At 41.4% G+C, this 284468-nt stretch overlaps 9 protein-coding genes across 18 annotated transcripts; 5 read left to right on the top strand and 4 right to left on the bottom strand.

The window, feature by feature from the left end:
• Positions 1-58283: 58283 nt before the first annotated feature.
• On the top strand, positions 58284-91851 carry lnx1 (ligand of numb-protein X 1). 4 transcript variants are annotated; one of them, XM_079692461.1, is made up of 11 exons: positions 58284-58518; positions 62965-63473; positions 80284-80537; positions 82457-82612; positions 84548-84756; positions 84839-85261; positions 86131-86265; positions 88375-88552; positions 89661-89907; positions 90507-90665; positions 90825-91851. In XM_079692461.1, the coding sequence occupies exons 2-11, from the start codon at positions 63019-63021 to the stop codon at positions 90958-90960; spliced, it is 2352 nt and encodes a 783-aa protein (XP_079548587.1). In that variant the 5' UTR covers positions 58284-58518; positions 62965-63018; the 3' UTR covers positions 90961-91851. The 4 variants fall into 4 exon arrangements, with proteins under 4 accessions (XP_079548587.1, XP_079548588.1, XP_079548589.1 ...); XM_079692462.1 differs by having other exon boundaries at positions 58286-58518; positions 80284-80531; XM_079692463.1 differs by lacking the exons at positions 58284-58518; positions 62965-63473 and adding an exon at positions 69080-69790.
• fip1l1a (FIP1 like 1a) lies at positions 80470-117569 on the bottom strand. 3 transcript variants are annotated; one of them, XM_079693139.1, is made up of 13 exons: positions 117419-117569; positions 116852-116923; positions 116603-116666; positions 114597-114661; positions 114147-114257; positions 113921-114051; positions 113732-113778; positions 107405-107480; positions 107109-107205; positions 103248-103293; positions 100448-100500; positions 99687-99876; positions 80470-80604 (listed from the first exon to the last, which is right to left on the bottom strand). In XM_079693139.1, the coding sequence occupies exons 2-13, from the start codon at positions 116919-116921 to the stop codon at positions 80574-80576; spliced, it is 981 nt and encodes a 326-aa protein (XP_079549265.1). In that variant the 5' UTR covers positions 116922-116923; positions 117419-117569; the 3' UTR covers positions 80470-80573. The 3 variants fall into 3 exon arrangements, with proteins under 3 accessions (XP_079549265.1, XP_079549267.1, XP_079549266.1); XM_079693141.1 differs by having other exon boundaries at positions 113945-114051; XM_079693140.1 differs by lacking the exon at positions 117419-117569 and having other exon boundaries at positions 116852-116924.
• Positions 117570-118232: 663 nt separating this feature from the next.
• On the top strand, positions 118233-203041 carry scfd2 (sec1 family domain containing 2). Its single transcript, XM_079692806.1, has 9 exons — positions 118233-119163; positions 119729-119897; positions 129805-129932; positions 134919-135094; positions 157628-157925; positions 188618-188763; positions 194546-194680; positions 197992-198111; positions 202565-203041. Exons 1-9 carry the CDS (start codon positions 118350-118352, stop codon positions 202655-202657), a joined length of 2079 nt encoding a protein of 692 aa, XP_079548932.1. The 5' UTR covers positions 118233-118349; the 3' UTR covers positions 202658-203041.
• Positions 203042-203190: 149 nt separating this feature from the next.
• On the bottom strand, positions 203191-208581 carry rasl11b (RAS-like, family 11, member B). Its single transcript, XM_079693861.1, has 4 exons — positions 206560-208581; positions 206381-206437; positions 206191-206267; positions 203191-205624 (listed from the first exon to the last, which is right to left on the bottom strand). Exons 1-4 carry the CDS (start codon positions 206672-206674, stop codon positions 205139-205141), a joined length of 735 nt encoding a protein of 244 aa, XP_079549987.1. The 5' UTR covers positions 206675-208581; the 3' UTR covers positions 203191-205138.
• A 15984-nt stretch (positions 208582-224565) lies between these two features.
• On the top strand, positions 224566-235144 carry usp46 (ubiquitin specific peptidase 46). Its single transcript, XM_079693015.1, has 9 exons — positions 224566-224943; positions 227540-227620; positions 227970-228183; positions 230396-230634; positions 231077-231153; positions 231273-231356; positions 231434-231631; positions 232128-232206; positions 232323-235144. Exons 1-9 carry the CDS (start codon positions 224908-224910, stop codon positions 232422-232424), a joined length of 1110 nt encoding a protein of 369 aa, XP_079549141.1. The 5' UTR covers positions 224566-224907; the 3' UTR covers positions 232425-235144.
• Positions 235145-244330: 9186 nt separating this feature from the next.
• spata18 (spermatogenesis associated 18) lies at positions 244331-249581 on the bottom strand. Its single transcript, XM_079692894.1, has 12 exons — positions 249221-249581; positions 247958-248063; positions 247735-247850; positions 247461-247579; positions 247222-247317; positions 246987-247121; positions 246671-246902; positions 246336-246491; positions 246055-246230; positions 245717-245840; positions 245537-245599; positions 244331-245271 (listed from the first exon to the last, which is right to left on the bottom strand). Exons 1-12 carry the CDS (start codon positions 249305-249307, stop codon positions 245215-245217), a joined length of 1467 nt encoding a protein of 488 aa, XP_079549020.1. The 5' UTR covers positions 249308-249581; the 3' UTR covers positions 244331-245214.
• Positions 249582-250766: 1185 nt separating this feature from the next.
• Positions 250767-254379, top strand: sgcb (sarcoglycan, beta (dystrophin-associated glycoprotein)). Its single transcript, XM_079693412.1, has 6 exons — positions 250767-250917; positions 251928-252137; positions 252253-252438; positions 252556-252747; positions 252934-253065; positions 253188-254379. The coding sequence occupies exons 1-6, from the start codon at positions 250903-250905 to the stop codon at positions 253386-253388; spliced, it is 936 nt and encodes a 311-aa protein (XP_079549538.1). The 5' UTR covers positions 250767-250902; the 3' UTR covers positions 253389-254379.
• A 137-nt stretch (positions 254380-254516) lies between these two features.
• Positions 254517-267920, top strand: lrrc66 (leucine rich repeat containing 66). Of its 2 annotated transcripts, none has more exons than XM_079691927.1 (5): positions 254517-254768; positions 255028-255463; positions 257357-257526; positions 257716-258049; positions 258136-267920. In XM_079691927.1, the coding sequence occupies exons 2-5, from the start codon at positions 255034-255036 to the stop codon at positions 266781-266783; spliced, it is 9582 nt and encodes a 3193-aa protein (XP_079548053.1). In that variant the 5' UTR covers positions 254517-254768; positions 255028-255033; the 3' UTR covers positions 266784-267920. The 2 variants fall into 2 exon arrangements, with proteins under 2 accessions (XP_079548053.1, XP_079548052.1); XM_079691926.1 differs by having other exon boundaries at positions 255023-255463.
• dcun1d4 (DCN1, defective in cullin neddylation 1, domain containing 4) lies at positions 267342-273452 on the bottom strand. Of its 4 annotated transcripts, none has more exons than XM_079693530.1 (11): positions 273368-273452; positions 272006-272076; positions 271871-271910; positions 271584-271671; positions 271278-271366; positions 271099-271169; positions 270635-270726; positions 270366-270474; positions 269781-269885; positions 269521-269623; positions 267342-269413 (listed from the first exon to the last, which is right to left on the bottom strand). In XM_079693530.1, exons 1-11 carry the CDS (start codon positions 273384-273386, stop codon positions 269358-269360), a joined length of 843 nt encoding a protein of 280 aa, XP_079549656.1. In that variant the 5' UTR covers positions 273387-273452; the 3' UTR covers positions 267342-269357. The 4 variants fall into 4 exon arrangements, with proteins under 4 accessions (XP_079549656.1, XP_079549655.1, XP_079549658.1 ...); XM_079693529.1 differs by having other exon boundaries at positions 271269-271366; positions 273368-273451; XM_079693532.1 differs by lacking the exon at positions 273368-273452 and adding an exon at positions 272709-273352 and having other exon boundaries at positions 271269-271366.
• Positions 273453-284468: the final 11016 nt, after the last annotated feature.

Below are 284468 nucleotides of genomic sequence, written 5' to 3'. Positions count from 1 at the left end.
AACGGCGTGATGGAATACGTAAGTGGGGCGCGCGGTTTTGGCCTGTTTTGTGGGCGACTTCATTAAAGGGTCGTTTATCTGGCCTGTGATCCTATTGTCCTTGGCCTTCTTTATCAGCCCTGGTGTGTCAGGGGGGCGTAATTGGCCGATTGGCAACGGTCTGCGCATGCTGAGGTGATTTATAAAGCTGTGAATGGAGCTGACTCCTCTCCGGGCAGCGCTCCCTCTCCCATATAGGAGACACTGCACTGCAGAATAACACTGACTAAATGCAGAAGAAATGTGAAAAGGATGAAACGTCCCCAAAGCTCTTTGTGTGAGTGTGAAATCAGAGGCTTGAATAAAAGCTCTCTTTTCCCTTGTCATCTATTTTCTCCACCTTTATACTCTATCTGACTTTGTTGTTTCACCTCTTTAGACTCTTTCTGCTCTCTGGTGCTCACTCGCCTTTCATACTTTTTTAATTTTCATTTCCTCTATTTTTCATCTTTTGAAGCATGGCCAGAGTGTAACCTCCCGTTTCACCTTTAGCCAATCACACATGTGGTCCCCACTAGTCTTGATATGTAGAAAAAGGAAAACTGTGAAGAGTTGGTCTCCTTATTTTACCTATACTGATCAAACATAACTATAAATATTCAAATACTGAGAAAAAATACCAATCCAAACATGTTTTAAAAAAAAAAAAAAATCACAAACTGCAATTTCAGGCACTTGCATACAGTGAACTTAAATGTCCATGAACACAACAAGGCATGCTGACACTGACATACATGCAGTTTGTGGAGTACTCAGCTGTGTTTGAATGAACGCCATGGTGCAGATTATGTGATTGCAGGTGGGAGTGGGCGCTGGCTTTATGTGGTCCCATGGTGGGTTGAGGTTGGCTCTTAATGACCTCCTAATTAAAGCAGGCCCTCCTCTCAAAGGGCTGATCATGCAGTGGAGGTCAGAGGTCATTTACAGGGCTGCTGGTGGCCAGAGTTCTTGCTCCACGCTAATTGCTCTCCAATATACACAAATTAACACAAAGTAGTCATTTCGACAGGTTAATGGTTACGATATAATGTATGTGCGTCCTCGTAACATTGGCAGAGCAGGTTTTATATTGTTACCATGCCTTTATTGTTTTTTTGTTGTTTAAGTTCAGTCCGATTCAAATCACCTTCTACCCTCTGAGTGCAAACAGAGACTGAGAGTCTCTGAGGGACGTTTGCATTGTTCTGCCACAGACGCAGAGCCTGAGTTCATTAAGCCAGACTTAGTGTTTGTGTAAAGGCTAGACGGGACAACTCTAATCCCTGAGTGGTTGTCGGTGTGCAGATAAGGTCTTCAAACACAAGGCATTGTATAGGATTCACATGAAGATTCCCATCTTAATGTTTTTTTAAATGTTTTTGTCAAGTGTAGGATTAATGCAAAAAGCAATTAAGAAGGTATGTGTTGCCTGAAGACTGAAATCATGAATGAAATGGGATTTTAAAGAAGAAATGAAACCCAAACTTAGTTGATAAATGAAAGAAATGAAACAAAATACATGTTTTCTGGTAACCATGCAGTTGCCAATGTTTGTCCTGGGTTACTACCTTCCTCAGTTCTCTGAAACAGAGTCAGAGCTCCTGTCCCCAGACGAGGGAAGGCCAGGCGAGGCGAGGAGGAGGGGCCTGGATCGGATTTAATGTAGCTGATTGTGCCCCCATAATAAAAGGAACAGTTTCTTCTGTGTTAATTTTCGATTTTGTAGCTTTCCGTGTGCCCGGCCTTTGTGTCCAATTCTTCTTCCCTCCCTAAACGGCACCACCGCCCCTCTCTTTTTCTTTTCTTTTCACTTCTCCTCTCGTCAGGCCGTGTAGATTATGTTGCTAAGGAGATTTCCCTCTTTCTTTCTTTTTGCTTTTTTCACTGTTTCCCATTGATTTGGTGTTAATGCGTTTTGAATGCCCCTTGGTGTGTGCCGAGCGCTGGGGGAGGAGGGGAGCACAGGGTCTTGCTGAGTGGAGGAATTTCAATCTGAAGCGGTTAGGTGGGGGTCTCTGTGGGTAAAGGCCCAAAGAGAGGCACTCAAGTGAGAACTGAAGTGGTTTGCAGCGCTGAGGAACCTCTCGCGCTGCCACTCCCCTCCTCTTCCCTGCTCCTTTTCAGGGTCACCCCTTCATTGGCAGCCCACAGGTGCACTGTCAATCTTTTCTTTTCATACTCAAATAGAAACCCATGAGTAAAACAAACATTTTATTTATCCTTTGGAAATCTGGGAAAATTGTGTCCAATTAGGCATTTACTCAAATGCATTTTATTTCTTCGAATTGTGGTTTTGTGTTGTTGGTGCTGTAGCCTATATTCGATACATCGTCACAACCAGGAGTAACATTTATTTATTCATTTATATTTGGTGTAAATGCTGGTGTGTATGGAGTATATTACAGCACCAGCTTTGCATTCCTTTGAAATATATATTGGATGATTATGCAGCTCATGATTTCTCCCAGTCCCAACAATCGTTGTCAATGCAGTAAGTTAAGTTGTATTTAGTCAAAATGAAAGTCATGGTGGTAATGGACATTTCTGAATCTTTTTAAGAAAACTGGAGTTCACAGTGCACATGTTTACCTTATTAGTAACCTGTCACTAGATGTTGCAGATAAAATAAATTGGAAGACAATTTTGCACAATTTGTCTCATATGAGGAACTTGTGTGTAGGATGTTATTTCCTGAGTTCTCTATGACAGAGTGTGGTCATGTCTGTAGCAATAAAAACTTGGGTGACATTGATTGCTGCTGGTCTTGGTCTGAAAGTGCAGCAAAAGGCTGTTAAAACACAGTGCAGAGAAATACTTTAAGTGAAGTTGTTGCAATTCAGCAGTTTTTCTTTAGCAGTTTTTTTTCCAGAATTATAGTTTAGCAAAACGCTCTCTCCAAATTCTACCATCTTGGGTTGAGTGTTTGTATTCGCAATATACCTAAAATATACAGGTTAGGCCAAATTGGCTTGCATTGTTTTGCAACAATCAAAAACTGACACTGCTCTCTAAGAGGAGCTTGAACTAAGATGGAAACTGTATGGGACTGTAATCATTTGGTTCATAGGGCGTTTTGTACAGAAATAACTTGTGCACCAAACTGAATATACATAATTTTCCTTTTTAAATAATGTTTGTCTCATCCACAGTACATTAAGGTACTGTGTCATTGAATACTTTAGGTATAACAATTACACAGAAGATACATTGTTTTTGGGTCGTTGATCGGATGGCCCTGAAGTTGATTATGTGAAATGATAAACTGATACTTATATATATTTACATCTTCATGAATTACCTTTGTAATTTGTAATTCCAGGATTAATACATCATTAGACCAAGAAAGGATGGATACACCTTTTACCACCTTGCATTTCTTACAGCATAACCCCTTTTTGTATTTAAACCTCTCTTTTGTTCCAGTCTATTATACTGTAGCCACATCATAATTGGTTTACTCCACCTCAAGTCTTCCTCTCTGCAACTTTGTCTCACTTTCACCCACAGAAGCACAAACACATCTGTCCCTGCCCTGCAGCTGTGTGAGGACTATCCTCACATAATGACCTCTTAGACCATTTCATCTACAACATCCCTTTACATAATTAGGCAATCAGAGATTCGCCTCCAGCAGCGGCTGCTGTTCGGAGGAAAGCAGCTGAGTATATTATCTGGATTGCCTTAAATTGAATTTAGTGCAACATCAGAGGAGCAAACACTGAGTTACCAAAGGAAACACTTAACCCAATCTTATGCTTTCTCAGTTTCCTAGAAACCTTTGACAGTTACTATGAGTTTGATATGTCTATTGTCTTTATCCATTTCAAAAAGCAAGTGACACACGATAGCCACATGATACATTATTTTCAGTATTTAACTTTCTAATTTCTTGTGACACAGTTTATTCACTTCTTCAAAATTGAAGTCGTAAACCACCATTGTACCCGAGTTTTATGCCTTGTGAAGATAGTGTGTTAAGAAGGGAGGATAATTTAAAGCTATGAGCCATGTCATATTAATAGCTCACACAACTACTTTATGTGAGTGAAAGGTTGCGCTCATAGTCACAGACCCATAGAGAGTGCACGACTGAAGTTCACCCCTACTATAAAACAGAGATTTATTGCAGCTTTTAACTCATTGTTTTGGTTTGCTCGCCTGCAACTTTATTGTTCTGGTTTCCTCTCACCACTCGTATGATTTCTCTTTTAGAATAAGCATGCAGCTGTTTTTAGTAAGAATGGTAATAAATTCGGCCTTACTGGGCGTTACCTGCCCAACAACAATTAGACAATGTTGGCCACTTGCTAGTAAACATTGTGCAGCATTCAGCCACTTACAATATATTCTGCGGACAAAAAAAAGAACTAAAAGGAGTGTGAAAGTTGGATTTCCATTTGCCAGGGAAATGCAGACATGGCAAAGATTTGTAAATAAAATTACAAAAGCTAATTGCTAATTCTGCTTCATCTAATCCGGAGGTTTCCTTTAGGATATAACACAACTTTTCCACCAATTTTGTTTGTGATTCCTGTAGTTTGAGGCACTCTTCTGTGTTTCTGATAGATTTTGATTTTGAATGCTAAACTTAATTAAATATAAAATGTAAATCACTTGTTTCCAGACGTGTACTTTTACCATTGGTTGGTTGGGATCTACAAGACTAATGTCACAGGTGACTGCCGAGTTGGTTGGCTCTATGTCAATTAAACCTATTCTAACACCACAGCCAGGGTTGACCTCTGACCTGTGACCCTAATGTAACTAACCCTCACCAGTGTACTACAAGGAGACAAACACTCCCAGCTGCTGAGGCTCTCAATGGGCTCTAACTAAAGGGGAGGAGAGTCCATTCTGCAGCGGCAGACAAAGTAGGCTCAGGATTCTTGTAGTACACTTGTAGGAAGTCACTTGAGACTGTTGTGTCAGCAGATAAACAATAATTTGAGAGCACGGACAAGGCACTCTCACAATTTGACGATTAAAAAAAGTTGAGAATGGTACTTTGTTAAACTTTGTTTGTTTGTTGAACATTTTTTATTTAAATCAAGTGCCGATGCCCACTTCCATCGGGTTCTGAAAAACAATCACATATTCAGTCCTGGTGTTTGCACTTCCCTCTGTGTTTATTTTCAGTGTTAGCTGGGAACCTCTGTGTAAACGAGTTAATTTATGCATGCCCTGTTGTGCCAGCATAAATGATATAATGTGTGAACAGAGGAAAGAAAGACAAGACACCTGAAACATTTCGGTTTCTCACTAATGGACCTGGTTTTGGTGGGAAAACTGATAGAATTACAGATTACTATTTAGCTTCATCTTCAATTATGGTCTGTCCTATTTGTTTAGTTGGTCTCGTCTTTGATTGTATAATGATACACTGAGCTTTAACGAGACATACAGCTGAACAAAGAAACGTTACATTCTCCATTTACACCCGTAATTATCCCGTAGCTCCAATCAATCACAGGTTCTCATCAAATGTGATGTTATGAGTTTCAACATGTTCAGTGTGATGTCATCTCTCCACCATAGGCTAGAGTAGCTTTGTTCACATCAAATATTTGCCTGCAGAAACTATTGTTGGATCATACATTGCCAGTAAAAGGTTAAAGTGTATTCTATAATTCAGAAATATAAGGCCTCTATGGAAGCAGCTTTGGAAAAAAAGAAAACTGTGATAATTGTACTGAAATAACATTCAAAACAATTTAACTTAATTTAACTAAATAACGTATTTTACGACAAAAACACTTTGTCTCTTTTATTTTACATACATTTGACTTTTTATCTTTATCTGCATTGTATTTAGTCAGTGCATGTTCAAATGTGTCCTTCTCAAACAGAGGTTTTGAATGAACCGGCTGTGGCTCCACTTTAGTTTGAGTTTTTATTTTAGCATATAAATCAAAAAAGCACATTTTAATTATAATATTACATTATAAAAAATGCTTACTCACTGATAATAAATAGAATGGATTGGAATATTTCTAAACATTTTAATCACTTTCACAAGACGGAGAAATGTGTTACTTCTATGATAAAATCACATTTGATAAGGTATTACATTTCAAAAACTCATGTTCAATTCATTAACACCACTTGACAATTCAATCCTAGATTTGCCTCTTTTTCTAAATGTATCTTAGAAATGACCCCTGACTGAGCCAACTTTACAATCTGTCGCATATGTTTCTAATTTTTTCCAGAATGATTCTGGACTCTGAACTATTTTTGGTGCTGGATAAGTTTAACATAAATGCAGGTTTTTAATGGGGGGATGGTGCAGATTGTAGTGGAGTTTAATTTCAATGCTATAAGTTATCTTCAAGTCCTGTGGGAAAAATGACAAACATTCCACTAATGTGGACACCACTTGTTCAGAGACAAATTCACAAGCCAAGAAATGTTTACAGCTATACATTGACAACATGTGCATGTTCTGGCTGCTGAAGCCACCTGTTTTTTCCCCCCTTGACATAACACACACGGACAAGAAAATACACATACATATTGGACACACACACACTCACACACACACACATCCTGCGCAACAGTAGCTACAGCAGCTGCAGTGGGGTGCCATCACTGGTCATGTCTTCATACGTTTGATCCTTTTTGCTGGGAGCTTTACTCCTGCAAGAGAAAAAACAGCAAAACTGAGCTAATGTGTGTCTTTGTCCTCCTTGGGAGGGGAGAGCCTTTCTTCTCCCCAAGTACAAATCGCAAGACTTTGGCTGCATTCTTTCAGGACAGAGGGAGGCAATGGCAGAGAGAAAGATCCCAATCAGACATTGATCTGAACCAAACTAATCCCCCATTGGTGCCAATGTGACCTTAAAAAATCGGCTTAGAGCAGCTCAGTTTAACTGGACACGGTTTTCTATTTAAGTGGCCCCAGCATAGCCCACCCTAATTCAGCCACCCACAGACTTTGGTAGAAGAGAATTAAGACACATACATTCATAACACTTTTCATTACAGCGAGGATGGGGCTGAGGGTTGTGTGGTTGGCGCCCTCACACAGCGAAACAGCTCTACAAGAGGGATAAGCCTGTGGGCCTGATGAGAAGAGATGGGATGAACTCTAACGTTTTATCTGTCAACCTCTGCTACCAGCTTTCATTTTGACGCTTTGAATTTTAGTTTCTCTTCTTTCTTTCTCCTAAGCGTGGGATTTGAGGTCCGTTATCTGCACACAATGGATTTTAAATTCAAGTTTTCCATGATATTAATGGACAAATACATCGGTTCTTATATTTATAACAAGGGACATAAGTCAGTTTTGATAAAGGCATATTGGAAGCAAGACATCTGATAAATGTAAGCCTGTCCAGTTTGGTTGATGGGGTACTAGCACTGCACATCACATGTATACTTTTTAAACAGGACTGATAAAGTGAGATGATGGCCCTTTTTAATTGCATTAAAAACGTGTTTGCCTCAAAGCATATAATAGGTTGAAGGAATGACAAAGTCCTGAAATTTGGACCTGACTAAAATATAAAAACTCTTTGGGGATTTGCCATGGAATTTGATAACAGGTTCTATCATTTTTCATCAGGTTATTAATTAATCTTTTTTGGTTTTTGATGAAAAATCACAGACCAAGAAAAAATGGATTTCACATCAAGTTCTGAGTTGTTTATACTGTCAAATAATGAATTTCAGTACCATTAGTTTTTAAAACACTGAAGGAATTTGGTTATTTCTGATCTTCTGCTGCGTTATGAACCATCGACGCCTCACAGGTCCTCTGGTTCGGGTTTGCTCTATGACCTCACAATCACTCACAAACTAATCCTGGAGAAGCACTTTTTATGCACCATGGAACAAACTCCCAGAAAACGGCAGGTCCTCCTCAACTCTCAGTTCAAGTTATGATGAAATAGTTTTTGAATTACACCGAGCAAAAAAAAATATCTGTACCGGCCCTCCGATTTGTCAGTCCAGCTGCAGCTACAAGCAATTCAAACCCAGATAGAATCAGCACATCACACATTATCCAACATAAATGGAAGCAGTCTACCAGGACAACATGTTTGCGATGTTCTGTGTACGGGCCAGTGTCTCATAAGCTTTCCTCGGCTGAAACTAACATCTTCACTTGTGTTTGTGATTAGAGAGCATGAGCCCCGACAGCTATAATCTCAGCTCCTCTGTGTCTGTGCCCGCCTGTCTGTCTGTGACTGTGTAGGAGGTTAGTGCATGAAGGGATACTAAAGGGGACTTTGTTTTAGGGCGACTGTTATATGCTTGTCTGAGAATATCAAACATTAAAGAGGCGACAGAAACATAAAAAATGTCGATCTGTGTTGTGGCTTGCTGGCTTACAGGCCTATCTGAAGACTGATGGCTATTTTAAGCATGGGTAAAAAAGTATCTCAGCTTTGTTCGAGAGCCCGAAACAATTGTAGAGATGGGAAAAAGAATCAACCACAGTAAAACCAACCATATCCTGTGATTTATATGAGCACCAATATGGCCGCGATCCTCCACCGCCACTTCCAGGGATCAACGGCTAAACCAACAGGCAGTAAGAGGCATTTGGGGTTGCTGGCAGTGGGCCAGGGCCTATAGAGGGGGTCCCATTATAAATCTAGATCCTCCCATTATACAGCCCAAACCACAGAAACGCTGCTGACAGATATCACACACGAGAATTGCACTGAACACAGTTGCACATGGCAGACAGTAAGAGCTTATAGTTTCTGTCAGTGTGCGATTCATTTTACGACATTACCCTTGTATGACACATTTCTCTCCGTAATTACAGTCACAGTCCAAACACTCGTGTTTATAAATAACAATGGGAATACATTTCGAAGGGTATTTCCCGCTTTTCTTTTAATATGAGTGACTTATGATCATGTTGAATTGTGGAAAAAAATGAAGATTTGTTTGTTATTTTTCACTCTTAGGCAACTCAGATGAGAGATTGTGTAAACTTTGACTCTGCCCGCTGAAGTGTCTGTTTACTGTTTAGTCTGCGCCATCCGACAACACAGGCCTGGCCAGCGTCCTGTCTGCTATAGTGCCTCTCTGCAGGGAGGCGGTGTGTGTGTGTGTGTGTGTGTGTGTGTGTGTGTGTGTGTGTGTGTGTGTGTGTGTGTGTGTGTGTGTGTGTGTGTGTGTGTGTGTGTGTGTGTGTGTGTGTGTGTGTGTGTGTGTGTGTGTGTGTGTGTGTGTGTGTGTGTGTGTGTGTGTGTGTGTGTGCGTGTGTGTGTTCCTTCCAGCACCTTCATAAATCACACAGTGGAGTTCTTCTCAATGTCTGCCTGACACATCAAAAGACTAGCAATTCTATCCAATCAAGACATGAACTGTAAGCGTCCAACCACACACACACACACACACACACACACACACACACACACACACACACACACACACACACACACACACACACACACACACACACACACACACACACACACACACACACACACACACACACACACACACACACACACACACACACACACACACACACACACACACACACACACACACACACAAACACACACACACACACACACACACACACACACACACACACACACACCATACGCTTGAGCTCAGGGATCCTATTATGTCACACTGGCTGTTGTAGTCACACATTTGTCTTGTCTGAGAAAGAGGCAAGGTGGGACACAGAGGGGGGATATGATGGCTAATCTGTTCGCAAGGATGCAGAAGGGGATTTGGTCATCAGATAAGGTCATTTGTAGGTGAAACAAATCCTCTGTTGCCTGACCCAACACTGATCTGACTTACTTAGAATTTAATGAACTCACTTTGAATGTATTGAACTTGCAAGCTTTATTAGTAGGGGCACCAACCGTTCAGGCAGGCTGTTACTCCTGGTAGTTTTGAACTATTTTCAACTTTTAGCTTTTTAATTTGATCTTCCTTGTTATATTTTTAGTATCTTTGGTTAGTAACGTAATAAGCTGTGTCTTCACCTAAACATTTAATTTTTTGATTGGAAAGTTTTTTTTGTTTCGCTTTTGAGTTTCTGCATTTTACCTAATTCCCTTCCGGGATTAATAAAGTATTTTGATTGGTTGGATGAAACTTAAAAACAGCTGTTGTGGCTTCTTTGTGCTCACAAATAAATGACAAAAAAAAAATTACGTCATTCATCAGTGTCAATGTTGAAAGGAATGGTCCAAAATTATATAAATGAAAAACAAAAGCAGTTTTAAGAAATGAAAGCTACGTCTGATTGGATTCAGCTCGGAAAATGTCAACAGTGACAGTCTGACTAAGATCTGAAAAAGAACAATCCCTTTTTCTCCGTCAAACTTCTGGAGTTCTGGATCAAAGTCCAGAGTGGAGCATTGTTCTCGATGGGTTGGATCACCGTGAAGAGCTCGCTGGAGACACACACTCTCAGGGTAAATGAGGCCGCTTACACAAACCACACCACTCTTAACTCCTCAAGACAGACAGATGCACTCGAGACTATTCTTAAGACGCCCTCAATGCGTCTTCAGAGGGAGACTAAAGTATAAGAGCCCCAATTACGGTAAATAATCATTCTCAAGATCAACAAAGTGCTGTAGGGATGCAAACCACAATAATATAATGGTGCATTACTCCACCCTGCACTGTGTGGTAGATGGAAGAGGATAAGGAATAGCTTTGAAGAGATTTCATTTATGTTTCTGTAGGAGTCGATATACTTTTAAATGGCATTTTTGGGCAAATGCACTTGTGTGGACCTTTTTTACATGTTTATTATTTTCAGTTGATTTTGTAAAAACGATGATCCTCGAACTCCCTGACCCTTCTTTATCTATAAGAAGTTCCTCTCTGTCCTGTTCCTGTGAGACCAACTCTGCTTGAAAAGACAAACACTGCCCTCTATCTTTGTCAGATGGGAACACAGGAATATCATTTACCATCAGTTGCAGTATCTAGAAATAATATGATGCATACCCTGACTGTCACCCATGGCCTGCGATTATGTGTTTGGACTTGGATATTATATTTCTGATGTAATAGAGTTTTGCATCGCTTTTCCCTCGATTATTTATGGCTGAGAGTCATAAGCTGCAGTGTGGGCGGTGAATCGATAAATTGTTTCTCATACGGAGCCAAAATAATTTAATTTACCAGTCCAGTGACAATGTGATGTCTTTTTTAACCTGGTGGATGGGGGGGGGGGGGGGGGGGGCTGGGTACCTCGGGGGCCTTTCATTCAGCGAGTCGCTCTAAAGAAAACAGCCATTGTGACGCTGTCAGCCCGATCTGCATGTCAGCCCGATCTGCATGTCAGCCCAGTATTGCTTTCTCACATGCTCCTTTTTATTAGTGAGGTTTTTGTAAGCAAAACAAACATTTTCAGTAAGTTCTTCTCGAAACAAAACTTTTGAAATGTCCGCAGGGCAAAAGGGAGGAAGGGTATTAGATCCAGGATATCATGTAGGATGTAGCTATGTTACCATAACTTTAAAAACAGAAACAAAAAAGAAGCGCCTTCAAAATAAATGTTTATGCTGCTTTTTGTAGCAACTTTTTAAAAGCATTAGACATGAATAGTATTAGTTACACGTAACTATTCAAAACTACTTGTTTGTTTTGTTTTTAGCAGATATATAATTACAAGAACAGATACAGGGCACAGTTTGCAAGGGAATGTAAAGGAGAATTGCCTAAAAGTCCTCCTTGGGTTTGGAAGGTTAGGAAAATAGAGAAAAACAATTACAGCAACGTAGGTTTTTATATGTCCATGTAAGCATGTTTAAAAAAAACTCTGATGTTTAAGCAGAATATTGTCAAATTACATTCAGTCAAATTTGTACTTTAGAAAACGTTACAGATTGAATAGAATTTAGTTTTTGGTGCTTAATATGAACATTGAAATACATTTGTTTTTATTAAATATCCCTTCCACATGCAGTTTCACTTAGTCCATATAGTCCTCTGTGCAAAAATATGTTTGACATTTTATGTGAAGCCGTTACAAATCTTTAGCGGTCCAAATTATTCTAGTCAAGTCATTATCTTTCAAAGAAATCACAATTTTTCTTACTGCTGCTCAGCAGGCAAAGAATGTCTGGGGAACACAAAGACGAAATATCTTTTAACTTTTTACTTTGTATGATTTCATTTGAAGCCTGATATTGGTTTTGGATTTCAATTTAAGAGCTGTCTTAAATTTGGGTTAGGAATGAAAGACTAAGATATTTCACTTCCAAAAATGGTTCAATACAATCTGAGGATGGCTGCGTCCTATAGCAGAATAGTTAAGTGACAGTTTCATTTATATTAGACACAGAGTTTAAATACAGTAATTACAAAGTTTGCTCTGTGCAACCTTAGGGACACACATCCCACTGTAAGAACACAGTAAGACACACACTCACTCCTAATCAGACTGTCTTCAGCTGGCCCCCTGACGGCCATTTCCCTACCAGTGACAGTCCACTTTCATATATCTATTGTATTCATTTTATACGTGACAGCTCATCATGTCTTATCCCCCCTGTGGCCGTCTGGTTTCCATGGTGATATCTTTTGGCTGTGTGCCTCTGCCTGCACCTGGGGAGGTGACCCATTACTGTGGAGGGGGACCAGCTACAAATGACAATGACCTCCGAGGCGCTCACAATAATCTCTGTCACTTCTCCGCTCGGCCTGACCTGACGTTCGGCCTGCAGTGAGATTAGAACCATCACTCCCGCAGAAAAACTCATCTCCAGTTGATAATTACTTCTTTCCACCTTTCTTTATATACACAGACATCGGGAAGTTTGGCTGACATGCTGGTTCCAAAAGAAATAATCAAATGATCAAACTCATCTAAAAGTTGGCCTGTTTAGGGCAAAGCTCCCTCTGTGTTTGCAATACATCCTGTAGTTGAAGATCCAGGGTTTTCCATTAAATATTTATTACATGAAAACACAGCCAGAGCTCCACGTCTGCTGTATGCCGATCCATGTGGGGGGTCAGCTTAGTAACCCAACTCCACCTCCACCCTGTGTGAAGGAGGTGGGCCGAGATAAGGGACTTTAATTGACACATGCTGGGGAATTTGACATGGTTTGTTGGAGGGCTAATATTATTCACAGACATTGAGTTTCCTACTTCCCGTTTTCAATATTTTGAGACCACATCCTTCCTAGACTTCTATTATACTCTATACATACAGTATATTTGTGTCTTTACTTATATTTTCCCTACTTTTTAGCCTTTTCTTGACACCGAAATCCTCTCACATTATACCTTCCCATATCAATGAGGTATTAGTAATGCTCAGACCTCTAGTTTTTCTCTGTCTCCTGATTTGGTAAACTGACCCTTTCTTTAGCCTCTGTAGGTTTGGGGGTTAAAGGTCAGGACGAATGGTCTGTCGGTATGACCTGCTGTAAACACTGTCACTCACAGCGCGCTATGAATCATTCAGCATTCTGACCCTCTGGATGCATTCTGCCAAAATGAATATGATGTGAATTCATGCACACGAGTCTGTATTCAGATTGTGTCCAAACGAATATCACAGTCTGCTGCTCAAAATAACAGCACTTCAAATATTAAAATACCCCTGATTGTGTCAGCCGCAGCATTTTTCGGTTTGTGTTTGATCCACAGCATCCATGTCCTGCATTCCAAACATGCAGGGTTTTATGGCTGTTGGTGTCGGCGGTGGGGAAAAGCCAAAATCCAGGCTCTGTCTGCTGAAGTCATTAGGTTTGTGACGGACAGCCTCTGAAATGTTTTAGTGTCAAAGGCATGGTGCCCAGGAACTCCCGCCCTCTCCCATGATGACCCCCATAGCCAAGTGTACAAACACACACAGTTGCGTGCACATAACCTCCAGCCTAGCAGCACTTAGTATACTTCGCACCCATTCGTTTCGTTGCATAAGCTGTCATGAAATACATATCAACTCCAAGCATAACATATCAGGTATTTCGGCACACACATGGCACACGTATGCCTCATATGAAATCAATAACACATCTTACAGTTGTCAGCACCCCCCAGACCCCAAATCTACAACCTATTCTGTACCTCCCCCTCCCTCTTGCTTTCCAACATGTTTTTGCTTTGAGCTGTTGACCAGAACGTAGACTTTAGACGCCCCGACCTGGTTTGGTTCCCATGAGCCGGAGTATAGGAGATGGCCCCGGCGCAGACCCAGAGGTCACCGCTCTGACAACATAAAACGAATGGTCTGCTCATCTGCTGACTGACCAGCGTGACAATCCGTCATTAGGCCTGACGTTAAACACTTTCACAGAGGTGTTTGCTTGGCGCTAATCCTTTGGACACGGGGGGGACTGTGACAGCTCCATGTAAACACTAAACACACACATTCACACGCACATATGCATACGTACAAATAGGCTGTGGCTTTTGGAAAAGTTTCCAATTAAATGTGACTCATTTACAACATTGTCAAGCAGTAGCAAAGACCAGAAACAACATGGAGTGGTTGAGTTTCAGTATCGCTGCATCTGTAAACACTGGGATGTTGTGGTTAATTGACCAGAGATCATCAAAGCATCCGTCTCTGAGCAGTACCGTACTGGAAGTGTTTTTCATTAAAGCAACAGATCTTCTTACGATGAAAATGTCAAAGCATTTAGTCAGACATGATTTAACAGTTTGAGCGAGCAGTCTGCTGATTTGTAAAACATGCAACAAGGACAAATTAAGACTTGTATAGTTTGAAACCGCAGGAAATGCAACACCGTGTTAGAAAGCGCTTGCAAATGGATCCTCTGTTTATTCCTACGAAAAAAAGTCCTGATCCTAGGCATTTTTAGGAAAGGTGTCAAGGCGGGAGCTCTGGAGTTGATGATGCTAAACAGACTCCAGATGTTGAAGGAGAGCAGAGGACAAGAGTGCAAGAGGCCTAACAGAGAGAGAGTTCGGGGAGGGAGAAGCAAGCGATAGACGCTGCTGGCCCCTCAGGACCCCACAGGGGACATGACTAACCGCCGGGTCACATCCGTCTCCTTCTTTCAACATAAAGTCATTCCTCTCTTTCCTCCTTTCCCTCCGCAACGCTACGATACGTGTCAAAGCTCTTCCTGCCAGCATTCCTCACATCAAACCTCCTCTCTCTTATCAATACCATATCGGCTAAATATACTATTTCCGTTGCCCATTCTGGTCTAATCTTGTCCTTTTATTCCGAGTTTCATCCCTTTCCTGCAGCCTCTCCTTGCTTGTGGCCCCTCTTGAGCATACTCATCACAGTGAAGTCTCTGTCTGCAGAATACAGAGGAATATATTTACTGGCAAACATATATGCAAATGAATGCAGGACTTGGTTTATTCTCGCTCAAAGAACTGGCTTGTTTTCCTAACAGTAATGTAGCGGATAAGGAGGAATCTGCAGTTTCCAGTAATCTTCTCCAACAACACACACACTGCACAGATGGTCCTGTATTTCTTCTATCAAAGCTCTTAACTAAAAAGAGCAATTCAGTTTGCAAGGACAGAAAATCAGGTTAAGAGACATATTTGTATGAGCATTTTGACTTTTATGTAAAAGTGAGCTAAATATAGTAAGAGTGCTGCTATTTCAGGGATACGTGGAATTTTTCCATTAAAAGGATTTATCTTGGTTATCAAGGGATTTAATGTAGGGACACACACACACACACACACACACACACACACACACACAGACACACACACACACACAGATAGAGAGCTACAGGAAATCTGTGCTACACTGCCATCTACAGAAATACAAAGCTATTTCCTGAAGCATCACATCAGCAGTATATTTAGATTTTAAATTGAATTAATAATTGTTAGATTGATTCTTTTTTGATTTCTGTTTCCTCAGTTTGAAAGTTAGTACTTCTTGACTCAAGGAACTTATATTTGTGGGTGCAGATGGAGCCATTAGCAAACTGGATTTAGTGCAAATTATACCTAATTAAGCTGCTGTCACTGGTCTTTAATAAATGATATTCTAACCTTAATCACAGTAAGCCCAGTCTTCATTATTATGAAAAGAAACAACCATGACCTAGTGTTTTAAAGAGACATTAAAGACATAATAAATGATGTTAGCATTAACTAAAACGATGGCTATTTGAAAAACGTTAACTCTCAAACGTTGCATAACAGGAATTCTGCTGATATGCTGATCATGGCTTTTTAAAATTTGTATTTAATGAGTTAAGTACTTTGACTACAATGTCACATCGGGTCAATGACAAAATATAAGTGAATTTTACTGAACTCCTTTAGGATGCTTTTACAGTGTCCATTACACACACATATACACACGCACACGCACACGCACACGCGCACACACACACACACACACACACACACACACACACACACACACACACACACACACACACACACACACACACACACACACACACACACACACACACACACACACACACACACACACACATTTTTGTACCCATCCAGGCTTGCATAAAGTGCAGTATACACTGTGTGGCTATGATTGACAGCAGCATTCATACATGGAGTCACTCGTGAAATTCACAGTTTCATGACCTGCAGACTGTAGCTGGAATGGGCCTGATGGGAAAAATCTTCCCTCCCGAATCCCACCTGATTACTGAGCCGGCTTCCACTGACCCTGCCTGAGACGAGTCACACCGTTCCATTGTGGCTAAAAGACTTCAATCAGAGCCGTGAGCCAGAGCTGTAATGACTTCCATCACACGGAGGAAATTGGACCGAATATCAATCTGCTTGTCTCTGTGACATATAGAAACGTTCACAGTGGTGGAGCCATTCAGACAGATATGCACAGCCTTGCACACATACAGATTATTAGTACAAGCACGTTCACAACCAGCTCATGCTCATTCCTGTTCTTCCTCTTAGTTTCTCTTATTACCGCCTCACCCATAGAAGCGGTAGATGCCACAAAATAAAAGCTCTGATGTTTTTCCGTTTCCACCTCACTGCTCAGATTTCAAAAATATCAAAGCGACCACAGATATATCAACCCCCTGCAGACTGTGCTCACAAAATCAAGAAAGATTGCTTTCAACGGCAATGAAAACCTTTTCAAGTCAGACTTCGCACTGAGATATTCAGAGCATTTATTGATTTACCTGAAACCAGCGATTTAGGCAATCAAATCTTTCACAGCTAATATTCTCCCCCAAGAGTTTACATACTGCATACATGTCATGAAAAATGTAACTTGATACGTTCTAAATTGTCTGTATACAATACAAGACCAGCATGGTTTCTAATGATCTCAGCTTGTCTGATTGTTTAACCTTGTTTCAATCAGTGACATTTCCACTGTAAATATGTCCCAGTGCTACACCACACCAGAAAGATGCCTTCCAGAGTGCTTGGTCTCCTCTGAAAAAAAGGTGACAAAAATCTCCTGTCAGCTGAGCGACCATGCGTTGGCGGCCAGACGGGAAATGTTTACGGTTATGGTAAACTATTGATGGTTATGTATGCAATCATCAAAAGATACGAAAGGCTCGCCAAGGAAGTTTGTGTTCCTGTAGAGCTCCAGTCCAGATGTTCACAGAGTGGGAGGAGGTGGAAAGACAAATATTAGTCTACTGGAAAGCTCAGAGGAGTGGGCTTTGGGTTCCAAAACATCAACATTAAGAGACAGAACACAAAAAAATGGTGGTAAGAAGAAGGAGGCAGGACACTTTGGGTGGAAGCATCTTAGTCCCATGGTTGTGATTCTTTCTTCAAATATATAAACTGTAAGGATTTTTGGAGACAAAAATATTTTCATAACTAAACTGTTTTTACCTATTCATGTAGTGGGACTAAAAAAGACAAGGCTTCATAAAGTATCATTTGTGTGAGTAGAAAAATGTCAGCCGACAACATCTTTATTTGTATCGCCCACACAGAATATATAAATGGAGAGTTATCTTATATGACATCCCCAAGGATATCTATGTCAAAGGGAAACATTATAGAGATATCTAATGGTTTATAGAGGCATTTCGTCATGATATTTTTTAAGTAATCAAAAGCTTTAAAACACCGCTGTGAAAGGAGGGTGGGGCAGTGAGAGAAGCTTTAACCCTTCCGGCATAATACACTACATTATTTGAGCAAATGTGTTAATGCAGGTGTGTTCATCTCCATGTGAAAAAGTGTGTTTATATGTCAGGTTGAGATCAGTGTCTGGCCTGTTTTAACTGCCCTTAACACCACAAATTAAGTCAGCATGTACTTCTGCCATTGTTGCAGATATTTTAAAGTCAGAGGGTTTCAGAAGCCGGACACCTCAGCTAACCCTTGTCCTCTCCATATAACCCAGCACTAAAAGGCCCAGGGAAGTACCTACAGTACAGTAAAGCAGCCTCCCAGTGCCTCTGGGGTCCTGTCAAAGGCAGGGCTCTGGGTGTTAAGTGACACCGAATTGAATTAGCAAATAGAATGGACAGGCTATAGCAGAGTAATTTACCATGTCAGGGCAAATCAAATTATCCCTGAGGTGCAGATGGCAGTGTACCCATTACTAAAGCTCAACTGGTGAACAAAGGCGGCTGTTATCGTTACAATCCCAATTTCCTCTTCTTTACTCTGTGTAGGAGGGAGCATGTTAAATAGTGATGGTAGAATAATCAGTGGCCGATTAAACACGATTATTGCAGAGGTATTTAAGGCACTGGAGAACAGCAAGACAAAGGATTTTTCAGAATTGTTTTGTGCTATATAACATGTCATTGTTTGTAGTCATTATACAAACAATTGCAGACTTTTAGCATGTCGGATTCAGCCAAACTCAAACAATACTAAGAGTCAATCCCACCATTGTGCACAATGACCAAATCTTGGTTATAAATCAAAGCAGGCTGTATAATTTGGTAGAATCACCACATTCTGAAGGCAGACATTAATGTGTGAAACAAATGTCATAGCAATCCATCAACTAGCTGTTGAGATGTGTCAGAAATGGCAAGTTTATTTCTCCTCATCTCAATTTATGGTATTGCCTCCCACCTTATGAATAGCAACTTTTATAAGGACTCAAGTGTTTGTCTACAAACACTTGATTGAGGGTTTGTAGGTGTTTTTCATAGCCTCTTTCAATTAATAACCTTCAATGTAAGTGGCAGTTTCTTTCTATTGATTATGGTTAAATTAAATTAATAATCTTTTTTCTCAAAGTAATGATAAACCTGTGAGTTGGATGTAGAAAAGTCAGAATCAATATAGATGTTTTTTATTATAAAGAAAATTCAGATTGAACATAGTAAAAAACTATAAATTATAGTGTCTGTCCAAAAATTCTTTTTTACTTATAGTGAAAAAAACCACCCTTGAATGATGGGATGGTAGACAAAAAGCTTTAGGAATCCAAAGTACAACATATAATAAGTACCCTGTATCAAGATTGATGCAAAACAAGTGACATTTGACCAAAAAAAACACTTCTGGGGTCATTTGGGTGGATTTTCCATATCCCTGGCTCCCCTTGGTCGATGTTGCTGATTGACATCTCTTTTTAACCGCTAGAGCCAATGGAATCGAGGGAAAGTTCCACATACACACACAGGTTACCAAATAAGGAGTGAGAGTGACGCGTAGCCAAAACCGGAGTTGTGACACACTCTGGTGGCTACCATTAGCAGCTAATTTTTGTTCTCCGATTTTTGCATACAAATTGAATGATGGATTATCAATATTTTTTTCAAAGAGACAGACACATTGGATTAACGGTTGCTATGGATTAAACTTCAGCCGCCTTTTTTCTCGTTTTAATGCCATTGAACACGACTTTTGATCAGAATAACAGCTAAGGTGAGCCAGCGCCATATAGATAGAATTAGATGGAATAGATCAGTCTATATGGCGCTGAGGTGAGCATATCTCCGTGTTTTTCTACCTAAAGCTACGTTGTGTGTTTTCTGTATTTGCTTCCCCTGTCACAAGTTCTGATCGCTCAGTGATGATCCTTATATTTCTATAATCTGTGGAATCTCAGGATGTTAGCTAAACTTGTTTGCGCAGATCCAATAAGTATATCGATCGGTATAGCTAGAGTTCTGTGCTAACGGCCTTAAGATTTTTTCGCTCGTGGCTAATTCAGAGGCTCAGCGTTAGCTTTGTGTTTTTTTTTGCAAAAAAAAAAGATCAGTTAGCTGAGTTTTTCCCCGTTACATGGATATCAAACATTCATAGTTGATTAAATATTAAGAAGCCCTCAGACGCTGTTACCTGCAGATGATGCGTTTTTCCACCCGGGTGCGGGTTGATGGGGTTCAACAGGTTAAGAATTCACATGAAGATTAATAAACAATCTTTAATCAAACTTGTATAATATTAGTAAGTACGTATTTGGCTAATGATTATTTTATTGTGCAGATACTTTATGTGATTTAATGGCTTTATGTATTATTTAGTTGGACTAGATATTTTAATAGTTTCTTTCTTTGTTTAAATTCATGGCATTCATAAGTGCAATCAACATTTATCATTGCTTCGATAAAGAAAATGGAGCATTGATTGCAATGCTTGTTTTCTGGTAGAATGTTAAATACATAGCAAGACGTTTCAGTCGTCCCAGAGTGATGGACTGAGAGACTGACATGCCATCTCTCATTTCATATATATATATCTCACATATTGTTACAGGTGTTCCAAAAAGCATAAGATGTAAGTAAAGAGTAAAAATGTAAGTGTTGGTATAGTGAATTTCAATTCTTTGCCCTCTGCAGGCTTCTTCCTAGCCTGATACATCGGCCTCCCGCCTATCCCCTTGCACAAATATTTAGGTTCCCCTGATACATCTAATAAAACTGTTTAGAAGGTCTCCCCGGTGTTTCACCTCAGAGGAAGGATTTAAACTATCTCACAGCATTAAAAGAGAGGAAGCAAGGAGCAAAGAGAGATTGAATGTCCATGCACACCTTATGTAAATATTTGAGACATCTGCAGATTCTGGGTAACCTTTTCTGTCTTGAGGAATATTAACAGTTTCCTGTGATATGTACTCTGCCTCACCTTTGGAGAAATTGTGTCTCAAATTTGCTATCGTTATCTCTGCACTGTGTATTTGCTAGACATGAATTTTACTCAGATTGTTGAATGAAAATATATTTTTCTGTCTATTTTTTAAAATGCACATACATTCATAAAAAGCAAGGTAGGATGAATGGGAAGAGTCTGGCACTCTGTGTTCTGTCTGAGTCAGACTATGCAAGCATGAAGAGAATATATAACAGCACTTAGAAAATCAAATGTCTTCTTCTCCTCATGCACACGTGTCTCACTCCTTCCTGCTGGTGCTGAGGATTACGTAAGTGGCATCACTGAATTAATATTTAAGGTTTGTTTGTGGATGGCGCTCCTTGTTTTTTTGATGCTTGGCTTTCTCCATTGATGGTATTTCAATTGAGTTGTTACATCATCTGGAGCATGGCCACGGCTGAGACAAAAGAGCCCTGTGAGCCATTAGTGCAGGAAGCATGCAGCAGTATGGTCCATGTGATGTGCATTAGGAGCCAACTGGGATGGCTGCTCATTAATACCAATGTTCCCTTAGATGTGTTTCCAATAACAGAAAGATTGACTAATCATGAATCCAGTTGTTACCACCAAGGTTATTTATCATCATGGATCTGTGCACTCATCTCATTAAAACAGTAAGAGTCATATTTAAGGCTGGTATGATTTTATTGGAGGTTAATCTTTGCTGATATTCTCAGTATGTGCTCCTGTAGATGTGAGAAGTGAGATGAATGATATTTGGTGTCGGTTGATACTAACAATACAATACTCTCCCTGCATGAGAGCCTCACAGTCAGTTTCCAGACGGGTGACTGAGCTCGCTCCTTTTTTTTTTTTTAAATGACCGTTTCGGTCCAATAGAAGCTGCAGGATCGGTCTACCGTACGGCCCGGTGCCCAGGTCTCTCCATGAACACTTAATCCTTTAATAACTCAGAGATTCATCACCGTTTGAATCTGAAGGTGTAGGTGGACTTAACATCTAAGCAGTCTGCTTGGTGAATCTTGTTTTTCTATTTTTAAATGTATTAGATACTAAGATTATGTGACATGAAGTTATTTTTAACAGAGCTTTTTGTGCTGCAAAATTGAATAATGTTACAAAAAAAATACTTTTTCTATTGAGTAATTAATTAGGGTAAGTAGTTTCAATGTCAATTAGATTTCAAAGCAACTTGCTTGTAAATCAATACCATCGCTACAAAAATATGTTTTTTTCATCTTACTGTTCAGTCATCAGAGATGTGATTGACTTGCAACTCATTTACAATTCATTTCTTTATTCATACGACTTGATGTGGACTCTCTTCACTTGAACTTGCAAGCTTCTTTTGCCAGGCATGCCGATGGTTTTTGTAAGCAGTGAGCATAACTGGAGATATTAAGACTCATTTTCCTACCCAAAGAAGAAGCCATTATTTTCTGAACATTATGGCCTTGAAAATTGCCAGCGCTAGATAATCCGTCAGTGTGACAAAGAACTTGTAAATTCGGTCGGGTCAGAGTTTGTCTCTTTTATCATAATTTCCCGCCCCGGAGTTGAGTATTTCCATATCACTCCTCACACTCTGGTTATTGTGAGTTACCTGACACTCAGGAAAAAATGAAAGTTCTGGCAGGATGTAGTCCCTCTAAAATATGTCTCATTACATAGTTGGCTTGGCAGGAAGGTCACCAGTTCAAGTCCCGGAAAGACCAAGTGCTACCGAGGTGTCCCTGAGCAAGGCACCGTTCCCTACTGTACACTGCTCCCCGGGCGCCGTACATAATAGCAGCACACTGCTCCTAACACTAGGATTGGTCAAATGCAGAGGAACCGTTTCGTTACATAGTACCTGTACTACGTAACGACAATAAGTTGAATCTTCAATCTTCTTCAATTACAACCTTTATTATCTCCATCATGCCTTTTTTATTTAGAGGGTTTTGCAGGCAGAACAGCAGTTCACTTGAAGCTTGGTTTACCATCATACATTTTGTGCCTTAAAAAATGACAAAAACTAGTTTATGTCCACAAATCAAGTGTATTTTTTTGAATACATTATAACAGCAGGGATAAATGTAAAACAGAGCCGCAGACTGAAGGCCTGTAATAGGACTTTAAACTTTAAATAACGCTGGTATTCTTCATTGAAGTCTTTAAGGATGGTGGTCTCCATTATTAACGTTTTTAATGTGCCTATAAAATATGAGCTTTTGTTCATGAGGAACTGCATCAAACACATACCATAAGTCGTTCCTCCATATGAAACTGCAGCAGTAACTTTTGGCTCGCCACCCCGGCTCCCTTTCATATGTCACTAGTTAGTCTTTATGTCTCTTTGTCATGTGCTGTACATCATTTCCCGGTGTCCTAATTTTCTGTCAGCTCTGGCCAGGACTATGAGTAAGATGGCTGCGTCTGTCTAAACCCTGAGGGGTTCCTTCCTGGATTTACATTTTTTAACATCTCTTTTTTATACCTACAAAATCTCCATCGCCTGTATGAGTCAGAGTGAAATAGTTAGAGAGAAAAAAAGTAATAATACCGTAGCTGTTTTCTTCTTTTCTCCACTATAGATTGAAGTGATTTCTCTCCGAGTTGCGCTGTAATTGATCTGCATATTGAACCATTTTGTTGCATAATATTTTTTACATTATTCATATGTTGCCGAGAGCAAGGATATGTAAAACGCGGCAGAACATAGTGTTCCATCAATCCAGCTTATTTCCCATACTCTTGAAACTTGAGAGAGTAACATACATGTAACTTCCTCTTTACTAGTAGTATTCTACATTTAAGTAAATATTTTTCACTTAAAGTGAAGAAATGTGTGTGGGAATCTTAATGCAACATCTACTCCTCAGCACGTGTTTAAAGTAGATATGAGTTTACGACATGAGACATTCTGCATGTTGTGTAAGATTTATTCATTAATTATTAAATGAAAGTGATTACACTGTGGACCTTATTACGCAATGCAGCATCATATTCCCCGGTGCTATATTCAGATATGCAGAGCTGCTGGTCACAAGACTCAGCTCCGGAAAAAGAGTAATGAATATTTGACATGGGTTTTAAGATGAGGACCTTTAAACGTTGCTGTCTCAGCGTTACTGCTTGGTTAAACCTGAAAAAAGTCCAAATTACTAATCATTAAATGGATCGCTCATACACCAGTCGTGGCACGCCGACCATGTGAAAAGTGAAAGGTGTGCTAAGGTATAAAGGAAATTACACAACCCAGTCTATTATCCAAGCTAATCGATTCTGACAGATTGTCAATTTCATTTATGAGAGCAACTTTAAGGTTAACAATTGCAATTAGCTTTGACATGTGGTGGGTGAAGGCAATCAGCCAGGTTAGACAGAGGATCTATAGCGGCGCATGTGTAATTAATGCAGTCAGCTGTGCCCAGGGCTCTCCGCCGAACCGAACCAGCAAACTGCAGAGGCTGCTTTAAACGCGGGACAAACGCAGGTGCAGATGTGAGCACATTTTATTGTGTGTGCAGTTTTTCTCCCTCACACCCTGACTTGTCCATTCTGCGTGTGTGTGCATTGCTAGTATAGAAAAAGGTAAATACATGTGCTAACAAACTTACTGATTGAGGTATATTTAGTGGGTGTGCATTACTGTTCAGATACAATATGTGTGGACATGTGTGGCAGACTTGACAGGCCATCAGAGCCGCTGTGGCAAATGAAAGTGATGCTCTGGAGGAGAGACGCCTGGAGGAAGGCTGGGAATAAACAGCCGGATCTGTGACGCACTTTGAAGCACACATCGGAGAGGAAGGAGAGGGGAAATAAGAACTGAAGAGGGGACAACACTGAGTGGGAGGAAGATGTTTCCACCCTTATAGAGCCAAATCTATAAATGACCAGACAGCATCTTTTAAATGTGGCTCAACTCTGCGGCCTTGACTTGCTGCTAGAAGCCCTTTCAGCATCTCACAGTGTATAGAGGCACACTGTGAGAATCAAGGGAGAGCCGGGAGGTTTGCCTGAAGAGCTTGTTTTCTAATTTCAGAAATGCTCCGATCTCTTGGTATTACCTTTCAACTACTCGAGGGAAGTGGGGTAAGGTTGCAGGACAAATTCAGAAAAAACTGCCAAGCCTGTAGCAATGTCCAGAGCCAAAGGATGATTACATTTCCTACAAGTTCTTGTCACACAAAGAAGACGTGACACTGAGGTTCTCTTGCGGCACACATGACGTGATAAGAGAACATGATGGTTCACAGAGTTGCTGCGGCACAAATACAGGTTTTCAAGAATCTTATTTGCAGCAGTGGAGGATTAGGGTCATGTTTTTGTGCCAGCATGATAAGAAGAGCTGAGATTACTGACATTCTTATCTAAAGCCCACCGCCACTGCGGGCAGGAATAGTCCGCTTACTATGACACAGAGGAGGAAGTTTTATGTAGGCGCACACTCTGTTATCTTTATGTGCATGCAGGATGTGCATGTGTTTGCTTCATGAAAGGAGAATTATGATTTTTTTTTTATATAATCATTCGCTTCTCTGAATTTGAAACCTAAGTATCTGGCAGTGAGAGATTTTTTTGAGTAGTCTCCTCTCTCTCCTCTTTGTATATATTGGGTACGAAATAATCCAAAACTGTTTTCATAATAAAATACAGTTTACAGTATATAAACCTCTATTTCTGACTGCTAATGCTAAAGATCAAGAAGTCACAGAGAAGCTCTGTGTAAACCACTAATTAGTTTTGTAAATTACATTTTGAAAGGAAATGTAATAACTGTCTGGATTTAGTTTATTGGTAATGTTTTATTTTGTGCAGAGTTTATTCACACACAGGGTGGATGGTAGGAATATGAAATGCAGGTCTGGGATAATGACAGCTAGGGTTTGTATCCTGAGTCCTGCATTCAAGATCAGCAATGGTTAAGATAAGGGTCAGATGTTTAAGGTGCTCTGTGGGGATTTTCTTTTTAAAAATGATGCAGTGTTTACATCCATTATTTTCTCATTGTGCAGGTAGTTTTCCTTGGAATCTACTAAATATGATTTAATATACCTCATGTAACATATATAAGGTATAGGAACACATATATACCGGTACTTGCTTTAAGGAAAATGTCCCTGTTGAAATAGCACATTTATTTAAAAATAAGAAACCTTTACTTACAGCGGACTCCACATGACATAGATGTAGCATCAGGCTTGTGATATATGTACTACGATGCATTAAAGTACAAAATTCCTCTCACTTGAACAGTTAATGGAATATACTTTGTGTGTTATGTGAGTTACAGTCCTCCAAGGGCTATGGGTTGTAGTAATTAAGGCGCTGTTGGCTGTGGAGGTAAATTATTAATAAGTAGCTGAAACATAGCACACATCTACGGATCCATACACCCACAAATATCCCCCACCCGAACCACCATCAGTAGTATAATGATTAAATGAGCTGGCAGAAAACTGCTACGGTTCTGTGAAGGATCACAGACCATTTTGAACCTTTTAGGGATGAGATGCTCTGAATGCAGGTCTCCCATTAACGGACAGCCGAGTGATGCAGAGCACAACCCCATATTAACGGTAATCGCTTCAATGTATTCACCTGCACATTCTGCATGATTAAGCCAGGAAGCATTCGCAGCCATCTAATTTAAAACCATTTAAAACCGTGAAAATAAGCGGAGATGCAGGAAGGTTCGGTAAACACCGGTGTGATCAAAGACTGTCAATCAACAGGACTTATAAGTTGGAGAAAGTACAAGATTGAATTTGTGGCTTTGAGTTTATTCAAGTGTGCATGTGGTCCTCTGAGAGGCCAACTGTGGCTGTCGAAGTGTCTGTGTGTCTGTGTGTCTGTGTGTCTGTGTGTCTGTGTGTCTGTGTGTGTGTATATGCCTGGACTTGACTGGTGATAAGTGATAAGGGTCATGGAGAGTCACAGGGTGGACAGCCAGCGGCAGTGTGTCAGTGGTCAGGAATGGTGAACTGTGGGTTATCTGACAGAGATTTCAGCTGGCACACAAAGACAAGCTGGCTGGCCAGGGCAGTACCATGACATCTCTAGCAGCCAATTGAACACCATCTTGGTCCCACGACATGAGTGAAAGTAAATTGGGTATTTTAGCTGGCGATTTTAGCTGGCGATCAAAACACCTAAAACACTGTCCGTCCACATTTAATGAGGGTCAATGGGAGCTATACAGTGCCACTAATTAACCTGTTTTATCTCATTTGTTCAATTCTTATAACTGAACTACAAACAATACCTTTCAGTCTTATGGGAGCTTGGTGGCAGACTATTTCTTAACAATAACATTACCTCATTCTTGCATATTTGCCTTCAAATTGCATCATTGCTTACCTATAACATTTATTTTTATTTTGTATTCAACCTTTATTAAACCAGATAAAAAGCATTGAGATAAATTCTCATTTACAATGCTGACCTGGCGAAGAAGGCAGCAACGTTACACATTATTACCCATAACACAGACATATAAAATACAGAGAACACAACTAAGTAAACAAAAAGACGAAAAGCAGTCACTACATTGAGCACATTTGGGACAGTAAGAAAGGTACACTACTTATTACTGCAAGAGCAGCTGGTGGTAAGGACCTCAGACAACTTCAATTTAAAACAGGCTATAGGGACAAGTGCCATAAGTTTGAGTCATTCCAAGACCAAGGACCATAATAAAAAAGACTCCTTTTTCCAGCCTCAGTCCGCACAGCAGGTACCTAGAACCGTGTCCAGGCACTGGTTCTGAGGTTGGAAGAGTCACAAACTGGAGCAAATCTGGCACATATATATACAGTGGAAGCTTACCTAAAATGGCTTTACAATAATAAAAACCAATGCTGCATCCTACGCATACTAAGTGAGGACCATCCAGTTAGGCTATACAGTTTGCAATGATGAGTCCTATAGGGTGCATTTGATATATCGCAGTGCAGCATGGTAGAGTGGGTCAAGTTTGGCCAAAACAGTGGGACAGACAAATATATAAATGGTATCACCGTAGTCAAGCTGGGACAGGAATAAGCCAGAGACCAACCTTTTACGGGAAGAAATTGAAAAACAACATTTAAGTCTGTAAAGGAAGCCAAGAGTGAATTTCAATTTCTTAGTTAGAACTTCAATGTGGTGTTTAAAGTTTAGATTTCTGTCCAACCAACCATAACAACTGATAGTTAAAGAACATTACCTGTATCCCTCTTTGATCGATGAAGGTAACAAAACACAGCTGATTTGTTATTGTTCTTGTCAGCATTTTGCTCAATTAATGTGCCAAGAAAGTTTGTAGAAAGTTAACTTTAGACCTTTTTATCATTCCCTTCCCATCCAGGCTAAGTCAGAGAGGTCAGTCGAGCTCACAGCATGCCTCTGTCAATTCAACTGATTATACTGAAACCAACGTCGTGATACGAATCATCAGAGGATAATTCAGTGCAGTGGTATTAAAGAAATGGTGATAAGAAAACTGTTTCAAGATGCAACATAAGATACATTTTAAGTAGTTATATTGGAACAGCTTACAATTATCTCTCATGTTTATAGAATAGCTACTTTGATGATAAGAATAGTGTTGTTTTATCCAAATATAACACTGATGCATTAAAACGTATGCATTTAAATGAGTTTAAATAGACAATTCATCACAGTGAGCTAAACATCTCCTGGTTATTGTAACAAAAACACGACTGTGTTTGGATCTGTATGTTTCTCTGTATGAGTGTGTACTATATATTCAGCTCAATGTGTAATGCTCAGAATTTTTAATTGGATTTAATCATCTAAACACACAGAGATCATAACAGGTTATTATATGGAAGAGGCTTAGCTGAACAATGACTTCCCCTCCCAACCCTTCATTGTAGGGATGAGACCTTTATTGCACTCCACTCTATCTGTTTATCTCTGTATGTTTTAGCTTATAGTGTTACAATACACAAGCTTTAAACAAATCAAATTGTGCTCCCCATCTCTCAACACACTGCCCTTATTTCTCCACTAGATGAGACCTGGGATACCTTTAGTCAGTATACATAAACCGCTTTGACATAAAATGATGGTACATGCAATATACAGTCAGTTACTGCTCATATTATTATTGCAGTAACACTTAAGTAAGGGTAGGCGTATATACATTAACATGAATTCATGCATTAGGTATGAAAAAGCATGAAATAATTCATTCTGATAATAAAGAGTTACAATAATCCAGCCTTGAAGTAACAAATGCATGGACTAGTTTCTCTGCATCGTTCTGAGGCAAGATATGCCTGATTTTTGCAATGTTACGTAGATGAAAGAAGGCGGTCCTTGAGATTAATTTTATGTGGGCGTTAAAGGATAAATCCTGGTCTTAAAAAGCACAACCTCGATCCAGAGGTTTTAGCCAATTATAGACCTATTTCTAATCTTCTGTTCCTCTCAAAAGATTATTGAGAAAGCAGTCGCAAAACAGTTGTGTGATTACTTATAGAACAATGATTTATTTGAAGATTTTCAGTCTGGCTTTAAAACACATCATAGCACAGAGACAGCTCTGGTTAAAGTCACAAATTACCTTCTTATAGCCTCAGAGAAAGGACTTGTCTCTATTCTTGTCTTGCTCAATCTCAGTGCTGCTTTTGATACTATCGACCATGACATCTTATTGCAAAGACCAGAGCACTTAGTTGGCATAAAGGGAACTGTTTTAGGCTGGTTTAGGTGGTATCTATGAACACTCTTAGTTTGTGTGTGTCAACGATGAATCTTCCATGCAAACCAAAGTGAGCCATGGAGTGCCACAGGGCTCAGTGCTTGGACCTATTTTGTTCACATTATATATGCTTCTCTTATGCAATATTATAAGGAATCATTCTGTAAATTCCCATTGTTATGCGGATGATACTCAACTATATTTATCCATCAAGCCTGATAAAAACAATCATCTAAATACAATTCAAGACTGCCTCAAGGACTTAAAAACGTGGATGACCTTACATTTTTTTGTGTTAAACACGGCCAAAACTGAAGTTATTGTACTCGGCCCAAAGAATACGAAATAATCTACCTAAAGATATATTAACTATGGTTGGCCTCCAGTGAGACTGTAAGGAATAGTGTTGTTATATTTGATCAGGATTTATCCTTTAACACCCACATAAAATTAATCTCAAGGACCGCCTTCTTTCATCTACGTAACATTGCAAAAATCAGGCATATCTTGCCTCAAAACGATGCAGAGAAACTAGTCCATGCATTTGTAACTTCAAGGCAGGATTATTGTAACTCCTTATTATCGGGGTGTACCAAGAAGTCAGTCAAGTCGCTTCAGCTAATTCAAAATGCTGCAGCGCGTACATTAACCAGAGTTCGGAAAAGGGACCACATTACTCCTGTTTGGCTGCCTTACACTGGCTCCCTATAGAACACAGGATATCATTTTAAATTATTCTTCTCGCCTACAAAGCCCTTAATGGGCAGGCACCATCTTACCTTAAATAATTAATTATACCCTACTTTCCTACTAGGGCATTGCGTTCCAAGAATGCAGGGTTGTTGGTTGTTCTTAGAGTCTCTAAAAGTACAATGGGAGCCAGAGCCTTTTCTTATCAAGCTCCAATTTTGTGAAATCAGCTTCCAGTTTGTGTTCGGGCGGCAGACAGCCTATCCGTTTTTAAGAGTGCGCTTAAGACCTTCCTTTTTGATAAAGCTTATAGTTGATAAAATAATCTAATAAGAGTGCATTGACGTAGACGCGTTGTGCCTCTTCACCTATACATCTTAGTGTTTACTCTTTTCCCTCACTGATGGTATAGATGTCATTTGGTTGTGTGTGTAGACGGTGGAAGCAGGGAGAGGCATACATGTTCCTTGATCCCTGCCGAGTCGACGCACAACTGTTGATTGGTGTCAGTGCCAGAAAAACTTGTTAGGAGCAATGCGCTCATTGTATAGATGTGGCGCCTACATCTTAGTTCCTACTCTTTTCCCTTACCCTATCCTAAGGGAGTGCATGTACCTAGACACGTTGTGCCTCAACCTCTGTTCCTTACTTCTTACTTGCTACCCCTTTCCCTCAACCTATCCTAAGGGAGTCCATGTACGTAGACACGTTAGTTTTGCTGCTATAGACTGTCGGGGGACACCGTACTTCTTCCTTCTGTCTGTCTGTACCTGTGTACTCTCATGTTCCGAATAACCCAGCTTCCCCCAAATTTCGTTTTGGTTTCTATCTATGCTGGGATCCTGAGTTGTGGCTGATCTCGTGCTGCAGTCCTGCATCCTGAGTCCTGGATCCTCTATCCTGAGTCCTGGACTTCGAGTTTCGGCTGAACCTTTCAATGTGGTCCTGCCTGACTCTCATCAAACTACTTCCCTGATGGCTCCCACAGGATTGTTGACACCCTCGTGGATTCATCTTCTTTTTATAGACACATGCATTTCCAAACATTTGGTCCGTCTACCTATGCTGTAAATGTATTATCTCTTCGATTTACACACGGCATCTATTGTTATACTGATATTCTGTACAAACTGTGAAGTCCACTGAGACAAATGTAACATTTGTGATATTGGGTTATATAAATAAACATTGATTGATTCAGCACTTGTGAAAACGACAGGACAAAACACTATACACTATTATATAGTTAAATAATGTATTTAGGTGTAAAAAAAATTATGATTCAATAGAAACAAATGGTTACCCGCCATTAATCATCAGTGGTAGCCGTACCATGGGGACAACTTTATTTAAAGGTCTACAACATGATGAGGTAAAGCCTAGTCATGATTACAGCACTCAGGCTTCAGCAGAATACATATGAACTAATTACTTGACATACTGCTGTACATTGCACATACGCACATCTATTAATTATTGTACATTCTGGATAGTTCATGACTTATTGCTTGCTTTTTCATGCATTAAGTCATTCGTGTAATTCATGATAATGACTGTAGTCCTATCAAGATTTGGCCGGTTAATATTTCTCCTCATCAAATGAATTTGCCCCAAAGTGGTGTAATCCTTTAGTGTACATTATTTATGTCCCTCTTGCAATTCACATTCACAAGCAAAATTATTCCACTGAAGACCCTTTTATAAGATTTTATTTTATATTAATAGTGGGATTTTATTAGGCTCAAGATAGACTCAATGCAGTTGCCCCTGAGTGTTTTAAATCTGTGTAATTGTGTTTCTCGTTAGTCTGATCTTACACCAAAGAAACAGGGTATAATACAGGAGGGTGTAGTAGTAAAACGTTGTTTACTTTACAAAACGTCATGCTTACAGTTTGTCAGAGGAAGTAAGAAAAGATCGCAGAAGCAAATCAGAACAGCCATCTGTAACAGGCAGTCAGAAAAGGCAACAAGTTAAAGTGAAGTTGGAATGGCTCAAACACATATAGTGTACGAAATAGCTCATACCCTACAGCTGCATAGCACCATAAAAAGTGCGACAAACCCCGATGCTAACTGCCCTCTATGTATCCTGGGGAGCTAACGAGCAAATGAGCAGCAGCTGTGCAGGCAGGTGGCTGATCACAGGAGCAGTCAGCTGATGTAGCAGAGGCTTCTGAAGAATGCCTTCTGGGCCATCATGGCATGACTGAGTCTGACAAATTAATGCAGATCACAAAGAAACTGGCTGTTGTTGCAAATCAGGGAATTAATATTCATACATTTCAAGATGAAAAATGTCATTTTGTGGCTGTCTCATGTCAGAGGAGAATAAATGCAACTGTAAGTATCCCATAATCCATTGTGCGATGGACACGTTTACTTTTTCACAGCCACAGACTATTTGACTTGTCGTCAAATGAAAAAGCACAGTTGATAATAATAATAATAATAACATTAAGCATGGCTTCATCCTGTTCAGTTTCCCAATAATTCATGGCAGTGAAACAAAGCAGCTAAATCAGCCATCATTAATTCCATTATTTACAATGGCTGTAAGTAAATGTTGAAAACTAAAACAATTCGCTATTTTGGGTTATCACGAAGATGGTCAACTTTTAATCCGAATAGATCCAAAAGCTGTCAACAGCCTGAATACTCGCCCAACCAGCATGAATGGTTAGAATCTGTAATAATCCATTTCTGTTCAATACCCTCTACACGTAAAAATGTTGTCTGTATTTAAAAAAGGCTTTTATTAAACTTGGTCTTAGTCTAAATACTTGGACATTCCTATGGTAAGAGTCCAGTTACCTTTAACTGTGAACTTAAATTGAAAGATATTTTTGATGCAGACTATCTGGTGTGGTAAGGGACAATGTTATAAACACAGTTTACACACTGAACATATCCTGATATAAAAAGATATCAAACTAGGAAGAGGATATTGTGAAAGCTGCCAGTAAGAGCTAGACACCTGACGTTTCGTGACTTAAACTAGAACTACAGAGTGGAAAAATACTTGAGAAAATTGGTGCTCCAGTGAAAGGACACTGATCCCACCTCACCTCCATCTCCACAGTGACCCCTGTCTAGCTCTCAAAGCTGTTGATACTTGAAGCTGCTGGTTCATGGAGTAGAAGCTGCTGACAGGCACCTCCCAGGAGCGCCGTTACGGCTGTCAGCAGCCGCTGAGCAGGAAATGCCCAGGCTTCAGGCCTATCAATGGGTCCTTTCAACAGACACACACCAGCCCTGTTCAGGCAGGTAAACAGAACGTAGTTCACACCTCTTGTGCAAATCAAAACGTACAATCTGAACATTGCAAACACTGATCCAGTCACTGAATCTCTGATTTATGTGATGTATGTGCACGTACATTGTTTAATAAGAAGGTATAACTCTAGCTTGTAAAAAACTGAATCATGGTACTTTAATAAAAGATTGATATGAGTACGCCACCTGGATCCAACCTGTGAGATGAGGATCTGCAGTGTCTGATAAACAAAATCATCTCCAGACTCCAAGGGAAGGCAATTATATGAATTAAAAGTCATCTTTGCTCACACCTTTATGCAAATTCATCTTGGTAATTATAATGAAGTTAGCGCTGAATTAAATGAGGCAAGGGACACAGAGGAGGAGAAGAAGAGAGAGCGCCTGAGAGGATGAAAAAGAGCATTAATTTAGGACCTGGACTGAAAAGGATAGAGGTTGATAAATAAACAGATTTAGAAAGTAAGGCAGGGAGGAAAAACACAGCCCATCATCATAAATATTAATCCATTATAATTGCAGTCGTCCTGTAGTTTTACTTTATGAGGATAAATTAACACATTTTAACACGATGGCTTTGAAGAAAGTATTGATGGATGTATAAAGGAAAAACGTTTGTGTATGTCTGGATGTGTTTACCAGACAAGAGACAGACAGATAAGGGGAGAGAAAGGGAGGGAAACGTCCCCAGACAGCTGCTTTCCGTCGTTCTGCTTCATGCTCGGTCCATCTTTGTCGTTACTAGCGACTCACACTGCTTTCATCAGGATTTCTCACACATTCTCCTGTGTGTGTGTGTGTGTGTGTGTGTGTGTCCCCCTCTTGTTCGCTAGTCACCTTCTAGCAGTCAATCACGATGCATTCATGTTCAGCGAGTTGATATGTTTCAGAGCCAAAGACAGCATAGAGCTGCCCTAATGAGGGGGTTTGCGTCATATGGAACATTAAACCAAAAACATACGCAGGTAGACTTTTGGTGTTGCATAATGTGATGTGAGCTTGATGATATGAAGCAGGACTTTCAGTTGGTCTGATTAACATACTGAGTCATCCCCCTGTAGGCTGTGAACCTTTCACATAACCTTGTCTAATCACTGATCTCCCACATCAAATGTGTCAAGCTTCTCACATGATATCTGGCAAAAAGACGGTGTATAGACTGTGCGCTGAATTATAAGTCAAAGTTGTTGCCTCTCCTGGAACAACGTGTTCTCGCCTTTCTTTTTTTCGCTTTTATCCATCAGTCCACCTCCTCTCCTCTTGTATCACTCCCTCACCCCCCTGTCTGTGCACCCACCTCTCCTTTTGCCGCTCTGATAAGAAGACAAAAGATAAACAACCCCTCCAGCATCTGCCATCGATCGCCCCGAGGTAAAAGCTTAATGGCTTGGCTCAAAGTAATAACACTCCTGGAGTTCTCTCTACTGATGGGAATGATAGATTCTCTTCCCTCAGCTGCACCTAGAGTTTGCAACCAGGGTAAAAGCAGGAGCACAGAGATTAGGACAAAGAGAAAAGAAATATGCACCTCAAAGAAATACTTCAAAAAGGACAAAACAAAGTTCTCTTCTTGAAGCAGGGGGTGTATTGTTAGCTGTGCCCTCCCTGGCTGAGGTGGTTTAGGTTGTGCCCCTAGACTTGTCACTCACCCTGATGAGATGTCTGTGTTGAAATAGTGTCTCGTTTGTGTCTCAGCCAGCCGACATCCCTGTAGCCAATGTTCTTATCTGCCCAGGTCTCATTTAGCCATTGTTCCTTTGCCGCTGATTTCCAATTTTTTTTATTACAGCTTCTCTGCTTCTGATTGCCTCAGCCCAGCTTGCTGCTGTTACGATTCCAGGCACTTAGTATGTAGGACCCAAATGCAGACAGGGGGGCAGAGGTAAAGTATTGTGAGATACTTTATTTTTCCATGATTTAGCAAAAATGAACAAAAAGTTAATCACCACAACTCCAGTCGAGATGACAAAAAAAAAGCGGACAAAAAATGAAGGCGCAGTGAGGAATCAAAAACCAAAGAGTTCCAAAAGCATAGACCTGACATGACAATAGACAAGACAAACTGACCCTGAACACTGGGAGACAGGGGAATTTAAACACAGGGTAACAAGACACAGGTGGGAACAATCAGGGGCGGGGCTGACACTGATGGGCACAGGAGACCTACGAGGAGTGACAGGTGAAAAAAATCAGGGAATTAGACACACCAGGGAACTAACGACAGACATGAAAAACACAGGGAAAAGGACCAGACAATAACCCAGGAGGAAAAACATGACCGCAAACACCCAAACCTAGGCCCAATCCCAAACCACTCCCTCGACCCTACCCCTCCGTGACGGAGTGAACTCCGTCTGTAGCCACACTCGCAGCTCAACGAGGCTCCCTCCTGTCAGATGGAGGGAGTAAATACAGCAGCAAGCTTTGGGACGGCCTCCCCTCTCTACGGCAGAAACAGGAAATGCCGTAACTGTATGTAACAACGGACAAAAAATGTAAATTAATAACTCAAATAAAACTCCAAACATATTTCATTGTTACTTTTTTGTAAAGCTCTTTTAGTTTTAAACCTGATGTTTATAAGCTTCTTAGTTTTTGCAACAGTCTGTAAATATATACAACTTTATAATAAAATGCACACATTTACATTTTTCTAGACTAAACACAGGTATGATCCTAAGTTAAAACATATGAAGTTATCATGAGGTTGTTACCATCGCAGTTTATCAGTGGATGTTTGCTGGAACTACTTGTTAACAGCTTGTTTCCTGACGGACAGACACAGCGTGACTCCGGTCAGGTAGAGACCGGTCTCAAGTCAGCGCTGATGCAGACTCGCTGTTTGAGGGCTTGATAGCCCACTCCCCCTCCACACCGCTCCACACTCGTTGGTTTGGAACAGCCCTCAATATGGCGGACCCTCCGCGTGAACGCGCAAACGGAGGGGTAGGGTGTAGGGGTAGGGTGTAGGGGTAGGGGGTAGGGTGTAGGGGGCGGTTTGGGAATGGGCCCTAGACAGACAACACTAAAACCCGTGACATAAACCTGGGGGTGTGACAGCTGCAGGCCGGGTATACATGTACAAACCCGGGACAAAGATATCTTCTACTCCAAAAACAATATCCCCAAATACTGCTCAAAACCTAATTTAATTCAAACAAGGAGATTAAGGCAAAACATGATAATGTTAAATTGGATTTCATGGTCACTTTACTGTAGACCAATAAAATGTGTGAAGAGTCATTACTGAATAGAAGCATATTCAGAACAACAGTTCCCTAAAAATACGCTTCTGGTGCTGTGATTGTATTGGAGTAAGTGATCAGTTTATCTGTCTTACAGCAGGTTTCAAATGTTTTTCCCAGATGGTAAGTACTTTGTGGGAGGATTTTGGATGAATAAAGAAAATATAGAGGACTAAAATCATGATGCCGCCCCCGGGCTAGCATCTCCGATAGCTTATTTTTGAGAAAAAAACACTCAAATCAACAATACATTATGTAGGATACATTTCCGTCTGTTGCAGCACTTCCTATAAGAAAACTTTAAACATAATGATATTCAACAAAGTGAAATAGACTTATATCTACTGGAAAATAGAAAACGACATCTTCCACAAATGATATCAGAACAACAGGTCTGAAACTTATGTCATAGTAACACAGTATCCATAATATATAAATAATAATACTTTCTGATATCATCTTTTTGTCTCAATTTCTGTCTATATAACATGTAGATCTGTTGTTCCTTTATAAAGAAGATTCATAATGCAAATGATTAGTTTTGCTTAATATGGAACATTTGCAACTTGCACTCAAATGAAACCATTTGCACTGACACATTTACATCTAACTGTGTAAGTTTTATTGCCCATTAGACCTCATTTATATCAAAAACATATATATTGCAATCACTGACACTGTATTAGTTTGTTTCTTTAAAAATAAAAAAATACCATCTTGTAATTTGTTTCATTATAAGTGTTATTTTGAATCAAGGAATATTTTGTCCTAAGATGTGATAATGAGGATAGGAGGAAGAGGAGGGTGAATAGGGGGCAGAAATAACCAATGCAGCTCGTCCCGACCTCTTTAACGCCTCTGTCTTTCAGAGTGGTTTTCCTCCACATTGGCTCTGACACTTTCTATAGCTCAGCCGTCCAGACCCTCCCAGGAGACGGTGACTGCTGCTGCTCTCCCAGTCATCAGCAGCCGCTTTCTCTACTCTAGAGTATTTAAAACATATACCGCGTTCCCAACTCACTGCAAACGTGTCAAACTCTATCATGCTCACCTCAGAATTCCTAGGTGCTCGTCCAGAGTCAGAGCTGGCCTATAGGAAGATTGTTATAGTTTGAAGCTTTGATAGAGTGACTCAATATTCTGTGGTCTACAGCCAGTGACATTAACACAGAGTTTTAGTAAGACACTCAATTAGGGGACTAATTAGCCATTCAGTCATTACAGTGACTTATTAGATTGAATGGTGTCAGAGATTGAAACAGTGTCATCCTCGAACTAAAAATAACAATCTGCACTTCGGATGACTTCAGTAATTCATGTGGGCTTCACTCTGTAGCAATTCAGGACATTCAATTAATCTGGTAGGGAAATTGTGTTTACAAGACTCTCATTTACTTGTATTGAAACAAGGATTATTCCGTCTCGGTAATACATGGGGATCGAACTCTATGAGTGTGTTTGTGAGGTGACAGTGAACAGAGACAAGCCCCCCCTCTACTACTGTGGGATCAGGCGTGACCTCTGACCCCTGACCTCACCGCTGAAGCTCTCTACGGTTGGCTGTCTCCCTGCTCTGTGGGCCGCCTGATCACAAACACTCACCTTGGGCATGATAGACTTGATGGATGATAACCGGTGAGCCACGAGGTCAGCCGAGTCAGCCCCATGCAGAGTCAACCCGGCTGACCTCTCAGGGTGTGTTTGTGTGGATGAGCATGTGTGGATGCGTCACAGTTATTCAAGTAGATATGTTTAAAGCTAAACTATTATGCAAAATCCACTTTTTCATGTCTTTTATAAATAAACATGTGTCCCCTCTGTGTTAAGAGATTCTGAAAGTTTCAGGAAAAAAGATTTGCTCACTTTTTGTCCTGATCCATTTATATAAAAACCTGTCGAAAAATGAGCTGATCAGTTTTGACCACTTTATGATGTCATAACGATTTGTTTGGCTTGTGTAACCATTAGCCAATCACCAACCAAGGTAGCTGCCGCTCACCTTATCACCTGAATCTCCTCTTAGAGCACCATTGTGTTCTTTTTAACCAAATATCTCTCAGAGGGGCGTGGGGGAGTGGCTCCTTATTTTCATCTAAAGTAACAGACAATGCATGATCTGTTTGGCATTCCGAGCCAAACACTTCAGAGACATGTTATCTGAGACCTATAATATGTTGATGAAAAATAGTATAATAGGAGACCTTTAAATAAGAGGTGCTTAGAATGTAGCTCGGGCCTGATCAAATAATAGGAGAAAAACCTGCGTGAACGGGTTTGAAAGCTACAGGTGCCAGGTGGATATTGCTTAGCAACAAGGAGAGGCTGCTACTGTTGCATTGGGGTACTTCATTATAACAGCATGATGTTGATTTTGAAATCTAAGCTGTAAAAAACATGCTCAGACATGAGCCAACACCCACGTGTGCGTCCCTGTGTGTGCTAGATATTCAGCTGATGGCCTTGAGTTCCTCCCGCGGAGTCTCACTGCGGTAGCTCCAGTTTCTTATGTGCATCGGCACGATGATTATATCTCCCCTCTTAATCTTCAAAGTGAGTCCTGACACTCGTGAAAATGTCCCTCGGCGTCACCAACAACACCCTTCCTCCCCATTCCGTCACCAGCGCCTGGGTGAGTATATACATATGGGAGGTGGTGGGGGTGTTACATAAGTGTGCTCTGATCGATGGGAACATTGCATCTCAGAGATCAGCAGGAGGTGGCTTAAAGACGCCATGATACAGAGATGATGATGAGGGATTTAAATCTTAATCCTGGGTAAAAACGGCAATGATTACATTATTAGGAAAATCTATTCTGGAAGATGGTGCTATCTAATACGGATGTAGATTATGATTTTACATATGTAGCCAGTTAGAGAAAGAAGCTAGGGTCCTCACGTGGTAGAGGTGGGATACTGTGGTTTATTATTGATTTACTCGTGAAGAGAAAACAATGTTTGGCATTCATATATGCTGCATTCATATATGCTGCCCTTTTGAAGTGAGCAACGCCCATATTGCTACCTGCAGCTGTCATATATCTGCTTCAGATTGCAGCTTCGATAAAACCCAATGTTACAGACCCTAGAGGACTCCACCTTTCATCTTGAAGGGCTACTAGGCTAATATCTAGGCTGATATTTCCAGAGGTAAAATTGACAATAGGCGACTCTAAAAGCCCTATAAATGTATAAATGGAAGCAGCCTTTTTGTTCTTCTAACCACACAGTCAAACAGGCAGATGAATTGGTTTTACTGAGAGAGAAAATGCTTTTACGTGCCTGTTAACTAACTCTCATTGATGACTTCTTGTCATGCAGCCATCATGCAGCAGTTCTCTCAGATGATATTCACCTACAGCGACCTTAGCTTTGCTGTAGATATCCTGTTTTCATTGTATGCTACAAATGCCTGTAAGAGAACATGATGGCTTATAAAATAAAAGACCAGCTGTCCTGGTCTTCGTGTGCTGGCTGGCGGAGGATTGGTTCTGGGTAGTAGAAAGTCACTGGAGTTAATTATGGGAAATGTCTGTTCTCTGTTTGGAGGAGAGACAGCAGGCCAACAAGACGTTGTTAAGATAAAAGCACTGGGAAAGACCAGGCATTAGAGGAGACAGAGAGACAAGCACAAAGATGTTTCTACTCTGCGACCTGCAGTATACGGGAAACAATCAGAGACCTATGTCAAGCCAGAGTTGTCATGCTGAGAAGGAGACAAAAGAAGGAGAAACATCCTTGGATGAAGTAGTGACTGTGTGCAGTTACTGATAGTCATACTGACTGTGTGGGCTGCACAACTGAAGCTGCTTTGGCCAGCATGGCTTTACATTTAAAGTCTGAACATTTCCTTCCTGGTTAATTTGGAGACACCCATGGTTCACTTGCAAATGGTAATTACAGTTTAATATCACACTCCCTACACTTCTTGGGCATCTACTTAGTAAAAATGTATTGTTTAAGAGGTGTAATTTCGATCAACGGTTGCAGTTTGTGCTAACAGTGTTGACAAACAAATTAAATCCATCTCATGTTGTACTAAAGTGTGAAATGCTTGCACAATGTTGCAACAGTCAGCAATAATACCTTAATGCAGCTTTGACAGATCAGTGATTTCAGTGAGGTTGATTTCAATAAGATAGACATCTGTGAGAATGGTGGACTCCGTTATTATGAAAAAAACCATCTACTGTATATAGAGAGAAACTGTTTAATAATTAATGAAACATTGAAAGAATTTTGCAAAAATAAAGCCGACAATTTGTTTATATTGAGACATCACGTCTGGCAAGATGTTCAAATATTGTAAAACTAATTTTGGGGAGGGAAAAATGAGCAACACAGAAAACTCCTTCATGAAATTAGAAATTGTTGTCAAAACAAAACCCACATGTTGCAATGGTTTGAACAGTGGGCAGATGATTCATGAGTGGAAACAATGCAAGAGTGAGCAATTGTTTACTGGATGGGTATTTCTTTTCAAAAAGTGAGTTTAGTCATTTCAATAAGCTCGTAGAAGTCTATGATACAAAAACAAAAAGGCTGTAGTGTTCACCAAACACACTGAGATAGTGTCTGCACTTCATTTCGGGTAAATAAGACCATGAACCGACAGGCATCAGCTCTCACACACTCACACACATGTATGCCCGTCCTGGAGCATCGGAAGGAATAACATGCAGTTCAAGGGTCCGACTTGGATCAGAGGTCACATATTGAGTCTGTCCTCACAGCGATGTTCATCGTTCATCTCCGACAGCTTTGAAGAGAGAGGTCGTACATCATTGTGGGGAGTCCTGCGTGTCAAACCAAGACCGTGTGTAACAAGGACCATCCTTCCTGTGTGTGTGTGTGTGTGTGTGTGTGTGTGTGTGTGTGTGTGTGTGTGTGTGTGTGTGTGTGTGTGTGTGTGTTGTGTGTGTGTGTGTGTGTGTGTGTGTGTGTGTGTGTGTGTGTGTGTGTGTGTGTGTGTGTGTGTGTGTGTGTGTGTGTGTGTGTGTGTGTGTTTTTTAAATCAAACTTTCAACTGTCAAATGATTGATCCTTTGTGTTGTACTCTGTCACACTTGCGATAAATAAAAAAGCTTTTTGTTTTCCCTCGGACAACTTAAGCCCACTTTCATTTAATTTGTTTTATTAGCAAAGAAAATCTGCTCTTCTTCTGTGTGTCTGTGCAGCACATCAAGAATCATCTCATTGTAAGACACAACAATACTGAGGAAGTAAAGTTATTCAGTGTCTTATTTTCAGATGCTTGATATATGATTTGCAGTTTTTCAAGATTTGAACCATTTTCTGATGGATGAGCCACAGATTCAGATATTGCCCTCCTCTCATCCACAGTGGACAATTCTCTTCCCCCTCTGCAGTGCTTTTCCACTTAATCCCTCAATCTCTTCCCCCTTCATCCATCTCTTGTGTGCTCCCTTACAGTGTTTCCTTCCCATCTGGCTTTCCTCTATCTCCCTTAACACACTCCCTGTCCCTCCCTCCCAGTGACTTTGTGGATTTTTGCATGCCTGTTACGTAATAGCACTCAGGGGACAAAGGCACTTCAATCAATACTTCAAACAGACGGCCCCGGAGGACTCGCTTCAAAAGCCACGTGACAACATGAGAGGATGACATTTGAAGAAGGAGGGGAGAGATGGCCCCGAAATACCTATTGCTACCAGCGGTGCTTAGACTCAAGGGGGCTGGATACAACTGGGAGGAAGAAAGAGGGCGAGAACACTGATGAGAGAGATTAGAGACCACTGGAGGGAGGGCGAAACTTTAGGAAAAGTAAGAACACGCAGATAAAAAAACACACTCGCTTTGGGACACAAGCCCAGGGTGATTCATGTCTCACTGAGATAAAAGCCCAATGAATAAATAGAAATGGAATTATTCATATTGTGGCATCAGAGGGGTAGCACAAACTTTGTTTTGCAAAATACAGCTTTGTGTGCCTACACCCTGCTTCACCCCAATTTCCCCTGGAAGTAAATGGCTGAATTAAGCAGCTAAAGGCCTACAGTGCCGTGTATGTAAAGCTTTTGATATTATTGCCTACAGCCTATGTGATGGAAACTTCTGAAGCAATGGAAACAGGACTCAGAGAGACACGAGGAGAGCAGGAACTTTGATGGCAAACAATGATGGTTTATTTGGAGTTACGGCCTGAGAATTGACATTTTCTGTATCACGAGTTGACACAGCGGTTGCCAAACCAATTCTGAAGAACTCTTCTGTAGCTCGAGGTTTTAACTAGTTCAGAGAGTAAAAATCAACATTCTTCATTAGCGAGAATAAACAAATATGAACCCTGAATCTAACTAGAGCTCCCGTCCATAGAAACGATGTGTGCCAGGGAACCTTCGTCCCTGAACAGTAGAATACCTCATGGCAGCGTGTGCTCTGTCATAGACTGGCAACAACAACTTGCCCAAGCTGCTCCTCCTTAAGAGAGATAGCAGCAATACCCAAGGCCGTAGAACAATGCCATGGGAAAAGAGACAGTGGTAAGAGAAAACGATGAACTGTGTCGAAGGTTGAATACCTAAGCAAATTATTCCCTAACAGCCTATTCTACCAATAATCCAGCATTCCTACTAATGCGTAATCGCCCCTCTGGCCTCAGCGAGCATCATCCCAGCGACGAGCCCCTGGACTGGGATTGGCTCTCTGCTCCCAGCCCCGAGGAAGGTGAAACCTCTGGGCTCCATAAATCTCCCACTGATGCCAGGTTCATGCTATTTCAGGCCTAAGTGGCCGCAGAGACCTGACTGTAAACGTGCGCTCTCTTTGTAAAAGTCTATATTTATTTGAAGCACCCCCTGTCAAGGCTTAGTGTCCTCCGCTCAGGGTTAATTAGGTGAACCAACCACAGCAAGTGTTTGTGTGGAGGACGAGAAACCAGAGCAGATACATAGAGGCCATCTCGTCCATCCATAGAGTTCTTACAGTAATACGTGTAACTGGTATTTATTACTCTGTAGCAGAGAGAGGTCTTTTGTGCTTGAGCTTAATGTCATGATCATTATATGATAATCAATCGCTGGTGCAGTCAAGCAGAGGAAGGGGGAGGAGCTCATGTGTGCACGTCATCGTCATATACGCAGTACATGCGATAATGTCATCAAAGAGTGTATGATATGAGGAAGATTTGTGAAATGAATGCTGCAGTAAGAGATGGGGGTTTTGCAGTGAAGATGACTTGACAGGTTTATTTACAGGACAGCACAACATGAGAGCGTTTCTGTTCTTTGTGGCCGGTGTGTTTTAGATTCAGACCTTATTGTTCTTGTTTCAGACCCAACCTGCATCTTACAGCCTCTGAACCTATTTTTTTCTTCTTAATAATTGAGTACATGATGTTCTAAATCATTCTTACAGAGGAAGTTTACAATAACAGAATAGTGGTGTACTAGGACATACTGCCTGTTCGTAACAGACTGTATAAATATGGAGGTTGTCTCTGTGACGTCACACTTTTTGAAACACCATTGTGAAGATCAAAATGTGGGCGGCTTCTGGCCAGAACGTCATGTATTGATTTCCCTTAAAAAATCTCCTTGCAGATTGCCAAAAACTCATGTTAACACCTCAGCCCACCAAACTCAAGAAATATTTTTGTTATAAATAGGCCTTATTATAATACACATCAACTTTAAGACAACAGCTTGAGGCTTGTTGAATAATCTTTTTTTATAAAAGTTACTGAAGTGACAACCATATGTTAATCCATGTATACAGAGAGTGTGTATGTGTTAGGCTGTTTATACATCAATATATCACAGTGGGGTCCATCCGGGGCCAAAGGCAAACTTTGTTCAACTCTGATTCATGAGTAACTCACACTTAAATGTTCTCAGAAATATAACCTTTCTGAACAATTCATTTCAAAAGCTTTTGGAGCAAAGTAAAGTAACCACAGCAGGGAGGCCATTTTCAGTGTTAAGGGAGCAATTTCTTTGTACTTCCAAGAACACCGCAATGTGGTCAATTAGTGAGTCATGCAGGCAGAGAGCTTCAGGTTCTTAGTCACCGCAGTAAAGAGCTCAGGTGAGAGTGAAAAGAGAAGTGAATAAAATAAAAGATCACTCTTGAGTGGCTTCTCTGTCGAGAGCATTCAGAAAAATATCCGGTGTACCTGTTTACAGCCCAGCCAAAAGAAGGTGCATTATTAAACAAATTATAAAACACCATTAATAATACCCCATGGATAGTTCTCCATAAAGCCCAAATACACATTCTTTGAATTATTAATACAGATCTGCTGACAGGAAGTGTGGAAAATTACTTCAGACTTTTGCAGCCAGCACTTACCTTGGTGGCAACGTATTGTATTTTCCGTGACATTCATGCCATGCCTGTCTTGCTATTAGCAGCAAAAGGAAATGTTTGGTTCAGTTGAGTTTAATTTAAAATCCTGCCGTGATTACCTCATTTCTGAGTCTGTGAGTATAAACTCTTGTTGTGTTTTGGCATCTGATAAAACTATAAACAAAGTATTTTCCAACTAGACGTTCAGGAAGATTTTATTTTTATTTATTACACTGTTAAAGTATAGATCATTTAAGCCTGAATTCATGCTAACTGTAAAAACGACTATATTGAACGGTGTTTGCTGAATGAATATGCATTAAATAACAGTTTTTGAAAACTGCCGCACATAATCTCAAAGGAGTAGTGGAGTAATACACGGCATTTAATTGATGATATTGAATACATATTATATAAACTGATGTTACTGTAACTTCACTTCTTTTAAACTGCTATCAACAGGAGCCAAGGCCACTAACATAATGTTCCCCTACTGACCAATATTTTCTGTATGTTATCACTTTGGATACAGGACTCACATTTATGGAGGCAGCATGTTCCTGTTTCTGCAACTTTGTGACATTGGCAGAGCAACATTATTCAGCAGCAATGCAGCCCTGGAGCAATACAATCTGCAGTGGCCAGTCGTGGACGCTGTTAAATGTCTCCTCAACAGAACAGCACACAATAGAGGTAAGTACTGCCATATTGTAATAAGGTATACCTTTAATATAAATACATCTATAGTGCTGCGCATTGTGAGAGTTGTGTACAAGCAAAGTAGTCGGCACAGCTTTTTTGTTATCATGCATTTGTTCAATTATCTCCTTTTTGACCTTCATTTAATCTCGATGCTGTCGTGTAATTGAAATCTCATTTCCTAGAGAGTTCTGGCTAAAACTGCACTATCATTATGTTACACAACTAAACACAGATCCAGAATAGAAACACAGGGGAGAGAGCAAAACATTTTGAGCCAACATTTCCGTGTGACTGTTGTGTGATGAATGTTCTGTCATGCACATCTCTCACTCTTCCACATACGTCTCACCCTCATCTCCGTCACATTGGCTGCGGCCCCGGTCGTTGGCCAGAGAGGCGGATCAATCAGCGTCAGCGATGACCTGTACAAACTCCATCCATCATGGCTGCGCCTGAGGTGCTATACTGATAGCCTCTTCGGCGTTTAAAGCTCATATTCAAACTCTGGAAGTCACAAACAAGTTCCTGGAATTCATTTTATTTGGATGAAGACTATTAGGATAATGATGATAAACATTGCTAATCCCCCTGTGTGCTTTGTTCCGGTATTACAATTGCAGTGCTGATCCATTGATCCTTTCTCAGGGGATTTGGAGAGTGTGCGACAAAACACTGCATTTATTTTTGGATCCACAGGGCTTTGTATAAAGTTGTCTGTTGTGTAAGATAATTTTTTTTAATTGCTCGGTTGAATTAATCCTGACTTTGTCTCCCTCAAGTCTTCAGTTAAATTATTATTTATTGGGTCTTAAGGGTTGAATCCTTAGCCTGATGGTGAGATGTTATCAGTTTCTTCACAGACATAAAAGGAAGGGAAGATGTGTTCTCTAAATCTAAATCTAACTTGTTATCCTAGTGTGACTCACTGCTCATAGTGCGAGATGAACGAGATATCTCCTAATCTAATTTGGATGCATCAAATGTGTTGCCAACATATGTATCTCCGGTGTGTCCTGAGCTACCTACAGATCCGACCTCTTTAGCTGTGTGGATAATTATCACAGCCGATGCTCACAGAGCTGAGGGAGCAGGCTAAACTGTTTGCCTGCGTTCGGTCCCAGTTCATTTAGCTGCTGCCCGCGGGACTGAAGCTCTTTATTATGAATGAGGCGCCTCATTGATGTGCCTCAAAGTCAGAGGCTCATTAGAGTTAAATACTGTGCACTAGCTGAAGTTGCATCTTGTTGACTCCAGAAGCAGTACATTACCACTCAGGCCTAACTCCATCACTTTGAAGCGATGGCGCGCGTCTGACTGACATGGCTACTTTCAACAGGCAAAACGACACGTTTCATCTCAATCTGATGGTTGTATTTTTCATCAGATGCATAAGAAATTCTGTCTACTGCATGTGTTATAAAACACGTACCAGCTGAAAAAAAAACACAGTATGCTATCCAAGATCTGTCCATTAGGTTTAATCTGCGACTGCTGTTAATGTCGCTATTTTCAGATCGCACTTTGCAGATGCATTAAGAGTTGAAAGCTCTCAGCCATGTAATCACGACGGGTGAGCTCGGTGTGCATCAATGTGAGTGTGGAACAGTGTTCCTGATCAGCTTTCGTAGGTTTAATAGGTTTTTTTGTATCTGAATGGACTATTTGACATTTTGAGGAATACACTTGTTAGCGACAGTTATATTGTATCTGTCTGTTAAATATAAGGCTTCTGCAGTCAGGCTAGCTGTTGCCCTTTTTGTAGTGTGCTAATCTAAGCTACTTGCCAAATTCGCACACATATAAATAAGCATGGGTCAAAAAACTAAAAACTTTGCACTAAAGGTAAATAAGGCAATGCAGTGTATTAGCTAAATGGGTATTGCCACCCAGGCTGCATCATTAGGCTTATAGATACTTTAATCCATATGTAGGCTACTGCATACATGGTGAAAAAACATCAACAAAGCTTTGTTTACTGCAGCGCAACTGAGATCCATAGCAGGAGAAGGCCATGCACCTCTAACTAACCACAACAACTTTCTGTAATGTGTAACCTTTTCACCGCATCCTCTCTTACATCATTTTTGTTGTCACAGATTTACTGTCAATAAAACTCTGTTCCCAATGAGTGAAACAGAGTTCTACACAGAACACAGTTGCTCATTGCTTTCATTTGAATAATTTACCATAATATGCATAATGAGTTAACTAACGTGTTTTTTTCCTTCTTTTCTTCATAAAAATGACAAAAGAGAATGACAGGAATTCAATCTGTACATAATTTCCTACTTCACGGCTTCTCTCTTATTGGTCTAAAGCGGCTTCACCTCTCCTTTTTGTGTCGCAATGAGCAGCCAGTGAATATTTAGACACAAAAATTAAAATTAGCCTTTATTTCTGGCAACTCAGTTCATCATACTAATAAGCTGGGTTCTGCATAATGTTTGTTTTCATGTGTAAGCACGTGTGTGTTTGTGAGTGTGTGAGAAAGAGAGTGTTTATGGTGATGAGAAGAGAGTACATGCACACAGCTCTCCTGGGGGTTGTTAACATGTTTATATGTGGGGCATGTCATTGTTCTTTCTCTCCTTCAATTGATCCACTCTTAATTATGTAACAATTTCAGTTTAAAAATAGGCATTTGCGACAGTCAATACGCTACGTCATTAGCATCTAAAACAATCCCAGCTAAGGCATTCTATAACACAGGATTAGGGGCTGACTAAATGGGATTACCAAGGACCCCTTTGGTATTAACTCTGAGATGAAGAGACCCTTTGAATTCAAATACAACATGGGGTGGCTTCAGTGGCGTAACAAGGTTGTGATATCGGTGCAAATATTGTTTTGGGCCCCTCCCATCGCCCCAAACATAAGCTCATGTTGATGCGCTCACACACGCACGGACATACACAACCACACAGAAGCGCCACATGTATAGGCTATCACCAACAGCCTGCCCTGGTCTCAGACCACCACAGCCTGACAACGGCAACTAAGAAGAGGATTAAACCTGTTTCCTTGATGTTTGTCTCAGGGGAATGGGCTGGTAGGCCTACATAGACCGGTTGCTATAATATAGCTTTTGATCTTGGCGTCGGGGTCTCAATAGCGCCATAGAGTCCCCTATTGCTTGGGGCCCTTGGGGGAACTGTTGGACCACCGCCGGGCACAGCCAAATCCAGCTTCTCCTCCTGGCTGGCTGGAGAAGAAGGTTGCACAGCCGCGGCCACAGATACAGCTTCACTTGTGGAGCTACATGACAATGATGGTGGTGAGGCAGGTGAGCTATCGTTAGCCTCCGGCTGCCGCTGCACATCAACATTGCTAACGTTAGCGCTCGATTTCGAGGATGATTTATGACAAAAAAAAAATTCTAATTTTGTTAGTTTAGCTGTTACATCTCCTTGTTCTCTCTTGTCCTTTCTCTTTTGAGCGCCGCTCAATATTTAAAAAAATTTTTTTATTTGTTTTGAATGGGCCCCTGGCCGGCTCTGGGCCCCGGTGCGTTGCACCGGCTGCACCGTCGATAGTTACGCTACTGGGTGGCTTTAAACATACGAAATAGCCTGGCATTCTGATCCTCATTCATCCATTGTGTGTGCTTTTGTGTGTGCGCCAGTGGTTTAGGCTAAATGGCTTTGTTCTGTGCCAACCTTGCTCTGTCACTGTGCGTCACAGGACGGCTTGGAAACACAAAAGAGCAAAGCAATGCTGGAAAACCCTGATATGTCCGATTGCACTTTTACTTTGAGAGAAATAGAGACAGAAGGACAGAGGGGGAGAGACAGACGGGCAAAAGAGTAGCCATCAGAGGAGGGGACATCATTTCTCAGAATCCTCAAGAACATTATACTCTTTAAAGCTTACAGCAGTTGGTATTGTACTTTAATCCTCCTCCAAAAATACACAGAAAAACGATTATGTTCAAGCTGAGACCTTTGCTAAATACATAAATGTGTGCCCTTTTGGTTAAACTTTGCCTGGCTGTGTGTTAATGTTTGGTAACAGCCAGTGTGTCTTCATGATAGGTCAGTTTCTATTTATGTCGTAGCCCCCTGCACAACATGAACCTCCCGCTCCATTCTCTCTGTGATGCTAACCTCCACGTCTGCTCGACGTCACAGGACAGCCGCAGGGGTCGAGGGAGGGAGGGAGGGAGGGAGGGAGGGAGGGGGAGATTGGACCAGAGGGAAAGAGATGAGGAGGAGAGGGATGAAAGGAGCTGGTGTTGGAAAGAGCACCAGAGGGAGGGATAGAAAGAGAGGCAAAGCTCCAAGTGTGACCTAAGTGTCACTCCTGGCCTTCTCCTGCTCACCTCACACATATCTAATTAATCTGTAGATCTGTTTTCCTCACATTCATTTACCATCTTCTTCCTGTTTTCTTTCAACCTGTCATTTGGTTCGAAAGCCTTCAGTCTCTCGCTGCTCTCCCCATGCTCTCCGCCTACATGTATTAGCCATGTCTGCTCTCACCCCGCTTTGTGATGTGAAGGCTCTCTTTTTCTTTCACACAGCAGCCGTCATCCTCAGTCTCCCCCGCATCATAATAACTTCAGATTCAAACACTGTCTTTATCTGACTCTGACCCTGTTTCTGCTAAGCTTTTCTCAGAAACTTGGGCAACGCTGCTTGAATATCTTATGTCACCCTTAGGTTATAAAAACTGTATCCAGCATGTGTGTCTTGTAGATCTTCGACACACACAAGACAAAGACAGATTGTCGCAAAACCCTTTGTTGTACACTGAAGAAAAAGGATGGCAGGATTTGTTACATTAAGAGCTGAACTCACCAACTTCACTGACTACTTGTATTGTATAGGGAAAACATTATTGTAGTGATCAAACATCAGAGAATTATCCACACATTTCTTCAGTTTTTCTCATCCTTGTTTTGTATTTTTTGGCACCTCAACATTGCTGTTTTGGACTAGTCTTACCGCACTTTTGTATTGTTTCTGGCCAAAGCAGACAGGTGCCATTTAAAAGAAAAAAGCTCCCAAAAACCGACTGAATGCTGGCTACTAAACAGCAAACCAACATGGCGGAGCATTAGTTGCTAAGTAGCAAGATATTCCCTCAGGGGTTGACAAAGACTTAAAAGAGAAAGAGAGTGGACTTGAAACACAGCTATAAAAAATATATATTTTGGACATATATTTTGTGACCAACACCTTAGAAGATGTCTGCTTGTGGGCAGCATCTCCCTGTTAAACAAAAATCAGGTTTTAACAATAGTAAGATATCATTTTGAATAGTAATGATAGTATTAAAAGCAGTACTGCTGTAGCACTGCAGGTAAAGATGCTGCAGTGTGCACTCTGTCCTACAGACAGGTATAATATCATTCCCTCTGCAGTATTCCTTTGACATGGCTCTTGTCCGGGTCATGTGAAACTGTAAAGCTAAGCCCCAAGGCCGAAGGAGAGCCATCAAGATGCTTTACATCAAAGACAGAGTTACACACTGGTGGCCGGCTTAGGAGCAAAGCAGCTGCACTACTAAAAAGACTCAGAGAGACAAGCAGTGTACAGTTAAAATCAATACAACACAGAAATACTGCAGCAAAGCATGAAGCTTCACTTACATGCAAAGCGATCAGTCGGAAAACTGGGGAGCAAAAAAACAAACGTGCCCCAGGTATCAATAGGGCAACAAAAGGCACACATGGTGGCAAGTAGCCTAACATTAGAGACCTATTTCCATGGCAACAGACAGCCAGAGAAAATGACCATCAGCCAAGTGGATATAAGAACACACACACACAAATAACACTGATCTCATAATTACGATTTCATATTAATGCGATTTGGTGCGGCTTGTTCGTGGCAAGTTTTCATGTCTTATTCAGATTACATGAATAATTTACCCAACAAATAAACATGTTGAGTTGTACTAATACGTTCTTAGAGCCCCTCTGGAAGTTAGCTCCTGCGAAGATCTAAGGCTTTTGGACGGGCTGCTAAGTGATCACAGAGGGGCACAGCGAGAGGAGGAGAGATTTGTGAATATTCATAAAGCTTCACTCATTCGGCACTGAACAGTCCCTCTCAAGATGATGTTTGCTTTCAGAAACACTGAACAGAAACAGACCCTTAGCATAGCACATCATCTATGGCAGGTTTTTTGGCTTTTGTACATTTAGACACCATCGCTGACCGTGTGTTTTTTCCATGCTCGGTGCTCTTGCCTGTGGACGATTCGCATGGCAGCGGAGTGGAGTGACTGTCTAATAAAAGGATGAGAGGATTACTGCTGTGATGAATGACTCCGTCTGCTCACATTCTTGTAAGTCCTGGTCATCTGGACTCTTGCATCATAAGCCCAATTTAATCACTCCAAAAATACTATGAAATGATTGGAGCAAGATCAACACAGGCCCTAACAGGCCTCTTTTTACTGTATTCTGCAACATGGCCCAACTTTTACACAACCATAACTAATATTATGAAAGATGGACCATATGGGAATTGGAGGGGATGACATGACATTTTTCAGGCAGGAGTTTCCCCATTAGGAGAAGACATTAAGGTGATACGGTGAAGCGGTCTTGACACCGATTCTGATGTAAATGTCATGGAAAGTTACACTGTGGAAACTCTCCATTTGCCTTCCATTCACAGTGGACTGAGAGTGTGTTCACAGCTCTCAAGAGGCAAGGAGGTCCTGCTGAGAGATCGAGGGCTTGTCAGGAACTGGGAAATGGGATTCTGGGGGATATAACAAATAGAGTGATTGATCTTTGCAGTTTTGTACAGTTGTTAAAACCCTTGGAAGATCAAAGGAAGTATCGACTGCTGCATGTTCACCCACATACAATCTGTACAGTGTTGCTTCGAGAGAAAATCCAAACCCTTTCTATTTAATTGCTCATATTCTCAATGCAATTTCTAGCACATTTTAATCAGACTTCTATTGTCACAGCCAATCAGGCTAATCTGCTGCTACCCAAGGCAGCTCCTGAGTGACATACGGGGTTGGCAGGGGTCGCTGGTAGCCGCTCACACTGGACCGGGATAATGAGACTGTCCTGCTGTCAGGCATCTGTGGCCCTGCTCTAGTTTTCCTTCGAGACACACCATTACACACAAACAAATACAAACACACTAACACACAGACACGTCCAGGCTTTTAGAAGCGGTGACAGTTGATTGTGTTCGTTCAAAGGAAGACATATTGAAATAAATGTAAATGTATTTGCAGTGAATTGATGGCTAATGTGTGCATGTGAGGGCGTTCAGGTGTTGGCCTGTTGGTGTGTGTCTTAATGCTAAGTTGTAGTTTTGGCAGCAGAGAGATTAAGTGCATTCATCTTCATTTGCTGGCTGGCGTAAGCTGTGTCACCTGCTGGAACAGCAATGCTCCGCTCCCCCCCCACCCCCCTGAGACTCCGACCGCAGGTTCAATGCTGACGACCGAGCCAGACACACTCGCTTCATATCGCTCTGTCTCTCTTCTCATTCTGTATTCTGCTCAGCATCTGTCCCTCTTGTCCCACATGTACAAATGTCTCCCTCTTTTGTTACAATCTGGCTTGGTGGCACTGTGACATTTAACAAGTAGCATAGCAAATAACACTATCCATCCCGTGCACTTTGAATTATGATGTTCACACCAGTGATTACTGCTTATAGAGCAGCTGTCACATCTGCACGGCTTTTCTCTGTGTCAAAGTGGAGCACCTTTTAACACCAGACTAATGACTTATTGATTATGTCATTATTTCCCCGTATTATTTTGTCAGAGCTGGGAATATTAAAATCGACTGCCCTACTTTATCATCATGCCTTTTTGTGCAAATGAGACCAACATTGATCAAAAAGAAGTGCAACCCTTAGATGAAAACTGCTCCAAATCTCATCCTTTCTGAAGTCTGGCTCCATACTGAGTGTGTTCGACATGGGTGGGGTTTGGGTAGGTGTCAAGGCTGACAGTAATGGATGAGCTCCTGTCCAACGTGTGCCGTTTTCTATGCCTTTATATGTGAAAGTGAGGTGCATATGTTTGTCTGTGTGGCGCTGACACTGATGGGAAGCCACTTTCTATTACCACAGTGAGTGAAAGGGCGAGAGAAACAATACGAGACAGGAGTGCTTTTGTATATCAGATGCCAACTTGAATTAGGTATAGCTGATGATTACCAGCAACAATTGAAAGCATTTCACTCAGAAAATGTATTCACGAAAGAGAAAAAACTTCAGCTACGGTAAACAAGCATCATGTTTTGGAGAATACAATGAAGCGAGGTTCAATAGAAAGAAAAAAAAGGCTCTGAGGGGTAAAACCAGCAGATAGATGGCAAAATGGGTTCGTAGGAAAGATGAGGAATGTTTCTTTTTTCAGCCAGTGTGAATGTGCGTAAGATGCCTGCATTGCTAAGAGTGTTTTTCATTCAGGTTGTTAAATTATTAAACAGTTACCAACTCTAAAAGCTTTGGACTATCTTTGTTGACTGTACCAACACAGTTGGGGTACATCTCCAGTATCTAAAATTAGCCACATCTTGTTACGTAGATAAAGCACATCTGAACGAAACTAGATGATTAATAATGAATCAAGTTTCACGTGTACAGTCAGTGCTTTTGTAGAAGTCTGGTATAATAACTCAAAGGAGGAAATCTGGTATTTGTTCAAACTGATGATGTTCTTATACTTTCCATTCAACTTTGAGGGCACCATGAATCTCTCTACAAAGTGGCATGGCAATCCATCCAATAGTAGTTGACACAAACCATCTTCTCCTGTTTGCTACAGCTTTTCCAACATACCTACAAGCTAAACTGAAAGTGAGTCACACCTTGGCAATAACAAGCCAGCTTTATGCATGACTACAGGTAAGACAAGCTGACTAGGAAGTTGCTGCAATAGGATTTGGTTGGATCAAAAAGTGATTAAGAATGCAGGAGCGGTGAGTAAATTGTAAACATGACCAATCGTCATAAAGCCTTAGTGTCATAATCATAATATATCATAATCCTAATAATGATAAAGTCCTCATAAAGCACTTTTCCAAACAAAGTAACAAGGTGCTCAAATGGTTCAAATCACAGCAAAAAAAGAACTGCAATGACATGAAATCAGACAATTACAACATTACGGTCTTCAACCTTCCTGCATTTTCCCACGCTGCTCCTCCGCTCCCTTCACTGGCTTCCAGTAGCTGCTAGAATCCACTTCGAGACAATGGTACTTGCCATGCTGCGAATGGATCTGGCCCTTCCTACATCCAGGACATGGTTAAACTTTACACCCCAGCACGTGCACTCCGCTCTGCATCAGCCAAACAGCTCGCCGCACCTGCACTGCGAGGGGGACCCAAGTTCCCATCAGCAAAAACACGTGGGTTTTTATCCTGGTTACGAAATGGTGGAATGAGCTCCCCATTGAAATCAGGACAGCAGATAGCTTGCACATCTTCCGGGGGAGACTGAAAAGTCATCTCTTTCGACTTCACTTCGAGCGATTGAACTATTAACAAAGAATTGCTAACAAAGCACTTATATACTAATAAAGGGCTGGCTTATCTAAAAACAGTTGAGTAGCACTTGAAATGTTTTAGCTCTACGAAACCTGATGTACTTATATGATTCTGTTTTCTTCAAGTTTGTATCTTCTTGGTCAAATGCACTTATTGTAAGTCGCTTTGGATAAAAGCGTCAGCTAAATGCAATGTAATAAATTAATAACAATGTAATAATTACAACAAAAAGAAATAAAATTAACATACTTCTTTTTTTATATATATATATATATAAGATACGTTCAGCTAAGTGATTAATAAGAAGTCCCTGATCCTGAAAGCCTAAAAATAATAAGAGAACAACAGCCACTAGACCTACCAGCTTGCAGGCTTTACTATAGATATTATAAATTCAGATTAACTTAAAGTCACAAATGATTATCACACAACAATAAAATACAGTTAGCCTCAAGCTTAGTAGAGTTAGTAGTATATACATATATATTAATACAGCAGTGGTTACTGTGGTTTAGACTGTTTCAATATGATTATTAAATGCAGCCTGGTCTGGAGGTAGTGTTTTATCCAAACACTGTGTGAGAGGTGGTTGAGGCTAAATTATAATAATTACTATTAAGGCAGAACAAGTATTTATTTAATGTTAGACATTAAAAAGAAACTTGCTTTTTCTCTCATTGATCCCCAAGCGTACGCTCACAACACCCACACCTGCACCCACACACGGTCGGCATTGAACGATCACAGGACAAGAAGGAGGCCGTCTCCCTGGTGATGGTGGAGCCGGCTCGGTTGCTTATATTTGATGACCTTCGTTCTGCTGTTTCCACTCTTTAATATTCAAGCCTTTGCTCCATGAAATATGGATGCTGTGTGTAAGGAAGGGAGACCGACCTTTCACTGCCACATGAGAATGGATAGAAAAAGAAATTGATGATGGATATTTCAAAAAGTGACTTGAAAGGGAAATATTTCCTGACTTTTTATCTGCCATTTCTTTTACTTTCTCATCTGCCATCTGAATTCAAATCAATGCAGGAAACTTAGAGGAAAGTGTGTCAGAGGAATGTGAAGCACATCTAAGCTGGGAAGAGATAGCTGTGTGTGTGTGTGTGTGTGTGTGTGTGTGTGTGTGTGTGTGTGTGTGTGTGTGTGTGTGTGTGTGTGTGTGTGTGTGTGTGTGTGTGTGTGTGTGTGTGTGTGTGTGTGTGTGTGTGTGTGTGTGTGTGTGTGTGTGTGTGTGTGTGTGTGTGTGTGTGTGTGTGTGTGTGTGTGTGTGTGTGTGTGTGTGTGTGTGTGTGTGTGTGTGTGTGTGTGTGTGTGTGTGTGTGTGTGTGTGTGTGTGTGTGTGTGTGTGTGTGTGTGTGAAACAAGAGAAAGTGTCCTAGAGAGACAGGGGAAGAGATTGGTTTCACCTGCACCACAGTGTTTAGATAAACTCCAGCGGCAGGGAGCTATAGACTCAGCAGAAATTAAACAGGATGCAGGTTCAACTCAGCAATTCAAAGAGAACTTGGAAGTTGAAGAAACTCCACATATTTGAATCACTGTAGCAACACAGACAGCTTCATTTACTTGAAAGTTTCACATTGGCATTTCCCATCAGTAGTTACATCCTGCTTCGGTACGCTATTTATCAGAGTCAGGAGAAGAGAAGGAGACAGGAGTCTGTTTGTGTGGAAAGGAAATGGGAGTGATATGACAGCTTCAAAGGTCACAGGGAACTACTCTACAGTTTCTTGTTCTTCAACCATCACTTAAGAGACTATACGCTCCACTACCTGATTGTTCAGTGAGGGTGAGCATAGGCAACTAGAGAGCATTTTCACCATCATCATCATCATCATCATCATCATCATCATCAGGCCAAACCCATCCTTCCAACTCTGCCTTCATTTTGATCTCAACCACACACCGGTACATTTTGTGGGAGCATTTTGCACCCTTTTTACACTTTTGACGGAAAATTGCTCAAGATCACTACAGGATCACAAAAAAGTATATAACCCGAACCCTACTTTCAATTCTTGTTGCTGTATATATTTAAGGTCTATATACACAATCATCCCCTTTGTTATTTAGCAAGTTTACGATACTGTACATGAAAGGAAGACTTGAGTCATTGATATTCTGACGCAGAGTAACCCATATGTGCTTTTTCTGTATATTCTGCTCAGACACATATTCAACTGGTCTCTGAGTGACTCATGAGGAAACGTCAGCTTGTCTCTGGAGCACCTGTGGCTGAGAGTCTCAGGGTTTAAAGAGCAGCGTGAGGTAGGAAGAGCTGAGAGGGAAACCCCATCTTAAAACGAGGATAACAACTGTTTTTGTACAAAGCCAGAATCACACACACAGATTTACAAAAGCAGCTTTTATCATAGGGAAGAAAAACCATAGAATAAAATAAGGTATTATGTGTGTATATGGTACACAAATGTGTGCATGGTAGTATTATCGTGAGACATGTTATTTACTCAGATTATGGGCTTCCTGTGTAAAGACCAGAGCACAGTCCTTCTGTTTACTAAAATGGACGGCAGGAAATCAATCATCTAGGTAGGCATTACATGTTTTTGTGGGTTATTACATTTTGATCGTGTTAGAAATGAGGTCCTGTCAGAACTTGTTGCTCAAGCTGCTGGTGCCCTTTTGAAAGACATTTACATTTAAAAGAAATGGTGGTTTGATAGTGATTCTGGTACATGTACAAATGTATCAACTGCTTCTCATAACCCTGCATGCTTCGGTTTCCTGCGTCACTCCACTTAATGGGAGATCACAGTTTCTCCAGAACAGGTTTGGGCAGTTCTCTTGTTTACCTTTTCTCTGGCTCCACCCCTCCCCTCTGCCACTTCCTGATCACCTTGGCCTGTTAGAGGTGAGTAAGGTCTGAGCTCGCACAGGGACAGTCTTCCCACTTTGGGTTGTAGAATTCCCTTAAGACGGGCAGCCGGATATAATTTCTTCAGCTGAAGACCTGCAGCCAATCATCTGACTCTCTGACTGGGACAAAGTCCTTTTTACTGTGTCATTTTACACTCCTTTGCTCCCCCCACCTTCACTCTGAATGGTTTAATGTTACACCCTCTGTGAGGCTTTACCTGCCCAGGTGAACTGCTCTGCTAAAAGTGAACGTCGCTCATGAAGCCATGTAAGTATACTTTCCCCTCTACAAATAGTTTTTTTTATCATAACTGTGGTTGTAACTTGTGTTAAATCCTCCACAGTAGAAACATTGTCAGTAGTTACAAAACAATGTTCCAGGGCTTTGTGCTGGTCACTGCTATTTGCATGGAATTCATTTGCATTGAATCCCTGTGTGAGAGCTCACTTCACATGTGTGGGATAGTTGCCTGTGTAGCTGTTTTCTGTTACCTACGTGTGTGTGATTGCTAATCTCAGCCTCTCTGTTAGTGTTCAGTACAGTCTGTGCTCATCCAGTCAACCATTCTGATATTAGAGACACTTCACAGGGTGTTGCATCTGCGTGCAGCTGTTCCCCCAGACTGAGGTGTCAGGTCTGGCTCAAACTCACCGCTGAGATATGAATTCAGAGAGGGACCGACATACACACAAACACAAACACACAAGAGCCTTATGTAAAGGTTATTGAAAGGACAGGAATTACATTACCTAGTGGGGTGGATATTCCACACTTAATCACCCTATTCTGGTAAGAAAGGAACAAATATAAGAGATTAAACCATGTGTTATTTAATAAAGAGTTATAGCATTTAACAGAATCAAACTATTTCCAGCTGGAAAGGACAGATAACCCGTTCCACTGATGTGGTAAGGAAATCTGACCAAGTTACTCAGAAAAGCAATGACTATATACAGGGAAGGGACACAGGAAGAGGATTAATTCAGCTAGGCAATCCACATTACAGTCCCAAGAAAGGTGGGGGGAAGGCAGAAGGGGGAGCACAGCATGTTAACAACCCTAACATCCATATGATAATTGCCTGACAATGGTCAAGGCGACACCCTTCTGTCTGAGAACACTTTGTAGCCAGGCAACCTACATACATATTGAATCACTATACATTCCCATCATACCTAGTTGCTTCACATCCTATATGATCATTCTAAGAACAAATATATATATATATATATATATATATATGTATATATATATATATATATATATATATATATATATATATGTATATATATATGTATATGTTTATTCTAAGTCGAACAGTATGTGCTAGATTTCAAGAATATTGACAATAGTACTAAGTTGTGTTATATAATTAATGTATCATGGGATTCTTGATAGGCTGGGTATTGTCTTAAACCCCAATTGTCAATATAGACACATTTATTAATTAATGTGTCATGTTACATACTGTCAATACTGTTTAATGTGCACTGTGTTATGTGTTGGTTATGAAACAGATTTCTGCTGAAAGTGAAAAAAACTGGAATCTTCAGTGATTCATCGACATGTCTGAACACAACCGACTGTGTGTGTGTGTGTGTGTGTGTGTGTGTGTGTGTGTGTGTGTGTGTGTGTGTGTGTGTGTGTGTGTGTGTGTGTGTGTGTTGGATCTCACACATTCTTTTTTCCTTTAACACCAGGCTTCCTTATGTTTGTTTGTGCTCAAGGTCAGTGTTTATTAACATGCTTGAATCAGCATTGGTGAATTAGTATCGGCATGCTATATTCACTTTTTGTTTACCTAATGAGGAACTGACATGTTCACAAACAACTTCTCATTCAGCACTCCTACTCTGTGCCGTAATTGTGAGTGTGAGCGTCGTGGTCCTTGTGATTGTGTGTCAGCCTTTAAATTAGTTTGTTGCTTAACATGAATCAGATGGCAGTTTATAGTCTTTTCCATGTGAGGCCACAGCTGCTTCAAATACAATGAGCAGGTGTAGTCTGTGTCAGTTCAAATACATAATAGCATACATTTTGGTATGTTGTGGCTCTTAAAAGAAAATCTGCAATGCTTAACAAACAAGTTATGCAAAAGAAGACTGTTGTGTTTAAGCATTCTTTGCTCTCATTTCTCTCATTTGGCTGCGCCTCTAGTAGGGTGTGTTTGTTTGATCGATACAGATATGATTTGATTATGTTGAGTATGAAAATTATATGCTACTTCAGTGTGGACAGCGAGAGTGCGGACGCAGACATATTCAGCTTGTCATTGGGTTATTTTTCAAACTCAATCGTTAGGAAAAGGAGCTGACTTGACATGACTTGTATCATTATTAATTAACGCATCAAGTCTTTCCAGATCACAGGAGAGGAACATGAGAGTGAATCAACAACCCTATTTACATAAAATGTACAATGTGTGACGAATAAGGGGTAAGCTTACTTAGACAAACAGCTCGCCCAGTCTCTTAATAGTTAAATATCCAACCTTTTGAGCTTGACTTTGGTACAAAGACAAAGGAAACACTTTTGCTTTTGTGTTGACAGTCCAAACACTGCTCTTCAAAAGTGAAATAAAAACCAGGACAGAATGCAGCCTGACTAAAATCCTCATCAATCTAATGCTTGCTAATTGTAAGGCAGGTGTAGCTATTAATAAAGCATCAGTAATGTGTAGTTAAGGTCCAGTCTATCAGCTGTCTTATACTATGGCGTTCAGGTCGTCCTGTCACTTCAGGGATTAGGAATGAACCGGAGAAAGCTGATGCTCCTCAGGCACAGGCGTGTCCTCTGTCTGAATTTGCCCATCTGTATGAGTGGGTGTGCAGTGGTGTGTGTGTGTGTGTGTCTCTGCATGGATGTACATGTATTTGTATGCGGAAAGTATTGTGGGAAGGTGATCGACATTCCAAACACAAATTGTTATGGTTAATGGGTTCCAGTGAGGTTAAAACGAATGAAATGTTTTAAAATTCTGATTACTTTACTATGTTCCTCTTTAATATCAAAGTTTCCCAAAGAGAACAAACTGATTCCCTTATCCTGTTCAGATAAGGAACTGGGGAGAATATCAAACCACCTTCATTTTTCATTTACTTTAACATTTTTTTTTTCTGTTCCCGGCCTTAGATATTTCTTTGTCTCTCTTTTTTGTTCTATCCTTTTCTGTTTTGAGCTCATCCTGTGCAGTGATGAAAGTGCACTGCTCCATAGATCAGGGCAGACCTCACGCAGCAGGCTCCAGAGAGTGTGATGAATCAGCCATGTTACCGCAGGCTCTCAGTGGGAAAGTTCATCTTTGTTAAGACTGCTCATCCTCTTCTTGTTAGCAGTCCCCTCCCAGACTCACCCAAACACACTGAGCTTATAAAGCTGTCGCAACTCGCCGTGCACTTCCCTCATGCTGCGTATGTAAAAAGCAATGAGGACGGCCTGTTTGTTTTGACAACTCTGTTGCTACTGAGAGCCTGAGAGTTACTGAGAGCCTCCATATTTGCCGCCATTAGCATATGGGATTCACTTCAAAGTGTATTGTTTGCTCTGATTTTATTTAGAGCATGGGAACACATCCAATTAAAATAGAACTCGCACTTGGATGACATTTGCTTTCTTCAGACTACAAACACAAGTTTTGTTCCTGTTTGTTGTTGTCGTTTTTTTTCACAAGATCTAGTGTCTCATTATTCAGCCAAGCCCAAATAGCGAGTCCAGAAACAAAGCTTGTGGAGTGCCAACAAGATGGCTGTTGCCAAGGTGACGTGTCTGACTGAGCCCATCTGTTCGTGTCCATGTGCTCGAGAAGCCTGCCTGTTTTGGAAATGACGTGTGCATTGGCACGCTCACAGCGTCGAATGCATGTAAACCTGTGAGGCAGTAAAAAGACAGTTTGAAATCATGTCACATCCGACAACATTTGTCATGCAGTACAACGAGTGCGTGCTGGAGACTTATCTGTGTCTATCTGCCTCGACACTTGCCGCTGCAATGAGGTTTATTGATGTTCTTGAAATCTCAGTAGTTTGATATTACTACTCTGTGCCAGCGTAGAAAATCCAAGATATTGAGAAAAACAAGAAAGAAAAGTTTGTAGGACTGCTGCGTACATGATGTGCTGCTGTTGTTCATCTTTGTGTTTAAGAGAAGCTCTGCTCCAGCAACACTGCTTATGAATATTTTCACACCCTGTTTACTTGAAATGATAACTGTGGCTGCTGACTCCCTTTCTTTGGTGGGGTAAAGCACCAGTATACATTCACTCAGCTACTGTTCTAGTTCATTTTTGAGAAACTAGCAGTTGGACAATATTGTGAACTTCTTTATAACGTTCCAGAGGAATATATTCATCTTTTTACTCCAAAACATTTCTCTGCTGTTACTGGCTAGTTTTTTTAAATGTATTTGTTATTTACAATTATATTCACAACCGTTTTGGCTTGTGACCCCTTACTAAAAAAAATGTATTTTGGGGGTCCCTTATAGACACAGTGAAGAAATACCATAAAAAAACATGACCCTATTTATCATCTATCCAAGTAATCTTGTGACCCTTTTGGGGGCTGGATACCCATGTTAGGAGCCACTTGGCTATCCACTTAACTCTAAAAAAAAGTTGTTTATCTACCCCCAGCTTGGCCACATACAACAGTTAAATCCTACATTGATGACAACTTTCTAACTACATTACATATAATATTCCTTTTCCTCACATAGATCTATGCTGCTGATGACTTCCTGACTGGATTCAACGAGACATCCCGACTCCAAATGAGTATCGAGGAGGATAGTATACAGCCAGAAGTTGTCATTGCGATGGCGGGGGCCTCTGCTCCACCCCTTTCCCCCTCAGAGTATGGTCTTTTGTCTCCGCCTCCTGACCTGTGCGTCGCATGTGGGCACAGCCACCAGCTGGAGGAGAACCACGAATACCTCTACACAGACGAGGTGGACGACGACCTGGTCTGTCACATCTGCCTGCAGGCGCTCATCAGGCCTCTGGACACGCCCTGCGGACACACCTACTGCCAGGAGTGCCTCACCAGCTTCCTGCTGGAGAGCGACTTCTGCCCGGTGTGCCGCACGCCCCTCATGCTGCAGAGCTGCAGGAAACCCAGTCTGCTGGTGCACAAGCTGCTGGACAAGCTGAATGTGGCTTGCCCCTTCACTGACTTTTGCACTGACACCATGGCCCGTGGGGAAGTGGCAGACCACATCAAAAGCAGGTAGGAGGAAAGAAGCACAGTTTCATTTTTCCCAAAAGCAGTTTTTACCAAGGAGCATTTGAAGGCCTATTACTTTATTTTATCATTAGTAATATATTATCTAGTAACATCTACAATGACCTGCAGTAAAAACACCCTCTAGGTTTCCCACTCTCCTCTGCCTAACGTCATTAACCCACAGCTCCCGTCCCAAAGGGGAGTTGTTTCTCCATCCAGGCTTTCATCTAAACTAGGCCCAGCTTTTTCTTGTTTATATATCATTAAGAGACAGTTCTCTGTATTCTCTGGGTCTGTTTTCATTAATACTCATTAACACTCGCCCAGCTCAAAGGGCCTCAGGGATAATTAGTGCATCACATCACACACAAGATGCAGAGTGTTTTCCCACTTATTTTGCACTTTATAAAACTCTATAAACTCTTAAAATGTTGTGCTTTTTTTTTCTGCCCTTTTACTCTTTTTATTTCCCACCACCCACAAACACCCATTTTTTCTGCCACCCACCATTCTTTCTATCGTTTACCCACATTGCTCCATTGTTTCCCTGCCTTTTTCTCTTCATGTAGTGTGTGTCTTAATGAGACGTGGAGCTCTGAGGACGACTCCCAGAGGGATTCAGCTATTCTCCCATAGTTAGAAGGTGTTATCTGTGAAGGTGAGAGGCCACGGTCAGAGGGAGAACTCCACACATTGTGTTGTGGCCTGTTCTTTAAAACTGTATCATCTCAACAGTGCTCTGCTTTTTCACTCACCGGTAAACTGTCTAACCCAGAGCAATGCAGCTGCTGATTCCATCATTTAGCTTTTTTATTCGCACATTGCAAACAAAAAAAAACGAACAAAAATTGGGATCTAAATTGAGGTAAAGCCTCTACCGATTCCCCATTTTACTGACATTTTCTCCACGTTTGGGCCATGGTCGAGTGATTTTGACTAAACCATGATTTGTTGATAAAGCTGGTTATTATGGTTTGCCTAGTACTTGTTGGGTCTTAACATGTGCAGATGAGTCGGGGATGTTGGATGGGTCAACCAAACATTGTTTTTTACCATGAGTGAATAGATATCGCGTATGGCGCAGTGGATAGAGCGTTGGTGTTGGGATCAGGGGGTCACAGGTTCAAACCCCACTGCAGTCAGCATGTCGTTGTGTCCCTGGGCAAGACACTTCACCCCAAATTGCTCCTGTGGGGATTGTCCACAGTATTGAGTATGTAAGTCGAACAAGTAACATGTAATGTAATGTAATATCGCTTCCCATTTCCCACCAAAAGTCACAGTTGTTTCTTTTTTACAATGGCCACAAACAGACCCCTAAAAACAGCTCAAGTGCTCATTATTTAACCATGACCCCAACGGCGTAACCATTACAGAAAAGTCATTTTAACCCAAACCATGATCTTTCGCTAAGCCTAACCAAGCCGAAACTCAAACACACCTTAACCACATAAAAGAAAATGCAGTTGCATGCATAGTTATGGAGGTTTAAAATGGGTACCAAAGGAATGAAGTTAATATGAAAAGAAAAAAAACCTTCTGTATCTACACTTATATATTAATTTGAAGACCTGGGGTTAATATGAATCATATTTCTCTCTGTTTGTGGCCAAGATGGCAGAGCACACTGTCTCTGGCCATACCCAATAATCTGGCAGAGGGTCAGGAGCTGTAATGACTGAGACAGCCACGCCATCTGGTCAGAAATGATTTCATACCCATGTAGTCGTTCATGACCTTATCAGCCTTTGGTTAGAGCAACTGTCAATGTAAACACAATTAGTACAATTAAGAACCAAATAAAAACCACTTGATCAACGGTATTTCTTCCCGGCTTTTTCCTGTAAGGGCTTGCACAAGCTTCCGCAGAAAAATTCCTACCCAACCGCCCAGGTATTCATTTTTTAGCCAATTACACGTGGCTACATGTTTGTGAGCTGCTTAAAACAAGTTTTCTCTTCTCTGAATGTCTTCTGCTGTCTTCTTTTTTGTGTTAGTCAAATGAATTTATCCAAAGCGCCATGTGTGTGTTTTACTGATGTTCTGCCTTGAGCATGATGGTGTTTCTTTTTTTTCTCTTTGGTCTATTTTTATGTAAAATTGTGCCTGTTTTCAAGTTAGTTTCAAAGCCCACAGAGGAGCTCTTCAAAGCTTGTGTGGCTATTTGGAAGAGGAATGAGAGTTCGCGGCAGTGTGTGTGTGTGTGTGTGTGTGTGTGTGTGTGTGTGTGTGTGTGTGTGTGTGTGTGTGTGTGTGTGTGTGTGTGTGTGTGTGTGTGTGTGTGTGTGTGTGTGTGTGTGTGTGTGTGTGTGTGTGTGTGTGTGTGTGTGTGTGTGTGTGTGTGTGTGTGTGTGTGTGTGTGTGTGTGTGTGTGTGTGTGTGTGTGTGTGTGTGTGTGTGTGTGTGTGAAACAGAGTGAGAAAAGAGATAAGGCCACCTAAGCCAGATACGATGACAGGTGTGTAAGCTAACCGGTTTTGCTACCCACGTTATTCCTAGCCCCATGATACCTTGGTGAAAATATGGGTGTGACTTCCAGTTATTCCTTTCATTTAACCGGCCTGTGGAATAGTTAACAGAGACATGAAGGTGTCTTCCTTTTTATAGGTTTGAGCTTTTCCATAACTGAGTGATGTGTAAACACATGTCGCACCTTAAAACGGCTAATGTGGTTAAACCTGGGACTTCTGCACCACCAAGGAGTGGAAGGACCACCACATGAAGTGGCCCTGGAAAGCAGTAACAAACTAAGTCATCCTAACTTTATTAAATTAACCTGTTAAGGCCTGAGGCTGTTTTTCAGGTTTCAGGCTCGAAAATGACATGCCCAGAACAAATGACTATATCTTCACTTCCAAAAGAGGTAAATGAATAGTCTTTTTTCTCAAAGCAACGAAACACCTGTGAGTTGGATGTAGAAAAGTCAGAATCAATATAGATGTTTTTATTTTAAAGTAAATTCAGATTGAACATAGTAAAACAATGTAAATGATAGTTTCCGTCCAAAAAGAACCATTACTTATAGTGAAAACCTCCCTTGAATGATGGGATCAAAGACCAAAAGCTTTAGGAATCCAAACTATAATATATAATAAGTACCCTGTATCAAGATTGATGCAAACAAGTTACATTTGACCTTTTTAGAGAGGTGACCTCTGGGGTCATTTGGGTGTATTTGCCATATCTCTGGAACCCATCGGTCGATTTTGATGATTGACACCACTTTTGAACCGTTAGAGCCAATAAGATTGAGAGGGAGTTCCTAAATCCATCTAAATATTACCATTGGTAAATGAGAGGATGCGGAGCCAGCATGCCCAAAACCGGAAGCTCTCATACACTCTCGTAGCTCTCATAGCAGCTATGAAAGCTACTCTTATTGACATAAATGTTATGATGGATTATCAGTAATCATTTCAAAGTGACACAGAGACATTGGATTAACCTTCAGCAGCATTTATATGCCTTTTAATGCCATTGAACACAACTTTTGATCAGAAAACAGCAAAGGTAAGACGTATTTGCCGTTTTGGCCACGTAAAGTGAAGTTGTTTGTTGTCTTTGCTTGCCTTCGCTGCCCTGAGTTTTGGTCGCACAGTGATGATACTTATACCATTGGAATATGTGGAATCTCAGCTTTCATATGATATTGTGCAGATCCGATGAAGTATACAATATTTCTACCGTGAGTTATGTGCTAAGTGCGTTAGCACTCTTTCGCTTAGTGCTAATTCAGACGCTTGGCGTTAGAGTTGTGTTTTGTTTCGGTAAAAATTGTTCATATCGTCAGTTAGCTGAGTTTCTTCCCGTTAAGTGGGTATGACACATTCATAGTTTGTTAAATGTTAAGAAGCCCTCAGACGCTGTTTCTTGCAAGATGTTGCGGGGGCCTCGGGCTTAACAGGTTAAAGGGATAGTTGTGCTAATGTGTGGCCTAAAGAGTGTATTGAACACAACAGGAAAGTTAATTGTTCCTGTCAATGATCTTACTGCTGGTTTGTAATTAAAACAAAGTCCTCTCAGTGACAAGCCCACAAATATACTGTCTTTTGAAAATACCTATTTTGACCATAGATTAGCATTGGCTGGTGTGAGTTTATTATGAAAAAGAATTATTGAGAGAGAGTTTGTGTGTTTGTTATGTTGGTGTTTTTGTGAGTGTAAGTCAATGTGCAAGTGTATGGAAATGGCTCCTTTGGGGGCAGACTGGATTCTGTTCACAAACTGCATCCTGTCACAATCCAATTACATTTCCATTTCCTGCATGCCCTGCGGTCTTCTTGCTGTGCGCACTGTTCAAATACCGCAGGATAACTCATGCCTCATGCATGCATACATTACAACACGCAAACAGACACGCACTCACACACCGACACACACACAAACAAATCCAGCCTGTAACCACTCTACCTCCATCCATGAAATATTCATTCAGACAGGGTATTTACACCAGTTAAGTGTCTTTCTCGAGGGTAGCAGACAGCTGAGTGCTATACAAATCGGATAACAGTGGTACCAACAGGGAAACCAAGATAAAGTAAAGGAGCAGAGGATGGGAACGGGAAAAAAGTGAAGATAAAAATCAGGATAAGTAGTAGGATGCTGAGTAAAATGTGAGTTTTTAAATAATCTTGCCATGATTTAAAGTGGCTTGATAAACATCAGTGGAATCGGATTGATTGTGGGGCTTGACAGGATGAGATGAAAATAGATACTCTGCAGTATTGCACATTCAAAGTTCTCTTGAATCCCTCCCTCCTTTGTTTACTAAAGAAAACAACAGATATTACAGTGAAGATATGAAGAAACCAGGAAGAGTTGCTTGAGGAAAGAAATACACCTCTCAAAATCCTTTGCCTGTACCTTGATTTTGTTTTCAGCACCTTTGAGTGAATGCCGTTCACAGCCATCAACATGTGCCACGGTCCATCAAAACACACGTCTGCCTGTCACTTCCCAGCTCTAAGTGCGTCCCAAGATCCCTGCAGTTCACAATCAGGTTGTGATGATAGAAAGGGTTAACCTCGCTATTTGTGTATAACATCCACCCTTTATCATTCCCTCTCTCATTGCACTGCATACATTCTCAAATTGAAAGACTGAATGACTGATTGAATCAATGAATGAAAAGGCTCTTGATCAATGGCTCTCTGAAGATTTGTTCCAAATGTTCTTTTTTTTTTTCTATTTCGTTCATGTCACTCCAAACAGCAAGCCCCCATCACTGCAGAGATTATTGATTTGCCGGTGTGTTTTGGTAATGTTCTTTTTTTTTCACACATGGAGGCAGATTCTGTTTAGCGATCAGACCAATCTGCTGCACAGGGAGCAGTCCATCGTTGGAGAGGAGGGGAGAGGGATTGGAGGCAACATATTCTCCCCCCTCCTCTCTGTCCTCCCCCTACATAAACCAACATATGTGCAGGCAGGGGGAGGTGAATGCAGAGGTTGTACGTGTGTGTATGTCTGAGATTGTGTGTGTGTGAACATGCGTGAGGAGGGCACAGCCAATCAGAGCATCACCAGGTACCTCCCCCCCCTCGTGTCTTTGTTTGGTCTGCTCCATCTCCCCCCTCAGTGGTTTCTGCTGCAGTATAAGTCACAGCCTGCGCCGTTCTCTCTGACATACACACACACACGCACACTCATACACACACCGATGGAGACAGATATGCACACACACGCAAACGAGCGCAAATCCTCTTACAACTCGCTAGTGCCCAGAGCAGATTAAGGGGCTGCACATCTCAAATTGTATTCCAAATGTGCCACCTTTGCATGGGTCTCCTTCCTCTTCTTCTTGCACTTTCTCCTCTTCCTCCTGTACCACAACGGGACTTCTGCTCTGCACCTGCTTCTGCTGCTTCTTCCTCCTCCGCTCTGTCTTCAACCTCTGGCAACTGGCCCGTTTGCCTCTGCAGCTGAGATGACCAGGCAGCCCGCCTGAGGCAGAGGAAGAAACTGCCAGGCTCACACAGACACAGAGGTAGAGAGAGAGGGGGGAACCCGAGGGGAAGAAAGAGGCTGAAAAGGTAGGAAGTGAAGGATTCTTTCTGATCTGAGGGGCGCCTCTGGAGAAGGAAGGCAGGCAAAGAAGGGGGGTCAGTACGGCCAGGTTCGGAGAATTGGAGGTGGAGGAGGAGGGGGGACTAGAAGAGGAGAGGGCTTCAGCGCAGAGAGGAAAGGAAGAGGGGGAAATAAGTGAGGAAAAAGAGCCCAGCGTTGACCATGAAGGCTCTGTTGCTGCTGGTCCTGCCCTGGCTCAGCCCGGCCAACTACACAGACAATTTGGGCAACCTGCACATCCTCTATTCTGAGCTGTGAGTACAATACTCAGCGTCCTCCATCATCCAACATCACCCCATCCGTCCCATCAATCAACAGTCCATGCAGCTGTTAACATGTCATTTTGCATGTCTTTCACTTCCTTTATCAGTCTGTATTTGTTTGTTGTGTCTGTGCAGTACATATATGCGTATTTGTGTGTAAATTCTGATGTTTACTTTTTTTATTATCACTTTAAGAGTTACAGTGTGTCTCTGTGGTGTGAAACCTAGAATAGCTTTGTAATGCTCTGCACATTGGTTTGTGTGGCTCTGGGATGCAGTAGAGGCAGCAGGTAGGGCTTTGTGCTGTCCAGGACAGTTTGGATGCTACAGCACTGCAGCATGGCATCTCTCTCTCCCTTTTTCTCTCTCCCCCCTCTCTCTATTTCTCTCTCTCTCTAACTCTGAGTGTATCTGTGAACTGTATTGATTAGATTGAAATGTCGGCACACGTTTGCTCCCTTTCGTTGGCTTTATTCACAGTCCCGTTAAGCATATGGACGGCTGTAACTACGGTGTGTTTGTTTTTGGTGATAGACTTTCACCTCAGCATTAAAAATGCATAGCTGGCTATTCTACTACTGCAATCCCATCTGTTTAAGCCTATATGTAAACATACTCTTTATATATTTCAAATAAATCAGTACTATACAAATACACATAAAAAGACATCTGTTAGTGTACATTTTCACAGGCTTTCCTTTCAATACATATTTAATCAGTAGCAAAGGTTCGATCCCCCTAGGCACTTAGATGTTGGATGTTGTTGTTGAATTTGACACCAGGGAACAAAGCTCTCATGGGGTGTGTCATTAGGGCTGCAATTTATCATGGACTATTTGAACAATTTCTATACATAATTTAGTTCAAAAATATAAAACAAGGGCTAGGGAAAAGGACCATAACATACCTACTGAGCTTCAGGGGACCTCATGCATTGCTGTTTTGTCGGGCCAACTGTCAGAAACCCAAATGTGTTTAGTTTACAGTCATTTATTAAAACAGAGGAAATCGAAAAATCCTCATATTTTGGAAGCTTTGCAATATTTTCAACCTCTTGAAAAATGTGATAATTTGAGGAAACGTCAACGAGACACCAGACAAAATAATATTTACACACTTTTCGTCACGCTATTTTTGGCACCTCTTCTTCTAAGCTGTGTTTCCCGCTCTGTGTTGGCCCTCAGACTCTCTTTATGGGAGTTAATGTTGACGATGTTCAGCAGCTCCACGTGAAGCCAGGGCTCTCTGATCCCAGAGCTGAGTTTCTGCTCCTCTTTCCAGTCTGACGGAAATGTCCCATTATGCTGCATGAATACATGTAACAATGGAGCGCCTTGCAAATCCCCTCATTTCATTGTGTGCTCTCTCCACTGAGAGGGGCTTTAGCTCCTGCAGACACCAAGAGCCCATATTGGACAGCAGTTGATGCCAAAGTAGAGAGAATGGGAAAGAAGGGATGATATAGACAAATGTACTGAATGGTCTGGAAAAATAGAGGTATAGCAGAGATGAAATCCTTACATTTGATTATAGACATGACAGACTAGGAGCAGGATGCAATAAGGATGGAAATGAAGTATATGACGAGATGGGAGAGGATAGAAGACAGGAGGGTGTAAGGTCACTTCCTGTTTGTGTCTTCCATCTGGCGATACATACAGCTTCCATAGTATGTGGGTCGTTTTAATCAGGGGATGTTTGTAGATAAATCTTCAGATTGCTATCTTTGCCCAGTGAGTGAGGAATATTGACAGTCAGAGAGAAAGAGGATGTCAGAGTGTGTTTCTGTGCTTGTGACAGTGAGGTTTTTTGCTGATTATGACATGACAGGGAGAGAAACCAGGAGCAGACAAACGTGGACGTGGTGTTTTTCTGCCTGGCTAGAGAGCAGTAGCACACCATTTGTCTTTATCCATACTTTTGACAGGAGCAGCCCCAAGCTCCCTCCGAGTTACCACCATCTCCGCCTGCCTCTGTTTCTCTCGTTCCCTTTCTCCACTCCTCTTTCTCCCTCCCGTCCTTTATTTCACTTTAATGTGATTACTACAGTGAGTTGATATTGCGTGGGAAATGTGAGAGTGGCTGCAATCTGTCTTACTCACACATAAGTGAGCGTAGGCTTGTGTACACATTGTGTTGGACATACGCAGGGTGTAGATGGTAATAACAATGCAGAGGGAGAGTAGGTGTTTCTCTGTGATGAAATGCTTAATATGGTTACTGCCGTTTTACCCAGTCAGCACTGGCCAATATAAAAATAGCAGCACTGTCATATACAGGAGAGCACCTACATTGTGGTCATTTTACTCCTAACACTCACAAATGCACACACAATAAGACTTTCCTGTTTCCCTCCCGCAGCCCGCATGGCTTCCCCTGATGATCACAGTGCAGTGCAGTTGAGCATTAATGATTAATCTATGTTCATTTTCTATGCCGGTGCTGAGATGACTTAAACACTATGATTAGCTTAGCTTCCGTTCTTTCAGCCCTCATCTAGGAGGTGTTTGATCACCAAGAGCTGTGCGCACTCCCAGTGCTCTAGACGTCTTCGGCATGGAAGAATTCTAACAGGATTAGCAGAGGAACTCGCTGAATCTGAACAATAAGATTAATTTACTTGTGCTGGGTCCACCTCGAGTCAAAGGCAGTGCACCATTGCCATGACCTCTTGGGCCTCGTGGCAGTTTTTAAGTGTAAGGAAGGCTTCACTAATTAGACTTTTGTTTGGATTAAATATTAATCCCTGTTCTGGGTTGAGGCAGCTCTCACTGTCTTATTGTATCTAGCAGGCCAGAAACACAGGGGAGGCCAGTGGAGAGTGGTTGAGAGATAAGAAATCAAAGCTACTTCCTACTCTCCTGAACAACTTGCACATCGCGCTAAAAGGAGATAACAATAAATCAGCCTCATTATATCTCTGCATGGGATTTATAATATGAAGCACATTCTGGGAATCCATCATGGGATCATTTAAATGCATGGGTAGTCAAAGTATACAAACTACAATGGAAAGAAAACATAGGACAAGGACACAAGTAGAGGAATCGCTGAAGATGTTCGCAAGCAAACAGACGCATGCATAAATCTAACGAAAATACACACCAGAACACACATTTGACTATGTATAATTGAAGAATGTCGCCGCATGTGCAAACACACAGTCACAAAGGAAGCGATTGAATTATGTATGTATTCATTTATTCATGAACAGAAGTGAGTAGCAGGTCAAAGTGTTTACTTTCGCAGAGCCTTATGTGTCTATGCTCAAGCAGAAATGCAGCACACCAGTGGGGCAACCAGGTATTAGTGTCATCATGCAGAAGGGGTTTAAAATGGGATTGAGTTGGGTATTTTATAAGAAAAACATTTTACCAAACTTATACCTGATTTGTTTCCGCAATGCAGTGCTCGTTTTTATCTGTGCTGATTCATAGACTGCAAGTGCCCTACTTCTCCAGCCATATCACTCAGAGTGTATGTAAATATGTCTGTTAACCTTTGCCTCTTGCTGGTTAACAGTCTGGCTGGTGTTTGGGGTCTATGAGGCATGAAATGTTAAACATTGGGTTTTTTTTACAGTCCCTTGTCTGCAGCAGGCTTATCCGTAGGAGGGGATCTATACGGGCGGCCTGCAGAGTAGGGATCCAGCAGAGTGTGAGGAGAGGAGTGTAGAGTTAATCTCTCACGTGAACGGTACCCTGCTGAGTGCCAGGGCTTTGGGTTTGGTTGACCAGAGCTGGCTGAGTTTGCATGGCACGGAAAACAGGACACTGCCAAGGGCTAGTGTGGCACGGATTGAAAAATATAAGGTGCCAATAGCAATGTGGGACAGCATCCTAGTGGGAATTCTTTATGATTATATTCTGAAGTGTGGAGGGGATTACAGTTAGAGTTGCACCTCACTGAGAGAAATGTAGTATTTCAGATCTAAATAATTTGTGGCCCTTAAGGTCCAGCTCAGCCAGAGAGCAGAGAATAAATCAGCTGTGCTCTTCTAGTCTGTTGTCATGGTTGAAACCAGATACTGACACAATAAATGCTGCATAAATGTCCTACCAGACCAATCATGAGGTCAGGGTTCCGGTGATGATCGTACATATTGATTGGCTGAAAAAACCATGACTCAGAGTTTGGGCTGTAACTAACAGGCCGACTGGACTGACACAGCGCTTGGCTGGGAAGCCTCTGCACTCGTAAACACACACAGAAGCATCAAGCATGCCAAACCTGCCGAGCCACTGCTCACCGCACAGGGGCTCAAGGGAAAGTTCCAACACAAAGGCAGGATTTATGCTCAGTGTTGCCAGTTGAGCGCATTCACTTTTGGTTTCTGTATGCATTCGTCTTCAAAGGCGGTAAGAAGTCACACCCAGCTAAACCTCGCCTACTACTTCAATTTAGCAAATCTGTCTTTGGAAACAAAGCCAAAAATGTGGTCCCTCAGCAGAGACTCCCCCCCCCCCCCCTCCCCTCCCCTCACCCCCTCCTCACGCAGCAGCTGGGATTACCTCTTGCAGCAGCAGGCGGATCCAATCAACACACCAGCGCACCCTCTGATTAACACTCCTCTAGTTCATCATTAACTGGATTACTCTGTCTTTATGTCGTTCTCTCTCTCTCCTCTCTCACTCTACTTATCTATATATCATGCCATCTATTCCCCACCTATCAAACTTTGTGTTTAGCATATGGCCCAAGTGTGTGATAAAGAAGTAATTGAAATATTCATCTAATGAAGAGAAAATATGTAAATTATTATTTACATTAAATTAATGACCGCCATTCCTCTCCATGTTGCACCACAATACTTGTCCTGCTACTGTGTGTGTGTGTGTGTGTGTGTGTGTGTGTGTGTGTGTGTGTGTGTGTGTGTGTGTGTGTGTGTGTGTGTGTGTGTGTGTGTGTGTGTGTGTGTGTGTGTGTGTGTGTGTGTGTGTGTGTGTGTGTGTGTGTGTGTGTGTGTGTGTGTGTGTGTGTGTGTGTGTGTGTGTGTGTGTGTGGGTGGGTGGGCCACAGGTGCTTCCCCAGAGCGTTGTACTTTTTTTTACCATGCTCATTAAGCTTGTGTCTTAGCCAAAAGCTGTTATGGGCAGACTCAGTTCCATCCCTGAATCAGCTGGATTAGATGTTGACTAAAGCCAGGGTCCATAAAACATTCCTCTATTTTAACGACTGTTGTCCTAGCATTAATTGTCTTAATTACGAACATGATGGGACATTTAGTAGAGCGAAGGGGATAGACTGAGTTCCTGGCTTTTCTTATGTTTTGTAAGTATGTTTTGCTCTTGAGCTCTTTTTCCACAAACATTGAGTTATAGAAGATTTAAAATGGTTTTCTCTTTTTGTACCTTAACATGTGGAAGACATGAGTACTGTATTTTTCCACACTCTGAAGTCGTTGAACATTGCACCACTAGTGTGTGTGAATTCAGTAGTGCTCCAAAAATAACTTAGCACGCACATTGCATACTGTCACTTTAAAACTTCTCTCAGTCACACAAGGCAGCCTGATGTATATTCCACACACACACACACACACACACACACACACACACACACACACACACACACACACACACACACACACACACACACACACACACACACACACACACACACACACACACACACACACACACACACACTCTTTACTGCATAGAAACCTTCAGGCTCACCAGGCGCCGGGGATGCTCTTCTCACAGTTTATTACATGTCACTCGGTGTTGCTGGTGTATTTTCAAAAGCATTAGAAGGTTGGTGTCAAAACTCATTAGTAACAACTCCCTACTGCTGCTTTTAGATTAATAAGGGTGCCAAGAGAAGGAAGAGCTCACACAACCAGAGTTAGCTAAGCTGTGGGTCATACACAGGTCAGCTGCTGCACCCCAACAGACTCACTGTAGGATGACTTTGTAAACAAACAATGCTTTGGATTGAAACCCATTTGCATGATTACACTGCCGCAGCATGTGAAAGTAAGCCCACACCGCCGGTTCCTGTTTCCCACTGTCTGACCTGGAATTGTCACCTCAGCGGGGGTAATTTGCACTGTATGCGGAGTGTGGCCCAACATGATTGTCGGTGGCAGTCAGGGGCAGAGAGAGTATTTGGTTTAGGAAGGATAATCCACTCACCCCTAAAGAGGATTGGAGAATCTCACAGGCTTTGATGAGTTGTGAGCTGGTGTTTATTTCACATCACAAGAACAGGGCTGTTTGTGTCACAGCCAGGGCGCTTCGGCACGAACACCGCATCACAGAAAGCATCATGGGTAATTGCTACTGCGCTGGAGAGATTCAGGAGTAAATTAGTTGTAGGTAGAGGAGGCGAAGGGCGGAGCGGGCGGGATGTTTTGGCGTCCTCGCTCCTTATCTTGCCACAGATCCTGGGTTTTAGAGAGATGATGTGATAACTGAGGCTTTGCTGACCGAGACACGGATACTGCAGTGCTAATGAGCATCCTCTAAGCTCAGTGATTGTCTCCCAGAAAAGGCTGCTTTATAAGAAAAGGAAAGCTTTGCACAAGCACTCAAATTCTCATTATACACAAATGGATGTTTGTTTTTGACGTAAAAACAAGAAGAACAGAGGGTATGTTATGTGGACTTGTTTTGCAAGTGTACCACCCTCGATGCACTGCACGTCTCCAGACCTAATTGGCTCGCTTACCTTGCCTCTAAAACTCCAGGACCACCCCGGTGAAGCAGACAAGGGGTTTCTGTCACGCTTCCCTGCCTTTAAACTTAGAGTGCACACACTTTGGCCTTCACATTATATCTCAAGACATTAAAACTCTAAGCAGCTGAGATATGGCTACGCTGTTAAGGCATCTATTGTCCCCTGGAGAAAGGACATTTTAATTAACAGAAGACTAATCCTTTTAATAAACCAGAGGCAGGCTAAACAATGGCTGCCGTCTCAAAGACTGTTGTGATGGCCTCCGAGTTGTTGTGACGTCAACAAAATGTCTTTTAGTTGTTCCCTGTGAAAGCACAAGATATATTAGATTTATTGACAATGTGTGTCTGTCTGAGCTTTACAATCACACTTTTAGAATATAAGCCCCTTACGTTTTTACTAAGTCAAATTTAGTGTGAAGTGTCCATTCATTAATTATTGGCCATTTTGCTACGATTTGGGTGGTCTGTAAGATTTATGAAACTGAATGAACCTGTTTTCTGATGTGTTCGTCCATCTTAACTGACTGGCTGTGGTTTTCCATGTTCCACTCCCCATGCTGAAATAGAGGAATGTTGTCTAGCTTTTAGAAATTCATATAGCCTTGACCAGAAGTCCTATACTGTGTGGAAACGAAAAGGAATCAAATGTTCAGTCAAGTGTCGACAGTGCTGCTCCATAAGGCTTCGGTAGGAAGTGAAATCTATATATAGAGAAGATATTAAATTATTTATTTGGTTTATGTCATTGTTATTATGTAAGTTAGAGTGTGATGATATATTCAAAGGGCTTTACTTTGACACTATGGTGCTGAATGCTAACAGGCTCACAATAAAAATGCTAATAGGAATTTTAAATGACTCTATATTCATCATTTTAGATAAGCATGTAACTAAGGTCATATTTGCTAACTAAAATGTATACAACGTTAAAATGAGGCAACTCTTTTGAAGGTCATGAAACAATGCTTTGGACCAATTGAAAGGTGTAGTCTGGCATTACATGAATGAGCTAAGAATCACCAAAGTCATACACATTTTTTCAAGAGAACTTCAAAATCCGTAGCAATTTTGACTGCAATTAATCAAATATTGTCAAGATATTTTCTCAAAATCCTAAACATGTAAAAAATGCCATTAGAGGAAATATCCAGCACTAAATACATGTACGTTTGGCTGACAATGATCCAATAAAAAAAAAGTTTAACATTGATTTATTTAATCACACAGCAATTCCCCTGAGATTAAAACTTTTTGTTTTTTAGGGACATCTGACCTTTAGCATGAGTAATACATTTAGTATTTTTGAATCCACAAGGCTTTAATACTTTTTTACATTTGTCTATGTAAACCTAGGCACGCAGGTATTCTTTTGGAGCCACTTAAAGGTATGTAAGAAGCAGCAGTGTTTTCAAGCTTTAAAGGTGGGGTATGTAATTTATTTCTGAAACACTTTTTGTCATATTCCATGGAATGCTCTTAACATCCCAATAGCAATGAACATATTAAATGCTTTGACAATAAATACATAAAAAAATGTCATCTGTGGAAGCCGTAGTACTGTAAAAAGCACAACCAATCATCTGATCCGGCCCGGCTAAAATAACTGGATGGCCTACCTGCCTGTCAGCCTTCCATCTGTGCACAAACTTATCTTGTGCCCTCATTAGTCATGTGCGCGTTTGTGTGTGTTGGAGGAGGGGCTCTGTAAGGAAGTCTGAAGGAAGAGGCAGATTTTTTTCGGTTGTGTATTTTCAAATTCTAGCGCAGTATAGCTGGTTTCTCCAAAATGACATACACCACCTTTAATTCCTCGAATTGATAGTGAGTGACATAAGGAAAGCTTCTCACCCCTGAAGGCTGGAGCGCGGCCCCTCCTCTGCTGGAGATTGAAATATTGCTCTATTCAACCACTTCGCTCACTTAAGTGGTATGTTGCTGCACAGACGTGCTCAATCAATTTACTAACTGAGTGAACCAAAACAACTCAGGATGGCACTGCCCACACATAGGTGCACAGTTACACACAGTCCAGTGTATCAATGCGTTATGTCTCAGAGCTCAAAAGGAGATCAATAGGTACTTCAGCTTTGTGTTAGGCTGTATCAAACCGTGAGTCTGACCCGTGGCTACAAGTGAAATATAGAACCTACTTCTGGATGAAATGATTCCCCCTGTGAGATATGGACAGGGTGAATGACCCACTGACAGCTCTGTTATTGAGACAAATTGTTGCTTTTAGCGACGTTGTGCACCAAGGAGCCAATGGCCTCCCTACTCAAATCATGAATGTAGCAAACGAACAGATGCAGTGTGGGAGGCAGGACCCCTTGATGGAGCCAAAATAGCTTAACACCCAAGAGACAAAATTACCTGGATTTAACCTTGCTGCTCGTTCTCTGGCTAATTTACATAAACTGGAGGAAGGAAAATAGCTCTGGACTCGGCTATTAGTGCAATTATCCTTCTCTTTTCCAATGTAAATCAATGGGGGAAAGTGTTTTTTCACCCAATGGCATCACGTAACGAGCATAGGAGTTGTAATTGCACGGTTTGGCCACTAAATAAATTGCCTTCAAAGCCCAACATTTTTCCTCAGGGCTTGGCTGCGATGCTTCACCAGCATATATTGTTTAATAAAAAACTCTGCAGTGATGACCACCATTTTCCGTTGATTTGACTGAAGCCCTCCTTTTTGGCTGGATATCGTCGATGTAAGGCCCAGTGGTGGCCCGCCCTTCTTACAGCACAGGAGAATGGATGATGCTCCTGTTGTTTTTCTAAGCTACTGTTGCGTGGTGCCTGGGTTTGGTCCAGCTCATTAAAACCCAGTTAATGTTTGTGCTGATGGCTCCGCAGAGACAGCCAGAGACACAAGCCAGTGTTATTCCTGCCTCTGATGAAGCGTCAGCTCAAAGCCTTTATGGCTTACAGATGGAGGAAAATGTTCCAACAGTACAATAACCTACTCTGTAGGGATATCTTTAATTCTCAAACAACTATTCCCAATTTAATATTGTCAATGTTAAAAGCCTTTTATGGTGTCTAGCAAAATATGTGCACATGGGTGTGTATGTGTGTATGTGTGTATGAGAGAGAAAGGCTGTAAATGTGTTGTGGTTGTGCTGTTGTTGACAGGGAGGAGACATCTGGAACCTAGGAATCAGATTTTTGAGAGAAACTGCATTCAGACGATATCTGTTTCAAATTCAAATGTTGTGTCAGTTACCCAGCCTCCTTCCTGTCTGCCGGGTGTTTTCTTACATTTCTATTCAATCATCCGTCAGTGATACTCACACTCACTGCAAAAGAGAACATCTTTCCTGAATGTGGTTACAGATACTGTCTCTAAAAAGGTCTTCATTTTTAGAGTAAATATGACATTCTCAGAGAGGTGCTGCATACATTTTAAAGTAAGAGCACAAGAGGATATAGTCAGCCACAACATTTGTACAGGTTGTGTAGTGTGTTAAGAGGTGCTGATAAGCAGTCTTTGTGTGCGGCAGTCACAAAGCAGCAGATAGAGGTCAGCGTGCAGAAAGCCTCAGGCTGGAGGCGATAATGAAATCTGCTCACATTTATCTTGAGAATGTGACCTTTTCATCAGACGCTAACATGAATTTGTTGACTTTCACTCAACGGTTAGAATGTGTTGCTGTTTATTTCTGCATGTTCGACAAGCAGTTCATCACATAATGTTGTCGGATCATCAGTTTAATTATTTCATCAACATATCCAGTATTAATTTCTCCATGCTGACTCTATAATCTGAGTTTGAGGCTGACTTTTGACCCCTGTGTGCAGGTGTAAAGGGGCCTCTCACTATGGGCTCTCAGCAGACAGGAAGCGGCGCTCCCAGGAGGGCGAGTGCACCGACAGCACGTCGGAACTCACCATCGCCACCATGCCAAATGACGGCCCCACCTCCGCCGCTGTGGCCCTCCTCTCAGACGAGCCTGGTCTGGTCAACCCCGCCTTCGACCCCAGCATGGAGGACAATAGTCAGTCAGGCAGCACAACCAGCCTGGCCGCCCGCAGCAGCAGCAAGAAGAGTGAGTGTGAGTGGGCGGACGGACGTTTGCATGTGGTCATGTTCAGTCCTGCATGACGTTAGCATGTAGTTTCCTGGGAAAGAGAGTTGGAAGGAGTGTGTGTTTATCAGAGTGACAGGTTGAAAATCAATAGACAGAGCTGTATAGTCCCAGTTCCACAGTCCCACCAGATGCTAGGTTCAAACATACTTTACACCTGCAGACTTGAAATGTATAAACCAGGCTCTCGTTCAACCTCAAATACAGTCTTTGTTCTTTCTAATGGTCTCTGATAGAAATCCTATTAGCCAATTAGCTCTACTGCCTTGTTTTTTTTGCACCAATCCATAAAATCTCTCTTTTTGGAAAACAGTATAGAAACAAAGAGAGCGAGAGAGATGGAGAGAGAAAGTCACTGAGAGGGCAAGTACATTATGCATTCAAGGAGAGATGGAAGGAGAGGTAGGTTAAATATAGCCTCATGCAAGTGTGTGTTAATGCCTCATGACGTGAACAGCCCTCTCCCTCCATTTCTCCCACCTTTGAAACCAGTCATGAGTGTGCCTCTTTGCCTATCCATCCCACCCCCACCCCCCCTAACGTGAGCTTACAGGCAGTGTAGACACCCAATGACGCTGCACCAGCACTTTAGGCCTGGACGGCTGAGCACCAACGACCACCATAAGCGCCACTACTGCTGAACGAGCTGACAGCTCCAGAAGCGGCTGGTGCTTTTAAAGAATAATGTGGCTGTCAGGAGCTCTTGCATCTCTCAGAGCCCGCAGAGGGAGGGAGAGAGAGAGAGAGAGAGAGGGAGGGAGGGTGGGTGGGTGGGGCGCTGCAGAGGCACGCTGCCCCCTCTCCACTGCAGCTTCATGTAGCCTGTTGGTCATTTGTCTAGAAAAAGCAAAGAACCAGTCAACAGTCTCCCTGAAGGCGTCTCATGTGGTCACTAAAGTCCACACTGTGTTACATCACTCCTGTAGTTATGCAACCAAGTATATACTCAGCACGGATTGGCTTTATTAATTAAAGATGGTTAAAATAAGCTTCTTCATCCACTAAAAAATAGATATTGAAGTTGTACAACAAACAAAACTTTCTACTTGAGGCAAAAATCTATTTTTACTGCAGTTTGGGTATCAAAATGCAGAGTGCTCCGTAAATAAAAGCACATGTTGGTCTGGAAATTAACCTAAACCTGTCTCAGGTTTTGCGTTAAAGGTGCACTGTAATTTCCTAAAAGAAAGTTTTGTTTGAGTCCATTGTTTCTCACCAAATCACACTGTCAAGGCTCATTGTTGTTGAATATTTAAAATCCTGTTTACATGTATGTAAACTAAGATGGATGTGCCGATCCAATACACTGGTTCCATCACTCTCATAGTATTCTTTTTTCCGGCATTGACATTTTTAAAAATATTTTCAGTAAACGACAACAGCAGACAGAGACTAGCTGGTGAACATAATGAAACATTTAGTAGCTGAAGAGCCAGATATTTCCCTCTGTTAAAAACATTGTTCTATAGCTCTGCTTGGGCTACTAGAAACCCTTAAGGGTATATTTGATAAAAGGCAATATCATTTGCAAATCACATACTTCAGGAACAATGCATAGTCCTAAAGTTAATCTAATTATCATAACGATGAAGGGGGAAAGGATTGCTGAACACTTAATACAATTGGAAAATCTTGTTTCACATTGTTTTGGCATCTATTAAGCCACGACACACATGGTTGTATTATTCAAGCTGGACCGCTTGATTGTACAACTTCATCTTCTTACCAGTTCAAACAGTATAGCAAAACACCAACACAGATTTCAGTCACTAAACAAGGAGGAGGCATTGGATTGGCTGTGAGGAGGCAGATTCAGACATGTCTGGGCATGTTGAGTGTGAGGTAATACTTAAAGTGCCTCTCTTTCTCCCCTGTGTTCTTTGCAGTCAGAAATTTTGACCGTTCTTCAGTGAGGAGCCGTTCCTTCAGGAGGTTGAACCGGGCGTTCAGTGTCCTGCGGAGGACAAAGAGCGGCAACGCAGTGAGCAATGAGACGTCTGAGGAGAGAGACAACGCCAGGAACTCCAACGCTCCACAGGAAGGTATGGATCAAAGCCTGCATTTCTTCTGTGTCTTCTTTTTCATGTATATGTTTGTGCTTGTATTGTGCATTTTGTGTTGTTTCCCCAGAGAAGGCTCAAGGTGCCTGCGTGTTTCCCTATGTGTGCATCTGTGATGTTCCCTCTGCTGTACGAGGAGGGTGACACTGCTGGGAGCCCACAGTGTAACAGTAGCATATGTTTCTTTAATAATTCAGCTGCACATTGCATAAGTCCGCTGGTGCATCCCTAGAGATGGATCAGGAGGGAGAGTGGTAGCCTGAGGCTCTTTAGACAAGGATGTTATATGGGAGGTCACTGAAAACGAGGATGGTGACCTTCTTTCTCCACCTCCAATCCTTCTCCTCCTCCTATCTTCTTCTTCTTCTTCTCCCTCCAACACAACCAGGGACAACAGTCTTTTTTGCATCATCTTGATGGAGTAGTCCCCTGAGAGCGCCTTGTTCTTGAGATGGTAGCTCCATAAGAAGTGATGTAGTCAATGTGCTTTAGACATATTTAATGGAATATCCAAAGCCTGAACCTCATGATATTTAAGTGGAGGAAATATAGTCGACCATAAGAGACCATAATGTTGAAGTAGAACTGCAGAATGAGAGGGAGAAGAGAAGGAATGTGGTGTTGCGTAAGAATGAAGGATGACGAACGATCAGGGACTAGATTATTCTCTGAGGCCATCACTGAGGAGGCTGGGAGAATATATTAAATATTCATTGCCAGCCGCTGGAGGGACAAAGATAGACGGAGAGGATAGAAGGTTGAAGTGGAGATAGATTCATACAAATGGAGAGAAGAGCAGATGCAGAGGAAGACAATGGAGATAAGGAAATAGATAAAGGCATCGAGATGTCCCTAAGGATGGAGGAGTGGATGAATAAAGTAATGACGGGATGGAGAAAGACAGTGGTTGAAAGTGTGTTTGACAGAGAAGGAAGGGTTACATAATAGCTGCAGGTCTCTATGTTAATGTAGTTTCCACCCTAGAAGCAATCTGCTGCGATAAAGACAAAATATTGACTTTGGAATGGAGAAAGTGCAGCGTGAGTAGAACGAACGACTCGGGCTACAGAGATAGAAGCGCAGAGGGACACAGCCCACTGAGGAATAACGAGAGTCATTCTTCATAACCAAATCAAAATAAACAACATGAGGAAAAGATCTTCTGTGGCATTTATTGGCTAAGGCTGTTGGCCAAAATCATCACAAAAAATCCCCACCCACCTTCACGTGGTTCAGTTTAGGATGCGTCATTCTGCTGTTAAGTGGAATTCACCACTGGGCATCAGGGGAGGAGAGCATGCACAGCTGAATGAGATAAAACTAGCAGACAATGATTTACACCTGGCAGTTATTGATATGGCAGAATCCTGTATATGTAGAGTCTTGAGGTAAAAAAAAAAAGTGGGGATAAAATACTACATTTAATATTTTATAAGTACCTCGTGCCGATTCCCTGAAAAACTAGAAGATATCTGTCTTTTTCGATTAACAATTTTTACTGTGCACTGGTTTGAGTATGTGCAGAATTTTGCCTTTTAGAACTGTATTCGCATCCCCGCCCAAGTAAAAAGCCTGTGGAAATTTCAAATTCAGGGTTTTCCCAAGCATACTCGCTACGGATGTATGTGACTAATGATACAAGCATCGAGCAGAATAATCAGCCAAGTAAATTTTCCCTCTTGGCTTGTACAAGTTTGTTTTAGTAACCTGGGGGAGTAGAAACAGCTGGTTTTACTGCAGAATCTCTCCAACATTGTCTGCTACACGTTCTCACTCAATGTGTCTCTTTCTCTGTCTTTCTCCCAATTCTTTCTCTATTATCTTTGGCTGTTTGTCAAAGTTGATTTATTTTTGCTAATGTACAGTAAAATTCAGAAATAAAGTCAGCCTTTTTGTTCTCTTCGCCTTCTCCCTTAGTGCTGCCTCTTCCTCAGCTGCATCACCTGATCCCTGACGGTGAACTCACCAGTATTAAGATCACACGGGTGGATCCTTCAGACCCGCTGGCAATCAGCATTGTCGGTGGAAATGAGACGCCCTTGGTTCGCATCCTCATTCAGGATATATACAGAGAAGGTGTCATTGCTCGAGATGGACGCTTGCTGCCCGGGGACATGATCCTGAAGGTATCACAGTCAAGATCGGTTTCACAAGAAATGGAAGCAATCAAAAGTCAATTTGTAACCTGCATCTCTCTTGCCCCAACAGGTCAACGGCATTGACATCAGCAATGTATCCCACTGCTATGCCGTGGCAACACTTAAACAGCCCTGCCAGCTCCTCCGGCTTACAGTGCTCAGAGAACAGCGCCATCACTACCGCTCACATTCGCACAGCCACCCACACGGCCACGGGCATGATGTCGCCGTGGGCCACCTATCTCACGGTCTACCCCACCATCCCTTGAGGGATGATAGCATCCATGTGGTCCTGAATAAATCCGTTCCAGATGAGCAGCTGGGCATTAAGCTAGTGAGGCGGCCGGAAGAGCATGGCGTCTTCATCTTTCACCTCCTGGAGGGCGGCCTGGCAGCACGTGATGGACAGTTGTGCGTTGGTGACCGCGTGCTGGCCATCAATGGGCACGATCTACGTTACGGAGCCCCAGAACACGCTGCTTTGCTAATCCAGGTCAGTCAACAGGTCCTCCTTTACATGAATCGATTAAAGCAGGATTTACCGTTGTATGTAAAGGTTATCGTTTTGATTAGTCAAATGAGTCCACATGTTGTAGCAAACCCTAAACAACAGTGTTCTGTTCTTACCCCGGATCCCTTAGGTATTAAAGATAATTGTGGTGATTCAGGCTAATTGTGTGGTGCTGTGCTGTTGTGTCTGCACTCACTGCAGTTAATAGTATTTAATTGTGATGATTCCCTAATGGACCGGGCCATGCGGCTGTCTCTGGTTCCTGGTTGATGCCAGTCAATGGTGGTGTGTTTGTGGTTAATCGTGGTTAATTGCAGTGTGTTTGTGGCTGACCGTGCAGGGTCTCTGGTCCCTGGAGTTCCTGTCTGAGCAGTCTGACTGGCCTCAGTGGAGCCAACGTGGCCTCTCTCTGTCAGAGATTAGCAACTGGCAGGGAAAAATAAAATTACTCCAGTTAAGACAATAATAGGCTGGACTGGCTAATTCAGGAGGCAGCTCTGTGCTGCAGAGACCCGAGGAAATCTCAGAGCAGGGACAGAAAAGCAGACATCTGTGTGTTTGTTGGACCACTTTCATGTGAATGTGTGAATAAGTGTTGCTGGACTTCGGTACAAGTTTGTGTCACAGATTGTTGTTCGATAGCAGGGACCATAGTTTCCTGCAATGTTCTCCTTAAATGGCCTTTTCATCCAAATAAAAAAAAGAAATGTGATTTTGCCTCTAACTAATTCCTAATTAAATCCAAATGGTTATTGATCAATGTAAATGTTATTTCTCAATTACATATTATTTAGCCTAAGTATGATTTCGAAATAATGTCTAAACTCTGCTGCCTCCCTTTTGTTCTCTAGGCAAGCGAGGAGGCTGTCCACTTCATCGTGTCTCGTCAGATTTGCCTGCCTACCCCAGATATCTTACAAGAAGCTCCGTGGGGCATGGACGGCCCTCCACCATATTCCCCTGTGGATATAGAGCAAACACTTCTGGTAAGCAGCACAGACAGATACACATGAAACAAGAACAGTAGCAATACACAGAGGAGCTTTGTTCCGCCGTCTCGACCTTCCATGATAAATACTCCCTTTCAGGTGCAAATGATCCATGGAGGTATTATTCTCCCATCAAAGCTGAGCATGTCATTCAAGAAGTACTGCCGGCAGCCTTCCTTTCAGAGAATTGTTGCATCCATATCAGCCATCTTTTTTTCCCACAGAAAAGCTCCCACATGATTTAGTGCGCCTTCCACCTCCTTTCACCAAAACACTTTTTCCAGTTCCTTACTGAACTTGCTAATATCTCTATTTTCTGCTAATATTTTTTTTTAGAGTCACTATTTTATACTATATACTAGATACAAACTTGTGATTTCAAATTTGTTTTAAAAGTAGACAAAAAGATTTGCCTCTGTAGATCACTATCCTTCAAAATGCATGATAATGTATCCCCTACTACAACATACTTTTTGGGGACAAATACCCTGTAAAATAGTTAGATAAATCACTCATGTCTATCATGCTGAGATCTATTATTAGATCTCAGCGCTGCGTTTGATACTGTTGACCACAACATATTGCTAGACCATCTAGAAAACTGGGTGGAAGTTTCAGCAACAGCTCTAAATTGGTTTAGTTCCTACTTAAAGGACAGAAAAAACGTTGTCTTAATAGGCAACTACACATCAACCTTGACAAATATGTCATGCAGGGTTCCTCAAGGCTCCATCTTAGGACCTTTGCTTTTTAACATCTATATGCTACCACTGGCTCAAATTATTAAAAACAACGATCTAAGCTATCATATCTATGCAGACGACACCCAGATTGATTTTAAAATTACACCAGGAGACTATTCTCCGATTAGAATACTGACTCAGAACTTTCTGCATTGTCGCGTGCGGAAAACTACTATATAAATAAACTTGCCTTGCCTTAATACGATGCCACAGCTTTGCTCCTGACATCGAGATAGGAGGGAAAAGCAAGTTTTTTTTCCTATGCTCCAAGGTGACTACCAGCACATCTAAAGTTCACTAAATAACAAAGTCAGTGCCCAGACAAAAAACAAAGCGCAAAAAAAACGAAATATGTGTTACTGGCCTTTAGAGGTGATATTAGTTAGAACAGAGCTAGGTTAGCTTTTTCCCAATATTTTCATTTTGTATGTTTAGTCTGCCTCAATCTTCATATTTATATACATTATATACTAATCATTGTGTTGAAAGCATGCCAGGTTAAAAACCCCCTCTGGAGAAAATATGCTTACTTAACGTTTTTTTTTTGGATACACTCTGGTCTTTATGGTCATAACTTGTTGGCACAAATAGTCCCATCGCAGTAGCATGTAGTACACAGCATACAGCTTACTGTGTTTGGGTCGGCAGTGTCGAGCCCCCGGGTCAGACACGTGACTACGGGTGATCTCCTCCTGTGGGCGCAGCAGAAATGTCTGAATGCAGCACATTAGCAAAGCTGCACAAGCTACATCCCATCAACCTCAATGTGTCCATGCCTTATTCATTACTACGTCTCTACTCCCCCTCGCTCTCCCCCATGTGACACTCAAAAACACTCGTCGTAAATAAAATCTAACTCGCCACACAGCCTCGTTCACAAAACCAAAACGCACATCAGGACGTCCATGAATAAATCAGTAGCTCTACATCGAACATCAACACAAAATGAAGAGGCACTTGAGCTGCCTGATCCTAATAACCACCATATATTATACATTACCAGTTATGCTAATGAGGTAATCAATTACATAGCAACTGTGTCTGTGTCAAAGGACTCCTGTTCCCATAGCATGGCTGGTATTCATATGAATTCTCCTATCATTAAGGGGCTATCGCTAGTCCCAGAGAAAATAGCCCTTTATTAATATGCAAATGTGCTGCCTGGAAATCTAATTACATTATGTAGACTATGGAAGGTGCCCTTGATGGAACAATGAAGTGCATATCATGTTTGGACTGAGTTAATGTTTTTATAAAAATGTGGTGATCCAATGCGACAGGTGTGCCATGGAAGTGGAACATAAAATAGGACAAGTTATTAATGCAAAACCCTTTCTCTGTGTGTTTCCTTTCCCATCTAAAGGACTCTTGTCAGAAGCCTGCATGCTATGAGAAGACAGTAACACTGACCAAGGAGCCGTATGACTCCCTGGGTATGACGGTGGCGGGTGGCATGTCCAGCCGAGGGTGGGACCTCCCCATTTACGTCACGAATGTGGACTCTGATGGAGTGGTGGGACAGGAGGGCTCCATCCGCAAAGGTAAAATGAACTTCTAATGAACCCCTTGAAGTCTCTTCCATTACTTACCTGCACACTGTTATAATAATTTGAATATAACTCATTTGCAAGGATTAAAAGGATTGTAATGTTCAGGGCTTTTGAGCAAATAATTACTATATTAGTGGATGTTGTTTTTAGTTTTGTGCGGTTGTCCTCTACTTAAGCGCACATTATGGCTGACAGACGATAATGGATTTTGTCTGATGAATACTTCGAATATAACAAACTGAGGGATTGATGAACACTTAAGATTCATGTTTCATTATGAAGTGTATTCATCCAGCAAAAGCCTCAGTGATGCTGCTGTGGATCACTACCTCGTAAATTGCCTCTTACAAACTTACACAAGCAAACATTTGCATTGCAGGGCTCGGGACTTATTTTTTTCCAGAGGAGTATTTGTGGAGTGCTTCATCATATCATTATATGAAATCAGTCAGCTTTGAAATACAGCAAAACAGAGTGGCCCCAAAATAGCTGGATGTAATAGCAGTAGCCTTGAGATCCCATATTGCAGTTGAAGGCAGGGGAGTGAGAGATTTCAGCTGATTTTAACTGTTTATTCCAGTCTATCCAAATTAAAACACATTTAGCCTGTCATTACACTCATTCCTTTTCTGAAACTCTCAACGAGAAAAACTCTGTGAGCATAAAGCCTTCATAAAAACAGAGAAATCTGAGTCAGTTTGACCTGTGCACCGTTCAAGGTGTACATTACTTTATCCTTATGGGACAACACAGCAACAGCTGCTTTCTCGGTTTATGTGGTTATGAAATACCTTTGTGTATTGAAATAGATATTTCATTTGTATTAGCATATCCGCGCATCGCAAGTGTGTCCTTTGGGTTGCTCATTAGCTGGTTGGACTATGCCGTCTGTTTTTCTCTCTACCTCTCTCATCGCTAGGAGGCTTTTTAAAGCACAGGTGGCGTTGGCTTCTATCCCTTTGTGTTGCAGCAGGAAGGTTGTTGAATATTAAAAAGGCAGATGATGAGTCCCCGCACTGCGAGGTCTTTTGAAAAGCATTTATCAGGGCAGCAACCCTGGGCAGTGGATGAGCTGTGCTGTCCACTTTCTCCCCCGCAGGTGACATCTTGTTAAACGTGAACGGGGTGGACTTGACGGGGGTGACGCGAGGCGAAGCCGTGGCCAACTTGAAGAACACCTCCTCCCCCGTAGTGCTCAAGGTCTTGGAGATGCGTCCTCCAGAAGACAGCATGCAGGACCACGCCATGCCGCCCTGTCTCACACCTTCACCCACAGACAGCACCAAGAGCCCCGTGCCCAATGATGATTACTCACCAATCTGGGTGTCATGGCTGCAGCTACCCAGGTGAGCACCTCGTGATGTCTCAGTTCTCACTAAATCTACATTTTGTACTTTCTCCACTCCTTTTTTCTGAGCCCAGTATAATTATATCCCCCCCTCCACACTGGTCCTTTTGACCTCTGCCAGCTGGTGCCAACGGACATTTTGACAGAGCCAGCTGGGAAGAGAAAACTCATTATACTTTCAACCTAACTTTTCAGCTTAAATATTCACTGCTGCTGTATCAGTAGAACTTCTGAGAATCAAAGGCGTTCAGATTTTAATATATTTGAAATTCAATCTTTAAGACAGTGGCATGCTGACAGAGATAAACAACTGCTGCTGAAATAATAATGTATATTTCTCTGGCGCAGCTAAAAACATTTAAATGTAAATTTCATTTGAGGTATATTTATGAGATATAAAGTTCAACTATTCTCATTGTTACACTTCTCTCTGTAAGGAAAAGTCACACCTTAAAAAAAGAAGCCTTTGTCTTCTGAGCTGAGCCGGTTTCAGCTACCTAGCTCCAGCACACACACTCAGCATGGATATACACTAGATACAATTTAAAGATGCAGTTGAGAGATTAGTGGGTTTAATCTCTTTCTTGGCCCATGCAGGCATCTCTACTGCTGCAAAGACATTGTGCTGCGGCGGAGCACTTCGGGCAGTCTGGGCTTCAGCATCGTGGGAGGTCAGGAGGAGGTCAACTGCAATCAATCCTTTTTTATCCGCTCCATCGTGGAGGGGACACCAGCCTACAACGATGGCAGGATAAGGTAGGCAGTCTATGTATATTACTCTTTGTTGCTAACGAGAAAAATCTGTTTTGGACTAGCTCCAACACAGCTGTATTTATAATGTCTGGGTTTAACCTATGGTAATTTACATAATAATAAGTCAAGCTAATTTTTGTATGGTCATCTCACTGTGTGTAGGTGTGGGGACATCTTGCTGGAGGTGAATGGGACGAGTACATGGGGGATGACCCACACAGCGTTGGTGCGCCTTTTAAAGGAGCTGCGGGGCAGGATCACCCTGACCATCGTCTCCTGGCCGGGCAGTCTGCTGTAGCGGTGCTAAATCTTCAGTGGCACGGACCAAGGAATGTTGGACTTCAGAGCTTTGGACTTTCTGACCACCCTAAGCTTGCTGTGTGGGAGAAGCTTAGAATAGTGCTATAGCTGTATGGATATCTCACTTCTGATGGACAGCTGAGACTTTTTCCAGGAGTTTGGAGAGGGACAAACATGAGACTGGATTGTTACCAGAGGTTAACTTGCCCCTCCCCCCTAAATGCTGAACAGGGAGGATCCAAAGCTGAGCCACTTCAGACTTTAATGTTGGTATTGTCTGTTTAGAGCAAAAGTCTCTGGCACAGCATACAGTGAGTCTGGTGGGTGGATTGAGAGGAGACACAACACGTTGCCAATTCCAGTAGTTATATATTAGAGGTATGCGTTAAGTTGGACTCACATTTCTTTAATGTAAATGTTGGGTGTCTAAAAAAAAAAGTACTGATCCAAGCACTTGTAATACGTTTATTTTGTTTGTTTGTGGTATGGCCTTTTAATATCGGCTCCATTCTGTTTGTACTGACAGTGGTTGTCATTTTCATCTGTTGACCTGATGACACGTTGCCAAGTAGTAGTCTGTGTTGAGGTTTTTTCTATTATTTCAGAAGCTATGGCTTGATTATCCAACCACTGGAAATAAAAAGAGTATATTAAGAAAATAAAAAGATCAATGTGTTCATAACATGTTAAAAAATAATATTTAATTAGGTGACATTATGGAGGCCTTACAACATTTTCTTACTTTTAAGAAAAAAAACTGACTTGGTTTCTGTGTATCAGTGGATGGTCTGAGGCCCATCTGCTGCGGTTCTATCTGTCATGCTTCGGCCTGTGTAGTATATCTGATGGTACATTTGGTTAAATGATCAATAAAGTCATTTGAAAACGAGAGTTGTGAGAGAAAATACTTATACATACTTAAAATCCTTACTTCAACTCAACAAAATCGACTAAAAGCAGGTGTAACGTAAACATTTTGTACACAATACATACATACAAATCTTCACCTTTTAAAATGTTACACAATGCAACATTTCTTATAGATACAGTTAGATGCCAAAGGGCAGGTCCTCTCATTAAATAGATTGAGAAACTGAAAGCCACTCAGATTTTAATTTCCTCTCTTGGCCAGCAGAGAACATCATGTTGATCTCCTTGTCCTTCCTATTTGTTGGCCTTTTCTATTTTTGTGTCTACTCTGACTTTCTCTGTCCTCACCACCGTCCCTCTTGCTCGTGCTGCCTCTGCTGCTGTGGAGGACAATGACATTATCATCATCATATCTCTATTCTTTTTGTAATTGCTTTTTCATGAGGACTATGTGAGTCTGTTTCTCTGTCAGACCTGCGTGATGATTTTTTCTTTCCTTTGCTGTTGTCTCTGTGACTGCTCTCTCTGGGCCTCTCACTGACCCTTTCAGAACTGTGGCAGCTGTGCTTTCGCTCCTCCTCATTCCTCTCTTTTCCACTGAAAGACATCATACATGCAAATTGTCTGTTTTACATTTCCTTCTAATGACACTGGAGGCATTTTCATTGGGAAACAATACAAAGGGAAAATGAACTCAAAGCCCAAAGTAAATTCGTTTGCTGGCCTTTTTTCCTTTTTCTCCAGCGGGAGAGATATGATTCAGAACTCAAGGGACTAAAACCTTAACCACAGTGCCTGCTGTCTGCCTGCCTGAGCTTTTGTAGCTTCTCCCCTGGCCTTGACTTTAGGTAACAAAGAGCTAAACACTAGTGTCACAGCATGCCCTTAAAGCCAAGCATGCATGCCGCAGTATCCTCTAAGCCAAACAGAAACCTTAGAAAATATATTATTCCCTGTAGGACCTGCAGTCCTAGGAATGAATGATCTGTCACTACTTTACACCTTTCCTGTCCTCTGAAAACACATATGCAAACACATTTAAAGGAAGATCAATCAAATGTTGTTTGTTGAGAGAAACACCTGCAAACATAGTTTTAACTTTCAGCTAAATGCTATAGTCCTGTTCAATATTGAAATCACCCTGTTTTAATTTTCAGAGATGTGACAACATTCTATGGTTGCCAGTTGTCATTTTCACAAGCATCATATGTCTTAGTAAATCGTTTTCAGGTGCACATCATTGTAAATAATTACATAAATATAGTTTTAACAATTAGCTTACTTAATTTGTATTCATTTTAGCATTGAGAAATGGCATGAAAAAAACCCCACTTGTATACTGTAGTGTCCCTGAACAGTAGCTCCCTCCTTTAAACGATGCATTCATTACAGTGTAACCTTCAGAGGTCGTCTGTACTAATCATCAGACGCTGGTTGGCTGCAACACTGTGTCCTCCCAAGATGAGATTCACCATAACATGTTTCCACTATAGACTCTCCGTTCATCATGCTTAAGTTAGTATATACAACAAAAACACACTAAATGATGATATCCCTGTCAGCTTGACTCTGCCTTCTATATAAGGGGGTTTATATTACACAAATTGTTTCCTCAAAAGCATGTTAATTGTTGGGCTTTGATATTCATGCTTGATATTAACATATTAAATACAATTAATATGTAGATTCGACTAAGACCTTCTGACACATCCTATGGCCTTAATGTGTCTAAAAGGAACTACACATTCAATCCTTTCTATGAAAAATCTTTTGTATTATGTTCATTGAAATGGCCAATAATATAGATTCAAGATTTGAATCAAGCTTAATCCAGGGTCAATGGAAGACAGTGACAGATCTGCACCAAAACAAGATTAAGCTGTTTGTCTTCCCTCTATACGATTTGTTTCAGTTCAATGCGATTACCAAAGCACCCCAGGGTTTGTAAAGAAGAAGTACTACTGTTTGTTTACCGGCCATTTGGAGGTCCATTTCATCAGGCTGTTGATGGAACCATGATTGTGTTAAAACACCAATTCCTCCAGTATGCTCTAGAATAAACAAAGAGACTACTAAGAAGCAATATTTCCTTAGGAGGGTGAGTGTGAAATCAAACAAGATTGGGGGCTCGAGTCAATTCAAACCAACAAAAGAAAAGAAGCAGAAACTGCTGCTGACGGTGTGAGAAACAAACTGCTTTGTGAGAGATTACCAGTGTGTAGTGCCCCTTGGGAGGAGAGCTTTAATCCCTACAAAGGAAACAAGTGAACAAGTTTTCAAGTGTGCTTGTTTTTCCAGTAGATAATTTTCCTCCATTTTCAAAAGCAACACCATTGTTATGTTCTTGGTTTTGTTTTATCCAATGCAAGAAGCAGTTTGGATTTTCCTATGCTGCTTCTACTACACCACGGTGCACACATCTTTGAGGGCGCTGATGCTAATTCAGATTGGAAGGTCATAGCATTAGGAACATCTACAATTATAGAATAGGAGCTGTGACGGCACAGACTGAGTTTGAATGACATTTCAGTGAATATCTATTCACTAATGAGAGAACCATAACATCCCAAAGGGGAACTTGTACTGTGTATACATTTAGAATAGTTGAATTTCTCTCTCACACTCTCCTCAACACGAATCTGCTTGGCACAGCTTGCAGCTTCAGAATAATCACCCTGACCTTTAAGAACCATCACGCTGGCTGAAGGCATTTCGCTCTTCCCCTGTAAAAGTATATTTTTGCTCAATAAAGTCTTAGGAAAAATACAGATACTGCACTGCTAAGGCAAACAGCTCGCACATGGCTGGAGTCATTATTACCATTCACTTGCTCAACACACAGAGAGAGAGAGAGAGAGAGAGCGCGCCTTAAGGGGAGTTGTAGCAAGTACAAAGCTAAATATATTCAATATTTGGAGACAGCTCTTTTGTTAGCAGCGTGGATAAGGACCCAAGGCCCCACATTTGTTCTTGCTCAGAGCCATTAGTTTTACACAGAAACAACCACCTCACATAACACCAAAAAAGCACATTGAAACAGTTCCCAAGGAGGCAGTGTTAGAAGGACTAAATTATATTATGGGAGCCTCTGGATGTGTTTGTACATTTTATGATTTTATTCATCTATAGGGCCCAGGCCTTTCAGGGCCGGCAGTATCACAGATTTTCATAAAATGCCTGAGCCTGCCGAGATGTAATTTTGTCCACTCTCTCCCTTCAGTCGTTTAACTGAGAAAGCCAGAGGATTCAGTGAGGCACACTGAGGATATGAAACACAATTTATGATTGGCACAATTAACATGCAAGTATATCCACAAGAAATAATAGCAGCTGTGAGTTGAGGGATAGAGCGTAACATCTAATGACACATGGAGTGGGAGATGCTGTTATTTCAGCTACATTATAGTCAAGAATGATTGTAGAGTCGCCAAAACAACACAGCTGTGCCAGAGTGTGGCAGTACTTTGATGTCAACACTAAGCCAGCTTTTTCTTCTCCAAGATTAAATAAACAATGAGCATCAATCAAAATCAATAACTTAATTCAACCTTTTTTTAGTGTCTTTACTACTTCTCCTCTCTCCTGTTCCTACCTACTAGTCTAATGTGTCATAATCATGCTTGATATTAACGTATTAGAGCCAATTAATATGTAAATTCCACTAATGTGACCTTATTCATTATACACATCCCATGGCGCTATGTGTCTAAAAGAAACTGCACAGTCAATCCCACTTACTGTAGAAAACATTCTGGCACTTCCCTTGTGATTATTTTCAGTTCTTTGGACAGCGACTGCTAGCCACCTGGGTTTGTAGGGAAGAACAATGCTGGATTGTTTGATTTGGCCAAAAGAAACCCACCATTTAATCAGGTTATTGATGGAACCATGATTGTGTAAAAACACCATTGCCAATCAATTTGCTCCAGACACAAAAAACAAACTAAGCCAATTTTTCCCTAGGAGGGTTGTGTAAAATGGAACAAAATTGAGGGCTCAGGTCAATTTAAGCCTTTAAAGGAAAATAAGCAGAAACTGCCGCTGAGTGTGAGAGAAACAAACATGTTTTGTAAAAGATTACCAGTGTGCAGCGCCCTTGGGAAGAGAGCTTTATCCCATAAAAATCAAACAAGAGATCAAGTGTTGTTCGCTGTAAGTGGCAAGGAACAGAATGCTGTTGCTGTACAGTATGTTTAAATAATATAGACAGAATGTAGCATTGAATCCAAGGACAGGCAAGCACTGTAGAAGGAACATTCAAATTGATTAGGTACAGGCCCTCAGATCGGCTCTGGAAAGAAATGTGATTCATGCATGAAGTTGAGTCAGAAAGACAAAACATATGTAAAATTAGGGGCTAAGTATGTTTCGTAGAGGGAAAATAAAAACAGATGTAGGTGGAATCCAATATATAAGGCCTCAAGTCAGACCCTGGAGCCAGGATAAAAGTGGCACTAAGGCACAAAGCAAGTAAAATTTACTGTATCCCTCTCAGCCTATGGTAGAAGAAAAGATCCCTTTGGATCTTGCTATGCCTCCTGAATCTAAAGTTAAACTTGGAAGGGAGTCAGGGCAGCTCCTCCAAATCCCCAGACTACCATTGAAGTTGTATTAAGGATTTTTTTTGGAAATTACATGCTGGACTTGTGAAACTCCACTTTTTTGCTAAGGAAGGGAATCACTGAATAGGACTGTTACTGTTAACTGGTGGAAATTAGTTTCAGGCAGTAAAATGTAAAATGCTATTGCAGATATGAATTAGTAATGCTCTAATTTGGTTTCAATTAATTGTATTACATCTTTTTTCAATTACCAGTTCCTTTGCCATATTCAAAGTCTGCTAAACACTGTGTTCTTACACTTTCTAATAATCTTTTCGGGCAAGTTTAAGCTGGAATACAATTATCATTTTAATTGCCTCATCACACTGGGACTTCACTCAGTTATTATCAGATGAACTTACTGGCTAGTGCATACAAGCTTTTCAATAGACCAGTGATCAAACAGCCAAGAGTATAATAATTCGATTTACGTCTCTTTGAACATGTGTGCGATGCCATGTGCATAAAATGGACCAAGACAAAACGTCGGTATTGCGTGCTGCCATTGTCTTGTGTGCACATGTGCACATGAAAGACATGATGACAGAGTCTGAGGAAGAGCCAGCTGGACAGATGAGAGCCACATTTATCATCCAGACATGTGATTGCAGTCAGTGTTGACCAAATGACCAAAGGGTGTAGGCAGGGGAAGAGACAGAAACACACAGCATGTAAACCGCTGGATGAATGCATGAGAGTGTTAAGCTCATGGAATCTATTAGTGGTGGCTGTAAATCCGGGGCATGCGGTCAAAACCACAGCTGATAACCAGTAGCTGATACCCTGCCACACTCTGCCTGTGTGTGGCTCAGAACAGCACATGTGGGCTAAGCACAGATTCTGCGTCAGCGCCCCGAATGCACAATGTAACACTCACTATGACCTCAGCAATGAAAAATAGGGATGGCTTGCTACATAAGTCTCCATCTGTTTCTCTCTCTCTCTCTCTCACACACACACACACACACACACACACACACACACACACACACACACACACACACACACACACACACACACACACACACACACACACACACACACACACACACACACACACACACACACACACACACACACACACACACACACACACACACACACACACACACACACACACACACACACACACACAGAATCCCTCCGGTTCCAGTCTAAAAATAGCTCAGAACAGAGTCATAAATCAATGTTACAGAAAACACATAACGTGTACATGTGAGCGTGTGTGTGTGACACCCAACATTAGGTGTGAGCAGCACATTGGACTCTTGGTCCTTCGTGGTTGCGACATTAGAACAAATCTATTGGTGTGAATAAGCAAATCTCTTGTGCATTCGCTGTGCTCTGTCCCACACATGTGAATCCCGGCTTCCTGTGTTCTGCAGCTTGCCTACAGCCTTGCAGCTGTACCCCTGTCCCGCTTCCCTCAATTGACCCACAAGACTGTTCTGAGCTTTATGTACAAACCTGAACTAGTCATTTAAATACTAGGGGAAAAAGCTCACCTCTTTAGGAGAAGTGCTGAAAAGCAGAACATTGTCTGAGGATAATTCAACTGACACAATGGAGTCAGAGATACTTGAGTTTGTCATTTTTTGTATTTTGCACTTATTTCCTTGCAAGTTCAGTAATAGTATAGCTGACACAGGAATTCAGTTTTATCAACAGCCTTACAGCTTTTGCAACCACCAACAGTTACTGAGAAATTGGTAAAGATTCAGCTGCAGTCATTTGTTGTTTTATTTGGGCAAAAGGTAGTCTAATTATTTTTGATTGAGGGCAGTGGCAAAAGTGAACTGATAGCTAACATGTTCATGTTTTAGAATAATGCACTGTCCCAGCACAATTTCACTCATCCTTTTGTGCAGTTTTAGCCTTAGGTAAGCTGAATAGTATGTGAGAAAGAGCATTGATGTGCCTGTATGTATCAGAGTTGACAGCTGCCTGACTTGATAATAATTAAATAGATGTGTTACGCCCAGGTCTAGGGGAACCTAGGCGCAACAAGATGGCGCAACAAGATGTCTGGCAAATGGCCAACATTGAGTGTACAGAGAAAATGTGGGGCAAGATTTGGTTTGTGCATGCATTTTGGCATGTGTGTGAGTGAGTGAGAGAGTGAATGAGTGTTTGAGTTCACATTCGGAAGAACTGTAGTTGTCACACTGTAAGGTAGTAGTGGATAGTAGTGGATATCAGATTGGATTTGATCATCCGTGAGCCACAGGGAGGAAGGACTCAAGTTTAATGCAGAGGAGCATGACCAAAATTATTTCCTGGCAGAAGCTTGCAAATACAACAAGTTATTCCTTTATCTACACTCCACCCTGACCCGTCTCAGTGAAGCAGAAAAAAACTAATAATTTAATAATAATTAAATAATAATAATATTTTCTCCTGGCCTTGCAACAGTCTTGATTTCCGTCACAATAGTCTTGAGCTCTTTTTCACTAGTGTGCATTTCTTCACTATAGGTGTGCATTTTCAGTGGAGAAAGAAACCACTCACAGACTACACCCACCTCAGCAAAAATCAACACTTGGAACATACTGTTACTTTACAGTGTCACACAAAACGAACTAACATTTGCTACATACTGATGCAGACTAAGTTAAAGGTTACCTTGGAACTATGAAATAAGTACAAGTCAAACATTTCCCAATCCATTTGTTTCCCATCCTGTCGGCAGAGCCTTGGTTCTCTGCCACTTGAGCAGGCTCCTACAGAAAAGTTCCCTTACATACCAGTATAGAGTCATGCTGAAATATCAGCCAACACTGCCAACACCATACACACACATCTCCTGTCTCACCTGGCAAACAGACGTTTTGTTTCCTCCTCAATGCTCTTTGTTCTGTTTTTGTCTTTACTTTGAAGTTTTCAATCAATCAATCTACTCAGCAAATCTTGCTGTTCATACATGTACTTGTGTGAGAGACAATGATAGGCTGGCAGCAAATGCACACATATTAAAGTAGCCCATAACAGACTAGATATTTGAACAGGAACCAATATACTATATGTTGCCAAATCCAGAAGGTCACAGCTGTTAGGCAGACACTTGCATTCATCCACTACAGAGGCCCCCAAGAAGAGTGGATAGAGGGAAATGTGAGGGAAGAGGATGCACTGTCTTGAGCTTGATTACAATTATATAGAAAGGGAAACAGACTTGATAATGACATTATTTAAATAAAAAGACCTAGGGTAATTTTTTCATGAATATTTATGACTTCAAATCACTGAGGCCCACCTGTGTGAAGAGGAACATTTCCTTCTGTTTTTATCTCTGACTCTTCTTCTGCCTTTAGCAAGGCCACGCTTCCTGGATCTCTCTCTGCTGTTTTCAGACTCTTCCTGGCGTAATATGAATTCCCAGGCCTTGGCAGTTTCACGCACCCCAGCCTTGAGGGTCATATTTCTTGGGATTAAGTATGATAAACCTAAGAGAAACAAAAGAGCCATGACAGACAGCTGCCTGGAGAGCACCAACAACAGAATTGGCCATGAACTGCATCTGTTTTCATTTCCTCAATGTCTAAACATAGCATTCATCACATAATGTATTCATAACAGCACTTTCCACCTCTTAAAAAATACTTATTTAAAAAAAAAGGTTATTTCTTGACGAGTGTAACTTCTATTAGCAACAGTCACAATTCTTCATATTCAGGATATAAACTCAGTGGAAGTTGAAAAAGAATATAGTGTGCAGGTGACAAAAGAAGAAATATATAAACAAGCTGTACTGAAAACAATCAAAGCAATGCTCCAAAAGGCTGTAAATGTACATTGATCTGTCTGAAAGTCTGTAGGTCTTAAGGGCCAAATAACATGTTTTTAATGACCTGACATTTCTCAGTATTCAAAGGCTGTTGGGAGCATGAAGTGAGGAAATTCCCAGAGTGGCTAACTCCAAGAATCCAATAATACATCATAGCCAGAAGCAACACTGGTCTTCAATCTTCACTAGCATTGCATGCACAGAATGAATGTTTACACAACAGTATGTACCTGAAGAACATGGCTTCGAAGTAGAGGTATCGTCAAAGCTTTTAGAGTGTCGACTGAAAAACAAAAAGGGAAAGGTCAGGTCCACAAAACCAATCTTTTGGACTCCACACCCTAGTTGATGAAATGCAGGTTTTGTTAAAAATATTGCAGATTTTTTTACCATCTGAAGTCCACATGTTATAGTATTTCTTAACCTCCTCATAAAATATATTTCCTGGGCAGACAAATATGGCCAGTTATCATTCAACTTGATATATTACTTATAAAACAGTGAGTGAGCAAACACATTTAGAGATGAATCAGTGGATTCAAATAATTGGACTGATCTGCAACATTGATCAAAGCACTTTTCCAAATGTGCAGCTGTGTTTTCTATAGGTGTTTGAAGTGACTGGCTCATTGTCAAGTAGCATTGTGTGCTCGCCAACCCATGAGGAATGGTAATATTACTGCTACTATAAGGGTCTTCTGCCCCGCCACCTGGCCTGGAACAACACCCGCTTCCAATTGGAAACTTCCGAGTGTTGTAAAGGTGTGTATGAAGCTCATCCAACTGGTCCTTTTCCCGCCAGGTCTCCAAACACACTGCGATAAATCCCATTGTAAGCTAATATATCATTTCCTCGTCAGCTCTGACCCGGCCAGTTTTCTTTCTCTACAATTTTTATTAGCAGCAACAGAGACATTGCAATATACGAAGGCTTGTTTGTGAATGGAGACAGAATAAGTGAATGGAAGAGTGAGTCTGGGTGAGTGAGCATGCGGCTGCTGGCAGGGCCCTAACAGGATAATAACTGTATGCGTAATGGTTCATCAAAGCCCTCTGTATACTCAGTGCTCACATCTCTCACTTTGTGGCCTCTGTGTTTCATCCATATAAACACTGATGATTTTGAATGATGATGAACATCAAGTTCCTTTTATGTCATTAACACTGCCAATGATTTTTGACACATCTGTCAGAGAGAGTCAGACCAAGTTGATGCATGATTTTGGATAATTTCAAGTCAAATGTAATCCCACAAAAAACACACAGTCAAATTTGAAACATGAAACACAGGACAATAAATCAAAACAAATAAATGCAGGGGGTATATTTAAAACAGCTAGTTTTGTTGGCATGTCAAACAATGTGCTAGGACATTAGACTGTTGTGTGCATGTCTGCCTCTTGCATTGATTCAGTTATTTCACTTTTTGCTGCAAAGATATGTTTGACTTGTATATGGGAGGCTTTCTATTAGCTTTTATGTTGTTAACACCCAAATTAGGCCATTTTCCAACAGTTGTCTGATAACTGATCCATCTTATTCTGTCTGGAGCACTTTAACAAACCAGTCATATTGTGTAAAAATAACTTGGATCTCTTAAACCTACTGCCAGTAAATATAATTGAACCGATCCTGTGTCTTTGTCTTGACCATAGTCATGCACAATTATTTTCACTGGAAAGCTTTTGCTACGCAAATCAAGTAAAGTAGGGTTTAGTTTTGATTACACAGCATGCTAACATTGTGTTTTCTCTTTTTTAACCTATTTAGAGGTGCTTTTCCCAGTTGATTCTACAATTTTTTCTTTTTCTTTGGCAAATACTACATTTGAAGATGTGAAAGACTGAAACTCAAGACTGTTCAGAAGCAGCACAATGCTACTAATCTCCATATAAAGCAGATCCTTGTGGCTAAAAGTGATCGTTGGGAGGCCTGTGGGCCCTTGGCCCTGAAAACAGCAGGGAAAGCCAGTGCAAAGATCATGCCAGGAATACCTGCTGTTCTTAATATCCCCAAGAGATTGGCTGAGCAGCAACAGTGAAGCCAGGACTATGTGTATAGACACTACACATGTCTGTTGGAGAACAGTTTAAAAGGAAACGGTTCATAAAGCGTACAGGAGATGGCTGGCAGAGTTCAGAGGAACAGTGAGTCCCTGAAGGATGTGAGGATTTGGCAGATGGGTTGAGATGTGAGAAAAAACCTCCTTTAGGAGAGAGCACAGAGTGAATTCAGGCACACACACAGACACAGAAAATTAGGGGAAAGGGAAAGAGTAGGAATGAGATAAGACAAAAAAGATGAAGGGACAGGAAGCTAAAGAGACTAACAGAGTAACACAAGCTGGATATAGACAACATCCAAGAGAAACAAGCTCAGCAGCAACAGAACCTGAGTAGAGCTGCATTTCAGGCCCTGTAAGATAATTTACGAGACCCTCGGGTACAACATGGCCCACTTGTGATGTGAGTAGTGTAAATTAGAGCTGAATGTGGGAGTTTGCAGACAGTTTGTGACATAGATCGGAAGAAGGGAAAGGGGAATGCCTTGGATACTGATAAACAGGCAGCAACACGGTTGTTATCTCGCTTTATACCTTATTTGGCCATTGGTCCAGCTGCCAAGATCAACAACAGAGCACAGTGTGTACGGTGATAAAACTGACCCAGCTCAGAAGGAAAGCAGTTGTGTCAGAAAACCTAGGCACGGGTTGTCCTTTGGTGTCAAAAAGGGAGCCACTAGGTCTGCCTCCAAATTAGGGAACAGCTTCCAACAGCAATTGTTGTGTTTTAAATGATCAGCAGTAATGCTGCTTTTATTAATGATCTCTATTCCAGTCTCTGACTAATGTTTTTATTTTCTTCAAACATTTTTGCTGAATTTGCTATACCCGTGCCTGCACCTGAGTCAAAGCTCCCTGAATAGAGATTAGTGTGCTGTTTGCCGGACAAATCTCCATCCCACCTGCACACACCTACATACAGACCTCTGTAGTACCAAGCACACATGCTGACAAATTCAGTGACTCACCTGTTCAATGAAGACAGAGCTGGGGGTCCTCTACGGTAATGGTAAGCTGAGTGGAAAAAGAACAAAAGGTCATGACTATTAAAGTAAATTTACAATTGTACTACAGTCAACAGGAAAATGTAAGTATTCATTGGGATAACTACTTCTTCATGCCCTAAAAAGATCTCAACATTCCAGATTAATTTGAGTCAAACACTGATTAACAGTTTTTTCTAGTAATTTCCAGCCTGACATTCTTTTTCATTTTTTCTTTATGTCATATTTGTGATATTGACCAACAACTGCACTCTTTAGGATATTTACAGCCTTTGAGGAGTCTTATTGCACAGACATTGCTGAGTACAGTCTGAGACAAATACAGAGTAACCCATCTTTATTTATACTACAATGAAAATATAATTTCACAATGTGTGCCACATTGCAATTGTTTTTTATCTCCTTTTTTCTGCCCTGATTTTCTCCCCACTTTAAAATGTAAAATTCCCAGATGCAATGCAGTCATTTTCACTGCCAATTGCATAGATAGCCTGGGGAGAGCCACATTCAAGTATAACTACTTTTTAAGCTTGCTAACAGGATTTCTGCCTTTGCTGGAGATGAGCCTGCTTCACAATTTATGAAAAAAAATCAGAAGACAGTTTGAGCAAAAGACAAGTCAGGCATTGGCACAGTGAGTGGGTTTAAAAGTCGATTATGCTGGGGTATTTTCCTTCAAGGGGCAGAAAATGGCACACCATAACAGAAGCTTAAAATTAGTTTGATCTATATAGAAATGTTAGGAAGGCACATTAAGTGTGGGAAGATCAATGTGTAAGCATTAATACAAATTAAAATATAACAGGAAAGCATGCTGTGCATTCAATATCATCCATTAACAACATCATTACATAATAATTGATGGGAACACTCCTTCTAAGGTAAAGACATTAGATCAGACTCTAAATGTCAGAGTTACAAAATGTGGCAGGCTACTTTCCTATCCCTCCATCAATAAAACATGAAGAGTCAAACGCCTGGGTGAACAGTTAATGGTCCCTCTTGCAATAAAGCTCAAATTCTTACGTGATCGAGCAGACAATCAGTTCTGAATCAGACTCAGGCTGCACTGAGTACACACTCACATGTGTACACACACATATAGAGCCTCTTTTGAAGAGCAAAAGCACACATTCACATCTGGATACCATCCCCTTCTTTTTTCCCATAAAGACCCCTAACGTGAAAGTGGCTCAGAGCAACTTTCAACAGCATACAGAACATAACAAATGGTTGAAACAGGAGAAAGAATAATAAGAGCTGCTGTAAGGTCAGGATTGTATATAAAAAAGGAGCACAGGGCTTCCCAGCTTTGTAAGTGAAATGTAGAACATCTTCCTTCCTTTTCAAATACACGTCCCACAGAGTTGAGAGAGCCTGAACTGCTCACTATGGAAGACTGACCCAGCCAAGGCCTTTGATACTTCAGACACCTGGGCACCCAAGGGAAGAAGGAAGGACACACACACACACACACACACACACACACACACACACACACACACACACACACACACACACACACACACACACACACACACACACACACACACACACACACACACACACACACACACACACACACACACACACACACACACACACACACACACACACACACACACACACACACACAGTGAAAGAAAGGCCTGTACTATAGTGCTGAGGGCAGGTTTTAGGCAATTCCTTTTAAGAAACTAACCATAAAAACATGCTAATTGATGAGGAACTGTGTATTGCGTGTAAACAAACACCTGACATAAGGATTACTTACGACAAAGTAAATTATTGGGACAACACCAAGACTTTAATACATCAAAAAAAAGATAAAATCTAGAACATGTTATTCCTAATTGACGTCGAGAAATGTTGTGTAGTCACACATGCACTCACAGTAAACACCAGCATGTCTACACACAAGCCATCAATATTAGCGTGAGTGAGTAATTGTTTCTACCTGTGGTGATCTCAAGTGAGTGTTTGATGGGGGCTGGAGTTCCATGCTTGGCAGCATATTAGAGAGCTAATGGCTGAGGGCTAATTGCCGCCCGATTGTGCTTACGTGGCTTACTCTTTCATGCTAATGTTTCACAGAGCTACAGGCTGGAGGGTTTAAGATGGAGGTGATATTTCACATCGAACCACATGCTGCTGTTCTGGATTACAGCAGAAGTCCGAGTTTTCTTTCCCTATGGTAAAGGCTACTGTCCCCTGTTGTCTGAGATGCAGCAATATGCATAGAAAGTGCACAATTCCTTTTGCAGTGACACCCTCTAGCCTGTTAAGAGCTGCTGGTCAAATAGCTGGCTTTTTTTTGTTTAACTACAAGCCACACTATCAATACTAGTTGCAGACTTTTAATTGATATAGTTTTCTTGGAAATGAGGACAAAGCCTAAATCTTGCTATTTTAAAACTGTATGTGCACGCTGATTGATATGATTTGTTTCGATTAAAATGATAAGAGCAACAGAGGTCTGTAGATCTCATCAATAACTCTGATCTAAGGCCTTCTGGTAATCGATTTATAAAGAACTGTACATCTGCTTGGCTATGATCTTCAGTCAAAGTATTAGTGCCCAATGGAAGGACACATACAAATCTTTGTTGCTACACTGACTGTAATGACCCACTAACTGGATGTAGAAAGCATTAGCTGCAGCACAGAGCAGCAGTCAGCCTCACCTTGGCTATGCACTGTGCTGCACTGACAGATGACATAAGAACAACCTTACAATGACACAGTTTGACTCTAAAATATGCGCATACTGTACTGTATCAAACACACTTGGCATATAATGTGAGCCCAATGAAAAACAAACAAAAATGTTAAGAAAAAATAAACTCTTTCTTCCCTCTGCTCTATTCCCTACGGTCAGGGTCTGTTCAGCACATTTCTTATGCCATAATGTGCTGGCCATAGCACTTTCTTTTCTTTTTTACCAAGGGCTATTTTTATCACGTTACACACATTTGCATTACAAAAGCAGGCTGGGTCTATAAGTTATAGAAAGGGGAGTGGCCAAGATAAAAGCCACACAACTACTTCAAAGCTGGAGTTGACTGTTCAAAGCTGCAGTCGGAAGGATGTTTCATATTTTGGTTGTATTAGCAGCTCTGGCAAGGGTTCACCAGGCAATGTGGGGCTCACACTGAGGGGTATGTGAGGGGTAAGAAGGGGGCCTAGATCGGCGCATATATTTTGGAACCTTTGAAGATGAAGATATGGCATGTGTTCAGTTGTGTGCTCAGGCCAAAAACCTTTCCTTGATTCTTATCTGGTTCAATACAAAGACGAAGAGGAAGTCTGAACTGACAGCAGCTGGATGGCATAACGGACAGGAAGACATACATCCATACAATGTACACACACACACACACACACACACACACACACACACACACACACACACACACACACACACACACACACACACACACACACACACACACACACACACACACACACACACACACACACACACACACACACACACACACACACACACAGTCCTTCAACTGGACAGGATCATTTATTATGACACATGTTGCAGCTTGACAAACATACATTGTCAAAACGCCATTAGTCATTTTTGCAGCTGCATGGTGCGTTATGTGGCCCACAGGGGTTTCTAATGGGGCCCTTACCACCTGAAATCTCAACGTTCCCCTTAAATCTACTCCCCAAGTTTTTTTTAAAACAACTCCTCAGTTCATGATCTTCAGATGAGAAAAGGCAATACACAGGGGATTCCATCATAAGTAAAGACATCATTATGAGCATGCATATAAATAAGTGTGTTGCTGTTGTGGCGGGGTGACTTACGTAGTGGATTGGTAAATGCAAAGAGATAGTTGCAGTTGGACGGAGAGGGCCCATTATAAGAAAATCTATCCGCTTCAGGGGACATCTCAGTAACATCCTGCAATACAAACATTGTGAGTATTAATAGTGTCTTTGTGTGTCTCACACACACACACACACACACACACACACACACACACACACACACACACACACACACACACACACACACACACACACACACACACACACACACACACACACACACACACACACACACACACACACACACACACACACACACACACACACAGTACCTGAGAATTGTGTACCCTCCCTCTGCGGCTGGATCTACGTTCTCCTCCAATCACATCATTTGTAGCACTTGGCTGTCTGTTGATCAGGTCACATGATAAACTCTACAATATCACATCCATGTGAAATGTTGATACAGTGCCAATAATAGAAGGTTGCTGTTCTTAAAGATTCATCCCGTTTTTGATGTACATTTATATAACATTATTAAAAGCAGGACTTTGTCCTAATCTTACTCCTCATGTTCATACCAAAACCAACTGCAGGTCCATTAACGCATTAAAAGTCCTTATTTGGGTCATCTTGCCTTCTTCACAAAACAGCTCTTAAATGTCCTAAACCCTAACCACCCCCACCAAGCACACACACACACTCCTAGGCTCATGTCACGTTGGTAGTTTTGTATGTTTAGGTTATGTCACGTTCTATGTCTAGGTTTGGGTGTTTTGCTGTTTTCCCTGTCATGTTTTCCTCCTGTTTATTGTCTGGTCCTTTTCCCTGTGTTTTTTCTCCTGTCGTTAGTTTCCCTGGTGTGTCTAATTGTCTGATTATGTTCACCTGTGGCCCCTGTGTTTCCTCCTCCCTCCTCACCGGTGTCTTGTTGTGTGATTAGTCTTTTGTGTATTTAAGTTCTGGGTTTTCTGTAGTCTTTGCCGGTTCGTCTTGTGTCATGACTAGTTCTTCGGTGAGTGTTCTGTTTTGTCTTTGTTTATATCATATAGCCTTGAAATAAAGGAGTTTTTTCAGTTTATATCTGCATTTGGGTCCTGCTTCCTTCACAAACCGTAACAGAACGAACCGACCAAAAATATGGACCCAGCGGATATGGAAGATTTTGAGTTGGATCTGTCCGATCTAGACTTTTCCCTTCAATGCTCTCTCAGCCATGCCTCCATGCTCCAGTACCGGCCCACGCAGCTTTGCTTCCATACTCCATTACCTGGCTTACACAGCCGGGGTCCAGGCTTCCGCTCCGCGCCCAACAGCCATGGTTCCGGCTCCAGTGCCGGACCCAGCAGCCATGGTTCCGTGCTCCAGTACCATCCCACATAGCCACAGGTGAACATAATCAGACAATGTTCCGGCTCCAGTGCCGGCCCCACTAGCCATGGTCTCTGCTTCAGCTCCGGACCTTACAGCCATGTTTCCGGCTCCAGAACCGGACCTCACAGCCATGGTCCCGGCTCCAGTGCCGGCCCCAGCAGTCATGTTTCCGGCTCCAGAACCGGACCATACAGCCATGTTCCCGGCTCCAGTGCCGGCCCCAGCAGTCATGTTTCCGGCTCCAGAACCAGACCTTACAGCCATGTTTCCGGCTCCAGAACTGGACTTTAAAGCCATGGTTCTGGCTTCAGTACCGGCGCCAGTACCCATGGTTCCGACTCCAGTTTCGGTTCCAGGACTGGCTTACCGGCCAACGCCAGCTCCCCGAGTTCTGTCGGCGTACCGACCAACGCCAGCTCCCCGACTCCTGTCGGCATACCGGCCGACTCCAGCTCCTCGTCTCCAGTTGGCTGTTCAGCCGACGCCAGCTCCCTGTGTCCTGTCGGCATACCGACCGACACAAGTTCCTTCTCAAGACCCTTCTCCAAACCTATCTCAAGTCCCCTCTCCAGTCTCCTCTCAAGTTCCTACCCGAGCCCTCTCTCAAGTCACCTCTCAAGTCACCTCTCGAGTTCCCTCTCAAGTATCCTCTCGAGTTCCCTCTCAAGTATCCTCTCGAGTTCCCTCTCGAGTCTCCTCTCAAGTCCCTGCTCAAGTCCCCTCTCCAGTCTCCTCTCAAGTTCCTACCCGAGTCCCCTCTCAAGTATCCTCTCGAGCTACCTCTTGAGTCCCATCTCGAGTCCCCTTTCAAGACAATTCTCAAGTCACCTCTCAAGTCTCCTCTCGAGCTACCTCCCGAGACACCTCTCAAGTCTCCTTTCAAGTCCCAGCTCAAGTCCCCTCTCCAGTCTCCTCTCAAGTTCCTACCCAAGCCCTCTCTCAAGTCACCTCTCAAGTCTCCTCTCGAGTATCCTCTCGAGTTCCCTCTCGAGTCTCCTCTCCAGTCTCCTCTCAAGTTCCTACCCGAGTCTCCTCTCGAGTTCCTACCCGAGTCTCCTCTCGAGTTCCTACCCGAGTCTCCTCTCGAGTTCCTACCCAAGTCTCCTCTCGAGTTCCCTCTTGAGTCTCCTCTCGAGTACCCTCTTGAGTTCCCTCTCGAGTACCCTCTTGAGTTCCCTCTCAAGTACCCTCTCGAGTTCCCTCTCGATTTCCTACCCAAGTTCCCTCTCAAGTTTCCTCTCGAGTCTCCACTCAAGTCCCTACTCTTGTGCCGTTGGAGGTTCCGCTGGGGGTCCTGCCAGCCCTATGTCCTGTGCCGTTGGAGGCCCCGCCGACTACTCTTCTGCGGGTGGTCCTGCCAGCCCTGTGTCCTGTGCTGTTGGAGGCCCCGCCGACTACTCTTCTGCCGGTGTTCCTCCCAGCCCTGTGTCCCGTGCCGTTGGAGGCCCCGCCGACTACTCTTCTGCCGGTGGTCCTGCCAGCCCTGTGTCCTGTGCCGTTGGAGGCCCCGCCGACTACTCTTCTGCCGGTGGTCCTGCCAGCCCTGTGTCCTGTGCCGTTGGAGGCCCCGCCGACTACTCTTCTGCCGGGGGTCCTGCCAGCCCTGTGTCCTGTGCCACTGGAGGGCCCGCAGACTACTCTTCTGCCGGGGGTCCTGCCAGCCCTGTGTCCTGTGCCGTTGGAGGCCCCGCCGACGGCTCTCCTGCCGGGGGTCCTGCCGGCCCTGTGTCCTGTCCGTTGGGGGTCCCGCCGACTACTCTTCTACCGGGGGTCCTGCCGGCCCTGTGTCCTGTCCCGTTGGAGGCCTCGACATCACCTGTATCGCCGGGGGTCCTGCCAACTCCTTGTCCTCTTCCGTGGAGAATCTTGCCAACACCCGTTCCACCGGCTCCGGTTCCTGTCCGGTCAACACCGGCTCCTGCCCGGTCCCCTGAGAGCTGTGGTCTTCGCCCCTCCTCGAACTCTGCCTTGCCCCCGGGCCGTCCGCCTGAGACCCACTTTTTGAACTCTGCTTTGCCCCCGGGCCGTCCGCCCGAGTTCCCCTTTTTGAACTCTGCCTTGCCCCCGGGCCGTCCGCCCGAGTTCCCCTTTTTGGACTCTGCCTTGCCTCCGGGCCGTCCGCCCGAGAACCCATCCATGGTCTCTGCCTTGCCCCCGGGCCATCCGCCCTCCACCCGTCCTCCGGACCCCCTCCACCCACCCAGCTGGACTTTGTTTTGTTTTTTTGGGGACGTCTGGGATCCGTCCCTTGAGGGGGGGGGGGGGGTTCTGTCACACTCCTAGGCTCAAGTCACGTTGGTAGTTTTGTATGTTTAGGTTATGTCACGGTCTATGTGTAGGTTTGGATGTTTTGCTGTTTTCCCTGGCATGTTTTCCTCCTGTTTATTGTCTGGTCCTTTTCCTTGTGTTTTTTCTCCTGTCGTTAGTTTCCCTGGTGTGTCTAATTGTCTGATTATGTTCACCTGTGGCCCCTGTGTTTCCTCCTCCTTCCTCGTCTGTGTCTTGTTGTCAGAGTTGGGTGTAACGCGTTACAAAGTAATTTCTGTAATAACATTACTTTTGTCGGTAACGGAGTAGTGTAACGCGTTACTTTTATAATTCAGTAATCACACTACAGTTACTAACATTGCCCCGACACGCGTTACTTTTATAAAATAATCACTCTCACTGACAGACAAGAGGGGTTTCCGCCGCCGCAGGTTTGTATACATGTAGGCCTACGTAATCTGCGCGATTTGCCCGTCCACATCTCCACGTGCAGGGCTGCATAAACATGGCTGAGTCTTTTCATCTGTAAACTTCCTCAACGGGGCCGCTCGCTCTCTTTTCTTGATTGCCCTCTCACGGGTGAACAGTTCAATGTCCCGCTTCATTGTAGGAATTCTGCCATGTCTCTACCACTTTAGTTTGACCATCTCTGTTACTAAGTTATGGAAAACTAAATCAGTACTTAGATACCTTACCGTTACGACGCTCATAAAGAATGATAATAAGAATAATGTGTCTTGAACTGGTTTCATTAATTAGTGTCTTTACGTTTCACAGACTGTTAGCTTGTTGTGGTAGGCTGGTAGCCTATTTTATTAAAGAGCATATCAAAAGAAAGACTTGTGTTATGTCTTCCTTAATGCAATAGTAATTGGGGGTGCAAGTGGAGTCTCGCAGAGGCAAAACTGTGGCGCGCTTACACTGTAGGTGCGCCGCAGTCTGCGTGATCTGCCTGTAGGGAGGGGCGGGCCGGCCCTGCAATTAAAGTAATGAGTATAGTAACTTTTATGTAGACGGTAACGAAGTAGTGTAATATATTACTTTTTTAAAAAGTAATATGTAATATATTACTTTTTTTTTAGTAACGACCCCATCTCTGCTTGTTGTGTGATTAGTCTTTTGTGTATTTAAGTTCTGGGTTTTCTGTCTTTGTCGGTTCGTCTTGTGTCATGACTAGTTCTTCGGTAAGTGTTCTCTTTTGTCTTTGTTTATATCATATGGCCTTGAAATAAAGGAGTTTTTTCAGTTTATATCTGCATTTGGGTCCTGCTTCCTTCACACACACACACACACACACACACACACACACACACACACAGATGGGACAATAACCCATTTCTGTCACTAGGACTTAATCATCAGCAGAGAAACACATACAGGAAAAAGGAATAACAACTACATCTAATGGCAGCTTAAAAGGGAAGTGCTTAGAGCTCCTCAATGTCTTTTTTCTGCTTGCTTTAGCTTTGAAATACACACCAAATAAAGAATTGAACTCAATAATGTTGTAGGGAGGGAGCAAATGCTTACTTTTACATTCTGATGGAATAGGAATTAAAAATAAGAGGGAAATGGTTACTGAATCCCAAAGGACAGCTACTTTATATTGCATGGTAGGCAACACCAGTGAAGACCATCACACACCGATCATCAAATACAGCAAGAGCTGCTTTGAGCAAGATCACATTTTAAGACTGAGAGAATGAGATGGCTGCTGTATCAAAGCCTCATTGAACACACCACCCACTACTTAATAGTGTGTGCATATATTTGTCATGCACTTCGTGGTTTGCCCTCAGGCCTAACACTGTCACTCAAAGACAGAGAGATGCATGATGCTATAAAGTGCTCAGATCCAAATGACCTCCCCTGAGGGGCGACCTTGCAGATGTAGGAGAACATCATCAAGGCCAAGTGGCCAGTCTTGCTAGTAAGCATTCTCAACAACAATTCAACTTACTGGGAGAGAATCGGATCAGAGATGCTGTTGTGACAAAAGGCATACAGCACCTGGGCCATAAATAAACATGATGCATGCTGGGGCTGGATGCTATTTACTTACATGACAAGCATCTGCTGCTTATGAGTGTATACATAATGAGAGCCAGCACCTGAGCCTATCCTAACATTTGTGTCTCCCATAGCTCTGGTGCTCAAAACTTCCCTTTAAAGTTTCCCATTAAGGACAGTAAGCATGCAAGACACTCATTAATGTAGATGAGTTTGTTTTTTAATAAGAATCATTTTTGTCTATTACTCTTAATATCCTATGTATTGGATATTATTTTATTATTACAATAAACTCAATTAAAGTTACTCTACATTTATTTTGTATTTACTAACTTAAATTAATTTCAAGTAAAAGTTTCTGATTGCTCTTTATAGAAGTGGTGCAGAAAAGTTATGAACAAATGTACCTAAAGTATCAAAGGTAAATGAATTACAAGATTACAGAATGCCATATGGCTCAGTATTAATAAAGCATCAACATGAAAGCGGTATTGTTATGTTGCAAAAAAATTGCAAAAAAAGTTGTAGAAAAATTCCAATACATCAAAAGTTCTTGAGTAAAAGTTCTTACTTTCCACCATTGTCAAGTGTAAAGTGGTCGCAAGATATTGTTGATTGAAAAAACTTGATAAAAACATATAAAGACAAAATGTTAAAAACTGTAAGATATTCATGAAACATTCATTCAACTATGTGGAAAAATGAATTCATAGTACTCTATGTGTGTCTCCATACCTTCTATTACGGACCACTTTAGCCTTTAACAGATGAATATTGCTCTTTATTTACCTCAACACTTTAGGATCCCTTGCCAATACAACCCTAATATGCTGAGCCCATCTTCAGAGGATCAGAGCAAACAGATGGCAGCAAGCTGATAGTTGTTGTGGCACAAACAAACAGACACATCCAGCTGCCAGTTTCTCCAGGCTCAGAGTTATAGTAAGCATTGGTGAAGAATCCAGGACAAAGACAAAAACAAAGACAGTATAAGAAATGTTACCAACCTGGAAGCTGGGCTACCTGAGGAAGGTCTAGTGTGCCCCTTCTGGCCCTGAGTGGAATAACAACAATGTCATCATGCTTTCTATAATCTGCAAATATTTATTACTACTTCAAATCAAACCAAGAGTAATAGTATTCCAAATGATGTACTTTGTGAGTTTATGTGCCCATCCAAAAAGAAGATGATTTACCAAATGAAAAATATCTTGTCTTACCAGATATAGTTTTCCATTAGCTGCATGGACCTCTGCCTGTTTTTTGCAGTACATTTTCCAGATTTCTTCATCAAAACCATAGTTAAAGTAATCTGTGATGTCAGCACCTAAAATAAAATAATTAAAAATGAATTAAAAGGTCTACAAAAAGTTAAAGAACATTGTCGAAAGAATAACAGGCTCAGAGTACAGCATTACTTACCAGATAACCTCCATGGCCTTTCCGCTGAAGACTCAGTGTCTCCATTCAGTTCTGGAATTTCCTCGAAATAGTTCAACTCTTCCAGGTATAGCGCCCTTGTGTCATTATAAGCTGTAAAACATTTGACAGGGCTCAACTCTCTGAAACAAATAAGGCTATTTGACTTATTTTCACAAAAAAAGAAATCAGTCAAGAGAGCTGATGTGAAATGAAGCCCGAAATAATCGGTAAAGAGAGTTACCAAATAATGAAAGGAAAAAGCAGATGTTCACCTAAGTGAAATATTCCCTGAGTCTTCTGACCAGTCAACTGTCTGTTTCAACATCTATATTGAATTGAGACTTAGATTTTTTATTTAAGAATGAATTGGAAAAAATTGTGATATAATCTGTTTTGTTTTGTGTCTCATTGTATTCCGAGCCATCCCTAAAGCTACCTACCTGTACTTACCAACTGTATGAGGTGCTACACTGCGTTCAGCATCAGTTTTCAGAGGAACAGGTATATCCCCAGAGCTGAAAGCAAAGAGCCAGCACATCATCATCATGATTATCGCCATCAACGTGACATTGACTTGAGAAACACTGTTGTCTGGGTTGAGTGCTAATAACCCAATCCGAAATGGCACCTCCTCAAACAAGACTAATATATCACAAAAAAACTATGAAACTATCTCAAAGCTACATTTTGACAGAAGTGGGTTCCTGAATAATGATGCACATTCATATTATACCCAACAGGCAAACAAAGGCAATAAAAGGCGGAAACATTTTTCTTTATTTTGTCAGAAGATGGAAAGTAAACAGTAACACTCTAATATGCATTGCTACTCGGCTACAGAAAAATCCCTGCATTCATCAGCACTGTCATTGTCACTTTCTTCATCATCTTGGACAGCTTTCCAATTACCCCATGACACAAAAGAAACAGATGAAAAATAATAATCAAATCCACTTGCATATCAAAACACAGTTTATTTGGCAGACGCTGTGAAAAAACAAATAAATAATGCGTTCAATAGATTATAATGAGAGCTAGAGATAAAGTTATATGGTGAATATACCTATTTTTATCTTTAGAGTGTTTCACACAGGCTACTTCAGTTAAGACCTTGAGACGAGTCACCCCTTTAAACCATGAATGGCTATTGTTCAGTTGGAGAAGGCTAATAGTGACTTGATATTATCTTAGTTTTTAAGACACTATTATCCTGAAATATTCAAGTTTGGTTGGGATTCATGGTGGGTTATTCTAGCCCTAGTAAACCAAACTTTAAGTGAACCAAAAATAAAATACCAAAGACTGTTATCCTTTGAATATCTTACACATTCACTTCAAGCCACACAAAAAAAGAAGAAATGCCTGAACTCACAAAAAAAAAACTATTGTTTGAGTTTCGTAAGTTACAGAAACGTAGTGTAATTGCAAGGATATGCCAAATGTACTAGGGCAAATAGGCTGCAGAATGCAGGCCAAAGATATCATCAGTGCTCCAGTTGTGTGATTGCCTACATCCACATTCCCAGCTCACAAATAAACACTACTGGCCTGGCAGCAGATTTAATGAGCATCAAAATACTTCTTAATGTTGCACATGACTGGCTGCACATTTCCGGGAGCAGACATGGGGCCATCACACACATTTTGTGCAACTATAATGATCACTGTCATTATTGTACTGTGAGAAGTGTATAATAACTGAATGCTTCATTGCTGTAATGCAGTTGGTTCTAATTGGAACGCCCGCCAGCAGAGTTCACTCAGCTAACTGTCAACAATGGCCTGTCTAACCTGTGTGGTTTAAACTTCTTAATTATTTTATTAATCTTAAAAGTTCAATATAAGGTCAGTACATTATGTATCACAAAATGTACTGCATGCCTAAATTAAACTATTATTTTATCATGTTCTAATGCTGCATATGTAAAAGGTTTTAACGTCTGGCCTGATGTACAATTCTTGTTGTGTTTTAAATTGCTGCACCTGGTGCATGAAAAGTGTTATAAAAATAAAGCTTATTATTATTATTATTATTATAAGTAAAAAAATAAAAAAATACTGGCATTACAATGTTAAGAAAGTAATACTCACAAGTGGCCCATTCTGGAATAAAATATATTATTTGGGATTATAATCATTTGATTGTAATCATGTTTGCATTAATGTGTACACAACTTTAATGTTGAACCAAATGGTTCAGATACATATTAAATTAAACTATGAATCTGAATCTGCAAATAGCAATTGGGCTTACTGAAGTTGTCAAAGAGTGGAGGGAAACGTACATTTCCATCTAAAATGTAGTTCAATAAAAGTAAAAAAGGATCAGTAAATGGAAATACTAAAGCCCTCAAAATAATAGGCTACTTGAGTAAATCTAATTAATGAGCCTACTTTCCAAATACAGTAGGGTATAGTATAACAAATACATTGTGCATAGGCTACAGTTTAATCACCTGCATAAGATTTGAACGTCCTCTTTTTCCTCCTTGTCATTTGCGGGGATCAGGTCATAAATCACTGAAACACACGCAAACACGTGACACAATTAACGTCAGAGTTATTGGCCTGATTTGACACTTAAACTTGTTTTAAAGTTTTACCCATCCACATATACACATAAACGACCATCACGATCTCTTTTGCTAATCAGAAATATTGTTTGTGTCTGCAGTAGCAGTTGCTTTGTGTGAACGTAATCTTACTTTGGTATATCTTTCCCTCTTCGTCTTCGCTGACAGGGCTGTCGGTGGACTCCAACTCCGATGAAGACATTTCTGATACATAAACAGGTAGATTTAAACAAATAAACACCAGAATTTAAATAAAAAAGTAACTAGTTGTGCCCTTTGAAAACGGGAATTTTCGATAATCAGTAGCCTAAGTGCAGAAAAACGGAGAGTTGCCATGGACACAATTAAGAGAGAATCCAGCCTTGCGATTGGTCACAACAGGTCTTGCATCATGTTGACCAACTGCAATTAGCTGTTTTAACCGTTGATATCAGAAACATTGTTTTAAGGATATGAGTGTACTTTATTTTATCCTTTATTTACTTCCAGTCATTGAAATGTCGTTGTAAATTGCAGTTTTTCTAGAGTGTCATTTTAATGAGGGAGCAGTACAGACAGATCAACACTTTACTTTACACTTTCCCAATTATTTAAACAGCAATGGTGAAAATAAAGTTAAGCATTGTGTTTCTAACTTGCTTCTTACTGCCACAACGAAAGCGAAAGTCAGTAACCTAACAAAGATACACTTGTACTTACTGTAATGGAAACTTCAGGAGCATGGAGTCGAAACACAATGAGACACGGGAAAGCTGGAACTTGATGTCAAACACTGAAGATTTATTTGAAGTTACTGCGAATTGACAAAGACATTTGCTGCAGCCACAAGGTGACAGAGCGCTTGCCTAACCCATTCTGAAGATCTCTCACCCAGCCAGTCCCGTGTATTTAGCTGGTACTGAGAGAATAATCAACATTCAGCAAAACAAGATAAAACTGGCATGAATAATGAGACATAACACAGAGAGCAAAGCACTCCAAGGTCACATGCCTGTGCTCACAGAAAGTGATAAACTGTGTCAAAGGTATGGGCCAAGGAAATATTTTCCTCAACACTTTATTACTATATTTTTCCTACCACACCCCTTTTAAAAAAAAAGAATGTTGTTATTTAAAGAATACAATAGCTGTATATTATAATCTATTGCCATCTCTTTTTTTTTTTACATTTCTTTATTTTGTTAGCAGTAGCCTATATTTATTTTTGTTTATTAATATAAATCATCTTGTATTTTCCCCAGTTTACGATCTTGTAAATTATGTCGAATTGTTTGTCTTTTAAACCACTTATTTCCTTATCTATTGTAGTTTGGTGACTAACATTATAATTCATTTAATTGTAATGTTGTGTTCATTTTATTTATTGTCTTTAAAGTGCTTTGGCTTTACAAGTGGGATTAATCGATAACAAGCTTTGACAGTAGTTCTCGTGAGAAGTATTCGCTGGGTGCTTGTTATTACTATAGCAACGACTCGGTGCTTCAGTGACGTATTTATTCTGCGACGTGCAATTGCCACGTCAACTTCAAGAGACTCGTGTGTTTGTTTTGTTGTTGGAGCAACTTTAGCTGACATTTCTGATGCGCATTTGAATTCGTAGCATTTCAGCTAACACTGACAATTAGCAAACATGCTAACGACGGAGGACTATACGCACTTCCCGGTCCAGATGTGGGAGAGGGTGCTCTCGAAAGTGAAGAAAGCGGCTATTTTTATGGATGACAAGTGTGCAGAGTCTCTCCACTGGTGCGGAGGTGCTGCCGTCTTACTAGAGGCTGGAGCTAGGAATCTAAAGCAGTTTTCAAGCTTCGAAGCCTGTGGGGTGAACGAACCGAAAGCTGTGTTTGTGGTAAGCACGTTGTTAAAGGGAACAACGGTGGAGATCATTAAAGACATCATCTCCCTCAGTCACTTCCAGTACTGTGTTGTCATCACCACTGTTGCTCACTCTGTGCACCTGCTAGCCAACAATGTCGCCACAGAAATGGAAGGCAGCCCTGTGTTTGAGCAGTTTGAAGAAAAGCTGTGCGAGTGGATGGGAAACATGAACTACACAGCGGAAGTCATGCACGTCCCAGTGGTGTTCGCCCCGGTGTCCCAGCAGCTACTCCTCACGCCCATGTTTGCACACCTGTTTCCCTTGCTCCCACCTGATCTGGAGTCAATAAATGCAAAACGTCCAGAGAAGAAGAGGTTTGGAAGCTTGCTCGACGTGGACATGAACTCTCTTCCTGTTGAACTGCAGTTTGAAATCAAATCCCTGGCTTCGGTGTTAAACTCAGTGTTTGAAGCTACAGGCACCAGAGAAGAGAGTTTCGCTGTGGGTCCCATGAGCCGCATAATAGCAGGGGAACTGGCCAATCACCCTCAAGCAAAGAACCGAAGGAAGGCGGCCCCTAATAAAGCCTCCATCATTTTTGTGGACAGAACAATGGATATTACAGGTAAAAACTGCAATGCAAGTGTCCTGTGACCAGTATCATGGATACATACAGTATATGGATGTTTACATGGCTAACAACTGTTAATAGCACAGTGTAGAAATACTCACGAATAACACACCTTGCTGAAAGAAGTACTCAGATGTTGCTCAAGTGGCAATTGATTGATGTAGCCTATATGTGCCATGTTACAAGTGAAACACATTTGTAATAGTATTCAATGCTTTTGAAAAGTAAAGTATGTCATAATTTTACATCACTATCATTTTGACACTGGTAAAGATTTAGCTATTTTGAACTACTTTGTAAACTTTATCACACACAAATATGTTTGTTTTATTCAACTTAATCTGCAAAGTAAATATTAATTGTAGTTTTAAATAACAGGTAGTGGAGTAAAGGGCACACCTTTTGCTTCTCAAATGTTGTGAAGTTAACATCTTAATAGTAATCATAGCTAAAACTGCAAGAAGAGTATTTTGTGTCTTTTACTGAAATAAAGATGTTGATATGTCACTGACAACTCTCACTACATACTGAATAGATGTTTTTTTTTTTTTTTTTTCAGGAGCTGTTGGTCACCATGGAGACAACCTGGTGGAGAAGATTCTGAGTGTGCTTAAACCTTTACCTGGTCATGTGACAGACGTACAGGTGGACATGCTGGAGCTCACAAGTCTGCAGCGAACCCCTCACTCCCAGAACACTCTGGCCCCCGGCTGCCTCGCACAGACCCAGTGAGTAGCTCTCTAATGGTGGTTAGTTGATAGCTATATCCCATGTTATGTTCAATGGTGTTTTACTGTGCTGTAAATACACATAGCTTTTATTATGACATACAATTGATTATGATGGAAAATAACTTGTATTGGTGTTGATCATTAATCGAATGTCCCTTTAGCCATGATTTAAGACCCAAGAGCCGGGACAAGAAAAGAGAGTGGTATAGAAAAATCACACAGACTCCTCTCTGGGATTGTGACCTATACCACAGCCAGCCACTAGGGTCGATCAAAATGTTAGGATTTGACTTTATACAGTCTATTTGAATAATTAATAATAATTCTTACCTGCGGCCCTAATCTTTACTCCAGTAAAGTTTGAGTTCATAAATACCTGTGTATTCCTCTATGGGAGCACACAATACCTCTCAGGCTCATTAACGGTGTTGTTGTATACAAGTATGTATTCCAATTTGATAAAACATAGATTAAGTTTGAACAAAAAGGAAAATTAGGTCCAAGTTTTGAACCTGCCAGCCTGATTTGGCATTCATTGTTTGAATGAGCTCCAGATTACTCCTGTACTTCTGTAAAGTCCTTCAAGGTTTTGTCCTGTATTCAGTGATTTAGCACGAACTAGAGAGGCTGGAGGGCAACAGAGGACGCTTGGACAACTCAAATTTTTTTTTTTTTTGTCTTTATTTATTTGAAGACAACTCCGAGAATTTTCATCAGGTTGAAAACCTTCAAACCACAAAGGACAAACAAATGTTAGCTCACATGCAAACACAAATTACAAACACTTTGCATGCCTCATTGCATTCTCAATAATAATAATAATAATAATAATAATAATAACAACAACAACACAAACTCAGTCACATTCCTGCCTTTTCAGGGTATTTTAATTAAAAGGATAAATTGTGAGTTATTTTAAAACCACATCATTAACTTAAGTGAATTAATAAGAGAGTGTTTATCTCTACTTGGAAACAAAGACCAGAGAAAACCTCAACTGAACACAACCTGCGCTGTCTAAAATATACAGCAAACAAACGGAGCGCAGGCAGACCACGCTGCGTAAAAAGCCGTTGATTGCGCAACAGCATTCTCACAAAGTAAGGCAACAGATCAAGTACATAAAACACAATAAACACCGGAGAAACATAACAACGGCGTCTCTGGAGCCTCACACACACTGTCGCCAACTTCTCCCTCCGTGGCTTTGGGAACAAGAGACCGGCCATCACAATTCCGGCCCCTTTTGTTGCCGTGTTACCGGAAGCGGCATTAATTCTTTTTAATGACAGCTCGCTTCTCATTGATGAAAATTAGCCTACGCTATTCAAAATAAAAACGAATACCCCCTCTTGGTATTGAACACCTATAATAACAATAATCTAGATGAAAATACATACAAATAATTATTTGTCCATCCGTTTTCATCAGATATTATTTTTCTTCCTTTTTATACTGACTTTCGTCTCGACAACTTCTGTTTGTATTATGGTTAAATGTCTATGAGTTAACGAAGATAATAGCAGATATTTTGTTATCCTCCTCCTCATCAAATATATATTTTCTTATCTAAATGGGATTAAATATGTAATCTGACTAGAGACGGGTAACATGGCATTTCAAATCTGAATCCTTTCTTATTGCTCATCAAATCTTTTCAGGTAGAATGGAGACTAATATAAGTATATTACCAACTTCTAAACCAAAATTGAACTGGTCATTGGAACCCATTCCCATCCCTACCACTGACACAACCACAATAAACATTTTTGACATACTTTGCACCTGACCAAACACACACATGCACAAACACACCCACTAGCCAGAGCCAGCCCCCACTGAATGAGTTTAGTGGCACATGACCTGAATCAGGTGCCGGTGGCTCAGTGGAGCTTGCCTCTAGTCTTGGCTGTGCAGATGCACGTGTTCAGCGCCTGCGGTAAGGCTGTTGTACATGGCAGGGATTAGCCCTACATCATGTGTTCCACTCCCACGTTGCCCCCTTCATGTGGTTGCAGGAGGAAAATACTTTGACTAAGAAGAAGAGTTTTGTGGCTTGAGCTGTCATGCAGTGTGTCTGGTGGAATTGAGTTCATGCACACGCTCACATACAGTGGGGCAAAAAAATATATTTAGTCAGCCACCAATTGGGCAAGTTCTCCCACTTAAAAAGATGAGAGAGGCCTGTAATTTTCATCCTAGGTATAACTCAACTATGAGAGACAAAATGAGAAAAAAAAATCCAGAAAATCACATTGTCTGATTTTTAAAGAATTTATTTGCAAATTATGATGGAAAATAAGTATTTGGTCACCTACAAACAAACAAGATTTCTGGCTCTCACAGACCTGTAACTTCTTCTTTAAGAGCCTCCTCTGTCCTCCACTTGTTAACTGTATTAAGGGCACCTGTTTGAACTCGTTATCAGTATAAAAGACACCTGTCCACAACCTCAAACAGTCACACTCCAAACTCCACTATGGCCAAGACCAAAGAGCTGTCAAAGGACACCAGAAACAAAATTGTAGACCTGCACCAGGCTGGGAAGACTGAATCTGCAATAGGTAAGCAGCTTGGTGTGAAGAAATCAACTGTGGGAGCAATTATTCGAAAATGGAAGACATACAAGACCACTGATAATCTCCCTCGATCTGGGGCTCCACAAGATCTCACCCCGTGGGGTCAAAATGATCACAAGAACAGTGAGCAAAAATCCCAGAACCACACGGGGGGACCTAGTCAATGACTTGCAGAGAGCTGGGATCAAAGTAACAAAGGCTACCATCAGTAACACACTACGCCGCCAGGGACTCAAATCCTGCAGTGCCAGACGTGTCCCCCTGCTTAAGCCAGTACATGTCCAGGCCCGTCTGAAGTTTGCTAGAGAGCATTTAGATGATCCAGAAAAGGATTGAGGGAATGTCATATGGTCAGATGAAACCAAAATAGAACTTTTTGGTAAAAACTCAACAAGACGTGTTTGGAGGAGAAAGAATGCTGAGTTGCATCCAAAGAACACCATACCTACTGTGAAACATGGGGGTGGAAACATCATGCTTTGGGGCTGTTTTTGTGCAAAGGGACCAGGACGACTGATCCGTGTAAAGGAAAGAATGAATGGGGCCATGTATCGTGAGATTTTGAGTGACAACCTCCTTCCATCAGCAAGGGCATTGAAGATGAAACGTGGCTGGGTCTTTCAGCATGAAAATGATCCCAAACACACCGCCCAGGCAACAAAGGAGTGGCTTCGTAAGAAGCATTTCAAGGTCCTGGAGTGGCCTAGCGAGTATCTAGATCTCAACCCCATAGAAAATCTTTGGAGGGAGTTGAAAGTCTGTGTTGCCCAGCGACAGCCCCAAAACATCACTGCTCTAGAGGAGATCTGCATGGAGGAATGGACCAAAATACCAGCAACAGTGTGTGAAAACCTTGTGAAGACTTACAGAAAACGTTTGACCTCTGTCATTGCCAACAAAGGGATTAACTTTTGTTATTGACCAAATACTTATTTTCCACCATAATTTACAAATAAATTCTTTAAAAATCAGACAATGTGATTTTCTGGATTTTTTTTTTTTTTCTCATTTTGTCTCTCATAGTTGAGGTATACCTAGGATGAAAATTACAGGCCTCTCATCTTTTTAAGTGGGAGAACTTGCACAATTGGTGGCTGACTAAATACTTTTTTGCCCCACTGTATACACTTAATGCAGCAGGGACCATTCTCAACTAGGTGGGAGGTTCTGTTGTAATGGAACCAGTCTTATATGTTGCTAGTCAGCACTATTTAGACAGTGTGGACTGAAGCATATAATGTGAGCACAGCAGGGGCAGGTTGCACCCACCCTCAGAGGCAGGGCTCAGTTAAAGGGCACGAGAACCTATAGAATCCCTACAATACACCCACAAATGCATATCTCAAATCACTATAGTTAAATGTCTTGGTTGCACAAACACAGCTGTCTCTGTGGATGAAATGTTTTATGCATGCTTAAGGCTGCAGCAACAAGCCTCTGACATTGCCAACCTATCACACAGGTTTAAGTATGATGATGGATAAGAGGTTGGGATTGGTGGCTGTGCAGAGGTTGAGGTAATGTTTGCTTCAATGTTTGCAATTATTGTTCCAGATCTTCCCAGAGGGTCTCGGCCAAACACCACATCTCACAACATTTAGATAACCGATTCAGATATTCTATACAACTCCTAGCAGATGCTACAAAGCAAATAGACGGAGGAAAATATGTAGCTTAAAATAATAAGTAATACGGCAGGGGCTGTGTTTGTGATGATCAGGGACAGCCGGATCAGTGGGAGCATTATTCCTGCAGTGCTATCTCTGAGCAGATGGCCCAGTGGAGCCTTATCACAGATGTTTAGGAGATAGAAGAGCTGCCTTGTTACTGCAAGAATGAAGCCTAGAATTCCATCTTTATTCAACTGCCTTCAGGAACACAGCTCACCACAGCTAGAGTTTAAGTCAATCTCTGTAATACGTTCAAGACAGGGCTCTGCAAATGCATGTTTGTAGAGGTGTACTGCTCTTAAGCATTAATCTCTCTTAATTCCATCCATAGTACGAAAGCACATATTTCTAAAATAGATAGTTTTCTTTGCATGATATCAAGTGTGCAAAGCAGCAGACCTTGCTGGCTCTTTGTGGTTCTATTGTCTATATAATAAGTTCTGTCCTACTCCATGTTTATACACCTATGATTTGTTGAGCTATTTTTAGCTCAGACCACTGTGTGTTTTGGTTTTGTTGTGTAGAGCCACTCGAGCCTTTTAAATAATAGGTGTGGACCTAATTTGGACCCTTTTGTATGATATTTGCCTCAGTAATTCCAGGATATTTTTATAGATTATCGTGTCTTAAACATTCTGTGGGTGGTTGTTGATTCTAGCTCTCCTGGCAAGACCCCACACTTACTTTGCAATTACTGTCGTATTGTCTTTCATAACCTGGCGTGAATTTTCTTTATCCTACAACCTGACTTTTACTCTGTGGTTCCAGGTATTAAGCCTGAGACAAAGTATACTTTGTGTGGGTGTATATGCACAGACATTTTGCCTGCTCTGGTATTTTGTTTCGCCATTCTTTAACTATGCCATTTTCCCCTGCTATTAAATAGTGCCAGGAAGAACAGTTAGCTGTATATAGAAGGATGTTGAGTGAAAGTGGCAGTGGGAGGGTTGTTTTGTGTATATGTGTGTTTGTGGTCAGGTACCTTCCAGCCCAGTCTGTGTAATTTGCTGTGCTTGGCTGCACAGCTCTTGTGATCTTGAGGAAGACATATGAACCCCACTGGCAGAGGGCACCAAGTTTCCTTCAGTCTCACACTGAACCCTGCACCCCCGTCATCTGGTCGTCTTCGACCTTGATCCTGTGGTGGGAGTGTGTGCCTGTGGGCAGAACCCAGTACGGGTGGCCAAGGTGCTCTGGGTCTGCCTCAGGAGCTGCTGAGCTTGAGCCAGCCAGAGCAAGCGACCGCACCCTGCCATAAGAAAACACAGCGAGGCGGCCATCTCCTCAATTCTGCCCAGCACATCATGCATGGGTACCACCAGGAAGGAGGGAGAACACCTATTTCTGTCCTAGCTGGGAAAAAGGAGCCTGAATAAAAAGCTATGCACTCCGAGTTCACGCTGTATGGGGAATAGAAACAAAAACAACAGAGAGAGTAGAGTGTGGAGAGGAGAGAGCAAATGACTGATGACAGCTAGCCCTGGATTACCCCCCCCACCAAGAATAAAAACAACATATTCATTCTATGGTGGCTCCTCATAGGGTACATTCTGTTTGTTATACTTACTCAACTTGAAGTTAGGCAATTCAATGATGTTAACGTACAACTAATGATACATATTAGTCAGTTCAGGTAGTCATGCCAACAGAAATTAGTTTTTTCTTGTAGAATACAACTTTGCACTTGATGGAAATTGCAGCCTTCCACACGTCAGTGAGAGTCCAATGGGACTATAATAGTCACAATTTCACAAAAAGGGAACAATTTTCCCTCTGGGTCAAATGCGTCAGTGCAAAAGTAACACCGTTCAGCTGCTTTCATCTTATAACTTATCAACCTGATTTCATCAAGACTACCCTAAAGGTCAATGATAACTCGAACAGAGATAACAAATAGTATTTCGAATTTCTGTATTCTGTATTTCTATATTTATAGGAGATGCAGGGATTCAGCCATATCTTCGAATCCAGTGAGCTGACATGTCCCCTGGTCCTTTTCAGATGTTGTGTCTCTGTCTCTTCCGCTGCCGAATTCTTCTTTCTCCCCGGGTGTAGAGCGTATCTCATCCTGAAACCCTCAGTACATCAATCAAGTAGATTACTTTCACCTGAGCAACTTGTACTCCGTGTTCCCATCAAGACTGAGATAACATAACCTATTCTGTCTTGTATGCCTTCTTCCACTCTGTAATTTGATATACACTGCAGCTCCCACCTTCTCTTTGGGAAAGAGTGTGCATGCATTTATTCAGTTAGATAATAAAACACCCCCTGAAGATGATACTTAAAATCCTCCAGTCCTTCTCCTTCAAAGAGCCCCTACTGTTGGCTCTCATTTGAAATGGTAAACTAGTCAAGGAACATGAGAGGAGGAAGAACCTCCCTCAAACATCTAGCCTACATTGCAATATAAGAACGTTTCTAAACGTTTTTGAAAATACTTGACATTGTTTCGTGTTCCAATTATACAAATACAGCCAACATCACAAATTCTGAATGGATGTTTATTGGAGTTTTTCCCCAACAAATCTGTAAATGCATAAACTGTCTGTGTAAATCATTCATAAACGTTTACCTGACACACTAGAAATGTTCATTAATGGAAAGATTCTTGCTCTTGTAATTAGCATTTGAAGATTTTGTTTCATTCTAACACATACTTTGTGCTTCTTGAGGATGTTAACAACGATGTATTTCCCTATTCTTTAATAGAAAAAAAGCTATATATGGAGTTTTGACTGGACGGAGGTGGCCAATGAGCACTCCTGGTACTTCTGCTTTGGTGTGTTTTTAGTACGTCCCTCCTCTCCTATCCCCACTTCCTGCAGAACTCCTCTTGCCCTTTTTCTCTCCCAATAAATCCGCTGGGTCATTTGTCCCTCTTGCCAGGACACGCAGACACTCAAGGCCAGGCCAGGTCTGGTTTTGGTCCACCTCGCTTTCCCTCACATGTACATGAGGATGTTTACAGGAAACCGACAGTGTGTTTTGCCCCATTAAGCACACTTCATAAATTAACTCACTGAGGGATTGCAGCTGACCTTGCACAATCCTGTTAGGCAGAATCTTTTACATACAGTACACATTGACCTGTTTGAAAGTACACACACACACACACACACACACACACACACACACACACACACACACACACACACACACACACACACACACACACACACACACACACACACACACACACACACACACACACACACACACACACACACACACACACACACACACACACACACACACACACACACACACACACACACACACACACACACACACATTTTAACAGCAATTGGCCTTTTCAGAAATAATAAAAGTAACCTGTCCATTGAATGCCCATCAAATGTTCAACTGGTCGTCTTACTAAATGTACAGACAAATCTCAAAAAGTGATCAGTGAAAATGATAAAGCGAGACACTACTAGAGGTAAGTGAGAACATGTGTTTTCTGTTATTTGGGGGAACTTACCTTTTGTGTATGAATCACTTTTGAATCACTTTACTGTACTTACGGTATAAGCTTGTTCGTCTGAGGTCAAAGTAAGGAAATACACACTGAAATGTGTGAGCATGTTCAACCAAATGTTGATGGGGCCACAGGATGGGGAGTACATTTGAGAAATCCTGAGTCAGAACGGTTGGAGCCATTCTTTTCTGCTGCATCACCCTCTTCCAGGAATACTATCCCCCTCCTCACCCCCACACTCATTAATTTGTTGGACCCGGTCATGGGGTATTTCATCCCTTTAACGATCGTATGAGTTCATTCTTCTCGTAGTACGCACATCTTTCTTAAAATTCCAGTATTTGATACTTAACTGCCTTTTATTTGTACAACACTTATTACACATCTAGTGGAATTCAGAGAGAGTCAGTCAGAGAGGATGTTCACTGTGGTTACACAACCCAAGAGCGAGTCTGCCCCCTTCAGTCTAGATCTGAGTAGCCTTTGCAACAAATAGAGCCATACTGCGCTTAATGTTCCCCCCCCCTCTCTCTTCCATAGTAGAGAAGTTACTCAACACGGTTCCTGGCTGCTTATGGAGCCTGTCTCACACCCTGCCAGTATAAACCTCACCCCCAGGCCCAGCTTGCACCCCCGCCTTCGTCTGACCAAATGGCCAAGGGTAAGCGTCAGGGGAGTGGGGCCAGTTGGCGGGGGGGCTGGTTGAGCCAAATTGGAACCATATTTCATCCACTCTCTACTCTAGCCCTCAGTCTTCCAAATACACACACAGATGCACAGTGGTGTGTGCAAACATATACCGATGCATGTGTTGGCCTGGTCAAGTCACCCCATTGGTATTTCAACCATGACAAGTATGCAGGACTTCAACATTTGCGCAATCCTGGCAGTCCTGACAGTCCATCAAGAGCATGAGAGGTGTTTTCTGAAGGATTACAAGTGTTCTCCAGAAATGAAACCCTGTCATAGCTCTTGAGTCTGACTGACCAATAGCTACAACGTTGTATCTGTGTCTTAATCTCATTATAAGCAATTGAAACTGCGAGACTGGAATTGAAAACCTGATTCATCTTTCTTGATTCTTGAACTTTCTTTCTGTTTTCACTGTAACTGTTTTTACATTAGACTTTTGTCCTGGCTGAGTCGTGTTCGCCGGTCTTTGTGTCTGGTTCTAGTGTGAAGATGGCGGGCCTCCCAGTGTGAGCCCCTCTACTCCACATCTAGCCCCAGCCTAAGGTCTGGAACTGATTTCATCTGATATTAAACAGATGGCAGTAAGAAAGGAAAAAAAGTAGGGAGAAAAAAGTTAAAACAGAAAGAAAAGAAAAAACAGAGTGGATTCGTCAACGAGCTCCCTCCTCCCCTCCCTCCTCTGTGTCCTCAGCCTATTTTCTCTCTTTGTCTCCCTCAGTTCAGTTTCTGGTCACTCCTGAGAGAAGATAGGGTCTTCTTGTCAATCTTGCTGTCAAAGGCAAAGACATAGATGTAAGCCTTTGATGCCCTTTTATCCAGCCAACAATGTGTCACTCTCTTTAACAGGGCAAGACATCTGAGAGAAGACCAATTGAGTAGCTTGAATTCAGAACGTTTTATAAGATAAATTGTGACTATCTAGGACACTTATCTGCAGGAAACTCTTTGTTTCTTTCGCAGAATGACTTGAAGCTGTTTCCACTGCTCCTAACAGATGGTAGTAGTCTTACGTACATGCCTTGTCCTCAGTTACCAATTAAAGATGTGGATCAGTGTGTTTCATAACCTAGCGGATAATGAGACGAGGGACTGAGATGGTATCAAGAGGAGCCTTGGTCTCCAGGCTCTGCTGCTCTGCCCCTGATGTAAGGACAGCACTGATCGGTCCGGAGGAATGTTGGCACACAGACTTTTTAGGTGGATTGAAAACATTCCTAATGTTCCCTCTGCTAATTTCAGTTTTTTCCTGTGAGGGGTCCCATAGGGGAGTCGTCACTCCCCGACCAGCAGGCTCTCTATCACTGAGACGAGCCCTCAATCACGTCCATGTTGTCCCTTTCGTTTGTATAGTCAGAGTCCTGCCTGTTCTGAGCAAACGGCATGAGCAGCAACAGCTTGTTAATGCTGTTCTTTTTTTTTACCACACTATTTTTTTTCTCTCCTCATGACTTAATGATCTGTCTGACTGTTTTTCCAACCAGGTCACCAGCAGCTCAGACTCTGTGGGAGGCCATGCTGACCAATAAACATAAAGAGGGGGTGATGGAGGTCCGTCGGCAACTAGTGGAAACAGCCAGCAAAGAGAAGCTGCCAATCAAGATGAGCATGGGTAAGGAACTGAATGCCACAGATGAATTCAAATACACAACTTGTTTCATGAAATAAAACACAGAGTACAGAAAAAAATAAAGAATGAACATGAAAAAATTATAAGAACAATGTGATGATAATGTATATTCTTAGAGAGGTGTGTGTCTGTATTTTGGAGCAGCACCATAGCGCCCCCTACTGATATCCAACTGCTCCGCCTTACCGTGTGTTTGCCCATGTGGCCACAGAGGAAATCTGAACCACATGTTGGCTCTATGACACACACTTACACACTCTCTCTCTCTCTCACACACACACACACACACACACACACACACACACACACACACACACACACACACACACACACACACACACACACACACACACACACACACACACACACATGCTCCATAACACACGCTGCTTTTGAAACTTTTGTTGTTTGTTAATGAAGCAAAGGGAGCTCAGGCAGGGGATATAAATATGTGTTGGCACGCACACATAAAGTCATTACATGCACAAGTACAGTGCCCTTATGCACATTCACCGTTATGCTGCCCTTTGACTCAGATAGGTAATGGTTAAACTGCACACACACACACACACACACACACACACACACACACACGTACGTACACACACACTCATACATGCAGGGCTAATATGCAGGTTAGCATCTGGCAGGAACGGGGGGGGGGTTAAAAGGGAGGGGCCGTGTGGTCCCTCAGTGCCTATAATCTGTGAGGTAAAGAAGGTCTCGTCTCTCGTAACAAGCAGGTTGTAATATGTTGGAGGTCACACACACACAAACGTATGCACACACACTCTGCCAAGCATCTGTACACACATGGTGGTTTCTTTTCACACATTTGTGCAAAACATCAGTTCTTTTAAATCTAGACGGCTGCTACATTGTGGATCAGGAGTGACAGGGAACTCAAGAAATGACGAAGAAGGTGCTGCCTGCTGACTGACATTAAAGCTGCTGCCTCCTGCTGACTGACAGTCATGTCTTTCCTGAGAGAGAGAGAGAATAAGAGACAGGCAGGGGGAGAGGGGGCACTGTCTCCTCACACACTGAACCCTTATACCCCGCTGGCACAGGACCAGACTCCATGAAGCCCCCTAAGCTCCAATCACACCCCCACACAGTTCCCATCCTGCCCACCACCAGCACCACCAGCGGAGTTCTCAATCCATCATGCTCTGCTCATGTGAGAGCAAGTTAAACCCAAAACGCTTAGCATTAATGCCTATCTGCTCTCTCAGTGCCCACTCACTCTGTAGGAGAGCAGCATTTTTCCACTCCCTCCAGAGCACATTATCACTCTGGCTGGTTTGTGCACACCATGAAGAAAATAGTGTCGGGATACCGCAGGCCCTCTAATCTCACATACACACTGACTCAACTTGGCTTCTTTTCATCTTATCAGGATAAGATCATCCAGAGAGAGACAGAGAAAATAATCCATTTCTCAGAGCCCGAGAATGACCCGCCAGGTCTCTCATAGCACAATAAGATGATGAAATTCCCTGTGTGTGTGTGTGTGTGTGTGTGTGTGTGTGTGTGTGTGTGTGTGTGTGTGTGTGTGTGTGTGTGTGTGTGTGTGTGTGTGTGTGTGTGTGTGTGTGTGTGTGTGTGTGTGTGTGTGTGTGTGTGTGTGTGTGTGTGTGTGTGTGTGTGTGTGTGTGTGTGTGTGTGTGTGTGTGTGTGTGTGTGTGTGTGTGTGTGTGTGTGTGTGTGTGTGTGTGTGTGTGTGTGTGTGTGTGTGTGTGTGTGCAGTGTTTATATTGGGTGTTTTTGCTCTTAGCAGGGAATTAGTGAGACAGCTTTGGTTTCATCGTCTGTAAAAGTGCGTTTATCTATTCCTCTCTGGTGTGTGTGTATGTATGCATGCATATGTGTGCGTCACAAGGTTATACAGTTTGTGTATCTATTGTGTGCACTGATACTGCAGTGTACATGAGGTGTGTTGACAGGGCCTTTCTCCCTGTGGTAGAGTACAGTCTTCTCTTTTCATGAGCGAGTCTCAAGCAGATCATTTATTGGATTCATAATTTCAAGCTGTGAGATCTGGGAATGTAATATCACAATGGCTTCAGATTAGTGTTCATGTTTTACAGTATCATCTCCCCTATTTCTTAATTTAAAATGCACTATCATTTCATTTCATTTGAGCAATAAAATCATATTTTTAGGGCGTTAAAGATTTAAACTTTGTAATGGCAAATGAAAGCAGATACGATACGATCACTTACATATATTTTTTACTTAATAGAAAGCACGGGTAACATGTGTTCCTTCGACACAGACACTGAGGAAGGTCTGAGTAATGTGGCACTAGCTGCCCTGTTGTAACCTGTGATCCCTACTCCTACTGTACTGTAGAGTCTTAAAAGGGGCCTCAACATACACTCACAAAAAGAAGCCCCAGAACCTTTCCCATCCTAAAGTGCATAAATAAATGTGTCTCAGCCTTCCTGTGTCCCCCATCCATGTAGAATTACTTACGAGGCTGTCCAGTTGCTGGGACCAGCCACCATCAGACATCACTTAGCCTCTGAGTTACCCTGTGCACCTAGAATGCAAGTCATCTTCCAGTCACAGGACTAAATCATGGTTGGCCCCTGCCCTTTTTTTGCATTGTTCAGGACTTTGATCGTGGCCCAACCTCAATTGCCACTTCTGCACATCAGGCTAAAATGGGTAGGGGCTCCAACAGTTTATAGCATTTGACTTAAAGATGTGATTTTGTTTTATGGCTGGTACTGCAATAAGTGCACCCAGAGGAACAGTGGAATGGCCTTAAGGTGCAGGTTTCCCCTGTTATCTTAGGGAGTATTTAAACAGCAACAGTATTATATGTAACCTGAAAACCATTGGGAATAAGTTACTGGTGAACAAAACAGACACACTGATTAAAATAACTAAATCTTTCTTGAACACACTATTTATTTAACTGAGCACTATATTAGAAGCATGTCATATACATGACACTTGACCACAGTTTAACTGTATAAATAAAACATTGGCTTGTGTTTTCACACACCAGATGTTAAATGTGTATATTTAATGCATTGAAATGATCTAAAGTATACTGTTGTTTAACAACTTAAATAAAGCCAATGTGGACAAATATATTCCAAGCACAAGAACAGTGTCTTTATACTACTCTAATTTATTTGAAGCTGAACATAAGTGCATTTCCAGTACTGCTATTCCTGCAGAAACACCCCAGTATAAAACCACAGCTCAGCTGACAGATCATCACCCTGAGATTAGTTTGCATCTGGCAACAAGATGCCTGAGGAATCACAGAACTGTTTACAGGGAAGTTAAGTGACATAGATAAGAGCTAAGGCTTTGCAGGGCTATTTGATTTTCAAATAGAGAACAGGCTTTTATGTGGCTTTCTTGTCTTCTTTTGTTGTGTTATTTTACAATGTCTTTACATTTTTCACTTGGTCTCATATAATCTAGCCAAGCTGTAACGCCTGAATGTATTTGGCCCACAGTGTGCCATTCTTTTCCTGTTCTTGGGTGAAATTATGCTTGGCCTTGGCTTTGGATCTATTTCCTGGTTCTGTGCTGAATTATGGTTGGCACATCAAGCTAAGAGAACCCTGGTTATACTGCCAGGGTTTTATGGCTGGATATGTTCACAATAGAGCTTTTCAGGATTTGGAATATGTCTGGCTGTATGTCTGGAGCTCATTCTTCAAAAATAATTTTATTTCAGTGAAAAACCTGGTTCCCTTTTGTAGAGATTCCCTCTGTATTGCCAGTACAGTACGTGGCACACAACACACTAAGTCTTTCACTTCGGTTTGGAAAGTGGGCTTCCAAACTTTTCAGAAATCTACTTTTCTGTTTGGTTTACTTATCAGCTTATTAAAAAAAAAATGTTTTTGTTACTAGCTTCCCTGAATGATTCTCTCCAAATGTCTATCTGGAAATATTTCACATCCAAAGAGTTTTTCATCCACTTTTATAAAGCTAAAAAATGTGTTCCGAGACCCCAACCACTTTACTATTCTGGATATTTCTGCTCAATTCTTCTTATCCTGCCTGTCTGTTTCTCTTCTAGTCATGTGTTTGGCCCCGCTAAAGAAAACATTGGCCATGTAGTCCAACAGGAAATACTCCCACATCTGGTGCTGGTTCAGAACATCAACATGAAGAAGTAGGCTTTATGGGGAGTTAATGTGTGCCCCCTCTCTATCCCAGCCCCGAACACAGCCGCTCGTACCTCCAGGCCACCCTGTGCACCCCCTCCTAGACTTTACACCCTTTACTTAGCTCTTCCTGTGTCTCTGTGAATCTTCATTGGAGAGGTGGCAGAGAGACAAAGTTTGAGGAGTCCACTCTTTATAGCTGCCTCTATTAATGTTCACAGATAAACTCAGATGTACACTTATTAGTCACACACAAGGTGGGTTCCCGGGGACTCTTATCAGAGTTCCTGCACCTCTGCTATCTGGAGACTCACTCAGTGATATTTAGTCATAAACTGTGACTCATCATGAACACATCTTCCTCTAAACTCTGGCAGCCACTCTACCTGAAACTCTCACACATAGAGAATATTGCTTTCTGCTTGGCACAGCTTCACAAACCTCTGCTCACAGTTCTCCTTATTCTCCTAGTTTTTGATCATTAAGATAATATTATGGTCTGGTTTGGTATCAGTCATTTCCCTCTGCCCTAAGCTGAGTGTATATTAAAAAATGTTGTTATGCCTGGGAAAAGGTTGTCCATTTGTACTGTTTTCCCTCGCCGCTCTTCCCATCAGGAGGAATAATTGTGAGTTTCCGTTGTGTGGGCCCGTTAACCTTATAGTTTCATACTTGTTTTTAATGGAACGCACAGAAAAGACCAAGTGGCCAACAGCCAGTGTACACTATGGGATTATGATATACTGTATAATGTACGCTGACCAATATGAATGGATAACTGTGATGGCTCCATAAATATTAACAGTATTTTCTTCCCTCCTCTCAGGCCGTGTGACCCCCGAGCAGCTGTGCTCCTACATGCAGCTGTTCAAGAGTAGTTGGGGGGCGCTAGAGAGTCACTGCGGGGTGCTCCAGCTGGGCCTGGCCACGGCCCAGACCCTCCGCCACCCCGGCCTGCCCCGCTGGGATGCCTGCCTGGCCTTTGAGAGGCTGCTGCTGCAGGTCTGTACTCATCTTACACAAAACTGTTATCCATATGGGTTGTAGGCAATAAAAAGTAAATCAAAAGTCTAAAATGGATATCCACCACAGATGCAAGCAATTTTCTTTTTTGATATTAAAGAATGTGGATCAAATAACTTGAATATTGCAAACAGATTTTTACATTCTATCCTGTACACCGTTAAACTGACAGTGTAATAGAAGAGCAGCACATATGATGGCAATTTGTAATTGCCTTGGTAATTATTCTTTAGTTACCTTCGGGTAAATATTTTTATTACCGACGCTCAGCAGGTAAGTGGCTGCTTGTGGTTTGCTAGATGTCGGCCAGAATGTTGTGTTAAACTGACGGGGACAGGAAAAAATGTAGATTCCTCTCCTTCATAAACAAGGTCAGTTGTGTTTGTAGGGTAAACATTTGGATCCAGTAAACACAGCAAAAAAGCCAGATTTTCCATCATGTTGCTTTGAGGCTTTTTGAGGTCTAGTTTGCGGGGGCGGACAGCGGCGGATGTCCACGTGTGTTTGACTGTGGAAAGGTCAGAGGGCAAGCCTGATGGAGGGACAGAGGGGTGAGTGTAAGAATAAATCAGAAGCAAAGCCAGCCAGTCATCACATCAGCTCTTTAGCAGTGATCAACTGATATTGTAGGAAAGAGCAGCAAGCTGAATGGCGCCATACTCTGCGAGATAATAAATGGCAAAGCCGGTGTTATCCATCTCTTACCTTGCTATTTTCATTGAGTCGCTGTATATTCCTGAAGCTGTAAAGCAAGCAGCAGAATAGCAAAGTATTTAGGAACTTATTAAACTAAATCACGGAAAAGTAAAACAAGCTTGCAACAGTGCCCTATGCCAAATTGGAATTTCAAAACAACCTCATAAACCTTGGTCCTCAGCTGGGGCCATCATTGGTTTATTAAATGAAGGAAGAAGACTTAGGGCTTATAGTCCCAGTATCCATTTACTTCATGACCCCACATTGATCCACTCGCTACCCCATGGTTATCTCCTATACCTAGATAATTCAAAGCACAACATTCTCACCACTGTTTTGTAGTTTCAGTCTCATAACCACCAGGTTTTAGGAACTGCGTCCCGTTAAACTGACGATGACTAAGTTAATAACAGACTGTTGTTGTGTTTAGCATCAGGATAGTATAAAGAGCACCTGGCGTTGGTTCAAAATGAAATTCTTCAAAAATCAAATCTCACAATCAAGCCTTGAGCGTGATGTGAGAGTTGCTGTTTGCAATCAAAACGGCCCTGGGTTTTATTGAGGTATTAAGGGAAATGAGTTGTGTGTCCTCTGTGCCCCCTCTGTTTATTTAATTTCCATGTGAGATTTTTTTTCTCTGGCTCAACATGGACAGAGAGAAGTTAATTACATTACAAAATGGCGGGATGAAATGCCTTTCAGCTCTGGCTGGCGGTTGGGCTGTGTTTGCTGAGCCTGAGTGTGTGAGGGCTGCTGTGGATAGCATTGGGCAGAGCCGGTCGCTCCACTGCTGGTGGACAGTGTGAGTTCATTCAGGTTAAGTCTGTGGTGCCCCGGGGCCTTGAAGTGGGCCTTGACTGAGGCAAAGGGCCATTCAGTTCAGGGACCAGCCTAGTTTATACCTTTCCAAATAGTTATGCATATACTTTGTCTGCATACTATATAATAATACTGTGCAATTGTTACTTTGAGACCTAAAGAAACATGTAATTGCTCATGAGGTAGAGCTTAAATACGCTACTGTTTAAAAATGGGGTTTGTTTTTGCATACTTTTTAATGGTGGCCTTCACTTGAAGGAGATATACCTGTGAGGGTCATGCAGCTGTGAGATTGCCAAGATAGGGAAACAGCTGTGGTTAAAAAGCTTGACATGTTATGTAATGGGGTGTGATGCATGATACTGAATTTACAGGGGCTGCTGGATTACCTCTTCAATAAAGGACTTTTATTTTGTGTGAGATGGTCAGATATCTTGTTGGCTGGCACTGCCACCCTGCTCGCTGTCTGGCATGTAACTGGGATTTGGTCTGAATGGGTCAGATTGAGCAGGCTTGGTCCATCTCCAGCCCGCAGTTACAGAATGTGTATGCTAGACGTGTGCAGCCAAGGCAAAGCTCAACAGACTCACTCTTTCACCACTTTCCCAGAACATCACAGGCACCCTACCTTCCCATCATCGGGCCGCCAGAGCCTCGACCTCACCAAATTAAACATGTATACTACTACTGTACATCCCTCCCAGAGCGAACTGACTTACTTTGTAAGGCTAGTATTGTCTTTGGGTGTGCTGTGCAGTTTACTGTTCATTAGTGTGTCACATCAGTAAACATAGTAGTGGTGCAGTGGAGAGGGCCTAACCTCCCTCACCCCGGCCTGTTGCTCTACTCTGCTGGGATTACAAGGGCAGGACTCTGCAAACATTCAAGCTCCGAGTTATTACTGGTCACAGCACAGCCGTATGTCCCGGCTCCCATGAGTCACTCATACTGCCTGCCTGGTCCTTATCTCTGTCTCTGCTTTGTGTTTGTGTTTAAGTCTGAAAAACTGTTTATATGTAAGTTCAAAACAAGCTATGAACCCAATTCCCTTGACATTAATTTCCAGAAGCTGAAATTGTTCATTGGGACTCATTCGTACAAACACAAGATACAGATCCAAATGAGTCTTTTTGAAAATGTAAGCATTTACCAGCATGTGGTTCAAACCCCACTGCAGTCAGCATGTCGTTGTGTCCCTGGGCAAGACACTTCAACCCAAATTGCTCTTGCTCTTATGTAAGTTGCTTTGGATAAAAGTGTCTTAACAAGTAACATGTATTATTTATTATATGACAAAGTAGTTTACCAAGACAACCAATTAGCGGTCTTTGCGAGTCTACTTGGTAACAAGGGTTGACACAGCTAATATCCAAATACCGATCATGTTGATTGGGTTGGGTTCCAGATGTCAACATTTTAGTTTGAAAAGATGCTAGACTTTAGAGGTCTGTATTGGAAAAGGGAGTTATCTGGGAGTTTAAAAAATAAACTGTATATTAGTCAGATGTAGAGATATAGGGGGAGATGGGAAGACATGTGGCTAACGGCCCAGGTTAGAACCAAGTCCGCTACACTAATGGCTTATCCGTTCCCTATAATTTCAAATACTGACATATCTTCAAACAGCTTATACTGCTCGCTCATTGGTTTTAGCTCTCGTAATTCATAGTCCACGAGTTGGCCCAAGAGGAATATCAGCTCTCATCTTGTAATCATCCCAGGAAAGACAACGTTTTTTTTTTTTACACAAGAAAAAGAGGGAGAATTGTCAACCTCAGGTGAAATTATACATACACCTCTCTCCAACTGCGATTGCTCAATAATTAGTGGAACATCCTACTACTCCGAGTGTTGGTTTTCTCTTTACGCATTTAAGACGAATCTCTTATCTATTGTGATTGTATCTTAAAGATAAGTCTTTTTCAGACTTTGACGTGCTGAGTTGCTTTGTCCCCCACTCTATGTTGTGATGAGGGATTATCTGTATAGCCAGGTTGGAGCCCGGTGACCCACATATTCCATGATCTGCAGCAGTACAGTGTCAGTGTGTGTGCTGACCAAAGACTCATGACCCTTCACCTCAATCCCTTGACCCCTCCAGGACACTGACCTGTAGATGCTCAGACTCGCAGGTCTGCAGTCTGACAGAAGTCTGACAATTATAAGTTGTTTTCTGACAGAAGACAGGCAGTCATATATGTAACATCTGGATTGTATCATTTCTTATGGCGACAGAAGGAGAAATGTTGATATTGGTCCCAACGTAACTTTCATCTTATCTGAGCTGCAAGCCACAGACAGACAGGGGGCTTTAAGCCTGTAATTGGTCTTCCCCCGGGGTATGGAGCCCGTCCCCACATCCCAGACATTCCCCTTATTCTCCATCGCTGCTGTGTCCCTGCAGCCCCCCATAGTGACAGGCGGTGGGGGGAGGGGGGGGTTACTGTGGTTTGCTGGAGATTGTAACAAAGGGGTGTGAATGACTCCGGGGCACTGCCCTATGATGTCCAGTACTGACCTTCTCCAGTTCCCCACTGTTTAACTGCCTCACATCTGGACTGACCTGGTCTGACCGTCTCCCCATCCATCCACCTTTAGTACCTCACTCTGCCCTCTTACTGAGTGTCTGCTCCGAAAGCCCCTCAACCCTCTGGAGCAACAAAGCTCCTCTCACAGAAAGAGCCACAGGAGGTTCATGATCAACTCCTGCCTGCCTCTTGACCAAGTGGCTTCTCTGCCTCCGTCCTATCTTCTTCCGTTCATCCCTTTTTCTCAAAACCCCGCTTCTCTGCTAAATATGGCATACTGTATCTCTGTTATGTGTTCTCCAAATAAATAGTTCAATGCAACATACACACACGCATGTACAACATGAACTCTTGAGCTCAAAGTCAACACCGCTGCTTTCTGCAACTTGAGGAAAATGCGGAGCTGGAAGAAAGCGGGCCGTATCAGAAGTTATTTACCTATCTCTTCCTTCCTGTGTTTAGTTGGAGAGGATTACAGTTGAAGAGGGGAACAGGGATGGAGTTTACTCCCAGGAAGACCCAGTAATAGCCCCCATCTCATGTCGTACCCCCCCCCCCCCCTCGTTCGAGACGGCTGTGTTTACATTGTTCGGCACAGCTCAGGCCTAATGTACTATCTGTTTAATAGGCAGAGAGAGGCCTGTTTATAGAGAGGGACCTTTTTAACAGAGGTGATGGGCTGGCAGGCCAGAGGGCAAGACTAACTCATCTCACTTCCTGTTATCATTACCTCTCTTCTCTCAGACAGATAGGTGCTTGGCTCGATCCACTCTCTGCATTACTTATCCCTAATCGCCTCGCCATCCTGCTGGCTATGATTGTGCTCAATCTCTCTCCGATGGAAAATGGAGGAACACAAGGAGGCTCAATCAAGTTGCCTCATATTAAACTTTCGTGGCTCCACTTCCTTCGCTCAATAGTAATTTGCATGCGCTGCATTTTAAATGTTCTACTAAGCATCTTTCTACTAAATCTATATCTCAGCCCACTGAACTGAAACGTTATAGGAATTGCTTTGGTGCTAATAGCTGTAGAATTATAAAGCTACAGCTCTCAGAATGTGGAAGCTGAGGGAGTCAGAAGGGCTCTTGAGGGTTTGATCCACTAAACAGTTTGTCTTCTACTCAAACTGCCTTTTTCCTGGCATTGTTTTGTTATGTGTCAGCGCTGCATTCGCTGCATGTGAGCTTCAGTGGATGTTTTCTCTACTGGTCTCTATTGTTCACTGCGGCTGTTGTTAACTGTGGAGTCAAAACCCGTCTCGTCAGGAGGATTTTTCATGTGGCCTGGAGGTTCCCCCCCCCCCCCCCCTCATGAATGTGTGTTTTTGAGGGTTCTGCAGGATTTAAACTGAATGTTTTTCACAGCCTCGGCGAAAGGCTTTTCTCAAACTTGCTGAAACCCAAACATGCAGATTGAAAGATCATTCCCGGAGATCATCCGTGCTGCTGCCTTCACTTAAGCACACTTTAGCCGTTTCAGAACTCTGTTGCACTGAGCTGCATTGTCATCCTCCAGTGTTTGGGCAAGGTGGTCTAGGAAAAATGACCATAGGGGGCTCTTGGAGTTCCAACTAACACTCTCCATCCTTGGTGAATCAGGTCACTGTGGTCGGCTGACTTGGCGTCATACTTCATTTGAGTATGCTCCAAAAAGACACCACAGACTAGGGAAAAATCCCACAATGCCCAGCATTCACCGTTAAGTTGTTAACAAGGAAGGTTGTATGAAAAAGCTGACCATTAGAGAAGGTGACGGGGGTTTCAAGAGACCGAACAATGACCCAGTATCCTGGAAGAAGCTGGCCAACGAACCACTTTATACCTTTGTGTTCCTCTGAACTCTTTCATTTTAATACCATGTCACTCTTTGCTTTTCAAATTCAATTTTTTCCCATAATGTACTGCAACTGAAACTTCAGCCAGATGTGCTTTCAAGTAAATGTGTGTGCGCCCATGTGTGCATGAATGCCTTCATGCATGTGCATCCTTTAATGTGCTTCTTCTGGTAACAGTGTCTTAACTTCCTGTTGTCACAAACAGGCTCTCTGTTCCCTTTGGAAAAGCTCCACCTCAGGACAGATTAACTATCAGGTCATTTGTCACTACCTGCTGAGCAAAGGGCAGGGAAGGTCATGGCACACAGCACATGTGTCTCTGTGTCTGTATGTCTGAAATGGAGACTAAGAAACATTCCAGGACCTTTTGAAGGTCTTCTTTAGATACTGATTGACCCCTTAGAGCAAGATTAAAGATTGTTTAGCCTGATGTCATTGTGATTGATCAGTTCGGGGTGATGAGTATATTAGCGACCAGTTACAAATGAGAGACTCTACCGCTGGCACTTTCATAATTAGCATATATTTTAGCCTGCAGATGGACATGTGGCTGTCAATCTTCTCTACGCTTGGTTGGCTTATGATGAATGCTTAGCCTGATGAGTTAGTGGACCGTTATCTCTTAGTAATGCTGGCCTTTTTGGACACAGTAGATTAGTAGTGCCCCCTACTGCCAAATGAGACCAAAGACTTTCTGTAAACAGAGATGAATAGGGCAAGGTGGGGGGAAGAAAGACCCCTTAGGTCGTGGAGCAAAGGTAGGACAAGGACTCCTCTTTGCTATAGCGTGTAATTGTACCCATCTGAAACCCCAGTCTGCCCCTCCCTCTATCCTCGACCCCCGCCCCTCTGTTCGCTCATGCCCACTGTGCAGACCACCTTGTCGCCCCAGGGATTCGCCCAGTCACCCAAAGGGAACGAGGCGGACCAATCGCTATGGCAACTAAGCAGTGAGGGTCAAACTGGGTCAATCAGAGACAGATTCCTGCCACCCTTGCTCTGTCATTAATTACCCATAGTTCCCTGGGGCACTGCTCCATGTGTAACCACATAGCTCAGGAGGTTGGATCCAAGGGGTTTGAGTGTATGATCAGGTGGAGCACACCATTTGTTTTTATATGTGTATCTGTGACAGGGTCAGTGTTGTATTGTATTACTAGCTAAGTGTGTGTACTACCTCTGACAGTGTTTGGAAAGTGGTGTTTCAAATGGATACGTCATGTTTGGAATCAAATCTCAATCCAGAGTCCCTCAGCATCTTGGATTTGAGCAACTTGAGCGCCCACACCCCTGTCCGTTCTAACTTTAAACGTTTCAGTGTTTATAGGTTGTGACAACATTAGCTGTATCTGGTTTTGAGCTCTGCTTTCATCTTGAGCTGTTATTTGCATTTGTTAGGAATTATGTGGAGGAGAAAAAACGCATACCAATTCCCTTTTTTGTGTTTGTCAAGGTTTCCTTTTGTTGTTCTTGGAATCATCTCATATGAGTTAGAAATTAAAGTCATCTGTGGAGGGATTTCTAGAGAGTGGCAACTCCATTCCTCTCTCAATGTGATTAACATTAGGGTGCAGGGAATAAGATGAAATGCCCCAGAGGCTTCTTGCTGAAGTCTGGAGGTAGTTAAACGTCCATCTGCAAACTTTCTTATTCCGTTTAATTTTTTTCTTTTTCTGCCTTGGTTTTGAATTTTCATTAAGCTATTTCATCCTCTGTCCATCTTTCTCTTCCCCCTACAATATTATTTTTAATTATTCATTTGATTCGTTTTTTGTTGATTTGGAAAACAAATTCTTCTTTATAACTGTTTAATCTTTAATTTTGAGTAGAACAGCCTATCTGGTTCAGCAGTGTGAAGGCCTGTAGGCACATGCTCAAACATCCTGGAAGAGACTGAAGCCAGAGCGTCCGAGGTGAACATGTACGCATAGAAGAAATATTTTTGAATAGATATATCAGACGTGTCTTAGAACAGTTGCCAAAATGCTGGATATGTTTAGTGCGGTCATGACAAATGGAGACTGATTGACTACATGTTTGCTAGATACAGAACACAGAACAACGTATTGTCAATTTGCTTTTCAATGGGAAATAAATACACAGTGTTGAAGTAACCAGAACATGTGGACTATTCTACAACAATGCATTTTAAAAGTTGTGTTGAAATTGTTACTCTGCCTGTCATGGTGTGTAGACCACTTGAGACCAAAACCAAGATGATCCAGCCCTCTATGCTACATTTCATCCAATAGGAGAACTCGACATTACAGGGAAAACCTCACTAATTCCTGTGTTTTCCCTCTCTAGCTTTCATCTGGAGTGAACTCATATGGCCCACTTTTTCTTCTTCTATTGTTCTAAGCTTGCTCTACTTGGAGGCACATGTGGGCCTGTTTGTCCCCACTGCTGTTTTCATATAAATGGGAAAAGGAATGAAAGTAACGCAAAACAAGCATCAAGAATGAACCGCTAATTATGAGCGGGAGGAGGGATGGAGGGGCTGGTGGGGGAGGAGGAGGCGGGTGTCCCACCATGTGCCCCCCCGCTCCCCAGTATCCTTCTGCTTGACTCTCCATCTTCCCCACTGTTTCTGTTTCTTCTGTTCTGGGTTATTTAAGATGCCGTCTGCTCTCTTTCATGTTTGCAGTTGTGGTGTCTCTGTGCTGTGAACATCGTGTGTCTAAACATCACAGCAAATATATATGCTCCTCTCATCACTCCAGACGTGAAGAGCGCTATTGATATTGATAAGATCTATGGTCTTTTTACATGCATTGAATTGTGTGTTTGAGAGGCATTATGAATCATAGCGTTTTATGATTTGATGAATGTGTGTTCACTTTGGGTGGTCATGTTTGTGTTGAGAATGGTTATAAGCTTTTACTAATATTCCATTGTGGTTATTAGGAGTTTTAGTAAAGAACAATTAGGCACGGGTTCATGTGACACATTAAATACATACTGCACATCTGGCGGTGAAGAGCACCAGTCCAGATGCCCTCATTCACACTGAGCTAACCACCACTCCACATCCTTTTTTAAAACATAACAATACTGAGGTTAAACTGCAGAATCACATTTTTATTTTTGCAAGTTTGCAATACTCCACACTGCCGCCTGCTGACTCTGCTCTTACTTTAATATGTCTTTTTCTTTTTCTCTGAATAGACAAAACTTTTCATATAGTATTCAGTCAAAGATATCATAATACATTACAAAATAAAACAATTTTGTACATGAACGATTTATAATGATGAAAATAAATTCCTTAAGCCACATTGTGTTACTGTATGTACACTTAACTAAATGTAAAGGAATCCAAAACACAAGCCCTGCACTAAAACAAAGGTTCAGTTTGTTGTGAGAGTGAGAGGTGCTGACACAGCGCTGTGGTCATTTTGGAGGCTGTAGAGCACGGTGATGTTGCACTGCATTCAATTATAGAGAAAGCAGTTTGTAATGTTTTGTCCACTTCCACTAACATCAGTGGAGGTTGCCAAAATATTACAAACACCTATAGTTTATCGTAATAAAACGTTCTAACCATGTCTACACCTCCAAAGTTGTTTGATACTCAAACAAACATTTCACTTTGTTGACATTAAACACCTATTAAACTTTGATTTAGTGTGCCTTGTCTTCTAACACTTTATTTTCTAAATAATCTTATTCCAAATAAGCCAGGGATATTAAAAGTACAACAGTCCAACTCTCTAGATGTTTCTGTTAACTGCATTTTAAAAACAAATAAATTGCAGCTCATTTAAATAGGGGAAACCAACATCTATGTGAAGATTGTACAATAAAGTGTATTTCAACTATTTATTTATTGCCAAAACTGTCACTAAAATCTCATATTTCGTACTTACCAACTGATCGTCAAATTGTATACTGTTGGGAAGATAATTATGCATTTGATTTGTTTTGTATTCTTTTTTGTAGGTAAAATCTTAACTGTAAAGTTACACTAACTTTCAGATAGATGTAGTGGAGTAACAAAAGGGAATACTTCAGTAAAGTACAAGTGCGTCAAAAAGACTGTTAACTACAGTACAAGAGTAACTAGTTACTTGGGGAAACTAACTAATTAAACAGCTGTCAGTGTGAGACAATGGTGTTGGATTGGAAAATTACTATTTCAAACAGCCATCAAGGTTAAGCTAAAAACAAGGTGATATCATATAAGTGGTTTACTTTGGAAACTTGAGCATTTAAACATTAGGTGACATTGTATTTCTCACGGTCCTAGTGGTGTTTGGAGAAGCGGTGCCTCTTTGCTAGTGTGATGTGTTTAGACCTTGTTTAGCAGCTAGACTCTGCGCTGCATCACAGGATAGACAAACAGACAGACAAGGCATTAGTGATGTGTTTACCATCTGTTCAGGAAGGACAGACACGATGGGAGAGGATGAGGAAGAGAGACATTTTCACGGTGTACGAAGGCAAAGGTTGGGGGGGGGACTTCTGAGGATTTACTACCAGACTTCAACCATTACTTATCAGAGAGGCCAGTCAAACATCGGTGTACCCTCTGTGGCAAAGTGTCGTCCTTAACTTAGAGGAGAGGCCAGCCATTGTCAATGATGCTGTCTTCTTTATTATACATAACCCATCTGGGACATGCACCCCAAAGGTGACAGGGAGATAATCACATTGGAAACAGCTGCAAACATGTAGGAACCCCCTGCTGACTGAAAAATATAACACCTAGAAACAACTCCGAATTTCTTCTTCTCGTATAACGGACACAAGCGGTCAGAAAGTGCAACAAATGTCCTCAAGCTGTTGCCTCCACTTGTTGAAGAAGATGCTTAATATGACAGGGCAACACAGTTTGTGACTCAAGGATTCTGGGAAGTGAAGCCAATCCATTATAGAGTTGTGCTATAGGGATTATGTGTTTTTGTAGGCCAACACTGAAGCCCCGGCCACACGAGGACGATAACTGTCGTATCTGCTACAGTTCACTATCAGATAGACGGTTCGGCCACACGAGGCCGACATGGAAACGCAGATAACGATAACGGGTCCCAAGGTGGGTAGATCTGCAAACGAAACGCTCTGGGGGGGCAAACGGCTCCGTGTTTACGCCTATACGATAATTTCCTGATAACGATGACGTTGCTCAGAGATCAGCTGCTGGGCTCTCAGAAGAGGGGGAGGAAAAGAGAGGCTCCTTGTATTATTCTTATATCATTATATAGAGTCGTTATTCATTTGTTTTAAAGCTCAATAAATGGACGGAATACTTTTTTGGTAACGATTGCGGCCCGTTTGTGTTATCGCCCTCGTGTGGCTGGGGCCTTAATTTAGCATCACTCTGGTTCCCTCGACACAAAAAACGATACTTAAACTCTTTGTTCCAAAGAATAATCTGAACAAGTGAAGGCCGCTTTGTAATCTTATTTATATAAATTCAATCGGCAGACAAACTATACTATGGTCACATGGATCAGGTTTCAACCACTAATCAAAAAGTGGGCTAGGGATGGCGTAGTGACATTGAGTATTTCAGACATCTAACCAAAAACCCATTCAAGAAACCTATTGTCTTCTAGAGGGAGGAACCAAAAGTGCTAAAAATGCTTACTCATTTCCGGGTTTTAGGACTCCTGTATGAGTAGAGATAAAGAGGATGGAAAAAGCTACAGAAGGAGAGTTAACTCTACTGTCTAGGTGTAGCAATCCTTCTATGCCCTCCACTTTTTTCCGACTCTCAGCCCCCAGCCATAGAAGATTCTCTCAAAACCACAGTGGAACTGTTATTTGATTTGAGTTGTGTACAACGTTTTCTAGCAGATTCAATTTTGTGAAATAGATAAGTTATGACGTTATGAATTTATAATAGTCTTTGGAGGATTTTCTTAAGTCGGAAGAGTTTAAGAGTCAGTGTGATTTGGCCAGAGCAGAGAGGGATGCAATGGGGAGTGTGTGAAGAAATCCGGGGGAAAAAGAGGCAATAATGGAGAGAATAGAAAAAAGAGGCTGAATTCATGTTATGAATATGTTTTGTTTCGCCCCCTAGTCGTGTTTTTAACTGAGCTCTGGGCTTAAGGCTCTGGGAATGTTTGTGCAGTAGAAACCCTGGGTGATGTTGTTTGTATTGTTCCATGTCCGCCTGTGTTTCGAACCATTGTCAGCAAATCAGCACTGTGTTTTGTTTTCTCACACACACACACACACACACACACACACACACACACACACACACACACACACACACACACACACACACACACACACACACACACACACACACACACACACACACACACACACACACACACACACACACACACACACACACACACACACACACACACACACACACACACACACACACACACACACACACACACACACACACACACACACACACACACACACACACACACACACACACACACACACACACACAAACTCACACTCACTCAGCCCTCCACTCATCGCTCTTTAACTCTTCCTCTGCCCCGTCCTTGTTTCCATCTCTTTCTTTTTGCCCCTTTTATGAAATGTGATTTAATGATGAAATATATTGCCATTAAAAAGTGAACACTGTTGATATTCAAAGTGTTATATCAGATGGAATCTGTGCAGGGCGATGGGCGTTAGTGTGCAGACATGCAGTCTGCAGAAGGATCACTGTATGCCTGTGCTCCCCTTCATTCTAGCCTCCGTGTTGTGTCCAGCCCACCCTATGATACTTCAGTAAACACAAGCATAACACATATACCTTCTGTTGCCTGTGTGTGTGTGTGTGTGTGTGTGTGTGTGTGTGTGTGTGTGTGTGTGTGTGTGTGTGTGTGTGTGTGTGTGTGTGTGTGTGTGTGTGTGTGTGTGTGTGTGTGTGTGTGTGTGTGTGTGTGTGTGTGTGTGTGTGTGTGTGTGTGTGTGTGTGTGTGTGTGTGTGTGTGTGTGTGTGTGTGTGTGTGTGTGTGTGTGTGTGTGTGTGTGTGTGTGTGTGTGTGTCTTTGTGCTCCAGCCAAACTGAGTTCCCAGTGTTTTGGTGGGGATCAGCAAGCTCCCATACAACCTGTCTTAGCGCTGTCACGTTAGTATGTGACAGAGGACTGCTGTGTGAGCAGAACGCCGCCCTGTCCCGGGGTCTTAGATTACTCACAGAACCAGCGTTCACTCTTCACGCTCTGCTGCTCTGATACACACAGGGACAACTCACTGTGTTGGAATAATATATTTAATCTTGTAGCATTTGTGAGGAGACCTTTTTTTTTTTAAACGTATGTCTCGTCTGGGATGATAATACTTTCGAAACTACGGAAGACAAAACATTTTTTAACTCCTCTAATTTTTTTAACGTTTCCTGCCCCTGCCTCCACTATCCCTTACTGTGGCTTTTTTATTTCCCAACCCTATTTTCGGTCCCTTTTTTGTGTGAAAAGGGGTTTCCCATAAAAAAGCAGATTGGGTGAATATGCCTGTTACTGTTTATGATGTGGTCTTTACCCAATAATGCCTTTATTTGTATTTATGTCTGTGTTTGCACCACAGGTCCACATGTAATCCCTTATGGATGTCTATTGACACTGTTATTCCTCAAGTTAGCCAGCTCAGAATGGTAAATAATCTAGATGATCATAATTGACTGGAAATAGAGAGTCACATAAGTGTGTTCCTGGGGGAGCATCATGTGTACAGGAACACACTCACACCAACGTCACTGCAGCGATAACATCTCTCAGCAGATGATGTACTACAATTCATTCCAATCATTACAAACGTAACTCCCGTCTCTCCTGCCTCCCTTTTTTCTGTTATCTTTTTCATTTCACTTTAAGAAATGCTGGTTTAGAATATTCTGGTACTTTATTTTACCCTTGAGCATAATTTATTTTCATCAAGACATCTGACCAGGTGTGTGTACAAATGAGTGTTTGCAGGGAAATGGACGGAGATTAGTTGTGTTCCCTTTCCCGTGTCTGTAATGAGTGTTTTTCTTAAATGTTTATGGAAGAGCAGCCGTGTGTGGGCGTGTTTGTCAGACTCTACGATAGAGATACGCACAGGTTGGCGGGACAGTCTAGATTATGATGCAGAACATATTTACATGAAAAGCACACACACAAACACTCATCTAAATACGCAGTCCTCCATTGCTCAGGGTTAGCCCGCCCTTCCTTTGAAACAGATGTGCACATTGCCTCTTATCCATTTAGCCACAGATGCAGTTACCTCTGTGAACTCTGTGTTAATGTGGGGTTTATAAAATAAGCCCTGCCTCTCCCCATATGTGGCACACTCATCGACTGAACATACATGACCATACCAACATCTGTCTCTGAGCAGTGACTCACATCTTAGTACAGGGACACATCTTATGTGATATTCATGATGAATTCCATGTTTTATTCAAACTTCACTCCAAAAACCTACCCATGAACGAGCTCTGCGTCTACAGCAGCCTGCGATGACACCCTGCCAGGTTAGAAATGACATCAGAAGAGCCTGAGGTCAACAATGCGAAAATCACACTTGCACAGCTGCGCTCCACCTAGCACACAGCTAATAGTTTAAAAATATCCAACACATCAACTCCAGCCCATTTCCTGTCCATTGAAGACTTCTCCAAGGGAAGATGGAGTTTTGGAGGGAAAGAAAAATCTCGACGTGGTGCAACAGTGCCTCCTAATGTTTGGAAATCTCTTCAAGACCTGGACCTCAGCATCTTTCATTATGCAGAATCTTTTTCCTTATTATGCAAACATGGTCATATAAACTCAAAAATGTGTTTTTCTTTTACATAAATCAGGCAGAAACTAAAACAGAGAAAGATCTGAGTTGCCACAAAGCATTTACAAATCAGCAGTCGGCTTGTTCCCAGTCAGTCATGAGAAACTCTTATTTTGAAATAGCCTCCTTGGTGCTGGTTAAACTTATTCACCTCCCCCCCCCCCCCCCACATCTTCCCCCTCCCCTCCATGTGTGAGACTGAAACTGGAATCAGATGTGCTGCTTTAATCTTTCACACTACATGTTTGTTCATTAAAAAATAAAGCCAAATTAAGACGCAAGAGAAGAAAAGGGATCTGTCTTATGTCCGTATCGCGCTAGACAATGAAACTGAGCGTCTGCAAAATGTTGAATCCAGTTGCTTTGAATCCCATCAGATACTTCTGTTGTTATTTTTTCATTCTGCTTTGTCTAGAAACCGTCTGTTTACCTCAGGATGTTGTCTCCCTGCTGGAGCCTCCTGCCTCACTTAGTAGTGGATGTAATGTACTGTCCTTGGCAGTATTAGAGGGATGTTTATATGTGCGCATGTCTTCTCATGAATGCGGATGATTCAGTTTCTCGCAGTGTGAGAAAAAGTGCGGAGGTTCAACATGGCCGTGGGGTTTGTGGCTACAGAGCAACTCTCATCTGCTAAATGATGCCATAATCTGTTGCAGCCTATGTGGCACAAATAAAGCCCCATTCATTCCCCTATGTTTCTAAATACTTGCAGTATACTGCCTTGATACACTGTTGCACATTAAAAGCTCAGTACGATTTCTGTCTCACTCACTTTGCTACTGGCAGATAACAAGCCATAGGTCCTAGCCTGAGTGTGATAAGCAGGCAGGGTGTCGTGTGCCGGGCAGACAGAGTCCAGCCGCAGTGACCAGAATGTGGCTTCCTGGCGGTGACAGGGCGGCACAGGGACCGTGTGTTTGTGTCTGTGATTGGGTCGCACGTCTCTTCTAAATGATAGCCTTTATGCTCTCAGCAAAACCAACCTTTGACACACAGAGCAGAAGAGATGCAGATGAAACACTGAGATGCATGTGGAGTCTGTGGCTTTTAGAGGAACAAACCTTTCAAAGCTATTGAGGGCTGTTGCCTGTCCATCCCTCTCCAGCAGGCTGACCTTCAGCTGTGTGTCTCCGTGTGCAGGAGTACATTGATTTCCCCCCCAACTGTCCAGTATGCAGATCCGCGACCAGGTCACTCAGCCGGGCAGAAACAAAACAGACCCGCCTCACACTCTGTGTGGTAATTCAGGGCTCATTTAAAAGGAAAGATTTATGTCTCGGTGTTCCCACAAACATAACAGGAATCAGGCTGATGGAGGCAGACCAGGGGTCACCTTACCTTTTTAAGAGCTTTTCCATCCATTGCACTGTCTATCATTCCATCTCTCACTTTACAACTATCTGTCAGAACAATTAATCCATAAATCAAATGGTCTTATAGCTTTGGCAATTTATTTGCTTCCCTAAGATTTTAACTTGGATTCTCAGCTATATTTATTGAGCGTTTTATTATTTTTAAGCTGAGACATGCAAGATTTAACCAACTGATGGACAAGCCACAGTGTAGCGGTCAGTCTGTAGATTACATTTGTTACAGAAGTATTCATAGATTTGTTGTAAAGAAAATATTGGTCTGTTTTCCTTTTGCAAACAAACAGTGTTTTGCTTAGTCATCAAAACACCAGGGTGATGATCAATCTGGGGAACAGAGTGTTGCACTGGGTCAGGCATTGACATTTCAGTTTATTACCACACAGTGCAGTTTAACACCACACAATCATTCCTGGTGTAGCTACCTTCAGTCAAAAAATAATTGCAAACACATCATTTCGTACTTAAATGTTGCACACCGCACAAATACAGCAGCTTTTCATCTCACCTCCCTGATCCACTGTCACAAATGTAGAAACTAACTATTCTCTTTTCTTGTTTTGATGAACAACCTCAGTCAGTGTTAACCACATTGATGGATGATGTGATCACATCACAGGAATGAAGAATTCTGCCACTTACTAGTTACTAGGTTACAGAAAACGACATTGATAATAGATCATATATATATAAGGATGGCCCGGCAACATTTGACATTTAGCAGATATTTGTTCAATTTAAATCTCCATCTTTTGAGCCTACAAAAGTAGGAACTGTCACAATCTTATTAAAAGTGATGAGGCATTAGGTGATCTTACACTGTTCAGTATGATCCGCAGACTTTCTCTGTCTTTTTGTTTAGAATCACATTTCCGCTCTCCTTCCTAAAGACTTGATCTGTTGTCCACATCTTTCACACAAGACAGAATAATTGGGTGCAAAAGAGATCCAGATATAAACTTTATCTTCCATTCCCGCTCAACTTAAGGCAGATTTCCGACTTTTCATAAACAGACATTTTCCGGTGAACCCGTTCTCTGCTTCATCATTGTCATCACCACGGGTTACAATGAGCATATGTCCCTGGTGAGATGCTCTATGTGTGCGAGTGCGCTGTCAGGCTCAGGTAAATGCGCACTCATTTACAAAATATCTGTCAAAACCGCTGAGTTTCTGTTTTGTTTACATGTACAAAATCCTGCCAGCCTCCTCAGGATGAAGACACACTTGTTTGTCTTCCAGCTGTTGTACTACAAATAGTAAACTAGCTGAACAACATTTAGAGGAAAAGTTTAGTAGCTGTCTAACTTCAAGATTTATGTATTTTGTTTTGAGAAGTTTGCCTGTTTCCCTTCCAGCTTTGCGTGTTGTTATTCGTGAATGCAAATTGGAAGTGATTACATATTTTAAAATGAACCACATGTGTGCATCTCCAAAGGAATGCAAAATAGTTTTTCCTACTTGCTTTGGTAATGATGAACTGTCTGACATTAATGTAAGGTTACTCCTGTCCAGGTTGACTAGAGCAACTGACCTATAGCCAACTTTGTTCATGGTCCCTTAAGGACCCCCACCTCCAGAACTCTCCCCTCCCCCTGCCTGCGGGCCCAGAAAAAGGTTCTTTGTGCAGGCAGTGAGCGAGGCAAGTGAGGCCTGGTTCTGGTTAGCGCGTTGTGCTGCATCTGAAACACTCACCTTCCTCTAGGGGTTGCATCTGGAGCTGGTTTCCTGTTCAGGCTGTGCTGGGCATGGGCGGAGTTTGGCCCGACTCTGTGATTGGGCGAGATTTATACTTTATGGACCCCAGGATAGTTAGATTTGCCAAAAAAAGTAATCTGTCAATCACTGGAAAAGCGATTCAAACCAGAGGTTAATTCAAGGGAAAGCTTATGATTGGTGCAAAGGCGCAAGCTTGGAGCCAGTGATTTTGCAGTCAGATACGAAGAATCCAACGGCAAATTTAGCATCAGCCAATCTGCTGAGCCCGTTCAGAGACAAAGAAGTCCTATGTTCTACATTTTCATCCAGTCTTTTTTTGGGGTGGGGGGGGGAATGTTTTATCATAATAAGAAACTTTCAAGTAATTTAAAGTAATGTCTTTTTTGAGTGATTGCAAACCCCCAAAATAGCATTGTTTGACAGAGTGATACCATAGTCATTCTATAATTGTGTGTAATACACACAATTAGAATATGGCAGCAGGACCGCTGCATTCAGTAATGGTGTGTAATAATAATGTTAGCTTCCTGTTATTACTGCAGTAATTCTGTAGTTGAGGCCATAAGCACTGCCCCTAAAGCTGCACCGTGGACCTTAAACGCCACATGAATTAGGCTGGATTTAGAGTCTGGCATGGAGTGTTTTTATAGCGTTTCCTGGGGAATTTGTTACACAGGTTTCTGAAAGTTAGATTAATGCTTCAGTGGAACAATATCCTTAAAAGATGTACTTAGATAAAACTGTTAAGAACAGATAAAATGTCGTACATTTGGAATGTTTTGAATTATTAATGCATTCATCTGGCAAACTGTAGAAGGTAATTAAATGTAGGTGGTCCAGATGGAAGAACATCTAACCATTCAACACTTTTCGCCAAATGTTTTAAATCCTCATTCTCAAGTTTCAAATTCAGTTCGTTAAGTAAACCTCATTAAATAAAACACATATAGAGTGAATGCAATACTGTGATTGTGCTATCCTAAGTGCTTGGGAAGCGTGCTATATTCTGCTCCGTTCTGTTCCCAGAGGTGTACAGTACACTACCTTTCCCAGTTAGCGTGTGTGCCAGCGCTGTGAGTCGGGCATTGTTGAGTTGAGCTTCAGTGCTGGAAAGAGCTTTAGTCAGTCTTCCCACTCAAATTCACTCAGTTCAGTCTCAGTTCTTTACCAAAGACCTCCATTTCCTGCTCTGGCGCCATGGCATGCAGCTGACAGCAGCTTTTATAGATCTCCTGAAGGGACACAGTTACAGTACATGCTTCGTCTCACACGTGATAACATATAGCCTACACATTCTTCACAGTGCACAGTTAGCACGGCTTCATTTTAAGGGGATCACAAGGCAAACAAACTGGGATCCACTGTTACAGGCAAATGAAAGTTGACATTTTTTAATTAATACCCAATTACTTTATTCCCTTGTAAGAGTGATCATTAATCAAGTTTTAGACAAGCATCTTTCTGCTTTTAATCAATACTAAAATGCAAGGTAGCAGAAATGACCTAAGATTTTCATCGTCATAACTACACTGTAGCAATGTTCGTATGGCCAATACAAGCCTTGAACCTTGAACCTTGAATGTGAAATTATAAAATGTCCTTTTAATCAAACCAACCACCCAATTTGCAACCTGCATAACAACCTGTCAATCAGAGGAAAAGATACATGTTAAAGAGCAATATGCAAAATACTCAGAGGCCCAGAAGGTAATACTAGTTCAGGTGTGATGGAATTACTTCTTGACAAATGATATGGGGGCCCAGAGTCCTTCCAGAGCCTGTCTTTCAACTCCTCCTCTCCCCACTCATCCATTCTGGGAGCGTTTGATGCCAAAGTAAGTTGGCAGCAGGTACTTCTCAGGCCAGCTTTGGTCAAAATGAAAGTGTAAGTGCTGACGGTGAGCATGCCTCTTTAAAAACACTGAATTGTATGAATGTCATCCTGGACAGACAGAGGTGAAGACAATCAATAGTTCTAAAGTGAGAGGTTAAATAGAAAGTGCCTGGCTGTTAGCATTTAAAAAAACAACCAAATGTCTTCTGTCTCTCCTCGCGGCAGAAAATTAGCAAGAGAAAGATCCCAAACATTGTTTGACAGTTACAATGAGTGTAACTTGGAGAGGTTTTTGATTTCACAACGTTTAAGAAGAAAAATGTGTGGTTTGATGTGTTTGAACGGTCCCGAAGGGCGAGTTGTTGGCTGGGGTCTGAGGCAGGGAGAATGCCTTGATGGAGCGAACAGACACACAGGAGAGTGTTCTCCTGATACCTACGATGATGATGATGATGATGATGATGAGAGGATGTGACTGATGCAGATGTCACCTTTTTGGAGTTGCTGTTTACTCAGCAATGACTGTAACTCTTATCTTAAGTTGAACTTTATATGTAGGATTATGGAAACCAGCCGAGTCACTGATGGAAGTTGTATTGTGAACACTCAAATCGGGAAATAACTTTCCAAAAAGTCTTCTCCTCAGCTAATACTTCAGGGACAGTCAGTCAGTTCTGTGGCTTTGGCTCACCGTCCCGGAGTCTTATTGTATTGCGTCTTTGGCTCAGTGAAGAGTTCTTCTGGGTCAGACACAGGATCCCCCCAGTGGGCCCACCACAAGGTCCAAAGACCCTCATTCTGAGAGCCTGTTTGTCTTGGTGAGGGAAATACAAAGCTCCTCACAGCGGAATTCCTCGTTAAAATGAAATATACCCACTGGGGTATTCGTAGCTTTATGGGACACAAATAGTCCTCTGTCAACAATACTTTCATTTACACTATCATTTAAAACATACTTCCTCTTGTCATCTCTCAGTGACTTTCTCAACTGCTTTTCTTCCTCTGCTTTGTTTTTCACTGTCACCCTCCACCTCTGTTTCCACTTTTCAGAAATATATATTTTTTTCAATTTTTGGACAGATTAGCTCCACACCCTTGTTTTATGGGTCTATGAGCTCACTCTTGTTGTGAGAGTGGCCAGTGTTCTGAAAATGGTCCGCTGATCTACGGCATGTTGGAGTGCAGACATCGTGAAGGACTATTCAGACCCGCTTAGACAGGCTCACAGAAACAGGTCACTGCACCTGAAGAGTGTGTGTGTGTGTGTGTGTGTGTGTGTGTGTGTGTGTGTGTGTGTGTGTGTGTGTGTGTGTGTGTGTGTGTGTGTGTGTGTGTGTGTGTGTGTGTGTGTGTGTGTGTGTGTGTGTGTGTGTGTGTGTGTGTGTGTGTGTGTGTGTGTGTGTGTGTGTGTGTGTGTGTGTGTGTGTGTGTGTGTGTGTGTGTGTGTGTGTCAAAAGAATGAAACAAAATTAAGGGTTACCTCAGCCACTCACAACGCTGTGAAATTAGCAAATGGAACGATGAGCTCACTCCCACTGCGAGTGTTTAATTTGAACAGTTAAACTCACAGTAACTCAAACAAGGACACCAACTTATAATAGTATAGTGTTATGTATAGGTAATATCATACCATGTTTATACTCTCTCAATCATAGGCCAAGGCGCCAAGGCCCTATTCAACAGCTAATGAATCAGTTAATCAAGATGTCGTTTTTAATGTGCAGTTTTCGCTACTTCCCATCTTTAGGCTATGCTACGTTAAGCAGCTGCTGGTTGAACATTAATATTTACTCTGTGAGTGGTATCTTCTTCTCCGCGGACCCAACAATGCTCATTTAAAATAGTTTTCTGCTGCTGTTCCACACGTTCTTCTTCTTTGTCAAAACCATACACCTACATAACCCACAATACAATTCGACAGATGACAGTTTGCTCAGAGATTCCTTGGTGCTCTGTAGAGGCTAATGTAGCCTCCAACTGCTATCCTTAAGCAGAGATGAGGAGCGAGGCATTTGCCAATTTATCAAGATTTGAGCTTATCACTCTAGAGCAGGGGTGTCCAAACTTTTTTCACCGAGGGCCACATACAGACAAATGTACGAAGGGCTGGGCCCCTCACTAGAGGTGATGTCATAAGTGAAGTTATAAGTCGGCAAAATCAATCAAATGTAAGTAAATTATGCTTAATCAGCGTACATCACAGCTCTACCTAGGGTTTCAATTATTTTGATGGTAGCTCATTCCTTACAACAGAAGCCTCAGATTGCTTGTAACAAGAGGGAATAGGAAGGGTCTATTTCAAGCTTGTTGGGAAAATAAGTTATTGAGCTTTTTTCTTATCAACTTAGATTTGTTTGAAAATGTTTTCAGCTTTAATTGACTGAACGTATTTGAAAAGCGGGCTTATTAACACATGAATACTACTGTAAAATATCTGTTTACATCTATATTTGAAAACTCCCCCCCCCCCGCGCAATGTAAAACTTCCATTTCTGCCCCCTGTGTTATGTCTTATATGTTTCTTTGTTAAGCGACCTTGGGTTGATGAAAGGCGCTTTATAAATTAAAGTTATTATTATTATTATATTTAAGAAGTAAAAGACAAGCAAAAGTTTCATCTGAGGGCAATACTGCATTATATATTTTTAATTTACCGAGGGCCGATTCAAAATGGTCCACGGGGCGCATTTGGCCCCCGGGCCGTAGTTTGGACAACCCTGCTCTAGAGTAAAAAAAAAAAAAGGCTTTATACAGGATGTTTTTACATAATGCAGCTGTACTCCCTTACACCAGTAAACAGATTGTTATCCTGTCAGTGGAGTTCCCCTTTAATCAACATTCTTATCATGAGCCTTTGCACTACAGGCAGTCAAAAATCTTTATCGGTCCTATAAGGTACAAAAGATGCTCTCTTTGGACTGACCACCTGTTTTCTGTGTTTGTGTGTGTGTGTCACAGGCTCTTGGAGACTCTGACTTCCCTGCTGTGCTGAGGCAGCTGCTGCCCTTGATGAAGCCCTGTGGAGGCGAGGACAGCACGACCTCCGGTTCGAGGTCCGCGGAGGATGAAAGTGGGCCCGATGAGATGATCCTGCTGCTGGTCTACCTGTACTCCCTGGCTGACGAGGCGCAGCCTGCAGACCAGGACACGGAGGAGGAGGAGGAAGTGGAGAAGCTGGAGAGGGAGCTGATGGGAGTGCTCACCCTGGTCCTCACCCGAGAGATCGAGCTCAGCCCCTTGGTCCAGAAACTCACCGGTGAGAAATGTGATCACAATTGTCCTGATTGCTTCCAGGAGCTATGCTTGGTTTGCCAAATGTGCTGATGGTGGAAAACGAGAGAAAATAGAGTAGGAGAGTGGGAAAAGCTGATTGTTTATTTCCTCTGTCGGCCTCCAGTGCTGTTAATGGGAGGATTTGTATCAAAGTCTTCACACCCCATCTCTCTCCTTATACCATTGCATCTTTCACTCTTTCAAGCACACACACACTTTCTGGTCAGTTTGGCAAGCCACTACAAAAACAGTGGAGTGTGGGAATGTCTGAACTTGCATGTGTGGGAGAGAAATGACCCTTCGCTTTCACATCTACGGCTCCTCTGCCACGACAATGAGCTTTACTTGTACGCCACACAGATATAGGAGCACTTTGTAACTTCCAGTGTGTGTGTTGGTTTTTACTGGTTTCTTCAGTTTCCTCTGTTCACCACTAGTCATTGCTGGTTTAGCTGAGCTGGTAGACGTGTGGTAGAGCAGATCAAGGCCTTAAGATGAATTATCCGTCTACCTCCACACCACAGCCAGCTGCTCCTCCCAGAGTAATAGCGTCTTTAACCTTGAGCCGGTACACACACGGCCTCCTCCCCTGCCACATAGTTCATAATTAAAGCTACTTTTAGTTTTGGCCCGCTCTGCACCATAGCACACACCCTGAAATAATACACTGCTGTTTGTGGTTTTAGCTCATATCGCACATAGGCATATAGAATATATATAGGGGGTAAATGTATGTAAAGCACTAATAAAGTGTGTAGATATTCTTGCTCTGTTTGACTATGTTCCTTCTTATAATCTTTCTCTCCCTCTTCCTGTTCTACTTGGCTAAGTGCAGCTTGGAGTTGAGGGGCCTCTTGGCAGGCTCCGGCCGAGAGATGTGGCTCATGTTAAAAACCCGACTCTCGGTTATAAACACTTCATTGGAAATTACCCTGTCATAGTGTGCCAGGTGTGTTTTAGACAGAAGAAACGATGTGTGTGTGCACTCGTGCGCATATCTTGCCCATTCAGAGGAATTTGGCTGTGTGTGCACCCTGCTTTTAAACGTGAACGTGTGTATGCGCGCGCACAAATGTCTGTGAGAGTTTTTATGGCTAGCGATGTAGTGCTTGGCTGGGGTAACATGAGGCGGGGGGTCGTCTCTCTCTGCATCCAGAGCAAAACACTGATTGTGACATTCTACCCAATTAAAGACTCAAATGGAAACCAGACGTTGAATGAAACCTGGTCGCCATGAGAACAATGTTTTTACAAATCCTTGTATTCTATTCCCCTTGGCTACATCACATGCAGAAACACAAGAACAGTAAACACACAAGAGTTGCAAAAACAAAGAGAAGAAATAACAAAAAGGAGGTTTAGGAAAGTGTGCAGGACATGCTAATGCAACACAGCCCGACCCCGCTAACTACCTCCTTCTGAGAACTTAATTAAAGAGCATCTTCAGGAAATGGTGATCCTCAGACTACTTTACTCTGTAGTTTGTTTTGCTGTCCATGTTTCCTGTGAGGCCCGGTGGACCTGAGTTCTCTGTGGTGATCAAACATCAACACATTGATGGTAAGACTGCAATTGTGAGCAGAAAGCAACAGTTTGTCTGTTACATAATCAATGAGGTGGATATTCTCCTTTTTGTTTATGGTGATTTTTGAAAAATGAAGAAACGTTCATACCAGCAGTCAGTAAAAAGTGAAATGAGTTAAATCCAGACAATATTTTGGCAGTTTTCCTGAAACTGTGGGGCACTAGTTCTTTAGCATACATTTATAATCAGCCGAGAATAGAGTTTATTATGGGGTCTATTTTCAGGAGAACATTTGGTGAGTATTTACTGCAGCAGAAAAAGTATATATGGGTTTACTCAAAATAACCTACAGTGCCCATGTTCGTGGATATAAAGGAACACATCAGTCAGCGCAACACTGTGGCTCAAACAAGCGTTTAATGTGTTCGTTTTTTAACAAACATTGAGCCATATGGGAATGGTCTTATGTTTGTTTTTATTTTTTATCTTGGATAAGAAGTAAAGATCAGCGTTAATAGACACCTAACATGTTAACCAGAGTTTTGTGTCTCTATGTTTTGGAGCACAATACCTCTATCTTACAGTCTCACTGTGTCCCTGCATGTGAAATTCATATTCTACAGGACGGGACCGTGCGGTGTGTCTGCATTATTGTCTTGATAAAAGGGTTGAAAAGCATTTATTCAAGAAAAGGTTTCCGCTTATTGCAGCCTGGGAGATTAGGTCTTTAACCAAACCCTCCACAGCAGTCACCACATGTGGAAAAAGTATTGGGCAAAGATGCAAAATGCGAACATTAGTAACAGTGTCACTGGGTAAGGAACCCTCTGCTTCTTTATATCCTGGATTTCGATTGGTTGCTGCCAGACAGTCTGGTGTGCACTAGTGGTTTGTGATGTGTTCAGGTTGTAAACAGCACCAGGCTGTTTCTGTTAATCCCTCATTCAGTTGTGGTAGAAATGGCACTGATATAAAGACTTCTTTCTGGATTTGTCTCCTGTCAGCTTTTGTGCCGAATCAAACCTCCTTTCTCTCCTTCTAATTTATTATTCTCTTCATCTCAACATTGAGGTACGTTGGGCTGAGAAGAAGGGCAAACCAACCCAAATGTTGCTCATTCTTCACCCCGTGACAAGCTCCGGATGATGGAGTGTGTCTGTGCTTGTGTCGGTGTGTGGGTGTGCATCTATGTCTAGTAGTTAGAATGTGAACTCCCAGTCCCAACATGGTGATTTAGTGGCAGCAGTGACAGCAGAAGGAAAGGTCACAAAATAAAAGAGGTCAGTTAGAAAAACAGCTTGATTAGTGCAAGATTTGAACTGGGAATGGTTTCATGTCTTGATCCCCTCTCTCCCTGCCTCAGACACACATTGGGTTTGTTATTCATCCTGTCGCTGGGGTGTGCACGGGGCAAGGAGGGGCGCAGGAGGAGAGTCGGACCTCCCCAATGCGCTGTTTGGGTTGGCAAGGCAACACGGGCCAGTCAAGGGACATGAAAGAGATCACACATAACTCTGGCCACTAACTCCCTGACTGCCTACATCTCAAACTTTTCTTTTCTTTACATTTCTGTTTCCATTTCTTTTTCTTTCTGCCTCTTTCTCTCCTTTAACCACTGAGCGGTTTCTCCCTTTCCTCTCTCTCTGCGGTCCTAAAGCACCGGGCTGGTCGCAGGAGGAAGTGAAGCATACGCTCGTCTAATGATCGCGCCTGATTAAATATATTTCCCCTGTTGCACTGTGTTTATGAAATTAGTACCAATTATTTTTAATTGGTGGTCTTTCTTTACTTCCTCCACTGTTACACAAACACACATAAATGTACGAGGTGAACAGTAGAGCCCGGGGTGAACAAAGCAGCCAGTGGCGTTGTTCTCTCTAGTTCACTTCATCAGATAAGCTGATGACATGGAGCTCAGGCTTTAATTAACAAAGGCTCATCAGCTCCTCCCTGCTGGGCAGACAGCCCTAGTGAGCAGGCAGGGCCACACACAGAGACTGGGAGCAGACCCCCAGACTCGCACCCCACCAAGTCTGCTCACACGGTGGTTAGGTCTCCATACTGTACTCTTGTATTCATCCCACTGACTACTTTCTGCTGAACAGGACCCAAAAGCACAGTGTGACTTTTAGGCAAGCTAACAAATGAATACAACTCTAAAGGCAGCATAGCAACATGGTGAACACAGTAGGAAAACCGTCCCCTGACAGATTGTGACTTTGGACAAATGTGTCCAATTAATTATTCTTGTTATTCAATATTTTTCTGTTAAACCTTCAACCTTGTGTCTGCTGCACAGAGCAAGTCTGGTTCTCTCATAACTTTCCTCCAGTCTCTCCGTGTTCATTCCGTGTATCTGTATGTTGGAGGCAGATTCATAAAGCCCTGACAAAAGCACTTTTTGTTTTAGCTTTAATTAGAAACATTTCTAACCTTCACAAACATGTTATTTTACATCAATTTCCTAGCCCCTAGCTAGGTCTAATTAATTGCGTCTTTCCACTGACTTTGTATGCAATCGCACTGCCATTAATATCCCCTTAGCAAATATTATTTTAAGTTGTAGGCATCTTGGTCATTTTCTGTGGAATGTTGTTTTTCTGATGGGTGATACTGGTAAAAACTTTACATAGAACTCAAGGAAAGCTTGTGACATCATATCCCTTTCCTCAATAGTAACAAACAAATGCATGTCGTATTATCACTCATAAGCGAACCACCATCATCATCTGTCAAATAATTGAAGTTAGTAGTCGCCACAGTTGATCGGTTCGATTTCACAGAGCTAGCTCAGAGTGTAGTTTACACCTCTGTTTGTTTTATGGAGTGTGTTAGCGCTCAGCAGAGAATTCCTCTGCTTCTTATTTATGACAGGAAATGCACATCATAAAAGGCTCGTAAGCACTTATATCTCCGCTGGGAATCGGCCTAGTAGAATGAAAAAGAACACTCGCGATCCCACACAGACTTGCAAATAGACGCAAACACACTCACTGCACAAAGCAAAGGCAGGAATACACACCAGGCGTGCATACAGGCCGGTTCCAGAGGGACTCTAACCGAGACAGCGGCCCCTGGCCCCTGCACGCGCTCCAGTGCAGGCGGGGGTCAGCCTCTGCCCCTTTGAGGGAGGGTCAGTCCAGCCAGCACGCACTACCCGCTGCCTCTCCTCTTCTGCAGGGACTCTCTTGGCTCCTCTTTGAAAACATCCCTCTCCATCTGCATACACATGTTTCTGCTTTACAGTCTGTACACACTTACACTCACAGACAAAGAATGTTCTCAATAATCGGAAGGCCCTAGAAACAAATGTCTTGGCTCAAACACCATTCATAAATAAGTGTATGAGTTTGGTGGACTGTTTGTGCGTGTGACTCTGATTTTTGCCAGAGCCACTTGGTTTCACAGAGTATCTGCTTCTTATCTGTTTGTGCGGAAGAACTTGTTTACGTTTAGGATTCCAGTCAGCAGTGAAAGATGACCTGCCCTAATGTACCCGCTTTCCTCCCCAAACTGTCCCCTCGCTCTTTCTCCAACCCCTCCTTCCGCTCTTCTCTTCAACCAGTGCAACTTCCTAAAATGTGTTATTCAGAGGAACACCCTAACCTTCTTTCACCTCATACTCCTCAATGGACGTCCATCTGTGAACTTGGCATTATCGGCTGTCAATAAAAATATTCATAGTTTAAGGCCTTGAGTCCAAAAATCTCAGCCCTGCTTTTGGGGACTACGCCCTCAAACAAGAACAGAATGATGCTTCCTTCCTGTGTTAGCGTTCTGTAAAAGCATTGGGAATAATCTAGCTCTCTTGGAAGTAAACATTCGATTCGATGTTCTTCTGCTCGGTTCTCCTGGGTGGAGAATTCCTCCGCGGCCTCGACACCAGATGGAAGCTCTCCTGGCGCAATGAGCTGGCCGGGTCATTTCCTGTCAGGAGGCCTGGTGTTAATCAAGGCCTGAGCCAGCAGGAACGCCCCCCCTACTCCCCTACCTCCTTTTTAACAACCCCTCTCCTCTTACACCCCCTCATCTCGCAGAAAGGCTTAAAAAATACAAAATGTCTCTCTTCCCCCACTTTCCCCTTTTACTTTTAGTTTCTGTTCTTTTGTCCTTTGTACCATACCCCGCTTTGTTTAGTACATGTCATACACTCCTCTGTCTTTAGACGGTCGTAAATCACTGGGAGGTAATGGTCTGTGCTATCAAAGTGACCCTATAGAGGACTGCAGGACAGCCGATAGATAGAAGGAGATTGTAAGGAATGAGAAGAAAGGAGTCTCTCTGTACTTGCAGTCCTGTGTCTGGTCTGTTGTGTCTGTTGCTGTCTCCTGTTGTGCGATGGACTCAGTGGGAGATGGGCTTATCTTCTTGCTCCTCCTCCTCCTCCTTAGCTGACCTCCAGACTGACCAGACGCAGGCCTGCAGTCAGGGGTGGGGGGGGGTGGGTGGTAACTGTCAGAGGGAATGTTTGCAAGACTTCTCCTGTTATGTCTTTCTTAATCCCTTAATGGCCTACGTGCTTCATCTCTCCTGTTCAATGGTGAAACATTGTGGTTTTTCCGTTGGGTCATTTGCATGCTGGATGGTTCTGGACTGAATGCAGATGTGGCTCATGTTTCCTAGTTTTGGATTGATGCATAAAAACATAATTTAGTTAGAGAACATTCAGATATGCTTTGAATGAAAGACAGACTTTCTTGGATTTTGATGCTGTGTTGTTAGATTTGTGATTTATTTTAATGACAGCAAGTTGTTTCAGTAACAAACTGTTGCTGTGTTTCTTTTGTTCTCCTTCAACAACTAATAGTTAAGACAAATAAATCTTCATGACAATTTATATTAGTGAAACAGCAGGGAAAAAAATCAAGCAATGAGCAAGCAAGCGGCTAAGAAAGCAAATGACTGCTAGCATCTTCTCATAACCCATGATCTCAGGTTTCAGGTGTACTGCTGCTCTGGAGACTTTTCCCTTTGCCAAAGAAAATGAATTGTGATACGGCGTTCAAAGATTGCACACCATTTATTTGCCTGAAAGCATCTGTGGGATTCCCTCTTACTTTCATGTTTATAGTCCTTCTTCAAAACGTCCTCTGGCTGAGTGGACTTTCTGTCATCTACCTGCTAACATGATTGGAAAAAAATACTTTATTTTATCTTCTCTGCTTTCAAAAATGTTAAATTGTGATAATATAACATTTTTTTTAAATTATTTAACCAGATAAAAAGCATTGAGATAAAATCTCATTTAAAATGCTGACCTGGCCAAGAAGGCAGCAACGTTACACATTTTTACACATAACACAGACATATAAAATAAAGAGAACACAAGGCAGTCACTACATTGTGCACATTTGGGACAGTAAGAAAGGTGCACTACTTATTACTGCAAGAGCAGCTGGTGGTAAGGACCTCAGACAACTTCAATTTAAAACAGGCTATAGGGACAAGTGCCATCAGTTTGAGGCTTGATTGAAGGTCATTCCAAGACCAAGGACCATAATGAAAAAGACTCCTTTTTCCAGCCTCAGTTCGAACATCAGGTACCTGGAACCGTATCCAGGCACTGGATCTGAGGTTGTAAGAGTCACAAACTGGAGCAAATCTGGCACATATATATACAGTGGAAGCTTACCTAAAATGGCTTTATACAATAAAAAAATCCAATGCTGCATCCTACGCATACTAAGTGAGGACCATCCAGTTAGGCTATACAGTTTGCAATGATGAGTCCTATAGGGTGCATTTGATATATATTGCAGTGCAGCATGGTAGAGTGGGTCAAGTTTGGCCAAAACAGGGGGACAGGCAAATCTATAAATGGTATCATCGTAGTCAAGCTGGGACAGGAATAAGCCAGAGACCAACCTTTTACGGGAAGAAATTGAAAAACAACATTTAAGTCTGTAAAGGAAGCCAAGAGTGAATTTCAATTTCTTAGTTAGAACTTCAATGTGGTGTTTAAAGTTTAGATTTCTGTCCAACCAAAAGCCCCAATATTTGTATGTATCAACAAACTCAACGGAGACGCCTTCAAGGGTGTCAATGGAGAGGCAAGAGGACGCTGACTTGGGAGCAAAGAGCATTGCTTTGGTTTTCTCACTGTTCAATAGCAGTTTCGAATCAATAAGCGCATGCTGTAGCGTGATAAAATCAGTTTTTAAATTGGAAATGGCCATATCCATAGAAGGAGCACATGAGTATACAATAATGTCATCAGCATACATATGATAGGTAGAAAATTGCATCTGATTACAAATATTGTTTACATATAATAAAAAGAGCAAGGGCCCCAAAATAGAGCCCTGTGGAACTCCCTTCTCCAAGGTAACAGGGTCAGAGACAGTACTACCCAACCTGACGCATTGAGTACGGTCGGTTAGATAACTTTGAAACCAGCAAATGGCGTTATGACTTAAACGAGACATCAACATGACATTAGACACAATGTGGTGATCTACAGTGTCAAATGCTTTGGCTAAGTCAATAAACAATGCTACACAAACATATTTTGTATCCAAAGCAGCCTTAATATCGTCTAAGACTTTCAGACTGGCTGTAAAGATTCAATTTGTAGGGTTTGAGTAGCTCAGAAACATTTTTTCCCTGTTTCACAGTCTGCCTTTTTCCAAGGATTGTGTATGTAAAGTGTGGCCAGCTCGCCTAAATCGCCTCTCAGCCATTAGCCAACCTACTTCCTATTAACACACAAATAAGTGATCCAAAATATATGTGTTTTTTGTATTTCTCATCTTTTCCCGATAGACAAATATCATTGTTACTTATGTACTGTGTAATTACCCTCTATGAATAAAGTAAAGCCATCCGATCATGCATTCAGCACAAACGTTTACTACTTGACAATTCTTATTATTCCTACAGTCTAATATCAGTGGGTATAAATGTCCTATTACCCAGCCTTTAATGTCAGCTGTGTCTGTGCCGGGTGACTCAGTCTGATAAAGCACAGACTGTCGGGAGAGATAGTCGCTATCATTTAAATCCTCCTATCAATGGAACCTATTTCTCCATCACATTTTCTGTCTGCCTCTCCATCATTTCAGCTTATCTTCTCTGAGTTCTGTCTGCCTCTTGGTCCTCTTGGGCTGCCTCTCTCACTCTCTCTCTTATGCAATCACACACACACACACACATGCGCACACACGCACACACACACACACACACACACACACACACACACACACACACACACACACACACACACACACACACTGGACTGTTCTTTGATGCTGACAGCTGTTCGCCGTCTGCTCCGTGTCTCTGAGCTCACTATCACATCCGACTCGCTCTCCGTCCAGGTAAACGGCTCTCTCTGATGGGCAGTGATAGAGGGATGAATGAACTGGCTGTTGTAACATTTCCGCTTCAGTCAAGCAGATGGTGAGAAACATTTTGGCGCAGAGGGCCGTCCGCTGCCGTTATCACCGCCGTACACACAGCGTGGGTGTATATACGGTGATAATGACTGTCTGCAGAGAGGATTGCTACAGTGGGGCCAGAGTCAACTCAGCCCCCCCTGAAAATAAACACATTAGAACGCATATGCACACACTGACCCCAAAAACTGTCGCCCCTTACCCTAAGGCCACAGCACCCCTGCTTTTATTGTAAACTTCCTTCCTTATCGGACACAGAACACACAAATCTCCACTTTAAAAACACACACTATTTTTGGCTTAGCTTTAATTTCCCTCTATCAATAGCAAATCCTAAGAAAATCCACTATAGAGAATGTGTTATTTCCAGGATGGGATGTATGGCTTTAATTTTCTCCTTTTCCTGCTCCCTCTCCAACTCCTCCCTCCCTCCCTCCCATATTGCTGCTGGAAGCGTTCACAATTCCTTAGTTACTGTACATCCCTCCAGACCAGAGTTTCACAGATGTACACAGCCTCTCTCTAATGAAATACTCAGTTATTTATCTCAGAGTGATGGCAACGTGACATTACTGCTAAGATTGAATGATTCAGAGTGTCAAGCATTAGATTGAAACACAACACAATCTGTTGCATCACAAATGGAGTTTAAATAATCATGTATTCAGAATATATAAGTGCTCGCGGAGTGTTATTTCTTCTTGAAGTGCTGTTAGACACACTAATGTGGCTTTTATAGCGTTACTGCGGCAGGTCTGGCCCTCTCCTGTCTTCCTGTGTAGACTCAGGCACTCGCACATCTGCACACATAACGCTAACATCTGTCTCTCAGGTGGAGGCAGCCGCCCTCTGCTAGGCCTCCATGCATCACTGCTCCAGTCAAGAGGCTGAGCACACACACACACACACACACACACACACACACACACACACACACACACACACACACACACACACACACACACACACACACACACACACACACACACACACACACACACACACACACATCGTCAGCTGCCTCACACTTTCACTTGACCTTGATCTAAATAATGCTAAATCCAGCAAGCTTTGTATTCCAAATGTTTTCAGTTGTGATACCACTGTGCAGCAGACCCTGACCCATCCGTGACAGCCCTCTGTTGCGATGTGTGGGAGCGGATTAGCCCGTTGTGTATTTTGAGTGACAGGATTATGAAGTTTGTATGTTTCTGTAGGGCTGCTGTGTATGAAGAGTTGGTGTTATCATGGCCGTTATTAGTGTTATGCTAACCCATGTTTCTAAGCGGTGGATCTCTGGGCAGAGGTTATTGGTAGTTATTATGGTTTGTTTCTGTGTTTGTTATGTGAAAAACTGAAAATGGTTATGAGATTGTTCCTAACCCTATGAATGGCGTCAACATATCAAGGTCAGAAAAGATAAGTGCTACGTCTGCTAGCGGTCACTGTGCACTGGCTTCATCCACCCTGTAATCCTCTTTGATGTGGACCTAAACCCCACCAGGATGTGATGTTTGTGTAGGATGCCTGCCTGGATGGGTAAATATATGTGTAATCCCGTTGGGTTGTGGGTATCTTTGTGTGATGTTGTCCAGCTCAGGCGACTTAAACAGGAAGTAGAGCTGCGATTAGGAGGATCTGACATTTGCAAGAGGAGCTTCCTGTGATAGGAGGCTTCCTCTGTGTCTATGGGACTCATCACCTTATCTTGCCCCCTCTCACTAGCTGCCACTTTTCGTACAGTTCACTCACTCACTGTTGCCCGGACATTCCAGCTGTCACACATATTTACTTAGACATTAAAGGGTCAGTTGACATGAATTACAGAAAGAAATCAACTCACTTACCCCTAGTGGTATTTATGTATCTATGTGCCTACACCCCAGTACAAGGAATGTGCAATGAATGTAGTTTTTTGGCACATCATTAAACACTGACATTTAAAAAATTAAACCGCAACATATGTAATTTCAGATATCAGAGTGAGTTTCTTTCCATGCACACAATACACCAGGTAACTCCTCAGGTTGCACATGGAACTGGGTAGAATTTAAATGCACTGTAGAAATAGGATCCTTTAGTTTTCAAACTGCTAATAATAACCATTGATAAAAGGATTTACCATAATGTTCATATTGTTTTTTTCTTTGAAAACAAATAATTTTTTACAGTTGATGTTATTCTTCTAACATCTAACAATATAATATTTTAATGAAATCCTTAATATCTTGCAACTTTAAGCATTAAATAAATGTGTGCTCTACAGTAAGTCTGTGTAAACTGTGCATAACACCTAACCTTAATTTGAAACTACTTTTAATTTTGTCATTTAATTCTTTCTTTTTGAAAGTCTTTGTCAGTCAAATTAAAGGGCCCGTGTCATGGCCATTTCTACTGATCATAATTCCATTGTTGAGGTATACTAAAATAGATTCATACTGTGCAATTTTCCAAACTCACATTGGTTTCTCATACAGCATCTCTGTAACGTATGTGTATTCACTCTCTGTCCTAAACGGCTTGTTGGAACTCCTGCCCCCCCCCCCCCCTCCCTGTGAGCCCAGTGTGCTCTGATTGGTCGGGAAGTTGCAAGGCTCATTGCTGCGATCTGCTGCGAGGAGCGGACAGACTTCCGGATCGGCGATACAGGAGAACAAGCTAAACTCATCCTGAGCACACACAAACACTCACAGCCGAAGTAAAAACAATAAGTGTGGCTTGATATTGAGTAAGAAAAAGGTTTATAACGCTGTGAGAATGGGTCTGCGGAGAGCATTTCTCTGTGATCCCAACGTAATAGCCCGAAAAATGTTTACCCATTTAAACAGTCGTTGTATATACCTTGTTTGTTTTTAACATCATAAATACACAAACAACAATGAATACTTACAGGTTGTGTACCCGAATCTCCCGCTGGTCCAAACAAAGTAGCATCGTTCTTCAGTGCCCTACACTGTACATATCCGGCATGAATCGCTGAAAGGTTTGGGAAGCTTTGTTTCGTGAAATGCTGGCAGAGGGTGTGGCCTCTGGGTGTTCACACGTCACAGTACCCAGGAAGTAAACAATGGAATATGAAAAATCTCCAAAGAGGCGTTTTGGGGCAACATAGACTGTGTTTGAGTTTTACTCGCTACAGGGTGTACTTTGAGGGTTTTTTATGCATAAAAACTTTCATAACACACAAGGGGAAAAGCATGACATGGGCCGCCCTTTAACTTGTGTTAAAGTGCTTTAAAAACTTGTTTACACTTTACTTGATCAACAAGTCAGCATTCTGCAAAGTCTTACTCCGCCAGTCACATTCCTCTAATCTCCTCCCCAAGCCACTAACTATTCGTATAAACAATATTTATTTACGTTTTGACTTCCCTGTTTTACTTCCCATGATGCCACTTATAATTTGTGATATTGTTGAAAAAATGAAGTGAAATAAGAAGTGAAAACTCTCCTTCCTCAGAACTATTTCTGGATTCAGAAACCCGTTTTAATTATACATTTGTTCTACCGTAGAAATGTAACTATAAAGAGTGTTCACATTGTCTAGTGTGGCGGTTTTCCTTATATTTTATTTAAGTGTGAATTAGTATGCAACTGTGTTTTAAATCCCACGATGCTCCTCAGATCTTTTCCCCTTTACATCAGATTAAAACTCATCCCATCCCTCTGCAGCCTCAGCCTCCGCCCCACTGTGGGATTACACACTGATGCAACTCGTCTCTCCTGATATGTGTTACTGTCACTTTAAAACAACATCAAAAAAGTTTGCGTCTCAAAAGCAGCTGTAAGTTAGAGATCATACCGCTTTCTGTGCTCTTAGAACTTACACACTACGTGTCGGAGGCTTTGTTTGAGAGCACAGCTTGGCACAGCACCTCTTCTGCGTGAAGAAGATGTGCGTCATCCACAATGGTGTCTGAATGAGTTGATGAGTGTGAGTCACAGTTAAAGTGTATGAGTGTACACAAAAAGAAGAGGGGGGGGTGGAAATGAATCTCTTACATGTGCTGCACTGTACGAGCAGTGCACTGTCTTCTGCTCTGTCTTTGCTGTGGAGCTTTTAGAGAGAAAAGAGAGAAACATTCCAGATTAATCAATCAATCTGCGTGTGTGTGATGTGTGCTGCCTTTCAACATGTGGCTTCAATCTCTGGTTTCTGTTGCGTCCCACCCCTCTTTTCCCCTTCACAGAGACTCATGACCATTGAAGAAGTCTTTGTGGTTGAAAACAAGTCATTTCAAACTGGATTTCACACAGAATTTGTCCTCTTTTCTTTCCTGCCATGGGCAGTGGCTCTAAATATTTCCACAGCAGAAAGATTAAAATGCAATAATGTCCTCCAGGAGCGATTATTGTACGAGCGCCCAGGTTAAGTTGTGTCCGTGTGTGTATGCCCTTTGTGTGTGTTGACAGATGAAACTGTAAACAAAGCCAGTGGCTCAGATATCAGGGCAGTTTATTGCTCTGGGTTCAGATCTGGCAGGCCCCGAGTTGTTTATTTGGCTTTCAGGTATCAAATGAAACCCGCTACTCTCTCTCTCTCAATCACATGTGTATGTCCTCGGTCGGGCCGTTCAGTAATCGCTTTGTAGAATCAATAAACAGTCATGCATGAACTTGTTCGCACAAATACACAAGTCATTGTCCAGCTCATGTAGAAACTAATCTCTCTTTTCTGCTTTCCCACAGACACACACACACTCATATTTTCCGACTTGTTTTTCTCCAATCATGTTTTTCTCCAATTATCGCACTTATACACACTGCATACACAAGGCTACTGCGTTCCCATGCTTTTGCCCCGGGTCACTTTGGTCAAAAAGGTCAAACACAGATTCTCCTGTCCACCCTTCTGTCTCCTCAGCGCGTAATTCAGAACAGCAGCACCCAAGGAGAGGCTTCACAACCACCCAAATTGACACGTCACTAGCCCATTAAACACACACACACACACACACTTTAATAATAATAATAATAATGCATTTTATTTATATAGCGCTTTTCATAACTCAAAGACGCTTAGGCCAACATCTCCCTCCATCCCTGCACCCACTATCAAAGGATCTAACCAGCGTTGACATTATCTATCTGTATCTCCCAGGGGAGCGGTCGAGCACATAGCACCGTTATCATTCAGCACACACAGACACACTCTCTCTCTTCTGTCTTCTCACACACTCACTCATACTCTCTCCGAGACATGCACGTACACACACACGTACACACACGACACGTACAGACACGACACGTACTGCAGATCAAAGGTTAATCATGTCTTTTCATCAGCTGCACCACCCTCTTCTCTATCTGTCCTCGTCCTGTCTACTGGTTGTGGCAGTATTTATGTGCTCTAGTGCAGTGGTTCCCAACTTTTTTTCCCAAGAGCCCCCCCCAAATGACTCCTGTTGGAAGTTGCGCCCCCCCCCCCCCCCACACACACAAACACACACACACAAGGGCGCAACAGCGGTAATTAAAGTTTCAAAGTCTCAAAAATGCTACAACTACCGTCACAAACTGGATGAATGTGATGTATTTTGTTAAAGGAGGATGAAAGCGTAATTAAGGAGAACTATTGGAGTGACTTTGATGCTTATTGGACTCAGCATTCATTCATTTGGATTCCCGCTGTATGAAGAAATTAAAGGACGGCGCAAGTGGAAGCAATTCACAAAGGGATTAAACTGTTTAAAAGTAAGCCGGATTTTGCCGATGTGTTTTTGTGGATTCAAACGTTAATAATAGTAAAAGTAAATAATCTACAAAATGGAGGAGACCGATCTGATCGGAGCAACTGTGACAAATAATCCAACTGAAACCGGCATGGAAAATGACTGTTTTTAAAAATGCGCTTATCCAAACAAGCCTGGTTTGGACACTTTACGGGCAGAAGAAACATTTCTATTAAAGAAAGAATTATACATTGCTGTCTTTTTATGCCTTTAATACTAACTTGAATTTGTATTCAAATTAATTAATCAATTATGTTTTATATTTTATTGTATTGTAGAGACGAGGCTTTTAGTGACAATCATGTATTGCTTTACAATTATATCAACAAAAAAAAAAGTAACAAAAAAAAAAGGCTAAATATGATATTTGGCCTCAAATCATCTGAGGCCTGGCGCCCCCCCTGCGATCTTTGGCGCCCCCCAGGTTGGGAACCACTACTCTAGTGGATGCACTTTTTGTCCTTGCACTCTGTAAATAAATCGTCCTGCCCTCTTCCTCCATTGTTTTCTTTTATCTCTCTCCATCTCCTTTTTCATATGAAAAAGACATTTCTGATTACATTAGGTGTTTTAATGAGAACCAAGTGTTTCTGTTGTAGTTGTAAAATGGCTATTAATTTCATGTATGCTCCATAAAGTCTGTGTAATAGGGTAATAAGTATTTGAGATTTTAGCTGCATGTTTAAGAGGCTGCAAGTGAACAGAAAATCCTGCTCTTGACTGTTTGAGTCGTTTTTTTCTTTGTTTTTCGGGAAGAAAACGCAAGAAAGAGAATGGCACGTTGAGCAACCCCCCTGTGTGAACCCCAACCCTCACTGAAACAGGAAGTGCTTTTTCATTCAGGAGGTGTACATTTACAGAAAACCCTCTTCTGCACCCTAAAATGAGATTTTCGAAATAGGGCAGAGGCACGAAATGGCTGTGAAGAACTGCAGCGCTTAAAGCTAATGCAGGTGTTTAAGGCTCATATGCTTTAGGGATATGATCGTAAAAGACATGTGTTTTGTAGTTGGAAATGATATAATCATGCAGCATGACTAGTGAGAGATCTGTCTTGTTTTTGTTATCATCCGCGGCTTGTGCAATGTGCTCAAACTTAAAATATTCTACTTGAATGATTGTCTATTTAATTTGTTATACACGCAAACCACAAAGAGTCACATCCGCCATCGTCTGTTGTGGAAGTTTCTCAGTGCGTCAGGCTGATTTTCATGAGGAAATCAAGCAGCCTTGGCAGAGAACATGATATTCTTCCATGAATTATGGCACCCTTGCTCCATAGTTCATTACCGATAACCCCGGCAGTGAGGTTAGCCCGCGGCCGTGCCTCTCCCTCAGATCTGAGCGAGCATGGTGGTGCGGGCATGAGCAGCCAGGCTACACTTAGGGCTGCCACGCACATCATCACATTATCATGCTTCCTAGTGTGTGGGATTGAACATTTGCCAACAGGCTTCTGAGCACTTTCACACACTGATCTGTCACTCACTTGTTGGGCTTCTGATGACTTCTGAACCAACACAATTGTAGCGTGGCATATTTACAATGTTGAAATCCTTAGATTTGGTGCAGCAAAAACATCAACAAACGGAACATAAATGAGCCACAGGCTGACAAATAGTTGAATGTGTTTGCATGTGAAACAGATCTTGATCAAATATTGATATAAAAAATCTGATGGTTTAAAATTGGCAAGTCGTGTTTCTTTTTAGAAATGTTGACACAAAAATTTCTATAGCAGACATTTATAGGCTCTATGGAACAAAGTTACATAACTAACTCAATGTTGAAAACCAAGTCAGACAAAGCCTATATATAGAATAATAAAACTGCTCCCTGTGTTCTCCTCCCAGAGGATGCTACCAGTCCTACGCTCCTGAAAATGGATCTCTATTAAACACAAGGTGTATTTTCTGAAACACACAAACAGCTCCTCCGGCTCAACCATCTGTTTGATCAATTTATTTTGCAGCAGTGTTGTAATTGTGTCTCTTGAGAGTACAGGTGTGATTAAATAGAGGACACTTAGCTAGGCTTAGAGTTTCTTTGTATTTCATTTCCAAAAATGAAGTCGCTTAAAGGATTAGTTCAACATTTTTGGGAATATTATGTTTGGCCTTCTCGTTGAGGATGAACTGAGAAGTTATAAAACCACTCATGTCTATACAGCTAGAACATGAAGCTAAATCAAGCAGCATGTTAGCTTAGCTTAGCACAGACACTGGAAATGGGATTAAGCAGTCGTCCTGTTTAACTAGATTATCAGGCACCATGCTCACTGTCTCCATGGATGTTTGTACTAATACTGATTACTTTATTTTATTCTGTTAACATTTTTGATCAAATGTAGACGGGAACAAGTTTGGTTTTGATCTGATCTATTTTTTAATCCTTATTCTGTATGTCTTTACTTTGTCTTTATGTCACAGGGTTGGGTCTGACTGTTTTGCCTTAGTGCCTCTCTCAAATGTCTACCTGTGTCCTGTATGCTAGTCTATTAGTGCCGGATGTGCTGTTTCAAAGCAGGTCAGGCCTCTATTTTAAACCCTCATTGCTAGTTTACAGGTCACAATTTATATGTAGACCTGACAGCACCTCCCAGATGTGGTCTGAAAAGTGCTGTACTTCAATCATACATGTCAAACACACCCAAGTATTGGACCAGTGTAAATTGTCCCTCAAGCAGTGTTTTTGAAAGAGAACATGCAAAATGGTAGAATAATAAAAGAGGAGACTCAGAAAGTTACACATTTTGGGTCAGTTTTCTCTTCACTTAAACTGAACTGTGTGTGCTGCTTTGTTTTTTAACTGCAGAACTTTTTATATATGCATACGTGCAATGTTTAACTTCTGTTATTTGTAGCGGTTACTATTTTTGATGGGGTCCAAAAGAAAGCAAACGAGCACCGCTAATGAGAAGTAGTGGAAGCTAAAAAATGAACAGAAAAACACATGCACATCAGAGAAGGGAAAGTGACTGTTTTTTCAGCAGGTTTCAAGTTGGTGCCTCACATCTGGGCCACAACCCCGCTGTATTATCTGAGATGGAGAGGTTGGACACAGTTCTGTTTTTTTGTAGAAGAGGCTGATCTCCCTCAGGAGAACAAGAGAAAACAGTTCAGTCGTGGCAGCAGTGTGTTTCGAGGTGGGGGATGATGTGTGTGTGTACATGTGTTGGGGTTCAGGGTAAAGTGAGCAGTGTAACAGTGCACCCTAGCGACCATGCTGAGAACTGCATGAGGAGAGATGGTATAAAACTGAAGAGAAACAGAGAATCCCCTCCCTGTAATCAATAACTTTGAGAACAATTTATTTTAACATGGCTGTGGTAACGTTTTTTACAGCTCCATCATCACTGTTCCCCGATCTACTCTTCAAACACTTCTCATAGCGAACAGGCCAAAAGCTTACATTTATTTTTATTGAAAAGGAGGCATGTGACAAAGGCCAGATGTTCTTGCCAAGTGAAATATGTTAGCGCTTACACAATATTTGCTTAAGAGTTGTTTTTGAGCCTTGGATTTCTTGGTTTAATACACAGTAATACAACACAAGCTTGAGTCATGGCCAGAAGACAATAAAGTTGTCCATCCAGCTATCGCCTTAGACTCGAGGACAAGCTTACACACACACTTACATACACACTTGCATACACACTTGCATACACACTTACATGCATATTCATATGCATATTCACAGCAGTGTGCCCCAGCAGTCCCCACATAAGGGCGACATTCCTCAGGCTGCCTTTGAAGTGTTATGGTATTTCCAAGCCATATTGAAACATGGATTTGTACATAACTTAAGAATAACTTTAATTATAGGATACAGCAATGATACAGTAGATCATCTTCAGTTTAACATTATTCTATACATCTGTGGATGTCCTTCTCCTTTTGTGTGTGTGTGTGTGTGTGTGTGTGTGTGTGTGTGTGTGTGTGTGTGTGTGTGTGTGTGTGTGTGTGTGTGTGTGTGTGTGTGTGTGTGTGTGTGTGTGTGTGTGTGTGTGTGTGTGTGTGTGTGTGTGTGTGTGTGTGTGTGTGTGTGTGTCTGACTGTGCACATGTGTTTATGCATTCTTGTGCACCGGTGCAGTTTGCAACTCTAGCCCAGCATGTTGCTCCGAGGAACGCCACAGATGTTCAGATGTTTCTCTTTGGAAAACAAACAGAACAGAGGCCATTTTCTCCAGGACAGAGGGACTGTCAAAATAAGAGCTGGCCCCCTTTGGACCTCTCCTCCAACAGTGACTCTCTTTATTCCTAGACAGATCACTACTCTCTCTGTCTTTAAGACATGTTTTGCAGGATGTTCTTTACCTGCATTTGTATATTTTCGTGTGAGAGTCTTTTTGTTATGTGTTTGTGCATGCGTCTGGGCCATCCATTACTCTCGCAGGGGAGGGGCCTTGAGGGTGATGATTTCTCAGACTGTGAGAGATTTAAATGCTGAAAAGGGAGGGAAGGATTGGAGAAAAACTTGGTGGGAGAGCCGGACCCTCCTCTCCTTCTTCGGCTCCACCTTTGATTCATGTCTTACTCCCCACAGTGCATTGCAAAGCCTTGAAGGCCTCCAGGTGAAGTCCTTAGGGAAACACATGATGAAACCGTGTTGCCCATGTGCCCCTTCACATGTTAAAGGCCTAACATTTGGCTTTATAATGATGATAACACATTTAACGCATTCATCAGTCTTGCACATAAAAGCGCGTTATAAGGCATGAAATGAAAGGCGAGTGCTGGCACAGCAAAGGCAGGTCGTTTGTATCTGGGCTGATAGTGGGAGATGGATGTGACCGAGTCGGAGCAGAGGGGAAGCAAACAAGCTGCTTGAGCTGTGAAATTGAAGAGGATCAAAGTGTCAGTGAGTCGTAAATAAATCCAGCTCCCTCCCCTGTGGATGGATGGAGCGGACATTGTATTACAGTGAATCTCACAGCGCTGGGAGACAGCTCTGTGAGCATCATGCAACTCTGTGTGTGTGCAGCTGTGTATGGATTTGAACACACACTGGATGCTCTTACAGAAGGCAATGCCACTATTATTACTCATGAAACTAGGGAGGGGGTTATTGAATCTCGATTGGCCGGTACATTTCCCCAGAACTCTCTGTGTGTGTTTGATGCGATGCTGGAGAGAAGCAGTGCTGTGAGTTTCCTCTGGGCCACATGTCCTCTCCGGTGCTGAGGCGGCTCAGAGCAGTAATGAGAAGTCCAGGTGCAGATTCTACCCTGAGGGAGGAAGTCCTTGTTTACTCATATTTAACCTCGTTTCTGACCTAGCTTTGCTTTAGGCTTTTTGACCCCCCCTAGACATGGAGCCAATGAAGTCGCTTCAGTTCAGAAAGTGTTGAGACCTTCGACAGGTTACCATCATGTTGATGTTGCTATCATATACATGCTGATACAGATGGTTACCAGCATGTTTGTAATAAATGACTACATGTTTCAGACCTCAGGATGAGGATGGAAAGAAATACGGAAACATTTAAATGTTTCAATTCATTCACAGGCCAAAGCAAAAACCCAGAGTGTTTAGTTTTTAAGTTTTATGTGTGTTCAACAGGATAAAGAATGTGCATTGGGAGTCATGAGAAACCCAGTGGATTTTTCTAATATTTGTATAGATGATATAAAATATAGTAACATAAATATAGAAGTGTGTTTTTTAATCAAAATATGTTTTATTTATATAACGACACATCATAGCAGAAGCTATCTCTGGGTTTTGAGATAACTCTTAGGGTAAAGTCTAGACTACTTTGTATAATGTGTAGGGAGACTCAACGATACCACATCATATACCATCTATGTCTTAATAATTATGTTCTGCCCTTTTCATTTGGTCCCATAATCTAATGGCCAATTGTTAACATTTAAGTCATTTCGACATTTTGAGCAACAGTGAAATAATATTAAATGGTGCAATTTGTGCTGTCGATTGTGATGTGTGACAAATCAAAGGTTGTGATTTTTGGCGTTGTCAACCCGGTACAACTTGCAACTCTCAGTTGCAGAATAATAGAGGCTCTATTTTGATGCATCATTATTCTGCAGTATTATTTGTCTGCAACATTGATTTAAACATATTTTAAAGCAACTTTTTTTGTACCAGCACCAGCAATTTGGGGGTCTTACTGAAAGAACCAAATGTGTGCAGAATGAGGTGTGCGCTAAACTACTGACTTTAGGATGAATGGCTCTACATCCTGAGCTGCAGTTACTGTCATACATTAAATTGTCCATTAAGTGAAGGAGACCATTACACAGTGGAAGATAAAACTGAGGCTTTACAAAGTGCAGGTCTGCCTGTGACCAGCAGAGGGCTCAGTGGAACACATGTACCAGTCTCGATAAGAAAACATCTACCCTAATAGTTTGCCTATTAATTATAGTTTTTTACTGTATAGTTAAGTGCAGGGGTGTCCAAACTACGGCCCGTGGGCAAATTGCGTCCCGCGTGAGCTTGAAACGTGAGCTTGTCTTGTATTGTACTTCTTAAATATATCTGTAAACATACACAGTAGTGTTCATGTGTTAATAAGCCCGCTTTCAGTCAATTCAAGTTGAGAGCTGATAAGAAAAAAGCCCAATAACTTATTTCAATAAATAACAACCTTGAAATATACCCTTCTCATTTCCTCTTATGCTAAGCAATCTAAGGCTTCTGTTTTTATGGAATGAGCTGCTAACAAAATAAATGAAACCCTATTGAAAGCTGTGCTGTTTACTTTTCTTAAAGCATATTCAGTTATCAAGCATAATTGACTTACATTTGATTGATTTTGCTTATGAGGCAATCAACCTCACCTCAAGTGAGTGACCAAGCCCTTGGAATAGTTGTCTATATGTGGCCCTCGTGAAAAAAGTTTGGACACCCCTGGTATATTGAATGTTGAGTGAATGCTGTCCTGCAGTTTTGCACACATTATACATGCACTTATATGCTGACTGCAAAGTATTTATTACATCTTATACATTACATCTTATAGTTCACTTTCTGAACTGCCACTTTTGTCCTGAAGGGGGCAGAACAACACTGCTTTATCTCTGTGTGTTTCTCTTCTGTTTGCCAAAAGAACTGAAAGGCCCAGCACCTTTCTTACAGCAGTCCTGACAACTCAGCATGATTGTCTCACTGTGAGCTATTTCTCTGAGGAATGGCCCGATGTCTGCAGCCGCTGACGCCCCGCCTCAGGAATGATCTTGAATTGAGGGGTGATGAAAACTGTCTCTTACCGGACAGGGCTCACGCTCACACTCGCAGTTTGAGTTAGTGTGCACACTTCTTAATCGAGGGTGCACACTACCGCCGCATATTTTACCTAATTAAAAAAAACACTCTCTCCGTCCCGACTTGGCACACACACACACACTCAGTCATCACAGTGCTAATGACATTCTTTCACACACATGCAGGTACGATTGGGTAACAACTGTCTGCAGGTCAGCTGGGTTCCGGGCCTGACCTACTGCAGACAAGTGTTTTCCCCTAATGTAAGTTTATTGACATGATGTTTGGATAAATACTGAGTTGTATTATGTGATGAGGTTACAAGTGCAGGTCCTATAAATGCTGAACTGAAGGAAGCTTGTTTTCTAGGTTTCTTTGTAATGCTCGAAACACTGTGGCTTTGTGTCAGTAATGTTAAAGGTAAGAATAACATTCTCAAAGTTTAAAAAGAGGAGTTAGAGGTCCAACATATTCATAAAATATCTTGAATGAGGTTTTTCATTTTTTGCAGACAAGGTCACTTCATTGGCGTCACTAAATTATTTCATACTTATGTAAGAGTTGCTTTATAAAGAAGTGTTATTTCATTTTCTTCTTAGTAACTTTTCACGGCCAGCCAATTGCACAAAATAGCTTTTAATCCTACCCGGTGATAACATCTCCCTGAATGTTCACTGTTATTTAAAGCTCTCCTATTTCACGTCGTAGAGAAAGCCGATGCAAAGCGTGCTTACACACACACACGCGCACACATGCATGAGTGTGTGTGTGCACAGGTACCCCACATACTGACACTTTTTAGTGCATAGAGAAACAAAGAGAGGTATATGAGCTATGCTGTGATTATTCAGTGCAAGCAGTCCTTTCAGCTTATATAAAAGTATTGCGTTGCCATGTCGACCAACAGAAACATAAATCCTCGGAGCGGCCAGATAAGCACCTTGTGACACTGTAGAAACTCGGACACCCTAAGTACACAGGAGTAGCACATGTACTTTTCAGAGCTTTGCTCCCGTGTACTTTAGCTCCTTCACTACAAAACATCTACACTCGTGCATGCAGCACAGTGTGATTATTACTTGGATCATGTTTGAGTTGCATTGAAACCAATAACAGGGATTTAAAGTACCGTTTAATTCTGTAATCAACATTATTCTTTAGATAATTATTAACTTTATGTGACTCAGCTCTTTAGGGCATTTTTCAGCTCATTGTTTTGGCTTTCTGGTCCTCCACTCCACTGATGTGGTTTCACTTTCTCATAAAGTAATTTCTGGCCTCACTAAGCAGCTTTCTTCAGCTAATGAGCCTGATATTTCATCCAGAGTTTGGGTAGACCAAAACAAAAAACTGTAAGAAGCATGGTAAAATAGCTTTCATTACATGTTGAACCTTCAGAGAATTATTCAAACTTGAAGAAGAATTACAAAAATGTTAGGAAGTTTTTTGTTTAAGTTCACTTACATACAGCAAGTTAACTTCTTAATGTTTGCCTTAACAACTCATACGTGTTTTTGTTACCTCACATCTCACCATCAGTTATGAATGGATATGAAAGTATGAATCCTACTGACTTCGGTGACTTTTGCTCTGATTTAATGCCAACTAGGTTTTTGCCTATAATGCAAATCAAGTGTTTAATATGCGTAAACACATAGTTTGAGATCAACAGTTTCTAAATTTGCTGAAAATTGTTTGCAGTAGCCGTGTGGAAAGCTCCTATGATATTCAATATGTTACTATGAGAAGAAGAAGGAGCTGAAGCACTGTGTACACTAAGCCAGACAGCAACAAGTGAACTGATGTGGAAAAGCGGTTTCTTTTACATCCCACCAGAACAAACACACACACAGACACACATACAAAAAAACGCACACACATCGCCCCTCCCCCCCCCTCCCCTTTTCATTCCATATGAAGGAGGGGACTCATGTTGCATTGCGTGCAGAGTTGTAATTTTGTTTCTGTCTGGAGTGGGTGGCATTCCCTGTGCCTTGCTAGATTTCACTGATTTACCTCTAAAAAAAAAACTTGAAACAATGCTACCACCGGAATCACACCGCAATTCACTCTCTCACACACACTCACACACACACACACACACACACACTCACACACACACACACACACACACACACACAACTGTAATTACAAAGGGATCAAAGTGAAATTCAGAGAGTCCAGATAGTAGACGGCAGCGAGGTGAAACACAAATCATGAGGAACAATATCAAAGAGTGAGTCCTGGGTTAGCATCAGGTTGTGAGCTTTTTTCTTTTTTCCTGTTAATACTGCAGTCGTGAATCAGCAGGAACATCTAGGTATGTGTGAAATAAAAAAGAGAACAATGAGACACCTTAGCAAATGATACATTAAATATTAAAGCCATATTGTTCCTTCTAGTATGTTAGTATGAGCATTGTTGCTATGGTAAAGGAAGTTGTTGTGAGTTTGTCTCGGCGTAATGTCAGACTTCTTTTTGATTATCAGTCATTTGAGAGACAGGCCCCTAATTTAAAATACTTTATGCCAGTTGTGGAGATTAGCGGCTGCCACTCTCTAATTGAGCAGATCATTGCCCTGTGATTTAAGCCACCCTCACACACCCACCCACAGACACACACACACACACACAAACACCCACACATACACACACACACACACACACACACACACACACACATACACACAGCTCTCTGATTCACGTGCAGCCTCATTCTTCTTAGTCATTTATCACACCCACACACACCGTCAGAAACTCCCTTTCGGTGGCGATGAGGTGTCTCCCCCCTCGGTGGGTGAGTCCTATTTGTCTGCTGTTTGATCTCCTCACGCCTGTTAGCAGACAACCCAACATCTGAGGGTCTTGTTGCCTAGCCACTGTGCAGCCCACATGCCCGTCCACTAACACAACCACCCAGCTGACATGAAAGCCCCCAGGAGACAGTGTTGTACATGCACATCTCTCTGTTCCCCACAGTTATGCTGCTCTTGGTTGGCTCTGACCATGAAAAGTTTTCTTCATAAGTGGCATGGCTGAGACCACACCCTCGTCAGCGTGTGATGAATCACGGAGAACACACAGGCTCCTGCAGCAGGGAGGCTGAAGGCTGGGGTAACTTTGTGTATAACACAAGATAATAATGTTCTTTTCTGATGAGTCTGTCCCACATTGTGTTCACTACAGGGCTTCCCAAAGTTTCATGTCAGTAGACCCCATACATTTCAGCATGTGTAAGATAAGATAAGATGTACTTTATTAATAATACAAAAAGTAAAATAGTAGAAATAAACAATTCAAAAATATAAACATCTCAAAATAGAAATAGAAATAGACCAGCATTAGACAGTAAGACAAATATACAGATGACCGTGAAGAAAACAAATCAATAAAACACTTTTATTTAATTTTATTTAGCTCTGCGTCGGCTTAGTAGGCTCACAGTGGGACACAGGTAACCCTTACCCAAAACACAACTCTTCGTTATCCTGGCTCCAGTTTGATAATAGGACAGCAGATAGCCCACACATCTCCAATCACAGACTGCAAACCCTCCTGTTTTGGCTCCAGGTTGGCGAATAAAAAAAATTCAAATAATGATAAAAGATATTCAGTTTACACACGTAGAAATATTTGGCTTATTTAAATCCAATGCAGTAGCACTTACAATGGCTTGGCTTATGGATCGCTAATGTTCTTGCAGGATTATTGCTGTTTGAGTTTAAATGTTCTTATTGTAAGTGGCTTCGGCTAAAGGGTCAGCTAAATAAATGTAATAATGGTGTGTGTGTGTGTGTGTGTGTGTGTGTGTGTGTGTGTGTGTGTGTGTGTGTGTGTGTGTGTGTGTGTGTGTGTGTGTGTGTGTGTGTGTGTGTGTGTGTGTGTGTGTGTGTGTGTGTGTGTGTGTGTGTGTGTGTGTGTGTGTGTGTGTGTGTGTGTGTGTGTGTGTGTGTGTGTGTGTGTGGCATTGTTCTGCACTTCCTAAAGAGTCTATGAAGCAGCCCAGATTAACAGGTCTTGTGTTTTCTCTCAGAGGGGCCATTCTGGAGAGGATTAAAGCTTAACATAGGAATCCAGACTGCTGTGTGTGGACCCACCTCCATCACTCAGACTCGCTCACTACAGTAGTTGTATGAAGTTGGCAAATATGTTCTTATAAGTGATCAAATTCTTCATTCAATTTCTTCACATATCCAGTATTAGAAGCAAAACAATTATTTTTCAGTATGTACTGTAAGTGTGGTTCATTTTTCTTTTTCTAAACCTTTTTATTAAATGTTATTTGATAAATGATTGGGCTGATTTGAGCTAAAGATGCTTGTTAGGAAGGTAATTAAATAGGTGCAACAATAACATCGAAGGCTACTCCTTAATTTAGGGTGTTAATCGATTCTATACCAATATATCTGCATGAGTCATCAGATCCGCTTGGCTTTTATGACCCTGATGATTGCACCAAGCGAAATTCATTCCTTCTTTACCTAGAGGTGACACGTTTGCCCATGTGACAGCTATCTCCATGAAAGGAGCACATGGCTCTGAAAACCCACCACCTCTATTCATTCATCCTGCCATACAGTAGCAAAGACATCTTGCTTCCTAGTATTCCACATGAACATAAAGTCTTTTTCAATTTCCTTTCAAAAAATCACATACTTTTGTTCTTTTTTCTATTTAGTTTCAAAATAAGCCAGGATATTTAAAAGTAGCCTTGTTGTCTACATTCCACTGATAAGTACAGAGCGATTAGCTTGGGTTGTGGTGTCAGGCGCACATGGTGATAGTTGCAGTGTTTTGATGGTTGTTAAGGAAACATACTGCGTTTTTTGTATTCAAAGTTCCCTGTTTTCTTTAGCAGAGGCCATATTTTTGGTTAGCAGAGGTAAATGACTAAAGTGCATTCATACTTTCACATTTTTCACATCTGATGTCTGTGGTTGGATCAAAATGTCCTTGGGCAAGATACTTGTCCTCTAGATTGTTCCCATGGCCACTGGTGTGTGAACATGTGTGAATATCAGTCTCCCTGAGCAGGTGGCTCCTTCTATGAGACCCTCTGTCTCTGTATGAATGTGTGTGAATGTGTAAATGTTGACTTGTTTGTGTTAAAGCACTTTGACGTGTATCAAAGACTGGAAAAGCGCGATATTACTGCATTAGTTGTTTTTTTTGTCTATTATTTACATGATTTGTGTACCCAGTTTGCTTAATCATATTCTAAAGTCATTTCTTACCTTGTTTTCAATCAGTGAATCATTTATTGTTGGCCCCGTAACTGACGTCGGTGGAATTTGCTCCAGGCAAAGCATGCTGGGAAAGCTCATTACGGCAGTGTCAGCATCATGAAACATCACAATAGGCACATGACTTACACAACAGACATTATTCAGATATTACCACAGGACACAATTCAGAGGCAGTGTTATTCACAGAGCATGTGTTTGGTATTTGTTGATTTGAATTCATCCAGATCGAGCTCCATTCATCAGTGATGCATTCCTCTGTGCCTTTGCTTTGGACTTCCAGCTTCTGAGCGTCACAGGTTATGCTCACAGCCCTCTCACTTTCTATTGCTCCCCTCCGGCTCTGTTCAATCTTATTAAGAAAAGCTTCAATAGACCGTTTCCTGCCTGCACTCTTTTTGTCCTCTGTATGTAGACAAAATTACATTTCCTCCCTAATGTTTCTCTGTGCCGATTCGCTATTGGATATTATGTCTGTGTCATCTTATAAAAACAGGTTGTTGACTGTTAAACTGAGTTGTTTCGGGAAGTAGAGGCGATGATGGCACTCAAGCTGTTCAAATGACATATATACATTTAGATAAGCACTTTAGCTAGAAGAAAGCAGCCCCCCCTGCCTAATGAATAAGCATTTATTAGGCTCTTGATATGAATAAACCAGATGCAGCTCACATGTTTGCGTGAGAGGCTTTGTGTGGAGTTGTGAATGAGGTGCAGTGCCCTTATGGTGGGTGGCGTGGCCGTGTCGTGTGAGATGAAATGAAACACAGGTGTTGAGCCTCGCAGTCAAGTTGGATGTTCCTGGATCAGTCGGTGGACCTGCTCCCGCTCAGGATCTGCCGCATTTAACATCCAAAACACCGATTTCCACACACCGAACGTGAGCCTGCACCGTATGCTTTGGCGATAAGTCAACCAGCTCCTTCTCAGAAGACATGCAATCGCTCGAACATATTTACACACCTCCTCCTACCTAGCCCTTGTGATGAATCTCCCATTCCAGTGCACCCCTCGTACAAATACAATGGATCTAAGCAGCGGATTTCAACAGATGGTTACTTCCATGTCTTCATTCTAAATGTCCAGCATATTTGCATGTTGTGTTTGCACTATTCTTTTGTATGGTAGGGTTATTTGAAAGTACAAATGCTCATAAACAAACATCGGTTGTAGTTTGTTTTGTAGGATCTCCTCTGCGGGTGTCTGGAAAGATAAGACCCTCATCTCACTGAGTCTTCACGCTCTGCTCCGTCAAATAGCCCTGCTACCTCACAGCCAGGCCTGACGCTTTACATTCCCCAGGACAGCAACTCAAAACAAAGATTTGGCTTGCTAAATGTGATATTGCCTGTAAGGGAAGGAAAAGGAACTAAGAGAGAAGAAATAACAGAATAAAGCCTGATAACGTTCCCTTATCTCTCTCTGCTGACGTTGATGTATTCCACAACTTATATCATGCGCCAAATGAAATGAAGCAAAGCATAAATGCCTTGTGAAAGGTTATACATTGTCTTTACAGTGAGAGGAAAAAGAGTTAGGAGTAATATAGCTTTCCTTACAAATACATACCATCAATTACAGCAGTAACGGTCAGTATGTCAGAGGGAGATTTTGTTTTCAGCACTCATACAGTGTATTAATCACATATAAGTGTATGCATGTGGTTTCAATGTAAAGCAGAGCTGCATGATATGTGAGCAGACATTGTGATATAATCTTGAAGTAGGAGCTTTAGAGGAGTTTCCTGTGTTTGATGGTAACCTGTGGTGGCAGGAGTCATGCAGATCCTTTCAAGTCTCGCCTTATTAGTCAAGTCAAAGTTGGAGTGCTTGGTAATTCCCACTTTCATTGAGTGTAAGGCTTTGCTACTGGGCCATTGAAATGGTTTGTTTTAACGTCCACAGTATTTTCCTAATTATTATTATAACTAGTCTTTGTAAGCTTGCTGACATTCCCATTTAGCTCAAAGCTTTACTGTGCTTGGTTATGTACTGTTACTTTTGTGGCTTTAGGGCTCTTTTTGAAATCATTTGAAGGTGCATATGGTATAGTAAAAGCTGTTCCTCTTCTGGTGCGATACATAAAGCTTGTGTTATGCATGGTCTCTTCAAAGATATGTAACCATATATGCCGGTGTAAAGAGGAGGAAGATGCTTAGTGACTCCTGTTGGTTAATCTTCTTATCCCAGCACCCGGTTCAAAGCATCTGACTGGGAGGAAGTGGGAGCTTAAAGTTTTAGTCAGTAAAAGTCTGCCAGAGGCTAACAATATGAAATGACCCTTTAAAAAGACTGATAGTTGTGTAAAAAACATGTATAGCACTGAAGGTGCAGTCATTAATAGCAATTATTATCTATTTATCTAATATATCATTCCAATAGCTTGCATGTAAACTCTTATTTCACTACTTCACTTTTTTTAAACTATTTTTCTTTTTGTATTTACTTTTTAATATTTACTTGCACTATATTTTTCTGTTCTTCTGTGTTATTGTGTTGCACTGTTGGAGAAGCCTGTGACCTAACGGCCCCTCCACACAGCGGCGGGCGTTGTCGCTTGCCGGCGGGAGTGTCTGAAACTCGACCAACAACCAATCACATGAATCTCCCGCCCCTGACACACAAGAAGCGGTTTGATTGGCTAGAGCTTGTACTGGCATATGATTCGATTGGCTGACGCTTCTGCCGAGGTGTCAAAAGTTGAACATTGCTCAACTTTTGCAGCGAGCCATGCCAGCAACGCTCCTCGTCGCTTCCCACAATGCAGTTCGGCGAAAAGTGACGTCACCACATTCAAAGTGTCAACGCACGCCGCTGTGTGGACGGGCCGTAAGATTTTCGTCGACATAACTACTCTGTTGACTTGATGTCCTTTGTTTTGAGTCTTTCAGAGGGAGCTATGCTGAGTTCAGGTTTGCTTTTCTAGCTGACCTTCCTGTTAACAGAAGGCAGCTACATTCCTGAGCCGTGCCAGTGGGAAGTGCAGGTGCCAGTCCATCTACTTTGCCAACAGCGCTTTCCACTGCCTGCTTCGATACCATCCTCTGTCTACTTTCACCGTCTCACTTTCACTCTGTTTACTTTTTGCTTTCAAATTCTTATGCTCTTTTTCCTGCCCCCACTCTCTTTCTGTCACAGCCTCTCTGTTTCTCTCCTTTTATGTTTTGCTCTGTCATTTTGCATTGATTTCCCAGCAGGTCTTTGCTTCCCTACGCACTTCTTTGGAAAAGAAGGGAACATTAGCTTTTGATTAGACAGCAGTGTTTTCTGCTCAAATAAAGGAGCTCTTGTCCTCTCGCTGCCATGCGTTTACCTTGATAATTGGTTTCAGTGCACACCCAGCTGAGAAAGCTTCCCACAAAAAAACAAGATGTTTCATCTTACGGGCCATTTTTTTTTGCAGATGTAAATGTTTTCTTGCATGATTAGCATTTTTCTCGGTTCAGTCTAAAGGAACTGTAGGTGTTTCAGATTTTATGTGAAACTTTACAACCTAACGCACAACAATTAAGCATTTTTATACATTTCTGCTTGTGTTTTGTGTTTGTTAGGTTGTGCAAACCCAGAGGAGCTGACCACGGAGCGAGCCTATTCTGCTGTGGAGAAGATGTTCGACACGCTGAGAGGTTTGAGTCACGCCAGAGATCACCTCAAGCAACTGCGCTCCGTCTACACCGCCAGCGACGGAGTTCACCAGGTCAAAAACACACATAGACTGTTAACATCAAAACATACACTTTATATTGCAGGGTGGGTTCCTTTTAGTGCTCAAATCCAATCCATTACAGTCAAGACAGTTCCAACAACATATCTATATCCACCAGTATACTTAAGAACAGCAGAATATGACTATTGCTCCTTACACACAGCTTGTTTCCCATTTGTTTTATTCACCATTTTATCACACTCTTGCCTGACTAGTAACAGAGGCACATATTTAGCAGAACTTCTTTTACCTTCCAGATTGAGTCATACTGGCATACAGCACAGAGAAAGAATATTTTTCTTAGAGTTTATGTACTCAAAAGGTGTTTTTTTAATCTTTGTCCACACACAAAGCTCTTACCTTTTATGCAATACTGTCAATAGTGCATCTTCACTGCTGATGTCCTTCACTAAGATTGGGTAGCAATACATTATAGTTCAGGAGCATAAAGGTAAGTCGTTGAGAGTTCAAGATCCGTTTTTTTTTCTTGCTTGAAATTATTTTTTTTGCAAAGCAAATGGACAAAAACAAACTAGAGCTTGGCTTGATCAAAAGCTTTTCAACACCAGGCACTTCTATGTCCTTTTGTGTGACTTCAACCTCCTTAAAGGTCTTTGATTGATTGGTTTGATTTTCCAATTACATAACCCTTCATCCAATCATAAAAACATGAGGTACGAGGCCTTAGAGGAGTTGCAGGTGAAATATGTATTTGCTTAAAGCTCACCTATTATGCAAAATCCACTTTTTCATGTCTTTTATACATAAACATGTGTCCCCTCTGTGTAAAGAGATTCTGAAAGTTTCAGGAAAAAAGATTATCTCACTTTTTGTCCTGATCCATTTATATAGAAAACTGTCTGAAAATGAGCTGATCAGATTGTGGCCACTTTATGATGTCACAATGTTTTTCTGGGTTGTGCAACCATTAGCCAATAACCAATCAAGGTGACACCCGCACACCTTATCACTTGAATCTCCTCCTAGAGCATCATTGTGGTTTTTCAAAATGATGACCTTCTCGGAGGGGCGTGGGGAGGCACAGATAATTTGCATTTAAAGCTACAGACACAGAATCAGCCCTTTTTGAAACAGGGCTGAAACAGAGTGGATTATGGGATGCTACAATGTATGATCTGTTTGGTATTTCGAGCCAAACACTTCAGAGACATGTTTTGAATATATCTGAGACCTATAATATATTGTTGAAAAAAAGTATATTAAGGGACCTTTAATTAAGCCGTTTTGTATCTATTTTAATGCCATCTTAATATATTTAAGTAGTTAGTACAACACCTTTTACAATTTTTGGGAACATTTGTATTGACTTTTTTGGCAGAGAATCAAAACATGCCATCTGAATCTAAACTTCATATAATTATAAAATTATAAAATAATAAAAAGGGTCCATATGCGTGTGTCTGTGTATGAGTGTGAGCCTCATTGTGTTTCTGTTGGGACCGTACTGTCTGTCCTTGTTCCTGCTGTGTTAAGAAAAGGATTTAATATAAAGAAAGGACAGCGTGATCTTTCAGCTAAGTGTTCCTGAGAAACGTCTTTCAATCTCTCAGCCTCTCTCAGCATGCAGTCTCAGCACCTGGAGAGCCAATATCTGTCGGTCAGGATATCTTCCTCTTGTTAAAGATGTCCAGAGTGCAGAGCTTCTAGGTACAGACTATTGACAATAGCAATTTAATTAACTAATAAAGATGAGAGCATAACAGTTTTTTTCCGATGGCTTCAATCACGCTCTGTTTATGCCACTCATAAGCAGCACTCATTTGCTTTCCCTCACACGTTTTGGAGCATAACATTTGCACGTTTCCAGAGCACATGTCTCTCTGAGTAACCCAACAGTGTTGAATTTCTTGGAAGAAAATATCAATGAGTGACGTAGGCTGTAGCAGCCGATGTCTGATGCTGTCTGTAATGAGACGTGCTCAGACTAAGGGTAGCCAAATATTAAATCATGGTATATATCATCAGTCACCGTTTTATTACAATACACTTACTGTAAATTAGATTGATAAAGTACTTTGCATGTCTGGCAATCATGAACTCAGATTACTTCCTTCTCTGGATTTATTTTATAAATCTATTGATTTGTAAGATAGGGAATAAGACAATCAAAGACAACGTGCACACACGTGAGCAGCAGGTGTGGTGAGGCTGAGGTATTGGCCAATGGTCTTTATTATTTACAATTTGATTTATTTAGAATGTGTAAAACAATTATACAAACATTTAACATGAGAATTGTTTTACAATACAAAATTAAGCAGTGTCAAATTGATATACAAAAATATGACTGATTCTAAATTGTATATAAACAAATAATCTACTTAATTACACGTCCATTTTTCTTATAGAAATACATTTGTTATTGAAAAACAAACAAAACAAAAACAACAAATAAACAAACAAATACATAAAAGAGGTAAATTATATTCTTTAAAATTGCGAACAAAATAAATAAATAAACTGCAAACACCCTGTTATGATTAAACAACGTCATCAAATGAAATACTTCCAGATAGCTACGACCATTTGACCAATGACCACATCAGTGAATACTGTAACGAAAAGGGTCAGATTAGCCAAATTGTAAAATCACATATCCTACGTTTCCCCCCTAGTTAGGTGGGGTAGGTAAGTTTGAGAAACCGCCTCGAGATTCACTTTTTGTTATACTCCATGGAATGCTCTTAACATCCCGATAGCAATGAATATCTTAAAAAAATACATTAAAAAATGTCATCTGTGGAAGCCGTAGTACTGTAAAAAGCACGACCAATCATTTTAGCCTTCCATCTGTGCACAAACTTATCTCGTGCCCTCATTGGTCATGTGCACGTTCGTGTGTGTTGGAGGAGGGGCTCTGTAAGGAAGTAGCAGATTTCTTCCAGTTGTGTATTTTCAAATTCTAGCGCACTCGAGCTGGTTTCTCCAAAATTACCTACCCCACCTTTAAGGTTATGATTTTCAGTGCAATTATTTTTGCAATAAAGTTTGTCTGGGCTAGCGACTTCACAAAGTCACTGTTACCTGCCAAGCAATACTTCAGCCAATAATGATACTACAAATCGACATTTTTACCCCTCTTTGTTTGTATTGAATAAACAAATGACATCCTTCCTGTGAGCATTAGGAGAAAACATGCTTTACTCTTTCTGAAATGAGTTGCATAGTGAAACTTCTTGATACGTATGACCACATTATTTCAAAGACACTTCAGCCTGTTCTTTATTTTGCTCTCTGTGTGTTTTTGATGTGGTTCAGTCTACTCTGAAAACTGATGACCTCATATCAGAGTATGTGTGCTCACGTGTGTGTGTGTGTGTGTGTGTGTGTGTGTGTGTGTGTGTGTGTGTGTGTGTGTGTGTGTGTGTGTGTGTGTGTGTGTGTGTGTGTGTGTGTGTGTGTGTGTGTGTGTGTGTGTGTGTGTGTGTGTGTGTGTGTGTGTGTGTGTGTGTGTGTGTGTGTGTGTGTGTGTGTGTGTGTGTGTGTGTGTGTGTGTGTGTGTGTGTGTGTGTGTGTGTGTGTGTGTGTGTGGGGTAGGTAATTCAATGGGATTTTTTAAAAAGCTTTCTGGATTAGAGTGTTGTTGTGCGTGACCACGGTTGTTTGCTGTTGGTTTTGTCTGTGCGTGCGTGAGCGTGTTATTCAACCGGAGGTGAATCATTAATGTGTTTACTCCCAGCTTAGCTTGTGCAGGCTGACCCGGGTATTCCTGTCATGTTGTCAGAAGTACATATTAGTTTATATATAAATCATGTTTTATACATCATGGACAACAGGATTCCCCCAGGCCTAATTCTGTTGCTCTCCAGGGACTGGATGAGTGGGTGTGAGAGTGACGCATACTGATACTCCCAATTAAGGTGAAAGGATGCATGTGGGCGGAAACACCTGGAACATTAGCATATAAACAACTGTGTGTTTGTGTAGGTGTGTGTGTGTATGTAATGCTTGAATCATCAGTTTCGTAGATTGATACTTTTTTAAGGTCCAGATGTTCCGACAGGAAGAGAAAGTTTTGTTCCACACTTGCTTCACATTGTTGTATTTAGCCTTAATGTCACTAACTTCAATGGATTTTGAGATGATAGGACCCCGCGTGCAGACATTCAAAAGACCCCACAACAAATCCCACATGGGGGCAAGATATAAAAACATAATGCTTGTTAAGCCTCGTTTTGTTGTTGTTTTGTAACTTCTTGTTTGTGTTGCATCTGTCTCCAGTTTTGTGTTTCTTTGTTGTCATTAGGGGTCTCTTTGTAATTGTTTTGAGTCTCTTTGTAGTCATTGTTAGTTTCTATGGGCTTGTTTTGTGTTTCTTTGTTATTGTTTTAGGTCTCTTCGTAGGGCTTTTGTGCCTCTTTGTTGTCGTTGTATCTCTTTTTGCCCAATAGCCGGTTCACTGTTCCGTTAATGGTCACTAACTCTAGCCTCATGTCAAATGAAAGTCATTCACTGTACTGGAAGGTATTTAACCTTTCTATTTTAAGACCTTTGCCATTTGGAGTTCTTAAACAAATCCCTGCCAAGTCTCATCTGGGTCTTTATTGTTCTCTGAGACAGCAACCTTAAAAAAAAAAAAAAAGGGTCTTGAATTCTTGGTCTGCTAGCTTTGAGGCCTATAAATGGTACATTCCGTCCTGGGTAGCTGGGCAGAGAAGGCTTTTTATGGATCACCTTTTAAAGAATCTGAAGAGGCATGTCTGAGACTTAAGTCCAGGTTCTGCACTTCAGCTCCCACAAAGACATCAACATCCTGACACTCTGCTTTTCACTGTCAAATAGAAGGGGAAGAAAAACTGTATTTTCTATTTGTTTTAGCTCATAACTATGGCAAAGGGATCCAGGTTGTGTTGACTGTTTTGAAAAGGCATGTTATGTATAGGATGGTGTCAATATGTTTATATTATTGGAAAAAAATGACTGTTTTCATGGGTACATACATTTAATCTCACATATGCCAAAGTATGGCTTACCGTCTGCTATTTTGGAGACTTCAGTGGTGTTTTAGGTTTTACACATAAGGGGTGAACACCATTTACTCTGTGTAAATAAAAAAACAAAAAAGCATTGGTAAAAACAAACGAACCAACCTGCATGTAATGTGGATTAAATGGAAATCAATCAAAAATAGAAACATATGAACATCACGGTGGCGCTCAGACAAAATGTAAAAGGCACCACAGTCAGTAGGATACATTACATCAGGACCAAGACTGTCTTAACAAGCTTTCATGGGAGCCTACAAATAAGTTGATGTTCCAGTCTGGACCAAAGTGACTGACCCATTCACCCACATTACCCTCCCCATCCATAAAGGTAGTTTGGCAAGTACCATTTATAGAACAATGTTTGCATGAACCCTATCAGACTAGCAGGTGTTTATTCTTAACCAGATGCAGACCCTTTAGCGGTGACTCATAAGCGCCACAGAGCTGTTTTTAGCCTCATCCAACAGTGCAGGATTGGTCCTAATGCAGCAGTGTTCAAGCTCCTCATCCTGAAGTGACTCAGGAGTTCGCCGCCTGTTTGGTCCATCAGAGTTGTTTATAGCTGTCTGTACCACCTACGACTATTCGCACACAAACATGCAGAGTCTAACGGAAGGGCAACCGCTTTTCAACAAAGCACTGTGTTTACTGTCGATTATCACAGTTCTAACAAACACTTTCAAATCAAACTGTGTACTTGGTAGGGGTGCTTTGGGGTGTTAACATGATACTCATGCTCAAATGTGTTGTTTGCCGTTTTGCAGGCGACGTATCGTCCTTTTCTGCAGCAGATCCTGGAGGAAGTCTTCCGTCCTGACAGACCTGAATGTCCCGACATCGACTACATGTCCGGAGGCCTCACGGACATGCTCAAGACCGGCTTCAGCATGTTCATGAAGGTCAGATATTGCTGACTACCACACATACACACACATACACACACACACACACACACACACACACACACACACACACACACACACACCACATGTGTATGTAATGGGGTCAGTCAGCTCTGTGATATCCTCTTGACCCTCCTTTCGCACAACTACCCACTGTGGAGATAAAGTGCCCTCTTCCACTGCCTGTATATGACCTGATTTGAAATTTGAGTAGGCTTATCATGTCTGCACATGTTCACTGTTTACCCTTTTCGACCAATGAACCATCAAAAGCTCTGTAGTACTTTTTATATATGATTTTTGATGTGCTTACTTATAAAGGTCTAACAACTATACAAATATACATTGTATTCAAACAGATTTGCTTAACAATATCTAAATGCATCTAAGCATGACACCCGGTCACTGTTTGGGCAAAAATATATTCCTCAAATGCTATCTGGTATTAAGGAACTGATGCTTCCCACAAACAGAAACACTGGAAGAGAAACAGATACTGTCAGGGATTGAACGTCTAAGTAACAAGAAACCCTTTTATTCTTATGATCCTTTTCTTTAAACAATGTTTCATAGAATAGGAATTGTTGGCAGGAGTTTTACACAATCATTATTTATTCATTTATTCTTAGAACTTCTATCTGTTTCCCTACATTTTTAGAGCATTAGTGCGAGATACAAAAGAGCAGAATGTTTGGGTTGAATTCAGATTCCTCCAAAAGATGCGTAGTTTTGGGCTTGTGGGTAATGTTGATCCACCACAGTCTGATTGTCTCACATCTGGGCCTGCTTAAACGGATGATAACCCGGGGGGTGGGGCATTAGACGGGTTGTGTAACCACAGCCTGGTTTTACACAACTTAACAAACTTGGCCGACGAACCACCAACTCAGACGGACTGCGTCTATAAACCTGAGCTTGGAGCGTTCTGCAGGAGCACACCCTTTATGCTGTAAAACAACCCCAATAAAAAGTCTATTTTGAACCACAGAGCCGCTGCGTATGCTACAGTTTCTATCGTTAAACACAGCCAACCCTGCAGCCTGCGTTCTGACTGAGGGAGATCTTTTGCACAAACTGTGGAAATGAGAGTTTATGTTCGGTGTGTCCTACAGGTGATCTGGCTGCTGCAGTTAACATCAGCCACCAAATAAGCCCTCAAGTCAAGGCGGTTATTATGAAGCTCAATTTGCTGTTTGCTTCTTAGGAGTAAGGAGCCATGTTGCAGGAGCACTCCAAGTCTTACAATGACTCTGAAGCCATGTCATTAACACGTGCAACATGAATTGACACCGTGTCACATTGCTTTGTAATCTCACACTTGAAAGCAAGGCACGTTTATTTATATAGCACCTTTCAACACAAGGCAATTCAAAGGGCTTTACATAAATGAAAGGCATTAAGAAACATATTATAAAATGGCTAAAGATAATAAAACGTGAGATACACACATCTGAAATGTTTAGGTCTGACTCTCCATCATTGCTATTGCTACTTTTTTAGCAGAAATAGTTTTCTATGACCTCACTTTCTTTCTACTTTCTTTTTTAAATGATCCTTTAGTTATTTCAAGTGTTTCATGCTAAACGAACATAAGAGCAAATTACGTAGTGTTTGACAATGATAGTGAAGCTTGACATCAGGTCTCGCTGACCTGATAGTATGTGAGCAATGCTGGCAACATGATTCCAACCTTAAAAATCTGTCTGAGGCACCTCATAAAATACCTTTGATATCAGCAAGAGCAGTGGTGATGCTGGGTCCTGATTCCAAAGTGGAATTTTAAATGTAGGGAGGGTCGTGGAGCAGTGCTTTTATTTTAAAGTACTGTTTCCCTCCTCGTAGCGAGTATCCAATTGAGAGGTGACAATCAGAATCAACTCGCAGGACAAGTTATTCTGCATTTATCACAGTTTTGAATCCGCTCCAGATCCAATAGGCAATGATGCACATGGAACGGTTCTTTCATGTGTGGTCAACATATAATAAATCAAATCAACAGGGATAAGGATGATTATAATACTTTTTTAACACCCAACACATACAGTTAATATGCCCTTCTTAAAGCCAATAGACTGATCTCTAATCACAAAAAGAAAAAAAAATTAAACTCAGCACAAATAAAATAAAAGTCATCTGTTTTAATCGGTCCCCTGAAACATTCATCAGCTCTTATTTGAAAGGCAGACTTAATTAGAAATACATATTCAAAATCAACAACCACCGTAACATTGCTGACTCTGTTTCCTGTGTCAGCTGTCATGAACGTGACACACGAGGACCAAATGAAAAGAAAGGCGTCCAAGTCTACCCACAAGGGGAAAGCAATCTTTCCCTGATTTTTAAAGAGTTTTCCGTTTAAAAAAAAAAAGCTGCAAACACGTGCTTGTTTTGGTAAGAATAGGGAATACGCCAAAAGCCACTCATGGCCAGAACCTTGTTTTTGTGTAACATTTATGAACATTACATTCATTAAAATCGATGAGCTGTTGATGTATGTTATCATCAGGACATACAACAGAATATTTTTTTCTCCTCACGTTCACTAACTGTCACATCTTATCTCTGCACACTTCCATCAACCTGTCCCTCCCATGGCAGAACACGTTTCACAGCATTTGTGTATCCAGCAAATCGGTGATTAACCCGCACATGTAGTTGAAGTGTCTGTGTCACTGAATCCGTGTTTTCAAATTCTGAATACCACTCGAGCAGAACACTCTAGAAAACCCAAGGAGGCATCACATTATTTGGCTTCACATGTCACACATGAATCATCCCTGACATGCTTCACGCCAGCCCGCTGGGGCCACACGTGTACAGCCACTCTCTCCCCGGCTCCGCCCCCCCGCGGCTATGATTGCTCGGTTAGCCTCCGCACGCTGAATGTGTGCTCTGACTGCTGCTCGGCAACCAATAGAACGCTCAGCCATTATTTCCCCATCAGCCAATCACGCTCAGCGGAAAAACACACTGACTGTACTCACTATAAAAACCCATCTTAATGACAGTCATTCATGTTCCTTGGTGCACAAGCGAATTATTAGTGAGTGAGTGAGTGCTATACTGGAAAGGGGCTTCATGATAACGCTTCTATCTGCAAGCGTTGTATGAAAGTGTGTTTAAACACCTGCTTACAAATCCACGTACCTGCCATTAAAACACTTGGCCAGTAGACCTTATCCATTGAGCTTTAAGCCCAATCATCACTGTCACTACAATATCACATTGTTAATCACAGACTATTCTTTAGTAAGAAACTGTATCTCCAATGGATTAGCACTGACCAATCACAATGTCCCGTTTCACAGGTGAGTCGCCCGCATCCTGGCGACAACCCCCTGCTCTTCCTCTTCCTGGTTGGTGGCGTCACTCCGGCAGAGCTACGTCTCATCAAAGAGAGCGTTTCCACTCACAAACCAGGAACCCAGGTGAGTAGAGGCTAGATGAATAATATGTACATCTCTGCATCATCATCATCATCATCATCATCATCATCATCATCATCATCATCATCATCGCTGTGTTTTCTACCTTTCCTGCTGTTTAAAGGTTTGAATTCTGTTCATTTCTGTGTCTGTTTTCTTCAGCTTTTGTATATTTTCCTTAAGAAAATAACCAAAAACCGCTGATAATCTAAAGGTTTCTTTTCTCAAACTGTCCCTGTACCAAGGCTGGTGAAGTATTTCCGATCTCTTTAGGAGAAAGAAACTAAGGAAAAGTTTGACTTAATTGTTGAGGTCCCTTTGAAAGAAGTTCTTGGTGCAGCTTTATTGACTAAACCATGTGTATTTTGATATTGCTTGGACCTGAATATACTGTTTGAACGTTGCTTTCCAAGCATTGTTGCAGTGGTGGACTGTAACTAAGTACATCTCTTCCAGTATTTCATTACAATGTTAAGGTATTTCTGTGTTATCATACTTCCAACTTCTCTATTTCAGAAGAAAATATAATATGTTTCACTTCACTGCTTTTGTTTAATGTACAGTAAGTACATTTTGTTATTCTTCCATACTTGTTTTACTTTTATGCTTCTTCATTTGACTTATTCGAGATTTTTTTGACTTGATGTTAAAGATCTGAGTATGTTTTCTACCATGGTCAAGAGAAACTGAAGCACTGGGTTGATAGAAATGAATGAGTTGTTGAGTGGATGGTTATATGTAAGGCTGCCCATTATCAGAACCCTGAATGCCAAACTTTGAAAATGGACTTTTAAGCCAATGAATGAAGTAAAAGTGAAAAGTGTTTCGTTCAAACAAGCATGTGAGCATCTATAACCACCCAATAGACATGAAAGAAATGATGTCTGGATGATTCACTTTTATAAACCTTTGATACTCTATAACAATAGGTCTTTTAGAGTGTTTTCCCGATCAAAATAAAAAGCTGCATATACGTGATTGTTCCTGTAAGAATAGGGAATAAGCCAAAAGCCACTCATAGCCAGAACCTTGTTCATGTTTAAGAATCAACATTCATTCACATCAATGAGCTGTTGATGGATGTTATCATCAGGATATACAGTAGAATATGTTCTTCTCCTCACTTTCACTAAGTGGCACATCTTATCTCTGCACACTCCCATCAACCTGTCCCTGTCCCTCCCATGGCAGAACACATGTTTCACAGCCTTTGTGTGTCCTTTGAAAATGTACTTTTAATCTAATGAATGAAGTCAAGGTGAAACCCAAACTTAAAAGTCTTTCATTCATAAATTCAAGTGAGCATCTATAACCATCCAATAGTCTTTGATATGTATGTGTCAATTAAATAAACATTGCAGATAGAGATGGTGTGTGGATGATTCACTTTATAAACCTTTGATATGCTATCACAATATGTCTTTAAGGGGTGCTAAAGATTCATTCAAATGCTAACTCAAATCATTCATCAAAAAAAGTCAGAAATATTCAAATTGAGCATCCTGAACTGAACTGACATTACGTGTAATTGGGTCGTCTCTTTGGTCATAATGAGAGATACACTGTGGCCATCAGAGGGCAGGTTAGAGACAGGAGAATATGTGACATTGAGCCAACATCCCCACTGACCTACATACACAGGTGGCAGTAACACGCCTCACATCCATGAGCTGTTGTGTCTGTCTGCCTGTGTGCTCATGACACTGTAGTGCCGATTACATATGCAGTCCACACAACATGCAAAACATGCAAAACATGCAGATGAACGTGTTTTCCCTGTGAGAGGGGATAGGGTGGGGGGGAGGAGAGGAGGGAGACCAGGCTGGGTTATGTGGGTTTGTCTTAATAAAAGGCTTTGAGAAGGAGGTCAGATGAAATGAAAGGCCTGGCGACGATCAAAGCCTTCCATCTGTAATCAGGAAAACTGAATAAAGACGAGCTTACACTAAAAGGGCTGGGCCACACACATGCTGACCTCAGAACACACACACACACTGACCTGAGCACATGCATGCCCTGCATACTGTACGCTGGCGAGTGTGTGTGCATGATGGCGGATGTCTGTGGGCCAGACGCTGATGAATAGTTACAGTGAACTGCAAAGTTTCCGTCTTGCACTTGGACTAAATTCCTCCGGAACACACTTACCCTGCCACTACAAACAGGCCCATTGCCATTTTAGGTGCTGACCCAGAGTTAAAGCAACACTGCTGCAGGAGAAACAGAGCTCCTCTGTTATAGAGCATACTGTAAGAGGACTGGGGATCTTATTTTAAAGAGAGAGCTTCAGCTGAAGTCACTCAAAGTATAGATAACACACTTTTCTCTTGGTATGACGGTTGGAGGAAGGAGGGATTATTTTTGTATCTAGGTTTCTGTCATTTTTCTTTAAAGGCAAGTAAAATATTCACACCAAATTTTAGTTGTCAGTGTTGCAAGACTATTCATCTTTTGTATTCAAAATAAGTTTAAAATGGATTACCTACCTCAAATGTTGCTTTCTTAAGTGTCAAATCCATGTAGACTAAACAGTTTAATATAAAACGTTCATACCAGTAGCTTCTTTCTTTATACAGTGAGGCAAAAAAGTATTTAGTCAGCCAACAATTGTGCAAGTTCTCCCACTTAAAAAGATGAGAGGCCTGTAATTTTCATCCTAGGTATACCTCAACTATGAGAGACAAAATGAGGAAAAAAAATCACATTGTCTGATTTTTAAAGACTTTATTTGTAAATGATGGTGGAAAATAAGTATTTGGTCAATAACAAAAGTTCATCTCAATACTTTGTTATATACCCTTTGTTGGCAATGACAGAGGTCAAACGTTTTCTGTAAGTCTTCACAAGGTTTTCACACACTGTTGCTGGTATTTTGGCCCATTCCTCCATGCAGATCTCCTCTAGAGCAGTGATGTTTTGGGGCTGTCGCTGGGCAACACAGACTTTCAACTCCCCCAAAGATTTTTTATGGGGTTGAGATCTGGAGACTGGCTAGGCCACTCCAGGACCTTGAAATGCTTCTTACGAAGCCACTCCTTCGTTGCCCGGGCGGTGTGTTTGGGATCATTGTCATGCTGAAAGACCCAGCCACGTTTCATCTTCAATGCCCTTGCTGATGGAAGGAGGTTGTCACTCAAAATCTCACGATACATGGCCCCATTCATTCTTTCCTTTACACGGATCAGTCGTCCTGGTCCCTCTGCAGAAAAACAGCCCCAAAGCATGATGTTTGCACCCCCATGTTTCACAGTAGGTATGGTGTTCTTTGGATGCAACTCAGCATTCTTTCTCCTCCAAACACGTCTAGTTGAGTTTTTACCAAAAAGTTCTATTTTGGTTTCATCTGACCATATGACATTCTCCCAATCCTCTTCTGGATCATCTAAATGCTCTCTAGCAAACTTCAGACGGGACTGGACATGTACTGGCTTAAGCAGGGGGACACGTCTGGCACTGCAGGATTTGAGTCCCTGGCGGCGTAGTGTGTTACTGATGGTAGCCTTTGTTACTTTGGTCCCAGCTCTCTGCAGGTCATTGACTAGGTCCCCCCGTGTGGTTCTGGGATTTTTGCTCACCGTTCTTGTGATCATTTTGACCCCACGGGGTGAGATCTTGCGTGGAGCCCCAGATGGAGGGAGATTATCAGTGGTCTTGTATGTCTTCCATTTTCTAATAATTGCTCCCACAGTTGATTTCTTCACAGCAAGCTGCTTACCTATTGCAGATTCAGTCTTCCCAGCCTGGTGCAGGTCTACAATTTTGTTTCTGGTGTCCTTTGACAGCTCTTTGGTCTTGGCCATAGTGGAGTTTGGAGTGTGACTGTTTGAGGTTGTGGACAGGTGTCTTTTATACTGATAACGAGTTCAAACAGGTGCCATTAATACAGTTAACAAGTGGAGGACAGAGGAGGCTCTTAAAGAAGAAGTTACAGGTCTGTGAGAGCCAGAAATCTTGTTTGTTTGTAGGTGACCAAATACTTATTTTCCACCATCATTTGCAAATAAATTCTTTAAAAATCACACAATGTGATTTTCTGGATATTTTTTCTCATTCTGTCTCTCATAGTTGAGGTATACCTAGGATGAAAATTACAGGCCTCTCTCATCTTTTTAAGTGGGAGAACTTGCACAATTGGTGGCTGACTAAATACTTTTTTCCCCCACTGTATATGTATCTAAAAACCTTTTATTTCATACATGTGATACATTGTATGCTTGTGTCATGTCTGAAAGAGTCACTTTGATATGTTATCAGGACCAAAGACATCCTGTCAAGGGATAATCCTGGAGCTATATAATAATAAATAAATCAAATGATGAAAATAAAGCCAGATGAGGGCACCTGATTCACGCTGATTGCCAAGGTGCACATTACTCACCGTAACATTCAGGTCATCTATGAGCCTTGTGTCACAGTGACCCGTTTTCACCTCCTGACGGTGTTGTGCTCTCTACAGGTGCTGGTTTTGTCTACCAGATTGCTGAGGCCGACGGATATTCCCGAGCTGCTCTTCACCACCCAAAGACTGCTGCCTGACATCGGTGTTTAAGGGGCCGTCACGTGGAAACACACCATGCACACACACACGTGGAACAACACATGATGCGACCTCTCGACACCTCCTCGGGTGTGATTTGAGTGTCAGTAAATGAGAGTCACTGTCAAAGCTGCAAGAGAAAATCAAGGAAAACGATTCAGCAACATTCCTTCCCTGCTCATGTCTATGTGTGTATTCTAAAGTGAAATCTAAAGCTATGACATTAAAGTACCTATTGGGTTTTATTTTTCTTGCAGACATAATTAAAAATGTAAATATCCGAGTGTGTATTCCAAACAGAAACTCTCCATCCAAAGCCGCTTTAAAGTGTTTTTCAGCAAGAGGTGTGAAATGATGTTAATATGAAACAATAAAACCAGTGACTTGTCAAACACGGCCCTGTGATGATGCCTTTCATTTGCTCAATTGTTAGGCATTTTGATCAGGCTGTGTTGAAAGTAGACTGTATGTGTAAATTCAAAGAAGGCCTGCTGTTGTGATGGAGAATACACACAATCTGTTAGGGTCCATTCTCACCTCAACACTTCATACAGAATGATTAACAACACGTTTCACAGCGTCTGCTTTGGCCCATCATTTGCTCACACTTAGAGCTCGTCTTCACACTCCTGCGTCCCCCTCCTCCCAATCTCCCTTTACTCTCTTCCACATGATTCACCTCAGCTATTGTTTAGTACGTTTACCCACCGAGACTCCTGCATTGACAGCCAGAGTGGACCACATGTCCAAAAGAGGAATACATCCTGTGTTTTCAGGCTTGTATGACAGATTACACTGGGATACATTCATGATTGCCTAATTCGATTATGGACTGCAAATAAACAGATCTCGAACATAATGAAACACACATTCAAGTTAATTGGAAAAGGGATTGATTTATTTGTCTTTATCCTCAGTAGAGCCTGAACATGAACTCTTCCCCTGCTGTTGGTTCAGGCTTTTCTTTAGATTTCTTTGTCATCTTGATTTTCAGTGGCTGATGACAGCACCAGGGTTGTAGGCAGATCTAAGGACCTGAGAAATGGCAGTACAGTCATGCTTCTCTTCTGCAATGCTATTCATTAATGCTGTTATCTAAGCATTTGCTAAGAATGGGTTTGTCCATTAGCCAGACTTCCTTCGCCTGTATTAGTCATCCCCTTCACATCATCAATGACGTTCCTCATTGTGTCTTAAGGCCAAGCTATTGTTCGATTGATAGCTTTTATTTGATGATTAAAAAAAACAGTCATTGCATTTGTTAAAGATGAAAACACTATAAAGCCAGAAGGATTTTTGTTCCATTGTCGTCGTATAGCACTTAACACCTCATGATAATCAACACACCTAAGTGCAGACGCTACAATCTACATATTCACAGGTAGCTACGTCAACATGCTCTTATGTTAGTTATAAAGACGTAAACATATAAATTGAATATATTGTTGCTTTGTTACCATTCCTTTATGATCAGTTTGAAATGCTCTGTGAAATACAGTTTCAGATTTGTGGGCAGAATATCTCTGCTTTACGCTGTAGAGAAATGTGTTCTTTCTCATCAGACCACAGGTTGGAAAGGGAATATTTAATCGTTCTCTTATAAAACAGCTAAGATGTTTTTAAGTAGTGAAAATGATTGATAATGCACTGATACCATTTTGGTAAACCATCTGAAATGAGTGATTTGAAATGTGTCGTCTGCTTACGTCATTGTTTCGGTTGTCGAATACACATTCAAACTGATAAATGAACAACCAGAGACATAGAATTCAATTTCATCATTTTATTGTGAACAAAAAGTCATGTTTGGAACATATAAATAACAATAAGCACTTTAGATCATTTCATTTTATAAAGTGCATCGGTATAATAACGGCCACACGCTACATATTGTGTCTGCTGCCCAGCTACAACCCCCCCCCCCCCCCCTTCTCCCATCATTCTGCACAGTGATGCTTCTGAACACTGCAAACATATACTGCAGGTATTTGCATGCAAGAAACTTAGTACACACACACACATGGCTACACAGAGCCCTGGCTCAAGTGGCTGGTATAATAAAACCCAGCATTTAGTGGTGCCAAGAAGCGGCAGTCTGAATAAAGAAAAGCCACAATGGGCAACACAGCTAAAAATAAGCCGGCCTTCAGCTCTGCTGTTGCCAGGAGAGCTTAGTTTTCTTTCTTTTTTTTATGTGCAGAGAGTCTTGGGCTCAGTCAGCCTCACAGCTGCTTCTGTGTTCATAAATGTAGTTTCTGCTCCTGAACAGATGATGAACCTCCTCACACATGCTTTCGGACAGAGCGATCACCTGCCACTCAGAGGTCATTACCAAGAATCATCTCGCTACGTAGAGCTGTGTCACATCTGCCTTCAATCGGCCAGACTCAGGACTTCAGTTGAGAAGCGTACATCTTCTGCCTGCTTATCTCAGCTTTCCTCAATGCTTTCTTTCTCTGGCCACCCGGGACCATGTTCATTTCTTAGTGCTCCTCACACCGAGGTGACAGTCCGGACTTTGGCTGACAGAGCTTGCTTGAAGCGCCTCTTCAGGTCTTGGATGTTGGGGGACTTTGGCCTTGGGATGAGGGGGGAGCGCCTCTTCTCTGTGGCGGCGCTGGTGGAGTTGGAGGCAGGAGCCGGCTGCTTGGCTAGCTGGCAGCAAAGCCTGTGGAAAGCCTTGTGCACCTGGCTATAGTCCTCGCTGGCAGACACTTCATAGAAAGAGCAGCCCAGAGTTTCGGCCAGCATAGGGCCCTGCTGGGCGTCGACCTGCCTCAGGTGCAGCAGGTCGGCTTTATTGGCCAGCAGGATCACCGGGGGCATGTTAGCGCCTCCGGTACGAACCACCTGCTGGTGCAACTGCTCGATCAGATCGAAGCTGCGTCGGTCGGTCACAGAGTACACCAGAACCACAGCATTAGCCCACTTGATGGAGCAGGTCACATGATCTGGTAAGTTAATGCCATTATCTGTCATCTGGAGAGGAAAGAAAAAAGGAGACTGATTAATACTCAACCCAGAACACTTACTTAGAAAAACATTTTAGGCATTGTCTATTAGACTCAAATGAAGATGTAATGTTCCCTGACTTTTTTTGCAATTAATCTTGAGAAATGAAAGGAATGCTGACTGAGGCAGACAGGAGCTATAGTGTTACTGCTGCAGAACAGAGAGGTGTGGATGATGGAGGAGTCTGGATCGGCATCAGGGTATCATTTACCCTGGCCTCAGACATCTATTAGGCTAAATGGGAGATTAGACAGCCAGACTGAAGGGCTCTACTCCGGGAGAAAATGTACATACACACAGATCTTTGGTTTTTGGACTGGTGCCCAGTCACGAAAGGCTTAGATGATCTTAACAGCCAGACAGGGAATTCGATTATATTATCTTTCTATTGGATTAACCTCCACAGATTTTCATATGTTGAACTATGCGGGCTCAGTTACTTTGCAGTCAACCCAGGGGAAATAAACTGTCTGGTTTCTGTCTGGGAGAAGATAGCTAGAAGGGAAACAAATGAGAATAGAAAAGGATCTTACCTCAACGCCAGGAGTGTCTTGAACCTGGATGGTCACTTGCTCTGCATCGACTTGGACTTCTCTGGAGTAGAGATTACCTGCGCACACAAAAGAAAACCGAAATACTTAGCACGAATTTCTCACTTGGAAAAAAAAGACGCAAATTGAGCCAAACGTCATCATTTAAAACGTGTTATTCTCAGTTACTCACCAGCATTTCTCTCATAGTCTCCGATGAAGCGCCTCGTTAGGAATCTCACCACGAGTGCTAAAATAAAGAAAAATACAATGTTAGACAAATAAACGACTAGAGCACAACATAAATCACTTTAAGATTGAACTGTACGTAAAGTACAACGTAGTCGTTTCTTTTTTTATCCTTTTTCTTACCTGTTTTTCCAACTCCGCTGCCTCCTATCACAGCCATTTTAATGACCCGGTTGGGGACCGAGCTCTCAACTGGTGAATACTCCGCAATGGAACTCATGTTGTGGATAAGACGCATATTTGATCCGTTAGTCAATTTCGTCCAAGTAATACAAAATGGAGACCAAACTGACTCTTGGTTAAAAGGATGAAGTTAATCCTGCATCGGGTTCGGTAGATGGAAGAAGAGTCAACACTAGTGCGTACTGTGAGAAGGAAGAAGCGCACTGAGTGAAAGATGTGCTTCTGAGAGGGGCTCGATGCTTTATAGCGTTGAGGAGGAGGTCACATCTGATTGGGTGATAGTCAACCCCCACCTCTCTTCCCCCTCCCTCGTGTGCCTCCACCTTCACGTGTATGTGCATGCTATACACAAGCGAGAAATGCTGCAACAGGTGGGCTCTATCTGTGTGTCCTTATAAATCACCAGATGGATAGGGAAAGGGGGGGGAATGTGTTTTTTTACCCAATTGAATCAAATTAGCTGCTGTCATATAATCATTCACATAATCTATATATGTTGTAAGGAAAAAAAGATATATTCAAATAATTCCCATTTGTAAACTACAAATTCACTACATTATTTGAGCATTGGTCAAAATAATCAGGTATATTACCAGTAAAAAAAATGTATTATCATTATTGTTTTCATCTTCTTTTTATGTGTTTTGATTTTCCTAATAGGCTACTTTGGGGTCACATTATGTTAAAAGAACAGTTTTGCAAATCATATATTTTTAGAGACACGAAAAGGACGAATTAAATACCGAACAAAATTAGTCAAATAAAATAAAAACGAAAAAATACATTCTGCATGTTTTCAACCATAACATCACAGTTTTGTGAGGAAATTGTGGATGGGGATGGATCCTGTTCACCCTCCAGTGTTGGGCTGCGGACAGTAATCTGTTCAGACATGCCCCTAAACTTGTGAGTCATCCACACAGGGGGTTAATGGCTGCTGATGTTGCACAAACAGAACCCCTCAGCAGACTTGCGCATACACTTAAAGAACTCCTGCTAGCATGCATACAGTGAATTCAAAAGCTACGGCCCAGCTCATCCAGAAATAACACAATATGTCAGCCAGAAAGGCAACATAATCTATATTTAGGAGAGTAATGCAACATAGTTTAACATTGTTTGGTATTTTGTCCAGCAGCTGCTCTCTGCTCTGATTTGACCTGTATCATCTCTTTGTCCCACTTTTTTCTATCTGCTCTGTCACGCCCCCCACATGCCTCCCTCTCTCCCTCTCCCTCTCTCCCTCTCCCATCTTTCAATTCTGTTCATGTGCTCTGAGGTATTTTGGCCTCCAGTTGCAGTGATTATGGTCTGGTATGTATTTTTGATAAGAGCGCTGATGACAGGCGACCGCGCTGAAATACAAAATTAGTGCAGAGGATTCGTGAGCAGACATGGTTTCGTGGTGTGTACACATGCACACACAGAACTATCCCTCTAACCACATCACAGTGAACTCCATCCAGCAGCATTATGGGAAGGACGAGCCTGTTCTCATGCTAATAGTCAGAGAATACTGTACATACCTGAACTTGTTGACATATAAACTGGATTCTCTCAGTGTTCCTGTATCCAAATAAAGCTGAACTCCTGCTTTTTCAAATGAATGATGTGAGTTTGTTTACAAGTTTGAAATCTAAGCCCACGCTGTATTTTTTTGACAGAAAGATAAAATACATCAAGGTTTAGCAACCAGGCGAGAAGGCTAATGATGACAGATAATAGAGGAGGCTGTGGAGGTGTTTTTCTCTGATATCCTACCCTCCGGGATTCACTCAGAAACACTATGACTCACACACACCAGAAGCAGCAGTGACGACAAACTGACTTTAAATGTATTATGAGAGGATGCCACATCACTTCTTTTATTTCTAAAAAACAATATGTAGTTGGCGGTGATACATTTCACACTGCAGTACAGTAACTCTACTCCACTGTCTGTGTATGTGTGCCTTCAGGCCGTAGTTGCCTTCACTTTCCCTCAGGGAGGACTGGAGGTAAATTAAAATACCTTTGAGTCAAGGCGGACAATTATAGCCACAACAGAGCAGAACAAGGCCTGAGTTGGGGATCAGATTGTCACTCACACACAAGTGACAATAGGTGGTTAGGGAGGGTGAAGCGGGGGTAATCCTTGAGCGGGCTGTTATCAGGGAGAATTTGGGGTATTCACTGCAAACAGAGGAATGTTGCATTAATTGGGGGGTTGGCGGAGTGGTTGAAGGCAGGTGAAATCAGGAGGAGGAGGTGTTCTCAGAAGGATGTCCTTGTTGACAAAGAAGTGAGGAATGATTTCCTGAGTTGGGCTCACCTTTTATAGTGAGAAAGAGGCATACAACCGTCACTTGCCCCCAGGTCTGATCCCTCAAAGGAGGGTCATTAGGGATATCAGAGAAACTGGGGCACTTTGGGGCTGCCTTGGGGGAAAACCTCATGAGCTACGGTCAAATGTTTATCATGATAGATGTGTATCATTCTTATTGCCTTTCATCATTGTGAGTGATTATTAGGAGACACTTATTTTGGCCCTGGTCTTGTGTTATCTTCTAGTTACTTTAAAGTTGTGTAAATGTTTCAAAAAAACGTTTCAGGATCTTCTGACAGACAGGAAGATGGGGCTCATTAAATGTTACATAAGAGTATAATGTGCTATTTATAATTTAAGAAATAATTCAATGCAATGGAGAGTAAACTTTCTGTTTTCTTGCAGGACCTAACTACATATGCATGAAAACAAGGGTATGTCAGATTCACACCTCTTGTCATGAATCTCTTTAACGATGTGTTTATATACATGTTTATTTACATTTACAATGAGCAATGGAAATTGTATTGGCTCGCCACAAGCACAAAACACAATGCAAGAGAGGTTGTTTTTTCTTATTGAAATGTGAACCTTGCAACATGTTCAAGCATTTGCATATCACTGAATGTCAACAGCATGGTAAGGGGGAAGGCAGTGGTGGTTGTAGGGGGTTGTGTGTGCTGTGAATGACAATAGCCCCCCCCCCCCCTTACTCACACCTCCTCCTCCCACTAGAGGAATGCCAGCTCAATGTTTGTACATTGCCTTTACATAGAAGTCAAAGCAAGCTTCTTAAAAAACACGATGCACCCCTGTTTACATTCCTCAGCTGATCTCTGGCGTATGATTTTTTTCCACTCTCATTTCTGAGGAATGACGAGCTTGCGTCAGTCTCCAAACTCGTTATGTGCATACAGGTTTGGCTGTTGCATATGTGCATGACAGACAAAGAGACAGATATAACTATAGGTCTTGCAGTAATAACAGAGGGTAATGTTGTTTTCGTCTGGTGTCCATGTGACCATTGATATGTATTTAAAGTAAGACGTTAAACTCTGGGATTATCCTGTTTACCCTGATTGAGAAGTTGTTTTTTTCCTTCTCACGTGTTAAAGCTGTCAGTGAATAAAGGTAAATGTGCACTAAATCTGTGTATAGTGGAATGTACTTATTGTACGTCGCTTTGGATAAAAGTGTCAGCTAAATGCAATGTAATGTAATGATTAACCATGTTAAATGGAAGATTAAGTGGATGTTTTGATATGACAGAGAAAGGAGATAATTTATTCACTATTTTAATAAAGAAAACATCTCCTGTTTTGTTCTGGTGGAGTTGGCATTGTTGGATGAAAAAGGAGGGAGAATAATTACAATCTGAATTACCAATGCTATTTCTGTAAAACAAAATATATTTACAGATTTTTCTATTATTATTTTTCTATTATAGTGCTCGTGTGTGATGTCTTTATTTTAAAGGGCCTATGTCATGCTTTTCCGGTTATTACCCGTCCCCTTGTTTGTTATGTAGCTTTTTCTGCATGTAAACGGTCTGTAGAGTCAAAAACCCTCAAAGTACACCCTGTAGCGCAGTGACCACCAACTGGCGGGCCACATCCGGCCCGCCAGACATTCTCATCCGGCCCGCACGACGGGGGTGACTGTGGCGTTGGCGGAGTGGTTAGTGCGTTCGCCCCCCACCCATTTTTTACAACATCTCGTGAGTAAGGTGCAGTACCGGAGTCCAACAGAGAGGCAGCCGCTGCGGGACAGTAGACTGCCTACTACGAAACCTTCCCTCCCTTGAAGAAGAAGTGATCCTTCGTTGTGAAGAGTCTGCTTTGTGAGCTCCGCAGTCCGCACGACCACAGCAGTAGCCCCGCTGCGACAGAGTCCAACAGAGAGGCTGGAGCTGCGGGACAGTAGCCTAGAAGCAGGGTTGGGTTGTAACGGAATACATGTAGCGGCGTTACGTAATTAGAATACAAAAATCAAGTAGGCTAACTGTATTCAGCTGGCGTTACATTTGAAAACGAGTAATCTGATTACAGTTACTTTCGTAAACCTGAAGTGAATACATTTTGGAATACTTATTGGCATTATTGGTGGAAAAGTTTCCTCACAAAATGTAATATTCATTTCTGGCAGAACTGTGTGCACACTGCACAGCGCTGCAGCATGTCAGAGAGAGATGCAGCGTGTCTGTGAGGCCCCGCCCCCCCACGCAAATGAGAGAGAGAGATCTCTTTTTAAATATATTGAAAGTTAGAAACGGAGATAGTTAGATAAAATGTGTAAGATAACGTTTAAGTAGCATTTATTTATTGTCGAAATGATGACATTTATAACGGAATAAAATCAAAGTGAATGGCCTGCTGCTGCTGAATGCATGGGGCAAGTGACTGGAAAAAGTTTTAAAAGTTATTACATCGTTTCAGATAATACATAATAATGATAATTCATTCTATTTAGGGGCGCCTTTCAAAGCACCCAAGGACACCTTACAATTCGTAACATATTCTAAGGAAAGGTTTTAAGACAGTACAAAGAATGCAGTCCGGGCATACTTGCCAACCCTCCCGATTTTCGCGGGAGACTCCCGATTTCATTGCCCTCTCCCGGTTTCCTCCCGGGGTCATATTTCTCCCGCATTTCTCCCGATTTCTGACAAAATCAGATTTACACACGACTGTTTCCACTCGGACTTTAATACAGCTACACCATTGTTTGGTTTCCGTGGTAACACGTCTCTTTAGTAGCACGCGCAACTCAAAGTCTGAGGGTGAGGCAGATATTCACAGAAAACAGAACAAGAACCAACAACTACTCTACTCTCTGCTCACTCCTGTAAAATACAGGTCCAGCCCACACATATGCTCCATCAAGGACGGTGCTACAGGCCGCAAGACAGTGCACTTACAACTACAATAAGCATGTTAATGTTAATCTAACAGCTCCGGCGATCCACTAGCACCCCCCCCCCCCCCAATTTTGCATTGCTCCCGATTTCTGAGGTCTAAAGGTTGGCAAGTATGAGTCCGGGTGATGTTTTTTATGTGGGGTACAAATGAGAGGGAGTTGTCCAGAATGACACCAAGATGTTGTGTTTGAGTTCTTGATGAGCCATTAAAACAAGTGTCTCCTGTTCACCAAAACATACCCATCTGTTATGGAAAAAGAAAGTATTCTAAAATTAATCTGAATACGTTACTTTTTTAAGACACGTAACTGTAACTGTATTCTGATTACTTTCAGAGCATGTATTCAGTAACTGATTACATTTACAAAGTAACCCTCCCAACCCTGCCTAGAAGTGATCCTTCGTTAGCATGAAGAGTCTGCTAAGCTTTATGCGGTCCGCAGTACCTGAGCGTGCTCCACTAGCGGGCCAGCGATATAAAAATTGCTGGCCCGTGATAGTTTCTATTGGATACATTTTGGCCCTTGGAGAAATGTAGTTGAGGATCCCTGCTGTAGCGTGTAGCGAGTAGAGCTCTAACACAGAAACTACCTGTCTATGCTGCCCCAGAACGCCTCGTTGGAGATTTCTCATTTTCCATTGTTTTCTTCCTGGGTTCTGTGACGTGTGAACACCCAAATCAACAACAAATGAATTGGCCCAAATGGACCAATCCGCGGAGCACCTCACACACCAGGATCCCTTGGCTAACTAACAGGGAGTCCCCATTGAATTGCATAGAGCGCCCTGAACGCGGGTAATAGACGATTTGGGATCGCGGAGAAATGCTCTCCGCAGACCCATTCTCACATCGTTATAAATTCTTACTCAATATCAAGCCTCACTTATTGTTTTCACTTCAGCTGTGAGTGTTTGTGTGTGCTCAGGATGAGTTTCGCTTGTTCTCGCTCAGGGGCGGCGCCAGGGGGTAACAATTGGCCTAGCAACGGCTTAGCAACCCCATTATTTTGTTATGAAAATATATCAATATATATTTAGCCTATACACATTCTCGCGAGATCTATCAGGGGTCGTTGTGAGTTAAAGCGCAAACTGTTACTTGGCTAATGCTGTTATAATTCTCAGTATGTGAACACAGATCGAAAATGGAAAGATTTCTCACAAGTCAGCATAAACGACTGCGATCTCCAACGGAGCCGGTCCAGCCGGACAACCCTGTGTGTGTGTGTGTGTGTGTGTGTGTGTGTGTGTGTGTGTGTGTGTGTGTGTGTGTGTGTGTGTGTACGTGTGTGTGTGTGTGTGTGTGTGTGTGTGTGTGTGTGTGTGTGTGTGTGTGTGTGTGTGTGTGTGTGTGTGTGTGTGTGTGTGTGTGTGTTTTCGGTGTGTGTGTGTGGAGGGAGTACGAGACGGTAGGAGTTGTCTTGTAGTGGAAGCCTCGCAGCAGCAACGAGCCTCGCAACGAGCCTCGCAACCGAGCCTCGCAACCTCCCGACCAATCAGAGCACACTGGGCTCACAGGTAGGGGGGTGGCAGGAGCTCCAAGAAGCCGTTTAGGACAGAGAGTGAATACCTGGTGAATACACATACTATACACAGACGCTGTATGAGAAACCAATGTGATTTTGGACAATTTCACAATTTAAATATATTCTAGTAGACCTCAACAATGGAAATATGATCAGTAGAAATGGCCATGCCATGGGACCTTTAATGTTTTAAGAAAAAAATATAGGCTTAGTTGTCACCTTTATAGTTCTAATAAAAAAAACAGAGGTGTAGGAAAAAACAGACAGCAGCCTTCTCAATGAATGAAGACTTGTGTTACATCCTCTGCCCCTCTTCCATGTGTATACAGTAAATAACGGTATCATCAAAACACATTTAGGCGAAAAAGCAATGAGCCCAAGATTGACGCATGCGGTGCACCCATTAGACACGAAATAAGAGATGCAAGACCACAGTATTGGGCCAGAAGCCAAACAATTAGTTTATACTTTTTAAATGAATGTTGAATGAATTTCAGACACTTTGAAAGAATAACCATTTCAGCTTTAGCCTTATTTCTTTGTGAATCAGTGACATTGATAGCCATGCACACACACACATTTATTTCAATTTTATAAAAACAAGTTGTGGTAAAGCAAAAGGATACTATCAAGCTGTTATTTTTTGCTTGCCATGTAATTAATGAGATTTTATCATCATAGACAGAGGCTCACAGACGGGCGGTGACACTGGACAGATCGTATTTGGACCCAGGGGGTTCAGGTTTACGGTTTTTGGCCTCTGTTTGTAATTCTGACTGTCACCCTGGGCACTGTTTGTCCGTCTAGCCTGCTTTACTGCCCAGACTGAACGGAGCTGGAGCTCATGCTGGAGGCCGATCAAGGTTCAGAGCATGGCCTCTGTGGAGGTTTATTGTAGACAAACAGCTTCCTCCAGGGCTGAATTTGGGCCAGGGCTGGAGCTCTGATCTGTGGATGTGGTCACTGAGTGCAGAAATGAAACCACTGCCAAGCCCTGCTCAGCACATACTTTTAATTATAAAAACAGTATGAGAAACTGCCTGCAATCTATATTACTGTTTGTACTGCCTGATAATGCATTAGGTTTGAAGTGGGGTTATTGGTTTTTGTCTTCAACAGTGGGGAAATAAATGGGAGATTCTCATATGATTCTGGCCCTAATGACAGCTCTCATGTGTGTTCTTCATCCTCTTCACATCCTCAGCAGGACACGGCGCCTGCCCAGCTCACAGGTTAAGAGCTTACTGATGAATAGGGATAAAGATGCAGCTGTGCACGTGTAGTGCTGTAGAATAGGTTAAATTAAACAAAGAAAAGAGAGGAACAGAATGTGCATGTAGAAAACCATCTCAGAAAAAGTGAATTCTGATGTTTTCTCAGTCAGACCTTTCTGAGACATCTATCATCGTCCTTACCCTTCCATCGTGGTCATTGTCTTATACTGAGAATGTTGATTACTTTAGTTTTGTCATAGTTTACATGTTTATCTGTCATATTTTGTCATCAAGAACTCAGCTTTTCTGTCAGTCCAGTGTCTTCAAATGCAAATAGTTTAGTGTGCAAATTGACAGACAGGCTCAGTCTTGTCAGTACCTCTCACAGGACAAGTGAACCTGAATGCAGGTGGACTAGACACCTGTGTGTGGAAACACATCTGATGGCTCAAATGTGCACAACTAAACTCATAGAAAACACTGGGGTGTTAATGTGGTGTTTTAGTGTGTGACCTCAAGGACCTTCCCTCAACATGCTGTAGACAGACGAGTGAAGCATAGTTAAACGGAAAACAACAAAACAGAGGTGTTTTAGGTAAGTATTGCAAAGTATCAAGGTAGCTAAAAAAACAATGAAAATGTTCAGGATCAACCGTTGTGGAATCTAAATATATGCTTGTTCTTTAAGTATTTGTATGATAAGAAATCAATTGTTTATGAGATGAAGCCCACGGTGTTCCTTTACAAAGCAACAGTAAGTGCTTATTATTGCCTTGAAAATAATTGCATCTTGTCTGTTCCTCAGATGAGCTCCCTGTCTAAAAGGAGACTCGAAGCACTAGTTTTGGAGATAATTGCACGTGTGCCCTCACTGATGAGACTGAGTGTCTTCACCTTGTTCCTGAGATTAACACTCAATCACTGATGCTATTCTGTCTAGTCTGCCAGACGTCAACCTGCATTGACCTGAACCTTTTAATGACGCTTTCGTTTAGTTTCAGTTGCTCACATTAAATGACATGTTACTTGTTAGACGCTTTTATCCAAAGTGACTTACATACTCAATGGGGACAATCCCCACAGGAGCAATTTGGGGTGAAGTGTCTTGCCCAGGGACACAACGACATGCTGACTGCAGTGGGGTTTGAACCTGTGCTCCCCTGATCCGAACACCAACGCACAATTCCACTGCGCCACACGCCTCCCTCACACCATGGTAATTGTTCAATGTGAAGGTAACATAATACTGATCATTATATTATTCCTCTCATCAAACTACCATTCAGACCCTGTACATGCAGACAGACTCAGTAAAGGATCCTCTAACATCCGCATGAGAATATACGCTCATCATAGAATGCTCCACATTCATTCGTGAGGTCATACACGCCAACGCAGACAATTTAGCAGCAACCTCACAGACATTGCACAAAGAATTAAAAAATGTGTTTACCCGATTCAGACGTAGGCTGAAACGGATTTCCTAGATTCTCAAGGTCGCTCCTCTCTACAGCTGCAGCCCTTGGTGACGGTGCTCAAACTGAATAGAGATTGTATGAAAAAACGGAAGCTGCTGCGTTTCTTTATAAGTTGAAGTACAAGCGGAAGTGCAATTGTATTCCCCATGTTTTATCAACTCACCTGTATACAGTGGGGCAAAAAAGTATTTAGTCAGCCACCAATTGTGCAAGTTCTCCCACTTAAAAAGATGAGAGAGGCCTGTAATTTTCATCCAAGGTGTACCTCAACTATGAGAGACAAAATGAGAAGAAAAGAAATCCAGAAAATCACATTGTCTGATTTTTAAAGAATTTATTTGCAAATTATGGTGGAAAATAAATATTTGGTCAATAACAAAAGTTCATCTCAATACTTTGTTATATACCCTTTGTTGGCAATGACAGAGGTCAAAACGTGACCCAGCCACGTTTCATCTTCAATGCCCTTGCTGATGGAAGGAGGTTGTCACTCAAAATCTCACGATACATGGCCCCATTCATCCTTTCCTTCACACGGATCAGTCGTCCTGGTCCCTTTGCAGAAAAACAGCCCCAAAGCATGATGTTTCCACCCCCATGTTTCACAGCAGGTATGGTGTTCTTTGGATGCAACTCAGCATTCTTTCTCCTCCAAACACGTCTAGTTGAGTTTTTACCAAAAAGTTCTATTTTGGTTTCATCTGACCATATGACATTCTCCCAATCCTCTTCTGGATCATCTAAATGCTCTCTAGCAAACTTCAGACGGGCCTGGACATGTACTGGCTTAAGCAGGGGGACACGTCTGGCACTGCAGGATTTGAGTCCCTGGCGGCGTAGTGTGTTACTGATGGTAGCCTTTGTTACTTTGGTCCCAGCTCTCTGCAGGTCATTGACTAGGTCCCCCACGTGTGGTTCTGGGATTTTTGCTCACCGTTCTTGTGATCATTTTGACCCCACGGGGTGAGATCTTGTAGAGCCCCAGATCGAGGGAGATTATCAGTGGTCTTGTATGTCTTCCATTTTCTAATAATTGCTCCCACAGTAGATTTCTTCACACCAAGCTGCTTACCTGTTGCAGATTCAGTCTTCCCAGCCTGGTGCAGGTCTACAATTTTGTTTCTGGTGTCCTTTGACAGCTCTTTGGTCTTGGCCATAGTGGAGTTTGGAGTGTGACTGTTTGAGGTTGTGGACAGGTGTCTTTTATACTGATAAAGAGTTCAAACAGGTGCCATTAATACAGTTAACAAGTGGAGGACAGAGGAGGCTCTTAAAGAAGAAGTTACAGGTCTGTATGAACCAGAAATCTTGTTTGTTTGTAGGTGACCAAATACTTATTTTCCACCATAATTTGCAAATAAAGTCTTTAAAAATCAGACAATGTGATTTTCTGGATTTCTTTTTCTAATTTTGTCTCTCATAGTTGAGGTATACCTTGGATGACAATTACAGGCCTCTCATCTTTTTAAGTGGGAGAACTTGCAAAATTGGTGGCTGACTAAATACTTCTTTGCCCCACTGTACATACTGTAAATGCGTTTAAAAGTGTAACAGGAACTATGTATTTGTTATTATGTGAATGTTGGTAAAATGTTAAGCTAATTCTTACACATTTAAATGGTGGGTTAAGGCATCATTGGTTATCTGTGTTGCATGCTGTTTTCCTTGATGTGATCATCCCATTTCCTCTTTGCTGAGTTCACTGCAATAGACCATTAGGATTCATGCCTCTGCTTCTCTTCAGCACCACCGCAGGCGATACTTGGATGCTGGGTTAGTACGCACTCCATCCCTGCCAGCCTGGCTTTGAGCAACACATAATTAAATGATGTCTGCTGCAGGAAGGTGTTGTGGGGTATCTGGGTCATTAGGTTGCCACTGAGTAAGAAGAAGAACACACACACGTGTTAGTGTCCTTGAAGGGTACACACTGTACTGCACGTGAACATTGGTAGTACAATAAAAGGAGAATTACGTGCGTCAGAAATCATGAAGGTGGGGTAACACAAAATAATGTGCCTCTTGATGCACCTTCATTAGACCACCAAATACGTGCAAAGAGAGCCGTCTCTTCTGAATGCATGACACATCAAAAACACAAATAGGTGACTAAAAGAAAACATTTGCATTGCAACAAGATTTGCATTGCTATGACATTTAAGTAGTTTTACTGACCAAACTGATAAACTAAGGATCTCTCACAAACATCATTTATAATTTATTTTATTATTGTTATCATCATTTATTATAATGTATACATAATCATTTATTATAATGTATGCATTATCTAAATGATAGTGCCTGCATTAACATTTTAGCTAGTCTACTCTTGTGTGTATGTGTAAGATTACACACGATTGGTCATTGTAGCATTGGGCTTGGTTCATTTGTCCAGCTGTCTTAATGTTTGCTGGGATTTGTGTTATTATTGTGACGTAAATAAAGTAAATGCATATGTTGTAAAAGCAAAATAGTCTCCTCTTCTGTGGTAGATTCGACTGGTTTGGCTCAAACAAAAAACTCAAGGAAAGCGCAGCAATTTATTTTGATGGATATTTTTGAACTATTCACAGATCTTTTTTTTAAATGATGCATCCACAGAGGAGCTCAACATCCTGCAGAAAACGAGATTTCTGTGCATGATTATTGCATTCAGAAATACACTAAATGATATTAATCAAATGTGTTTTTCTTGCATGATTACAGAAAGAAAGAAAGTGTGTGTGTTTAAAGTTACACTGCCAGATTTTTTTAAAGGGCCCCAAATCCCCTAAATGTCCTCTTGGCTCACTGACTTAAAACCTCAGGTGGACATCTGGGGGATTTGAGGCCACTGTTAGGCAGTGTTAGGAAGTAATGTATTGCTTGGCAAAATGTTAAAGTAACATACAGTAAGGGTTGACAAGTTCAGCATTTACGTATATTACTGGTTCAGAGGCAGACTGAGACTGATCTCCTTCAAGGTCGCCTCTCTCTACGGCATCTTAGTCACAGTCTTTTACTTGAAAAGTGGAGGGTTGGCTTGTTTGCTGCCGTAGAAGAAGTTAGAGGATTGATAACGGTTCAGTGTTTCTGTTTTAATTGATCGACTCAGGTACATGTTACCTTAGCAAGGGCCGGAAGTGTGGTGGTGACGTAGTTAAATTACTGCAGAAAAAGAGTAAAAATGTTATTAACTAATAAAGTAATATCGTATCGTATTAAGAGAGCATAAACGGACGAAAACGACATGAAAAAACCCACAGAAACATCATTGTGTTTGTTTCATGTATTCATTATAGGAACATCAGAGTCTCCTGGTCTGATGTTTCATGCTGTAGTGGCTTCCGTGGTCGATGATAAGTCACGCGCTTCATGTCTGCAAAGAAAAACAGGCGGATTGAATACCTCATTTCTTATTTTTATATTCATTTAATGTTGAATATCATGCTAGAGTGTGGATTTTGAGTTGTTTAAAGGAACAGCAGATTTAACTGGGATGAGTAACAAGTAAGTTAAGACTTTATACTTTTGCTCGGTTGCTGTTAAAAAATGTAGAGGTACTGCGCATCTTTATCCATATACACTTTTGTACTTGTATTTTTCTGTTCTTCTACAAAACAAAACCTCTCAAGGTCCTTTACTCAGCTACAATCCGAACCTCAAGCATTAGCCTGTGCTGAGTAAAGGCAGATAAAGGCTGCTGTACTTTCACCTAGCAGACCTCCAGTCTCCCAAGCACCTGGCAGAGTGAATTAATGCTGTTCACAGGACTGGAAAGTGGGTCAGGCTCCAGGGCTTTCCGCAGCCATCACTGTAGACATCCAGTCGTACAAACAGATCTATTGTTGCGGGCCATGATCTGGACAAGATGCTAGTGAGCCTTCACAGGAGAATAACGGCTGCTCAGGACTCTGGAGCTGCTAAAGAGATGAGGAAAATATGCAGGGGGTATGGTACATGTGCACACGTGTGTGTATGTGTGGCAGGATGTTGTCTTATAAATGGCAAACACATTTTCTGGAACGCTTCCCATTTAAGCTAAAAGGTCTGTAGCATTTGTTCTCTGCACGTTCTCTTATGTTTCATTTGATTCTCTTAGTTCAAAATTGAAAGTCACATGATGTGCATTCACCATTAGTATTTAAATAAAAACTGTAACAGGTACTATTTGAGTATCAGAATCATTTATGGCCTGATTGCAAACCTCTCCTTATGTGATTATGGGATATTATCATATAAAGGCTAGTGCTTTATATAACCAGACAAACACTATTATCCACTGACACTGATTTACATCGATTTGGTTGCATTATGAGTAATCGACAAAATGACATGCACTCACTCAAAGGCTAACATTTGCCTGTGTCAGGTGGTCACAGTGAACTCCTCTGCTCCCTGCTTAGTGAAACCAGAACAAAGCGGCTTTTGTGCGGTTGTCGCTGTCTACCTACTGGAATTGTTTCTGGAGCAGAACAGGTGCATTTTGGGATATTTCAGGCGGACAATAGAGGGAGGTCGCTGCGAACTTAAATGAACATTTCAGTGTGAACATGTTTTTAAGGATTTTGTTATTATAAAATTTGCTATTTTATATGCTTTTGTTCTGACACCTGAACTTTCAAAATCACATTTCAGCTTAAATGTTCATGTATATTTGAGGAGGCAAATGGACTGGGTTTTTCAATTTGCTCCCAATGTACTTATTTGCAAGATACACATAAGACTTGAAGCTAAAATAAGAAATATATATATATGTTATGTGGAAAAAATGTGTATACAGTATAAACATACAGCTTGAGAGAGCAACAAGAAGAGATGAAGAAACAATCTGGGGTAGAGTAAGTGAATAAATCAACAGTTATTAATTGATTAAAATAATTTTTTTAACGAAAATATCAAGCATTCAATGGTTCTGACGTCAAAGTTGAGATTTTCAATTTTTCTCCCTTTTTTGTATTATTTTGTACTAATTTTGACTAATTTAGTTGGAAATGTCAAGACATCCCAATGTGCTCTGGGACACAATTGCATTTATTTTACTCTTGCCTATAAAATAAATATTCATATTCTGAGTTTTCCATGTCTTAATTTGTTATAACATTAAATTGAAGAAGATTTAAAGACTCCTGCAGGGTGCACAGACCCCGAGCAGCTTGAGTGGTTTTACAGAGAAGATTGGAGAAAGATTGAAACATTCAGCTGGTGCAGACTTCCACGTCGACACAAGGCTGAAATTGTTGCTAAGGTTTCATAATAGTTCGGAGCAAATTCCTAAACATTATCAGTCTTTATATTCATAATTTATATGTATAATCAGCTTTTACTTTAAGGGTAGTTTATTGTTATCAGGGTAAACTGTATTTCCAGCCTTTTTGCACATGCAACAATGAATCAGCTGATTAAAATAATCAATCAAGAACAGGTTTATCATTTCCTGTGTCTTACTTCTTTGTTATGAGTTCTCTGTGTTCCCTGTTTGGTCACTAATGACAAAGAGAACAGATGCCCAGCGTGCCAATCTGTCAATATATCGTTGAGTCTGTTGTTCATCCAAATAGAACCTAGTGCCAGTCCCTCACTTACTCCTTCTCTTTGTTTATAGACGCAGGGGTACAGAACATTTGGAACAGCGTGTACCAAAGCCATTATGTGAGCCGAAATGTGTTTCTGTGCTAATAATAACTAATAATGCATCCTCTCCTTCCTGTTCTCTCTGTTGTAGCCAAGTTCTTGCTGTTTTCCCCTTCACCTCCTTTGATAAAACACAGGCAATATCTATTTGAAAAGGTTTTAATGAGTGCAAAATGAGGAATGTTACTTGACCAAGATCTAACATGAGGCCTTGTCTGATTGGATTCAAGTTATTCATGATTAGAGGTCAAGATACAGTTTGATTATGCAGAGCATTTACGTGCTGGAGGAATGTGGTAATGACTCTGACATTAGCAGACTTTTCTGGAAGCTTCTCTGAGAGAAAGTGTTCTACATTTGACAAATCTGGTCATTATGTCTTTATAACACAAGACTTCCCCCAAGGTGCTATTATATTTCTACCACAATACTTTTCCAATATTGAGCTCACCCAATAGACAAGAGCTTCTTCCCACTATTGAAACAAGAGATGCAATCAAATCAAATCAAGCTAACACACACTTGCTTCCAATTTCCCTGAAGGGTATTACATTACATGTTACTTGTTAGATGCTTTTATCCAAAGAGACTTACACACTCAATACTGTGCACAATCCCCACAGGAGTAATTTGGGGTGAAGTGTCTTGCCCAGGGACACAACGACATGCTGACTGCAGTGGGGTTTGAACCTGTGACCCCCTGATCCGAACACCAACGCTCAAGCCACTGCACCACACGCCTCCCTTGTATCATGCTTCATTGTTCAAAAAAGCATTGGATAACTTCGTAAACAAAAAACTAAAACAAACTGCATAAAATAAATAAAAAGATGCTGTGTGAACTGAAGCCTCAGATTACCAGTATGGCATTGTACATTTTGAAAGCAAGAGTGATAAGCAAAGGTAATACAAAGTTAAAACAATGCATGCATGTTTCACTTCAAACAATGCAGCATGATAACATTTAACACTTCAAAACTGAATGTTTTATGCAGTTTTACAAAGATGTATGATTCACATCCAAACTGTGGAATGTACTGTATACCAACTGTGATGGAGTGAAAAAGACAAGCTGTTCTGCAATGTTTTTCAAAAGCCTGTACCAAATGTCTCCAGGCTGCAGTGAATCAGATTATGTTCGCAGGGTTATTTTCTCTGAGGTACAGAAATGGTGCATTATTCATTCCCCTCTTTTTTCTGAACTACAGGAAGTCATGAAGGCAGCCTCGTTTACTGGAAACATTTTCTGAGCTTGGTTTTTTTTTTTTCTCTGTGTTTGTCTGCCTGTGTGTAGTGCACGTGCACCCTCATAGAAATCAAAACAACCCCCCTCACTTCTGATCTGAACCACTGAGCAGAGAAGGTCCTCTGAGGTTCACCTGCTGGCTGATGAAAAACCGTGATGTGGAAACAAAAGTCCTGTCAACTCAATCCAAACATGGAGGCAATCACACACTGGATGAGAGAGATTAAAACTTCATATAAACAGAGCTAATTCTCCCACCTTTGCTTTTCATCTGAAGCCTCCTGTCAACACATAAACTGACCTGCACAGCCTGAAAAGGAAGATAAAACCGATGTTATCAACAAGACTCAGCAGATGTACAGAAGCTGTTATCAAAACTATTTTTGTTGCTGGGTGACAATGAAAGTTTATCATATGTTAGACTTAAACCTTTTTACAATGAAGACATTATCCACGTCCATCAGAAAGCACATAAGGACATTAAAAGCAGTAGAGTCAGGAAAAGAGCAGCTTCAACCAGTGCCCCATCAACACAGACTATAATGAAATGTAAATGAAGTCTGGGTCTGTTCTGTATAAAGAAGCTTCCACCCTATGTAATTGTTTCCCTGCCAATCAGAAGTATTCATACATTCCCCGCGAGAAAACGTCAATCAACAAACGTCTAAATAAACCAAAGGCGCATATCAAACGTCTGATGAACAATGAAATGTTCCCATCCTCCACGGCTCAAACTGGCAACCCTGTCATTCTGTTATTTGTTTTACTGTGAATAGTTTTTATCTCTCTCTGCTTTCCTGTTCCTTTTGAAGTATGTTAATCATAATTATCGGTTGTTTTCCTTTCTTTTAGTTCACATGTAAATTCTAAGGAGATAATTGCAAGGAGATTGTTGTGAAAGCACTAACAAAGACAGTGATAAATGAGAGTGTCCTGAGGGCCTCGGGACCCCTGCAGAGGGGACACTTACTTTATGGTCAGCTAATTGGTGGTTTGAGTGGAGAATACCTGCAAATTGATTAATTAGTTATTTAGTTTACAAAATGTCAAGAATGATGACAAGTGCCCAACAGTTTTATTGATTAGATTGTCTTTTGTTTGGGAATTTACAATATACAAAATATGCAAATATACACATTCCTTCTCTTACAAACAATTGTTTTTTTTTTCAGAAGCAAAAAGGTGCTAAGGAGAGAAGCAACCAATTTAGATTAAAGGGAGTGAAGGACTCAAACTGTCTTTTGACTCATCTATCTTTATAAGTTTAGACCTCTTTCATTAAAATGATATTAAATGTTTATTCATAATTAATTTGAAGACAAAACCTTGGCTCAAACTACAGGATAGTTACATTTTTCCGTATTTTCTGAAATGTATAAACTAAATAATCTATGTATTTATAACATGATCAATTGTAAAGAATACGTAATTGATCACTTTATATCTTTACAGAACATCTTGCATTACAACAGCCTACAAAATCTCTTTAAACCTAGCTCAGAAATTAACTACAATTCCCTCACACCATTGCGTCAAACCCTTGCTGCTGATTGGTTGCAGCTCATCCAAACATTATTATACAAGTCTGGTTGTGGTTTTGTGATCCTGTCAATCAAACCCAGTACATCTGAGCCAATCAGCTCCGGAGTTCAGCTCGTGTGGGCGGGGCTACCGCTTCTTTACACACATCACTCTTGTTTGCTGCTCGTTGCTAACAACCTGCAGCCTGCAACTTCGTCTGTCCACCATCCACCCATGCATTAACGGGTTCCAGGTGTTTATGGGATGTGTGTGAGGATGAATCCGTGTCTCTGAGGTTCAGCTCCGTGCTGCTGCATGCTGCTCCGCGTCTCTCTCTCTTTCTGACGCTTGGGGTTGCAGTCTGGCCTCCAGCCGCGGCTGCGATTTAACTTCATTTCTCAGCGTCGGCTTGCTCTCAAATCATGTTTATTTTATAAAGATGGCGGCGAGGGGCACACTGTAAACTAAATGACTGTCAGAAACATCGCCTCCATTTGTAATATGGTGAGTACCTTGCAGGTTATGCGTGTTGCTATCGATTTGCCTGCAGCCACTGTGTTCCTGGTGTGTAATGATGTTCATGGGTTAGTCGCGCCCCCCCCCCCCCTCCTGCAGTCACACACTTGCAGGGGGGAGATGCACATGCATGTAACAGATACCAGGATTCAGAGTGTTATCAGGTGTCGGTGCTCAGACGGGGCTGCATCTCATCCTTCATATTCATTTTGGAGAGCTTTACACACTGCTGCTTCGTTGTTTTTGCATCCTGCTGAGAGACAATGTACATTTGCAAAGCTGTCAGCGATGATTGACAGGCGAATGAAGCATTGCTCTGCCTTTGACAGCTTGTTGTGATTGCATAATGTGTTGCGGCTGCAGAGAGCGGCTGACATCCAGTTAGCAGAGAGCCGACCCTTCATTGAGACTAGGGATACTAATGTCAGGAGCCTGCAGTGCTGCCCTGCATTAATGGCCCCCACTACAAAGAGTTATTACCCAGCATCCCAAGCACAACAAGTTTTATATATTTGGGTTTATTGTGAGTTTAACAGACACATTGGTAAAGATATGCCTCCTGAAGAAGTGTTACAGCACTGCTAAACACAAGTGAATGTTGAATGAACTCATCTTGTGTGGATATTTGTCGCACTAACAGTTAATACAAGTGGTACTGTAAGTGAAAGGATGCAGCTTGTGTCCCCTACACTACAGCCAGTGTTTTGTTGTACAATAAGTTAGCTTCTGTTAGTGGTAGGGCTGAGTTGTATGCTTAAGATCATACATATAATCTTCCTGTTAGGAGGATTGTAACTGCTTTATTCTATGATTTAATCAAATAAATGTGCTGTTTACAAAATGAGAGACTTTTTAATAGTTTCCCACACCACAAGATGATGTATACTTTGGTTTTCTACCATTTATGACAAAGAAAATAAGAAACCATTATCTTGGTTTTTGTTCTTATTGAAAATGCTCATTAGTTTAAATGAGACCAAGAAACCTCTTTAAATTGTTTTTGACCCAACTAACAGTCCCGGGCCGGAACCCATATATATTTAGTTTACCATCGTAGACAACTGAAAAGAAAAAAAAGACATTTAAAACTGATGTATTAGTGGTTTGAACTCTAGCTATATTTGTATTTCTCTTCATAACAAACCTTCAATAGCTATCATTGGATATGCCGTTACATTGTTTAATATCGCAATAATAATATCTCTTGCACTCAATAAACACATAGTACTGAGTAACCAGTTCCTTTATTGCAGTTTTTAAGTATACTGCTAAAGTACAATAAATGGCTTCTTGACTAAAATGTTTATTTCTCCCACATTCTTTTATTGAATTATTTGAGCGTAAAAGACACAAATAAAAAGAATCATGGTTATATTTTGAAATAAGAAATTTAGTTTTCTGTTTATCCAACTCTAAAACCCCTGAGTGCAAACACAATTATTCCATTGTCATGTATTACTTTGACTATTTGAAATATGTTACCCAAGGACTCTCAGACTTTTAAATGCACAAAGAAAAATGTATCCACTCGATACAGAAGGTGAGGCTGTGTAAGTGTCCAACTTTACAAAGTAATAAGTGATACAAAGCAAGTGACGAAAGTGTGTTGGTGTCTTGATTCTTCACAGCGTCTTCCGCTTTGCCAACAAAGTTCAAGTTCTTCCAAAGTGCATAGGTTGTTTGTTTTTTAAACAAAGTATTTTTGTCCTTGAAATAAATGATGCCACTTCCTGCTGTTTATCACGAACGGCTCACATTAAAAAATGTGGCAGCAGGAGTTATTAGGAGTTTGTTTTGCATTGATTTGAATAGACTTTCAGGTCCACTTGGGTTGCATTACCAATATCTCTCTCCAGACATGTAATATAAAGGTTATGTTGTTTGCATTATAAAACGTCCCACAAGGAAAGAGCCAGTTTGTATGGGTACAGTACATGGACTTGTTTTCAGACTCGACGTGGTAAACCAGACAAAGAGGTATTCACTGTCCGCTTTGACAGGGAGAAATGAAAGTCATTGAAAGTCAAAGCCGTCCCCAAACTAAATTGTCTTCTGTGTTCGCGAAACAAAGCTTTGGTTCATTTGGAAAAGCTTTGAGCTCTGACAAGTGAAAAGGCTCCGACCAGAGATAAGTGGTGAGCCTCCGCAATCAGGGGTTGTATATTCTTGACCTTTCACATGGGTCTACTTATATAGGACATATCCTTTTTCTACTTTGACGGGAAGGTTTTGGGGGTTTTGAGAAAAGGCATCGAGATGAGCTATAACATTCTTGAAGAAACTGATACAGTGAAATGTGGCAAAGAGGATCATTTGATCAATTATGCTGCATGAAAGAGAGGCCTCTATTTTTATTTTACCTCTTAGTTTTAAAAACCCTCAGTTACCAGTTGGTGCTTGTTGACTTCCCAACATTTACATAATTCATTTGGCTGTATGTACATAGACTACATTAAACAAATCAGGCTTTCATTCTGGCCTCGTTACTTTCCATATGAACTGAATGATAAGAGAGATGATGGTGTTGAAGAACTGATAAACAAAAACACCCTCATGTTTTCATGTCTTATGTTTTGTCTTTCAGGGCACCAATGCCTCTGCTCTGGAGAAAGACATCGGCCCAGAGCAGTTCCCAATCAATGAACACTACTTCGGATTGGTCAATGTGAGTATCACTAAAGCCTCTCATACATTAACAAAGGGCTTTGCCAGAAAACATTGGTGTCATTTTTCAAAACAAACTGCCACGGGACTTCAGTGAGTCATGTGACGGTGAGGGTGTTGTCTATGAGCCTGTTGCCCAACATAGGGATGTTCTGTGTCCGTAATATCGCATTCATGTAAACACACACTTTTCTCAACACCTTACATGTTTGCCAAGTTGTTAAAAAACATTTGACCAATTCGGTATTTTTCCACCAGCTAGTTCAAACAATAATCTAAAAGAAAAACAGACGGAAGAAAATACCTTTTGGTCCTCATCTTTGAATGTGTGTGCTTTTTCCTTCCTGCAGTTTGGAAACACATGTTACTGTAACTCAGTGCTACAGGCTCTCTACTTCTGCCGGCCTTTCCGGGAGAACGTGCTGTCTTACAAAGCCCAGCAAAAGAAGAAGGAGAACCTGCTCACATGCCTGGCTGACCTCTTCCACTCTATTGCCACGCAGAAGAAGAAAGTGGGCGTCATCCCGCCCAAGAAGTTCATCTCCCGCCTACGGAAAGAGAACGGTGAGAGCCCAGATGGTGTAAAGGAAATCTTATAGGAACTGAGAACCTGATAAAATGTTTTTTTACTAAGCCTTATGTCGACACAATCTTCACACAGGTGGTAGCAATAAATAGGGCCTTACATTTAAAGAAGGTGCAACTTTATGATATGCAGTATAGTGAAATATTAAATCGTAAAAAGAAATGACATGCACGAGGAAAAAGGGGTTTACATTCAAAAAGGTGGATAGGAAAATGATGACTACAACATTTACCGGTACAACATTTTACTATTAGATTTTTAGATTAAGCCACAAAATCAGATGTTATATTTAGTAGGAATTTAGAAGTTAATCCCTTGATTCAACACTTAGAAAATTACTACAATGCACATTTGAACTGCTTCTTTTTGTTTAACTATGAAAGGCAGAAAAAGGTGAAACTAATAACATAAACATTTATACATTTACCTAATCCAAGTTAATAGATGTTGCAAACATAAACCCAGGATCAGAGGAAAGTCTGCACTCTTGTATTCATGTTCATAACCAAACAGAGGGGGGGGGGGGGTGTTGTGGTGGTGCATTGTATGTTGGTAACAGTGCTGGCTTTAGTGTATTCTGAATATTTGAGGTGAAGGGCATGTGCATGTTGGAGGTAAGGTCATTCAGAGAGCGGAGCTGACAGAGAGGCTGACTGTTCTCTGCTGTCTATATTGAGGAAGCTCTTTGTGAATGAACAATGAAATCTCTGTTCGGACCCAGCTTCGGTCAGCTGCCTCCTCGCTGGACTTTTTTCCTTCTGCTTTCTCTCTCCCCGACTCCGACTCCCCACTTCTCAGCTTTCCCCTTTCACATTCAGATCTGTCGAAACAGAAGTGTGTGTGGATGTACTGTAATACTACAGAATGTATATTAAATAATTATTTTACATTTTGTTGTTTTTAATAATTAATCAAGAACACTATTTCCTTAATACTTTAAAGATCTCTTATCATGCTATTTTTATGCATATATTATGGGTCTCAGCGATATATAAAAAACATGTCTATGATTTGTTTTGCTCAAAATACCAAACAGATCACCCTTCTAGCCATGCCTCATGCCCCTCTATTTCAGCCCTGTTATGGCGCTTTTCCACTGCAGGACCTCTCAAGACTTAGTACGGTATGGTTAGGCCTTGGTAGGCCAGGCTCACTTTATGCTGCGTTTCCATTACAGTTTAGTTACTGGGGTAGTAACTATGGTAACACAGTGTAGGCGGGGCGATCGGCTGTTCGGCGGGTGGATCGACGCTGCATAAAACTGCAGTGACGTCATCTTCAATGCGAACCACAAAACCAAAACATCAGCCGTTAGCTGTTAGCACTCAGAGCTCACAGCTCCTCATATCTGTTCAGAAACTAGACAAAAGTTAAACAAGTACAAACCACAGACTGTCTGTGTCATGGCGAATACAGTCGCTGGTTTATTCATGTCTGTAGGCCGTTGTTGTGAGTGTGGTCGGAGCATATACAACTGGCTGCTACTTAGAAATGATTGATCTATTTACCTAATATATCATATTCCAATCACTTGCATATAGACTCTCTTGCACTATTTCACTTTTTTAAACGATTTTTCTTTTTGTATTTACTATTTACTTGCACATTATTTTTCTGTTTATCTGGGTTTTGTGTTGCACTGTTGGAGAAGCCTGTGACCTAAGATTTTCATCGGCATTACTACACTGTAGCTATGTTCGTATAGCTACTAGGACATAGCTACTAATAAAGAACCTTGAACCCTTGTTAGCTTTGCCTGATCGATTCGATCTCCACACACGCATTTTAAAAGGTTTTTCGCCTGTCGTTTTGTCTGCAGGCTTGCCAAAGCATTAATTCATGGTTTCTACTAACCGGTATCAGTATGTTGTTACTTCGGCATCATTTTGAAACGTGTATTACAATTAAATCAAGGTAAAATATGTTCATTTTTTTGTTGTTGTAGCCCCCTTGCCAGCAATTCTCTCTGACCAATCAGCAGTCGAGAGTGTTTACGTCACCAGTTTAGCATATTCATTTAATTTAAATAATTCTTAGTTGCATCCCTACATTAATATAAACATTGGACTCCGTATGGGCCGATAATCAATATTAAATGGCTGGAAACATGATCAATGGCCAAAAAAGTTGCCTGGGACATCCCCCATTATTTTTCTATTAATTATCTCCATGAATTGTATCTCCCTGCAGATCTGTTTGACAACTACATGCAACAGGATGCCCACGAATTCCTCAACTACCTGCTGAACACCGTGGCCGACATACTGCAAGAGGAGAAGAAGCAGGAGAAGCAGAACGGGCGCCTCAAGAACAACGGGACCCCCGTCACCACAGAGACAGACACGGAGAACAAGACGGAGCCCACGTGGGTTCACGATATCTTCCAGGGCACGCTGACCAATGAGACGCGCTGCCTCAACTGTGAAACGGTGTGTGGCTCTGCTCTGTTTGTCCATTGAGCTCTCCTGGAGAGGTAGAACATTTAATATTGTCCCTGCGTCACACTGAATTAACATCCCCTCCTGAATAAGTCTGAAACAGGGATTAACCTTTTTATTTTACAGAAATGAGGTAGACATCACACCCGGTGGGCTCCGGCCACACGCTCAGGGCTGACGTAGGCTTTGTCCTCTGGGTTTTATGGGCAAAGAGTGGGACGGGTTGCCCTGAACAACCCTCTGCAAACACCAAGGCACTGCAGTGCTCCGAGACAAAAGCTACTCAGTACAATCAGCATTTCAAAGACTGTTTGTGTGTATTTGGGTTGGCAGGTGGGTGGGTGATGTGTTGCAGGACTTCAGGCTTATCCTCACTGATCCTGTCAAAAAGGATGACAGTGTAGTTACCTCAGTGTCTCTCTCTGTTTGACAGGTGAGCAGCAAAGATGAAGACTTTCTGGATCTTTCTGTGGATGTGGAGCAGAACACATCCATAACACACTGTCTCAGGTAGCGTTGATTTATTATACATTCAGTCACAGTTAAACGGGATGACCGTAGACCCACGTTCCCTTTGGTCTGAATAAGATTTAATAACCAAGCCTCCTGTGGCATGCTCCCCCCTTTAGGGACTTCAGTAACACAGAGACTTTGTGCAGTGAATACAAATACTACTGTGAGGCGTGCTGCAGCAAGCAGGAAGCACAGAAGCGGTCAGTAAGGCACTGAGATGAATTACCACTGTGATGTGTGATGGTACCCTTCTCTGAGCATGTATGTTTCTCTGCAGGATGCGCGTGAAGAAGCTTCCTATGATCCTAGCCCTGCACCTGAAGAGGTTTAAGTACATGGAGCAGCTGCACCGCTACACCAAGCTGTCCTATCGAGTAGTTTTCCCCCTAGAGCTCCGTCTGTTCAATACATCGGGGGATGCGGTTAACCTGGATCGCATGTACGATCTAGTGGCTGTGGTGGTTCACTGTGGCAGGTACAGTATACTAATTATCACATGTAAAGTGTTGAGATGAAACAAAGCTTGCTCCATCAAGCTTTTGCAGTCTCAATTCTGTTGATCTCCATAAGAAAATGGTTTTAGCTGATGGTACTCTCTCTAATAAGCAGGGGTAATACATGTGTAGTTGTATATGATCTCTTTATTCTATATAATTAAAAGGGAAGCACATCCTCCTTCCATAACCCGTAACACAAGTTTGGAATCACGTCGCAAAATTGTGAAGCAAAGTCACTTTTTAAAATGTGATCTAAACATGATCAAATGCTCAAGTTAAATATGTATTCTGCATTCCAAAATAAGGACAATGATTCATAGAAAAAACTAACAATGCTTTGAAGTAACATGTATTTACTTGAAATCCAAATTAAACAACATTGAATATTTGTGTCATCTGTGAAGTCAGATGTATTTTCAAAGTGAGAGTTTTGTGTACACGTCAGAGACTCACTGTTTGTCTTTGTTTCCTCAGTGGTCCAAACAGAGGTCATTACATCACCATAGTGAAGAGTCATGGCTTCTGGCTGCTGTTTGACGATGACATTGTGGAGGTGCGTCACTCTCAGCATGTTATGTTCTGCTACAATGGTCCTTGACTCATCTGTTTGTTCATTTCCTATTGTTCTTTGTTATCACTTACCAGCATCTTACTTACTGTGTTGTGCAGAAAATTGATGCCCAGGCCATTGAAGAGTTTTACGGGCTTACCTCAGACATCTCCAAGAACTCAGAGTCGGGATATATCCTCTTCTACCAGTCCAGAGAGTGACTGGAGCTGCATCAGTGACACAGGAGAGACTAAATAGGATTTTTTTTTTTTTAACCTATCAGACTCAGACTCCCACCATCTCCATCCCATCCTGCTCCCATTCTCCAAGTCTGACCTCTCTGATGTACGGGCCAATCCTCTGTCCCACCCCCATCCTCTGGGTTTTACTGCACTTCATCCTTCTCTCTCTCTCTCTCTCCCTGTAATTTGCTTCTTGCCTTTTAGTCACCTGCATCTGGACTGCACTTTAAAACCAAAGCAAAAATGCTTAACAGCACGACGGAAACAAAATGGATTCTACGTCCACATTGAGCTCCAGATGCTCAGTGAAGATCTGCAAAGGTGATTCTCCATCAGGAACATGATGGGGTGAAGGGTCAGGCTGTCAAAAATGGTGCTATATCATTTCTATGTATATAAGATCTTCATGTGTCCCCCACACACTGTTATTCCTTTAATATGGGCTATTTTTCCCATCACTGTCTAGTTCTTTGTTTAGCTTTATGTCCATGGTTGATGCATGTAAAGCGAATGAAGTTGGAGACAAACACTGTTTAATGCTCATGGAGAGGTTTCATGCATTATTAATGGCTTTGAAGCAATATCTGAGCATGAATTAGATAGAACTCAAAAGCTAAACTTCAGGTGTAAATGCTGATAATGAAGAGGCCCAATATAGAATCACTATTCCTGCTGTTGCAACTCCACAATTAACATCAAATTCACCTGAGCCTATTCCTCCTACACTACACAAGAAGGGAAATCTGTTTCTCTGTCAGACTGGTCCACATTGAAGTCAGCTGAATCTTTATAATTTTTATTCTGAACAAAAAGTCATATTTATTCTACTTGTACTTATTTATTACTGTTATTTGTAATGCAGAAAGGTAGTTAATGAAGGTATTTGTGTAATATTGCTCCTCTGAGAGCTTTTTATGTTAAGACCCATAGTCTAAACTCAATTTGAAGGACATGGTGTATGTTACACAACTTTTATAGGACTGCACCAAAAACAAATTGCTTTCAAGGTTCTTTATTGTCAAACTAACATAGCTACAGAGTAATTATGTCATTGAAAATCTTAGGTCACAGGCTTCTCCAACAATGCAACACAATAATACAGATAAGCAGACAATATTAAAATATACTATATTAAAAGTAATACAAAAAGAAAAATAATTTTAGTGAGAAAAAAAAAAGTGGAATAGTGCAATACGAGTCTACAAGTTATTGGAATGATATATTAGATAATAGATAAATAATTACTAAGTTGCAGATGAATGGTGGTTTCATCAGTTTGCATGGTAAATAAAAATATGAGACGTATAAGGTGAGAAACAACCCAGAACTGCCCAATCTTTTGATTGACAGGAAATATTGAAAACAGTGCAATAAGAGGTGAGGTTACCCAATGTGGAAGTTCCCAGTGAAACTGATATTAATGAAATGTAAATGTTAGTAGATGTGTTTCTTAGCCGCTGATTATTTTCCAGTGCTGTGTTTATATGTGCTTTTTGATATCAAAGTAAATTCGCCCCTTCACCACGTGAAATGCACACTACCTGCAGGGATGTTCTTTCATCCCTTTGTTTTTGTATTCTTCTTCAAAAATGTCTTCTTTTGTCTTTTCATGTCACATGTTGAACTACAGCTTAGCACTTCTGTCTTGGTTGGTCTCTGACTTATTGTGTCTGCCATGTGTAGCACATTTTAATCCTAAACTACATAGAAGTCAAATTCAATAGTGTTGATTCATATGATATCCTTTGTATTGTCGATGTTTTTTCTCAGTGGCCCAGGGTTTATGGCCATACCCTGTAGTGACATCAAACAACTTGTTTTCATATGAATTGCATTCCTATTTGCTGCACATAAGCAGAATTACCATTTCATATCCATATAATTTTAAATTAGAGTTAGAGGAAAGGATTGATTTTCTAGTTTAGTGTCCGTCTGTTCAGGTGAGCCAGAATTTAAAGTGAAACTGGGTGTTGAATGCGCTTGTTTCTTCTGTCTCTTCCATTTAGTCTGTTTTTGGGTGATATCACAAACATGTGCCAAACTGGAGTCGATACTGACCTTGCAGTCTTTAACAAAGCATTATTTTTGTTGTAAAGATACAACTGTACATATATATTATGAAGAAAATACTTCTGGAAATAAGAAAATATTTTTTTAAAGTGAAGATCTTAAAATGTAAAGACACTCAAGATTTAAGCTTGACGCTGGCCATCATTGAAACACTGTTAGGAACTACTGTGCTATTTTACAATCACTCGATTGCATAATCATATTTGTGAAGAAGTCAACTTTCTTATTATTACTTTTTCTTGGTTGAACTGAGCCCAGATAGGAAATGGTAGCAGGTATAGTCTTGACACATTTTTAGACCCGGGTGAGAGGAAAGAGAATTGCTGATCTTCCATTAACACTTATGCACTCGTCCTCACTGAGACGCTCAGTCATTGCACTTGGTCTGATATATTTGACTGTGGTAGTGTTCTGCCGAGGAGAGCTCTGGCGCAGAGAGTCCTGCATCAGGTGGGATATGATTGAGCTCATGGGAAGGGAAAGAGGATATGAATTGGAGTCTCCATTTGGTTGTAAACTGAAAGTGCACTTTATTAGCGATGAGCTACAATGCTTTAACATGAAACACATTTTAACTCACTAGTTTTGAGTTTTTTTTTTTCTTCTGTTCAATAAAATAACTCAAATGACTTGCTGGAGTGTTTTTAATTTATTTACCTGCTGCTATGAACCCTGAATAAAACTGTTTCAGACACAATTCAATAGCCTATATGGCAATATCTAAACAACTGTGGTCCAGCCTGAAATATTGCAACAACTGTTGTAAAATTAACTTTAATAGTTCCATACTAATCCTTTGGTGATTCATTGACTGTAATCTTGCACCACCACAATGTAAAAGGTGTATCGTAAAACTGTATACAATTTCTGTCAGACTTAGCATGCGCAAAGTGCAATACCTGCCATTATACATGATCATAATATAACAGATTTATCTAGGTTGGAAAATTGGTATAATTATTATACAGTATAGCCCCAGTACAAAAGTAAGGCATTTAAACAAGTTATTTATACAGTTAAAACATATATGTTTATTGAGACAAATGAATAAACAAGAAAGGTTGTAAAATAGTTTAATACAAGTGAACAGATCTAAACAATACTAAAGGCTAAAAGTTTGGCAAACTGGGGTAATACAAATAAACAGGTTGCCCTTTAGTACAGTCACTAAAGGGCAATCTGTTTATTTTTGCTCTATTTTGTTTGATTGGTTGCTTTAGCATCAGTCAGTGACACCTGTGCTAATTGGACGGTAGCTCAGAATGAAAGAGGGCAAGAGAAAGAAACAACGGAAGAGAGGGAAGAGTCTCGACGAATAGCAGAAAAAGTTAGCCGGTTTAACTAAAACTAAAGAAAACTGAAAGCAACGACTTACATTTTTCATTTAATATCAGTTCGTTAAGCGTGTCTCTGTGCTAACTGCTAAACTAACGGTGGCTAGTCGCTAGATTAGAGGGGGTCATCCACCCTATGTTCCCACAGCCCAATGGTTAACTTTTATAATATTAAATATTTACATATTTATGTTAGCATTTCACTTCTGCCGATTTATGATTCGAAAATTATAAAAGCAGGGTAGACATGTGGAGATTATTTGGCTGAACAAAACGGATTAGGGTAACGGTAGGATTAGGGTTAGATCAATATTATCTTGGCTGCAGTGAACTTGTTGTTGCAGACTTGTAACCTTTGTATTTGCGTTAGAGTAAGTATTTGAACACAGTTTGCCAAAGGGAAATAGTAGTTACAGTGGTGACAAATAGATATTTTGTCAAAGGAATCAAAGAAGGGCTGAACTTGTGTTATATTTTTTTCTAAAAGAAAATTCCATTGTGAATGTTGTTTTCCGGTACTCAAAACATTTGTCCCTGAAGACTCAGAGCATTCATATTTTTATCACAGTTTTTAAGAAAGAATATAAAAACAAACATTACCAGAACTTTGTATAACTTCTGCAGCATCCAAGTCTGTCCATATGACATATGAGTTTCTTTTGGTTATCACTGAAAATTAGACAACATGTCCATCCTTACAGCTATCAGCTTTGTGTCCTCTCATTCACCCTGAAACCTCAGCTAATCCCCCAGGAGAAAGATACAGCAGCTGCCAGGAGTCTGGCACAGTCTTTACTCTGTGTTGATACACTTTTCTGTCTTCTTCCTCGCTTTCTACCCTATGTCTGCCCTCACTCAGCCATCCATCGAAGAAGAGCAGGAGACAATTGGAGTATTAATGAGTGGTTTCATCACACATCTGAGGCAAATTGCAATTAACTGCTTCCTAATTAAAGAATTAATATCATCCGGCAATTGGCAAAAGTATTCAAGTTTAATTTTATTTTAAAATGACCTGTTTGATTCCTGAATAAACAGGTACAGATACAAAATGAACCACGATATGCCCTTAGAAGCATATGGTATACTGTACAGTATGTATGTAGTTTAGTATATTTATTTAAAGATGCTTAAATAGTTTAAAGTATATTTTAGCCTCCCAGACATCGATTATAGGCGCTTGCATTACATTAGAAGCAATTATAATTTAATATAAATATCGGAGACTTTATCACAATATTTGTCAGTATGGAGTTTCAGTGTCTAAACTGTTATTTAGTACGGTCAGAGGCACAACAAGGCCAGGGTTCGTTGAGGGTGTTTGTCTTCTCCATTAATTTGTTTTAAGATTTAGAATTGAAGACACAGTGAAATCCACAGGTGGTCCCGGACATGATACTGCCCTCTCATTCTGTTTCTATGGAAAGATCTGCGGGCACTTCTCAGAAACACATCATCTCCCACAGAGAGCTGTTCAGAAAGATGAACACACCTCAGGGACAAACACAAACACACACAAACACACACTTTCAGCCAAACCCTGACAGTGTCCTGGTTATCAGTACATTTAGGGATAACCACTTTTCCCCCAGAAACTAATGATATGATGCCTGTAAGTGACATCAGTGCATCTATTATGAACACAACAATGAGACAATGTGTAATTATGAAATGTGTCAGTTTTATTTTTGTACAAGGTCAATTCTGGATAAAGACAAAGTAACCAGCAGATTTTCAAATCATTGTCTCAACCTTTATATTGTGTCTTCTCAATCCTAGTTTGGGAACAGACTTTAAAAGATTGAAAGTACCATAATGGCTTTATATTCTTTTTTTGTGCAATCTGACTCGTATACATTTGTCTTTTGTTGTTTGTGTCATTGTTTGATATCACGGTTTTCCCTTTATCTCGTCTCTGTTTGGTTGTAAATGTTTTGGAGGCTGTGCAGATGGGCTGCAAATGACTGGAATGATGGATTTCATAGCTTGCTTTTAAACTAAAACATCAAAGTATATAAAAAAGAACTTTTTTTTCGGAGCATATCAGTGAGCAGAGGTTACAGTAACCGCCCATATATGCACCTCAGTTCCAGAGAATTGAAGAGTGTACACAGAAGACTTATCATTTTGTACATAAAAAAAAACATTGACTCATGGCTATGTCAGTGACAGCTGTATCGGAAAAGAACAAAATAAACCTGTTCTTTTTCACTAATTATCAGAGCAGTGCTCTAAAAATAGATGTTGGAAGTAAAGTCCCCAGAGAGAGGAGGGCTTTCGTAACTTCCAGTTAGTCTGTCTGCTAGACTTCCATTCACAAATACAAAACCAGGTGTACTGGTGTCAGTCAATCCCTTGGAAAGCTCACAAAAGACATTACATATACTTGCGTTAAACACAATGTGTCAGTGACAAAGCAGATACAACAGTCACAGATGTAATCTAGTTTCAGCTCCAATCATCACAAACAAAAACAACAAATGTATTTTATTAGTTGAGTTATAGAGTGCAGATATCTGACTTTCCTGTGTATACAGTTAACCTGCATTCATACCTTCTTTACTGACTTGGAAGGAAAAGTAGTTCAAGATCAACAGTGTTCAGTGTTGAATGTCTGACACTTCACTGTCTGTGTGTTGATGTAAGTGTGTCTGAAGTGTCAGGGTGGGCTGTGTTCGATAAGAGGAAGATGTAAAATAGTGCAATTCTGATAAGTGAAAGGTTGATAAACAGTGACAAAGAGAGTTGGATCTTTTTGAGCGTCTAAACTAATTTAAAATACATTGTGGTCATTTTTGCATAGGCTTATTTTCTTGTCTACTTAGCCTCAATACTGCTGGGCAGAGAACAAAATTGCCTTTTTCTTAAGCTCATACCAGTGAAAGAAACTGGGATTTACCATCTCCATAAAAAAATCCACAGCTCAGATCTGAACATAATAAACAATTTCCTTTTTTCAATTTTGGTTTATTATGTTCTAACTGTGAGCAGCTATGTCTTCTTGAGCTATAAAATTGTTGTGCTGCATTTTTGTCTGATCAGAGACACGTGTTAGCTTGCTGTCACGTGCGATTGTCACATTTGTCGTCATTCCACAGCAAAGGATTGAGCATGTGCTGGCAATAAAAAAGACAAGGTCAGGATGCTCAAAGTGGCAATGAGACTGTTATTTCCCGTTCATTTTTACAGGATGTTTTCTTTAACATTTACAGTTATGAGTCATTATTTAATCGTTCCCTCCCTATTTTAAAATACTTGGATATTCTCAACATGTATACGTGATTCAGAGTGTTCATGCTCAGATTATATCAAGTGTTTTTCGCATCCTGAAATATTATTTTACTTCTCCAGCTCTTCCTTTTGAAATGAAGGGACATAACATTTCCCATGAATAATTTGTCTATATTCACTTTATTTTTTTGATCAACACAAAATCTGCTTTGGCTCCTCAAAAGAATGGAACACAGCCCTCCTACAAGTCGTACTCTAGAACATAATGTATCTATCTGCCCCCTCTTGGGGATTGAGCGTTGGGCAACAAAGAGAGGCATTTGTTAGGAGCACTTGACAGGGCCCCGGGCAGACAGGCAGCATATCATAGGAGATCAGCTGGATAATGTTTTTCCATCTCCTTGGCAAGTTCAAATGTTACCTGAACAGTTCCCGACAAGCTTATTCATGGAGGGGAGCTCACTGTAAGCATTGCATTTACAGTGGTGGAAAGTCATGTTACCTTACTACTGTTCATTTTTTAAGAAACTTCTACTTATTTTTGCTCTTCTTCTCTCTGGTACAAGTCAAGATTAAACATACAAAATACCATATAACCTAATATATGAATAGGTTAAATTACCATCTCTTACATTTGATCATAGTTACATGTTTATTTATACCTGGCTGCTAAACCCTTGTTACTGTTACAAGGTGTGTATCTTGTATTTTGTAAATTGTGTAACTTGTTAAATACCGTCAAACTGTGTTCAATATGTGCTTTATGTGCAATTTATACTTTATATACATATGCCATCTTTAATAACTGTAATATATACCGGGCTGCTAAATCCTAAGAACTGCTACAGGATTTGATTTGTAGATTTGATTTGTTTTTGATCTGTATTTTTGAAAATTAGGTAACTTTTTTAGTTTTTTATCTTTTTTTTTTTGCATATTGTTTATTATATTATAACTTAGTACTTTTTTAGCACATTGTATATTATATTATAACTTAGTACTTTTTTAAACGCATGAAGATATGCAACACTAAGCTGTCTGTGGCTCTTTCCTGCTGTAACGCTGCAAATTTCCCCTCTGTGGGACTAATAAAGGTATTCTGATTCTGATTCTGATTTTGATGCATAAGATGAATATATATCACTCTAAAAGGGGTTATTTATGCATGTATTTTCTTTTATACTTTTAGTCAATCTCGCTGGTAATAATGGTGTGCTTTTCCTTTGGGTGCAATTTTTTGTTCATGCTTTTACTTTAAGTATCCGAGTACTTCTTCCACCTAGTGCATTTCTCTGTAAGAAAGTGCAAGACACTGACCATTGTTTTGTGTTAAACTGCCATCTAGTGGTTACATTTCATTACTGTTGTTAAATAGAAGACAGAGTACTGAGATTGAAAAGTCAGATGTAAATACTGTTCACATTATTAATAAAACAAAGCAAATCAAATTGAACTTAAATCAAAAAGTCTCATTGTTCTGTAGCATGTTCTATAACCTCTTTAATTTGTTGATTCTTTGAAAACCTTCAGTGTAAGTGAAGCTGTGGAGACTCAGCACTCATGGAGGGCAAACAAGAAAGTTTCCATATATTTAATAGTTACATGTTCTATGTAAGCCCGTTGTTATTTCAGCTCTCAAATCTTTAGTTTTTCTTTCTCTCTCCCCAAAATGTTCCTTTCCTTCATCCCTGTTCTGGGTGGGGGGTGTTCTGTGCCGAAGCCAGTCGCACACGAGATTGGCGCCAGATTTGATCGTCTGTTTCCGTGAGAGTATGAAATCCAAGCTAAATGTAACAAGCCCCAGTGGAGCAGTAACCTACGAGACTCACACCTGCATCCACGGCACTTTGCCCTGCCAGTGCTACAGTGTAATGTAAATGGTTGGCTGTTTTTCCCATTAATCACATCATCCAGATGTGCTTTACATGGAGCCTTCTAGCATCCAGTAAGAGCTCCCTCTTTTAGGACAAGAAGCAGGTTCACCACAGTGCACCTCCTGACAAAGCAAACCATGTAATTAAAGCTCAGATTGACATCTCTACTCGGCAGCTGTGGGGTTTTTTCCACCTGTCATCTCTATGCCAAGCAGAGCAGAGCCTTCAAATCCCATTGACATCTAGCTGATCTCCCCTTTCCTCAACAAAAAAGAGAAAAGGTCATAACAGCCTTTGAGGCTTTGATGATGTGTTAAAAAAAAAAACGGTGGAAAATAACGACCCAAATCACCTTTTCCTGGACTCTGCTTTTGTGTCGCGCCTCTTACGAGAAGGCAGGGCACATGATTACCAGGCCAGGTCTGTTCTGCTCATCAGAGGAATAATAATGTTTAAGCAGAGCTGGATGTTTTCTCCACTCCATCATTGAGACATTACATCTACCGCCATGGCTGCTTATGTGAAGAAGTCCCAAGTTCATTACTCATTATCTGGCAACCTTTGTCTGAAACAGACTATTCTGAAGGCAACTTATCAAATCATTTGGCTTTCAAATATTCCTAATCAACCGTTACAAATGTGATAGCCCAGATGTGCAACGGATGACAGAGTAGGAACAGGAAACAGTCTGGACAAATGTCTGCATTGGGAAAAAGAGAGTCCAAAATCGAAGTCGTTTTTCTTTATTTGATATGGTCGTCGTCATAGAGAGAGGAAGGAAGTATTTATCCGTGGTATCTCTGGCAGAAGATGTGGTCGCTTGATGTCTGATTTCACTGCGACTGAGAAGATCTGCAGTCCCGCCTGTTTGCTCCCCAGCACCTATTGGGCTGATGCCTGCAGCCAGTCCTCGCTATGACCTCACACACTCGTTAGTGCCAAGGAAATAACCCTTGGGTGTTCCAGCACGGCTCAGAGTACAGAGGGTGGGGCCCTTCTGTTCATATGGTGCACTGAAAATCAGTCACACACAACATTGCACTAGTACAGTATGAAGCTGAAGTCATGAATGTGCTTTCTCTACTTCCGTGTTGTCCCAACTGTCATAAATCGTAGGGTCCGCCTGTGCAAGACCTGCATCCTTCTCCATTCCAGATGTGTTTAACGGCCTCTCTGGGCCACAGACCCTACTGCCTCTCTTGGATAAACAGAGGCCTCGTCGATCTGCAGTGGCTCATTGACTCCTCTTTTGAATTGTGACCCTATTAGAGGAAAGTCAAAGTCAACAATCGCAGGCTGGTGATTAGTAACAAGTATCCATGTTTGGACATTGTTTGGAAATAAAAATCTCTTTATTCAGAGAACACCTGCCACATAAACTTTGCTCTGACCTTGATTTTCTTCATTTCCTCTTCTCTCTTTTTTAATATATAGCATTTGATTTATGCGCTCCAGCCTGGTCACACATAACCATGTCATCATGTGCCGTGATATACAGCTCGATTAATAATTCCCTGGTCTAGCTGTGGGATCAGGGCGGGTACTCATCATGCTCAAGCTCCAGAGACACAGCTCTTGCCAGCATTGAGCACATTAAGAACGTCCTGAGGAAATATCACACGGTCCAGCAGCACTGAGTCAGGCTTCTGACACCAAACTGGAAACGTATGGGGTTTTCAGCTCTTCAGTCTGTTTAGGGTGAGCTCCAGCTACTACTGTCTCTGGTTTGGGGCCATGAATTAAGATTTCACGTCTAGCTCCTGCTGAAATGCAGTTTTGCTACCAGAATACAGCTGAATCTGGCTGTGGAAGCTAAATCCTCTATCTTTCTGTCAAATGGAAATCCTTTGTCTGTATTGAAGTGCTGTGACATCAAGAAGGAGGTTTCATTGCATTAGTGCCCATAGAAGAGACAGCACAATCATTTTCTTCTTTCTCATCTCCATCAACCACTCTCTGCAGTCGCCCTGTCCATGACCACAGTTGACCACAACACACCTGAGTAAATACCCTCCCACTGAGTTCAGACAGAGTCTCCAGGCTCCATCACAGTTGTATCATGGCAGCAGGACCTGGCCTCTGTCCCAGGAGCCAGGACCCCTCTGAACCGCTGCACATCGGACAAGTAGCTCATTGTGTGCGATGAGGAGGCATGGCGGAAGTTTCCATGACATGCGTTTCTGCATATACACTCTTCTTTTCCAAATATCTTCTCCAAGTGTCCCATCATTGCTCATTTAAAGGTTAACAAAGGATTTTTTTTTTTTTATATTTTTGTGAGAAATCACTTTAATTTTGGATTGCTGCAGCTGGAGAAATGGCAAATAGGTCCGTCTGGGGTTTGTATTTTTAAACTGCATTGGCACTCGAGTTCAACACAGTTGTGCCCTCTGTGGGTAAAAGCATAATATGATATTCAATTGTTTACGATTCTTTACACAAATCCCCACAAGTTTAGCTTTTATCAGTACCAGGAAAGACGTACTGTTGAGCTTAAAATATAATAATATATATATATATAATAATCCTCTAAAAAAATCGTATTTTTTACTAAATTATCCAAGGCAGCAATAAAAACACAACTATAACTCTTCTACTGACTACAGAATTGGTCAATGTGAGAACCCGTCAAGACAGTTTTTTTAACGACACAGAGGTCACAGGGGCCTTTCAGAGCTCAGTTTCTGCTCCGCGAAGCAAATTATTTTACATATAATGATCTGAAGAGCTGGCAGCATAATTTGTTTGCCTGGTGGAGCATGTGGGTGCAGCCCCGGGCAAGGCCTAGAGAGCTAATTAGGCGGCTAAAAAGGCTAAAATAATTTTGAAAGGCATCACTACGACGTTGCTGCCGGGATTCCTTTAAGAATTTCATTCAAATGTCAACATACTGGTGCACGGGCACACATGAATGAGGCCCAGTGCCTAAGATGGCTCAAAGCATATTATAAAAAGTCCTATCAAGATCAACTTTAAGTTTTGTAACATTTCTTTTCACAGCAGTCTATGTTTCACATATAGTGACGTCATGTTATACCATTTGGGGTAGGCTACATATTTTTTTTAATGAAGTTACTATTCAGAAAGTTAAGCTGCAGAGTCTCTGCCCTGCAACCACTGCAGTGCATTTAGCAAAGTGGGCTCACATTCATGATGGAGCAGCAGCACCATCTAACGTTAAAACAGGGTAGTAGTACTCTTTTTGTCAGAAAAATGTAAATTGGGGGAATTATTCAGCAAATTGTGGGAAAATAACTAAAGTTGAATCCTTTGAGAGCCAAAATACAAGAAACAGTGTAAGGCTGCAGAGAAACAAATAATCAATAGCAAAAAAAAGACAGAATTAACATTAAAAAAAACAGCCTTTGCAGGAAACTAAAGGTTTGTCATTTCATCTTTAAAAAAGCAATCAATCACAAAAGGCACGGTCTATACATATAGTCGCCAAACAACTCAAATCAAATCATAGTGAAATCAACATGTATTAATTCAACTGTATCAACTATATTTGTTAATCGATTAAAGAGATAAAAAGTTGTAAATGTTAAATAAGTGTCATATTGAATTCATACTGACTAGCTACCGGTCCTATTCTTGTTCACAATAACTAACGCTATTCCTGTCATAAACATATGATTTTACTATTCATTTATCTCAAACAAAAGTCCAGAATACAAAGTAGCACCAAAAGAGGAAAATAAGAAGTAAAAAAAACACTGCAACAATTGACACAAAAATCACAAGAACCAATAATCTGTCACTCAAGTACTGGAGGAGTTAGCACCGGTCATAAGCACCATATGTCCTGCAATACGCTTAAAGAATTTCGCTTAGACTTTTGGTCAAAAGCAAAGAGAGGAGTAAAGGCTGAATATGTTTTTCTCAATGCATCTGTAAGGCAAAGAAAGTGCTGCAGGACTAGTTTCCCTCTGAAAAATGCACTTTAAGGTTTCTAACTATTACTAAAATACTGTTAGTACTATCTTAGAGTTAATATAGTCAATTAAGACGAATGCTCAGTAATCTGCCACACTGCTTTTTGCTTTATCTATAATCTACAGGTACTGAAATCATGTACCTCAAAGTCCCATCAGAATGCCCCAGATTTGTAAACTCTGGAAAGCCTTTGGGTGGTTGAGTCTCTGAGGAATTCATTGCTTTATTTGGTGTGAGCACAAGTGTGAATATACAAATAATAATACTTTGACGTTTATTTTAATGATATGATGTAAAGTTGTAAGTTGATAGAGAGGCCGGAGATCACAGGTGACTCGCTCTGAGACGTCCAGGAGACAGGCTTCTTTTTTTAAGAAATGCCTAAAAAAACATAGTATTGTTAATGAAGCGTTCAACAATTTAGTTACATTTAAAGAAAACAAATTCAAATTGAAAGGGGTTTGAAGTTCATACCCTTAAATCCATGGATTTGCATGCATGTTTAATAGAAATAATGATACATTTGAGATTTAAATCAAGCTGAATGTTGAACCAGACAAAAAATGCAATCTTCTTGAACAAAACCCCAAATGTTGTTTATGGCTCTGTGTGTTTGGTTGTACTGTCAAAGATTATAGAGACTTACAAGACTGCGAGTTGGGCTGAGTGAGCGAGAGCGCACGGGGCTGGTGCTCCTGCTTCTACTCCACTGCAAAAACAGATGTACCACAAGAAAACACAACATTATGTTGAGCTTTCAGGGAGGCCTTACTCTCCAGAGAACACTCAAATGAATTATATTTTTGAAGTTTTATACAGTCAGTACCACAGCACCCCTTCTTGTCACAGCCTCGCCCTTCACTACCACAGCATCTCCTTCCAACAGGGAAGGCCACACATGGTACATCACCAGAGGAGCAGTTAACTCAGAGTCATAGCTACGGCGATACCTGTCAGTCAGAGAAGAGGTGGAACAAAGAGGGAGAGCTGTGAGAATTGATGTGTGTGAGGGCGACATCTACTGGTAGAGACTGCAAATAACCTAAGGAATATACTGGCCATGTTTTACAGGTCATGTAGCATCACATGTTACTTGAACACTTGTAGAGCATTCCGTTAAAAGACAGACTGTAATTTAGACACAGTAATGTACAAAGGACTGACTTGCGGTCGTTGTAAAGTTCTCCATCGCTGGCAAAGGAAAAGTCAAGCGGGGGGTCCAGTGTCTGCATGGCAAACGCCACCCTGCACATCTCCCTGATCAAGGTACTGATGAGGAAAAAGTCCACCTCTGGCGGAAAAGAGATCCGAGGGTTCACATTCATGGCATTGATCACATCCTGGGGAGAAATTAAACACAAAGGTCAGATGACTCGTACGTTTTAGTAACATAATAGTTTGTCCATAAATGCTGCAAAGAGTAGACATAAAGGGTTTAGTCCTACATTGATGCTGGCCTGAATGTCGTAGAGGTCCAGGTTTCTGACGATGTAGTCCACTGCTGCATCCTCCAGGTACTCTAACCCAAAGTGCGGGGACAACGTCTTTCTCACTCGCAGCTTGAACTGACGGTAAGCCAGTTTTGCTGTCTTAAAGGATTCCTGAGACATGGTGACAAAAAACAAGATATTTAAAAATAAATTGCTCTAAATATAAATGAGTCATAATATGAACCCTGATGAAATCAAGCACATATGAAGTCAATTTAAACAGATAGGGCACTCTCTTCTCTGCACGCTCTTCTGATCTGCACGTCTCTCTAAAACAATTTCAGTCATACCACGACGGCAATGAAGATGATTTTCTGGACCATCTCCACGTCATCAATGTGGCGTCGAAGAATGGCCTGGGCCTCCAGCCGCTCCACCGCGTACAGGTCATTGAAGCGTGATATGAGGCGTGCGTAGCGGGAGGAGTTGGTGAGCTGCGCTCTGGTGGGCGACTCGCTCCTCATCGGGCTGGAAGAGCGACTGAGCCTCGGCAAGGGGCTCGGAGAACGACTCCTCACCAACCTGAAACACAGAAGAGAAACGTTATCATTCAAGTCAGTTCTGTGTAGTGGTGTCTGCATGCACATACACTGATGGCATGTTTACCTCTCCTGCAGCACGGTCTTGTCTGTGCTCAGGTAAGACACTTCATCTTTGAGCAGGCGAATCTGCCGCTCATAATCAATGAAGGCCGCCATCTTCCTTTGATAACTCTCCACTTGCTCATGTGCGGATCTCAAACTGAAAGAAAGACACGCTTCACATCAAGAAAAGTAGCACATCATGTATATTTCACTTGAGAGCAAATAGATCATGGCACTATTTTTTGTGAACCACCCACTCTGCTTTCAGTTGCAATATTTCTTCTTCAGTTGCCAGCAGAGTAGTTGCTGACTCTCTCTTTGTGACATCCAGTTCCTGCTGAGTATCGACCAATCTGAAGAGATACAAAATTAGATGATATACATCCCAATTTTCCATGGACTTTTATCCAAATGCATTTAAACCAGAGGCATGCTAGTTGAAGAAGGAAACTGAATGACTGCTCTGCTTCTGCTGTCTTATATCTGTTGGACTCACTCTGCTCTAATGGAGTCCAACTGCAGGCGAGTGGAGCACAGCTCGGTGTCCTTCCTCTGTATGTCACTGTCAAGGGAGGCAGAGAGCTCCCTGATCCTTCGGTCCTTTTCAACTGAATCCTGATCAAAACAAATGCTATACAGTTACCACAACTGGAGATGTACATATTGAAGAGAACTCATTGTAATTGGTTGGACACTGTGTGCTACACTGGATTATTTTTGATGGATTTCCTTATAAAATTGTTATAATAAGCAAAGTAAAAGCTTGTCACCTGGAAGAGCTGCAGACTGGTGTCATCAGAGACCACGGGCCTGGCCATGGAGAAACAGGTTCCAAGCCACGGCAGCAGGCGAGTTTTGAGAGTGTCTACTCCAGCATAGTGTCCACCTGATTCATCAGTGTAAAACCAGCGAGTGTGAAGAATAGCTTGCTTGTTATAATGAGAGGGATAATGCTATACTGCTGTGTTTTACTACTGCCAATATATAGCCTACCTTCAGCAGCTGTGTGGTTAAGGATGGTAAACAGTTGACCTTGGACCTTTGCGGTTAGTTCAATCAGTTCACAGCATCTATTTAGATTGTTGTCACAGGAAATAACCTGGGAGGACAAAAATGACAAACAATAGGCTAATGAACTAGACAACGTGAAGTTAGTAAAGTTCATTTCAGACATAAGATGACAAGGAGAATGACTAATCAGCTAGTTTTTTATTAATGTAATCAAATATTTAAAAGCATGAAGCATTTAAAATTGCAAAATGTAACAGGCAGCAGCTACTGTATATAGGCTGTTTTGTTGTATATTTTATTTTGTAGCTTAATATACAGTATTATGTCCTTATGAACAATTATTGTTGTATAAATAACTGTTAAAACGTATAACGCCACTGTTTGCTGTACAAGATTTTGTGTTGTAACCTTGTATAATTGTTTCAATAAAAACAACAGGAATGATGAATACCTTTTCCTAGAATTTTCTTTCATAGGTATAAATAAAAACTCCTTATATTACACATTCATATATTTAGCAAATATAATTTGTTTAAAATAATATATTTTATTATTAATCTTTTATTTTATTTAGTTTTTCTTTTGTTTATTTTCCATACCATTTTGTGCTAACCCCCTTGGATGTTTAATTGTATGTATTTTTCACATTATTTCCTGAAGTCAAATTGTGTGGCATTAGTTAAATAAAAAACCCTAAATACAAATAATTAAAAGCCGCTTCCGGTACCTCCGCCACCTTAAACCGATATATCTATGGTTAAGCCCATATAAGTCACCCAGCGGATTTCTACCGGAAGTAACAGGAAGTGAACCATCGTAGCAGAAAAACTTTTTCGGAAAAGTCCACCTGTAGCCAGGGCAACCGGCGTCCATAGCAACCAAACTCAACCGGGAAATCAATGTCATCTAAAACAAGCTTTGCATTCCTTTGTTGTGGTATTTTTAAATAAATGCATGCATCATCCAAACCACTGCATTCCATGGCATTGCCCGTAATAAAAATAGCCGAATAAAAAGTATATACAAATCGAGATAGTGGACAAATCACCAATTTATAGCAGTAAGCAAAGCAATTTATCATCATCTATACCAGGAAATAATGTTTCTGCAACGCTTTGACTAACCCATACATTATAAATGTACACACATTTGACTTATAGCCTCTAATGCATTACATAAACACGGTGCAACAGATGAACTTTGGTCAGATTTAGGTCGGTGGTCTTTAATTATTGATAAACTTACATGGTACTCTCTGTGCCAGCTCTCAAGTTTGTCCTGCAGGACGCTGAAAGGGGATGTGTGGGTCAGTCTCCTCAAAGTATCGGCCATGTCCGTCCTAATGAGCCTACTGGGAGCTTTAAAATGCTCCTGCAGGACACGATGCAGTTCAAATTCCTCTCCTGGCAGCTTTTCTCCACCTACGACTGTGCTGCCAAGCGTCGCTTCAGTTGTGGCAACCAGGAGACGAGACTGTAGGCGACAACCTGAAAACAAACCACTTTAAATACAAATAATTCCTTACGGAAACTAGGAGCACTGCTGTCTGTCTCTCCTCTGTAGGCTCTGTTCTGCCGGGGTGTAAATACGATTGTAATGTCATACTGTCAAACGACACCAAAGGCCTACAGGGTGAACTGTAGCTCGGTAACACAGAATGCTGATGTTTGTGTGTGTGTGTGTGTGTGTGTGTGTGTGTGTGTGTGTGTGTGTGTGTGTGTGTGTGTGTGTGTGTGTGTGTGTGTGTATGTGTGTGTGTGTGTGTGTGTGCGTGCGTGTTTGCGTGTGTGCGTGTGTGTGTGTGTGTGTGTGTGTGTGTGTGTGTGTGTGTGTGTGTGTGTGTGTGTGTGTGTGTTGAAATTAATCCGATTATAATACTAGGACATACATAAGACTAATATGATTTAACAGTGCAGTTAGTGTTGGGCTCTATGGTTGGGCTGTCATGATAATGGATTACATAATGTAAAAGAGATGTACAAAAAGTCATTTGAACACGTTCTTTGAAAACAATGTATTTATTTTGCATTTCAAAACATCTAATAAGAAAATAATGTTGCTCAAAACAAAGAAATGTTATCAAAAAAATGAGAATATAAAACCAATTTATTAATTGAATTTATTAACTTAAATACAATTATTAATTAGATTATTTTTTCTATTTATGTACATATTTATTTTAAATAAACCTTCAGATTTACTTTAATAATTTAGGATGTTATACAGTTCTTTATTTTTTACCTTATTTATTTATGTCATTTATTTAGTTATTATAATGAGAGCTCTCTGGTCCTGTTGCCAGACCATATATCTTGTTTTGAAAAGCCTAAATATAAGCAGCATTAATTAAAAATGATTACGATGAGTAATTTCAGCCTGAACGAGCAGACGAATGCATATGCAGATGTTAAGGTATAGCTATTAGTAAATTAGATAAACTGTATACCTATTCCCTAAATAAATCTGTTTCTATTTCAATATAGGCAGGATTCAATAACAAATAATATGTAGCCTAAGCTGAAATATAACTGTTTGTTCAATGTACTACTTTGTACCAAATGCTGCTTACAATGTATTGTTGGAGCTTGGATGAGACAGTGTTATGGTTATGGCCTATGGTTATTGCCCGCTTGGCATTTTACCTATGGAAAATATGAATGAACATGTTTTTCTATTTTGGGACCCTTCTCTCATTGGATGGTTGAACTTGGAATGCACCATATTTTACTTGTGTATAAACGTCCCTTTTTAGCTCGCTTAATGCAAATACAAATTGCACAGGGTTGTTTATGTTCGTTTTATCAAAACCTTTTTATTCCTAACTTATTTCGACCTGTTATAATATCACAACATACCCGTTCTTTATTTTCGACCGTGAAAAGTGGTACGGTCCCATTCACTCTGCAAGCAGGAGAGGGAGGGTCAACATGGCGTCGGAACAGGTCCGTTTTCTTCAGTATTTGTTGTTTTTCTTGCATTTTAGTACGTGTATTGCTTGTTGTTTGCCAATAGGGCAATGATATGTTCCCGATTGACCCGGAGTAATAAATATAAATGCATTCCGCTTTGTTGTCGCCCCTACGTGTTATAAATACTCGCCACCGTGTCGTTATTATAGCTAGCGTTACATGGGAATAACAATGCCGCTATTGTGACCGATGTGCTGGTAAACAGCATCGATGTTTTTGCTAAAATAAAGGCCATAGAAGCTGCTTAATAAGGACACACGGGCTTGCCTCTATTTATTGCTGCTAAAATGAGGGCAGTTTATTTTTAGTTCTGGCTACAGACAGGCAGTCGTGGGGTATTTAACTGAGATGCATTCCAGCACTGAGCCTAGAAACAGGAGATAAATAGGAAACAGGGATCAACATGAGTTCATTGTGTCCACCTGCAAAATAGCTAGATAGATTTTTATTGGTATTTTGTATCTACCATCCAATATTTTACCATAATTTGGCTGGTAAATCGTACTAATTGATAGAGATAACATCTCAAACCTAAAGATTGTAGAGGTAGGTAGAAGAAATGTAGAGTAAACTGTTCCAATCAGGGAGAAACGCATGGAAACAATATAAAATGCTAAGTGTGAAATGTAATTATCTTGCCTTGGAGGGTAGCCTATTTAGATTTTAAATGGTCAATTCCAGTCTATCTATGTGGAGGGTTTTTCTAAGTTAAATAAGACAATGTTTTATTAGCCCTACAGTGTGGACATTTGCCATGGTACAGCAGTGAAGTGCAATAACAAGGACGATCAGTCAAAAAATAGCTTGATATTATAACTATATTTAACTTTAAAAAGCTAAATAAAATCAGTAGACAGACCTGTTGAGTCTGCAGCAGCAGGAAGAACCTGCAGTTGTCTCGTTCACAGCGTAGGTGAAGCAGCCTGTCCTTTTATACATTTGAGTGTTGTTTTGTTGATTTGTTTATTGTTTTGCCTTTCCAGGAGAGTTCAAATGGGCCTGTGAAGAAGTCCATGCGGGAGAAGGCTATAGAAAGACGAAATATCAACAAGGAACACAACAGTAACTTCAAAGCAGGATATGTACCCATAGAAGAGGAACGTCTTCATAAAACTGGACTGCGAGGACGAAAGGGAAACATGGCTGTTTGCATCGTTATCCTCCTCTTCATCCTTGCCTTAATTAACCTTATTGTAAGCAATACAAATGTCAATCTAATGCATTGTCTTGAATACACTATTGAAAAATATGATACAAAGTTGTCAGAGCTTCATATATCATTATGTGTTGTTGCATTATTTCCCTCAGATCACTCTGGTAATATGGACAGTGATCCGTATTGGTCCGAATGGTTGTGACAGTATGGAGTTCCATGAGAGTGGACTGCTGCGCTTCAAACAGAAGGCGGACATGGGCATCGTTCACCCACTGCACAAGAGCACAGTAGGGGGCCGCAAGGACCAGGACCTCGTCCTCGTTGGAAACAACAATCCGGTAAGAAACACAGAGGAGACTCACAGTATACACTGAGCAATTTGAAAAGATAGAAGCTTAAATATTGTGTGCATACTTTTATAACGCTTCTCGTTAATTTGATGCATGTCGTTTCAGGTTGTGTTCCAGCAAGGCACCACTAAGCTGAGTGTGGAGAAAGAAAAGACCTCAATCGTTAGTGACGTTGGCATAACCTTCACAGACCCTCGGACACAGAACACGTACTTCAGCACAGACTTTGAAAACCATGAGTTCCACTTGCCCAAAGGAGTCAAAATTCTCAGTGTTAAAAAGGCTTCCACCGAAAGGGTGCGTATAATGCTTATAATACCTATAACAAAAAAGTTATATCAGCCTAACAATAGTTTTTATTTGTATTGGTTTGTGCACAGGTTGTGAAATACTATCAGTAAACAACAACCAATAATAGTTCAATTCAACTTTTGTTACTGCCTTTGTTTTTGACTGTTGTGTTAATTTTGTCTCTTATTTTAGATCACCAGTAGTGCATCTTCTGACCTGAACATTAAAGGGGACGGCAAGGCCATCATTCGAGGAAACGAGGGCGTCAACATCATGGGCCGGACTGTAGAGTTCAAAGTGGGCGGAGGCATCGAGCTCAGGGCTGTAAGTATGGAGTGTTGTAACATGGGTTACGGAGGGCAGGTTTTATAATAAAGGTTTTGCAAACTCTTGCATGTATATGGTTTAAAGATGGTTTGTATACATGTGTTATTTTCTCTTTGCAGGAGAACAGCATCATTCTGAATGGATCAGTCATGTTCAATGTTTCACGCATCCCTAACTCTGCAGGAGATGTGTATTTTGATGAAGGCATGGAACGGTATAAGCTCTGCATGTGTGCAGATGGGACTCTGTTCCGTGTGCAGGTGAAATATCCCAACATGGGCTGCCAGACTTCAGATAACCCGTGTGGAAAAACTCAGTAGGAGAGTTGGCTAAAGTCTACTTTCAAGTGTCTACACTTTGTCACCACTGAAGTCAAGTTACACATTTGTGTATATAGAAAATTCTATAGGGCATTTATCATAACTTAGTAATACCTCTGCAGTGTACCCGTCAAATTCTGTATTCCTTATTTTAGTTGCCAAACAGGAATTGTGTTACAGATCATTGCCACTTGGCCAAAGATATGAACATATGTGTTTTAATGGTTTTCAGATGTGCCAAGCGTATCCTAATTTATGCCCTTTCAGTATAACTCATTACATTGTGGTTTACAATGACCATTGATAGAAATGAGAAACAGCAGTATTTTGTTTTTGCCTTAACTCCCAGTATTACCAATTTACAAACCGTGTAGAGGTATTGTATTTGCTCATTTGTTCATTGTTTCTGGCAGCTTTGTTTGAGATTTTGTTAAATTATATTTACTGAGAAGCGTGAGACACTACATGACAATATGTATAATTAAATTTGGCATAAACTCTAAAACATAAGAAACCTTTTTTAAGCCATCCAGTAATGTTAAAGCAGAAGGGAAGGTCTCTTTCTGGGACTGTCGATAATGCACGTGCCAATGGATTTAAAAGGGATGATATATAATATAATATGTATCTAATATTCTATTTTTTTTAAAGCAAAATAACACAATATTAAAAAACAGAGGGAGATTGTGTGACAAAAATATATTAAAATATTGAATGACAGGAAAGTCTAAATCATTTTTGCTTTATTGAGTGGTTTGAATTTTGATCAATATAGTATATAATATTTGACTTTTGCTTTGGATTGTCTTGTCTTTTAAAAAAAAAAGTGCTGATGTTGAGAAATGTTCTCAGAGCCTGTTGTGAGAAAACATGTTTTTGATCAACTAAGGAAAAAACAAACACAAAAACAATCAGCCTTATTTTTGAAATAAAATGTTGAACATTTCATTGCTATGTTTGTTTCAATAAAGAAACGTGTTGCTATGTGAAACTTCTTATCATTGGCTTCCGGAAATTCCTCAAGTTGTTTATATGGTCATTTAAAGCCACAAAAGAATACTGTCCCTCATTATGCTGTTTTATGATGTAATAAATGTACAGCAGGGGCAGGGTTCTACTCGCCATAAAACCCTCAGGAGTTATCTACGATACATGAGGAGGAAAACAATCATAGTAAGATATTAACTAGACATGTGAATGATTGCATGAATCACAGAATGGCATCTCGAGGGTAGGTCTACGTTAAGCTCGACGCAGCAAACTATTCGTCAGACTTTGATCAGAACTGCCAGAGACGGTCAAAGTTAAACACCTGAAGCTCTGGGTGTGAAAACACAGTCACAAGTTTTCCTGCCAGCCTGACAAAGAGTAAATACACAGGTGAGTTAGATGTTTTAAGACTATTTACTATTTATGTTACTGTACTTTATATTATTGTATATCATGAAGTTAATGTGTTCCATTGGTGACAGTTAGTTTTAATGTGTTGGTCTTATAAGCAATGGTCTTTAGTTAATGATAATTCAAAGACAGTCTGTTTTTCATATTCTTATGGTTAAATGTGTGTTGTTTTTTCTTTTTGATTGCATATATATATATATATTTTGTCACTCATGATCTTTGTATCTTCTCAGGTCAGGTTTTGATGGCAGTGGCACAGGGGCCGTCCCTAGCCCTCCTGCTGCTCCTCGTCTCCTCACTGCTCCTCGTCTCCTCTCACCTCCCTGCCTGTCCTGAGTCCTGCACCTGTCAGAGAGCTCCCCTGCTGAACTGCTCCTCCGCTGGCCTTTCCTTGATGCCACGACATATCCAAAACTCTGTCACTGAGCTCGACTTATCTCATAACCTCCTCGGCGCTGTCACACTCGACCGACCACATTATAACCTCAGGAATGTATGGCTGGGAAACAACAGTATCGCACACTTGTCTCTGTGCGTAGAGAATGGAAGCCGTTATGTCAGAGGAAGACATCTTCAACGCTTGAGACCTTGGAGAGGATGGGGATGTGTGTCCTGGGCCCCCGCCCTGCAGCTGCTATCTGTTGAAAGGAATCAGCTAGAGCAACTCCCACAGGGTGAGTCAGTTATATGGTCATACACCCATACATAAAAATGATAAAACCATGTCACAGCTGCATAGACAGTACATTTTATAAAGGGAAGAAATATTGGCAAAAGTATAAGCCATTATTTTCTATAATTATTTAATGGCTATGATTATTATTATTTTAATTTTGTGTGCACACTTGACTGGTGAAGTGTAGTGGGTCATGTAAATTATTTAATTTATTTCCATATATCTTGTAGTTTAATAACAATAATTGTTTTATCATCTACATTCATATGTTTTGCATGTTGACCTTAATTCAAAAATCACTGTTCATCAGGTGTAGTGGAATACAAGGTACAATACTGCCCTCTGTACATCAGTAAGAGAATACATGTACTTAGTTACTTTCACACACTTTCAAACTATTCAAAGCTGTAAGATGAAATACTGCTACATCATAACACACGAATACTTAAAAATCCATAGATTTGCCCACAGATATGAATAATAACTCATATTTCCAATTACTAAAATGTATAGTGTAGTGTCCACAATATTGCCTCGTCTCTTTAAATTACTATTAGACCACAATTTACATGCTCTAAGGCTGAATAACTGTATGACATGTGTATTGTCTGGATATAATGTGAACCCACCATAACATATACTAAGTTTCTATATGGTGTGAAAACTGGAGATAAAAAAAGATTTTCACTGAATGAATTTCAACCTTGATGGAGCTAAACCATCACGACCGTATTGTCAGAACATGTTTGTGTTTGAGTAATAAAGGTTACATGAAGCGCAATGTAAGTGGTTCTTCTGAGCATGCAGCAGTATAGTGTGCTGCTTGTTTTTTTTCATTGACTCCCAGCTTGCATGGCTTGTGACCCTTGTGAGTTAAGAATTTTTTGCCTCTAAACCTTTCATTGCGATGGCGTCGCTTAAATAATGAAAACTATCCAATATTTCATGAACAGATCTGATGACTTTACCTTTTTACTTTTCGTAATAGCTTATGGGTTATTTCCTGCACCATCTTATACATTTGATCAAATACATTACACTTGAATGTCCCTTCCTAAATAAATACATTCTTCATCCGAGTAGCCAATTAATAAATATGCATCTGATAGTGAACTTGCACAATCTAACACTATGCACATCTTTAATTGCCCTATGGAACGTGGTTGAGAAATGTCAATGAGTCAGAGCTGAAAGGCAGCGCCCCCTTGTAGGCATGTTGTTTACCGAATTCTGTAAAGACTATAAGGTGGTCTGCAATCTTTGTCCAAATCGTAGATAAGACTATAACTTCTTTAGTACTTTGCTTCTCTCATAACTGATTAAACCTCCCAAGATAGTGACACTGTACACCTCTCACTTTTATTGACATTCCAGCAGCTAAAGAAAGGTGTAAACATGCAGTACATCTTATAAGTTCCCCCCTCTATCATGCTATCATAGAATTCCTGCAGCGTTGCTCAACATACTGTATGTGTGACTCAAGGAGTTGCATTCACTATGGGTGCTTTAAAAGGCATATGTGGACAGCCCATTCACTTAGCAAGAGCTGTGTTGAAAGTCATAGACTTCTCTCCTGTTTGGTATTCAGCTCACAGCAGTGCCTCTCTAATGAAGCACAGACCCACAGTGCATTACTTCGGCCAGCATTCTAAGGGAGATTGTCTCAGTCTAGCAAGAAGGAGGAGACAGAAAGAGAAGAGCCCGTACAAATAATAATCGTATAGCCAATAATATGTCATGCTGTAAGACTGTGAACGTGAACTTAAGCCAGAAGAATGTCAATTCATATTTCAAAACTTATAACATACAGCACATTCCTTGCTGTCTCCAGTAGCAACTACATCATGGTTATTGCCACGTTCTTATTACAGCTCTTGTTTCTGTGATTCAGGGTTGGGAGGTTGCGGGTCCTTACAGGTTCTGCAGCTCTCCTTCAACAGGATCTCAACTCTACGACCAGCAGACCTTAACCACCTTCAACAGTTAAAAGAGCTACGACTTCGAAATAACCTCATCAGCAGTCTCCATCCACAGATGTTCCAGGATTTAGCCCAGCTCCGGGTAACAATGATTCTTTTTAATCAAACGTATATAAAATATATACCGAATTTGGTATTAATAATCTCAATGATGCCTCATAGTCTTTTTGTCTGTATTCTCTAAAAAAAGAAAATGTTGCTTTTAATGAGATTATTTGGATAATCACGTTTTAACATCAACTTTATGTCTAAATTGTGTCCCTTTTAAAAGGTCCTGGATCTGAGCTTCAACATGTTGACCAGCCTCCATCCTTTGATTCACCTTTCTCTGCATAGCATTGGGGCGGATGTTAGGCTGGATGGGAACAGGTGGCATTGTGATTGCAGAATGCGAAGTCTGAGAAGGCGGATGGCCTATGACAGCAGCATAGGCCTGCAGAACTGGAGCATGATGTGTGCCTCTCCCCCCATCCTCTCAGGAAAAAATCTGCTACAGTTGGAGGAAGATGACCTTAACTGTGTTGGTACTGAAAACAGGCCAGAGCTCCACCAAGATGTGACGGTCTATAGTGGCTCAGAGATACTGCTGTCTTGCACTACACAAGGTAACAAAGTCAAAAAAGTGTAAATCACATACATTTAAAGAAAATGTAGGTCAGTCTGGTAACTGTTAATATTGTCTTTGTTGCAGATTCAACATGGTTGACGCCCAGTGGTCAAGCGTCTGTGAGCCAACCTCCTCATCTTGTCATCAATGACATCACAGAGAAAAACACAGGACTATATGTGTGTGTGTCTGAAGAACATGATGTTGTGTCTGTTTTTAACCTTCAAATGAGTAAAATAGGAGGTGCAAGAAGAAAAACTAGAAGTTTATCCAGAACCAGCCGACAAATAATCGAACAAGGCACAGAAAATGGGATAAGCCAGGAAAGGAATCTTACAGCCACGCAGTCTAATTTGGCTTTAGCTGTGTGTTTATCTGTTTTCATCACATTTCTGATAGCTTTTATCCTAGGAGTCTTATCAAGACCTTGTATTGATAGGCTTTGGAGTAGGGTCACCAAGAAGAAAACATCCTCAGCAACCAACTCTGTCTCATCTGTAGAACAAAGGCAATATGATAATGAGGCCTACTCCAATGGTGAGGAACAAGAACAAATGCAAACACACAGGGAAAGGAGAGTCACATTTAGCACTTTAGACGTAGGAGAAGAAGGCAATGTAAAATATTATGATACCGTCGCCGGTGGAAATCAGGAAAGGATCAATGATGAGGCAGTGATTGAATGTGAGGCAGCTGTGGCTGAGAAGGATGCAGCTGAAGATTCAGGAAGTGAAAACAGTTTACAACGGAGGAGTTCAGAGGATAACCAGAGAGATGACGGAGACCTCAATGTTGAAGGCCACCTGCAGAACATGGAGGTTGAACCCATCCCAGACCCTGTTGAGCTGGAGAAAAGAAAAAGCTTGTCATCTTGCTCAGATTCTTCACTATCTGACAAAGAATTTAATGAGCGTAAAATGATCCAGGAAAACCACTCAACACCAAAGGCTTCTCAGCTGTCAGAGGACTCTGTTCAGCAGAGAGGTGAAGAAGGGCCACATATTTCAACAGAGAGCACAATTGAAATTCCTGAATTTTCTTCAGAACCATTTGCAGATTGGTCACCACATACACATTACACCAACCCCTCTGAACTATGGCAGGAGAATGAAGAGCAATTTGAATTCAGTGATTCTGTTCGAAGCACATCGGCAAGGTCCAGCAGTGTCTCTGGTTCTTTTAATGATTCAAAACGCATTGTTGTACCCACTTCTAATGAACAAAAGAGGGATGATATGTCCAGCTCCAGCTCAAATGTCAGTGAAGATGAGCCTACACATTACACAGTAAACCCAGACAAGGAGGAGAAGAAAATAGAAAGGATCCATAATAAACCGGAGGTCAATAAAGCTCGCCTTAAACCAGATGCTAGTTTCCACGAAGCAGACCCTAACAGGCCTTCACTCAACTTGAATCAGGGTGACAATAGATTTGATAAACAATGGCCTACATTGAGACCTCAGGGCTCCTTTTCCTCTCAATCCAGTTACAGTGATGGTGAGGATTACACAGTCAAAAAAGGGCGTGTACCTAGTTTGTCTGTTACCAGTCACAGCAAGAGTCTAGATACTGGTGCACCTTTACCACCTGAAGCTTATTCATCTTCTTCAAGCAGTGAGAGTGAAGCAGGAACCACAAACCAGCAGAAGCAAAGAGGGACGCATTTGACAAGGCCTCAAATAAAAGAATCTCAAACAGAAAGCCATGATACAGACACACAACAACAGTGGCCAGTCCTCGATCTCAAGCATGCTACAACCATCAAGAGCCGTCTCGATATCAAAGCCCCTTCACCTGCTTCTGATTCATCTTCCAGTAGTGACAGTGAGGATGAAACAATACACCACACAGAGAGGCTAGAGAAGGTGGATATTACAGGAACCAAATTCCAAGATTCTCCAACACAAAGTCATGATCGAGACAATAAGTGGCCTGCGCTTGATCTCAAACAAACTATGCGCATCAAGAGACGTCTAGATATCAAAGCACCATCGCCAACTACAGGTTTATCTTCCAGTAGTGACAGTGAGGAGGATACAACAATCCACCGAAAGAACCAAGAGAAAGAGCATATAATCATGACAAGGCCTCCAAGTAAAGTGTCTCAAACTGCAAGCCATGACCCACAACCACTATGGCCTGCCCTCAATCTCAAGCAAACTATGCGCATCAAGAGGCGTCTAGATATCAAAGCCCCCTCCCTGGCTTCTGATTCATCTTCAAGTAGTGATGGTGAAGATCAAATAACAATCAATATCAAGAAACAGGGGCAAGAGCATATTAACATGGCAAAACCTGAGAGTAAAGTGTCTGAACCTGTAAGTCATGACCCACAACCACAGTGGCCTGCCCTTGATCTCAAGCAAACTACAAGCATCAAGAGACGTTTGGATATCAAAGCACCATCACCACCTGAAAGTTCGTCTTCCAGTAGTGACGGTGATGATGAAACAACAATCCACCCAAATAAACAAGATAAAAAGCATATAATCATGGCAAGGCTTCCAAGCAAAGTGTCTCAAACTGCAAACCATGACCCACAACCACTATGGCCTGCCCTCAATCTCAAGCAAACTATGCGCATCAAGAGGCGTCTAGATATCAAAGCACCAGCGCCAACTCAAGGTTTGTCTTCCAATGGTGACAGTGAGAATGAAACAACAATCCACTTAAAGAAACAAGCGCAAGGACATATAAACCTAGCAACCCCTCCAAGTAAAGTGTCTCAGACTGTAAGTCGTGACCCACAACCACTATGGCCTACCCTCGATCTCAAGCAAACTACACGCATCAAGAGGCGTCTAGATATCAAAGCCCCCTCCCTGGCTTCTGATTCATCTTCAAGTAATGATAGTGAAGATCAAACAACAATCAATATCAAGAAACAGGGGCAAGAGCATATTAACATGGCAAGACCTGAGAGTAAAGTGTCTGAACCTGTAAGTCATGACCCACAACCACAGTGGCCTGCCCTTGATCTCAAGCAAACTACACGCATCAAGAGGCGTCTAGATATCAAAGCCCCCTCCCTGGCTTCTGATTCATCTTCAAGTAGTGATGGTGAAGATCAAACAACAATCAATATCAAGAAACAGGGGCAAGAGCATATTAACATGGCAAAACCTGAGAGTAAAGTGTCTGAACCTGTAAGTCATGACCCACAACCACAGTGGCCTGCCCTTGATCTCAAGCAAACTACAAGCATCAAGAGACGTTTGGATATCAAAGCACTCTACCCAGCTTCTGATTCATCTTCTAGCAGTGACAGTGAGAATGAAACAACAGTCCACACAGAGAGGCTAGAGAAGGTGGATATTACAGGAACCAAATTCCAAGGTTCTCAAACAAAAAGTCACGATCCAGACACAAAATGGCCTGTTGTTGATCTTAAACCGACTATGCGCATCAAGAGGCGTCTAGATATCAAAGCACCATCACCACCTGAAAGTTCGTCTTCCAGTAGTGATAGTGAGGATGAACCATCAATCCCTATAAAGATACGGGGGCAAGAGCATATAAAAATGGCAAGGCCTCCAACTGAAGAGTCTCAATCTGTAAACCATGATCCACAACCACAGTGGCCTGCCCTTGATCTCAAGCAAACTACAAGCATCAAGAGGCGTCTGGATATCAAAGCACCATCACCACCTGAAAGTTCGTCTTCCAGTAGTGACGGTGATGATGAAACAACAATCCACCCAAATAAACAAGATAAAAAGCATATAATCATGGCAAGGCTTCCAAGCAAAGTGTCTCAAACTGCAAACCATGACCCACAACCACAGTGGCCTGCCCTCAATCTCAAGCAAACTATGCGCATCAAGAGGCGTCTAGATATCAAAGCACCAGCGCCAACTCAAGGTTTGTCTTCCAATGGTGACAGTGAGAATGAATCAACAATCCACTTAAAGAAACAAGCGCAAGGACATATAAACCTAGCAACCCCTCCAAGTAAAGTGTCTCAGACTGTAAGTCGTGTCCCACAACCACTATGGCCTACCCTCGATCTCAAGCACACTACACGCATCAAGAGGCGTCTAGATATCAAAGCCCCCTCCCTGGCTTCTGATTCATCTTCAAGTAGTGATGGTGAAGATCAAACAACAATCAATATCAAGAAACAGGGGCAAGAGCATATTAACATGGCAAGACCTGAGAGTAAAGTGTCTGAACCTGTAAGTCATGACCCACAACCACAGTGGCCTGCCCTTGATCTCAAGCAAACTACAAGCATCAAGAGACGTTTGGATATCAAAGCACTCTACCCAGCTTCTGATTCATCTTCTAGTAGTGACAGTGAGAATGAAACAAAAGTCCACACAGAGAGGCTAGAGAAGGTGGATATTACAGGAACCAAATTCCAAGGTTCTCAAACAAAAAGTCACGATCCAGACACAAAATGGCCTGTTGTTGATCTTAAACCGACTATGCGCATCAAGAGGCGTCTAGATATCAAAGCACCATCACCACCTGAAAGTTCGTCTTCCAGTAGTGACAGTGAGGATGAACCATCAATCCCTATAAAGATACGGGGACAAGAGCATATAAAGATGGCAAGGCCTCCAACTGAAGAGTCTCAATCTGTAAGCCATGACCCACAACCACAGTGGCCTGCCCTTGATCTCAAGCAAACTACACGCATCAAGAGGCGTCTAGATATCAAAGCCCCCTCCCTGGCTTCTGATTCATCTTCAAGTAGTGATAGAGAAGATCAAACAACAATCAATATCAAGAAACAGGGGCAAGAGCATATTAACATGGCAAAACCTGAGAGTAAAGTGTCTGAACCTGTAAGTCATGACCCACAACCACAGTGGCCTGCCCTTGATCTCAAGCAAACTACAAGCATCAAGAGACGTTTGGATATCAAAGCACTCTACCCAGCTTCTGATTCATCTTCTAGTAGTGACAGTGAAAATGAAACAACAGTCCACACAGAGAGGCTAGAGAAGGTGGATATTACAGGAACCAAATTCCAAGGTTCTCAAACAAAAAGTCACGATCCAGACACAAAATGGCCTGTTGTTGATCTTAAACCGACTATGCGCATCAAGAGGCGTCTAGATATCAAAGCACCATCACCACCTGAAAGTTCGTCTTCCAGTAGTGACAGTGAGGATGAACCATCAATCCCTATAAAGATACGGGGACAAGAGCATATAAAGATGGCAAGGCCTCCAACTGAAGAGTCTCAATCTGTAAGCGATGACCCACAACCACAGTGGCCTGCCCTTGATCTCAAGCAAACTACAAGCATCAAGAGGCGTCTGGATATCAAAGCACCATCACCAACTGAAAGTTCGTCTTCCAGTAGTGACAGTGATGATGAAACAACAATTCACCCAAATAAACAAGATAAAAAGCATATAATCATGGCAAGGCTTCCAAGCAAAGTGTCTCAAACTGCAAACCATGACCCACAACCACTATGGCCTGCCCTCAATCTCAAGCATACTATGCGCATCAAGAGGCGTCTAGATATCAAAGCACCAGCGCCAACTCAAGGTTTGTCTTCCAATGGTGACAGTGAGAATGAAACAACAATCCACTTAAAGAAACAAGCGCAAGGACATATAAACCTAGCAACCCCTCCAAGTAAAGTGTCTCAGACTGTAAGTCGCGTCCCACAACCACTATGGCCTACCCTCGATCTCAAGCAAAGTACACGCATCAAGAGGCGTCTAGATATCAAAGCCCCCTCCCTGGCTTCTGATTCATCTCCAAGTAGTGATGGTGAAGATCAAACAACAATCAAAATCAAGAAACAGGGGCAAGAGCATATTAACATGGCAAGACCTGAGAGTAAAGTGTCTGAACCTGTAAGTCATGACCCACAACCACAGTGGCCTGCCCTTGATCTCAAGCAAACTACAAGCATCAAGAGACGTTTGGATATCAAAGCACTCTACCCAGCTTCTGATTCATCTTCTAGTAGTGACAGTGAAAATGAAACAACAGTCCACACAGAGAGGCTAGAGAAGGTGGATATTACAGGAATCAAATTCCAAGGTTCTCAAACAAAAAGTCACGATCCAGACACAAAACGGCCTGTTGTTGATCTTAAACCGACTATGCGCATCAAGAGGCGTCTAGATATCAAAGCACCATCACCACCTAAAAGTTCGTCTTCCAGTATTGATAGTGAAGATGAACCATCAATCCCTATAAAGATACGTGGGCAAGAGCATATAAAGATGGCAAGGCCTCCAACTGAAGAGTCTCAATCTGTAAACCATGACCCACAACCACAGTGGCCTGCCCTTGATCTCAAGCAAACTACACGCATCAAGAGGCGTCTAGATATCAAAGCACCAGCCCCAACTCAAGGTTTGTCTTCCAATGGTGACAGTGAGAATGAAACAACAATCCACTTAAAGAAACAAGCGCAAGGACATATAAACCTAGCAACCCCTCCAAGTAAAGTGTCTCAGACTGTAAGTCGTGTCCCACAACCACTATGGCCTACCCTCGATCTCAAGCACACTACACGCATCAAGAGGCGTCTAGATATCAAAGCCCCCTCCCTGGCTTCTGATTCATCTTCAAGTAGTGATGGTGAAGATCAAACAACAATCAATATCAAGAAACAGGGGCAAGAGCATATTAACATGGCAAGACCTGAGAGTAAAGTGTCTGAACCTGTAAGTCATGACCCACAACCACAGTGGCCTGCCCTTGATCTCAAGCAAACTACAAGCATCAAGAGACGTTTGGATATCAAAGCACTCTACCCAGCTTCTGATTCATCTTCTAGTAGTGACAGTGAGAATGAAACAACAGTCCACACAGAGAGGCTAGAGAAGGTGGATATTACAGGAACCAAATTCCAAGGTTCTCAAACACAAAGTCACGATCCAGACACAAAATGGCCTGTTGTTGATCTTAAACCGACTATGCGCATCAAGAGGCGTCTAGATATCAAAGCTTCATCCCCCCCTTCTGATTCATTATCAATCCACACAAGAAGCAGTAGTGAGGATGAGTGCAGGGACCCCAAAATGGGATTGGGAGTATCTGCCATATCAAAGACGACAGACAATCAATTAATTATATCGCCAAAGTCCCCAGTGATAAACATTTCTCGCAGTCCAAAGACTGACTACAATATCCAATTAGAAAAGTATACAGTCATCACAGATGATAAGGGGGACGAAACAAAAAGTGCTAACATGAACACAACACCAGCGATAACCCCAGAACTTGAGTCGCGGTGGGCCACAATGAATCTTGGCATCTCCCGCTTCAGAAAGCGTCTCGAAATCTCACCACTTACGCGTGAACCACCAAATCTTTCCTCATTACCTCCACCTGAATCCTTCTCCTCTTTCAGTGAAAATGGGACTGGGAGTAAAAGTAGCAGAACAAGACGAGAGAGAAGGGGAGCTGGAGTATCCCAGGATCAGACCTCTCTGTATGTGGCCCAAGCTTTCAATCTCAAACCGGTCCAGCCACAAAGCCAAACTGAGGAGGTTCAGTGGACGGCCAGGGTAGAGCTCAAAAGCCAAATACCAAAAGTAGAGGAGGCATCTGACTCTGTGCGGCCTCATTTGAGTTTCCCCCGTGTCAAGCGGTCTCTGGATATCAGAGTACCATTACAAACAAAATCATCCTCCAGCAGCAATAGTGAGAATGAGAAGATAGACCCCAGTGTTCCTGACCTGAGTCTTGGTGTCCCACGCATTAAGAGGCGTCTGAATGTAAAAGCACCATTACCAGAGTCATCTTCCAGCAGTGAGAATGAAAATGAGGCGATAGGATCCACTGCAAACCAAAGCAGACTTTTGTCAAACATATCAGCAATGACAGATAATGACTCTCTAATCACCTACAAGCGTGTTATTATGAAAGCTTCGTCTCCGCCAGGTAATTCTGTCTCCTTCAGTGGCAAGGAGCAAACTGCCACAAAGAGAGTTATCAGTAAGAGTTTTGGGGGGGTAGAAAGGAAAAGGATTGAGCAACACAAACTCATATCACCTGTGGACCTGCCACCTGAGTTGAGATGGACTGGTGTTGGTCGTCAGCTGTCTGATCTGACCATCCCAAGGAGACATCTGGAAGTTGGCTCATCATCCCCACAGCAGGTTCCACCTGCAGAGCCAGAACTTCCCTCGCCTGACTCCTGCAGTAGTGAAAGTGATGACGTAAAACAAGAGAAAGGGAAAGCAGATGTGACACTGATGAATAAACACTCATCTCTTAGTGCCAAAAGTGTTTCTCTGCCATCCAGCAGAGCTCTGGACAAGATTGGCAACCCACCAAGCAGCAGAAATGAGATTATGAAAACTGTATCTGAAGACAACAATGAAAGAAAAGGCCTCAGTGCCCTAAAATCCATGTCATCAGAGAGACGACGGTGGGACACATTGGATGAAAATGTAGATAAGAAAGCATCTCTAGACCCACTAACACAATCACGTATTTCCTCTACTTCAGCTGTTGATACAAGAGCTAAAGATGTGTTGTATGATATTCCCCATTACAGGAGGCATGCCATTGGAGGTATTAAAGCACTGCAGGGGGCTCCACCTCCTATTTCAGCCACTCCACCACCACAGTATGAGCCAGTAGGACTAACATGGACGTCTCCACAGAGCAGTAAGCAACAAGGGTTTCTAGGAAGTAGATCTTATCTTGAGAGCAGAAACACAGATGAGTTTGACAGCTCTAACCCAAACTCACAAAACCTGGAAGTCAATGTTGATTCCTTAAATGTGAACATTAGTGAAGTTTGATTTTAACAGAAAGTTTCTGCAACCTAAACACTGACAAAATACGCAAATAATTGGCAGTTCAAATTCTTGATTGGCCAGTAAATGACAAATACTGTGTATTATATTTCACCATTAAGCCCTAGATGAAATGGAAATTATTTATTATATGGCACCATGTTTATTTTTCAGAATTGTTTTATTTCTGTAAATTGCTTATTTTTCTTTTGTTAAAGAACATTATACTAGGCGAAAATAACAGCATAGCATCATCATCACAGTTCCATACTGTCTGTGTTTTGATTAGATCCTACGGTGGTTTTTCATTATAAAAGTTGTCTGTTATTGATTTTTGTAAAAAGAATTCATATCATCTTATTATCGTCATGTATTAAACATTATAATCCCTTTACAATACAATGCTCAGCTTCCATTTGTAGATTAAGTACATCTTAATAGTGACAAATATTATAATATATTTATTTTGTTAGCACTTTTACAGGTGCTCAAAGTCGCTTTAGAGATAGTGAAAATAAATTATGAACACAATATTGACTTAAGAACTGAAATATAAGACAGTAAGTTAATAAACCCATTTTATTTATGTATATAGACATAGGTTATAGTGAAAACAGACATATAGACACTTACATACATATATACAGTTGGGACAAGGGTGTTCAACCTCCTGCATTGTCATTGGAGTACTCAAACATCAATTTCTACACAGTATTTTGTAAGCAATCCAACAACTACCTCAACTTAGATTTTATGCTGATAGTTGATGCATTGTAATGACATAAGAGGATTTCAAAGTGTCAGCTGCAGTGTACTTCAATGACAAGAGCTGATGTATTTTATCTTCACAACACAGTTCCATGTGTGTTTTTAAGTGTATCATGTGTAAATAAAAATAAATAAAAAATAGATCCTATATACTGTCTGCAGCTATCTAAAGATTTACAGCATGTTTAAGGATGTCAAAGATGGGCTAATGCAGGAGGGAACTCCTGCTCCACCGTGAGGTTACAGGTGTGTTCCAGGTCTTAATAAACACAATCATGTAGTTCATCAGAATTAACATACCATGATTGTGAATATCAAATTAAGCAAAAAACACTTGCACAAATTCCTGTACAAAACTAAAACAAGTTTGAAAAATGTTTTCAAAAATCTCATCCATTCACAAAAGGCTCTGTTGGAGCATGCATGCAAATATTAAATCTGACAATTCAGCATCACACCACAGCGAAGGACAGAAATGTATACATGTGTTACAAGAACATTTTACTAGGCCAAAATAACAGCATAGCATCATCACACAGTTCCAAACTGTCAGTGTTTTGATTAGATCCTACGGTGGTAAAAAGCAATGCTTTCAGCAAACCTACCTTTCAACTCAAGCCTTAAGGACCTCGTCCTGAGAGGGTCACTGGTCTTCCACTGTAGTTATATTAACACTGTCAGTGTTCGGAGAGATGCTACTAGTAAGAAACCTGAAACTATCAGCTGACTAAGGAGGACAAAACAGATGTCACACATCAAGACAAAATGGACACCAACCAGCTCTATCTCAATTTGTAACACAGCCCATACAGTCTGAATTCATCCTGAAAGAATCCCTGACCACTGTGTGTGTGTGTGTGTGTGTGTGTGTGTGTGTGTGTGTGTGTGTGTGTGTGTGTGTGTGTGTGTGTGTGTGTGTGTGTGTGTGTGTGTGTGTGTCTTCCATGTTTTGAGGCACAAAAATACTCTTACCTACACAACGTAAATTGGTCAACGGACCAATAAATGCTGATCGGAGCACTAGTGGCTCACCACTGTACTGTAAGAGTTGGTAAGCAGCAATGCTGATTTGTTTGGTGTTATGAGGTCTGAAGCCTTTACAGAGGGTAAGCAAACGGTTAGCTTTAGCTGGAGCAAAACAGCAGGAAGGAACAAAACTGGAGGGGAAAAAAGAGAAAAATCACTGGCACAAATCAATAGTAAACAGAACAGGCACCAGAAACCTGCGATCAATCATTTGACACAGTGTGCTTCTTGTAGAACTCCTATCCAACAAAAAATATGACAAACCAATAGTTAGTGCCATCAGTCCAGAAAAAGCTCAAGTTCATTGCACAGATGTATAATATTTAAATGTGCCCAGGTCAAAGTGGCCCTGTTTAAGACTCAGACACAATGCATGAATGGTCACGGTTTCACAGCTTCTCTGTGCTTGTAGAGAAGGACTGAGGAGTGGTTCTCCCACACAAACCATTTTGCTTCCATCGTCCACGTATGATACCATGTTAACACAGACAGCAATATGACATGTCACAGTGAGAGCAATGCCACTGGGGATTGCTGCAAGCTTGCCCACTATGCACTTCGGTAGGGAACATAACTTCCACAATGGCAGTCCTCCACCTCCGCGCTCCGGGATGCATGCACCCAGGCTGCAAACCCAGTGTCCCCACCCTAGCCCCCCAACAGAACCCCTCCTTTATCTGGAAGCACCCACAGTCACTGCTTTACCATTTGTGTATTGTTAACTTATTGGTTGTTGATTCTCATAGTCGTTGTCACAGTTGTATTTTTATTCCTTTTTACACTGCCCTATGACATCTGTCTTTCCTTGTACCATTCCACAAACTCGTCCAACAAAACTGGCCCTGAAAAAGGAACAAGACCAAAAAGATGATATTAGACAAACAATATTTGAGTAAGAGTAACATAAACAACTGTTGTCACGTTTTTGTGTAAATGTGTGTTGACTCACAGGCACCATCCTCATCGTAGTTACTGAGGTCCAGGTTGATTGTCCTGCTGAACTCTAAAACATTGCACCATTGGTCTTTGTTGATGACTTTGTACTTGGATTGCTGAGGAAAGGTAAACACATGCCTTATTAATATAGTACAACAAGTTCTTTAAACCCTAACCAGACATTTATTTAAACAATGTTGCCTACAACTACTGTATTGGGCATATTTGATCTGAGCAAATGTTGTAGAGAGAATATGTGAACATGAGGCTTACCTCTAGAAACTGATTAAACACAGGAAACAGAGGCCACGTCTTGCCCAGAAGAAGCCCAAGCATACACTTTGCTGTGTTCAAGTCCAAACTCCTCTGATCCTTTTCCTGCCCAATCAAAGACACCCACGGCTTCATGAAATCATTGCAAAGGGGCAGTCTAATAACATATTTTTCATCAACATTAGCCCAATACAGAAAAGTCTTATTTCCTTAACCCACTGCTGTAAAGTTCAAAAGAATATAACATTTTTTATCACAATCACTGCGTCATGTTTTCATTCATTTTTCCATTCACTCTAAAAGAGTGAGTTGCTTTCCATAAATCATGGTACAATGTCTTCATGAGAGAAAACTCAGGCTATGTAAATATGCAACACATTTGATAAGTGCTTTCCCACTCCAAGTCAAACTGGAAAATGATCTTGACCTCCTCAAAGCGTCAAGATTGGTCTGAACATTGGCTTGAATAAGACCTTATGAGAATTTCAATCGGGCACACTTAGCACAGGGATTATATATTTTAAATGAACTGAATTTTTTCACAATGCTGTGTGTGTAAGCGGAAAATACTTTTTCTTAACTCACCCGAGCAAAATCAAAGGCATATCTATATATGAGCTTAAAACTGGTGCTGTCGTTTAGTACAGATCTCAGGTAGTCGAGCGAGTTCCTCAGCCTTTCTGTGGAGTCACACCTGATAACGGCAGAAAATTGCTTTAGACATACTCTACACTTCACTACCTGCTCTACTCTAGAAAGACATGACTAGAGACAGAGCAAACACACAGCAATGCCACAATCATTCTTGAATACAGCAGAAATGCAGAAATACACATAGTAGGCAACGGACATACTGCAGTGAGCCCATGCCTCTCAGCCACTCCTGGAGAGTGAAGTATCCCATACTCTGCGCATCCAGCTTCCACGCAAGAACCAGCATCACCACCTAGGCACAGACAAAATCCTTTATAGCCACAGATAATGTGTCAATCTATCAACTGAATGACATGTCTATTACAAGTCGAACACAGAAAACAACTGACCTCAGTAACACTTGAAAAAAAAAACGAGTTGAAAAATGTAGTGCTCTTTAAGAATAAAAGTGTTTTGAATAAGTTACTATTGATTTCATGTTGGTTACGCTAACTGTTCATTGTTATTAAATCTGAAGTTGTGAATAGCCATCAAATCCCACAGTCCAAAAGTGTCCTTAAATTAATTGCTTAGTTTGACTGACAGCCAGAAATAAAACAATTATTGAAAAGCGAGCAAACGGTGACCACCACCGATATAACCAAAATACAAGAAGTCAGCTTACATTCTCTGGTTCGACTCCGATGTCCTCACATAACTTCTCCATGCCCTCGGGACCCACCACGTCATCACAACCTATTTAAGACCAACAAGTGTGAAGCCACATGTAGCTAAAAACATACGTCATTGATCGGTGGTCAAATGCTAATGTAAATTAAGTGATTACTTGCGCACATTTTTCACCTGCATATTCATAGAACCACTCCAGGCATCTTTTACTCGAAAATGTTTCCTCCTCACGGATTTGTGGTGTTTCATGTTTTCTGAAAACGCTGCAGATGAAAAAGAGAGTTATGTCTCAGTTTCAGTAGTGACACACAAGCAAATCATTTCAAAAAGTACTCAATATGATTTAAAGGGCTCTTTGTAGTCTGGGTATCCCAACATGCCCACATTCATCTTTAATTAGAGACAATAATCAAGAGCTCCTTAATAACCAACAAGACCAAAGCAGTCGTTTTGCCACCTCTAACACAAGAGTTGTCACACCTGTCCTGGCGACTTTTTTTGGCTGACATGTCATCTCCAGCTGAGGGTCTCCTCTTTTTCCGAGGAGGCATGGCTCTAGAGCAACACGCTAGGGAAGGAAATGGAAGACAGAATGAAAGAGGGCTACTTCTAATTAATACAAAGATAATGCTTATTTTCTCTTGGTATTTGTGTATGTACTCTGTAAGAAACAGCTTTAACAGTAGCTAAGCATGACTTCCATAGCATTGACAATGGTGAGTTTTTATACATAGACTATGAAACACACAAGGGCCAGGTGATTTTACCTGAGGGGAGGCTATCCTGTCCAACGTCTTCTGTCAGGTTCTATTGAAACAGACACACTTGTGATTAGGACACAGATGAACACACTCACAAAAATAAAATATTCAACATGTGACCAGCTGCCAAAATGTATTTACCAGCCTATGCAAGGTGTGGTGGATCTTATGGATGCTGGCCAGTGTAGTCAAGTGGGAACTCAGCTGTAAATCTATTTCCACAAAATAATAAAGATACCATCAAACCAAAGCATAACACAAAACCTTCTGCCCCTAATTTAACTTGTTAGCTTGGTGTGTGAGCACAAGGGTACAAGAAGGTGACATCATCGTAGCACCAACAGGAACCTGGGATTTTAATGTTTGGCAAAGGTCTTCAGTGTCCAAATGACTGTCGTGTGATTTCTACTTTAAGGGTTGACGTCTCAAACGACAAAAATATCTAACACGAATGAAGGAGTGACTCTCTGCATTCCTCGAAAGGCAACACAACTCGATGATTCTTGATCGTGCATGCTACCTTATCGAGAAATATCATCCAAGCATTCCCGTCCAAACGCTGTTATCAAACACCGATGCTTTTAATGTATTTGTAGAGGCCAAAACCAGAGGAAAAGCTCACTCCCGAGCAGATAGCACTAGCTGCATACCTAAAATAGCAGTGCAGACCCGCAACTTGCACAGAGTTTACAAAGTATCTAGAGAGTTGGGCGTATGGTTGTTGTAGTCCATTTCCTTTAAAGGGGCCATTGCAAACTCTGCTCCGGTTGTGAAACTAAACTACAATTCCCAAGCCTTAACTAAACAACTATTTCTTTCAGACCCCTCTACCCCTAACACTTACTCTGTCAACTGATTGAATGCATTATACGTTGTCTTGTAAAAATCTAACATCATATTCCGAGTGGTCCACAAGCATTGCGCAGACGTTTTGGAGCAGTTGCTGTTTGTGCCGCAAAGCCCGACAGCACTGCTGCAGCAGGCAGTGAAATATGTTTTCCAAAACTGCGTCACAATTTTCTTTCTCTGTAATAGTCCGCAGTTGCCCAGAAAATTGACCTATTTATAATGGCAATACGTTCATACTAAGTTCGAGTTGAAACACACAATGCATCTTTAGTTATGGTGACTAAAAACATCACAACGCACAGATTACTATCAAAAACCTTCGAGATTTAACTAACGTCGGCTGCATTAAACTGAGCCCTGCTAACACTACACAGAAAAATCACTCCAGGATGACTGACGTGTCAAATAAAACACCCTGCATGTCCAAAACAACTCAAATTACTCTAGCTATCCTTCCTTTGTTGTCGCCCAAGACAACACTGGCAAATACAAAGGGACGGAATAGCACGGAATTCATCCGTTCCCATCCGTCCAACAGAGACACGGGCTAAAAGTAGATGTAAAAACACATCGTATGTATCTCCTACAAACTCTGCAGCATCCGTGAAGGTTCGTAATTTGATACAGAAAAGCCTCGATAACGTTACTACTTACTTGCCGCATCAGAGTGCATTTTTATGAAACATACAACTGTCTGTGGGAAGTCCTGAGACCGGCCAATAGGCGGACCTTGTCCACGTAAACCACGCCCCCAGACGGTGATTGGATCTGGGAAAGCTCAGTCCCCGCCTCTGGTCGCTGCATATTTGCCATTCAAGGTGTCATGTAAAGAGGAAAAGAGGAAAAGTAAATAGATCCCGCCTACGCACACATGTGATAAGTCAGAGTTTCCAAACAGGTTGCACTTGCTCTGTGATTCATTGGTTATGAGGTTATTATGAGCACGCCAGTCACCAGAGTTTCCACGTGCACGCTTAAAGCCAGCCCACGATGGAGTCTGATTGGTCAATGTGGTAATAATTCGGCCTCCCGTTGAAGCTTTCTGTTTGCCTCATGGATGCGAACCATGTGAACTCAACAACCTGGAGCAAGCTGGTGGCGGTGTGTATGACAACGTGAGTTATGTCTCAATTCATGATGACCCAACTAAAGCCGGCAGTGCTTGTCATTTCTCTGCAGGGGTGGGAAAAAGTCTGTGTTATGGTCTGGTCCTCTCCCAAGTCATGCTTCACTTGCATACAGTTTGGCAACCGTGAGCAGCGCTATTATCAGGTGACTGAAAAATCCTTAGTTATGAGTTAAAATCATAGACTGTATATAAAGGTTAACATCTGTTACCTTGACTGCAAGGTTCAAGGGTTCAAGGCTTTTATTGGTCATACCCATACTTGCCAACCTTGAGACCTCAGAAAACGGGTGCATTTCAAAACCACCGCGGGGAGGGGGGGGAACTGTATTAGATTAACATCTACACATGCTTATTGTAGTTGTAAGTGCATTGTATTGCAGCCTGTATCACCATCCTTGATGGAGCATATGTGTGGGCTGGACCTGTATTTTTCAGGAAAGGAGTGAGCAGAGGGTATAGTTGTCGATTCTTGTTCTTTTTTCTGTGACTATCTGCCTCACCCTCTCAAACTTTCAGTTGCGCACACTTCTAAAGAGACGCGCTACCATGGAAACCAAACAATGGTGCAGCATAGGCGAAGTTTGGGGGGGTTCCCGGGGTGCCCGGCACCCCCTGGTGGCCGGAGTCTTTTTTTTTTTTTTTTTAGTTATGATGTACAGATAGTAGGTGGCCTAGATAAATATAACTCTGGAACGCTATATCAATAAATGCAAACTCAATAAACATAATACATTTAAATCCACAAACATATTGTCTCAGTGTGTACTGCTGTCAGAGACAGAACATTACTCAAAAATGAGTCTACACAGACGATCTGTGCAGCTGCTGCGCCCTCACACGCTGCACGCACATGCGCACTTTGAGCACTCAAATTCAGACAAGTCGAGTCTGCCAGCCGCCAAAACCTGACAGGAGAAGACTAAAAAAATGGATATACGCAGGTTCTTCGCAACCAAAAGAACTCCAGTTTCGGATTCAAGTTCCAGCGCCACCGTTGCTGCCACCCAAGCTGCACCTGCTCCGGACCCGCCAGTCCCGCCTCGCCCGTCGACCAGCCACCACATCTTGGCGCCGGTCGGCACCGCAGCTCCCGCCGCTTGCAATCCCTGTGAGACAGCCTCTGATGGCGGTCAACTTCCCAGTGACCTAGGAGATAAAAGTGTGGGCCCCAAACAGCCAGTGCTTCCCGTTTTCCCAAGACACAAAATTGGAGATAGAAATCGTTGCTTTTCTGCATTCTTTTATAACAAGCATCCGTGGCTGGAGTACTCGGTTTCAAGGGACGCAGTGTTTTGTTTTTGTTGCCGCCACTTTTCCAAGGAGATTGGAGAGGAGGAAGACACACTAGCTAAACAAGGCGGGCGATATTGGAGTAAGCTAACTGAGAGGCTGATAAAGCATAGCTCTTGTGAAAAACACAAGGCCTGCATGAGACTGTGGGAGGGCTACAAGGAAACTGAAAGATCGTCCATCCACAGCTGGTGACAGCAGAAATGGACCTGATAAAATGTGCTGTCCAATCTCCCATTAACCTGAAGGACCTGCAAAACGAAGTGAGCAAGGAGAGCTATCCAAACTTCTTCCCATTACTCCAGCTTGCACTGACACTGCCCATTGGATCAGCGACATCAGAGAGAAGTTTCTCAGCAATGAGGAGGATCAGAAACTGGCTGAGAACTACAATGATCCAGGAGAGATTTTCTGATCTGGCCCTGCTGCACATTGAGGGAGATTTGACTGCAAAACTGTCAGTTGAGAAGATAGTGGACATCTATGCCAGCCGGAAAAAGAGGCGCCTGATGCTGCACTAGGTAAGCCATTCATTCAAATTATTTCGTTTTGTTGAGCTTAAATGCGTAATTGCGCAGCATCTGCATCCGGGGATAGCCAGCTGCAGTAAGCAGCAGACGCTCCACGCTCAAACCAAAATCCTCCAAATCCTCCCGTTTGCGTTGTGCTCACATGCTTCGGTCCTGCTAGCGGCCGCTGCTGACAGTTGTGGGGCAGAGACGCTGAATGCATGGAGATCATAATCACTAGATGACGGTGAACAAAAGTCATTACTTTGTTGGTTGGCTTTGTTTTCATCGCTGAAATTAGGTCAAAATGTGATAAAACTGCTGTGCTTATATCCTACAGTTATTAGTTAGTATGCCTATACAGGAGTTCATTAAAAAGTGTGTGAGCATTGGGGAACATTGATCCTACAGACCTCTGTGTTATAGCCTAATTATAGCAGCAGTATGTGCCGCAGCAGCCGTTTTATTTTGCGGCGAGTTCCGCTGCCATAGTAATTTCATCTATTGGGCATATTAGTTATGAAAACATACCTGCAGTAGCCTGTAGGCTATCCTGATCAATTTTCATGTATGAATCCTTGTGTTGCAGCCTATAGCTATACATTACATTTGTAGTTATTTTTTGGCACCCCCAACCTTAAAGTTCAAACTTCGCCCATGTGGTGCAGCTGTATTAAAATCCGAGTGGAAACAGTCCTTAAATCTGATTTTGTCAGAAATCGGGAGAAATATGACCCCGGGAGGAAACCGGGAGAGGGCAATGAAATCGGGAGTCTCCCGCGAAAATCGGGAGGGTTGGCAAGTATGGTCATACCATACATCCATTACATAGGCAGCTACAATGTAGTTATGAGGATGAACATTTTAGGTCACAGGCTCCTCCAACAGTGCAACACAATAAAACAGAAAAAACTAAAAGAATAATAGTGAAATAAGAGTCTATATGGGCCATTCTACCGAATTGGACCAAAGTCAGTTTGGAAATGTTTGGACATTTTGTATGGTTTTTTTTCCAAAACTTTGTCCATATATATTTTGTACCATATCTAAATTACACATATCTAGTAAAAGAACCGTACATTTTTATATCGTATTTTCAGGAATATTGGAATGTTCTTCCTCTACCAAAAATGGTCACTACTGAAGTATTATTTGAGTTATTTGAAGTATTAAAGTAACGTTTTATGGCAGGAAAGTTCAATCTGGTATATTCATTTTAATGTCACCTTATATAGAATATGTGTTAAACTTGTGATTTCTGCATTGAGTGACTTCTGCCTAGCAGATACCAAGAAGAGGCCCCTAGGGTCTCTCTGTTAATTATCAATAGTCCTTGCAATTAACAGGGGAAGTCCCAGATACATTTTCAGATAATGTAGTTAAAGTCTTGTAGAATTAATGTTTATCTCCTACACATCCTGCAGGCCTGGAGACTTGGGTCACCCAGCAGTAACCAAGATAAACGTCCTTTTGAGCTTATCAATAAAATGTATTCATTCCTAGTAAGCTGACTTTGGGGTGAAGGGAAGTTCAGGGAAGCCATTAAGCCACAAGAACAATTAAACTTCTGTTAATCAACCAAAACTCATGACTTTCAGGGGACAGGACATTCGGACCTATAACAAGGGTCACTTCCTAGAGAATATGTGTGTGTATTTCTTACTGTGATCAGATGTCCTGTATAATCATTTATCAACTATTCCTGTATTGGTGTTTTATTTGATTCTTCTGCTTTTATTCTTTCATATGTGGGTACTGGAGGGCTACAAACAGTGTGGAGAAATTAGCTTAAACATGTTTTATTACTCTATGGGAAATGGAAGCAGCATGTCAAATGATCAGGGAAATCTACTTGTTTTAAATAAATGTGTGTGGTTAATTACTTTGTATTAATAATAGCAGTATGTGTAAAGGAAGCTGGAAATATGCAATGTGAAACCTTTTATTTGAAATAAAGATTCTGCAGGGAATATTCTTAAAGAACAATAGCTCAAGTGTCTGGAAGAGCTGCAGGCTAAATGAGTGTGCGGTACTTTTTACTGCTTGAGATCAGAGCTGATGTTTTCCTCTTGTTAGTATTGTTTGAGGTTAAGGTAACTCACATGTGTTATTTGTATATCTTAAAACTATCTTTATAAAATGCCAAAAGTATGTGAAACTTGCAAGGAGGGGTTTGTTATCTCGAATGTAAGGGTCGCCTCTGGCTCGCGCTGATTGGCTGTCTTTTCTAAGTGGAGGACCCCTCGGGGGGGGGGGGGGGCAGCCGCATAGCTCCTCCTGGGGTTTTGGATATAAGCCTATGTTTTCTTTAAACCAGCCTCTTCTTTTCTTCAAACTGACCAGATCCGTGAGATTGGAGGAAGAGCAGGAAGTACTTCCTTTGTGTTTGTATTTGTATTTGTATTTGTATTTGTATTGTTACTTTTTATCATTAAAACAAGATTATTGTTTAACTTGCATTCTGGTGTTTCTTAATCCCTTCCTTTTTACGAATTTACCCAGCTTATCAAACGACACGCGGAGACGAGGTTGGTTTTAAACATCCACCAAATCTCCAACACTACCGAAACATAGTACATTCACTGTAGTAAAAAAGCATTATATTAAAGGTGGGGTAGGTAATTTTGGAGAAACCAGCTCGAGTGCGCTAGAGTTTGAAAATACACAGCCGGAAAAAATCTGCCACTTCCTTACAGAGCCCCTCCTCCAACACACACGAACGCGCACATGACCAATGAGGGCACGAGATAAGTTTGTGCACAGATGGAAGGCTGACAGGCAGCTAGGCCATCCAGTTATTTTAGCCGGGCCGTCTAAAATGATCGGTCGTACTTTTTACATTGCTACGGCTTCCACAGATGACATTTTTTAATGGATTTTTTGTCAAAGCACTTAAGATATTCATTGCTATCGGGATGTTAAGAGCATTCCATGGAATATAACAACAAGTGTATCTCGAGCCGGTTTCTCAAACTTACCTACCCCACCTTTAATCTGTTAAGATTGTTTTACCTTCCCTTCTCTAAATAGTATTTTAAGAATTATTTATTGAGGGTTTTCACAATTAGATTAATAAAAGTGATTTTTTTATCAAATTTCAAAGTTCAATTGATACAATTCATAAAAATCATAATGCAAACTTTCTTTGTAAAAATGCATAATACTGATCATATCGATTCCAGAGTTGATGATTGTTGAAGTTTATATTTAATTAGTATCATATCATTTTAATTGAGTCAATATACTTAATTTTTTTACAAAACAACCAGTGTTTCGGTAGTGACCACAGTATTTTGTTCTCAAGGTTATATCATATTCCCTGAACCTTATTGATTAATCTTAACTCATAACATGCCTATGTTGAAGTGTGGATGTTTGAAGCTACTGACCCAGAATCAGCACTTTAGTAACAGGCTGAAATAGAGGGGAATGAGGCTAGAATGGGTGATCTGTTTAGTATTTTGATCAAAACACTTTATAGACAGGTTTTTTATATATCTGAGACCTATAATATATGCCTAACAATAGTATAATAAGAGACCTTTAAAGTAACACACTGATTTCCAGACTTTAAAACACATTTATTTCAAAATGGTGGGATTTGCTTACCATTCCATTTTGTCACTACCGAAGCGATCATGTCAATTACCGAAACGTAACCATATGTTTCGGTAGTGACTGTTTCGGTAGTGACGATTCTAGCTCAAATTGAGCATGACCAACTAATGTTAGCAAGTACATGGCTAGCATACACGTTTTTGAAGAGGTTTACACACATAAAAACCAAATACTTTGCATAAAACCCCCGAAAAAGTTTACTTAGTTGAAGATAAATTATGTGTTCGGTAGTGACAATTCTTAAGGTTACACGCCAATTTTCCGATTGTGGAACAGATATTATATCGAAAGTAAGGGATATAGCTGTGGCTAAAACCAGGCTCAGCCATTGGACTAAAGCCCCTTGTGTTTCGGTAGTGACATGAAAACTGGTGACATTTTTTGAGTATAGTTTTTTTATTAACCCACAATAAATCTAAATATTCCAACTTCTGTTTGAATGTAATCATAAAGATCTTCTAAATACACCATTGAACACAATTTTAAAAAACAGTTATAAGTGTTATTTACAGAAATTGAAATTTAGATGTCAGGGTTGGGGACAGCTACTTCCCAATAGAAAGTATGATGTTTTTTTATATATTTAGCTTATCACTATCTAATGTAATGCCTTGTGTCAGTGACCACCAACTGGCGGCCCGCGGGCCACATCCGGCCCGCCAGACATTCTCATCCGGCCCGCACGACGGGGGTGACTGTGGCGTTGGCGGAGTGGTTACTGCGTTCGCCTCCCACCCATTTATTTTTGTACAACGCACCGGAGTCCAACAGAGAGGCAGCAGCTGCGGGTCAGTAGACTGCGTACTGCGAAACCTTACCTGCCTTGAAGAAGAATTTATCCTTCGTTGTGAAGAGTCTGGTTAATGCGCTCCACACCACAGCAGTAGCCCCGCTGCTACAGTCAAAAAGAGAGTCAGGAGCTGCGGGACAGTAGCCTAGAAGCAGGGTTGGGTTGTAACCCTATGGTTGCAACGGAATACATGTAACGGCGTTACGTAATCAGAATACAAAAATCAAGTAGGCTAACTGTATTCAGCTGGCGTTACATTAGAAAAACAAGTAATCTGATTACAGTTACTTTCTTAAACCTGAAGCGAATACATTTTGGAATACTTATTGGAATTATTGGTGGAAAAGCTTCCTCACAAAATGTAATATTCATGCCGGCAGAACTGTGCACACTGCACAGCGCTGCAGCATGTCTGAGAGCGAGAGAGAGATGCAGCGTGTCTGTGAGGCCCCGCCCCCGGGCACACAGATGATAGAGAGAGAGATCTCTTTTAAAATATATTGAAAATTAGAAACGGAGATGTTTGGATAAAATTTGATAACGTTTATGTGGCATTTATTTATTGTCGAAATGATGACAATTCTTAACGGGATCTAATCAAAGTGAATGGCCTGCTGCTGCTGAATGCATGGGGCAAGTGACTGGAAAAAGTTTTAAAAGTTATTACATCGTTTCAGATAATAAATAATAATGATAACGGGGTGTCCGCGGGGTCTTAAAAAGTATTAAAAGTTGATAAATAAATTTTGCGAAAATTAAGGCTATTAAAAAGTATCAAACGGCATTTTCCAAGGTATTAAGAAGGTCCACAGCAACGACAACATGAAAACACCCTTTAATTTACTGAAACGACATGTCGGGAAACCCCCTCAAGTAGGCCCATGCATAGCGCGCCGTAAAATGCTGCTTCTTATTTTAAGTTTCGTTGCCTTGCTCCGCTCTGTGGGGGGGGGGGGGCACTAAACGACTACGGTAACTATAACGGGTCCCAAGGTGGGCAGACCGGCATACGCAAGGCTCTGGGGGTTCAACGGCTCCGTGTGCAAGCCCTATATCAGGGGTGGGTAACCTGCGGCCCCCGGGCCGTATACGGCCCGCGAGACCATTTGGTACGGCCCTCGAGATAATTTATAAACACACGCAAAAAAGAAAAAAATTAAAGAAATCTAGACCGCAAAAAAATTAAACAAGCGAGTTTTTCCTGGCCAAGGTCAGGGTCCTTGAACACAACACGAGCCTAACGTGTCATCCCGTGGTATATGTCTCGTCTGACAGGGGTGTATTTCTTACGGAGAGCACCATAACGCCGCTCCGGCACTTCCAAAAATGTCATTACCCATAAGGAGCCGTACACATGCCGCAGTTTCTGCGTGGCTGTGTCTTTAGTTGAAAGCCCAGTGGTGATCTGTTCTTCTGTCATACTGATCATACAGTCAATAACTTTGTTGTTATTAGCATCTGGTTAGCTAGCTATGCTAACGAATATAAGAAGCTTTTTCTCCAACCAGTGAGGTAAAGGCACATCTTTATATGATCATTATAGTTAAAAAAAATAAGAGAATAAGGTAAACAGGTATAAAATACTATATGACAGTAAAAAACTCGTTATTAATAAACAAGAATACAGCTTGAAAGGGGAGTGATTTGTAAAATATCCATAAAGAAAAAGAAATCTGCTAGTTCTGTTTCATCTGGGTGTTGAGAGATGTATCCATAGAGCTCATAATTTTGCTCTCAAAGTGCACCAGATTGATGCTTTTAACTTCAACATTTAAAAAATAATCTTCCCGGAGGAGCATCCTCACAGACCCCCCTAGAGGAGGTTAGGTCCCCCCCCCCCCCCCCCCCCCCCCACACACACACACACACACACACACTTAAATCATGTCCACATGGATAGGAAACTAAATACATTTGCATCTTGTGTCCAAATCTTTCTGTTTTGGTGCTCATGCCACAACCGTGCACGTGAATGCATGCACGAGTCATGGTAAGATATCTGGATTGAGAGGTTGCTTTTTCTTTGCACAGCATGAAAGAAAGGCCAAATGAATGGGCTGTGATTTTAGTATTTTTAAGCAGAGGTCAATAATTTGTACGGCCCTCGGAGGATGTTGGAAAAATGTAAATGGCCCTTGAGAGGAAAAAGGTTCCCCACCCCTGCCCTATATGATCATTTTCTGATAATGATGAAATAGCCCCGCCTCCCTCTCCCCACGTCTTCTGCTACTGCTGGGCTGTCAGAAGAGGGGGAGGAAAAGAGAGGCACGGTTTATTAAATATTATTATATTATTATACAGAGAGTCGTTATCAATTGGTTTTAAAGCTCAATAAATAACAAAGAAGACCTCTGACCTCCACTTTTCTAATTTTGTACGGAAGATTTAAACTTTAACGGACATGTTGACCGGCGGAACATTTTTTTAACGGAAACTGCCGCACGGTCCCCTCGTTCCTTGGAAGAGGCGGAGAGGTGGTGTTTTTCATCTGCTGGTGGACTACCTGAGAGATATACAGCAGGAGAACACGCGCCGTCCACCACGGAGAATAAACAGAAGGGCAACCATGGCAACCATGCTCCGGGGTCTTCTTTGCTGCTTTTGGTGTATTTTGTGGCGGCAGCAGCGCCACTTACAGGCCTGGCATATGTACTTCAGCGTTTCCAGCGGTCTAGTGTGAACGGACACGTTAATGAATCGAATGCGTGTGAACGGAAGACTTTTTTGTGTTTGCGTATGCGTTTTAACGTATGCGTCCTCGTGGGGCCGGGGTCTAAGCCAATATATATCCGGTCACAGAGATCTGCTATTTTAAAGTAAAGTCAACACATATCGACCCTAAATATAGTCTATATTAAGAACGAGAAAAGTCTTAACATCGTTTTTTGCGAAACATATGACAAATGTGAGGGCTTAGCACCGGACAGCCACAGCCCAATTTAACCTCTGGGTATTTGTATTTGTGAGGGAGCTCCTATATGGCATTACCCCGCTGAAGCTCACCAAAGTTTAATATATTTCATAGTTTCAAAGTGTTTTGTTTATTGGTCAAATACTGGTTTCTAATGGTTTCTGAGGAGTTTTACTGGAATGAAAGAGCACAGAGTCTACAGAAGCAACAAAGCAGCATACTGCATTAAACCTGACCTTCACAGAGAGGTTGAAGTTCATGTGGAGAGGAGGCTTCAGTGGTCTGTCTGTACTCTGTTTAGTTATGCTATCTTACAATCAATATAGTAAATGTGAGGTAAAGTGTGTCGCCAATGTAACCGGTTAGAACTCAAAGTTGCGATGAGGTCTTAACATGTATGGAATGGATCTTGAAAAAGGTCTTAAAAGGTATTACATTTGACTTCAGGATTCCTGCATATACCCTGGATAATTCATTCTATTTAGGGGCGCCTTTCAAAGCACCCAAGGACACCTTACAATTCATAACATATTCCAAGGAAAGGTTTTAAGACAGTACAAAGAATGCAGTCCGGGTGATGTGTTTTATGTGGGGTGCAGATGAGAGGGAGCTGTCCAGAATGACACCAAGATGTTGTATTTTAGTTCTTGATAAGGACATTAAAACAGTAAAATAAGTGTCTCCTGATCCCCAAAACATACCCATCTGTTATGGAAAAAGAAAGTATTCCAAAAGTAATCTGAATACGTTACATTTTTAATTTAAGACACGTAACTGTATTCTGATTACTTTCAGAGCATGTATTCAGTATTCAGCAACTGATTACATTTACAAAGTAACCCTCCCAACCCTGCCTGGAAGTGATACTTCGTTAGCCTGGAGAGTCTACTAAGCTTTATGCGGTCCGCAGTACCTGAGCGTGCTCCCCCCCCCCCCCCCCCCCCCCGACATTTTTCAAAGCAATAGTGGATTTTCAGCATTTTTAAACAACAGTCATCGTTATCATTTTTGAAATGTCCTTGAGCAAGAAAATTTGTGCCAGTAACTGCCTCTGATACAGTATCACTCGTTGTTATTCTATCAAGTGTAATAAACCCTTATTGATTTAACAGAACCAGTCCCTGACCTTTGGAACATTGGAGTCTTATTCTAATGTAGTGACATTTGCTGTTGGCTCTTTTTTATCCTCTGCTGAACATATTAGCTGTAAAGATGAATTGTCTACAACAAACTTTCACAATTAGTTTAAAACTTATTCAAGGTAAACCAATATTTATGAATCTGTAATATTGTTAACTGTATGTTCATATATTACACAATGCAGTTAGAATAATTGAGAGGATTTCATGGTATTCTTCAATCTTCAAAATAGTGCGCTCAAATCAAGTTTTTACGAAACCGTTCTAACAGAATCAAGGAATGGCTCTTTTATTTCAGTTGTATGTTAAGAATTTCATGCCCACTTGCTTACAGTATGTAATTGGGAAATACCATTTTTCATTAACAAT

This window comes from Notothenia rossii (genome assembly GCF_949606895.1).
Source record: "Notothenia rossii genome assembly, chromosome: 1".
Classification (NCBI taxonomy): Eukaryota; Metazoa; Chordata; class Actinopteri; order Perciformes; family Nototheniidae; genus Notothenia; species Notothenia rossii.
Note: the sequence above shows the minus strand (reverse complement) of the source record. Positions and strands in the feature narration are given on the sequence as shown.

Bases quoted from the DNA above. Each gene is read 5' to 3' on its own strand.
- scfd2 (XM_079692806.1), top strand. From the start codon at position 118,350: ATGCTAACGACGGAGGACTATACGCACTTCCCGGTCCAGATGTGGGAG. The intron at 119,164-119,728 runs GTAAAAACTGCA...TTTTTTTTTCAG, and splicing joins CAGAACAATGGATATTACAG to GAGCTGTTGGTCACCATGGA. The intron at 135,095-157,627 runs GTCTGTACTCAT...TGTGTGTCACAG, and splicing joins TTGAGAGGCTGCTGCTGCAG to GCTCTTGGAGACTCTGACTT.
- fip1l1a (XM_079693139.1), bottom strand. From the start codon at position 116,921: ATGTCTTCATCGGAGTTGGAGTCCACCGACAGCCCTGTCAGCGAAGAC. The intron at 113,779-113,920 runs GTAAATCATCTT...TATTCCACTCAG, and splicing joins GACAAGATATTTTTCATTTG to GGCCAGAAGGGGCACACTAG. The intron at 107,481-113,731 runs GTTGGTAACATT...CCTGATCAACAG, and splicing joins TCAGGTAGCCCAGCTTCCAG to ACAGCCAAGTGCTACAAATG.
- dcun1d4 (XM_079693529.1), bottom strand. The intron at 270,475-270,634 runs GTATGTCCGTTG...TGCCGTTATCAG, and splicing joins AGAGGCATGGGCTCACTGCA to GTGTGACTCCACAGAAAGGC. The intron at 269,624-269,780 runs GTAAGCCTCATG...ACCTTTCCTCAG, and splicing joins TGTTTAATCAGTTTCTAGAG to CAATCCAAGTACAAAGTCAT.
- usp46 (XM_079693015.1), top strand. From the start codon at position 224,908: ATGACTGTCAGAAACATCGCCTCCATTTGTAATATG. The intron at 230,635-231,076 runs GTGTGTGGCTCT...TCTGTTTGACAG, and splicing joins GCTGCCTCAACTGTGAAACG to GTGAGCAGCAAAGATGAAGA. The intron at 231,632-232,127 runs GTACAGTATACT...TTGTTTCCTCAG, and splicing joins GTGGTGGTTCACTGTGGCAG to TGGTCCAAACAGAGGTCATT.
- lnx1 (XM_079692461.1), top strand. From the start codon at position 63,019: ATGAGTATCGAGGAGGATAGTATACAGCCAGAAGTTGTCATTGCGATG. The intron at 85,262-86,130 runs GTCAGTCAACAG...TTTGTTCTCTAG, and splicing joins ACGCTGCTTTGCTAATCCAG to GCAAGCGAGGAGGCTGTCCA. The intron at 88,553-89,660 runs GTAAAATGAACT...TCTCCCCCGCAG, and splicing joins GGAGGGCTCCATCCGCAAAG to GTGACATCTTGTTAAACGTG.
- rasl11b (XM_079693861.1), bottom strand. From the start codon at position 206,674: ATGCGTCTTATCCACAACATGAGTTCCATTGCGGAGTATTCACCAGTT. The intron at 206,268-206,380 runs GTGAGTAACTGA...TTGTGTGCGCAG, and splicing joins AGACTATGAGAGAAATGCTG to GTAATCTCTACTCCAGAGAA. The intron at 205,625-206,190 runs GTAAGATCCTTT...TTTCCTCTCCAG, and splicing joins AAGACACTCCTGGCGTTGAG to ATGACAGATAATGGCATTAA.
- spata18 (XM_079692894.1), bottom strand. From the start codon at position 249,307: ATGGCCGATACTTTGAGGAGACTGACCCACACATCCCCTTTCAGCGTC. The intron at 247,122-247,221 runs GTGGGTGGTTCA...TCTTTCTTTCAG, and splicing joins ATATTGCAACTGAAAGCAGA to TTTGAGATCCGCACATGAGC. The intron at 245,272-245,536 runs GTAAGTCTCTAT...ATGTTTTTTTAG, and splicing joins TCAGCCCAACTCGCAGTCTT to GCATTTCTTAAAAAAAGAAG.
- sgcb (XM_079693412.1), top strand. The intron at 252,138-252,252 runs GTAAGCAATACA...TATTTCCCTCAG, and splicing joins TTGCCTTAATTAACCTTATT to ATCACTCTGGTAATATGGAC. The intron at 252,439-252,555 runs GTAAGAAACACA...ATGTCGTTTCAG, and splicing joins TCGTTGGAAACAACAATCCG to GTTGTGTTCCAGCAAGGCAC.
- lrrc66 (XM_079691927.1), top strand. From the start codon at position 255,034: ATGGCAGTGGCACAGGGGCCGTCCCTAGCCCTCCTGCTGCTCCTCGTC. The intron at 255,464-257,356 runs GTGAGTCAGTTA...TCTGTGATTCAG, and splicing joins GCTAGAGCAACTCCCACAGG to GGTTGGGAGGTTGCGGGTCC. The intron at 257,527-257,715 runs GTAACAATGATT...CCCTTTTAAAAG, and splicing joins AGGATTTAGCCCAGCTCCGG to GTCCTGGATCTGAGCTTCAA.